This window comes from Emys orbicularis, chromosome 1, assembly GCF_028017835.1.
Source record: "Emys orbicularis isolate rEmyOrb1 chromosome 1, rEmyOrb1.hap1, whole genome shotgun sequence".
NCBI classification, from domain to species: Eukaryota; Metazoa; Chordata; order Testudines; family Emydidae; genus Emys; species Emys orbicularis.
The window spans coordinates 4,376,379-4,659,470 of record NC_088683.1 but is presented as its reverse complement, the minus strand read 5'-3'; the positions used below and the strand labels follow the sequence as shown (position 1 = coordinate 4,659,470).

Below are 283,092 nucleotides of genomic sequence, written 5' to 3'. Positions count from 1 at the left end.
TCAAGTGGCCCAGCTTGTGCCGTGGAGCCATGGACCCTTCACTGCCCGCTTAGAAAGCCACGTGCACTGCCCTGGGGGAGAACAAAGGAGCCTTGGGGCAGGAGGAGATGCTGCGTGTGCAGGCCCAGAGAGCAGGCACTGAGGTGAGCTGCAGGAGGGCCTTGGGCTGAGCCCAGAGAGTCTGGGGTGGGCTGGGGCTGGAGTAGATGGTAAAGGCAAGAGGGCGCTGCTCCCCAGAGTCAGAAGCAGGGGGGTGGGGGGAGAGGAGTCAAGCGCAGGCAAAGGCTCAGCAAGAAGAGGTGCCACTCATTACTGGGGCAGGCGGTTGGTTGCAGAGATGCTGAGGCAGTGGTGGCGGCAGCCCCCCTAGGAGGAGCAGGAGAGCTAGGCCAGGGGAGATGAGTTAGAGGTGGCCCCAACATGGTGTGTGGGGAGAGGCTGAGGCCCTGCACCCCCCTTGCTGTGAGGCTAGTTCTGCGGGGCTCTGCAGCATGCATGTAACAGATCCAGCACCGTGTACACTAACAACCCATTTATTGAGTTCTGAGAACGACCCCCAGCACAGCGGCGCTCCTGTTGAATAGGAGATTACACACGGTCTTCCGTACCCAGCCCTGGCTGCAGAGTGCTAGAAGCTCTGAGCTGAGCCGGGGGCTTTCAGCTGCTTGCTGGTGCCAGCGTGGGCTTGTGCAGGGGCAGAGTAAGGGGCAAATGGGAAAGGTGCTTTGGGGAGGGAGCAGTCTCTCTTCGCGAGGGGTGGGACAGCTTGGCTGGCCCCAAGACGGGAGGTAATGGCTGCAGCTTGGTCTTTGCCTATGTGGCATTCTGCAGTACCCGGGCCTCAGCGAGCGGGAGTGGGGAACAGAATGAGGAATGTGGCAACGAGCAGAACCATCTCATCTCGCCGCTTCCACCTGCATGTGCCTTCCCTGACCTGGGGATCCTGGCTCCCCTAGCAGCCCAGCCCAGCTGCAATGGTTCTAGGGGACCTCCTTGCAGGCTGATTGGTGGGGGAATGCAGAGCCAGGCCTGAGGGTGGCTGTTCCCTGGGGCCTGGAGGCTGGCTCCTGGTGTGCTTGGGGATTGAGCTCATCCAGCCGGGTGAGGGTAGGGGACTGGTGGAGATGCTGCCTTAGGAGCAGGCAGGTGCTTGCTCGGCTGGTCACCAGCACAGCTGGCCTGGGCAGTACTTGTCAATCAGGGACTGGTAATACGGCTTCAGCTGTGTCACGTCAGGCAGATCCTCGCACTTGGTGTAGAGATCAAACTTGCTGCAGGGAGCAGAAAGCAAAGGCTCACCTAGGCTGCTCCCCTTCTGCTGTCCCTGCCCCCCTCACCTCCCAGGAACCTGGCAGCAGGAGGGGGACCAGCTCAGCTGCTCCCCTATGGCAATGGGGCAAACATCCCATTCCCTGCTGACTCCAGCCTCTCTCTGTTCCATTGATCTCAAACACTGCGATTGTCAGTCTGGAGCAGCCCGGAGGTCCCCCCAGCTCTGGATCCTGCCTCTAACAGGGGAGGGAACCAGCTGTGCCAGAGGAAGGTGCAAGCACCCTGTAATAGATGGTGGGGGGAGGGGAGGATCCTACATTAGGTCCCCTCCTGCTCTCTAATAATTGGAGCACAGCTCAAGCCCAGAAGCTTAATACCCGAGCAAAAACATGTTAGCATCAATAACTGTGTGTTCCTATTGTCCACATAAAATGTCCAAGGCCTGCGTGAATCTTAAATTTTTGGCCTCAGTAACTTCATGTGGCAGAGAGTTCCACAGCTCCCTGGTACTCTGTGTTGGGGGGGGGGGGGAATTTCCTTTTATCAGTTTCAAATTTGCTGCCTTTGCTTGCATGGCCGCAATGCCCAATCTCAGTGCCTGGCTCAGCAGCCCCTGTCCCCTTCCCCCTGCCCCAGGGCTGGGGCACGCACTTGAACTCCTTGACCCAGGCCAGCATGCGCAGGTCCTCATTGCTGCACAGGTGCATGTAATCCCCGCCCGTGTGCCAGGGGTAGAACGAGTGGAAGCGGATCATGTAGAAAGCCTGCAAGAGGAGAAAGGGGTGAGAGGAGCAGCATCGGCCCGGACCCACCCATCCCACCAACTGATACAGCCCAGCCCAGGGGGCTCCTCTCCAATCCCTGGAGCCAAATCTCCCATTTGTGTCCCCAAGGTTTTTAGTGCCTCCTCCTCAGAGCCTGCAGGAGGGGGTATCAGTGCCATGCCAACGGGGCATCAAGGAGCAGGTGGAGGCAGAGGAATGGGACTGTGAAGACTTCCAGTTGCACAACCCAGCTGGACCGCAGGGGATAGCCCATGGGGCAAATGCCCAGCATGCTGTTCCTGGGGGCGGCAGGAGACAGTCCCCTGGCTCAGCTGGGGGACAGGCATGAATCAGTTCTCTCAGCCACATACCCCCGTTTCACCCCCCACCCCCAAAAAAACTCCAAAAATCCCCAGCCACTTACCTCCTCGGGGAGAGCAAAATTGTTGAATTTCATGACTTGGTACATGTACTCTGAGGAGAGAGCAGTGTTAGCCCTGCGAGCCCGGGCACCCAGACTACCTCCAACACCCTGTCCCAGCCTCTCTGCTCACAGGAGTGTGGCGGCTGTGCCAGCCAGAAATGAACCTGCAGTAAGGACTGCATGCAGCTAGCTACGTGCGCCCAGCGGAAAACCAGGCCCCGGGTGCCTCCTGCTGGGCACCCAAGGGCACTGCCCACATCTGACAATATTAGCCTGGTGCCAGGCGCTGCGCAGGTCAGTCAGGGGATGGAGCACCCATTGCAGGAGCTGACAATGCCACAGAGACAGCAAAGCAGGGTAGGCGTGCCGCCCGAGGGCTGGGGGAGGGCAGAACTCCTGCGTTCTGTTTCTGGCTCTGACAGTGATTTGCAATGGGACCTTGGGCAAGTCTGTGCCTCTGTTTCCCCAGCTGTGAACGGGGGATACACAAGTCATGCACTACCTACTGGAGCACCTCTGTTAGCTGGCAGTAGGCCACTATCCTCTGTGGTCCAGCCGCTATCCGGCAACAGGAGAGATGCTTTGCAAGGGTATTCCATCATAGTGCCCTCAGCCCCTGTGGACAGGGACGGGCCGCTGGGGGGAAGATCCTGGTTGCCGTGGGCAGGGGGCGAGCATCATGTGTCCGGAGAGCTGCCCCTGGACTGCATTTTGTTCCTCTGATACCCGGCTGCTCTTTGGCGGAGGCTGTTGGCGGGGGAGGGTGCACAGGCCAAGGGAACAGCAAGGTGAGAAGAGGGCCAGGGAGGCAGGGCCCCACGTGCAGGAGGTGGGGAGGGGGACAATGGGACAGGAGAGGGTGGTGGGTTTGGGAGCTGCAGGTGGGGGGGTGCAGCTGTGGCCCCTGGGACGAGGGGGATAGTGCGAAGGGAGCCCTATGGGACACTGACCGCAAGGGGCAGGGGAAGGCCCCCAAGGAGCAAGATGAGGGAGAGCCGGGAGGAGAGGGCAGCCGAGAGCTCCAGGAGCAGGGATCTGGTGCATTGACCCTCACCCTGAAGGGGCCCTAGAAGCAAATCCCCCTCCCCGGCTCCATTCTCCAAGAGGCTTCCGGAGCCAGGCCCAGCCCTCGGCTGCAGCCAGGAGCCCCGCGCCGGGCACGCCCTTACCGTCATGGCCCCAGGACATAAGCACGTTGGCCAGGCCGCAGTGAGGCTGGTAGATCCCATACTGCGTGCTGAGCAAGAGAGAGAGACAGTCAACGGAGCTCCCGGCGGGGCCCCAGCCCTCCCGCCTCGTCCCCTCTCCTTGGGGGAGCGCCCTGCAGGGCTACAGGGCACTGGCGCTGGCTCGGAGCCGGCAGGGCAGGTGTCTGCAGGCGGGTGCAGAACATGGCCACAATCGGCCAACTCAGCATGTTAATTGTTGGGGAAACTGAGCCTCGCGCCCCCCCATCTGGGGGGGAAGGAGGGCAGGACGCAGACCCGCCCGTGTGGGGCACTGCGGGGACTCGAGACTGCAGCTGTGCCATTGGAGGGGGATTACACCTCACCCGCCCCAATGCCCAGCTGCTCTCACCACCCCAGGCCCAGCTCTCTGCTGCTCCAGCCCGCAGACCATGGGAGGCTGCTGGGTGTAGGGGCGGCCCTGGGGCAGAGCCATCCCAGTGGGAGGCTGCCCTGTAGGGTGCGGTGTGCCTAGGGGTCACTTCCTAGTGGGATGGGCCCCCCAGGGCTCAGGTGCTCTGGCGGGGGGGGGGGGGGGAAGGGGTAGGACTCACTTGTACAGGGGGGTTTTTGTGTCGGGGTTGTCGTGGAAGGTGGAGTCGCTGAAGACGACAGACTCCTGGACCCTGCAGCCCACGGGGAATGTGTCGCCCACCACGGCCCACTGCAGAGAGAACAGGGGAGGAAAGGGCTCACCAGCCATGGCCGAGCTGAGGGCCACCTGACCCCGGGTCCTGGCTCCAACCATGGTCCCTTCAGTGGGTAGCTGAGGGGGGGGGAGGGTAATCTGCTCCACACCAGCCCCATCCTGGGCTCTCGTAGCCACAGATCAGCATTAACTGCAGTAGCTCCAGATCTCCATGGGACCCACGGACGCGGCCCTTCCCTCTGAATCTTGCTGGGTGCTTGGCCCGTCCCGCTGGTCGGGCTCTGAGCTGGGCACCAGCTGTCCTGGAACAGACAGCTGAGGAGCTGGCCAGGGGCTGGGGGGCGACCCCCGCTGGCTCCCCTTGCAAAGGGCTCTGTGTCTGACGTGCTCTCTGACAGGTGGCCTGCATGCAGCTAGCCTCTTACGGCATTGCCCCCCTCACTTCCCCTCCCCTGGCTGATCCCCAAGGGTCACACAGGGGTAACCAGTCGGGCTGGATGCATTCGACCCACTCCCCTGCCTGGAGCACACGCTGCCTCCGCGGCTGCTCACCTGAGGCTCCCCGGCCAGGGCCAGGACTTTGCCCATGTCATGCAGCAGCCCGACCAGCTGGAACCAGTCTGTGACAGAGAGAGCAGAGAGGGGTCAGGCTGGGGCTGGGGTGGGGGCAGCCCACTGGCGGGGCTGTTCGGCAGCAGAAAAGGCCACTCTGGTTTCTCGTCCCAGAGCAGGAAGGGGGTCGGTCCCTACCTACCCGGCTCTGCAGAGACCCCCGCTGGGATCCTGCACCCAAGCCCCCCAGTCCCGGCGCACACATGGACTGGCCCTACCTTTGTCCGGGTGGGCCCGGCGGATGCCCTCCGCGGTCTGGTACGCGTGGTAGGAGTTGGGAAAGTCCACGTCCGGGTCCGATTCATCCACCACGTTGTCCAGTAAATCCAAGGCTTCCATGATGCTCATTCGGCGCTGGGCGCAGGCCCCGTACTCTGCGCCCTGGGGACAGGGGAGCTGGTGAGGCCCAGCTCTGAGCACAGGGGTCACTGCCAGCTCCTGGGGCCAGAAATGGGGCGGGAGAATGTCTGCACCAGCCTCACTCCCTTGGCTTGGGTCCCCAGGGGCTGTTGGGGGATCAGCATTCCCTAAGGGGCTCTGGGCTGGGGAGGGGAGGGGGCTCCTGTGGGTTGGGGTCCCCAGGGGCTGTTGGGGGATCAGCATTCCCTAAGGGGCTCTGGGCTGGGGAGGGGAGGGGGCTCCCGTGGGCAGGGGTTCCCAGGGACAGTTGGGGGAGCAGCGTTCCCTAAGGGGCTGTGGGCTGGGGAGGGGAGGGGGCTCCCGTGGGCTGGGGTTCCCAGGGACTGTCGGGGGAGCAGCATTCCCTAAGGGGCGCTGGGCTAGAGAGGGGGAAGGAGGGGGCTCCCGTGGGCAGGGGTTCCCAGGGATAGTTGGGGGAGCAGCGTTCCCTAAGGGGCTGTGGGCTGGGGAGGGGAGGGGGCTCCCGTGTGCTGGGGTTCCCAGGGACTGTCGGGCGAGCAGCGTTCCCTAAGGGGCTCTGGGGAGGGCAGAGAGGGGGCTCCCGTGAGCTGGGGCTCCTGGGGAGCCGGGCTGTGGCTAATCCTTTCCTAGACACAACCGCTGGAGAGTCATAGTCCCCTCTCAGGAAGGGGCTGTCTGAGCGTCTCGGGGGGCTGGGTCAGCAGCGCTGGAGGGGCACAGGTGGGGCTCTGTGCGTCCCCAGGGGACGTACCTTCTTCCGGACAAAGTCCACGGTCTGGTGCGTGTGCATCAGCAGGTAGGTGTTATACACGCGATCTAGCAGCGGCCCGGCCTGGAACAACACACCCATGACTCAAACGAGAGCCCAGGCCTGCTACTCCAGCCCCAGCCTCTCCAACAGGAGGTAGATATGGAGTTCTGGCCATGGGGAGCAGGACAGGAGCGCTGCTGTAGGAGGACCTCCCGGCTATTCCAGTCCTGGTCACTCCCAGCAGGGGGCGCTGTGGGGCGGGAGCACTGGCTGTGGGAGGAGCTCCCGGCTATTCCAGTCCTGGTCACTCCCAGCAGGGGGCGCTGTGGGGCGGGAGCACTGGCTGTGGGAGGAGCTCCCGGCTATTCCAGTCCTGGTCACTCCCAGCAGGGGGCGCTGTGGGGCGGGAGCACTGGCTGTGGGAGGAGCTCCCGGCTATTCCAGTCCTGGTCACTCCCAGCAGGGGGCGCTGTGGGGCGGGAGCACTGGCTGTGGGAGGAGCTCCCGGCTATTCCAGTCCTGGTCACTCCCAGCAGGGGCCACTGTCCATGGGGGACTCCCGGCTACTCCAGTCCCAGTCTCTCTCAGCAGGGGGCGCTGTGGGGAGTGGGGCGGGAGCGCTGGCTGTAGGGGACTCTCGGCTATTCCAGCCCCGGCCTCTCCCTTGGCCCCTCCTAGCCCCAGCAGGGAGTGCAGTTGCTGCGGTCACTGGATTGCCAGCCTGTTGGTCGGAGCAGAGCGGCTCCAGCCTGAGCACCTAGCCCCGGGACCTGTCTCTGCCTAGACGTGGGGGACTGACACCCATGCTCACAGGTAGGTCCCAGACAGCCGGTGGCAGGTGACAGGGCGGCGGGAGCTCACCATGTAATTCCTGTAGTCTGTTTTCAGCTTGCCATGCTCAGCCCCTGCCTCCGGCCGGTAAACTTCGGAGGGGTCTGCGTCCTGGGGTGAGGGAAGCTTCGCATGAGGGACCAGCGAGGGTAGCGCCCTCCTGCTCCCCTCCCTGCCACCCCCTCCCACCCGGCCCCGGCCATGCCACCCCTACCAAGGGCTATTGCCTCAGTAGATCAAACTGTATGTCCAGGCGGTATGTCTGTCTGTATGCTGTGTCAGTATGTCCAACTGTCCGTTAGTCCGTCACTCTGTCTGTGCATGTGTCTGTCTGTCCGTGTTCCACAGTGGACTCCCAGTTCCACAGCACAAGTCAGTGAGACTGGAAGCTCTCAGACACCTGGTTCCCCAGCGCCCACCTGCCGGGCTGGCCGGCGCTGGGAACCCTGGAAGCCCGGACTCCCCAGCCGACTGCCAGGCAGGCTGCCGCAGAGCCAGGAAGTGTGTGCACAGCCAAGGGACCCGCCTGCTTCCTGCCAAAGTTTTGTTGCCATTGACACTTTCCCACGGAACAGTTCAACTTCAACAAATCGGCATTTTCTGATGGAAGCATGATCCAGTGACAAATTCCCAACCAGCTCCAATGCCCAGCTCTGTGTCACTAGTGATATCTGCACCTTTCCTGTTCTTATAGTTCTGACCGGTTTCCATGCCCGGACCCTCCCCCAGCTATTATAATCGACCAATCAGACTCCAGCTTTAGACTGCATGCCCCTCCTTCTTGTCCAATGAGACGGCCAGATGGCTCTGGAAGTCCTGCCTACTTTTCCCAGGACCCCTAGGTTTCAGGTTTGGTCACATGTGCATTTATGGCGCCGTTCAGCCATTTTGGGGAAAAAACAAGATTTTTTTTTTAATTTTTTTTTAATGTATCCTTACTGGAATCATTCAAAATAAACGAATAAATATAAATGTCATGCTTCTTCCTTATTTTTAGTGTAAAATATACTTTGTGTGCAATTAGCACAAATCTAAATCAAATTGATTAAATAATTGTACGCAACCACTACAGTAGTACAAGTCTAAATAAATTAAATACATGCAACAAAGCTTAATAACAGAGCAATAATATATATATATATATGAGAAAAATACATTTTTATATATACTCATGCATTATCCTCACTTTTGCTGTTAGTACAATTCTAAATTTAGTCAAGTTAAGTAATTGTACAAGTCTAAATAGAATAAATATGTGTAAAAAGTCTTAATAACAAAGGAATAAAAGAGAAGTGTTATGTTATATATATATATATATATATATATATATATATATATATATATATATATAACTTTTCCTCATTTTAAAGGTATGTCTTCTCTTATGCAGTTAGCTCAATTCTAAATAAATTAAATATATGCAAAAAAACTTAATAACAGAGGAATAAATGAGAAATGTTTATATATATTTCTATGATATGCATCATGCATTTTTCTGATTTTCAGAAACAAATATTTGTACGCAGTTAGAACATTTCTAAATAAATTAAACACATGCACAAAGGCTGCAAGAGATTCCTGATAGAAATTGTAAATATAACTTTAGGATTAATGACGTGTGTATGGGGTCTAGCTGTTCTACCGCCGCCTTTCAGAGATGGCCAAGAAAGTTTTTTAAAGGGATGGGGGAGCCGGGAGAAAGATGAGAAAAGCCATTTACGCAACAGAAAGTGAATATTTTGGACCTCATTGTGATGGACAAAGATGAATTAATCACTGGACTAGAAGTTGGTGATTGCTGCAGCCCGGTGATCATGACATAAAATGTTTGATTCCACAATCCTCATTTCTGGGGTCCACACTTTAAAAGGATGTTTAAAAATTGAAGAAGATGCAGAAAAGAGCCACAAAAACAACTCAAAGGGGGGTGAGGGGAAGAAAATGCCTTGAAACAAGAGACATAAAGAGCACCACCTGTTTAGCTCATCAACAAGATGTTGAAAGGTGACTCTTGGTTCCAGTGTATAGGGACCTTCGTAGAGAGAAAAGATTGGGCACTAAAGGGGTCTGTAATCTAGCTGAGAAAGGCAGACCAAGAACCAGCAGCTGGAAACTGAAGACAGACCAAATCAGATTAGAAATAAGGCACATTTTGTCATAGTGAGTGAGGGTGATTAACCATTGGCACAAACTACCAAGGAGGGCAGGGTGGTTTGTCCATCTCGGACGTCTTCAGATCAAGACTGGCTGTCTTTCTGGAAGGTTCACTTTAGCCAAAAACCCACAAGTTATGCTGTAGTGAAACACACGCTATTGGGCTCCATACAGGGGGAACTGGGTGAATGTGAATGGGCTGTGATATGCAGGAGGTCAGGTTAGATGATCTAATGGCAGGGCCTGCCTTACGGGTGGGCAATGTGGGCGATCACCCAGGATGCCATGGTCAAGAGGGAAGGAGCGTGCTGGACTAGGGTGCGAGGCCATGGAAGGGAGCTTGGGCCAATGGGAGGGAGGCAGCGGGGGTCAAGGGCGATGGAGGGGGTGGGGAGCCTGAGGAGACAGCGGGGGCCAGGGTGATGGGGGAATGGATGGGGAGCCTGGGGAGGCAGTGGGGACCAGGGGCAATGGGGGGGATTGTTGGGGGGCAACGGAGGCCTTGGGGGATGGGTGGGGAGCTCAGGGACGCAGCGGAGGCCGGAGCACCAAAATACAAGTTCACCCAGGGTGCCATTTCCCTACGGCCTGCCCTGTCTAACGGTCCCTTCTGCCCTTAAACTCTATGAACCTATGAATCTACCCCACCGAAAATTCCCGGCTCTAGGAGCATGCAACAAACCACACCCCACTGCCTGAGCCAATTAGCAAGTCGTCTTTAACCACACGGCCTTTTGCAGAATCATACATCATAAAATATTAGGATGCATCACATTTTTCTGAACCAGTCAGAAGGTTTTCTGATCCCCATAGCCTTTTATAGTACTGTACCAGGCTTTTCCCCCAAATTTCCCTATTCCATTTCCTCATCAAGGTAACGTATTTCATTATCCTGTTCTCCCAAATGGCAATCAGCCCCTACTGACTTCCACCGTAAAGAGGCCTTGTGATTTTAGTAAAATTTTGCCTACATGAATTGCACAGCATGAAAACCTCAACCCAACCCTGGGTAAGGAGCAGGGCCTCAGGGGTAAGGGGCAGGGCAGGACCACAGTTCGGGCGGCAGTGGGCCCCCCCATTTTTAGGGGGCTTCCGCCGCTCCTGGATGAGGTACCCCGCAGGTTGTGATAGGCATGTGCAGGACCCATGGATTTTGAAAGGTGTGTTATGGGGGATGTTGATTATCATGACAGTGGAGATTTGCCTGCACATTTTGCATCTGTTGTTCTGGCAGAGTCTGGTGCCACTTGGCATTGGTGGGTCCTAGTCTGAAGATGACTTGGCAAGGTTGGGGGTTGTTTGAAGGGCAGAAGGGGCATTCGGGAAAGATTTATTTCAGGATGGGGTCCCCATCAAGTATGGGCTGTGTTTGATGCTACCCTATGTGGGTTCCAGATTAATCGCAGTTTTAATCGCACTGTTAAACAGTAGAATACCAATTGAAATGTATTAAATATTTTTGGACATTTTTCTACATTTTCAAATATATTGATTGCAATTACAACACAGGATACAAAGCAACAGAGGGTCCTGAGGCACCTTTAAGACTAACAGAAGTATTGGAGCATAAGCTTTCGTGGGTGAATGCCCACTTCGTCGGATGCAAGTTAGTCTTAAAGGTGCCTCAGGACCCTCTGTTGCTTTTCACAGATTCAGACTAACACGGCTACCCCTCGGATACTTGACACAGGATACAGAGTGTACAGTGCTCACTGGATATTATCTTTATTACAAATATTTGCACTTTAAAAATGATAAACGAAATAAATAGTATTGTTCAATTCACCTCATACAAGTACTGTAGTGCAATCTCTTTATCGTGAAAGTGCAATTTAAAAATATAGATTTTTTTTGTTACATAACTGCACTCCAAAACAAAACAATGTAAGACTTTAGAGTCTACAAGTCCACTCAGTCCTACTTCTTGTTCAGCCAATCGCTCAGACAAACAAGTTTGTTTACATTTACGGGAGATGCTGCTGCCTGCTTTTTATTTACAATGTCACCTGAAAGTGAGAACAGACGTTCACATGGCAATTTTGTAGCCAGATATTCTAAACCTTCATATGCCCCTTCATGCTTCGGCCACCATTCCAGAGGACATGCTTCCATGCTAATGACGCTCATTAAAAAAATAATGTGTTTATTTTGTGACTGAACTCCTTGGGGGAGAATTGTATGTCCCCTGCTCTGTTTTACCCACATTCTGCCATATATTTCATGTTATAGCAGGCTCGGATGCTGACCCAGCACATGTTGTTCATTTTAAGAACACTTTCACTGCAGATTTGACAAAATGCAAAGAAGGTACCAGTGGGAGATTTCTAAAGTTAGCTACAGCTCTCGACCCAAGGTTTAAGAATCTGAAGTGCCTTCCAAAATCTGAGAGGGACGGGGTGTGGTGCATGCTTTCAGAAATCTTAAAAGAGCAACACTCCAATGCGGAAACTACAGAACCCGAACCACCAAAAAAGAAAATCAACCTTCTGCTGGTGGCATCTGACTCATATAATGAAAATGAACATGCATCAGTCCATACTGCTTTGGATTGTTATCAAGCAGAACCCGTCATCAGCATGGCAGCATGTCCCCTGGAATGGTGGTTGAAGCATGAAGGGACATAGGAATCTTTTGCGCATCCGGCACGTAAATATCTTGTGACGCCGGCTACAACAGTGCCGTGAGAACGCCTGTTCTCACTTTCAGGTGACATTGTAAACAAGAAGAGGGCAGCATTATCTCCTGCAAATGTAAACAAACTTGTTTGTCTGAGCGATTGGCTGAACAAGAAGTAGGACTGAGTGGACTCATAGGCGCTAAAGTTTTCCATTGTTTTATTTTTGAATGCAGTTATTTTTTGTACATAATTCTACAATTGTAAGTTGCACTTTCATGATAAAGAGATTGCACTACAGTACTTGTATGAGGTGAATTGAAAAATACTATTTATTTTGTTTTTTACAGGGCAAATATTTGTAAACAAAAATAAATATAAAGTGAGCACTGTACACTTTGTATTCTGTGTTGTAATTAAAATCAATATATTTGAAAATGTAGAAAACAGCCAAAATTATTATTTAATAATTATTATTTACATAAATGATATTCTATTATTGTTTAACGCCACGATTAATTTTTTAATCATGATTAATTTTTTTAATTGCTTGACAGCCCTAATTTTAAATCATGGCTTTCTAACTGCCTGAAGGACAGAGATAAAGGTTTCCCCGTCTGACACATTCCCTTGCCCCTTTCATTTTTCTGAGGTTTTCGTGGTTATCTGAAGAAACATGTGCCCCCAACCTCACATTCCCCATTTTTCTCGAGCTAATAGCTGGTATCTAAAATTGCATCCTCTCCATCTCCTTCTACTAAACATACTATTTTTAGTCAAAGGTCTAATGACATAAAAAATAACCCCAATTAATGTTTTTGAAAGTATCTCTTACATGCTACGTACAGAGAGAGAAAGAGAGAGAGTAACCCAGGCTTTAAAAAGTATAATTCAGAAATAGGGCCCGAGGATAAGACATCAGACCTGGCTTTTATGGGAAACTTTGACAACTGTCTGGAACCTTTATTTAGCGAAGCAATGTTATATGCATTGTTTGTCAGTCGTCATACTTTAGCACAGGTGAGCACTTGTAACATAAAAGCTCTCCCCTGCCTCTTGAGGTGTTATCTCCCCACCTTTCTTTTGCCAGTCTTTCTAATCATTTCCCCAAGGGATCAGCAGTGAGAAATAAATAAATTACATTAACAAGGGCATCAGACACACTGGGCATATATAACAGACCAAAACGCCATGCTTGGTCATTTCTAACTGGCAAGAAAAATGCTCAGTGATATATTGTAGCAGTATCTGCAAAGCAACAATTAAAAAAATTACATAGTTGTCCTCACATTGAAGGGGTCCCAAGAAATAATTCCCCCGTTCTTATATCAAACTTCACGTTGTACACAAACTATGATCCTAGGTACTTGATAGAGATAAATACACAAGACAGCATTTGATAGACCTGAGAAAACATTGAAAACAGAGGCGTCATGGTGACTAAAGCCCTAACGCAGAGGGGTTTGGGAGGGATTAAAGGCTTTGTTGAAGTGAAAGAGGATATGATGTAAGAGTGGATTTGAAGAAAACGGGAAAGCTCAGAGGTATTTTGCACCAAATATGAAACTCGAATATGAAATTGCAGAACTGCTAATTGTTAAATGTAACCTATTGCTTAAATTAGCCTTTGTCCCAGATGACTGGAGGATAGCTAATGTAACACCTGTTTTTAAAAAGGGCTCCAGAGGCGATCCTCACAATTACAGGCTGGTAAGCCAAACTTCAGAACAGGCAAATAGGTTGACACTATAGTAAAGAACAAAATTATCAGATGCAATATGTTGGGAAAGAGTAAACAGAGCTTTTGTAAAGGGAAATCATACCTCACCAATCTAGTAGAATTCTTTGAGGGGCCAACAGGCATGTGGACAAGGGGGATCCAGTGGATATAGTGTACTTGGATTTTCAGAAAGCCTTTGACAAGTTCCCACACCAAATGTTCTTAGGCAAAGTGAGCAGATGAAATTCAATATTGATAAGTGCAAAGTAATGCACATTGGAAAAAATAATCCCAACTATATATACAAAATGATGGGGTCTAAATTAGATGTTACTGCTCAAGAGAGAGATATTGGAGTCACCATGGATAGTTCTCGGAAAACATCCATTCAATGCGCAGCAGAGGTAAAAAAGGCTAACGGAATGTTAGGAACTATTAGGAAAGGGATAGATAATAAAACAGAAAATATCATTATGCCACTATATAAAGCCATAGTACGCCCACACCTTTAATAGTGCATGCAGTTCTGGTTGCCCCATCTCAAAAAAGATCTATTAGAACTGGAAAAGGTGCAGAGGGCACACCGGCACCAAGCCAGGCAAGCCAGGAGACCATGGTAGCTGACAATGAAAGTAATCACAAGGATGGGGCAGAGGAGGAGAAACAGAAGACGACTCCTGAGCCCCGCTGTTGTTTGAGGCTCTGAAACTCAATCAGGAGACCCCAAGTCACTCAAACAGTGGGGTGGAAGAGACGAGGCACACGTAAGTTATTTGGGGATGTTTTCTGGCCTGGGTTATGCAGATCAAACGAGATGATCACAACGGTCCCTTCTGGCCTTGGAATCTATTAATCTAGGAAGCTGCACGTAAGAATGTTTAAGGCCCTGGCGCAAAAGGCGCGGTAGCGGTGAGAGGAGCAGGCTATGGTTGCTGAACTTGCTAGAGCAGTTGGTTCCCCCACACCCGCCAAAAGGTCTGTGGAGCAAGACCAGCCTGAGGCAAATTTTTTGTAAAGGCCGAAGAGGCCTCCTGACACAAAGTGTAAAGGTTTTAAAGTGTGGTGTAAAAACTAAAATCAAACCTGACTTGTGTTTCGTATTTAAATCCCTCAGCAGCTGAGCACTGTTTCCTCAGAGGCTTCCACCACCGTCTCTGAAGGCACGAGTGGGTTCGGCCCGGCCTGCTTTCGCCAGACCCAAAACCAGATGCTCAACAAGGTGCTGGGAGAGCAGAGTGTGTTAATTCTGCAGCTGGGTTTTATCGGGCTGCCAAATTCCTGCCTCTAACTTAGATAAAATGTAGGTGTTTGTGGCTGTTTCAGGATTTTTCATTTCTTTTTTGTATTTTGCTAACTGGGCCAAATAAGTGAATAATGTGAAAATACTGACTATTAAACCGTTTCAGAGATGTTGAACATTTTGTTTGTATCCATTGCCTCCCAAATATTAAAATATGGGTTTCCCGAACACTCCATTGTTGTTTTTTCATTTATTAGATCCAAGTTTTATCAATACACATTCTATGCAGGCACCTTAAACTCTGAACAAGTTACAGGGATAGCTTAAGAAAACGGGCAGCAGTTGTGGAAAGAAAAGTAAAAAGGGTTATGAATTCTTTTACATAGAGTGGGGATAGTTTCATCTAGGCGTGCATTTTGTCTCCTGCCTGGGTGTATTGACCAATTTTACACAGTTAGAGTTCCTTTAAGTTGGGCAGTGTGTGTGTTGTATAAAATAAGGCTGGAAAACAAGTATGAGTGTGTACGCTTTGGGGGATGTGTAGTGGGATTGCCTGGTTTTTATTCTTGATTCCTCTGAAATAACTGTTATAGACCCCCATATGAACCCTATAGATAGAGGGGATGTCTGGAGATAGATAGATAGATAGGTAGATAGATAGGTAGATAGATAGATAGGTAGATAGATAGATAGGTAGATAGATAGATAGATAGATAGATAGATAGATGCAGGCAGCACACACCGGTTGCTAAGCCTGGCTTTGCATGGTCCTCTGCATATGTCCAGTTTCTATTTCCGTGCACTTGTGATGCATGCACTGGCTGTCCACATGTGCCCGGAGTGTATCGTTTTCTAAATATAAGGGGACTGTTGTCCCCTTACTAAAACTCAGTGGGGGTGTTTTGATTGGCTAGCTCCCACTACCAAAAGAAAGGGGAAGGGTTGATGGGAAATCAGGAGCCTGAGACTGACAGTCCCCAGGACCAATGGGGAGAGGCCCATGCTCCAGGTCAGCCTGATTGACAGGGTGAGCAGGCTAATCAGGGAGTCAGGAGGCCACGGGGGTCCCGTCCTCCCTGTGAGCTGGAATTGCCTGGGGTGGACAGAGTGGGGCTGAGCTAAGGAGAGAGCGGGGGCTGGAGCTGAGCTGGGGAGCGGAGCCGGGCCAGCCAGAGGGGCAGAAAAGCAGCCCAGGAAGTAGGTCAGTGCTGGGAGCAGAGCTGGAGCCAGGGGCCAGGGAAGCAGCCCAGGGAGCTGGAGGCAGAGCCGCAGCCGTGCTGAGGCAGAGTGGAGCTGGGGCTGGGGCTGGAGCCGTCCGGAGCCGGGTGCGGTGAGCAGCCGGGGAGAGCGATGGGGGGGGGGACCCTGGGCAGGGGGCCCAGCGCAGGGAGACGCCCCTGGCCAAGAGGCTCTGCAGGCCAGACTTGGGGGGGATCGTAACCCCGATTGGGCGGGGGCGACGCTGGGGAGAAGGGACCTGCCACCTAGAGGCTGAGGGCGTGTGGGAACCGCCAGAGCGAGTGTCCAACCCACAGCGTCCCTGCAGCACAGCCAGGGACTGGGCAGGGGCCTGGGACGTGTGAGGAACTGACTGACTTTCCCTGACATTGCAGAGATGCTGGCTGTGACGTCCCCGTGCCACAGAGCGGGGTGACGGGTTTTCCTTTCCTGTTTTTTCCTTGTTTTTTTAAATTGGTTGCTGTTTAATAAATTGTATTTGCTTTGAACTGTGTGTAATGATCAGTGGGTCAGGGGAGCGTCCAGTGCAGAGAGAGCCCCCCGGAGTGGGGACACCCTCGCCCCTGCCCTAAGTGATCACGACAAGGTTGGGGGTCGAGACCCCCAGGAATCCTGGGCCCAGCCTTGTCGGGGTTTACGAGGACTCTGCCACACAGGAGAGTGGAAGGGGAGTCCTCAAGGGCAGGGAGGCCTCTGGGTAAAGGAAGTGGGAGCGAGGACTCAGATCCTTTCGCTAGCCCATTTCACCGGGGTCGCGTATAAGCCAGGAAAGTTCCCCATGATAGCGGGACCATCCCCCGTTTACATAAAGTTCTCAGTTGTGTTACGTTGGAGGGTTGCAAAACCGGGAAAGTCTTTGTGCTATGAAAGAGTGTCTGTATATCAGACAGTAACTTTAGCATTATCCTTTCAGTGCTTGGTGTGGAGAGAGGAATTTGGGAGGGGGAAGGGCAATCCTGCAGGACCTGCATAGCCTTGTTACTGGGCTTCACACTTAGATACTTGTGTTACCTAGTGACACAATGACAAAACGGCCAGGAAGATTTCAAAGAAAATAACTTTTTCCTCATGGTGCTTTTCTCAGGAGTTTTGGGAGAGTTTAAACCAGGGCGCTCTGCAGTTCGGCTTTAATTTGTTAAATAGCAGCCACAAAGGCGAGTGTGGTGTGTGTGTGTGTTTGTGTGTCTGTGCAGGTGTTTAATTTATTTAGAATTGTACTAACTGCTTAAAAGAATATTTTCTCTAAAATTTAGGGAAATGCATGAGGATATATATATATATATATATATATATATATATAAACACTTCTTTGTTCCTCTGTTACTAACCCTTTTTGCAAGTGTTTAGTTTGTTTAGAATTGAACTAATTATATACATGCATATTTTTCTCTAAAATAAAGGAAAATGCATTAGTAGAGAGATAGATAGCGGGGTGTCTGGGGATAGATAGATAGCTAGCAGGGTGGCTGGAGATAGATAGATAGATAGAGGGGGTGGCTGGGGATAGATACATTTATTCCTTTGTTATTAAACCTCTTGCACATATGTATTAAGAATTTTGCTAGCGCGTTCATACAATTATTGAATCAGCTTTATTTAGAATTGTAGTAATGGCATAAAAAGCATATTTTTTCTAAAATGAGTGAAAGGCATGAAATCTATATTTAGTCATTTATTTTTAATGATTCCAGAAGGATGAATTAATTAACATTTTTTAAAAATCTCGTTTTTTTCCCAACAGGGTCCATGGCACCGTAAATGCACACATGGCTCGAAAGGAACCCTAGGGGTCCTGGAAAGGGAGGACATGATAGGAGGGACTTCCAGAACCATACAGCCAACTCATTGGACCAAAAAGAGGGACATGCAATCTAATGCTGGAGTCTAATTGGGACAATATCATGGGGGAAGGGGAGTTGGAAACCTGTCAAAAATGTATGCTCAGGAAAGGTGCAGAGATGTCACTACTTATGTCATAAGAACAGAAGAGCAGGATATGATAAAGGGCTGTAAAATCATCACTGGTGTGTGAATAAGGAAGTGTTATTTACCTGTACACAAGAACCAGGGGTCACCTGATGAAATTAATAGGCAGCAGGTTTAAAACAAAAGGAAGTACTTCTTACAGCACACAGTTAACCTGTGGAACTCATTGCCATGGGTCAGAACAATGGTCCATCTATCCCAGTATCCTATCTTCCAACAGTGATCAGTGCTAGATGCTTCAGCAGGAATGAACAGAAATGGGCAATTACTGAGTGATCCATCCCCTGTTGTCCAGTCCCAGGTTCTGGCAGTCAGAGGTTTAGAGACACCCATAGCATGGGGTTGTGTCCGTGAACATCTTGGCTAAAAGCCATTAATGGGCCTGTTCTCCAGGAACTGATCTAATTCTTTTTTGAACCCAGTTATACTTTTAGCCTTCACAACATCCCATGGCAATGAGTTCCACAGGTTAACTGTGTGCTGTAAGAAGAAGTACTTCCTTTTGTTTTAAACCTGCTGCCTATTAATTTCATCAGGTTCTTGTGTACAGGTAAATAACACTTCCTTATTCACACACCAGTCATGATTTTACAGCCCTTTATCATATCCCGCTTTAGTCATCTCTTTTCAAAGATGAACAGACCCAGTCTTTTTCATCTCTCCTCATATGGAAGCTTGTTGCCCTTCTCTGCACCTTTTCCAATTCCAATGTGTCGTTTTTGAGATGGGGCGATCACGTATCCCCCTATCCTCTAGCAAACTCTTGTAGGGCCCAAGCATAAGGGTGAGAGGTGGGCAAGTGTGCCTGGCACTGCTATGAGATCAAGGAGAAGTGGCTGGACCCTGAGCCCAGTGCGTCCCCTAGCACCTGGGCACAGCAGATCCGGCAGATCTGTACACGTGGGAGCCAGTGGGGGAAGGCAGGATCTACATGTACAGGATGGACTAGGAGCAGCTGCACACACCGGGAAACCTGCAGGGTCTGTGTGTGCAGGATACCTGATGGGGTGTGACGGGGTCTGTGCACGGACAGTCGGGCCTGTGCATAGGGGATCAGATGAGAAGCAGCAGGATCTCTGTGTGTGGGATCCAGCAGGGTCCAGTGGGGTCTGAACACAGAGGATCCAATGGTCTCTCTGCATATGGGGGATCGAGTGGAAGATGCAAGCTCTGCATGGGGGTGGGGGGATACAGTGGGGTGTGTACATAGAGGAGCCAGAGGGAGCCGTGGGACCAAACCCAGCAAAGGAAAATCTCAGGGGAACCACAGGAAAACCTTCCTGCCAGCAGGGCTGGTGGTGGGCTGGTGAGTCATGTCCCCGGTGGAATCAGTGGGAGCCTCATCTCTTGGGCCACTGAAAACTAGTCAGGGCCTAGCCCTGGCGAATGGACGCTGGGCACAATCCAGACCTGGAGGATGGGAGGTGGGGGGACGATGGCTGGGCAGGACGGGAGTGACCCCATGGCTTTTCCTCTGCTGCCTCTAGGATTCAGATCCCAGGCCAGTCTGCCTCTCCCTACTCACCATGCGTACGACCTTCATCCTGGCTCCTCACCCTGGCAGCCCCGGAGGAGGAGAGTGTGTGAGGAGGGGAGCTCTGCAGTCTCTGGGGCTGGGGCAGGCGTCTCTGGGTTTATAACCCCCCCCCGAGTTACGCAAGGAGGGCCTAGGACTGGTCAGAACCTGCCCGAAGAAGTGCTGACCCCAGGGCGCAATGAGTCACCAGTTAACTAGCCCTGGGCCAAACTCTCATTGCTTGGAAGTAGCTTCTGGGAAAGCAATTAATGTGTGAGCCTTCGACAGCTGGCGGGTGGGGGGGGGGGGGGGGCGGGGGAATGACAGCTGCAGGAGGGGCGGGGGTGGGAGAAGGATCCTGTTGCTGATCCAGAGAACTCTAGCTGTGTCCCTGAGAGGCACAAGCCAGTGGCCTGTCCCGTGCCCCAGGCAGGGGGTCGCACCGGGGCAGGGGAGAGGCCAACCCAGCCGAGCGGGCCCTGAGGAGCTAGAGGCCTTGTCACAGGCCCAGGCATTTCGGGGGAAGATCAGGAAGTTCAAGCTCCACCTGGCTAGCCCAGAGCACTTAATCTTTCACCCCAAGCCCTCCCCCGCCTCCTTTCTCATTCTCTCTGGACAGCACCACCCGCCTGCGGCACACAAGCCCGTAGCCTGGGGGTCATCTTGCACTTCGCCCTCTTTAGGTCCTCCCAGCCCCGGGGGCCTCTGAACCTTGCCATTGCTTTCTGCATAATAGCTCTGAGATCCATCCTTTCCCGGCCATCCACCCAGCCAACCCTCTCGCCGTCTCGCTCCCTGCAACGTCCTGCTCTCTGGCCTTGACAAATGCCATCCTGCCCCACTCCCAGCCAGGCTGAACGCCGCTGCAAAGACCGTTTGCCTTTTGGCCATGTCTCCCCCAGCTCCCTCTTCTCTCGCACAACTTCTCTGCATGGTTGAGCCCCTTCGTGGCCCAGCCTCATCCCCCTTATCATCTCTCAGGCCTTGTCTGCGCTATGCAGTTGTATCGCTTTAACTCTACCGGTGTAATTAAACCAGTAGGAGCCCCTTAGTGGAGAGTAACAGAGGGGTAGCCGTGTTAGTCTGAATCTCTAAAAAGCGGCAAAGAGTCCTGTGGCACCTTATAGACTAACAGACGTATTGGAGCATAAGCTTTCGTGGGTGAATACCCACTTCGTCAGATGTGAGTATTCACCCGCGAAAGCTTAAGCTCCAATATGTCTGTTAGTCTAAGGTGCCACAGGACTCTTTGACGCTCCTTAGTGGAGAAGCATTTATGCTGCTAGACGGGTACTTGATATCAATATAGCTATTCCTGCATGGGCAGGGTGATAAAGTACCCGTACAAGGCACCTTTATACTGGTATAACTGTCCACACTACTGGTGTCACTATAGTGATTAAAAAAAATCACACCCCCTAGGCAATATAGTTCCACCAGACTGACTTTCAAGTGCAGTTCAGGCCTCATTCACTATCTGACGCCTGCCTCCGATCGGCCCCTGGCATCAGCCTCCATCGCTCCCTTGTCAACTTTGCCAGCAAGCCCCTTTGTGCTTTCTCCCATGCTGCCCTTCATGGATGGGAGGAGATCCCTGGAAGCATCCACAAAGCCACCTTGTCAGCTGCCTTCAGAACCCTCGTTAAAGCTCTCCTCTGCCACGATGCCCACACGAAACATGACGATGGTGAGGCTGCTGGTGCGCTGAGACCCCATCTGTCATGTGGACGGGGCGCACGCTCCTGGTTGAGAACCTCTGTCTTATTAGAGCAGGGCTGGCAACCTATGGCACGCGTGCCGAAGGTGGCACACGAGCTGATTTTCAGTGGCACTCACACTGCCCGGGTCCTGGCCACCGGTCCGGGGGGCTCTGCATTTTAATTTAATTTTAAATGAAGCGTCTTAAACATTTTAAAAAACCTTATTTACTTGACATACAACAATAGTTTAGTTCTATATTATAGACGTATAGAAAGAGACCTTCTAAAAACATTAAAATGTATGACTGGCACCCGAAACCTTAAATTCGAGTGAATAAATGAAGACCCGTCACACCACTTCTGAAAGGTTGCCGACCCCTGTATTAGAGTGTTAGCTCTTTGGGGCACGGCCCATCGTTTTGTCCGGTGTACGTACAGTGCCTAGCGCAGTGGGGTCCCGGTCCTTGGCGCAACCTGCCGGGCGCTACGATCGCACTGTTAGGAGCTGGCTGGAACGTTGCTATGGGGAAACGAGTGTGTGAACACGCCCAGGAGCTTTTGGCTGCATATTGTTCTGGGTAGGGCTGCGTGTGGGAAGGCAGAACGGAGCCAACTGCGACAGACGGAGAGAGCGAGTGTAAAGGAGCAGCTGCAAGCACAGTGGCTGACGCTGGAAGAAACCTGGAATGAGACGAGCGCTCTTGGTGCTGTGAGCAAAAGACGCTGTTTCCTGCTTTCGGTTTCCTTCTGGACTCAGAGCCGCAGCACTTGGTACATTCTTTGGAAACCAACAGAACTGCATCAAAGAAAATACCCAATTCCATCCTCTGCCAGCTGGAACGTCCCCGGGGTCCCGGGACTTTTTGACTAGCCGCTCGGGTCAGAAAGGGGCAACAGTACAAACAATGAACAATAACAATGCCGTGCTGACTTTGGACTGTCACGAAGCCTTGGACAAGGCCCCTCTCAAGAGGCTGCTCAGGAGAACGAGTGGTCATGGGGTGGGAGGTCAGTCCCCAGGGCTTCCAATCCAGCACTAAGTTCAGCCCTGAATCTTTGGCCCTAGGCTAAGGTGCAGGGGTAAATTCCCTTTCCAAAGCCCAACATGAAACAAAACTTCTACCTAATCCATCTCCCCTCCCCTCCCTCTGCTTCTGCATCCAGCCAATCGCCCCTCTCTCTCCCCAAACCCACCCATCTAGGCTAGCTATCTGCCATCCATCTGACTAGGAACACGCCATGGATAGATGATGGTGTCTGGGTTTTTAATGGCCTAGCCTTGAGCATGGGCGGTGCCACCCCAAACAGCCCCGTGGGGCCCTGCTCACCCTCCACCCCAAGGCCCCCTCCTGCTGCTGGTTGGCTCCAGGCCAGGCAGGCTGCTCCTCTTCCGGGAAGGGAAGCCTGCTGGAACTAGGGCAGCTGGGACTTGGGATGGCTGGGGCCATGTCACCTAGTGCTCCAGGGCTGGGGGGCGGGGGGATGCGGCATTCTGGGGCTGGAGGCACTCGGGTGACCGGGGGCTGCGAGGGGGGGGCTGTGCTGCGAGGGGTAGAGGGCGGGGCCTCAGGTGGAAGGGGTGGGCCAGGCCAGGGGCTAGCCTCCCCGAGCCCATGGTTCACCCACCACCCCTGGCCCTGAGCATTGCTGGGAGTTTGATCCCTTTACCGGCCCAGCTGGTTATCTGTGAGCAGGGAACAGCCATTGTTTTGTTTTTGAAGCTGGAGCTGGCTGGAAACTATTTGTTCTGAGCTTTCATTCTCCAGGTTATTTTGTTCCTTGCCCAGGGACAAGGGAAGCCTGGCTGTGAGCAGGTACCAGCGCTCCTGGGGGTTGAGCCGAGGCCGTTGTTGTTGATATGCCTTTATGCAGCGTTGGAAACATTCCTTTCCAAGCACAAGCTACTGCCGGTGGGTTTCTGGGTCCCAGGCTTCCTGCCTTCCCAGAGGGGGGAGAGTTGGGATGCTTGGGATGTTTGATACTATAAACTTTCCCTTCCAAATGGCAGCCAGCCTAGCTGAGACAAAGGGCAGTGGGGCAGGGATGAAACTGATATGGAGCCAACACAGACTGCTTGTGAGGCTAGAAAACCCATCGGTTACAGCTACAACCCCAAGCTGATGGATAGGCCCAGGAGAGAAACGGAAGCCCTGTCTAGATCAGTGAGAGGGGTGCATACACGGAGGAGGTGGGGGATCACAGCTGCCCCGCTGGCGTTCCTGACCCAGTTTTTGTCTCCGATGGTTATTTCTAACCTTGGTTATATATTGTCCTTTATGCAAGAAAATGCTTTACGGGTCTGGGACTGAGAGTAGCATAATTTTGACCTGCACTCCCATCCCATTCTATTCTATTCTATTCTATTCTATGCAGAGGTGGCAGCGATGCCCATCTAGATAAGGTTGCCTGACAATTTCCCATTATAACACTCTTTTCAGTTGCTTGTAACTTCGCCAAACTGTAATGGGTTGGGCTGAAGTTTCCCACGCTAGGTGTCTGCATAAAAGGTTTTTTGTTAAAGTTTCATCTGAATCAGTTCAGCCATTTCTGAGACTGGGATTGGGGGAAAGACGTTGTTTTGCCCATGTTACTTTTTCTTTTTTTTACAACCGTTTAGTTGCGAAGCCTTAGCACCTCCCATGCTTTAGAGCAGGGACTTGAAGTTTGCCAGGTATATTGCTCTGGTGTCACCGAGGTGTAAATTTCAACGTGCACGTGCTCCTTAGAGACTTGTTAGCGTTCGGTAGCTAAATACTCTGAAGGTTCCATCTCCAGGGAGCTTGGTCCATCTCCACACAGCTCCTACATGTGGTTGGATGGCGTGGGGGCCGTCTCCCAGAGCAACTGACCATGCACCATCCCAGGGCTACAGGGGCTGAGCAAAACTTTCCCTTGCAATTGCCGCGGGACACTGGGCGGGGGGGGCAGGTACCAGAACTGAGAACAGGGCACCTGTCTCTCCTGTGCTCTCAGTGCCCCTACGGCTGGGCCCAGGCAGCGTAGAGGAGAAGGCGGGCAGGCAGAGGGGTGGAAGGTTGTTGCCACTAGTTACGCTGCTCTCCTATGCTAACTATCCCACCCTGCCGGTGATGGGGGTCAATATGGTTCCACATGACGGAATTTCTCCTGTTTCAAATGCTAATTTTTTTTTAAATATAGGAACATACGTACAAAAAAAACTGTTACACTGAAGATTAAGGTTGCAAAGTCTGGCACTCAAAAGTTAGGCAATGCCAGAATGAAGGTAGCCCAGGTCATCCTTAAATTGCCCTCTCATCTCACAGGGGTATTGTGAAGATAAATACGTGCGAGCCCCATAGATACACTATAATGTGGTGTTCAGGGTAGGGCTTGGCTGGTGTGGGTTAAATAAGGCCTGGGGCTCCAGGCTGAGTGTGGAGGATACAAAGCGATATCGAATAACTGACTGAGACGGGGTCCTGTGGCAAACACCCCATAAGATCACATAATTAAAGACTGGCTCGTAATGGATACGCACGAGGGGGCTGAAATAAGGTTGCACAGGCAACGTAATCCTGGCCTTTCCTCAGTTCCAGTGGGAGTCTGTTCCACAGTCTCAGCCTGGCCCCCACGAAAGCGCTGTCCCCTGCACAGGCGAACTTTACCCTGGACTTCCCCAACTGTTCTGTCAATGTTCTAGATCCTGAGCCGTAGCCCCATTGATTACTCCAGTCTAGATCCCCCCTCCTACCAGCTCTGCTGCGGGCGGCCCCTCAGTCCTGATCTCTGGCCTCCCTTGCTATTCCAGGCGCGTCCCTCCCAGATCCGCTTGTGCCCCACATTCCTAACCCACAGCCACTTCTGCTAGTCCAGCTCTGGGTTCTCCACACACACAGCTGTGCCGAGGCCTCTGTCTCCTGTCTGCAGCCGCCCCCCTCAACTCCCTGCTCCTCCAGTCCTGGGCTTCCCAGATGCTCAGCTCTGCTAATACTCCTCAATCCCCGCCCGCAGCCTCTGCTATTCCAGGCCTTGACATGTGTCAAGCTGGGTGGAGGGCTTGTGCCCACCTGGAATGCCTGGGTGAGCCCCTGCCATGTAGTTTACTTATGGCCTAGCAGGGTTTGAACCTAGATTCACCAGGCTAAAGGCCAGTACAGGGACTCCCGCTGTCAGCGCTTCCAGTTTGCATTGCCTTCGCACAGGAAGGCAGCAAGGTTTAGTGGGGTGAGCAGAGGTCTGGGAGCCCTGAATTCCAGCGTGGACCCCAACACATGGTGCCCTTGAGCAAGTGACGTCATCCACCCGTGCCTCAGTTTCCCCATTTGTAAAACTGAGCTAATGTTTCGTCGCTGCCTGTGGGTGAGGTGGGGATGAAGGTCAAGGTACATGCGGACGGTGCAGTGCAGACAGACAGCTCTATACAGGGGCTGAAGTAGCCAGCGACCAGACAGGAAACATGAATGTGCACAGGGGACGTGTGGGAAGGAAAGAACTTGTCAGCAGAGGGCACTGTGACCTCGGGGAAAGGGCCGCACAATGGCAACTGGAGGAGCGTTTAGCCATAGAACAGGCTCTAATTTATAGCCCTGCGGCCCCCGCAGTATTGCTTTTTGCTACCCAGCCTCCCTCTCTGAGTCACTCACGCGCTTCTCAATCAACGTCTCTTTTTTAAACAGTTCTGTGTTGGTGACAGTGGGGAGCGAAGCAGGGGAATCTCCCCCCTCCGTCTGTCTCTCCCCTTCTCTGTCTGTCTGTCCCTTCCCCACCTACCCTCTGCTGGCCCTTGATCCAAATCAGCTTGAATCCGTTTCTAAGCCCACTTTTTCCCTGGTGTCACCGCCCACCCCCTGTGCTGCCACCAGTCACTGGTTAAACGGCATTAGCCTCGGCTGGTCCCAAAGCAGGTTTCAAAGCCCTTGAGCCCTCTCTCTCGCCCTCCAGGAGCCAGCAGAAGTTACTGGGGTCCTGGAAGGAGAGAACATGGGCCTAGTATAGAGAGGGCGCCGCCACTCTCGCTCTGCCCACCTCCTTCTACCCTGGCCCTCTCTCTCCTTCTGGTCTTTTGTGTCGGTTCAGGTTGCCCTGTGCACCGCCCACCGCAGCCAGTGCTGGATGGCCCCGAGCTGGGTCTCTGCTTGGCTGATGGGCTCTGAAAGAACTTGGGCGGGTTCCACGCTGCATCCGGCAGGGGCCCGTGGCACCACTGAGCGCAGCAAAGCCGTGCTGAGTGGGAAGGGAGGGAGGCAGCCACAGGGGGAGGAAGCAGCCCTGTTGGGGGGCTAGGGTCAGTGTGGGGAGAAAGGGGAATAACCCATTTCCCCAGCCGGTCCCCTATGGTCTCCAACCCTGGGGCTGCCCACCCAGGCCCACCCACTAATGCTATTCCCAGCAAGGCAGTGGCAGGCTCCGAAAGGCCCCTTGTAAACAGCGTGTTTATTTCTGCAGCTCCCAGGTCAGGGCAGCCTGTGCAGCTCTGATCCTGACAGAGCTCTTATCTGCTAAACCACAATGCAGCACATGTTCTCCGTCCCAGCTGGGCCTGCCTGCGATCTCACTGCCGTGAACCAGGAGGAATCCATCTGGACTCAGCGTCGGAGAGAGGAGAACCAGGCCCATATTGTGCTGCTGGTGCGAGAGCACATTGGCACTCGGGGGCACCACCCAGCTGACAATTCACAAAGAGGCTGGCCTCAGAGGAGCTCACCAGGGAATCACTAAGGTTGACTGATGATGTACACATCATACAGTGAGGAAGAAACATCCCTTCCCCGGGGAGTCGCAGGTACCTGAATATTCCTCAGCATTCAAAAAGAGAGAAAAGACATTCTTGTCATATTATTGGGAGTCACCAGATGGCGCTGTAGCCGATAGGGTCACACATTCTTTTTAAATGATTGTATAGGCAGTTAGATCTTGGAGAAATGCTGTGGGGTTAGTTGTAGTGTAGTTCTTGGAAACTGAGTGGTAAGCACTCTTAACACAGACTCTCTAGTTGAAATAATTTCTTAGGTGTAGAGTTGTTGCCTACAGGATACCCTCATGAGCAAACACGTTACTATTTACAATGCAATTACATAGATGTGCATGTGGAAAACAGTGAGAAAGGCAAACATCAGCTGTGTTTGGATTATTCGTGGGGAACAATTTAGTAGATGATTGTAGCACTTTGCTCATGGATAATCTACAGAGAAGACTTTGATTCTAACAGATGGGCTCATTATACGCAATTGCCCAGTGAACGGTTAGTGCAAAAGTATTTCATCAAACTATTTGCTATTGCAAAATGAGTGGAACATCTCACACTATGTGATGGGTCAGCTAGATCACATGTTATTGTTTTTGCTCCTAGGTTGGATGTTTCCCAAACCCACAGAGCCCTTTCAAATGTAAAAAGGGAATCAAAGCAGGCAACAGACACCACAGGACCTGATGGGTTGTTTTAATTCAGGCAAATGTTTGCAAATACTTTTTTGCAGTATCTTCTTAGCTCTGTCTTAGTCTGTTTATTGCCTTCCTGTCATTTCTGTGAGGCGCTGAAAACACCACGGCAGAGAGCAGGCGATATAAATACTGACTGCAGATTAGATTAGCTAGAGGTCTCCGTGTATGTCTGCAGGCAGGGCTGAAATTGGCATGAGAAGAGGCGTGTGTTTTGTTTTACTGCTAATGAGTGGCCTTTTCGCAAAGAACCAACCACTCCAGTCTGGATTAAGGGTTTAGCTAATCCCCAGAGGCTAATTGAGATCTGACACGTGGATTCACAGAGCAGGCCTCGACTATAGGAAAAAAGCCCTGGTTGTGCACAAATGCTGGAACGTGGCACCACAGCGGAGATGCTCTGAGTTGGCAGAGGGGAAGACGCTCTCAGCGGCTTTCTGCATGCTCTAGCTCGGTCATGCTGCTCTGCCCTATGGCTCCGGCTGGGTTCTCTCTCTGAACTATCAAAGCAGACGCAGAGCTGGGGGCTGCTGGCTAGCGTCTTGGGGAAAGATCCCATTCTCCAGCTGTCTCAAGGGAGACCACTCCCAGTCATCAGCTACCTAAGTACAAAGCTACAGGACCAGAGAAGGCTGCGATCTTCTTCCTCAAGCAGGCCACTGTGGGCCTGTCATGACTCAAATGAGATTATTATTATGATTGGGGGGTGGAAGGTTGCTGTGAAGGGGGAGGTGGGGTGGAGGGATAGGAGTGGGAGCAGTGCAGGGGGGGGGTGGCCCCAGGCTGAAAACGGGGGTCCTGGTAGTTCCTGCCGGTTTCACGGCCCAATCCCAGGTGCTGCTGCTGCTACTCCAGCCCTGCCAGGTCCTGCTCTTGCATCTGCTCCCCCCCCCCCCCCCCACCACCACCACATGCGTGAGCTTACATAGGGATGGATCCCCCACAATATTTCCATGGTGGGGTGCTAGTCCCCCTCCCCCACCCGGTTCCTCCGCCCCTGGTATTTATGGGCATTGTGTTAGCACCTTGGAGGCCCTAACAGCCTATGAACATGACAGGAAAAGCCCTCGGTCAGGGTGCTAGCAGTCTGTGCTGGGTCACGCATGTCTATCCAGGAGGAGGGGAGATTTATTTCCTCTGCCTTTATAAAGTCAAACCCTTTGATGACAGGGCTCCGTTCTCCCCACGGGAAATGACAGTGTTTCGTTGTGGATGAGAGTTCCCCAGGCCAAGCTGGATTCTGCTCGCCTCTCCTGCTGACAGCGCGTGGGTAATCCTAGCAGGACTCCTGCCCGGACTCCTGCCCAGACTCTTGCATAAATACCCCTTTGTCTACAGGAAGCTGGGCACCACACACCACGACTGATAACCCTCCTCCGCAGTGCACAATTCAGACCTGCTCCCTGTCCAGCGCTGGCTGAGAAAGGAACAGAGCAGGTAGCAGGAATGTGAGTTGTGAAATGCGGCGTCGATTGCAAACAACCTGAACCACGTATCGCAGACGCAAACACCAGCCAGATAACCAGCCAGCCAAACGTGCAGGGCCCTGGTGTCAGGCCCGAACCCCCCCGGGGTGACCCCAGGAAGGAATCTGGCCCTGTGCTTCCTTAGTGTTGAACAATCCATTCATTCGCTCGGTATAAATGTTTAAAGTGGCGGTGTGAAATTCAGCGTGATCAAATTGACGCTCGCCGAAAGGTGGAATTCAGGTGGGAGGAGATACCAAAGACAGGGCTAAGGACATTTTCCTTCTCTGTTTCAATGTTCCATGGTTCCCACTGCAAGGAAATAATGCAGAGAATTCAAAGGGGGGACACAAAAATGATCCAGGGGCTTGAAAACAAGCCGTACCAGGTGAGGGTAGAGGAGCTCAACAGATTCAGCTGATCAAAGAGAAGCGTCGCGCGGTGACTTGATTGCTGTGTCTGACACATGGACGGGAGAACGGATACTGGGCGGCTTTTCAATCTTGCTGACAAAGACGGAACAAGATCCAATGGCTGGAAGCTGGAATCAGACCAACTCAGCCGTGCAGTAAGGTGCAGCCGTTTCTTGGCAGTGGGGGTGGTTAGACGTTGGAACCGTTCGCTGCGGCGGTGGTGGCCTTTCCGAGGAGATTAGAGACCTTCCGGAAAGATAAGCTTTAATCCAGCCTCTGGCAGAAATTCAGCTGCTGGTGCGTGTTGTGGGTAAGCCGGTATGGGCGTGGACGTCCCGTCCAGCCTGGGAATCTGTGACTCTGTGAATCCCCCTGTTCACCCCCTTCCTTCACAGGCCATGGGGAGACTGGGGTTGCCAGGACTGCCCTCCTGATAGGGTGGCCACTCATCCGGTTTTCACCCAGACAGTCCGGGTTCTGGCTTGTGCGTCCCAGTACCATTTGACAAGCCCTGATCTGGGGAGGAAGAGGCAGAGCGGGGGCGGGGCCTTGGGGGGAAGAGGTGGAGCAGAGGCGGGGCCTTGAGGGAAGAGGCAGAGCGGGGGCGGGGCCTTGGGGGGAAGAGGTGGAGCAGAGGCGGGGCCTTGAGGGAAGAGGTAGAGCAGGGGGCAGGGCCTTGGGGGGTCCGGCTACCAACCATTAGATGGGTGGCCACCCTATCCCTCAACGTGCTCATAACACTCGCGGCTGTGTATGATGACAATGTCTAAATCACATTCTTTAGGCTTCAGCTGGTTACCTCCAGGGGTCAGGAAGGAATTGCCCCCTCGATACGCAGTTGTAATTGTGGGGTGGGGCGTGGCAGGTTGCCTTCCTGTGAAGCATCAAAGGTTGGCCATGGTGAGAGATGGGGTACTGGCGGGGATGGACCAGTGTTGTGAGGTGGTGCAGAGCATCCTCTGTCTTACATACCTGGCTGGTGGGTCTTGCTTACATGTGGAGGGTCTAACTGAGCCCCAGATTTGGGGTCAGGAAGGAATTTCTCCCAAGTCAGCGTGGCAGGGACTTTGGGGGTTTTCACCTTCCTCTGCAGCCTGGGTCACCTGTCAGGATACCCGGGCAGGTCTCACCTAATCACTTCCTGCCACCACAGACGCCTCGGACATTGCTGGCATCTCAGACTCTCCTGGTCTCTGCCTGTAGGGACAGTTCATTAAAGTCAGCTTAAGTTTGGTTAAGAAAATAATATCTGTTTTATGGTTTGTGGCTAGTACGGGAAAGGCCCCAGTCAACACATAAAAGAAGGTCATGAGAATAAGTAATATTGCTTACAGTGTGGGAAAGCCGTTTGGACTGCTCAAGTGAAAAGCTGCAGTAATAAGACAAAGGGAAACTGTCTTAAAAGAAACAAGCGAAAACCTTCCCATGGGTCTGCTGGTAAGCGCGGTGGGGGGGGGAGGAGATAAGAAAGGAGGCCTTGGCAGAAGGGAAGGAGCAAGGCTGAACTGTTCAAACTGGGATTTGCTAAAGCTAGCAAGTTAGCTGAGGTGTATAAAGAGAGCTGTGAATGTGAAGGTGCTTTGTCAGACCTGACCTGATCACACCGGGCACAGCAGGCTGAGACGCTCATCCCCAAGTCCGGCCCATTTGTAAGTATACTGAACACATGGTTGTGAACACTTTGTTACTGTGCTGGGCGTAGTGACGGCTTGTTTTTACACTGTTAGACCTGCGTGGAGCAATTGTATAAATGCCATTTGGCCTTTGGGTTTAATCAAGGACTTTATGATTAAATGAGTGTTCTGGTAGTACCCTGCCTAAATGATGATAATTCCAGTGTTCTGGGGACCCACTAAGGGACCCCCCACTGGCATTCATTTCAGTTGCTCTCAAGCCCCAGACTGAAGGCATACAGACCTATCCGCCAGGGCCACGATCATTTCTCTCCTAACGAGCAAATCAATAGCAAAAGGGAGATGGAAGGTACTTTGGATACCTGCGTGGAAAGCTTCTTGGCAGAGGTCTGTTGAGTGCCACTGAACTTTTAAAGAATAAGACCCATGGGTGACCTTGAAGACAAATATTAACACTGCCTTCTTAACCCACCCAGGGTAAAGAAAGCCCAGCCTAAGGCAGCCGTGTTGCACTTGGTGGCTAAGGCTTTGCAAGCAAAGTGCGCCACCTTGACGGATAAGTGCTAACAGCACAAAACTAAGCTCAGGGCCGTGGAGAGAAATCAGCTGATGAGTGTGTCACTTTGGGAGATAAGTGATTTAAAGAACGAGCACACGGAGTTCAAAGTAGCTTTTGCACAAATTCACACCTCAGAGTTCAGGGGGAACTAAACAGTCCGGGGTTGTGGACATGTTAAAAAACTGGAAGAAGTCATCCTGAGGGTGCTAACGGGTTAAACGCTTGGTTTAATAATGAAACCCAGTTATAGCAGTACAGCTCGGGGACAGTCACACTCGGTGGAACCCTGGTAGTCAGAACATGCAAACAGGAGGTTAGGTGGTAAGATCACCACCACTCTGCCTTTTGCCCCAGGAACCTTTACAGCCGTTCCGAAGGAACATGGACTCTTTGCCCAAAGAAATGCTCTGTGAATAATCAATTGTAAATGGCTGCTGCAGGCAGAGGGACAAGAGCATTTGACTATGGGCGATTTAGTCAAAATCACTGAAAAGGACAGAGGGATTTCTGTGAGGTTGGACAGCTTCTCAGTGTACCCGTGGGGATGTAACCTGGGTACAGTCATGCAGGCAAATTATTAAGAGCAACGCGAGGGGCATTGATCAGCCCAAAGAACAGATTGTAAGAAAAAAAGGGGAAACCATCTAGTAAGTTACAAAAGAAATACTGCCTGTCGGAACACGACAAATCTCAGTGTAACAATCAGCTCACGGACGTCTCCGATAGCTGAGACAGACAAGGGAGGAAACACAGCAGTAAAACCAAACATTGCTAGGATACAGCAGTTACCAGCGCCCAGGCCAGAACAGTTCTCGCGCCGGCGTAAAAACGTATTTGAAGCTTAAATATCAAAATAAAATGTCAGGTTAGAAACATGAGCGACTTCAGTGTGTCCTCAGCTCCTAACTCGCAATTTACAAAGGGAAAACGTCAGGAGCATCAAACCATTTTTAGGAAAGAGGAAGGTTCAGAGGCTCCACTGGCCAGGCGAAGCCAAGCAAGTTAAAAATATTTCTTTGGTCTCTTATAATAAACTGTTTCCAGCCCAGCGAGGAGCCGCAGGGTTTAATTTTAGAAACCCCCAGCTATTTAAAAAGAAAAGGTTAAATGTCTGTGTGAAATAAATTGGCTTTAAAAAAAATCCACTAAAATCTATCCAAAGCTGCAGAACTGACAGACCCTTTTGCCAAGCACAGGTAGCCAGTGTTCGCAGGGTTCGTTATTTAGCATGTAAACCTTTGCTTTTATACAGTTCAACGTCTTTCTAACTAAGGCCCAGAGGACGTGAGTGTAGCTGTGGCAGAGTCGTCCAGGAAGAGGAGAGTGGGGAGAGACCCTGGATCCTCTTTCAATAATAAAGCAGCAGCTGAAAGCGCTGCAGGAGAAGAATGAAAAATGACAAAGCCAGCGCCCCTCAGGAGCAAGGGCAGGGGTGAGCTGCACAACAGAAGCAATGTTAGGAACACAGAGCCTTAAGGTGGCTCTGAGCAATCAGACAGTCACTTTGATACGGGTCCGTGGAAACTCTGCAAGCACAAAATAAAGTTGCATGTCATGTGAAAATTGATGTAGCTAATATAATGTGATAGCAAAGAAAAATGGGAGTTAAACGCTGGAAGGAATGTGCATTTCCCCCTGCACTGTGCAATGTATATGTAAAAGGGGTAAAAGAAAGGTGAACCAAACATGCTACTTAATTCAACTCTTCTTTTTCCGGTGGCTGTGTGCTTCGGAAGCAGAAACCAACCCAGCACCAAAAAAGATGCGTGCGTTTCAGAAATGGTCCTTAACCGGTGTAAATCTTTTCCAAACACTATGATGAATTGTGGCGTAAATTCAATGTTATTAGGGAGTGAAACGCTACATGGTGGTGTGGTGTAAATGAAGCAGAGTAATTGTATTAAAACTAAGTAATTGAATAATAGATTGAAATGCCCTAGATTGAAAACAAATCCAGCTAATGGTTTAAGGTTAAACCTGTTCAGAAAATGTTGTGCAATACGGAGATGATATTCTGGTGCACACTGCTGACAGGAAGCCCTTTAAAAGTATTGGAAACCCTGTTTGCAGGAGGTTTCCTTCCTGGGTCTACCCCTGCAACCCAGCCAGCAAGCTGCAGACAGACAAAAGGGTGAAGTGATTTTGGAGCTGCCCCTCCCTGGTTCAGCTGGGCGTGACGGGCTTTTGTCAGGATTTCATCCCTGCCTAGGCAATTGCTGCACGTCTCTACCAGCTCCTGCAATAAAAGGTCGAGTAGGAATGGCCCCACCCCCAGCAGCGTATACATTAAAAGGGGGTCGCCGTGTTAGTCCGTATCAACAAAAACAACAAGGAGTCCGGTGGCACCCTAAAGACTAACAGATTTATTTGGGCATAAGCTTTCGTGGGTAAAAAAACCTCACATTAAAAGAGGCTTTAACACAAGCGCCAGGTCTTGGCACCCCAGATTAGAGAAAACTTTTTGGATTGTTTGTAGCAACCAGGGACACAGCCATTTCAGCTGCGTGGATGCAGGACTGTCAGGACAGAGAAAACCCTATTGCGTATGCATCCAGGATACTGAACGGAGTTGAAACACTTATTTCCTGTTTGGTGGCCTCGACACATTTTAGATGGGGGTTGGGACGCATAAAACAGTACGCTGCTCATACTCCCTTCAAGTATCCTTTGTCTGGTAAATTCTGAAGGGCTGCACCCTGAGGGGCTGAGAGCATATGTTGATGGGTCGTCCTATCACCAAAAAGGGACCTCAGGCACAGGCTCTGTGCAGTACAGGGGGGCAGCACGCGGAATTGGCTGCTGTAACAGCGGCATTCCCACTCTGTACCTAAGGACAAGTGCCGGCAGGTGTGATACGTTCCGACTCTCAGTGAGTGTCTCCCCTGGTGGAGCATGAATTTATTTTGCCCGCAGCTCATGAGCCTTGATGCTATCGAGCCCTTTTGTCCTATGCCTGGGAACTCGCGAATCAATGGGGTGAGTCAGCGGAGTCTGCGGTTAAGGTAAAAGTTCACTCCAGACATGGGGAAGTCAGCAAGAAAACAGCACAGGGTGGATGAAGCTGCTGCGAGTGGAGCTCCAGTGTGGGTCCCTCCCCCTGCTCATCCGGTCCTTGCTGGTCCCACTCCAGCACTTTGATTTAATAACGTTCCAAGAAGCTGCTCCACAGGGATCTGCTCGTAACACAAAGTAATGCACAGGGCGCTAAACCCGTTCCATGGCAAATCGCTCCTTGGTGCTCAGTGAAGGGGATGACTTAGCTTACCTGCTCTGAGAGGTGCTGCCCTACCCCCTCGCATGAAGTGGTTTCCATCAGACAGTTTGGTTCAATGGCTCTCAGCACCCGCACTGTACAAATTACTCCAGCATCCCTGCCCGCTTTGAATTCCTCTGCGGCCTCTTCAAAGGGAAATGTTGCGATTGGTGCATGAGGTACCGTCAGGGGCCCACCAAAGTGCTGATGCCACTTAGCAGTGACTGATAAGGCAGCCGGGTGGCCCGACTGTAAAAAAGATGTAACAATTCGTGTTAGCCATTGCCTGGTTTGTGCTAAAAGCAATCCACCAGGGGAAACAGACTGTGGATTTACCCGGGCACAGCACCGCAGGAAAGATTGCAGATTAACTACACAGGGGAGTTGCCCCCGCACAAGAAGAGGCAACCCACATTTACGGGTAATCGCTGATGCCTTTACTAAATGGATAGAAGCCCTGCCTACTGGAAAAGCCTCGGCTCGTGTTACAGCCAAACTCTTAGTGGAGCATGTCTTTTCTGGAGGATGCCCCACACCATAGACAGTAACCGGGGAACAACCTTCACGGGGAAGGTGATGAAAGATGATTGCGTCATGCTGCGACTAGAGTAAAAATTTCACATACCTTAGAGTCATAGAATCATAGAATATCAGGGTTGGAAGGGAGCTCAGGAGGTATCTAGTCCAACCCCCTGCTCAAAGCAGGACCAATCCCCAACTAAATCATCCCAGCCTTATCTCCCCCAGGCTTCTGGCTTGGTGGAAAGGCCAAACAGAACCATCAGAATGATGCGAGAGAAGGTGGTATGTGAACCAGGCAAAGACTGGGATGGAAAATTGCCTGTGATTCTTATGGTTTTAAGGGGAACCCAAAAGAAACCAACCGGGATCTCTCCTTTAACTGCCATGACAAGCCGAGAAATGAGACTCCCAGAACATTTGTTCACTGGTCCCATGCCACGCCTAATGAAGGAAGGGTTGGTCACAGAACAATGGGTCAGACCGCTGGAAAAAATGGTACAAGTCATGTGCGTGTGTAGTGCAGAGTAGCAGGGATGGGATCATGCCAAAAACGAGGGCATGCTTTAACAACAAGCCCAAAATCCAGAGGACAGAGCGCTGGTACTATTAACCCCGGAAAAAAACCCATTTCCAGCCCCCAGGTGGTGAGGCCCCTGCTATATAATGCAAAGAAGGCAGCTATGCAGTTCTCTGGTACGAATAGAAGCAGGACCTAAAAGCAAGGATCGATGGCTACGTGCTACTCCAGTTAAACCTAGTTAATTGTTCCCACTAAGGCCATGTCTACACTTCGAGCTTACAGCGGCACCGATACAGCTGTGTTGCTGCAAGCGCATTTGTGTCGCCGCATCGTGCTCTCCCGTCGACATCATAAAACCAGCTCAAGGAGCGGCGCTAGCGACCTCAGCAGGAGAGCGTCTCCCGCCAACATAGCGCTGGGCACACGAGCGCTTAAGCCGGCAAAAATTATGTTGCTCCGGGGGTTGTTTTTTCACACCCCTGAGCGACAAAAATTTTGCTGACGTAAGTGCTAGTGTAGCCATGGCCTAGGGCAGCACCGGAAATCGTGGTTTGTTTTTCAGGCTGTTGGTAGCGTCCAGAGAGGCCGGTGTGATTGTGGGTGGTGAAGGCGCGTCAATAAAACGCAGAAATAACAATCCAAGTTTGGGGATCTGAGAAAGCCGCTGTCATTGAAGTGACAGCCAGAGCCCAGCTCAGTCAGGGTGTGAAATAAACAATGCCACTGGATATCGCACACCATTCTGCAAGTGGCCTGAAGACAAGCGAAAAAAAGGTGATTGCATAAGAATTTTCAGGTTTCAGAGTAGCAGCCGTGTTAGTCTGTATCCGCAAAAAGAACAGGAGTACTTGTGGCACCTTAGAGACTAACAAATTTATTAGAGCATAAGCTTTCGTGGGCTACAGCCCACTTCTTCGGATGCATAAGAACTGACAATTGTAGCATCAGTCCCCATTTAGGGAATGGTACCTTCAGTTTTCCATATGTGCATGCTAGGCATGAGAGGCATTACACGTGTTTTGTGTTTCCTGTAATATTTAATCAAACAAGGGTTTAGCAATGTGTACCCTTCGGAGCGTCAGGGAAGGTAGCCATAAGGGTGGCACAAATACCGTATATTGGAAAAAAACCCACAATGCCCCACAGTGGAGGCAGGACCCAGTAATGGACGGGTATTAAGGCCCCTTAAAGAGCTGTTCAATTATGTTCAATTTATACATGTACCTGTGCTGTTCAACTTGACTTCACTGCATTTGCCAAAGGGTTTATGTCCACCAGGGTTTGGCCAATTGTCACACACAATGATAAAGGACTCCTGGAGAGACTTTGTCGATAGAAATGCAGATATAAGCAGAGTCTGAAAGAATGGATGAATTCTCCCCTGACAGCTAGCTAGAAGGGGGAGAGACTTCAGGCCCAAACTGCATTTATATGAACACACCTTCTCTGCTTAGATATCCAGCAGGTAGAGCGGTGTTGCTCAAGTAATCAACTTGGGCTGGTGTTGGGTTACAAATCACTTTAGTACTGAGTGTAGGGATAGGGAAATGCTGTTATCAATGGGGTGGCATTATTGTTTGAATGAAAAGGAGCAGAACTGTGCTTAACCTGTCCCAAATGAGGGGCCCACCCTCAGCTGAAAGGACCTTGTTAAACCAGGGGCTTGAATTCCAGAGCCCGTGAAAGTAAAAGGGGTGGGGACAGGTGTTCTAGCCAGGAGGTGTGAACTCGCCCTAGGGGGTCCCCCCCCCACTGGTTTACCCCATTCCTCCCCACTGCTCAAAGAAAGAGCTAAATAGGCTTCATTATGAGCCTCTTTGTTATTTTAAATGCTCAGTCAGAACTGAAACCAGTTATGGTGGGACTGTGTTTCTGCCCAGCCTGCAAAGAGCTGAAAATCACTAAGAGACGGATGTGCAGAAGTCACAGCAGAGCGGCAGGTGGCAGCAGAAGGTGACTGACAGTTGGCTGGCGAACGAGTGGCTGGTGAAGCGGTGAGCAGAACAAACCGCTGGCGAGGCAGTGAGGAACCGCGGCTGGCGGAACGGCCAGCAGAGAGGAACCATGGCTGGTGGGCCAGCCAGGCGACGAGGAGCAGCAGCTGGCGGGGCGGCCAGCCAAAGCAAGTGCTCAGATGCAGAGCAAGCAAGGTGCCTTCTTCCCCGGGTGGGAGGTGAACTCACCCAGATGCACCTCTGAACCCTGGGTCCTCTCTGACCAAGGACAACCCCCGTGAGTGGGCTATGGAGAGGAAGCGGAGAGAGGCACAGAAAAGGAACTTTTGGTTATAGAACTCAAGAACATGAGGCAGAAGACTCTGCCCCAGGCACTCTGGGGTGGGCGTCCTGCTCACAGTGTTATGTTTATGAATCCTGTTTGTGGCATTTTCCCTAATTAATGCCAGGTGACTTCCCTCCATTCATTAAAAGTTTCTTTTCTACACTCAGACTCTGTGCTTGCGAGCGGGGAAGTATGGCCTCGCAGAGGCGCCGAGGGGTGGTGTGTAATTTTCCCAGGTTACTGGGTGGGGGCTCGAGCCAGTTCTGTGTTGTATCGATGGAAAGGAACCTCTAGATATTGAACCTGGCCCTGGTTGCTGCCGGCTCCACCTGGCAGAAGGGTTACACATAGGTAAAGGCACCTGAATCAATTCAAAGGTGAAGCCAATGGCACCGACCCACTAGTGATATAATAAGATGGTTTGGAGCCGGAGCATTAATCTGGAACCAGGAGGGCATTGAGACCCTGGGGGAGCACGATCAAACTTTCAAACACAAGCTGGCTGGGACATACTTAGCCCAAAGAATGAGCAAAGCAAAGAACTCCTGAACCAAGAACTTCTGCATGTATCTAATGTGCATGATGTTGTTAATTCGTGTAAAGAAGTACAGCCTAAAGTAAATGAAATAATCAGCCAAACCAGTGAGGATCATCAAAGCAGGGCAATCGCCAGGGCCATGACACGTGCTGTGGATAGGGGTATGCACTAGACAAAATCAAAGCCACTCTCCCTGATATAGAACACAGTAAATCACCCTCTTTTATCACCACAGAGAAATGGACAACTTGGTGTGGCAAAGATCATATTGTTTGGTATAAAATAACAACAACAACAAAACCTTGCATGGGTCCAGTGCAATGGGGTTAACTGTGGGAAGAATACAGGACTCCTTATCCCATTCATGCTAGCCACCCCAGCAATTGCAGAACACCAGATCATTCAAACCCTTGTTAGAATAGCACCTGTAGGAGACCAGGAAGACACTGCAACCCATAAGGCTTGAAAAGAATTAGTTTCTCCTCCATACTGTTGCCAGATAAGGTCTGGAAAGCCCCGCACTTACGATCAGAAGAACAGCCAGACTGGGTCAGACCAAAAGTCCATCTTGCCCAATATCCTGTCTTCCGACAGTGGCCAATGCCAGGTGCCCCAGAGGGAATGAACAGAACAGGGAATCATCAAGTGATCCATCCCCTGTCACCCAATCCCAGTGTCTGGCAAACAGAGGCTAGGGACACCATCCCTGCCCACCGTGGCTAATAGCCATTGATGGCCCTATCCTCCAGGAACTTATCTAGTTCTTTTTTGAACCCAGTTATATAGTCTTGGCCTTCACAACATCCTCTGGCAAAGAGTTCCACAGGTTGACTGTGCGTTGTGTGAAGAAATACTTCCTTTTGTTCGTTTTAAACCTGCTGCCTGTTAATTTCATTTGGTGACCCCTAGTTCTTGTGTTATGAGAAGGAGTAAATAACGTTTCCTTATTTACTTTCTCCACACCAGCCATGATTTTATAGACTTGTCCCGTTGGCCACACCTGGAAGACACCGACAGGTGCAGGTGAAATGTCTTGCAGACAGTTGCCGACATGTGGGTTCAATCTCCAAACTGTCCAGTGCGGCTGAGAGGCTGGGGAAGTGAGGAAAGGCAAACCGCCTATTCTGGGAATGGTAAATAGAGGGTGGTGGCTGGAAGTAGCCACTTTCGGTGCAGATCCAAAGATGGTTATTCTGATTGGCCGATGTCTTGTCTCACACCTGAATTCACTGCGCTGATAGGTGGAAAGATCTTACATCCCAGACACATTTTTCATAATGGAACTGAATTACAAACTGAATTCAGATTACAGGAGGACGCTTTAAAAGCGGTACCCAAGTCTGGGCATCCTATTCCTCAACCTGTGGAACTCCTTGCCAGAGGATCTTGTGAAGGCCAAGACTATAACAGGGTTCAAAAAAGAACTAGAGACATTCATGGAGGATAGGTCCACCAATGGCTATTAGCCAGGATGGGCCCGGATGGTGTCCCTAACCTCTGTTTGCCAGAAGCTGGAAATGGGCGAGAGGGGATAGATCACTTGATGATTCCCTGTTCTGTGCATTCCCTCCGGGGCACCTGGCACTGGGCACTGTTGGCAGACAGGATACTGGGCTGGATGGACCTTTGGTCTGATCCAGTCTGGCCGTTCTTATGTTCTTATTCCTCCCTTGAACTTGGCTCGTAAAAGCTTAATAGGCAGGAACAGGGAATTTAGTAGTTAACTAGCCCTTCCTGGTGGGAACAAGTTTACAAAGTGGGTCTACATCCACAGTGAAGATTTCAATCAAAGCTTCAGGAGTTAGCAATGTGATTGTGGTAAATGTTCTTCTGACTTTGCATTGTCGAGTTTATTGGTTGTACAAAATGTTGCAAAATCAAAACCAGAAGTATGTTTGAAATGCTTAATGTAATAAAGTCCATATGGTATGTAGGGTTTTAAGGAGGGAAATGTAGGGATAATTATTTAAGGTTAGCTTAAGTTTGGTTAAGAAAATAATATCTGTTTGTGGCTAGTACGGAAAAGGCCCCAATCAACACGTAGAAGAAGCTCATGAGAATAATAAGTAATATTGCTCATAGTGTGGGGAAATTATTGGGTCAAAAAGGAACTGCTCAAGTGAAAAGCTGCAGTAATAAGACAAAGGAAAAAAACTATCTTAAAAGAAACAAGCGTAAATCTTCCCACGGTTCTGGTGGTAAGCCAGGTGGATGGGGGGAGGAGATAAGAAAGGAGGCCTTGGCAGAAGGAAAGGAGCAAGGCTGAACTGCTTCAAACTGACATTTTGCTAAAGCTAGCAAGTTAGCTGAATTGTATAAAGAGAGCTGTGAATGTGAAGGTGCTTTGTCAGGCCTGACCTGATCACACCGGGGCATAGCAGGTCATCCCCAAGTCCGGCCTGTTTGTAAGTATACTGAACATATGCTTGTGAACATTTTGTTACTGTACTGGGTGTGGTGACTGCTGGGTTTTAGACTGTCGGACGTGTGTGGAGCAATTGTATAAATACCATTTGGCCTTTGGGTTTAATCAAAGACTTTCTGGTTAAATTAGTGTTGCGGTGAGACTCTGCCTAAATAATAACAATTCCAGCCCTGCCTGTAGCACACAACAGTTTAGTTTCCTGGGGACTGAAACGCTTTAGTTTAGCTGACGTCACAGGGCTCAGCGGAGTGGGATTTGGGTGGAATGTCGCGGCCTGTGCTAGACAGACAGTCAGAAGAGATGATCTGTTGGTCTTAGACTTTATGAAACACCCTGGATCCTCCGCCTCCTGACCAGGCCCAGCCTTGGAAGCGGCAGTCAGAGCTTCCCTGACACGTTGCCCCCCACCAGCGTGCCTCACCTGGATGCCCCCCTCCTTAAGGCAGTTCAGTCTCCAGAGCCCATTCACTTCTTGCTCATGGCAGCTTTGATCCGTGGGGACCCCACAGGCTGAGCGAGCCCAGGTTAAAAAAACTTGCAATCTTTAGCCTTCCTTAAATACCCCTACTTTTGTTTTATGCTAAGTGCTCACAAGTGTGGCGTGGTTTATGGGAACAGTGGGTTACGGTAAAACTGGCAAACTGAGGCACACTGCTCCTTTTAGGGCAGAGGATCTGGGATTTCTGTGAGGAGCCAGTGTCAGGGGCTGGAGATCGCAGGGGAACAATTCAAAGGGGCTCAGGGCCTGGGGTGCACCTACCTTTAGCCTGCATGGCGAGAACAGGGCTGGCATAACCCAGAGGAGAATGCATGCAGATGGGGTCAGGGAGCTGACGTCCAGGCAAGACGCTCTCATGTGGGTGGCAGGAGGGTAACAAGGAGACTCAAAATCCTGGGTGCCCCGAGAACCATCACAGGGTTCCCTGCTAGAAGGCTGTTCCCTAGATAAAGATGCCTGTTTAGGAAGTGAAAGGCACCCTAGAAATCCTGCTACTGGAGCTGGTTGGGCAATGGGAATTTTCTAGTAGGAATTAAAAAAAATAATCCTGCAAACTCTTTTGGTTAAATAAACAAATAAATGGGTTCTCCAAAACTGGGGTTTGGTTTAAAAAAAAAAAGTTTGGATTAGAAAATCAAAAAAACCTGAACATTTTTATCCAAAACTAAACATTTTTACTCAAATATTTATTTTTTTATTGTAAAAAATGGAAGAACTTTGACAAAAGTGAAAATTTTCTGCAAAAATGTTACCTTGGCCAAAACCCATTTTCCACCCGAGAAGCAAAGTGCCTTAGCTCCGGCTCCTGCTGGGGGTAAGTGTGGGCCCAGCGGTTCCCCAGCACCTGGGAGGGGCTTGAGCCAGTGCCGAGCATGGGAGCTCCCTTGGAACGCTGCCACCGGAGCTGTCACGCTGAGCTGGCTGGGGCGGCCGTGATTGGGGGAGATTGAATTAATTTCACTACAGTCGGCTGGCTGGGAGCTATTCAGCAGAACAAAAAGCAGACAGGAATTGGGAATATTTCCTTCTAGCCCTGCAGACCCTGGCTGCCAGCCAAACCCGAATGCTAGGGAGGTGTTGCTGGAGATACCGTAGACTTGGTCTTCAAAGGGTTGTTAATATCCAGGTGGAGAGCAGGCCATTTCCCATGTCCATGTCCTCTTTGCTTCAGGCGTTATCAGCCCTATCCCTGGCACCAAGGCTAGGAGTTCGGCCATGGGCAGCACGTGCACCCCCCATTTGGGGAGGCTAGCCCCCTGCCCCACCTCTTCCGCCCAAGGCCTCGCCCCCACCCCTTCTGCCTGAGACCCCACCCTCACCCCACCCCTTCCACCCAGCCATCCCACCAGCCCACGGTGCCCAGAGCAGCCCAGAGCTGGCCCAGGCCAAGTCCTGATCCCGGCAGCCCAGAGTGGAGCTCTGAGCCCCGCCTCCCCCAGCCTCCATTACCCGCTGCCCATGAGTCCAGCCAGCGAATGGGTTGTGGGGGCAGATCGGGACTTATTCTCTTACAGGTAGCAATGCCTCTAGTTAAGGTTGCCGGCTACTTCTGATGTTACGATCCGCTTTACAGCTGCTTATCACTTTGCCAAATTTAAACATCCGGAGGGCCTTGGCTTTCTACTTAGACAGCCGAAATAATACAGTCATACAGTCAGTAATAATACAACTGATTGATCTGAGGGCAAAGCTCTTGGGACAAAGCAGTATCAGCAGTTGCTACTCCGCAGTGAAACTCCACACCAGAGATCACAGATTGCCCACGCTGGGTGTCTGCCTCGGGCTGATATGTTCTGGGAAATTTCAGCTAAAACGGCTCAGCCATTTTGAGAACGAGGTCAGGGGAAAACACCGTGTTTTGCCCATGTTTTTTTTAAAAACCCACCTTCTCTCAACCATTTTGCTGAGAAGTTTTAGTGACTCCATGCTCTGGAGAGGGGGGCCTGAAATTTGCAGGGGTGTCACTTTGGCATCAGGAAGGTGCCTTTTGCCATTCCCATGAAAACTCACCCAACTGGGGCCAAGTTAGGAGCCTCTGAACAATGTCAGTTCGCACAAGCTCAGTAGAGACTTGCTAGAGTCTAGCAGTTCGATTCACTAGAGATGCCCTTTGCCCTGTGAGCGTGGCCCACCCCTGGCTCTCACACGGGTCCACACTCAGCATGTGCCGTCTCAGGGCTGCAGAGCCCGGCAATTGCACCTCCCGGCTGCCAGGGGCCAAGAACTGAGAGCTGGGAGCCTCACGTCTCATGTGCTGCTCTGCTAGGGGCTAGGCGGGGGGAACAGTCCGACTGAAATGCGGAGGGCTGAGGGCCCTGGCCGGGGGCGGATTCTGGAGGGCAGAATGGAACATGGGAATGGGGGGTGGGCGCTGGGATGAGAAGCCAGGGGAGACAGGGACTAGGAGGAGCTGTAGAGGTAGGGGTCTGGGACGCTGAGCTGGAAGGGGGGGGGTTGGGATAGGGAGTTGATGGGGGGTGGATAGGGACTGGGATGAGGAGCCAAGGGTGCATGCAGGTGGGACGACTTGGGGAGAGAGCTGGGGAAGAGGCAGGGGTCCTGTGGAAAACATAGGGCTCTGGCTCTGAATTCTTTGCTTCCGCGTACAACCTGCAAAAGGGAAGGCTGGCCTGGTGGTGAAAGCACCGCACTGGGTCTTGGAGGAGCCGGGGAGTCTCTCTGCTCTGCCTCAGCCTGCCCATGTGACCCAGGGCCGTCCCATAATAGCGCCATGCCTCAGTTTCCCAGCTGTGCATGACACTTCCTTTCTCTCACCCTGTGGCTTGTCTATTTAGACTGGGAAGTGTAGACTAAAACTTGATCCTCTAAACCAGTGGTTCCCAAACTTTAACAACCTGTGAACCCCTTTCAATAAAATGTCAAGTCTCGCGAACCCCCTCCTAAAAATGACTATTTCCAGGGATTTTCTCCTTTACCTGAATATAAATTATAAAAGCAGTGATCTTGGAAATATAAAATTTGTTTTATGACATGCTTATTACACACTATTTATTTTTAATTATTATTTATCATTACAGTATTTTTATTACGTTATGAAAACAGCAATACTCTTCCAAGATCTCACTTTCGTAGCTTGTATCACTTTGAATAAGTCTGTTATAAGTCAAGGCTCCTACGTTTCATCAAGGAGTATTAGATGTGAAACAGCATGAAGGTATTTAAGAAGCCAACTCAAAGAGTTCCTCCTACACAAGCATTCAGGTCTTGAGCAGTCCAGGCAAACAGCGCACGTTACAACAAAGCTTAAACTTGTTCTTCATAATAATTTTAAAAACAATACTAGCTGCCGATTTCATTTTAAAAACAGCAAAAAATATCCACCTCCCTTTCCATTTCTTATAAGGAGTCTTGGAGTTTAAATCTCCTCAGTGTGATGGATCTGCTTGCTTTGATCTGCTTAGCTCTTGGAAGTCCAGGGGCTCCGGGCTGCTGGCCCCATGCTGCCCGGGGTTCCTAGGGACAGCTCTGTCCGCCGTTAGGGAATTTTTTCTCGAGAACCCCCTGTAACATTTTGCGAACCCCCAGGGGTTCACGAACCCCAGTTTGGGAACCACTGCTCTACCCTAGGAAAAGTGCCTGGGTTTAGCTAGCTTGTGTTAGCTAAGCCCAGCCTGAACTGAGTGGCTCTTCCTAGCCTAGACAAAGCCTAAGTGTATGGTCAGCATCGAGCACAACCTGTCTATTAGAGGGCTCTAGCCTGCTGCCCATCACCGGGTTATCTGGGCACCATCTGTGATGTTGCACTCCATATGTTTTATGGAAATATGTTAATAAGTGTGAATATAATGTAACTGGAATATGCTTCATGCAAAAGGTCTCGTGTAAGGTATCATTACAATGCTTATGAACTACTCAGTGTGGTCATCCTATTTGTTTGCATGTATTATTTCTATGTCTGAAGTTAGGAGAATAAGATATAAACTTGTATTACTAATGTAAACATGTTAAGTGAAAGCCATTAAGGGTGCTTCAGAATCAATGAACTGTGAATGGGTTTGTTTACCTGCAAGCCTTCCTATGTGCGTATCTTCCAGCTACTAAGTAATGAAGAAGGAGGTCTTACAGTGACATGTAATCATGTCACCTGAACAGGAATCCATCTTTAACCTGGTGCTTTTCCATTTAGAAGGAGGAGTGGGAACCAAGAGAGAGACAAAGAATTCCCGCCTTGTGCCAAAGTTATAAAAGGGGGTGGAACAGAGCAAAGGAGGCTGCCAGTCATGAGAGATCCCCTAGTTACCTCCTGAGCTGGAACTAACAAGGTCTGTACCAGGGGAAAGGATTGGACCCAGATTAGGAAGGAGTCTAGTCCATGAAAGAAGCTTATTGGAACATCTCTAAGGGTGAGATTTATCTGTAATCAGTTTCTTCATGTATTAGGCTTAGACTTGCGTGTTTTGTTTTATTTTGCTTCGTAATTCACTTTGTTCTGTCTGTTATTACTTGAAACCACTTAAATCCTACTTACTTTTTATACTTAATAAAATCAGTTTTATTTATTAATTAACCCAGAGCAAGTGATTAATGCCTGGGGGGGCAAACAGCTGTGTATATCTCTCTATCAGTGTTATAGAGGGTGGACAATTTATGAGTTTACCCTGTATAAGCTTTATACAGAGTAAAATGGATTTATTTGGGGTTTGGATCCCATTGGGAGCTGGGTGTCTAGGTGCTGGAGACAGGAGTACTTGCTGTGCTGTTTTCAGTTAAGTCTGCAGCTTTGGGGGCGTGGGTCAGACCCTGGGTCTGTGTTGCAGCAGATTAGCATGTCTGGCTCAACAAGACAGGGTTCTGAAGTCCCAAACTGGGAGGGAAAATGGGCTCAGAGGTAGTCTCAGCACATCAGGTGACAGTCCCAAGGGGGTCTCTGTGACTGAACCCGTCACACCGTCCATGTAAAATCGACAGCCAGGGCTATGGCTTCCTGAGCTCGGCTGGCACCTCTGCATGCTGCTGCAGTGTAGGGACTAACAGAATGGGTGCTGGGGACAGAGGAGCCAGATAGTCAAGGGTGGCTGGCAGCCGCTTAGGGTACGTCTACATCTACACTGCGTGCTAAGCCTGGACCCAGACTTGTGGACTCTGTGGGTACGTCTACACTGCGATGAAAGACCCGCCGCCCGCTGTGTCGCAGTGTCGACACTTGGGCTTGGGCCAGAGCCTGTCTCTGCGCCCCTCCCCCTTCACGGGGTCTCAGAGCCCCGGCTCCAGCCTGAGCCCAAATGTCGACACTGCAGTTTTTAGCCCAGCAGCCTAAGCCCTGTGAGCCCGAGTCAGCTGACCCGGGCTCTGCCAATGGGTGCAGCGGGTTTTTTTCGGCGTGTAGCTATACCCTGCGTTTCCAGGCCCATGATTCAGCGTCTACACTGTCTTGTAAACCTGGGCTCACAGTGGCTGCACCAGGTCTCGCTAATGCAGCCCTGCTGTACTACACGGCCGTTCTGACTCGGGGCTGTGTCTTGAGCTGCGTCCACACTGCAAAATGACAGGGCTTGGACCCGAGTCACAGCAGGACTAGCAGCCAGAGGCACTGACTTCCCCAGTTCCCGGGACTGCTCGACCCCCGCTCCGCTCCAGGCCCCGCTCCCATTCCCTCAAGACCCCAGCCCTTCCCACCCCTGCCCTGTTCTGCCCCCTCCCCCCACCTCTTCCTGCCCCCGCTCCGCCCCCTCCCCCTCCAGCGCCCCCCGAACGCCGCTGAACAGCTGATTGCAGGAGGCACTGGGAGAAGCTGATTGGTGGAGTCACCAATGAGCGGGAGGGCTGGGGGAGGAGGGGGAGGAGCTGATTGGCAGAGTCGCCAATGAGTGGGAGGGCGGGGGGGAGGGGGAGGAGCTGATTGGTGGAGTCACTGACGAGCGGGAGGGCTGGGGGAGGGGGAGGAGCTGATTGGCAGAGTCACCAATGAGCGGGAGGGCTGGGGGGAGGGGGGAGAGCTGATTGGCAGAGCCGCCGATGAGCGGGAGGGCTGGGGGGGAGGGGAGGAGCTGATTGGCAGAGCCGCCGACAAGCGGGAGGGCTGGGGGGAGGGGAGGAGCTGATCAGCAGAGCCGCCGATGAGCGGGAGGGCTGGGGGGGAGGGGGAGGAGCTGATCCGTGGGGCTGCTGGTGGGTGCTGAGCACCCACTATTTTTTTTCCGAGGGTGCTCCAGACCCAGAGCACCCACAGAGTCAGTGCTTATGCTAGCAGGGGCCTAGGACCCGGGTCCTGAGCGCTTGCTGACCCAAGTCCGATTTGTGTGTGGACGGAAGCAGGGCTGGGTCTCAATCCAGAGCCAGACCCTGGGCTTAGTGTGCAGTGTAGACATACCCTGAGTGGACCCCGGAGCAGGAGAGAGAATAACACAATAAGACCCCTCAGTAGCTCCGTGGGGCTTTTCTTCTTCCAAGCTCTCAGCAAAGATGAATTAATCCGGGCAGGCGACTTGGAAACCGGAGCCTGCAGAACTAAAGGCAATGAGGAGCAATCACCCACCCTCCCCCGTCTCTGGGACTGGCAGTTTCCAAGTCTGTCAGCCTCGGCTGGAAGGGTTCAGGCCCCGCAAGCGGGAAATCTTTGATGTCTCCACGGCTTTGCTGCGGCGGGCGCGTGATTGACGGGCCCGTCTCTCCAGCCGGCGGTCTGGCCGGCGGGAACGCAGCGAAAGAATTGCCAGGGGTGCTTGGGGAACGGAGCTTGTCTCCTGCCAGATTAAGAGTGGAATCTGAAGGGGGGGCAGGGCGCCGTGTTCCCCACCCCCTGGAGGATTCCAGAGCAGGCGCCTGCCCATGTGATTCAACAGCAGGCTGGGCCCTAGGGCAGGGAACTGACCCTCACGTCTCCTTTTACCCCCCTCACTCTGGTCGGGCTGATGGGATCGGAGAAATCCGAGAGGGAAAAGACTCATTAGCCCCTTCCGGGGAGGGGGGTGTTTGGAATGGTTCCCCACGCTCTGTTCTTCAGGGTTTTGTCCCGTTCGGTTTGTCATGAGTAAGGGTATGATCCAAAGCCCAGGCTGTTGACTACCTCGGCTTCAGATCAGACGCTGTCATGCGGTTCTCACCGTAAATCAGCCCTACCATCCCCTGGTGCTTTAGGGTGGCTCTTCTCTGAATTCCCCCCAGTTTGTCAGTATACTTCTGGGGGGGCCAGAGCCGAGTGCAGGATCCCCGGGAGTGTGGGGGGCTCCTCCCCAGAACTGGACCGAGAGGGGCTGTCCTGTCCCTGATCCGGGGTGGGCAGCCTCTGCAATGCCAGCTCAGAGCTGGGCCAGGTCTTTTTGCTGCCCCAGGCTCTCCGCACATCCTGATTTGCACAGTACAGTGCCCCCACCTTGCGCCTTTAACAGCAGGAATTCCCGTGCTTGCTGGGCCCGGAGCACTTACCGTACAGCCCAGTGTATGTACGTTTGTGGTGTGAATTCCTGCTCAGTGTGGGGGGGGGTTGGATTATATCCCCCCAGGTGGGTCCTGGCTGAATCTCACTGAGCTATCCCCTCCCCCCACCCATGTTACGCATCCCCGAAGGGCCCCCTCCCAGAATACTCTGGAAGATGCGAGGTCTGAGGATGGCTCAGAGGGGCGGCTGGGTCATGTCAGTACACGGCCATGATCATCACCCCTCCCTTGTGGCCCTTACGCTAGTTTTCAGCCCAGGTGGCAGGACTCTGCTCCAGTTTGCATGAACCATAGGCTGGCAGTGAGGCGTCCTGTGCACCCAGCCAGTCCCCATGAAATCGGGCTGGGTTGTGGTTACCTCATTCATTCTCCCACTCCTTTGTGTCGCATCCGCCTGTTGCAGCTTGTCATTCAACTAGACCAGGGGCTCGCCACCTTTCCAGATGACTGTTCCCCTTTCAGGAGGCGGATTTGTCTTGCATCCCCCAAGTTACACCTCACTTATAAACTACTTGCTGACAAAATCAGACATAAAAATACAAAAGTGTCCCAGCACACTAGTATGGAAATATTGCTGACTTTTTACCGTAGAACTATAAAACTAATCAATTGGAATATAAATACTGTACTTACATTTCAGTGTATAGTATGTAGAGCAGTATAAACAAGTCATTGTCTGTGTGAAATTTTAGTTGGTACTGACTTCGCTAGTGCTTTTTCCGTAGCCTGCTGTAAAACTAGGCAAGTCTCTAGATGAGTTGATGTAACCCCTGGAAGAGCTCTGTGTAACCCTGGTTGAGAAGCACTGGCCTAGACGGTGTGCGTACTGCATGTGTTCACACCACCTAGCACAGCAGGGTCCTGATCGCTGGCTGCGGCGTCCCGGCACTGCCATCGGCCAAACAAATATCGCAGGAGAAACTGTCCCAAACACGTCATTAAAGTCCAGATTCAGGCCAGATTCCCATCTGGTATAAATCGTTGTGTGTCGGTTTATTCCAGCTGAAGGCCTATTACACTTACTGGAGTCTTTCCATGCACGGAGCTTGTCATTCGATTTCAAAGAAGCCCCCATCACGTTGGCCAAGCATCACTTGTTTTCTTTTTTCTTATCTAACCCCATCACCGTATTATCTGAGCACCTGCCACGTACAATCAATAGCAACAGCGAAATCCCTAACGGACTTCGGGAAGTCTCTGCGCTTCGCTCTGTTTGGAGTGGGCCTTGCCGGTTTGATGGGGTCTTTTTAAGATTTTATTCATTTCTATTATTTATGCATTGCTTGACTTCCCGTCAGAAGAGGGCGTCACCCTTGTGAGTGACAAAAGGCATACATTACTGCTCTTTATTTCTCATGGATCACAGAATCATAGAATCATAGTCTTTAAGGTCAGAAGGGACCATTATGATCGTCTAGTCTGACCTCCTGCACAACGCAGGCCACAGAATCTCACCCACCCACTCCTGTATCAAACCTGTGTCTGAGCCATTGAAGTCCTCAAATCATAGTTTAAACACTTCAAGGTGCAGAGAATCTTCCAGCAAGTGACCCGTGCCCCACACTGCAGAGGAAGGCGAAAAAACCCCAGAACCTCTGCCAATCTGCCCTGGAGGAAAATTCCTTCCCAACCCCAAATATGGCGATCAGCTAAACCCTGAGCATGTGGGCAAGCCTCACCATAGATTCATAGATTCATAGATTCTAGGACTAAAAGGGACCGCGAGAGGTCATCGAGTCCAGTCCCCTGCCCGCATGGCAGGACCAAATACTGTCTAGACCATCCCTGATAGACATTTATCTAACCTACTCTTAAATATCTCCAGAGATGGAGATTCCACAACCTCCCTAGGCAATTTATTCCAGTGTTTAACCACCCTGACAGTTAGGAACTTTTTCCTAATGTCCAACCTAGACCTCCCTTGCTGCAGTTTAAGCCCATTGCTTCTTGTTCTATCCTCAGAGGCTAAGGTGAACAAGTTTTCTCCCTCCTCCTTATGACACCCTTTTAGATACCTGAAAACTGCTATCATGTCCCCTCTCAGTCTTCTCTTTTCCAAACTAAACAAACCCAATTCTTTCAGCCTTCCTTCATAGGTCATGTTCTCTAGACCTTTAATCATTCTTGTTGCTCTTCTCTGGACCCTTTCCAATTTCTCCACATCTTTCTTGAAATGCGGTGCCCAGAACTGGACACAATACTCCAGCTGAGGCCTAACCAGAGCAGAGTAGAGCGGAAGGATGACTTCTCGTGTCTTGCTCACAACACACTTGTTAATACATCCCAGAATCATGTTTGCTTTTTTTGCAACAGCATCACACTGTTGACTCATATTTAGCTTGTGGTCCACTATAACCCCTAGATCCCTTTCTGCCGTACTCCTTCCTAGACAGTCTCTTCCCATTCTGTATGTGTGAAACTGATTTTTTCTTCCTAAGTGGAGCACTTTGCATTTGTCTTTGTTAAACTTCATCCTGTTTAACTCAGACCATTTCTCCAATTTGTCCAGATCATTTTGAATTATGACCCTGTCCTCCAAAGCAGTTGCAATCCCTCCCAGTTTGGTATCATCCGCAAACTTAATAAGCGTACTTTCTATGCCAATATCTAAGTCGTTAATGAAGATATTGAACAGAGCCGGTCCCAAAACAGACCCCTGCGGAACCCCACTCGTTATGCCTTTCCAGCAGGATTGGGAACCATTAATAACAACTCTCTGAGTACGGTTATCCAGCCAGTTATGCACCCACCTTATAGTAGCCCCATCTAAATTGTATTTGCCTAGTTTATCGATAAGAATATCATGCGAGACCGTATCAAATGCCTTACTAAAGTCTAGGTATACCACATCCACAGCTTCTCCCTTATCCACAAGACTCGTTATCCTATCGAAGAAAGCTATCAGATTGGTTTGACATGATTTGTTCTTTACAAATCCATGCTGGCTGTTCCCTATCACCTTACCACCTTCCAAGTGTTTGCAGATGATTTCCTTAATTACTTGCTCCATTATCTTCCCTGGCACAGAAGTTAAACTAACTGGTCTGTAGTTTCCTGGGTTGTTTTTATTTCCCTTTTTATAGATGGGCACTATATTTGCCCTTTTCCAGTCTTCTGGAATCTCTCCCGTCTCCCATGATTTTCCAAAGATAATAGCTAGAGGCTCAGATACCTCCTCTATTAGCTCCTTGAATATTCTAGGATGCATTTCATCAGGCCCTGGTGACTTGCAGGCATCTAACTTTTCTAAGTGATTTTTAACTTGTTCTTTTTTTATTTTATCTGCTAAACCTACCCCCTTCCCATTAGCATTCACTATGTTAGGCATTCCTTCAGACTTCTCGGTGAAGACCGAAACAAAGAAGTCATTAAGCATCTCTGCCATTTCCAAGTTTCCTGTTACTGTTTCTCCCTCTTCACTAAGCAGTGGGCCTACCCTGTCTTTGGTCTTCCTCTTGCTTCTAATGTATTGATAAAAAGTCTTCTTGTTCCCCTTTATTCCCATAGCTAGTTTGAGCTCATTTTGTGCCTTTGCCTTTCTAATCTTGCCCCTGCATTCCTGTGTTGTTTGCCTATATTCATCCTTTGTAATCTGTCCTAGTTTCCATTTTTTATATGACTCCTTTTTATTTTTTAGATCATGCAGGATCTCGTGGTTAAGCCAAGGTGGTCTTTTGCCACATTTTCTATCTTTCCTAACCAGCGGAATAGCTTGCTTTTGGGCCCTTAATAGTGTCCCTTTGAAAAACTGCCAACTCTCCTCAGTTGTTTTTCCCCTCAGTCTTGATTCCCATGGGACCTTACCTATCAGCTCTCTGAGCTTACCAAAATCCGCCTTCCTGAAATCCATTGTCTCTATTTTGCTGTTCTCCCTTCTACCCTTCCTTAGAATTGCAAACTCTATGATTTCATGATCACTTTTCACCCAAGCTGCCTTCTACTTTCAAATTCTCAACGAGTTCCTCCCTATTTGTTAAAATCAAGTCTAGAACAGCTTCCCCCCTAGTAGCTTTTTCAACCTTCTGAAATAAAAAGTTGTCTGCAATGCAGTCCAAGAATTTGTTGGATAGTCTGTGCCCCGCTGTGTTATTTTCCCAACATATATCCGGATAGTTGAAGTCCCCCATCACCACCAAATCTTGGGCTTTGGATGATTTTGTTAGTTGTTTAAAAAAAGCCTCATCCACCTCTTCCACCTGGTTAGGTGGCCTGTAGTAGACTCCTAGCATGACATCACCCTTGTTTTTTACCCCTTTTAGCCTAACCCAGAGACTCTCAACACTTCCATCTCCTATGTCCATCTCCACCTCAGTCCAAGTGTGTACATTTTTAATATATAAGGCAACACCTCCTCCCTTTTTCCCCTGTCTATCCTTCCTGAGCAAGCTGTATCCATCCACACCAACATTCCAATCATGTGTATTATCCCACCAAGTTTCAGTGATGCCAACAATGTCATAATTGTATTTATTTATTAGCACTTCCAGTTCTTCCTGCTTATTACCCATACTTCTCGCATTTGTATATAGGCATCTAAGATACTGGTTTGATCTTTCCTCCCAGTTTTGTCCTGACCCTCCTTTCTCTCTGCCAATATAGCCCACACTCCCTTTCGTTTCCGACCCATCTCCCAGGTCTCCATGTTCCCCACTTACCTGCGGGCTTTGCTCACCTGTCCCCGTCGAACCTAGTTTAAAGCCCTCCTCACTAGGTTAGCCAGTCTGTGTCCAAATAGGGTCTTTCCCCTCCTCGAAAGGTGAACGCCATCTCTGCCTAGCAGTCCTTCCTCAAATAGCATCCCGTGGTCTAGGAAGCCAAAGCCCTCCTGGCAACACCATCTTCGCAGCCAGGCATTCACCTCCATGATGCATCTGTCTCTGCCCGGGCCCCTACCTTTGACAGGAAGAATCGAAGAGAATACCACCTGCGCGCCAAACTCCTTCACCCGTACTCCCAGAGCCCTGTAGTCACTCTTGATCCGCTCAGTGTCACACCGCGCAGTATCATTTGTGCCCACATGGATAGATACCAGACAGATACCAAGGAAAGAATTCTCTGTAGTAACTCAGATCCCACCCCATCTAACATCCCATCACAGTTCATTGGGCATATTTACCGCTAGTAGTCAAAGACGAATTAATTGCCAAAATTAGGCTATCCAATTATACCATCCCCTCCATAGAATCATAGAATCATAGAATATCGGGGTTGGAAGGGACCTCAGGAGGTCATCTAATCCAACCCCCTGCTCAAAGCAGGACCAATTCCCAACTAAATCATCCCAGCCAGGGCTTTGTCAAGCCGGGCCTTAAAAACCTCCAAGGAAGGAGATTCCACCACCTCCCTAGGTAACGCATTCCAGTGCTTCACCACCCTCCTAGTGAAATAGTGTTTCCTAATATCCAACCTAGACCTCCCCCACTGCAACTTGAGACCATTGCTCCTTGTTCTGTCATCTGCCACCACTGAGAACAGCCGAGCTCCATCCTCTTTGGAACCCCCCTTCAGGTAGTTGAAAGCAGCTATCAAATCCCCCCTCATTCTTCTCTTCTGCACACTAAACAATCCCAGTTCCCTCAGCCTCTCCTCATAAGTCATGTGCTCCAGACCCCTAATCATTTTTGTTGCCCTCCGCTGGACTCTTTCCAATTTTTCCACATCCTTCTTGTAGTGGGGGGCCCAAAACTGGACACAGTACTCCAGATGAGGCCTCACCAATGTCAAATAAAGGGGAACGATCATGTTCCTCGATCTGCTGGCAATGCCCCTACTTATACAGCCCAAAATGCCGTTAGCCTTCTTGGCAACAAGAGCACACTGTTGACTCATATCCAGCTTCTCATCCACTGTGACCCCTAGGTCCTTTTCTGCAGAACTGCTACCTAGCCATTCGGTCCCTAGTCTGTAGCAGTGCATGGGATTCTTCCGTCCTAAGTGCAGGACTCTGCACTTGTCCTTGTTGAACCTCATCAGGTTTTTTTTGGCCCGATCCTCTAATTTATCTAGGTCCCTCTGTATCCGATCCCTACCCTCCAGTGTATCTACCACGCCTCCCAGTTTAGTGTCATCTGCAAACTTGCTGAGTGTGCAGTCCACACCATCCTCCAGATCATTAATAAAGTTATTAAACAAAACTGGCCCCAGGACCAACCCTTGGGGCACTCCACTTGAAACTGGCTGCCAACTAGACATGGAGCCATTGATCACTACCCGTTGAGCCCGACGATCTAGCCAGCTTTCTATCCACCTTACAGTCCATTCATCCAGCCCATACTTCTTTAACTTGGCGGCAAGAATACTGTGGGAGACCGTATCAAAAGCTTTGCTAAAGTCAAGGAATAACACATCCACTGCTTTCCCCTCATCCACAGAGCCAGTTATCTCATCATAGAAGGCAATTAGGTTAGTCAGGCACAACTTCCCCTTGGTGAATCCATGCTGACTGTTCCTGATCACTTTCCTCTCCTCTAAGTGTTTCAGAATTGATTCCTTGAGGACCTGCTCCATGATTTTTCCAGGGACTGAGGTGAGGCTGACTGGCCTGTAGTTCCCCGGATCCTCCTTCTTCCCTTTTTTAAAGATGGGCACTACATTAGCCTTTTTCCAGTCATCCGGGACCTCCCCCGATCGCCATGAGTTTTCAAAGATGATGGCCAATGGCTCCGCAATCACATCCGCCAACTCCTTTGGCACCCTCGGATGCAGCGCATCCGGCCCCATGGACTTGTGCTCATCCAGTTTTTCTAAATAGTCCCGAACCACTTCTTTCTCCACGGAGGGCTGGTCACCTCCTCCCCATACTGTGCTGCCCAGTCCAGCAGTCTGGGAGCTGACCTTGTTTGTGAAGACAGAGGCAAAAAAAGCATTGAGTACATTAGCTTTTTCCACATCCTCGGTGACTAGGTTGCCTCCCTCATTCAGTAAGGGGCCCACACTTTCCTTGACTTTCTTCTTGTTGCTAACATACCTGAAGAAACCCTTCTTGTTACTCTTAACATCTCTTGCTAGCTGCAACTCTAAGTGCGATTTGGCCTTCCTGATTTCACTCCTGCATGCCTGAGCAATATTTTTATACTCCTCCCTGGTCATTTGTCCAATCTTCCACTTCTTGTAAGCTTCTTTTTTGCGTTTAAGGTCAGCAAGGATTTCACTGTTAAGCCAAGCTGGTCGCCTGCCATATTTACTATTCTTTCTACACGTCGGGATCGTTTGTTCCTGCAACCGCAATAAGGATTCTTTAAAATACAGCCAGCTCTCCTGGACTCCTTTGCCCTTCATGTTATTCTCCCAGGGGATCCTGCCCATCAGTTCCCTGAGGGAGTCAAAGTCTGCTTTTCTGAAGTCCAGGGTCCGTATTCTGCTGCTCTCCTTTCTTCCTTGTGTCAGGATCCTGAACTCGACCATCTCATGGTTACTGCCTCCCAGGTTCCCATCCACTTTTGCTTCCCCTACTAATTCTTCCCTGTTTGTGAGCAGCAGGTCAAGAAGAGCTCTGCCCCTAGTTGGTTCCTCCAGCACTTGCACCAGGAAATTATTCCCTACACTTAGTCTTGAAGCCAGATATGTCTTTTGCTCCCACTATTCCCCTTGGAAGGCTGTTCCAGAACTTCACTCCTCTGATGGTTAGAAACCTTCGTCTAATTTCAAGTCTAAACTTCCTGATGTCCAGTTTATATCCATTTGTTCTTGTGTCCACATTGGTACTGAGCTGAAATAATTCCTTTCCCTCCCTGGTATTTATTCCTTTGATATATTTATAGAGAGCGATCATATCTCCCCTCAGCCTTCTTTTGGTTAGGCTAAACAAGCCAAGCTCTTTGAGTCTCCTTTCATACGACAGGTTTTCCATTCCTCGGATCATCCTAGTAGCCCTTCTCTGTACCTGTTCCAGTTTGAATTCATCCTTCTTAAACATGGGAGACCAGAACTGCACACAGTATTCCAGATGAGGTCTCACCAGTGCCTTGTATAACGGTACTAACACCTCCTTATCTCTACTGGAAATACCTCGCCTGATGCATCCCAAGACCGCATTAGCTTTTTTAATGGCCATATCACATTGGCGGCTCATAGTCATCCTGTGATCAACCAATACTCCGAGGTCCTTCTCCTCTGTTACTTCCAACTGATGCGTCCCCAGGTTATAACAATAGTTCTTGTTATTAATCTCTAAATGCATGATCTTGCACTTTTCACTTTCCTTTGTCCTCCAGCGGTTAAACTTTTCCTCTTACTATTGGTTGCACTTTTTTTACCAGGAAGTGGAGCTGGATTTATTGAGCAATAACCGCTAGGCTTTGCCCCAGGTCTCTTTATGAACATTAGCACGACGTCCAGGACTTTTCCTCAATAACAGTCAGTCTCACAGGGTCACTGGCCCTTTATGGGTCTCTGCTTCCCCTGTGACATTAATAACTCTCCTTCTCAGGTGGGGCAAATGGAGGGGGAGTCACCTGATTCAATCAGGCCCCTCAGATAAATAAGGGACAGGCCTGAGTGGATGGAGAGAAACTTCAGCAAAGGCCTGGGGAAGGCTCCCAGGGGCTGCAAAGTTCCCGCAGGGCCGCTGAGATGCCAGGCCAGGGCCAGCCGAGCAGCTGAGGGGGTTCCCTGCGGCCGTCTCTAACCCAGAGAGAAGCCAACCCAGGGAGAGTTTTGGTTCCTTCCCTGGGGGGAAGGAAAGACTCCAGGGAGGAAGACCTGGAAGCAGCTGCTGGATGAAGATTGGACTGGGACTGAGAGGGGCCTCAGGACCAGAAGAAGATGCCAGAGCTGAGTATGGGGGGATAGACTCTATCTGGGGTCTCTGAGAGGTGCTTTGAACTGATTTGGTTATTAAACCTGCCCCAGGAAGGGGGATATTAGACACGAGAAAGCCTTTGTGGATTATTTCTGGGAGCCCTGCAGGGAAACTGAGGCAGGGCTGCTGCAGAGCCCCTCCCCCACCCCCGGCCACGAGGGGGTGTTCAGGAATCAGCAACCCTTTTACAGTCAGAAAATGTCATGGCTCATAATTCCCTTTACACTCCAGGCTGCCGGGCTGCTGATCGACCTGTATTCAGTGTTTCCTCATCGGCTTCTTATCAAGACTTGGCTCCGAAAGGGGTGACACATTTCAGGGTTACCTGAGGTCCCTGGGGTGAATCACCACCTGTGCCCTGCCTGTGCCCAGTCCCATGTCTTCTGGACCCCCCCAGTGGGCTCCCATCCGCTGTACCCAGAGTAGTGGTATCACCTCCGTTGCACCAGGCCCTTAGATGTGTCGACAGTAAAACCAAACGGAAGTGTTTTGAACAGAGCTTGGGCGAGCGATTCAAAGCAAAGCAAAGCAAGGAGAGGGGTTTGGAAATCAGTTACAAATAAAAGGAAAGCGTAAGACCCAAGCTATAGCCTGCATGGATTATCAAGGTCCTGGAGCAACGAAAGGGGTTCTTCCCTCACTGGAATCCACCCTTGAGAGGCAGTGGTAAGTCGAGGAATAAATTCTCGCCCCAGGCATCAGTTGGCTGACGTACACTGCACAGGGCATGGTGTTTTTCACTGCGCTATCGTTGTAGGGGAGCGGGTCCCCTCTTCCAAGACTTTTCTTGGGGCTCTTTCGTCTTTGTCAGGACTCCAGCCTGCACCTGGGCCAGCCAGTAAACACGGGACGGGCCTGGTTCTCGGTGTCAGCTGTCAGACTCCCCCGCCTCAGGTGACGGGTCTCATGTCCGGCGGTTTTAGAACCCACCACCCTGCCCGTGACATCACGCGGCGACTGTTTCCTGTACAACCATCTCACACACTAACTATTCCCAGTGGGGAAATACTGAGAAGGCGGATGGGGCACAGGGGGAGACTAGGGCTGTGTCACAAAAGGTCTTCACAGTTTTACCCCTTTCTCCTTATTTGACCTGTCACACTCCGCTGAAAACAAGTCCAGCTCCTCAGCCATTTCAGAGGCCTCTTGATTTCCACCCTCCTCATTATTTATCGCTCTGTCTCCAGCATTTCGTCTGCCCCCTGAGCGGCCGGGCTTCTCCAATGGGGACTCCTCCCCAGGGAGCGTGGAGATGAGACCCAGCTCCACCTTAGATGACACATCCCAAAGCAAGAGGCTCGCTGGGTGAACCCAAGAAAGTGCTCGCTGGCTCTTCTCCCGAGGAGCAGCGCTGCAGGCACACGGGATCCTTCCTTTGGCTCGATAACTCACCCCAGCAGGACGGTAACTCGCTACCAGCACTTTCACATGCCAGCGTCTGTGAGCAGCCTCAGGTGTCTGTACGCCGCTGCCCTCTCCTGGATGGAATCCATGCTGCTCCTCTGTGTGTCATTGGCCCTACACTGCTAGCAGGTCATGGCGATTCCCCTTTAATTCAGCAGCAGGAGGCTGTGCTCTTGGAGCAGATGGATCCAAGCTCTAGCCCAGGGGTTGGCAACCTGCGGGACACGTGCCAAAGGTGGCACACGAGCCGATTTTTACTGGCACGTTGCTGCCAGCCGGGGTCCCGGCCGCCAGCCCCACTCAGCCCACTGCCAGTCTGGGGTTCTGTCCGCCGGTGTAGTGTATTAAATTTCTGCCCGTAGGAATGTGCTACTTGCGGAGCACCAGGACTGGCAGCCGTAAGTAGTACACCGTAAGTAGCACATTCCTACGGGGAGAAATTAAATACACTATACCTGGGTAGGGAAGGCTGTGCCTTCCCAAACAGCCCACCCCCTATCCGCCCCCTCTCACTTCCCACCCCCAGACTGCCCCCCTCAGAACCCCCCACCCATCCAACCCCCCCGCTCCTTGTCCCCAGACCGCCCCCTCCCGGGACCCTCTGCCCCCTGACTGCCCCACTCTGAATCCCCCACCCATCCAACCCCCCTGCTCCTTGTCTCCTGACCGCCCCCTCCCGGGAACCCCCACCCCTATCCACCCCCTGGCACCCCACCCTCCATCCAAGCCCCCCTGCTCCCTGTCCCCTGACTGCCCCGACCCCGACAGGCCTCCTGGGACTCCCATGCCTATCCAAACACCCCTGTTCTCCGTCCCCTTACCATGCCGCTCAGAGCATCAGGACTGGCAGCTGTAAGTAGTACACCGTAAGTAGCATATTCCTGTGGGGAGCAATTTAATACACTACACCTGCCCTGCTCAGTCCACTGCCGGTCTGGAGTTCTCAAAATATGTTCTCGCAGCCCTTATCAAAAATTACACTACAATTAGCTTAAAAAATTGAAAACTTAAAAACTTTGTATATTACAGTCATCGTTAAAAAATGTATAATGTTAATAAATACATTGGTTTGATGAAACAAAGTAGTTGTACTTATGTGCCTGTGCTTAATTTGCGTTTTCGATGATTTACCTTCTAAAAAAATCTCGCATGTCTCGCACCCCCAGAAAGGGCATCTCGCACCCCCAGGGGGTATGTGCACACCAGGTTAAGAACCACTGCACTAAACTGATAAGATTTGCATTTTAATTTAATTTTAAATGAAGCTTCTTCAACCTTTTAAAAACCTTGTTTACTTTACATACAACAATAGTTTAGTTATATATTTATAGACTTATAGAAAGAGACCTTCTAAAAACGTTACAATGTATTAAACTGGCACACGAAACCTTAAATCAGAGTGACTAAATGAAGATTCGGCACCAGGGCCGGCTCCAGGCACCAGCCTGGCAAGCAGGTGCTTGGGGCGGCCACTCCGGAGGGGGGCGGCACGTCCAGCTATTCGGCGGCAATTCGGCGGACGGTCCCTCACTCCCGCTCGGAGAGAAGGACCTCCCGCCAAATTGGCGCCGCATATCGCGATCGCGGCTTTTTTTTTTTTGGCTGCTTGGGGCGGCCAAAACCCTGGAGCCGGCCCTGTTCAGCACACCATTGCTGAAAGATTGCCGACCCCTGCTCTAGCCCTGCTGTTGCTGGGAGGTCTAAGTGGTCGCAGCCCAGTGACAGGGGAAGTTCTAGCTGGATTTGGATTTCTTACCTTAGCTACCAAAGGAGACGCTCCCTTCCCTCTCAGCAAGGGCCCCTTCTTCTCCCTTGCCTTATTCTGTGCCACCGTTTGTCTCCATTGTAGCCCCCTGGCCTTCTCGTGCCCTGGGGTGCCTTTGATACTCCCTCCCACTGCGCCTTACTCACTAGATTTCTTAAGTCCCTCCATGTTTGCTTTCCCGAGGCCTGGCCCCCTTGCACGGCTCCGTTCTGTGACTCCGCACCCCACACCACACGCTCCTTCCTAGGGCGTGTTCACGTAGCGCCTGGTCAAGGTCTCCTGGCTTCCCCACTATTTGCAGGGGCTGTTTGGATCTTTAGCTGCCCGCTGCTCCCGTGTGCGGCTCTGTTACTTTGGATGTCTGAGTGTTGGCGTCTCTTGGGCCCGGCCCCTTCGTCCCTCCAGTGTGGCTCTAAGCAAAAGGACTAAAGAACAACACGGACGTTGGACTGCTGCTAGACTCACCCCCACGTGCCCCCTATCAACCCCCGCGGCAGGCTCGAGATCATCCCTTGGCCTCCAGTGTGCACAGCCCAGGGCCTGAGTCTCTCCTGTGCAGCACCTGGCGTCATCGTGAACACCTGTGCAAAGTGAGGGTTGGAATGGCCACATCCTACCTTGCACCAGCGTAAATGACAAGGTCCCGGGCCCGGCAGAATCAGGCCCAGGGACCCCCAAGACACTTTGCACAAGTGACTGGCTCAGCCCCCCTACACTCCTTGGGATCAGGATCACTATCCTAGTACTACTGGAGGGAAACTGAGGCAGTGCATGGCGAAGTGGGCTACCCCAGCTCAGTGGCAGAGCCAGGAACAGAACCCAGCTACCCTCACACCCAGGTCTGGGCCTTAATCACAAAACCACCGGGCCCCCTACAAGGCTTCCAATCAGCTGCCTGTGCTCTGAGCTAGCCCGGCCTTGCCCTGCCCTGTTAGCTGAGTGCAGCTGTGGGAGGGGGTTTCTTGATCAGCATGGTGTATCGATTACTTGATCAAGCTCCATTAATAGAGTGATGTCGGGATGACAAACAGCTCGGAAGAGCCCCCCCCCCCCCCGCCAACTCCCTCCCTGCGAGCTGGGGCGTAACCTCTGCTCTGCCCATTGCCAGCCTCCGTGCTTCCACCAGCCCGGCCGGAAACCTTGGCGAAGGGGGAGCGAAGGTGGCAGGTGGCTGGTCTGTGTGAGCTGCGCCCGCCCCAGAAGGCAAATCAAGGCATGGCTGCACCCCCATGCCGGAGAGGGAAGCGACCCTCAGCGCCCACACCAGAGGCTGGTCTTTGCCCCGGGTGCTCCCTCCTGCGGGCTGCTGCCCCATGTGTGAGCTGCGGCTCTGGGCCAGGGCAGCCACCCCGTTGCACAAGTCGCTCTCGCTGCGCGGAGCAGCGAGCAGGGCCGGGGGGTAGCTAGCAGGAGCACGGGTTTCGACCGGAACACTGGGTCGAAAAGGGACCCTGGCGGCTCCAGTCAGCACCACCGACTGGGCCGTTAAAAGTCCGGTTGGTGGCACAATGGGGCTAAGGCAGGCTCCCTGCCTGCCTTGGCTCCACGCAGCTCCTGGAAGCAGCAACGTGCCCCTGCGGCCCCTACGTGCAGGAGCCAGGGATGCTTCACGCGCTGGCCCCGCCGCGAGCACCAGCTCCGCAGCTCCCATTGGCCAGGAACCACGGCCAATGGGAGCTGCAGGGCAGCACCTGAAGGTGTGGGCAGCATGTGGAGCCCCCTCCCGCACCCTGAACCCCTCATTTCTGGCCCCATCCCAGAGGCCACACACCCAGCTGGAGCCCTCACCCCCTCCCGCACCCCAACCCCTTGTCCAGCCCGGTGAAAGTAGTGAGGGTGGGAAAGAGCAAGCGAGGGAGGGAGGGGGGCTGGAGTGAGTGGGGGCGGGGCCTCAGAGAAGGGGCAGGGTGGGGTGGGGCTTCGGGGAAGGGGTGTTCGGTTTTGTGCAAGTAGAAAGTTGACAACCCTACAGGGAGGTCCCATCTCAATGAGCTGCAGCCGGGCTCTGGCAGGGGTGGGCATCCAGGTGCAGAGCAGCCGGGGGCAGGGGGGAGAATCGCTCACGGGCGGCGTGAGCCCCCTAGATTTGCCCCCTGTGGCCTGGGGCTCTGTGCTCACAGCCAGGAGAGTCCCCCTCCCCCCCCCCCCCGGGGCCTGTCCTGCAGCCTCGCTCCTGCTGAGGGGAGTCCAGCAGTATCCCTCCTCCCCTGGCGTGGGCCCTGGGCAGCTCCGGCTTGGTGCACACTGGTGGGCCCAGCCAGGGCCCCCGCGCCCACACACAGTCCCTCAGTTGGGGTCCGGGGCCTCTTTCCAGGGCTCCCTGCCCCCCGGGGTGGGTGGGATGTGTCCAGAGCAAGGACCAGGGGCGGAAGGTTGTTACGGGAACAGGGGATGGTGCAGTAATGGGTGGGAGGCGGGTTGAACCAGGGCCCCCTGCAGCCATGGGCTTGCCTGACCTGGCTTTGCTGGGAGGGCGATCCCAGCCCTATGTCCTGCGAGGGAGGGGGGACCCCAGGGGCCGGGTGAGAAGCAAAGTACGTTCCCCGCCTGGCCCACCGCAGAGGGGCCAGGGGCCAGGCAGATTCCCTGGGCTGGGGGAGCGGAGCCGTGTGGGCCGGGCGCTCCCCAGGGGCTGGGAGCAGAGAGGTCGCAGGGCCGGGTGAGGTGCAGACGGCCGGAGAGAGGGGGCCAGGCAGGGCTCTAACAACCGCGCTCTTGTTACGAACTCAGACCAGGTCAGTGGTGTTTCCCACCGTGTTTAATAATCAGAGCCTCACAGTTCTCTAAAGGAGCCGCTGGCCAGGTGAGCCGCCAGGCAGGGGCCAGCCGATAACAGACAGGGCCGTGCCCTCTGGGGGGCTCCGCACGCGGGGTCGTGACTCTGCGTCTGGCCGGCTCTTGGCAAACTCCGCAGGGGCCTGGCCTGGCCTTCAGAGCAGCTAGTGCCCCCTAAACGCAGCCTAGGGGGTGCATTAACAACTGCCAGGCACCTTAGCCCCACAGCAGGCCATGGGTCTGCTCCCCCAACGTAGCCCCCCAGGAAACGCCCGAGCCTGGTGCCTGGGGTTGAGGCCAGCCTGGCAGACACTTGGGCACACAAGATATGAGATCCGTCTCCCGGGGCATCCCTACCGCGTGTGCTTGGCCCAGGCCCTCGCCCATAAAGTGCTTCAAACTCAACCTACTTTCAGTGCTGGCTGCGGACTGACCTGCGAGGCCCCTGACACCCCTTCCACCACCCCCAACACCCAGAACCTCCACCCCGGGCAGCTGCCCCCAGGCCCAATGACAATTGGGTGGAGGGAGGACCTATGTCCTAACTGGGCTCCTGTCACCCACCCCCCTCCTGATCCAATGTGAGAGAGACCCCACCCCTTTGCGCGTTGTCCGAGGTGGGGGGGGTGCCTTTGCCCCCTGTTCTACACCCGGGCGTGCCGTCGTTAAGCCGACCTAATCCCCGGTGTAGACGTGGCTGGGGTGGTGGCAGAATTCTTCCGTCAACCTAGCTACTGCCTCTGCGGGGTGGATTAACTACAGAGCTGGAAAAACCTCGTCCTCCAGTGTAGGGTGTGTCTGCACTACGGACATTGCAGCTGCGGCAGCCTCTGGGGTGCAGACTCGTCCGTAGACTGCCTGGCGCAGGAAATGCAGTGCTGTTATCTAGACCCCTGCTCCGCGTTCCACCTCCTCAATAATAGGGCAGAGAAGAAATGGGAAAGGTCCAGAGACTGGCCAATGAAAGTAGGAAGAGGCGCATGGGGGTCGGTCTGTGGGGGGGAGAGGAGAGACGGGCTATGGGGTTTGAAAAGGAGGAGAGAGGTGAGCAGAGCCTGACGCAGAGAAGGCTGGTCAGGCTGCCTGCTTCAGCAGGTATTAGCAACAAATGTAACATGGTAGAGAAAATGCCCTTAGCGGAGTATGATTCACCTGTGGAACTCGCTGGTGCAGGAGATGGAGCAGATAGCACCAACAGTCGCCCCTGTGACTTGTCTACAGTGAAACCAGCTGGAGTGGAAATTCCACGGGCCCTCGGTCCACCTGGAGCTCACTCTGAGCAGATCCCAGCTGGGAGCAGGAGAAATTCTGCCCGTTGGTGCCCTAGGATTGCAGAACCAAGCAGGTTGCCTGCCTTCCTCTGCAGCAGCCATTATCAGCTGGATGGTCCGTCCAGCCGCTGGAGACGGGGTAGGGGCTGGACGGACCATCAGGGGATGCTGAGCCGAGAGACCACTTGAGAGCACCTCCACGGGGCTCTGACCAGCTTGCCAGGGATGGGGCAGCTCCCCTCAGCTCACCCAGGGCAAGGCTCCCTCCCAGTCCAGCGGGCAGACTGGCTGCCTGGGATGGAGCCCAGTGAGGCTCTCAGTCGGATTTGTCTCTGGTCCCCAGCAGCCCGGAGATGCCCCATGGCAGGGTGGGGTGGCAGCGCCCCCTCCCACGGCTGACCCAAGGGAAGGACCCTAAGCAAGGCAGGGCTGGGAGCGTGGAATGGTGCCTAGCATAGCCCGAGTCCAGGGGAGACAGGGCCAGGGTGGGCGATGGCGTGAAAGGCCGAGTGACAAAGCAAGAGGAAAAGCAAACGAAGCAGCAGCGACCAGGGGCCGCGTGCCCCGGGCCCAGGTCCCCGTGTTTGCAAAGCAATGGCCTGTGATTAGTGGTGAGTCCTGAGGTTCCCACGGCTAATGCCCAAGGAGAGACCTGGCTCCCAGGGAAGGCAGCGGAGCTCTGTCCTTGGGGGACACCCGCCTTTCTCAAGTCCCAGAAACACCCCCCACTGCAAGGCCGGCGGCCCATGGCCAGGGCTCAGCCTGGGGCTGAGGGAGACTGCGCCATGCTGCACAATGTGAGGCATGTGGGGGAAGGTGGTGCTCGGACCCTGCCCCAGCCAGCAGCACCCACCGTCCTGCTCCAAGCGGCCTGCCGTGCTCCCCGGGATCCCCACGCCCACTGGGGGATGGCGGGGTTCGGGGAGACGCCCTCCTGGTGCTGGGGCACAGGCTGTCATGTGCAGGCGCAGGGCATGGGGTGCTGCTGGCCGCGGGAGTGGGGAAGGGCCATTGTAAGCCCCGGACGGGGGGTACCGCAGGCCCTGATGCAGCGGCGCTGGGGACTGTGGACCCAGCCGGGCGGCCCCCAGTGCCTTGCCGCCCGTCGCCTGTTGTGCAGGGAAGCTGCTGACTCAGAGGCTGAGCATGGCCAGGGGCTCGGCCCAGCGCTGTCAGAAGTCCCCACTGCTGCTTCAGTCAGCAGGACGAGTCACGGCCCGGGTGCCCCTTGGACCCAGGGTCGCCGTCCTGCTCTCTGCTCGGGGGACCAGGCCATGGGCCTGCCAGGGACTCGGTGCCAGGGACACGTCCTCCCCACCCAACCCGAGCCCCCAGCCCCTTGGGGTCCGGCTGGGACTTGGGGACCCCTCTCCCTGGATCCCCCACCCACACCAGTGACTCCCTCTTGGGGGCTGATGCTTATTCTGTAGCCCTAGATACGCCAGGGGCCTGGGGGACCTATGGCAGCTCTGCCCCTGGGCACCCCTTGTGCCCTTGGTGGAACCCACCCACCACGGCGCTGCCCCAGGGCCACAAGCCCCACCCAAGCTCCTGACTCTTAGAAGGGGTTGGGGCATCCCAGAGTTCGCACCGCCGCAGGCCAGGGGCCTCTCTGGCTAGTGCTGCCCCCTGGGGGTGACTCTAGGCAAGGCCCTGGAGCCAGCTGTGCCCCAGTCTTTTCCAATGACCACTCGCTCTCCGTCTCTCTCTGGCCTGTGGAAGAACTGGCCCAGCCCCCAGCCCCGGCTCTGCTCTGACCTGGGCTCAGGTGCCTCCCTCGGGGCCTGTGAGCGGGACGCGGCGGGGAGCTAGTTACCCATTAGCGGGGAGTGGCTGCACTCTGGCAGCCAGCCCGGCCTCGTGATGGACCCCAGCAGGCCAGGGAAGCAGGCCACGCTGCAGGGGGCATCTGGCAAGGCACAGCTGGGGTCCTGCCGCCTGCATTCTCCTGCATGCCGACCTAAGGGATCCCAAAGCACTTCATGGACTGCAGGCTAAGTCCTGCCCTGGGTTATGCCACTGGGTCCACAGAGACCTCTCCACCCAGCACTGACATGCAGCCACCTCTGGGGTGAAGCACAGCAGCTGCCTGACAGCGTCCAGCAATGCTGCAGCAGAGTTTAGGAGCGGCCGTGAAGGGGGAAGCACAGATCCAATCAACAGAAGGGAATTTGGGGAGGTGGAAAGTAATTCCCAGAGTTGGCACATGCCCAGGACACCCTGAGCATTATGAAAAGGGCATGGGGAATCTTCCTTGACCATTGGGGTCAGGCCTTCAGCTTTACCTCTCCCAATTTGGGGAAAGTTTGGCTGCTGGAGTGAGTGGCTGGGCCCCTGGGAAATAGCCCACCCCAAATACCATGGGACCCCTGCCTGCCACATGGCCTCCCACATCCAGATTTGGGGGGGGGGGTATATGGGCAGAGACAGCCAACGTCTCCTTCCTCTCCTACATCCTCATTACCCTTCTCCTGATCCGCAGTGGGGCAGGGTCTTCTCCTCCCCCACTGGCCACACTGCTCCCCTCTTCCCTCAGGACTCTGCATCTCTACCCTCTTGACACCTGCCAGACCGGCTGTGTCCTGCCCCACAACCCCATGCCCTTCCTTTAGGGCACAGCCACTGGCATCGTCTGTGCATGTCTGGCGGGCTGGAAACCCACTGCCCCTCCCCATGTCTATGCACTGGGCTAGGCCACCCCCTGCAGCCATGGGGTCTGCAAGCTCTGCTCTGGGGGGCAGCTGTCCCCTTGGGCTGGGAGCCCAAGGTCCCAGCCGGCGCTGCATGGGACCAGAAGACACAGCAAATGGGGGTTTGGCTCTCGAAGCGCTTTAGTAAAGGCTCCTACACAATGTACGGGGGCGGGTGGCCACCCCCGGCAGCACATGGGGTGAGGTCTCGGCCCGAAGCAATCCAGTCCCACGTGCTCGTGCCCCACGGTTGCCCCCTCCTTCAGCCATAGCTGTGGGGGCTATTGGGGTTCATGGGTGACGAGTCCTGGCGGCCCGACTGGCCCATCAGCTGCCAGAGGCGGTGCCCAAGGTTCTGTACCTGGCAGGTGCCCAGGACGCAGCCCACGCGCATCAGGTGGGCGTGGTGGCGGCGCGGGGCCGCGTGGCGCTTGGCACGCCAGGGGCCAGTCAGTGAGCGTTGCGCTCTGCCTTTGGGGCCGCCCAGGGGCTGCGGCAGGGTGGCTGGGGTCCCCCCAGGTTGCTCCCAGTCCAGCTGAGCTCTCGCAGTGCCAACCCAGAGCAGCTCCACCGTCCTCCTCGTCAGGGGCCGATTCCCCAGCGGCGTGGCGGCTCTCCTGTCCGGGGGCTCCCTGCACCAGAAAAGCACAAAGGTCAGGATGACAGCCTGGCTCGGCCCACCTATATCCCCTCAGGTGTGCAAGAGGGTCGGAGCGAGGCTGGTGCATGGGCCCCCACTCCGGCCCCTCTCTCCCTGCAGCATCGGGCGACTTCAGTGCTCAGCGGCCGTGTAAAACAGGCCAGTCGGTCTGGCAGTATTGGCCTTAAGACGCTCTGAGCGGCCGTGCCTGGGAACCGCCCCTTCCCCATCTCCCAGGCCTGCTGCCAGTCTGTGAATGTCTGTGCAGTACCACTGCGCGAGCCGGATCCCTGCTGGTGGTGACAGCCTGAAAACACGGCCAGGCCGGAGAGGCCGAGGGAGCCCAGGAGCGGAGCCATGGCCTGGAGTTAATAGGCTGAGTGTCAGGGGCCAAGTCCCTGATCCGGAAGCCCCGTTGCTCGGTGCAGTTTGGATGAGACTGGACCGAACCTTGGAGACTAGACAGGAGGGGCCGTGGCTGGGACCTCCCTGGCCTCTCTCGTTCTCAGCTGGGCCCAGCGGCATGTCCCATGTCCCAAGGGCTCTGCCTGTCTCGCAGGGGCTCCGGGAGGCACGGCCAGCGGCGCACTGCCTGGCCATAGGGCAAATCCCCTGCCCAGCCCCACTGAGAGATGTTCTGCCTTTGCCCAGGCCGCAGATGCCGCCCACATACTCCCTCCCGCAGCAGAACCCGACTGAGGTCTGGCAGTGACACAACAAGCCCTTTGAGATAGATCCCGCAGTGGACAGCGGCTGCTGGAACCAGCCCCCAGCTTTCCAAGGAGCAGATGAGCCAGCCTGGCCTACAGCGCTCCCCAGCCTACGCGGGCACGTCCTTCGGGGGGGGGGATTCCAGGCAAAAGGGAGAGAAAACTGCTACATCGAGAAAATGCACGCTGTGAAATGATAGAGTGAACTGCCAGGGCACTGCTGCAAGGAAGCTCACAGCACCAGCAACAGGCACAGAAGCGTCAGGGCACTGCTGAGAAGCTTGCAGCGCCGGGACCAGGCACTGCTGCAGGGAAGCTCCCAGTGCCGGGACCAGACTAGGCCCGGCTGCCGGGCAGGCAGTGGAGAGGTGGAGAGAGGAGGAGGAGGGGAGGGGAGGGAAGGAATCCAGAGCAGGAGGGAGCGGAGCGAATGGGCTGGGGGGGCAGGGACGCCCTACAGCAGGAGGCACATGAGACCGCAGCAGTGTGGGAACCAGGCCGAGGAGCAGCTACCTGCTGCGGCACACGTACTCTCCGGAGTCACTCAGAGCCGGCAGGGAGGTGCACGTGCTGCATCAAAGGCCCTTATCCCACAGACATGCCAGTTCTGGCTCCTCCAAACAAGCCAAGCCAGAGCCTCGCCTCCACAGCGTCAGGATCCCACCAGGCGGTTGGGAGCCGCAGGGGAAAGGGCGCCCGCTCTCTGCCTCTGCAAACACCGGCCCGCAGCTGGCGACTCATGCCTGCTGCCTGCCTCTGCCAGGGCCGCCCTGCCACGTACCTGCCCGCCAGGCCCCCGCTCCCCTGGGAGCCACATGCTACGTGCCATACGCAGCATGGAGCCGGGCAGCGCTAGCTGGGCTCGTCCCAGCCTTTACCTCTGGAAAAACTCTCCCCGGCGTCCACCTCTCCCGGGCTCTGGGCCTCCCGAAAACCACAGGCCACAACATGGGGCCCTCCAGCTTCCCCTACGCCCACGGAGCTCCTGAATGCTCCCCCAGCTCCCGCAAAACCCTAATTCCCCCCCAACAGCCCTAAAACCCAACCCCTCACCCCAACTCCCCAGCCCTCGGCAGCCTGCCCCACAGGGGAGAGTGTGCCAAAGTGGGGGGCTCCCTCCTGTATGTCCCTGGGGGCCCCAGTGACCACAGCTGCAGCAGGAGATGGCTCTTAGGTAGGTGGGTCCTCAGCCCCGGATTGCTGTGTTGAGCCGAACCAGCCCTGAGCCTTATGGACATGGTCTGGGGATCTCCAGTGCCCACCGAGGTCAGGCCCTCGCCCCTGGCACTGGCTTAGCTTGGGGAAGCTACGAGTGCGGGTGTGAGCGGGCAGACCTGGGGATTCGGGGGAAGAGCCCACCCCACACCCCATGATCACAGGCCAGGGGGACTGGAGACGGGCTCAGGGAAGCTCACGTCAAACAGGGGAGACGGTGGCAGATCTGCGAGCAGAGCCTGGCTCAGCTGCCTCCCAGGCCAGGGCCTTAACCACAAGGCCAGGCTGTCTGGCTCTTGAACCTTAGTGACACCTGGGCTGGGCCCTGCCCTGCTGCCCCCCCTCATCCCCCCAGCACACGGCCCACAGCCAGTTTCAGGGTCACTTCCCCAGAGGAACCTCCCAGCGGGTGCTGACTCAGGGGGCGTGCCAATAGTTCTGCCTTTTCCACAAGGGTGTAGGGTTCCACATGCAGCCACACCTACATGCACACACCACGTACACCCTCTCGTGCACCCACGCCTGCGTGCACACACCCACGTGCACCCACGCCTGCATACACACACCCACGTGCACCCACGCCTACAAGCACACACCATGTGCACCCTCTCAGGCCCCCACCCACCCATGTCTGCATGCACAATCCCTCATGCCAACTTCCATGTGCCCACCCGCCCACCCACATACACCCACACCTACATTCACATCCCCACACTCCAACCTGCCCTGGCCTCATCTGTTCATCCCCACCACCACCACCTCCATGTGTGCCGACACACCCCATAGCACGTGCACACACCCGCCTGTGCACACCCACCCCCTCGCATATGTGCCTCCGCTGCTCCCTCTAACTCCTCTGTACGCACGTTGGCGCCTCGCCTGACTCTGTGCATCTGGGGAGGAGCATTTCGGAAGGGGGGACATGCTGACTCGCACAGCCCTCCGGGCGTGGTGCGGAGGTGGGCACGGCACACCCCCGGCTCCATCACAGCGTGTCAGGTCAGGGCCGTGCATACAGCGGAAGAGACCCCCCGCCCAGGAGCTGCAGTGTGAGCCCCCTGCCACTGCCGGAACCCGGAGGGCCCTTTGGCTGAGGGTAGGAGGGGTCAATCCTGAGGCAGAGGCTGTGATATGACGTGGGGGGGGGGAGCAGAGCCCTGGCTCTGGAATGCCAGTCACGGGACGCTCAGACACAGCCCAACCTGACAGTGTCCAGACGAGAGTGTCAGACAGGCCTTCCCTATTAGGCTTCCCCCAGCAACGGCCCCCGGCGGCAAGGAACAACCAGACAAATTCCTACAGCCCCGGAGACAGAAACCCTCGCCCTGGGCCAGATCCTCAGCATTGGGCTTTGGCTTCTCCCGGATGCTGCCTGGGGCTTAGACGGCGGCACCTGGCGCCCCGTTGCTGTACGGACAACGCGGGGCACTGGACCGTGTCCCCAGCCCACAGGCTCTGTCTGGCACAGCGCCGCCTGCTGTGCAGCACCGTGGCTGCTTATGCCACCGTCTGATTAATATAAAAAGGAGAAACGCCCTCCGCTGGATTTCCATACGATTCGTCCTGACTGTGGAGTTCCCCTTCTGCCCCTGGGCTGGCTTCTCTTCTGCCCTCCCGCCCCAGCCCCACTCCTTGCTCTCCTGGCACTTTGTGACTGTCTAGCCTGGCGGATTAGCTTGATTAGACTCAAGGGCAAGGGAGCCAGCGCTGCGTGTGGCTGTGAGTCTCTCGTTCCTATTGCTGTTCGGTGCACGCCGGCTGCGTCAGCGGCCGCAGCCAGGTGAGGGAAAGCAGGTTTATTGCTGCCTGTAATTGCTGATGGTCTAGCACGCTGAATGCATGCAGCACCCTAAGCCTCAGCGTGACGCTCACTGCAACCAGAGATGTTGTAACCAGGGCAGGGCCCGGACTGCTGGCCCAGCCCACCTATTCCTCTGAAAAAGGCCTGACTTGCTTTGCCATAGAGAAAGGACTTGTACTGCAAGTGCACCCAGAGCGGGCACTGCCCACAGGCAGGCTGAGAACGTGTGTTGCCTCGTGTGTGTGTAGGCTGCAGTGGTCCTGGCTCATGGCACATGCAGGAGCTGTAGCTGCCAGTCCGCCTGTAACCCTGAAAGTCCGCACCTGCCTTTTTGGCCCTGGGGTCACAGGGCGGTTTGGAACGTCCATCCCCCCTTGCGGCCCCGCATTGCTCCTACGCTGGGCTGGGGGGCAGCAGGTACAGGGCAGCACCTGGCAGCAGGGCTGCCCAGGGGGCTCGGGGTGAGGCGTCAGTGCCACACTTGCAGGAGAAGCTGGCGGGCAGAGGACGCTGTGCCCCGGCCTGGCACTCCCTCCCTGTGCAGGATTCACAGCATTGTCTGCTCCACTGGAGCAGAGCAGGGCAGCGTTTCACTGTCACGCTCCAAACATTCCCACTATGTTCAGAGCCGCCTCCTCCTTGAGAAACTTCCCTTGGCCACGACCCCTTGTCCTGTTCCTCCTGACTGCACCTGTCCTAGCACCCCCTGTGCTCACACCCCTGCTGGCCCCTTCCGTGGGTCACCTGCCCAACACCCCCCCCTCCCCTCAGGACACACAGGGCTGGCTCAGCCTTCGCCCCCAGCAGGAGCTCTGTCCCGCCCCATCAGAAACAGACTCTGAGCCAGCTGAAGATGAATCAAGCCAAGGAGCCCAGCCAAGCCCCTCTGCACTGCAGCCCCTCACCCTCTCCCAGCCGCTCCCCCTAGCCCCGCTAGCCATTATGACCCTAGTACAGGGGTGCAGCCGCAGAGGAACGGGGGGGGTTCACGGAGCGGAGGGAGCAAAAGTGCATTGCTGGGAGCACGTGTGCACGCACGTGTGAACACAGGGGATGGGGCTGCGGCAGTCTCTCGCCCTCGGGTGGGGTCGCCGGACCCCTGCATGCACTGGGGTCCGGCGAGCCGGGACACGGGGGGACAATCTGGAGGGAGGGTTTTTAGGTAGGGGGAAGCGGGGGGAGCTTGAGCAGGCACCAGAGGCAAGGGGGGAGGTATAAATATACTGGCCCACGGGGACGGATCACTCGATAATTGCCCTGGTCTTTCCCTCTGACACGCCTGGCGCCGGCCACTGTCCGAGACAGGTGCTGGGGCTAGATGGACCATTGGTCTGGCCCAGTCTGGCCCTTCTCATGCACACACACTCTACAATGCACTCCCAGCAACCACGCCACCTCGTGGCCAGTTCCATTAATGCATGCTGAATATTCCCCCTGGATCCGAGACAACCCCATCTCTCTGCGCCAAAGTGGGATAGCCCAAAGGAGAGCCCTGGTGGCCCCTCCCCCCACGTCCCTCCCATGAGAGACCAATTCAGACTATTCCTACAAAGCCTGAGTGGAGCAGAACAGAGCAGAGAGTCTGGGTGTGAAGCTAGGGGCCGGGGACCGCTCGCCTGCTGAGCTGAACGGGACAGGCCCATGCTGCCCAGATCCTGGTTTGAATCCCAGCCCACTTTTCTGCCAGAAGGCAGGTATTGCAAGTGAGCCCAGCACAGACAGGCCCCAGCCCCCCAACACACCAGGCTGGGCTGCTGTCCTCTGTGACCAGTACCCCCTGGATCTCCCAGGGGCTGGCACACACCAGCTGTTCGCCCAGCTCATCAGCACTAGCAGCTTGTGTTCAGAAAGTGCTTTGAGATCTACTGATGAATAGCAGTCTGAGAGCTGGCTGTTCCTACGGGAGTGCTCCCAGCTCCTTCATACACATTCATTTGTTATTTGACCTCTCAGCACCTGGGGGAGTTTACTAAGCACCTTTGTCCTATTTCAGGCCTGGGAAAACTGCAGGATGGAGGCATAACAACTTGCTTCAGCTCACACAGCCAGGGTGTGGCAGAGTCCGGAATAGAACCCAGGAGTCCCAGTCCCAGGAGCTAACCACTAGACCATTCTCCCTCCCTCCCCGGCCAGCCACAGAGAACCTGCCAGTCCCCATAAGCGCTGTTGCACCCAACCAGGTAATGAGAACTGCCCATCTTGTCTCTAATATCCCAGGACTCCCACAGCTACAGCCACACAGCCATGGTGTAATGGCAGCCTGCATCCAGGACACAGGCACATGCCCGTCCCCACCACCAAGCCCCCGTCCACACACTCCCCTCCCCCAACGCTGACTCCGCAGCGGAGCTCCATGACAAGGCCGCAGTGTCTCTGAAACTCCCCGGCCATGGAGCCAACCTGCTGCGAACACAAAGGCCCTCTGTTCCAGGGCAGGGGAACCCCTCCTCGCCCCATCCCAGGCACCAGCGCTCAGGGCAATCAGGACACGCTGGCTGCAGGTTGCGGGGCACGTCCTGGGCTTGCCTAGAACAACACTGAAACCCGGTCACGGTGGGTTTGCTAAGCTAGCCAGGGCCCTGATCCAAACGGGATGCCCCCCGGGCCATGCCCAGGCCTTACGAAGGGAGAGCTCCACGGAGCCAGCCCAAAGAAGAGAGAGAGAGAGACCCAGAATGCGCCTGATGACGTTGGTGGGCATCTTTGTAACATCTCCTTGGCTTCTCAGTAACACCGAGGGCCCCATGGAAAGGTCCCACTTGCTACGCAGCCCCCAGCTTCGGTGTGACAGCCGCCTGAGAGGGAGAGAGGGCAGCCGCGCCTTGTGGCCCCACCTATGCTGCTCCTTCTCTCCTCTCCTCTCCCACGCCTCCCCCAACACAGGCTTGGCTAATCTAGTGTCAGAGCCAAAAGAGAAGGATCTGAACCTCCCCTGATTAAATCCACGTCAGGCAGGGGACCAGGCAGGGGCCAGAACTTTCCCGGACAAGGAGGCACCAATTTTGGGGGCCCAGCTTGGGAGCCCTGGCCCAGATTGTCACATCCACAGCTCCAAGGGGAGACAGAGTCCCATGGCAGCCGCGGGAGCACAGGCCCTCTGGAGATCAGGCCCAACGGGCAACCTACATCAGTGGCCACTAGCCCTGCTCTGCCTCTCTCCTGATCTGCAGGGCCGCTGGATTTGGAGGCTGGTCCCGGCTCCCTTGCAGCAGGGGGCGGTGGGAGGAGTGGCCGAGGCCGGGGATGCAGGAGACGGGCTGCAGCGGTCGGTGCTCACCTGTGTTTAGGCAGCAGCAGGGTGCGCCCCACGGGCAGGGGCAGGGCGCCCGGCAGGTGCAGCAGACACAGCGTCAGGCTGATGCAACCCAGCGCAACCGGAGGCAGAGATTTCATGCCGGGCCGGACAGGGAGCTCCTGGGAGCGGGCGGGGAACCCCGGGTGCCCGGGGACTGCAGGTGAAGCGGCTCCGGAGGCTGGAAAAGGAGAGCGAGAAGCACTCAGCGCGCTGCACAGAGGGGCCCCAGGGCGGGGAGGGGACACCTCGGCATACGGAGCCGTTGGCACAAACATACGTGGGGAGCCAGTCCCATGGGGGTTCGCTGGACTCCCCGGGCAGCCGGCTCCCTAGAGCCAGACCCTGGAGAGCGCCCGGCTCCCGGAAACCTCCCTTCGCTCGACCGGGAGCGCGCCGTGCGCCCGCCCCTGGAGCGCTCCGAGCTCCCCTTTCCTGGAGCGCGCCGGGCTCCCCGCGCCCTCTGCCCTGGAGCGCGCCGGGCTCCCCGCGCCCTCCTGTCCCTGGAGCGCTCCGAGCTCCCCGCGCCCTCCTGTTCCTGGAGCGCTCCGGGTTCCCCGCGCCCTCCTGTCCCTGGAGCGCTCCGAGCTCCCCGCGCCCCCCTGTCCCTGGAGCGCGCCGGGCTCCCCTGTCCCTGGAGCGCGCCGGGCTTCCCGCGCCCCCTGCCCCTGGAGCGCTCCGAGCTCCCCTGTCCCTGGAGCGGGCCGGGCTCCCCGCGCCCTCCTGTCCCTGGAGCACTCCGAGCTCCCCGCGCCCTCCTGTCCCTGGAGCGCGTCGGGCTCCCCGCGCCCTCCTGTCCCTGGAGCGCTCCGGGCTCCCCGCGCCCTCCTGTCCCTGGAGCGCTCCGGGTTCCCCGCGCCCTCCTGTCCCTGGAGCGCTCCGGGTTCCCCGCGCCCTCCTGTCCCTGGAGCGCTCCGAGCTCCCCGCACCCCCCTGTCCCTGGAGCGCTCCGGGCTCCCCGCGCCCCCCTGTCCCTGGAGCGCTCCGAGCTCCCCGCGCCCCCCTGTCCCTGGAGCGCTCCGGGCCCCCCTGTCCCTCGAGCGCTCTGAGATCCCGTTTTCCTGGAGCCTCCGGGCTCCTCTGCCCCTGGAGCCTCTTTCCCTAACTCAGCAGAGACCGGGCTGCGGAGAAGTTTCTGATGCCCCCGGGATCCCAGTTCTGGAGCCCCGGTCGGTCCAGTCCCCGATTCTCCGCCAGCTGCCGGATACCCGAGGCCTTTCCCAATTCCAGTCCTTATTTCACTGCCCGGGGCGGGCGGTTCTGTACCTGAGTTCTGCGCCAGGTCGCGGCTCTGGAGTCCTGGTCCCGGATTCTGCAAGGTGCCTGGGTCTGGCGCCCGAGGAGAGGTCGGTTCTGTGCCCGGACAGCTGCGTCCCTAAGTCCGTGCGTGGTCTCGGTTCGGTTTTACCGGTGGATTCTGTCTGGTACCTGCTTGGTCCTGTCCCTGATTTCTTGTCCGGACGCGGCTCCGGGAGGGGCTGTGTTCCGCCCCTAGGTTTTGTCCTGGGTCTCCTTCTGGAGAGATTCGGATTTGCCCCAGTATTCGGTGCCTGGTTGGTCCTGTCCCGGGTGTGGTTCGGATCTGCCCCGGCTTTCTCGTCCTGGTCCCGGTAAGGTTCTGCGCCTGGATTCTGGCCCGAACCGCCGCGGGGGGTGGGAGCGGCTGAGAACCCCTGTCCCGCTGGGCTCAATCTGGCTCGGTCTGTCGGAGTCTGTGTCTCTCGGCCAGGCTCCCAGGTTAAATATTCCCTTGGCGTCCTGTTAGCCGGGAGGAGCTGGGCTGGGCTTCCCGGTCCAGCCCAGCCTCTGCGCCGGGGGAGGGACAGCAGCCCAGCAGGGCCCGGCCCCTGCCTGGAATTCCTGCGGCCCAACCCCTGCCCCGGCCCAGAACTCCTGCCCCGAACCCGCCACAGACCCGCACTGCAAAGCCCGACCCCACCCCACCCAGGAACCCCCTGCCCCAGACACAGCCCGGCTGCTCCACACAACGAGAGCAGCCCAGAGACCCCAGCCTTCCTCCTCCCACAGCTAGGACATTGGGGGTGTACAGGGATAGATAGATAGATAGATAGATAGATAGATAGATAGATAGATAGATAGATAGATAGATAGATAGATAGATAGAGGGGGTGTTTGGGGATAGATAGATAGATAGATAGATAGATAGATAGATAGATAGATAGATAGATAGAGGGGGTGGTTGGGGATAGATAGATAGATAGATAGATAGATAGATAGATAGATAGATAGATAGATAGATAGATAGATAGATAGAGGGGGTGTTTGGGGATAGATAGATAGATAGATAGATAGATAGATAGATAGATAGATAGATAGATAGATAGATAGATAGAGGGGGTGGTTGGGGATAGATAGATAGATAGATATGTGGAGAGAGAGAGAGAGAGAGAGATTCCTCTCTTCCACACTCCTCCTCTTCCTCCTCCATTCTCATACCCTTCTCTCATCTTACTGGCCTGCCTGCTTTGCAGTACCTCTACCGTCCAGGTGAGGGCAGCTCCACCCTGGGACTCTTGCCTCTGGCCTTCCTCCCTGGACTCCTGTTCTTCCTGCATTCCCCCAAATACCTGATCCTAGCTCATCCTCCTCACTGCCCGCACTCCTCTGTCCTTCACCCCAGAGGTACACAGACTCCTCTCTTGCCTGCCTCGGCCTGCGTGCCCTCATCAGAGTGTGCAAAAGGGGTGGCTCGCCCCCAGGGAGCCCATGATAACGGAGCTGGAAGGGCTGGCGAATGTTACACACGCAGCCCCAACTTTCAGCGCTCTATTTTGCCCATTTTTTAAAAGCTAAATCCAGGTGGCTGGGCTGGCGTGGGGCAGGGAGCTTGGTTTGTGGAGCCATTCACCTGTAGGTCACCTGTCCTTGTTCAGCCCTAGGTCTGTTATGGCGGAGAGCTGTTCCCCTCTGGGTGGCTGACCTACTGTGTCTTAAAATGAGTGGGTGAACTAATTTCCCCCCGGCTTGGTAGGCTCAGCAGAGATGCCACTGATTGAACGGGCCAGGACGACTGAGCTCCCGGCCCTTCCAGTCGGGGCTGACATGATTGTCAGAGGGCGGGGTGGTGGAGTTTGTGTAGCTGGCATCGCTGTACCAGCTGTGGGTATACACAGACCAGTGCATCCCAGAACCTTGTACCAGGGCTAATTTAGTTTAACGTTTTTAAACATCAGCGTCTGGCCTTTGAGAATAATTGAAAACCTAAATCCCATGAAGATCAGGTCAGGACAAAAGTTCACCCTCACCGAGTCGTCCTATTTTAGTTTCATTGGGAGGCTGCCAATAAAATTAGTTAACAGAGGCTCAATTCATGCAAATATTGTTCCTATTTACATATATTAAAAGACGCCTCCCCCCCCCCCCCCCCCGGGCCTGAGAACTCCAGCCACCAACTAGCACACACATCACAGTGTGATCCCATTCATTGCTCTACAGCGTCCTTCACACCCAGGGTCACAAAGCAATTCAGAGAGAGATAGGAAGAGACTGGGACCCATAAACTAAAGAGAAAAGGAAAGGACAGATGCTGGGAGCACCCCAGGTAGAATGAGAACAGACCCAAAGTGTCACCTAGAACCCAACCCTGCCCGAGAAGGAAGCACCAGACCTTGCAGGGGTAAGGCTGTGCTCCGTTTGCAAACTCTAGTGGTCAGGGAAACGTTCAGATTTTGGGGACCTTCTTGGGGTGACCGGACAGCAAATGCGAAAAATTGGGACAAGGGGTGGGGGGTAATAGGAGCCTATATAAGAAAAAGACCCCAAAATCAGGACTGTCCCTATCAAATTGGGACATCTGGTCAACCTGGACCTTCTCCAAGCCTAGCAGAGCACTGGGACCTTTGTGAAGATCGCTATCGCTAGGCGACAGGTAGAGTGACTCCGTGGTGTGGAGCAGGAAGGAAGAGCGTTCTCCTGAGAAGGGGATGCCCCAGAGTCAGCGCAGCTCTCAGCCCTGGAGATGCAAGAGCAGGCCAGGGCTGGAGGAGTGCGGGAGGTTGCTGGGTAGAGCAGGTATGATGAGTGCAAACAGAACTGCATTCAGCTACGGCTGGGAAGCTGGTGCACCGGAGATTGGGCGGGAGTGGGGAATGATTCGGAAGCGGTGCTGACTTTGTACTAGGACTCACCCGGATACAGTACCCACGGGGAGCAGATCTGAGACCCCCTCACCCCCAGCACAGCAACCAGAGCTGCAATGGTCAGTCTCTGAGTACAGCCACTCTCCCTCTGCCACCTTCGCTATGGTGCCTGCGTGTGGGCTGAGACCTGCTCCCCGTCTTGAGCCTCACCCACTGGGGGCTGCCTGTTTGTGCACCAGGGCCGGCTCTAACAAGGAGGTTATTGAGGGGAAAGAGCCCAGAGGGAAGGGGGCAGGCGGCTCAGACAGCAGGAGGAGAGCATGGAGGAAAGCCCCCAACCTAGGACAGATTGGAGGGTGGGGGAAGTGAAGTGCTGCCCAACGTCCCCCTGAGCTGGCAAGAGAGGCAGCTAGCAGCACGGGAGCCTGAGAAGGACAATGGCTCAGGGATGGAGATAGGCAGCCCCCAAAGAGGAAGGGTAGGGTTGGGGGACGGAGGGGTGGGGCTGGCCCAAGGAGGAAAATGAAGTTCTGAGTACCCCTAGGCCCAGGGTACCTGAGCCTCCTCCTCAGAGCTCCCCTAGGCCCGGGGTACCTGAGCCCCCTCCTCAGAGCTCCCCTAGGCCCGGGGTACCTGAGCCCCCTCCTCAGAGCTCCCCTAGGCCCGGGGTACCTGAGCCCCCTCCTCAGAGCTCCCCTAGGCCCGGGGTACCTGAGCCTCCTCCTCAGAGCTCCCCTAGGCCCGGGGTACCTGAGCCCCCTCCTCAGAGCTCCCCTAGGCCCGGGGTACCTGAGCCCCCTCCTCAGAGCTCTCCAGGGCCCGGGGTACCTGAGCCCCCTCCTCAGAGCTCCCCTAGGCCCGGGGTACCTGAGCCTCCTCCTCAGAGCTCCCCTAGGCCCGGGGTACCTGAGCCCCCTCCTCAGAGCTCCCCTAGGCCCGGGGTACCTGAGCCCCCTCCTCAGAGCTCCCCTAGGCCCGGGGTACCTGAGCCTCCTCCTCAGAGCTCCCCTAGGCCCGGGGTACCTGAGCCCCCTCCTCAGAGCTCCCCTAGGCCCGGGGTACCTGAGCCCCCTCCTCAGAGCTCCCCTAGGCCCGGGGTACCTGAGCCCCCTCCTCAGAGCTCCCCTAGGCCCGGGGTACCTGAGCCCCCTCCTCAGAGCTCCCCTAGGCCCGGGGTACCTGAGCCCCCTCCTCAGAGCTCCCCTAGGCCCGGGGTACCTGAGCCTCCTCCTCAGAGCTCCCCTAGGCCCGGGGTACCTGAGCCCCCTCCTCAGAGCTCTCCAGGGCCCGGGGTACCTGAGCCCCCTCCTCAGAGCTCTCCAGGGCCCGGGGTACCTTTGCCCCCCCCCCAGCTCTCTTAGGCCCCGAGTATCTGGGGCCCCCCACCCAGCCCAAGTGCCCTCCTCGCTGTGGTTTTCCATTCTCAGGCCCCCCTTGCACGGAGAGGCCAGAGGGCTCCACATGCTCGGAATCGCTCAGATTCTTCTGCATTATGAAGACACAAAGGCTTCAAACACTTCACATTTCCCCGCGTCGGGAGGATTTAGAGCAGCACCTGATCATGTGTCAGCGGCAATGCCCGGGACCGGCCAGGGAGGGCTACTGTGGCCCAGTGCCAGTGGGAAAAGAGGCTTTGAAGTGGCTGCACTGGGAGGAAGAGGCTGCTGGGTAAAGCATGAGGCATCTTTGCTGGAAAAGGAGGTGAGCGTGACTTAGGGTCACAGCACAGCACCAGATCCGCCGGTCACAGTGGGTTTGTTTTCATTCTTAACTGAAACGGAGCCGCAATCGCCCAGGGCCTCTGCCCTGCGCCCTGGTCTCTCACTCACTCTGAATCGTCTCCCTCGGGGGGAATGTTTGTGGTATGCCACATTCTTTCATTTGTTTGTTGCTGGATTAGCTCAGGGACATTGACACAGGCAGAACGGGACTCTGAAAAACACGCACGCACTTGAGAAAACTGGAGATCGAATACTCGAGCTCCGGGAACCCTGCCCCACCTTTATTATCCTGACGGCGAGCGGGCCACTGCCAGCCCCGGCCCTGCGTTCTCTGCTACCCCCAAAGTCCCCGGTGCATCCTCCCAGGCCTGGTGCTGCATTAGAAGCAGAGGCCAGTCTAGTTTCAATGGTTTCCCACACTGAGCGAAGGGCTGAATGTCCCAGCTGCAAAGTGCATTTGTGTTCCAAATCCCATCGTGCTGGGTCCTGCCCCAGAGAGCTTCCAGTCTAGAAAACAGGACATAGGAGGTGGGGGAGGCAACTAGGTTAGGGCGGGGCTGGGAGAGACAGGGTAACACAAATACTAGGATGAGCTCAATCCTTAGCCAGCCGGCAGTAGTGATCACAACCCCCTGGGGAAACAGGAGCCAGCTGTGCTCGTGCAAACAGAGGCTTTGCCCCACTAGGGATTGTGCCAGTGCAGCTACACTGATGGCCGCAATTGGGCCAAATCACCCATGCGGCCAAGGCCTCAGACAGAATAAGGGGGGTCGCTCAGACTCAGCTCTCGGTGTATGATATGATAATGTTCCTCTCTTTCTGTCCCAGGCACGCCAGCTTTCCTCTGCATCTCTGCACGCTCCCCCTAGCGGCCACACACCAAACACTGGGACAGATTAAAACCCCTTCATTCCCAATAGCACAGGGCCCAGGTGTTGGGCACACTGGCATTGTCAGCAGCCTCTCAGGGAGGGGAGGTTGGGCCAGAGGGAGATCAGCTGCTGCTACATCTCAGACTCTGTTTCCTGCTTCCAGCCCAGAACAAAGGTGTCTCACCGGAGCCAGTGCCCTATCAGAACCTTGTAAGATGTACCAGCCCCCAGGAGAGACAGCGTCAGTTCCCCCACATGTCCCGTGGATAAATCCAGATCACCAGGGAATTATCAGTGTTATTAGTAAACTCTGGGAGCACAGGAGCCTGGGCTGGATTATGGAGCTTTGGTTAATTAATGTTAGGCTAATTCAGGTTGTTCTGTTAGGGAGGGGGTGACCAGCCCTAGATGGGGAGAGGGCCCTCCGCTCCCCACCTGTAGAATTGGGCTGCCACAGGGGATCAGAGACGTAGGGCGGGCGGTGGGCAGACTGGCATGCTTATAACAATACTTTGCCCCTCTCATCCTAGGATCTCAAAGTGCTTTACAAATGCTCGTAAATTAGGCCTCTCAACGAAGCTGTCAGAAAGCTGAGTAATTTCCCCATTTTACAGATGGGGAAACTGAGGCACAGACAGGGGCAGGAACTTGCAACAGTCACACAGTGAGTCGATAGCAGAACTAGTAAGAGAACCCAGGGGTCCTATCTCCCACTCCCTTGCTCTAACCACTAGACCGCACGCCCCTTCCAGAGCTGGAAGAGAAGCCAGGAGTCCTGACTTCCAACCACCAGATAATACCGCTTCCCTAGCTACTCTACGTGACACCTTTCATAACTAAACAGAGCTGTTTCCTCAATAATCAGAGAGTGAGCAGAGTTAATTGGTCCTGTATTGTTTTATAACCTTGGGTTTAACTGCAATCGCGTCTTGTGCAGGAAGGTGAGTCCTGGAGGAGATAACAGGAGGTGGAGACGGTGGCTGCATTCCACTTCTGTCCCATCACTTCTGTCAGCCGCAGGTCCAGGGGACATGCAGCGAAACAGCTGGCGAGATACAGAGACCGTTCGAGACGTCTCCAGATCCGCAGTACAAGCTGCTGCTGATCAGCAGCATCGTTCTCTTTCCCTACCAGCATTGTGCTGCTTAAGGGGGAAAAGGCCTGGCTTGAAGCCATGGGAATCACTCGCTAAGATTCAATTAACTTAATTAGCTCATGGCTAACCTGCGGGGGTGGGCGGGGAGCAAAGAGCTGTTCAAATACATTGGGACTCCAGGACCAGATTTTCAACAATAGGTGCTTAAAGCCAGGCTCCTAAATCCTTCCTTAGACACCGAAATAAGTGGCCTGATTCCCAAGCGTGCTCAGCACTCAGCGGTTTGTGCCAGAGTCCATGGGCACTGCTGGCCGCTCAGCACTTCTGAAATCAGTTCACTTATTTGGGTGCCTAAGTATGGATTTAGGAGCCTGACATTAGGCCACAACTCCTGGAAATCCAGGCTCCTGCGTTTATAAAAAGCACGGTCATGATCCCCACGGAGGCCATGGGTCTGTTATAGAGCTCTCAGCGGACAAGCCTAGCTCATCAGCTCATGCTTTTAGCTCCGTTCAATCCTGGGTGTCAGCCCCTCGTCGCATATGCACAATGCATAGAGCACCCCAAAGGGACTATAACAAAAGGATTGAAATGGGCCAGGCTGGCTCCCGCTACATAGGTCCCAATAGCCAGCCCAGGACAGCCGTCTCCGCCCTGAAAATGCACAGTCCAGGGCTTTGCTATCTAATCTGATGAAAGAGGCTGGCCCGTTAGGTCTGCCATGAAGTCTAGCTCATGTATGGAACGAGAGAAACCCAGCCCGTTGTGCGCTAAGCTACACCGACATCATCTTAGGGTGACCAGACAGCAAATGTGAAAAATCGGGAGAGGGGGTGGGGGGTAATAGGAGCCTATATAAGAAAAAAAACCCAAATATCAGGACTGTCCCTATAAAATCGGGACATCTGGTCACCCTAAATCATCTGCTGTCCCTGAACTGAAGGAGCCTGACTGATTTACATGGAGGGAAAACCAGACACAAACCTTCAATCCTCATTCATGTCCAGTGTGGGTTCCCTGTTTTCTGTTTATGGATCCAAAACCCCTTCTCTCCAGAGCCAGAGGCCTGCCTCCCGCTAGTGCCCTTGCCAATTTCATTGCCAATAAGCGATAAGGCTGGGACAGAGGCGCTCAGATACCTTGGTGAGAAAGAAAGATTTTCCCTGTGCAACTGTCCTGCCACAGAAGAGGCCAACTCCCAGGGCAAATGGCACTTTAGCCTCATGGATCCCAGTCTCAGGTGGTGAGGTTTTTCCACAGAGCCACCTACCTGGGAAAGCTCGGAGCCTGTGAGACAAGTAATCCATTGTCTAATGACGTCTCAGAGAATGCAATAAAGGCAGATTCCTCCCTCTGACTTGATGGGGCCAGATGATGAAAAGAAAGCAATATTTAAGGAGATGCCCAAATTGGTCTATCTGAGTGGAATCCCGTACCCAGCACACAGCCCGAGTAGCTGGGCTATGCACTGAGATCTGCATGGGAAACCTCCTCCACTGGTCTGCACTGGTGATGTTCTACCCTCAGGGCTCTCCCCTCTGTCTCTGTGCACCCCCGTGGGAGGAGAAGGAGAAACTACTGGTGAGCCACACAGTTGTGGATCTCCTGGCCCCAGACCCACTTCTGCCCTGCCACATCTCCATCCTGCCCCAACAACGTATCTGGGCTGCATAGGCACAGTGAGTCATCATGGAAGTGTCCTCGGCACAGGCAGGAGATGCACAGCCCAAGTGGGCTCCCCAGATCTGGCTCCCCATGAGCAGCAGAACCACACCAGCTGTGCCGCTTCTGCCTGACTCACGCCTCTCTGTGAATCCCCAGGGTTTGCTCCCAAGGGTGATTTTCCTTTTGTGGATGTTGGGACAGTCCCTGGCTCTGGAGGTGATGCAGAAAGTTGGGTTATGCGGGAGTGTCCGGCCGCTCCTTGTTGTCTGTCATGGGTCATCTCCATTGCCACTCTACCTCGGTTGACTTGAAGGAAGAACGGAACCTGACTGCCTGCCTGTACCGCTCTCTGTTCCACCCAGTTAGGCAGAGGTGACCAAGGCCATCTCAGGGCTGGCCGGAGGCCTTGGTCGGTGCTCTGGGATTCATTCTTTCCTTCTAAATTAGCTCGTGCTGTTTTCTTGTTGACTCAGGCTTTGTGCCTATTGTGTGGTAACTACAGGTGTGTTTGGACTCGTTGGCTTTGACTAATTCATGACGTAATTAAGCAAATTAACATTTTACAAGTGATCCTCTGTGGCCCTGGGCCAGTTTTTTTTTTTTTTTTTTCCATTTAAGCAGGACAAGGAGGTCTGCTGGGAAGAGACAGCGTCCACCTGACCAAGAAGGCGGATGGGATAGCTCAGTGGTTTGAGCATTGGCCTGCTAAACCCAGGGTTTTGAGTTCAATCCTTGAGGGGGCCACTTAGGGATCTGGGGCAAAATCAGTACTTGGTCCTGCTAGTGAAGGCAGGGGGCTGGACTCGATGACCTTTCAAGGTCCCTTCCAGTTCTAGGAGATAGGATATCTAAAAAAAATAAGGTGCAGTGCCTCTTCTTGCATTGATTTGCCAGTCTAGTGCAGAGGTCTTTGAACCTTGTTTAAAGCGGGCCAGTCCATAAGCTAAATTATGACACTTGGCATCACAGAGCCTTGGTGGGATAAGTCTCATGACTGGAGTACTGGTATAGAGGGGTCTGGCTTGTTCAGGAAGGACAGGGAAGGTAAAAAGGGAGCAGGTGTTGCATTATACACCAAGAATATATCCACCTGTGAGGTCTGGAAGATGGTGAGAGGCAGACCAGTTGAAAGTGACTGGGTAAAGATAAAAGGGGTAAAAAAAAAGCGGTGATGTAAAGTAGGTGTCTACTCTAGACCACCACATCAGGAAGCGGAGGTAGATGAGGCATTTCTAGAACAAATAACAGAAATATCCAAAACACAAGATGTAGTTGTAATGGGGGGACTTCGACTGTCTCTTGGAAAAGTAATACAGCAAAACACAAAATGCCCAAGAAATCTTGGGCTGTACTGGGGACACACAGGAGGTAACTGTCCTGTTCTGCTCAGCACTGGTGAGGCCTCCGCTGGATACTCTGTCCAGTTCTGGGTGAAACACTTTAGGAAGGATGTGGACAAATTGGAGAGAGTCCAGAGGAGAGCAACAAAAATGATCAAAGATTTAGAAAACCTGACCTGTGAGGAAAGGTTAAAAAACTGGGCATGTTTAGTTTTCAAATATGTTCTAAAGAGGACTGTGCTCAATTGTTCTCTACATAGCCGATGAAGGCAGGACAAGAAGCAATGGGTTTAATCTGCAGCAGGGAGATTTAGGTTAAATATTAGGGAAAACTTTCTAACTCTAAGGATAGTTAAGCCCTGGAATGAGCATCCAAGGCTGGCTGTGCATGCCCCATCACTGGGGGACAAACACCTGTCAGGAAGGGTCATGCAGCCCCCAGGGGCTTTTCTTGCGGCCACAGCCTCCTGGGCTGTGATGGGGGGAGGGCAAAGTAGAACCCCCTCCCCCTCTGTGTTGCTCCTGGATGCTGGGGCCAGCAGCAGGGGTTGGGCCCTGCCCCCTCTGGAGACGCCTGGTGCACAGCGCTGGAGGAGCAGGCAGCCAGTGAGTTCCCCACTTTCCCGGGGTGGTGGGGCTCAGGCTTTGGGCTTCAGCCCTGGGGTGACGGGGCAGCAGGCTCTGGTCGTGGGGCTTCGGGCTCCAGCCCTGGGCTCTGGCTGCACAGTGGCCGGACTCAGGCTCCGGCTACATGGCTTCAGGCTCCATCCCTGGATCCTGTCCTCCGGCCGCAGGGCTTCAGTCTCCAGCCCCCCACCCCCATCTCTGCTGGCCCCCACTGCCTCCCCCAACCCTCCGTCCAGGGCTTAATTTGTCCCCGGGTTTGCCAGGGCCGAGTAAATCTGCTGTGAAAAGTGATACTTGTATGTTTGTTAATATCACTTTTCACAACAGACTTACTAGCTAGCAATACATCAATTACACTGATTTGGCCGTGTCTATGTGCATATTTATTTGGTTTTCCTAAAGCTAATCAAGGAATTTAGGGGAAAGTGTGAGAGCGGCCACCAGTAAGCGTTGGTGGCCGCACTCTGAGGCCACCAAAAAATGTGTCCCGAGAACCCCTGGTCTAGGTTTGCTTAGTCCTGCCTCAGCGCAGGGGGCTGGACCTGACGATTTCTTGAGGGCCCTTCCAGCCCAACATTTCTATGATTCTATGACAAGGATCCGTTTATCTAACTACGTATCGAAATGGTCCCCAGCGACACAGGAGCTGAGCATCTGGAGCTGGCTTAGCCAAAATGGATGCGATCATCTTTGCTAAGATTTTGTGCTGTTTATTTGGTACAGTTTACCAAGAGACATGGTGGATTCTCCATCCCTTGAAGTCTTTCAAACAAGACTGGATCTCTCTTTCTAAAGAAGCCCATACTCTGGCTCAACCACAAATATGGGCTGAGGGTAGGAATTTGTGGGCAAGACTCTGGCCTGTGTTATACAAGAGGTCAAACTAGATCATCATAATGGTCCCTTCTGGCCTTAAAATCTAGATGTCTCTTTCATTGCATTCAATGTTATGAAAACATTTCTCGTGTAAAGGAACCCCCCCTTTGGGGTAGAAGAGGTTACCCAGAGTGAGACCAAGAAAAGAAACAATCAGTGAGTGTGAGCCAAGAGACACCGGCCTGGGTGAATGGGAGGGGGCTGCAAGACAGAACATCTGTCTGTCTGTCTGTCTGTCTATTACAGTGTTTGTCAATCTTTTTGATACCAGGAACCGGCTTGCTGCCTTCCTAAACTGTGTAAGGGAGCTATCCGGGAGTGGCACCGGTCCATAGACTGGTCATTGAGAAATACTGATCTATCAGAGTCACAAATTCCAAGGTCAGAATCCTGTATTATACAGACCAGAGAACTTCCTCAAAACAATACCTGTTTGAACTAGAGCAGATCTTTTAGAAAAAGATCCAGTTTTGATTTTAAAACATCCAGTGATGGAGAATCCCATAGGTAGCACAGCCTCAGGGTCCAGGCAAGGATCAGGGCCCCATTGTGCCAGACACCAAATAAACAAGTAACAAAAAGAGTCTCTACCCCAGATAACTTACAGCTTACTTGGAACTTCCATGTAGCCATTGTCCAGAGCTTTTCTTGAGTGCGTCATAAGGACAACTGCTTTGCTAACCAGCGTGGACTAAAGCAAATCATCCTGCCACTGGAGGAATCCAGCAATAGCTCTCAGGATGGTCCACCGGCTCCACCCAGCCGCTGACACTTGTGGGTAAAGAGAGGGCTGGGCATGATGCCGGGTAGCACGCCAGCTGCTTCCTGAGCAGTCCTAGTGGCTACAAGGAGCATCCTGAGAAACAGACCTCCCTGACTGATGCCGTGACAGCACATAATGGGCTCCCTGTTTTCATGATGGGGAGACGCGACTTCCCTGTGATGCGTACGAGACAGGAAAGTTCCAGGGGAGACAGCACCTATCATAGGGCCCGACTTGGAACCCGGCCAGCAGCTGGGACACACCCACGGAGGCTGATTCGTTCACACCAGTATTACAACACTGGAACTCCACTGACTTCAGCTGAGTTGCTCCTGATCTACACCAGGGTCAGTGAGAGGAGCGTGCGGCTCCGGTTGTTTACTGAACCCCACTCTCACCTCAGAACATGCCAGCTGGAGTGGAGAAATATGCGGCTGTGTTGTAAAGGGGTTGGGGAGTTGCTGGGAGGCCCCGTGGGGAAGCACTTGTCCCATTCTGGGGAAATGTCCAAATTCTGCAAAAGCTTTAGAAATTCTCCAGGAAAATCAATCTGTGGAAAATGTTAAAGAGCGTCCCTCCGAGCAGTGGGGGAACCAGTGATAAACTCTTCCACAACGGAATGTCTTTACTGAGTCACTTTAAACAAAATGGTCTTTCTGATTTCACCCTTCCCGCTCTGCTTATATTTTCCAGGATTCCTCATAGCCCTGAGAATGCTCATCCACCCTCCTCACTCCTAAGATCTCCCCTACTTCTCCCTCCGGAAACCTTCCAGTCCCCTGCCTAGAATGATCTGTCCTTCCTTCTCTCCCAGGCCCCCAGCCCCTTTGCCAGAAAAACTCGGACACAGCCCAACTACGATGATCTGAACCTCAGTTATCCCAAACACACTTCTCTCTGACATCCCCTGGTGTCCAAAAGTTACACTGAAAATGCTCTGGATCCAGTGTGCCTCCTTACACTGAGGTAACTGAGATCATTCTGTATTCCCCAGGGCAGTCCATCGCTTGCATCTTGATGGTGGACATCCCTCATCCCTGTGAAACAGCCGTCCCCAGGGAGCCAGCCACGCTGCAGAAATAAAGCCCAGGAGCCGTATGTTTCTGCTGAAATGATCAGCAGTGACAGAGTCGACAGCACTGCCATTATGGCTCAGTTATGCACATAGGAATGGAGGAATTACTATATTGCTCATGGTCCATCTAGGCCAGTATCCTCTCTCGGACAGTGGCCAGCATCAGCTACTTCAGGTGCCGGAAACCTTGGAGAAGGCACTTCTAGAATAAGCTGCCCTTGGGGAAGTTTTTTTTCCCTAATTCCATTAGTTGGAAGTTGTGTTAAGGTCTGAAACAGGAGGGTTTATATCCCTTCCAAAGCACTTTCTTATTTTTAATCCTCACTATTTGAACTCCAGATATCCTTGTTAGCCATACAAATGTCTAAGCCTTTTTAGAATCCTACTAAACTCTCATCCTCAATGATATAATGTGACAATGAGTTCCACAGGCTAATTGATGTGGAGAAAGTATTTCCTTTAATCTTATTTAAATTTGCCACCTTCTAATTTAATTGAATGACCCCAGGTTTTGTATTATGAGACTTCTCTATCCCTGCAATATTTTATGTCCTTTTCTCGATTCCCCCCTTTTCTATCTCCTCTCTAAGGTAACCAGTCCCAATCTTTTCAATCTCTCTTCCCAGGAGAGTATTTCCAGGCCTGCAATCATTCTCATTGCCTGTCTCTGACCCCCCCTCCAGTTCTGCAATGTCCTTTTTGAGATGAGGATGACCAGGACGGATCCCACTATTCCAGGCATGGCTGTCCCATTCATGGATATAATGGCATTAGACAATTGGCGTGGCATGGGGCCCCACTCCACAGATCAGTAGCAATGCTGTGAAGGCCAGCCAGGCCCCCGGAGCCCGGTCTGCCAGGGGATGAGAAAACAGGAGAAGCCACACCACCCCCCTCCCCGTCACAGAGTTCTGCTTAGCCAGAGAACTAGCAGGAACTCTCACCCCCCCATCCTGCTGCCACTCACCTCCAACTGGAGACAGGGATGGGCGGGCAGCTGGAGAGGGCTCGTGAGAGTCCGAGCTCCGGGCTGTGGGACAAATTTAAGGACCAGCCAGAGTGTGCGGCCTCCATGAGCCAGCACCACACCCAGACTCAGCTGCTGCCCAAAAGGAAGGAGACCCCTTGTCACAGGGTGGACTGGGCCCTTTAAGAGGAAACGGCTCCAGCCCACCTTTGGGTCATGAACAGCCTTGATGGGCCCTGATGGAGGGTGGGTGTTCCCCATAAAGAGCCTGAGGGGAACAGGCAACATGTGTCAGAGGAGGAAGGAGCGGAGGCTCTGTCCGGCCGGAGAGCCGGGCAGGGGCTCGGAACATAGGCGGCGAGTTATATGGGCCCGTGGTGCCCGTGCTCCACCAATATTCAGAACGGTGGGCCCAGCTCCACCAACGTTTGGGCTGATATTTTCAGAGCTGTCCCCCCCAGGCCCCATGCTTTGCGGGGCCCCGTGCTTCAGGGGGACGCGGGGTCCAGGGCGGCCTGGGGGATTAGCAGGGGGCCTGACGCCAGCAGCAACAAGCAACCCAGTCCCAGCCCACCCCGCTCTGACCCACCCTGCCGGCTCCCACCCCTGCTCCGCCCCTGCCCCACCCCCATTCCACCCCTTCCCCCAAGCCCCCGCCCCTGCCCCGCCACTTTCCGGCTTCCATCCCCTCCCCTGAGCGATGCCGGGAGCCAGCGGGGCAGGGCAGGCTAGGGCCAGGTTGCCCCCTGCTGCCGGCACCAGGCTCCCCGCTAACCCCCCAGGCCGCCCTGGACCCTGCGTCCCCCTGATGCGTGGGGCCCCCCAAAGCGCGGGCCCAGGGTGGTTGCCCTGGTCTTTCCTATGAACGGGACGGATCTGCTTAGACCTGTTCTGGGCACCACCACCAATTATATAAACGTGGCACCCATGGCTCGGAAGCCAGAGCCAGCCAGCAGCTCCAGGAAGCCCTGGGAGTGTCAGCTTCGGGAGCAGCCTGAGACAGAGGAGAAGTTCCAGGCACGACGGATGCCAGCGCTGAGTCTAAGCTTTCGTGCCGTGGTGATGGACGTTATTCTGGGACCTTGGGGGGTGCATCTGAACCATTTCTTTTATGGAACAAGCCCCAGGCAGGGGTGAAGTTAGCCCTGGGGAGGGCTGCATGGAGTTCTTAAGGGCCCCGAGAAGGGGAAACAGAGGCAATGCACCGCAGAGCCACCCCTAGCCAGGAGAGGGCGCTCAGAAGGCAGCTGATCCCCTTATCGGTGACTGAGGGAGGGAGGCTGGAGGGCACCTGGGCTGTGCGTCTGCTGATCCAGGTGCCGGTGGCTGATTGTTTGTTTGTTCCTGGTAAAGGTGTTGGGATGATTGCTGGGTGAATTCCTACCTCCCCAACGGCTGCAGGAGGATTCACCACCACAAGGCAAGGAGTGGCTGAACACCAGCCAGGGGAACCCGCAATGCACATGGAAACGGTTCTCACTCACTTGTCACTGGCTTTCACCAGCTAAGGGACCTGACGCAGCTTTCCAGGCGCTTGCCGAAAAGGGCTTCAGAACGGGGAGTTTTCGAGTGTGGACGCACGTCATCAACAGGTTTCTCAGCTGGTGCCCTGTTGAGATCCCTGGGGCAATTCCCACCTCTCTGAGCCTTTGTTGCACGCCCTCTGTCTGCAGACTCCGGCGTATCCAGCCAGCTTTCTTTGCAGCCCAAACCTTTGCTTCGTTCCTTGAAATGGCAGCTCCCATTCTGGAGAAAATCATGGAAATACCAGGACGCTGCAGAGGAACCTCACAGCCACCCTGCTGCATGGAATTCCCATTGGCCAGGCACAAAGTAACGTGGAGCCTGCCATCCATGCAGCCGGGAATGGGACTGTAACCTGGAGAAGTGGGCGAAAGCAGCAACCTTCCTAGCCATGGAGTTATCTGAGCAAGACGAGGAACCTGCGGAATGGGGCACTCTCCCCTCTTGTGCTTGGCCCCCAAGGGACTGAATGGCAGTGTCAGAAGGGCCCCATGTTACATGGGATCTTGCGAGAGACTGCAGGTGCTACGTCTCTCACAGGCCTGGATGCAGCACTGAGGAGATCACGCCAGTGCGTGGCTATGTGTACAGTACAGCCACTGCGGCAGCCCAGCAACGGTGCCGCAGCTTTGCCACTGGGCACCCTCGTGTAGACACTTCCTACCTCGCCACAAGGGGCTTTCCCATTAATGCGGTTCATCTGCCTCTCCGAGAGGTGGTAGAATTCTTCCGTCGACCTCCACCGGAAGTTAGGTCGACCTCGCTACACTGCACAGGGCGCGGACATTTTCACAGCCCTGAGCAACGTAAGTAGGTTGATCTAATTTTTAATGGTAGACCAGGCCTGTGTGTTTAACTTCCTTTTCGGCATCAGAGTCCTGCCTTGCAGAAACGGTATTTTAAGAGAGGCTCTGGGTGACGGAGCATCAGGCCATGTCGTGCCATTCCAAGAACCCTAGCACTTCCAAGCATCTTTCTCTCTCTATCTGCTTAAGGTATTTGTAGGATGCAGATCTCTGTAGGATCTAGGCACTGTTATGGTACAGCCTGGATCTTTTAATGGGTGCCTGGTCCACACCACAGCAATGTAGCCTCCCTCGACTTCTTGTATGCCAGGGCTGGAATTTAAACTCTGCAAGACCAATTCTCCTCTCAGTTACTCCAGATTTCTTCTACTGAAATCAGTGAAGTGACTGGATTTGCATGATTGTAACTGAGAGCAAATCTGCTTCTGTTTGCCCAAGCCTAGATAGTCCGTGGTGACAGACACCTAGATACCAGGATGACAGGTGCTTAGATAACCACGGTGACAGGCGTTTAGCTCCATGGTGATGGGCACCTTCAAACAAAACTAAGGCAGACAGACAGGTAGATAAAGGAGGACTAACAGGTCTACCCATAATGGATACATTATAGTATCGTGCCTTCAGGAGGGAGCAGCCAAAGGAGGTTACAGATATAGGGGGTATTTACATTGTTCCTAAGAAGTGAGTTACACGGTGAACACGTTCCAGAGAGATTTACAGTCAGTCCCTTTCAGGTCTCATCTCATCTCTCCCCTCTTAACAGAAGGGGCCTGGGGGCCTCTGCAGTCCGTGGGAGCAGGAGAGAACAAGGTTTTCGCTATTCAAACCTTTTGGGCTCATGCCCTCTCCGCCTAGGAGGAAATATCTGGCTGCTCCTCCCATAGGTGGGGCTTAGCGTTACCTCGCTCATTTAGCATAGTGAGCTCCTCCCATAGGTGGGGCTTAGCGTTACCGCGCTCATTTAGCATAGTGAGCTCCTCCCATAGGTGGGGCTTAGCGTTACCGCGCTCATTTAGCATAGTGAGCTCCTCCCATAGGTGGGGCTTAGCGTTACCTCGCTCATTTAGCATAGTGAGCTCCTCCCATGGTGGGCAGGTGCATCCTCTTAACGAGTTCCCTCTTCGTCCGTGGACTGCCCAATCCTGATGGTGCCAGCCTTGTAATAACTACCAACTCTCTCTTTCTGTCTGCTTGAATGTGCAGTCATCTACCTGTTGTGCCTATGGACATCCAGGACTGAACCTGAATCCCAACCCCCCTGGGTGCCCATTTCAAAGGCAGATCTGTGGGAGGGACCACGCAGAACCCAACGTCTGTTGAAACTCCATCAGTGTGATGGCAGCACTGGATCCTCCCCAGGGAACTGTTTAATTGCGGCTAAGACTTTATCCAGGATCTGGGATGAGACACTCAGGGCTTGTCTACACTAGAAAGTTTTAACCAGAAAAGTTTCTGCTGGCAAAGTGCCAGCGTCCAAGCCCCTTTGGTGGAGTGTGTTCACAGCTGGCTCTCTGCCGGGGGTGCTGCACTGTGGGTCAGCATCCCACTGTCCTCTATGCCGTCTTCAGACATACTTACCTGGCGGGAAATTTTCCCTGTGTAGATGCCTACACTCCTTCTCAGGGCATTATGGGAATTTGGGGTCAACAACTCCCTCTGTTCCATCCTGTGATAGAGCATTCAGGCCCCACGCTGGCAAGGAGAAGGGTTGACATGGGCCAACTGGTACCTGCTCCGCTACACCTGCAGCAAATGTCAGGTGTGGAGCGGGGAGTTCAAAGGAGAAGGCCTAGGTCAGTTTGGGGCAGACCAGGAAGGAAAGCAGAACTTGGTGAGGGAAGCCTGCTCTTAGCCAAGAGCCTGAGACCGCTTGCTGCCTGGACAAGACTCCTGGAAGACAGGCCCTGAGCAGACATGCGGGGTCCTGCCACAGACTCATCAGGCAAACCCTGTTTTGAGTTCATAGCATTCCTTTATGTTGGGACTCGAATACTCCGGAGGGGGTTGGACCCCACCTTAGCCAGAGGGCGAAAGCACCACTGCTCAGATCCAGTGAGAGGTGTCAAACCTTCATCAGGACAGGGTGAGTAGTGCTTTGTTTGGTCAGTGGGGGACACCCCAGTGGCCGGTCCCGCCCTACACTGAAACAGGTGAGCAAATTGGAAAGAGGGTTTTGCTGAGATGAAACCTCGAACATGCTCTCCAGCAGCTAACCAGCCAAAAGCCGGCCCCGATGAATATGCCTGTTACACTCACCTGCATTAACCTGTGCTTATGCCGGCTTCCACAGTTGCCAAGATCTCCAAGGATTTGGACTCAGTTGGCACAAGCCTTTGGATGCACAGGATGGGGCGCAGCTGAACAAACCAGCGCCACAAAGGAAACCAGCTGCATTGCTGGGTCATTCCACTGACCGACCTGTTATGTCAGTATAACAAAGTCCCAGCAGAACCGTGAGGAACACCCAGGGCCGGCTCCAGGGTTTGGGCCGCCCCAAGCAGCCAAACACACACACAAAAAGCCGCGATCACGATCTGCGGCAGCAATTCGGCGGGAGGTCCTTCGCTCCGAGCGGGAGTGAGGGACCGTCCGCCGAATGGCCGCCGAACAGCTGGACGTGCCGCCCCTCTCCGAAGTGGCCGCCCCAAGCACCTGCTTGGTAAGCTGGTGCCTGGAGCCGGCCCTGGGAACACCCCAGATATTCACTGGCAGGACTGAAGGATCCCAGAGGATTTCTCTCCCGGACCGTCTTTTTGTCCTGTGTTTGTATAGGACCTAGCACAATGGGGTGGTGCTCCACGACTGGGCTCCCGGGTGCTACGGGAATACAAATCATTCATAATAACATGGTGCGAATGTGGTCTAGGCAGAGCTGCCTGTGATTTCCACTTCACCCCTCAACTGCCATCTGCCGAGCTTGGTGTCAGAACGGTCTGCGCCTGATGGAAGCTGTAAGCTCCTGGGAGCAGACAGGGACCTCATCTCCACTAGGGTGACACTCAGTCCGGGGCAGAGGGCCAGCACAAGGCCTGTGCCGCCCCCTAAATCTCAGTTAAGTGGGTTAAGTAGGTCTTAGCTGGCGCCTCGGCCTTGTCTTGATGCTTCACAGAGGGACAAATCTCCCCCTGTGTTTGTACAGAGCCAAGTACATAGTGCTCAGGTGGTGATAATGATAATGAATTTCACTGGGTGGCACAGGTCTCTGGGGTATGTGACGAAGTGGGACTGTTCTTAATGTTTCCTCTGAATATTGTGTAGGTGCCTCAGTTTCCCCTATGCATTTCTTAAGTCTCCAGTGTGCACAAATGGCCAAAAATCTGTCTCCTAGCAACAAATGGCTGGGGCTCTTCCCCCCTGCAAGGGAATAGCTAAAGGTGAACAAAGAGATCAGGTGACCTCCTGACCCAGGAAAGAGACAAAGGCCAGAAAGCAGGGGCTGGAGGGGGTTTCAGTTTGGAGTTGGCTGGGGATGGGGAGTGAGGGCAGACAGGGGTGTCTGGCTCGCTGGGCCCTAGAATGGACCCGGCGGAGGGGTCCTGTTCTCTGTACCTACAAGCTCTGTTTTAGACCGTGTTCCTGTCATCTAATAAACCTCTGTTTTACTGGCTGGCTGAGAGTCACGTCTGACCGCGAAGCGGGGGTGCAAGACCCTCTGGCTTCCCCAGGACCCTGCCTGTGCGCACTCGCTGTGGGAAGTGCACGGAGAGGCATATGCTGAATGCTCCAAGGAGAGACCCAGGAGGTGAAGCCATGTGAGCTTCTTGCCCTGAAGACAGTCTGCTCCGAGGGAGAGGAGGCTCCCCAGAGTCCTGACTGGCTTTGTGGGGAGCAGTTCCAGAGCATCACCTGGGGACTTCGTGACAGGGTATCAGCGTGCAGACGAAAGCAACCGCAGGCATGCTACCGAGGAGACTCGACACATGCAGTGCAGGGCGGGATCCCTCCTGGGCTGGTTTTCCAGACAGTGTCCGTCCTGCTTCTGCGCTTGTCAGCAGCGTATTAATTCGAACAGCTGTAATTCCTAGTCACAGTGTGATTTGCACATTACTGCTCACTCCTTTAGTAAAGGCAGCATTGTTCCAGTGATTAATGAAGCAGCGTGTGTGTGCACGTGCACACACACACACAGAGATTCCTGCTTACGTGGCTATGAGCTTTTTCCATCCTGTCCACTGTGGAGATGATTCCGCAACCTCATGTATATCACTGTCAGGACACTTTTTTATTCCAGCTATTCAACCAGATATTTTCCCCTTTTTCATTTTCCTGTCATTGCTCCTGATCATGCCCCTGTGGATCATACTGTACAATTCCTCTCTTGCACCGTGTTTCAATCCTTGAAATATTGGCAGAGTGTTATTACATCTTCTCCCACTTAGGCATAGGTTAGTCAGGCTGGGCAGATGTATTATCTGTGTGTTAGGTTCTGTACAGAACAGTGGGGAATGAATGGTCCCGTCCCAATAACATTTCGCTCTTTTCATCTTTCCTCCAGACCCCTGATCATTTTTGTTGCTCTTCTCTGAGTCCCCTCCAGTTTGTCAATATCTTTCTGGATGTGAGGACAATCCCGCAGGAGCAGTCATGCCAGACCATAGCAAGCCGGGAGTGTCCCCTCCCTGGTCCATGATGTGATTCCCCTGCAGATCCAGCCCCAAGTTGCATTGGCCTATTTTCACTGCAATAGTACATTGCCAACTCACGTCTAGTTTGCTGCCCAGTCTTCCCACTGGGTATCTTTCAGCCAGTGCTGATTCCCACAGAGTTATTTGCCTTTCAGAGTGTTTTTCCCCAGGTGGATTAACTGGATTGCTCCAAACTGAATATTTGTTGCTCATGTTCCTACTCTTTGTCTGTCCCTGTGCCTGCCTGTGTGTCAAGGGAGGTGCCGAGACGTTCTGCTGATTCACCCTGATAGCCAGACCAGGTGGGTCTTTAGCTCCAGCTCAGGGGTAGGAAGGGGCAGCTGGACCCAAAGGAAGAAGCCCTAGATACAGAGCCAGCTCAGGAAGGAGCTCAGTCTAAAGCAATACAGGGTACAGGGTAAGTACAGTCCCTATTTAGGGCTTTGGTATTTAAGTGAAGACCTACAGCCAACCCCAGAAAGAAGGAGAACTTTGGCCAGCTCCCTATTCTGTTTGTTTTAGACGGGGAGTAGCAGAGGGACCCCCCCATTCACAATTCCTTTATCTTATTTCCCTGTCCTGACCAGTGTTTGCATCTCCTCTACCTGCACCATTGCAAATCCTAGTGTAGATGTGGGGCATTGGTGAAAATTACTCCCAGTGGTGCAAGTCATGGTTTTCACCAGTGCCGCACATTTCCTCTAGGGATTCACAGCAGTGCAGCTACACCCAGGCAGACAAGGCCTTTGCACCATCCGCAAATCTCATGCATGTTCCCCCTATTCCCTCTCCCAGGTCCATAAAAGGGAGGGATAGCTCAGTGGTTTGAGCATTGGCCTCCTAAACCCAGGGTTATGAGTTCAATCCTTGAGGGGGCCACTTAGGGATTTGGGGCAAAATCAGTATTTGGTCCTGCTAGTGAAGGCAGCGGGCTGGACACGATGACCTTTCAAGGTCCCTTCCAGTTCTAGGAGATAGGATATCTCCATTAATTTATTTTATTTAATTGTAATAGCACCTCGTCATGGACCAGGACCCTACTGTGCTAGGTCCCTATCCCGAAGAGCTTTAATCTGTGCTGCCCCCTGCCAGTATCCGTGGGGACCTCCCTCCCTGAGTCAGTACGTGCCCTTTCTCATGACGCTTCGCTTACAGCCTTTGGTCAGTTGTAGGCCAGGCCATGTCACATCCACGCTTCCCTGAATGACGTTTTCATGGAAGATTTCATGAGAAGCTTTACCAAACGCTGCCCGCTCTGCTGAACTCCCCCCGTGCTGCTCCTGGCTCATGTTTCCATTTTCCTCGGGATGTTTACAGACATTTTCTCCTCTTACTCGTTCCATTATGTATGAGGGATTGTGGCAACCGCAAGGGTGCAGCTTGAGTCATCCAGCCCCCGAGTCACTGTCATGCTGTCCCAGGGTTGTGTGTTACAGATTGTACAACGGTGCAACGCTGCAGCAAGGAAAACCTGTTTTTATTAAAACCCCCTTGGAAAGGATCTTCCGTTCTCAGTCTGGATTCTTGGATGCAGATTGTTTACTAGAAAAACATAGGGGGGGAAATACAGGGACAGGAGAGAAGCATGCAGGCCACACAATTCCCGTATAGATGGGGATCTAGGTGTGTACAGCATCACAGTGCTAGACCCACCACTGATGTGTATAAAGGAAAGTCCCACTGTGGTTGGGCAGCTCTGCAGAGGGGACACCCTGCAAACCACGGGGTGGCCACAAATGGACAAAACTCAGCAGGAAAGACTTGATTTATCCAGATTAGTGGCTAAAATGCCTCCACGAGTTTGGATTGGCACAATGAACCACAGAAGGCCCAGTGGAAACTCTCCGGACAAGATTGTCCAGAGGAGCCCACTGGCTAACAAATGCCTGAACTTGCAGAAGAACAAATCTACAGGCCAACTCCAAAGAGACATTGTGTGGTGGAGTCCTCCATACTCACTGTTTTTGGAGACTGCAACAGCCGTACTATTGACTCCCTGAGACATTGGTCAGAGACCCCATCTCTCTGTTAACTAGGGTTTTCTCCCAGAAAATAAGCCACATCTTGAATACTGCATGCAGATCTGGTCGCCCCTGTCAGGGTTCCCTCCCCACTCTGAACTCTGGGGTACAGATGTGGGGACCCACATGAAAGACCCCCTAAGCTTATTTCTACCAGCTTAGGTTAAAACTTCCCCAAGGCACAAATTCCTTTCCTTGTCCTTGGACAGTATTGCTGCCACCACCAAGTGATTTATACAAAGATTCAGAAAAAGGACCACTTGGAGTTCCTATTTCCCAAAAATATCCCCCCAAGTCCCTTCACCCCCTTTCCTGGGGAGGCCTGAGAATAGTATACCAACCAATTGCCTTTAATAAAAGTACAGACCAGACCCTTTCTTTAGGACACTAAAATCAATCAGGTTCTTAAAAGAAGAACGTTATTAAAAAGAAAAAGTAAAAGAAGCACCTCTGTAAAATCAGGATGGAAGGTAATTTTACAGGGTAATAAAAATATTTAAAACACAGAGGATTCCCCTCTAGGCTCAACTTTAAAGTTACAAAAACAGAAATAAACCTCCCTCTTAGCATAGGGAAAATTCAAAGCTAAAACAAAAGATAATCTAACGCATTTCCTTGCTATTACTTACAATTTCTGTAATTTTAGATGTATCGTTTCAGTAGGAGTTGGGTTACTGGCTTGGTCTCTCTCTTTGTCCCGAGAGGGAACAAAACAAAGAGCACAAACAAAACCTTTCCCCCTCCCATCCCCGATTTGAAAGTATCTTCTTTCCCCATTGGTCCTTCTGGTCAGGTGCCAACTAGGTTAATTGAACTGATTAACCCCTTACAGGTAAAGGAGGGATTTTATGCTACCCTTAGCTGTATGTTTATGACAGCCCCATCTCAAAAAAGATATAATGGAATTGGAAAAGGTTCAGAAAAGGGCAAAAAAGATGATTAGGGGTATGGAACAACTTCCGTATGAGGAGAGATTAATAAGACTGGGACTTTTCAGCTTGGGAAAGAGATGACTAAGTGGGGATATGATAAAGGTCTATAAAATCATGACTGGTGTGGAGAAAGTAAATAAGGAAGTGTTATTTACTCCTTCTCATAACACAGGAACCAGGAACCAATGAAATTAATAGGCAGCAGGTTTAAAACAAACAAAAGGACGTACAGTAACTCCTCACTTAATGTCGTCACGGTTAACGTTGTTTCGTTGTTATGTTGCTGATCAATTAGAGAACATGCTCGTTTAAAGTTGCACAGTGCTCCCTTATAATGTCATTTGGCAGCCGCCTGCTTTGTCCACTGCTTGCAGGAAGAGCAGCCCGTTGCAGCTAGCTGGTGGGGGCTTGGAACCAGGGTGGACCAGCAGCCCTCCCATCAGCTCCACACTCCCCTAAGTTCCCCGTGCAGCAGCCGCCCAGCAGGCTATCAATTGCCAGCAATTCAGCTGTTCCTCCTCCCACTGCCATGTGCTGCTCCTGCCCTCTGCCTTGGAGCTGCTCCCAGGAGCCTCCTGCTTGCTGTGCAGGGGGGGAAGAAGGGGGCTAATGTCAGGGTGTCTCCCTCCCCCCTGCTCCTGCACCCCACTTACCCCATCTCCATAGAGCAGGGGGGACACACGACAGGGCTCAGGACGGAGGGAGCTTGCTGGCAGCAGCTGCTGTCTCAACTTCCTACTTAAAAAGGCAGTGTATTTAGAGTGGTGTCCAGATACTTAAAGGGGCAATGCGCGTCTCTCTCTCTCTCTCTCTCTCCCACACACAGGGCCTGTGTCTCTGTCTCTCTCTGCCATGCTGTCTCCCCTCCCTCCATTCATGCTGCCTTGTAGAGCGTGAGGCAACATTAACAATGTGTTAACCCTTGAGGGCTCAGCCGAGTGCTAGTTCATCATTTAGTAGTAAGGCATTCCCTGGGAAATATCCCACCCTCTTCCACCCTCTGACTCCACCACCTCAACCAAGCTTCACAATCATCATTGCTGTGTACAGTATTCAATTGTTTAAAACTTATACTGTACATATATATATATATATATATATATATATATATATATATATATATATATATATATATATATATATATATATATATATATAGTCCTTTGTCTGGTGAAAAAATTTTCCCTGGAACCTAACCCCCCCATTTACATTAATTCTTATGGGGAAATTGGATTCACTTAACATCGTTTCGCTTAACGTCGCATTTTTCAGGACCATAACTACAACGTTAAGCAAGGAGTTACTGTATTTCTTCACACAAAACACAGTCAACCTGTGGAACTCCTTGTCAGAGGATGTTGTGAAGGACGAGACACTACCAGGGTTAAAAAAAGAACTAGTTTGCTAGAGAACTAGATAAGTTCATGGAGGATAGGTCCATCAATGGCTATTAGCCAGGATGGGCAGGAATGGTGTCCCTAGCCTCTGTTTGCCGGAAGCTGGAAATGGGTGACAGGGAATGGATCACTCAATGATTCCCTGTTCTGTTCATTCCCTCTGAAGCACCTGGAATTGGCTACTGTCGGAAGCCAAGATACTGGGCTAGATGGACCTTTGGTCTGACCCAGTCTGGCCGTTCTTATGTTCTTATGTAATCACAGGTTCCTGCCACACTGTGAGTCACTCACTGGATCTTAGCTTCAGTATGGACATTGATACTGACAATGCAAGAATAACACCTGTGTCGTGCTCAGATCATTGCCTTCTGCGAGTAGATACCTGTGCCCTTCCTTTCTCATGACAAGAAGGCTAGACAGAAAGATCTGGGCCAGAAGATGTATGGCCCCAGCAATCCTTAGAGAAACTGATACCCAGCCACATGGTCAGTGTGTAGAAGACTTTAGGTATGTCTCCACTGCTGTGTGTCCCTGTGTCCAGGCTCATAGTCATGCAGGCATGTGCTAGCCCAGCCTACTGCCTAGCATCCACACAACCCATACCTGCGTCTCCACATCCACACTGGCGCTGCAGTTACATAGGTGTGGCATTAGGCTTTCTGGGGGCAAATCCCAGGGTTCTTAGTGCCTCACTAACTGGAGCAGCTCCAAGAAATGTTTCACTGTGTTTGTAGCAGAACTTGTCTGTCCTTCCCAGGCCCCTGTGGAAAAATAGTCTTAGCCCCCCAGTGCACTGAGCTGAGGCACTTCCAGCTCTGCACAGGCTATGCTCTTTCCACTCCAGCTGGGACCAAGCCACAGATCCAGCACCACTGGATGAGCCGTTCCTGCTTGTGGCTGCACCGTGTTTGCAGCGGAATAGCTATGCTGCTAGGGGGATGACATTTCAACAGCTGTCTGTGAGCCAGGGAAGGCGGCGGAACTTGGAAGGAGAGTCCATTCCTGGCAGACCGGAGACATCCGTCTCTTGCTGCGATCACTGCAGATGGCTCATCTGCAGACCGGCATTTCTGATGCAGGACAGTCAGTGTGGTGGGATCACGTCGTCGTGCAGAGCTGGGATGACAAGCCGTGGCTCCAAAACATCTCCGTGAGGAAGCAGACCTTCGTGAAGCCATGTGAGGCACTTGTCCTGACTCTTCAGCACCGGGACCCCCCTAAAAGACAGGCCACACCAGTGCAGAAGCGGGTTGTGATTGCTATGTGGAAGCTGGCTAATCCTGACTGCTACACGTTTGTGGCTAATCAGTTTGGTGTTGGCAAATCAACTGTTGGTACTGTGGTGGTGGAGATTAATGAGACAATTAACACTGTGACTTACCCACGGGTGGGGGGCATAACTAGTGTGCCAGGAATCATAGCTGGCTTTCAGAGAATGGGCTCCCAAACTGTCCTGGGGCTGTCAATGGCCCATATTTGCCCTCCACAAGAAGCAAGTGAGTACGCCAACTGCAGAGGGTACTTACTCTCTTCGCAGGCCATGGTCGAGCACAAAGGCAGGCTCCTGGACACCAGTGTGGGATTTAATGGCAAGGGGAATGATGCTATGGTGCTGAGGAGATCTGACGCCTTCTGGTTGGACAAGCAGGAACCTTATAACATGGTTACCCACATGGTATCTGAGCCCACTGTTATTTTAGGAAATGCCGCTTACCCACTGCATGTCACACCCATACAGCCAGCACTGGACACATGGGCATCCAGCCGGTTCTGTGGGCAGTGCCATCTTGCTTTGAGCCTGCTGAATGTGCACTCCACCACCATCCTGCCACTGCTAAATGCGCGATTAAACCTTCTTCTGCCAGGCATGCTGTCTTTCCCCGGGCTGACGGGATTGTACGGAGGTGGGGTGCACTGGGGATGTCTGCCCTGTCCAGTTCAGGGACTCGTTCGTAACCTAGTTTTCCAAGGCTGCGTTGGCTGCAGGATGTGGTAGCATGAAGGGAAATCAGCAGCTGCTGGCGCTGGCCAGGTGCTCATCAGAGTTGCTCAAACAGCCCCGGGTCCTGATCCCTGTTCCTCTGGTCATGCTCAAGGAATATGGTGACCATTCTCTCCTCCCGCTTGCTGTGCCAGTCTTCCTTCCCTTTCTGGTACCCCAGGTGCCCGTCTGCCCTGTGTCATACGACAGGTCATCTCCGTCCCTCTTCCTTTTGCCACCATAAGGGCAACAGGCTATAGCAAAACATGCACACCCACACTCAAGTAACACATTCACCCTTTCAGAGACACTCACACGAAACCACTGCTCTCAAAATAGAGCCGAGACGAGAGAAGCTCTAACAAATCCCACCTGCCCATGCACAGGGGGAAAGAAAGGGCACAACTGCCCTTCAGTTATTTACATGTTGAGTGGGGCTCAGATGCCCTGGCCTGAGAACCCAGACAGAACAGGTTAGAGGAGAAGAGGCACCTTCCCTTGAACTGGAGATTGGCCAGGAAATCCAGACATTTGAAAGGACAGGATTCCCTTGGCACAGCTGAGGAATCCTTCAGGAGCAGGGTGTGTGTGTGGGGGGGGGGGGGCTGGGCAACAAAAATGAATGTCGCTCAGAACCATCCCAAACCCAACCTGAAGTCCTCCCATCGGGGCCCTGATTGAACCACCTGACTGGCAGCGGAGGAAGTGATGAGTCACCAGGCATTTTCATGACATGACAGTTCTCTAGTGCTGAGCTGCATGCACACACATGTGCAATGCGTTCCCAGCTGTTTCCTGCTGACTTCCTCAGGAGTCTGGCTGGTTGGCGGTGTTCCTCAGCCATTTCTTACCGCAGATACACATCGGAAAGGGTGCTTTGGGCCTGGGCAGTAGATATGCTCCCGGTCTACTCTAATGAGACTGGTTGACCCTTAAGGTGACTTGTGCAGCCCAAAGCTTTCTTGTTGCTATGTACAAAAATGGGTCATAAAATACTTCAGTGGGAGGAAGTGTGTGCAGCTCATTGGGAAAGCACACACCTGCAGGCCTGCAGCCACACCTCCCGGTACTGGTTCCTGTCTGATCTCGCAGGCTAAGCAGGGCTAGGTCAGGTTAGCACCTGGATGGGAGGGGGATGAGTGCACGTAGAGGCACTACCGATTCAGTAGGTGGCACCCAGCGTTACTCCAGGGGCAATCGTGTTTCTGGAAGTGCCACTGTGCCAATCCCCAGCCCTTTGTGGTCACTCCATATTCCGTGGCACTTTCACAAGGGCAGAGAGGTTTACCCAGTGCCCTGGCCAAATTCAACTTGGTTAATTATGTCCTGCTCCCCTGTTACTTACAGTCAACACTAAACTGGTGTGCAACGTTGCACACCTGTCCCATTCCACCCCAGAAGTGGTAGCATTTCAGTGTTGGGTGAAGTGAACCCTTTATAGCCCTGTTTCAGGGGGCATGAGGTTCGCTTGATTCCTGTGTGTGGAGCACTTTGAGATCCTTCGGCTCAGAGGCGTGAGGGGCTGCCAAAGGGGTCCCAGGGTTGTGAATACGCTGTTATCCTGGCAGCTTGGAGTCTTTGCTGAATCAGATGCTTCCAAACTGGAGCACCCTGCACTTCAGCCGTATAGCTCTCACTTCCCTCCTTCAGCCCCAGGACTGCCACGTCCCAGACACCTTTCCAGCCTGAGTCAGAACTCGCCTCTGCAAAGAGAGTTTGAAAGCTGCAGCTAGAGACGCGTTGGCTATGGGAGCTTGCTCAGTTCTAAGGGAAGTGGAAGAGGGAGTGAATCTGGATTTGCCTCACCTGCATCCACCAACCCAGAGCGGCCGGGATTAATCATAGAGTTTAAGGCTAGAAGGGACCGTCAGATCATTTAGCCTGACCTCCTGTGTACTACAGGCCACTAAACTCCACCATTCCCTGAGTTCAGTACTGTGCATTCATTCCTCCAGAAGTTCTGAACATCCTAAAGGAGTCTCAACCCACGACCTGTTCCCCTTCCCGGCAGGTGACAGAGAGCCGTGAGCAACTGGAGCTGCTCCAGACCCACACAGCCCAGACTTCTTCCTACTCCTTTCTCTCAGCCCTGAGAGTGATGGCCAACTCTCTCTCCCCGCAGCCCCCTTTCTCCTGTCCTCTCCCTGGCTTTCTACAAACCCAGCCTCTCTCCACCCAGCTGGGCTTCAGGTTCTGGTAGGGCCATTTGTCAAGCCAACACCTCACCCAGGTGCAGCCCATCCTGGCAGGTAGTCATTTTAACCCCTTCAGGGGTGAACATAAGAATGGCCATACTGGTCAGACCAAAGGTCCATCCAGCCCAGTATCCTGTCTACCGACAGTGGCCAATGCCAGATGCCTCAGAGGGAGTGAACCTAACAGGTAATGATCAAGTGATCTCTCTCCTGCCATCCATCTCCACCCTCTGACATACAGAGGCTAGGGACACCATTCCTTACCCATCCTAGCTAATAGCCATTGATGGACTTAACCTCCATGAATTTATCCAGTTCTCTTTTAAACGCTGTTATAGTCCTAGCCTTCACAAACTCCTCAGGCAAGGAGTTCCACAAGTTTACTGTGCGCTGTGTGAAGAAGAACTTCCTTGTATTTGTTTTAAACCTGCTGCCATTAATTTCATTTGGTGACCCCTAGTTCTTATATTATGGGAACAAGTAAATAACTTTTCCTTATTCACTTTCTCCACATCACTCATGATTTTATAGACCTCTATCATATCCCCCCTTTTTCCAAGCTGAAAAGAGGTGAACACCCCAGCACACCATGAAGCCCAGCCTGAGGGTGAGGCTCCCCTCCGAGGTACAACAGGCAGAGTCCCAGAGTGGCTGCTTGTCCCATTGGCCTTATTTAAGCCAGCAGCGGGGACAGGAAGCTGTCTGAACAACTGGGCTCCACTGGTGCTTTCTGCTCCCCCAGCTCGATTTCCTGACAGCCCGACCCACCGTAACTCCTGGCGTCTGACTCATGGCTCTGATCTACAGTTTGTCTCTTGCCTCTGACCTCCCAGTAACCTGACCCACCCGACTCTTGACTCCTGTCTCATGACTGCGGACTCTGGCTCTGTCTTTCTAGGTCTAGCCACCAAGAGCCAGCCATGACAGCTTGTTAGAACTACAGTAACCCTGCAGGGCCAAGCCTGGTGCGAGAAGGATGGACCCAGCAGCACTGCTGTGCCCACCAGCAGCAACGGACTCTCCTGAACAGGCCTTCCGCCCCAGGTGGATAACCAAGCCCTGCAGGCCCAAGTTGTGCAGCTGACCTCAGATAACCAGCAGCTGCAGGAGCAAGTGAGGGAGCTCAGTGCTGAGAAGTGATCAACAGCTCGATGTCTAGTTGGCAGCCGGTATCAAGCGGATGGCCTCAGGGGTCGGTCCTGGGGCCGGTTTTGTTCAACATCTTTATTAATGATCTGGATGAATTGCACCCTCAGCAAATTCACAGATGACACTAAGCTGGGGGGAGAGGTAGATACGCTGGAGGGTAGGGATAGGGTCCAGAGTGACCTAGACAAATTGGAGGATTGGGCCAAAAGAAATCTGGTGAGGTTCAACAAGGACAAGTGCAGAGTCCTGCACTTAGGAAGGAAGAATCCCACGCACCGCTACAGGCTGGGGACCAACTAGCTAAGCAGCAGTTCTGCAGAAAAGGACCTGGGGATTATAGTGGATGAGAAGCTGGATATGAGTCAGCAGTGTGCTTTTGTTGCCAAGAAGGCCAACGGCATATTGGGCTGAATTAGTAGGAGCATTGTCAGCAGATCGAAGGAAGTGATTATTCCCCTCTATTTGGCAGTGGGGAGGCCACACCTGGAGTATTGTGTCCAGTTTTGGTCCCCCCACTACAGAAGGGATGTGGACAAATTGGAGAGAGTCCAGCGGAGTGCAACGAAAATTATTAGGGGGCTGGGGCACATGACTTACAAGGAGAGGCTGAGGGAACTGGGCTTGTTTAGTCTGCAGAAGAGAAGAATGAGGGGGGATTTGATAGCAGCCTTCAACTACCTGAAAGGGGGTTCCAAAGAGGATGGATCTAGATTGTTCTCAGTGGTAGCAGATGACAGAAGAAGGAGTAATGGTTTTAAGTTGCAGTGGGGGAGGTCTAGGTTGGATATTAGGAAACACTATTTCACTAGGAGGGTGGTAAAGCACTGGAATGGGTTACTTAGGGAGTTGGTGGAATCTCCATCCTTAGAGGTTTTTAAGGCCCAGCTTGACAAAGCCCTAGCTGGGATGATTTAGTTGGTGTTGGTCCTGCTTTGAGGGGACTAGACCTGCTGAGGTCTCTTCCAACCCTAACATTCTATGATTACCCTGCTGCGAACACAGCCTGCAGCGCCCCGCCAGGCCCTGAACAGGGGCCTGCGATACCCTTGCCCGAATGGTTCAGTAAGAATCAACGGCAGTTCTAGGGTTTAATCAACGAATGCTGCCTTCTATTTGTGATGTTTCCCCAAACTTATGCCTCTGACCAGGCCAAAGTTGCCTTGGGAATCAGCCTGTTGACAGGAGGCGCGTGAGACTGGGCCTCCCCCTGCTGGAAGGCCATAGCCCTGTGCCTTTCTCCAACTGATGTCAACTATCTTCGATGACCCACTCCAAGCTCGAACAGCCAAGGCTGCCCCCAAAGGGATTCTGGCAGGGGCAAGGCACAGTGGCCTTCTACGCAGCACACTTCCACCGCCTCATGGCAGATACAGTGGGGAACAAAGCGGCACAACTGTACCAGTTCTGATGGGGCTCACACGGGAAGAAATCAAAGACGAACTGGCCCAAGTAGAGACTCCTACAGACCTAGACACCTTTGTGGACCTTGCCATAGATAATTGGCTGCGAGAACATAAGGAAGTTCCCTGTAGCCCCCCTACTTGCGTACCATGACCTCAGCTTCTGTATCGCCTGCTGAATCTATGCAGGCCAATCTGGTTTATCAGTGACTTACACCCGAAGAAAAGGAACAGCTCTGTCAGTGCCACCTGAACCTGGCCTTGCCATCTTGGCCTACCCAGTATGAACGCTAAAGAGCTTGAGGAAACACGCTGGCCCAGACATGGTCGGGGGAGCCAGCCTGGGCCTTGAGGAAAGAGAACGTCCTCGTACCCTGGTCCTCACTGAGATGCACCTTGAGCCCAATCCAGAGGTTTCCCAGTTGCAGGTGCCTATCCAGCTGCACATCCTGGGGAACCCCGGACGGATTCCCCTCCAACAAGGCTTCATCAATTTGGGAGCAGCAGACAATTCTATGGATGTAGCTACAGCTCAGGCCCTACAGATTCCCCTGCTACACAAGGCCATGCCTGATACAATTGAAATTATTGACGGCTCTCCATTGTCTTCACATCCAGGTGTGGAGGAGACTGTCCCCCTGGAGGCTGTTATTCAGGAACACAGAAGAAATAATACAATTCAGTGTGATCCACTCCCCACATTTCCCCCTGATCCTTGGCATCTCCTGTCTGACCCTTCATGACCCCTCATTTGCTGGTGAGAGAAAAAGGTCACCTTGCTGTCAGAATTCTGCCAACAGCATGGCCAGGGCCCAGCGAACATTGCATCCAGACCCAAGACCCAGTAGTCATCCACCTACTGGGGGAACTACGGAACTTCCACCAACTACTGCAGCTATACTGACGTCTTTGAGAAGAAGAATGCACAAAGGCTCCCCCCACCCCCACATCAGAACCATGACTGCCCCATAGAACTTCAGCCAGGGGCAGAGATACTGTTTGGGTTGACATATGCAATGTTGTAGCCTGAAGTGGCAGCGTTACAAGGATAAAGAACCTAGCCCGGAGGTTCATCTGCAAGTCGACTTCACCAGCCGACAGCCCGGTCATTTTTGTAAAAAAGAAGGATGGCAGTCTGCCCCCCGTGTCAATTACAGATCCTTAAATCAGATAACAATCTGGAACTGTTACCCGCTACCCTGATCCCCAGTTGTTGGATCACATGGGGGCTGTCTGTATATTCATGAAACTAGAGCTCCAGGGAGTTTACAATCTCATCTGTATCCGAGAGGGGGATGAATGGAAGGCAGCCTTTTGGACGTGCTATGGCCATTTGGATTGTTTAGTTATGCCATTCAGACTGACTAATGCCCCAGCGATGTTCCAGCACTTCATTAATGATCTGCTATGAGACTTACCAGACCAGTTTGTGGTGGTGTACTTAGATGATATATTAAACCTTCTCAGACAATCTGGACCACTACATCACTCTCATCCACATAGTCCTGGAAAGATGATGACAACACAATATCTATGCTAAACTAGAGAAGTGCACATTCCATCAGCCCTCAAGTGAGTTCCTGGGTTTCATCCTGTCCTTGGAAGGAATCAAGATGGAGCCACACAAGTCTAAGCTGTCCACGACAGGCCAGAGAGGCTGTGCAGACCAGCAGCCAATCAGCAAAGGCCTGTGGAGAGCCAATCAGGGCAAAGAAAGAGGCAGCCAATCAGGGCCGGGCTGGGCCCTATATAAAGGCTGCCTAGCAAAGGCGAGGGCAGTCTCTCCCTGACTAGCAAGGGAGGAGGACTGGCTCCTGAGGCAAGGAGGTAGCACCTTGGACAGAGCAGTGCTGGGCAGGCTCGGAGGAGCAGAGGAGAGTTCCAGACCATTACCTGCCAGGCTGCGGCCCCTGACTAGAAGGGTCGAGAAGGTGCACGGGGGCAAAGGGGAAGTGGCCCAGGGAAGATAGGCGGACAAGAGGGGAGAGAAGGAGGGCAGAGAGAGGCTGCCGCTAGAGGTCCCTGGGTCGGGACCCAGAGTAGCGGGTGGGCCTGGGTCTCCCCCTTCCCCCCTTGCACTGCACCTGACCATGGAGGAGTGTGGCCGAGGCTGGCTGCAACTTGTCTCTGAGGTGAGAGGCTAGACTTTGGTGTTGTGGTTGGCCACTGAGGCAGGTGCAAGCCAAAGGACTGTCATTACACACACACCCCGGAAGGGGGGTGAGAGTGGAGTAGTGGGCACTGCTGGAGGGCAGTGTCCTGAAGCGGACACTGCCGAGCAGGGAGCAACGCGATTCCCAAATCAGCAGAGCAGACAACAGGTGAGACACCACACACAGAGGGCATTCCACAGCTGACAAGAGCTAATTCCCAGAGCAACCAGCAGGAGGAGCCAGCGGTGGTGAGTCCTGTCTCCGTTACAGTAACCTACATTTGTTAAGCTTTGCAAATTTCTACCGGATGTTCATTTCCAATTTTTTAAAACAATCCAAGTCCCTCACTGCCCTCCTCCAGAAAAACACCAAGTTTCATTGGTTGCCCCAGGCCCAGCACACATCTGAGCAGTTGAAGCTTGCCTTCACCACCACTTCAGTATTGGCCCACCCCGACACGACGCAAACTTTTGTGGTGAAAGCCAATGCCTCTAGTATAGTGATTGGGGCAGTTCTCTCCCAAAGACATGGACCCAAGCAAATACTGCATTCCATCACCTACTACTCAAGGAAGCTTACACCTGCTGAGCAAAACTATGATATCTTGGACAAGGAGCTTCTGACAATTAAGACCACCTTTGAAGAGTGGCAACACTATTTGGAAGGGGCTCGTCATCCGGTCCAAGTGTTTACTGATCATAAGAACCTGGAGTACCTGCACAGGGCAAAGATCCTGAACCAATGACAACTCTGGTGGGCCCTGTTCTCCCAGTTCAAATTTACATTCACCTACTGCCCTGGAACCAGAAATGGCAAGGCTGATGCCTTGTCCTGAAGATATGGCTCTTACCCACAAGGCCCCAGCCCGGAACTGGCCCACATTCTCAAGTTCCATAATTTCCTTAATGCAATTTGCCTCCAGGACCTGCTCATGGTCATCCACTCTGCCTTTGTAATTCCACCAGATGAGTTGGCCATTATAAACTGAGAACCGCATGACCCCAGGAGAGGATCACGTTCATGAGGGACCACATCTATGTCCTCTCGCCCCACCGCCAGACCTGTGAGAGTGGCAGTTCTTCAACTTGCCATGACTCTACCTGGCAGGACACTTAGGGGGATATAAAACACAACAACTAACGTCCCATTTCTTGTGATGGCTCCGTTGCACACCATGATAAAGAACTTCATAGCTTCCTGCCAGGTGTTTGCCCCCAACAAGATCCCTCACCAGAAACCCTGTGGTCTCCTCCAACCTCTGGACACCCCATCTCGGCCATGGGAGGCCATTTCCTTGGACTTTCTGGTGGAACTACCAGAATTCAGTGGTTTCATCACCATCCTGACATTGGTAGCTTGCTTTTCTAAGATGGCTCACTTCATTCCCTGCACAGGTTTACTCTCCGTGGAGGAAAACGCCCGGCTCTGGATAAACAATATAGCCCATCTTCATGGCCTCATGGATCATGTCACCTCTTACCAGGGGCCACAGTTTACTGCCTGCTTCTGGCACAAGGCCCTAGTTTTATTAGGAACCCATGCATGCCTGTCCTTAGCATACTATCCTCAGTCGAATGGCCAAATGGAAAGAATCAACCAGATCCTGGAACAATACTTACGATGCTACATCAACCATTACCCGGATGACTGGTCTTCATTGTTACCCTATGCAGAGTTCTCATACAATAATGCTGATGTTGCATCCACAGACCATAGCCTCTTCTTTATCAACTATGGATATGACCCCCAATTTCACCAACAACTACCCCCCATCCTCCCCCAATCCATCTGTCTCAGACCTAATACAATACATCCTGCACATCCAAGAGGAGGTGAAGGGACACCTTGAAAAGGCAGAGGAGGACTACAAAGGGCATGCGGACAAGAATAGACAACTGGGCCCCACCTACTCCATAGGACAAAAGGTATGGCTTTCAACAGAACACCTCTGAACAGACAGACCCTCCTAGAAACTAGATTATCGATTCCTTGGTCTGTGCCAGATTTGGCAACAAATCAACCGGGTCGCCTTCAAGCTCCAGCTCCCTCGACCCCTGAGGGTCCACCCCATATTCCACATCTCACTTCTAAAACCGTACACCGAGAGCACACTTCGCCATAGAGCCCAATCACCGCCACACAGACAGGCTCAGGAGACATACATTGCTCACGAAGTGCTTGACTCTAAGATCAAGCAGGGCAAATTACGGTACCTGATTGATTAGGAAGGTTATGGCCCAGAGGAATGCACTTGGAAACCAGCTGAAAGTGTTCATGCTGCTGCCCTGGTTTGGGCCTTCCATAGGAGCCCCCCTGAAAAACCTTGACCCCGTCACCTGGAGGGTGCCCCTAGGGGAGAGGATGTTGTCATGACCCATAAGTCTCAAACCTGGGTCCTCAGGAGCAGCCACACGCCAACCGTCCACCTACCAGCCTGCTGACAACGGCTTACCTGGGACCCACAAAGCCCAGCCCCAGTGTGTGGCTCCACCCTGAGGTCTGATTGGTGGCATCCCAGAGCAGCTGATTGGTCCGCTGGCCCTACTTGAGCCAGGAGGAGGAACAAGAAGCTGTCTGAGCAACTGGGCTCTGGACTGTGTGCCTTGTGTTCCCTGCTCCTGCTGTCCTGGCCTGACGTCCTGGCATCCCAACCAACCCTGCGTGACTCCTGGCATCTGAGCTGTGTTTTCCCACCTCCAGTTTGTCTCCAGCCTCTGACCCCCTGGTATCCTGACACTGCTTCCCGACGTGTGGTTCTGATCTCCAGTTTGTCTCTTGCCTCGGACCTGGCCTGACTGGTTCCTGACTCGTGATTCTAATCTGTAGTTTGTCTCCTGCTGTTGTATCCCAAACCAGCCGACTCTTGACTCCTGTCTCGTGACTGTGGGCTCTGGCTCTGACTTCTAGGTCTGTCCGCCCACGACCTGGCTGGCATATGTTCAACACCTACATGCCGCCAGCAATATGCAGATGACACACAGCTCTACCTGTCCTTCACTACATATGACCACACCCAGGGCTTGGATGAAATCTGCTCTTGGATGAAGAACAGCTGGCTGATGCTGAACCTGAGCAACTGATGATGGTAGGCGGAGGAACGTATTTTGAAGAGTTTGCGGCTACAGTGCGGTCTCCTTTGGTTGAAGGCACAAAGCCACAATTAGTCAATTCAGTCCATGCTTTCAGAAGCTCCTGGGCTTTTCACTGTTGCTGAGCTCTCAGATAGCAGCACCTGTAAGTAATGCTTTCTATCATCTCTGGTTGGCTTAGGAGATGCCATCGCATCCTGGTGGACGATGACCTGCCTTCAGTTAGTCATCACTTTTGGCTGGGCTGCAGCAATGCAATATACCTGTACATGAAACCTTCAGCTCTTAGGAAACTCCAACCAGTACAGAATGCTGCAGCGAGTCTTCTCAGCAACGCAGGCTGCCATGAACACATTCAAACTTACACTGACTTCCCAGAGAATATTGAATCAAGTGCAAGGTCTTGGTCCTTATCTTCAAGGTGCTCAATGGCCTGGATCCAGGATAGCTAAAAGCTTGGCTGAAGCTCTGGGATGAAGAGCATGGATGAAGACCAGCTTTGCTCATCTGGCCCAATGGAACTCTCTACAATAAGAGTAATACTTGTCTGTGCAGGTGACAGGCCTTTCTTGGGGGCCAGTCCAAGACTGGAATGAACTTTCCCAGGAACTAAGGACCATCACACACTTCACCACCTTTGCTCTAAAGTAAGGTGCATTTCTCTGACCTTTCATAAGCATATAAGAACGGCCATGCTGGGTCAGACCAATGGTCCATCTAGCCCAGTATCCCGTCTTCTGACACTAGCCAATGCCACGTGCTTCAGAGGCAATGAACAGAACAGGCAAACAGTGAGTGATCCATCCCCTGTCGTCCACTCCCAGCTTCTGGCATTCGGAGGCTAGGGATGCCCAGAGCACAGAGTTGAGTCCCTGACCATCCTGGCTAATAGCTATTGATGGACCTGTCCTCCATGAGACATCCATCCTCTTCTAACATACACATACGTTGTTCTCTCTCTCACTCTGTGTATTGTTATTGGGCTTTTTTTAATCCCAAACAAAGCACTCTGCTGCACACACGTCTCCCCTGAGGGAGAGCATGAGAGAACAAACACATGACAGTTGTTGTTAGTCATGTTGCTTAGTGCATGACTGGAAGGGGCTCAGATGATAGTGAGCCGCAGGGTCAGAACCAATGTAGGACAGAATAGAAATCCTCTTTGCCATTTAAGGAATATAATTGGTGGGCCTCCTCCACTGCAGGGCTTCAAGAGCAGTGGGCTAAGCAGGGGAGCATCCCTCCGCAGGTAAAACAAAAGGGCTGTTGCCTCTGAGAGGACCCAGCCTCTTCTTCCTGTAGGCAGGAAGCCCTCTGTCCCCTGAGTGTTCAGGTTGAGGTGTACCCAGGGGTGGTCTGCAGCCCAGAGAGCTTTCAGAGCGAGATTGGCCACCTCACAGCTGTGTGGAGGAGCTTGAGTGACAGCATGCAACTCCCCCAGCACTGCGTGCAGAGCAAGCGATGCTGTGAGACTGGAGAGAGGCCAGGCCACTTAGCACGCTCCCCACGTCCCATATGGGAGAGGATGATTTATCCACACTGACTCATAGCTCTGTTCCCAAGGACACAGTCATAGTGCTGATGCATCGACATACTGGCCCCAAGCGTCAGGGAGAGTCATTCTGGCACTGGTGCCCTGTGAGGCAGGGCAGGAGCAAGGCAGAGGGGTCCTGTCCTGAGCATCATTGCCCTCTGCTGGACAGAATGGGTTAAACCTACCTATCGACTATCTAAGGCCTGGTCTAACCTAAAAAGTTGTACACCTCTAAAGATACTTGTACAACTCTAAAGCGGCACAACACTCCCCCAGTGTGGATGCAGTAATGTTGGTGAAGTATAAAAGTGTTTTATACTGGTATTGCTATTCCCGTAGGGGAAGGGGAATAAACAGTATAGCGTAAGGCACCGTGATATCTACACTAGGGGTTGTACTGGAATAACTATATCTGTAAAAAAAAAAAAAAAAACCCTCATCCCCATAGCTGACATTGTTCTTCCAATAGAAGACCTCTGTGTAGAGCAGATCGAAGGGATTTATCTCACTTGCTCAAGCGCACCTCAATCCTGTCTGTATAGTGCGGGGGTGCGTGAGAGTCCAGGGTCTCCATGACCCATTCTGTCCTTGGCCTCTCTGATGGGACTACTAACCAGGTGGACAATTGGTGGCACTTTTGACTGTGTTTTGTCAGGACATGGGTCCATTAGGAATTGCACTGGGAACCCCCAGTTTAGAAAAGGACTGGACATTTATATGGATAAGGAGAAGAGCTGGAATTATAATATCCCTCAAGGGTTTTGGAAGGGCTATAAACCCTCCTGCTTCAGGGCATAAACCAGCCTCTCACTCGAGGGCACAGGAAGGTTATTCCATAACTACCTACTGCAGCAGTTGGAGTCAGCAAGCCCCCATGTATGGTTCAACACTTCTCTGTATACAGCTGTGGCCAAAGGCAGTCCTTCTGGCCCATGCGACCTTGTCTTCCCACGTGTTTGTTCCACAGCGGAGCCCTGTGTGATGTTATCTGATTAAAATATGACCATGTAGATCATTGTTGCTACCACTGTTCTATAATTGCAACAAATCTTGTACAAAGTGTGGCATGTAAGATGTCTACGGAAAAGTTATGATTTGCTTAATATGATTACGCCATTTGTATGCATGTATCAGTTTTGTATCTGAAGTTATGAATATTAACTATGTACCTGTATTTTGAATGTGTTTGCTCCTGTGGTAACACCCACAAGGTATTTAGCCAGCACTCTGCTATGACTAAGCAAAGCATGCATGGACATGTGACTTGCCCATGTGATTCCAAACCCCATCTTGTTACCTGTAATTTTCCACACATTAGAACAATGGATTTCCCTTCACTTGACAGAAGCTATAAAAGGTCCTGGAAACATCTCCATTTTGCCTCTTTCCTGCTCAAACCTCTGGACCATGGACTTACACTAATGGGAGCATTCTAACCAAGGGACTGAGGACCATCCAATGATTTGGAAGCAACCGGAGACTTAACAATCCAGCAATTTATTCAATCACTGCTTCAAGCCTGAACCAAGAACCTTGCAATTGTTGTATGTATTTGATTCCTTTAACCAATTTTAACTCTCACCATTTTTTCCCCTTTCTTTTTATAAATGTTTAGATATTAGATACTAAAAGATTGGTAACAGCGTGATTATTGGGTAAGATCTGAGTTGTATATTACCTGGGTATGTGGCTGGTCCTCTGGGATCAGAAGATTGATTAAATTGGTTTTAAATAACCACTCATCATTAAGTCTAGTGTCTGGATGTTGAATTCAGGACTTGAATACCTAAGGAGGCTGCTTTTCTGACTTCTTGTTAGCCAGTGTGGTGAGACAGAAGTTTACTTTGGTTACTGGTTTGGTATATCTCATGGAAGAATAATCACCAGTTTTGGGGTATCTGCCCTTTTCCCCAGCAGTTTGTCCTGAACTTGGTATTCTCCGTTGTGACCCACCGAGGCATGGTGACGCCCTGATCCTGATTGGGGCCTCTGGCCACGACCATGAACAGATATTCATCACGGCATGTGTATAGCCAGCCCCAAATACATCCGCTCTGTCATCGCAAAGAGGAGGAGGGGCTCCTGGTGCCTGTCACCTACCTCATAGGAGTTTCAGAGTAGCAGCCGTGTTAGTCTGTATCCGCAAAAATAACAGGAGTACTTGTGGCACCTTAGAGACTAACAAATTTATTAGAGCATAAGCTTTCGTGGGCTACAACCCACTTCTTCGGATGCATATAGAGTGAACCATATATTGAGGAGATATATATACACACACATACAGAGAGCATGAACAGGTGGGAGTTGTCTTACCAACTCTGAGAGGCCAATTAAGTAAGAGAACAAAAACTTTTGAAGTGATAATCAAGATGGTTCAGTACAGACAGTTTGATAAGAAGCAAGTGTGAAAATACTTACAAGGGGAGATAGATTCAATGTTTGTAATGGCTCAGCCATTCCCAATCCCTATTTAGCCCTGAGTTGATTGTGTCTAGTTTGCATATCAATTCCAGCTCAGCAGTCTCTCGTTGGAGTCTGTTTTTGAAGTTTTTCTGTTTTAAGATAGCCACCCGCAGGTCTGTCAAAGAATGGCCAGACAGGTTAAAGTGTTCTCCCACTGGTTTTTGAGTATTATGATTCCTGATGTCAGATTTGTGTCCATTAATTCTTTTGCGTAGAGACTGTCCGGTTTGGCCAATGTACATGGCAGAGGGGCATTGCTGGCACATGATGGCATATATCACATTGGTAGATGTGCAGGTGAACGAGCCACTGATGGTATAGCTGATGTGATTAGGCCCTATGATGGTATCACTTGAATAGATATGTGGACAGAGTTGGCATCGGGCTTTGTTACAAGGATAGGTTCCTGGGTCAGTGTTTTTGTTCAGTGATGTGTGGTTGCTGGTGAGTATTTGCTTTAGGTTGGGGGGTTGTCTGTAAGCGAGGACAGGTCTGTCTCCCAAGATCTGTGAGAGTAAAGGATCATCTTTCAGGATAGGTTGTAGATCTCTGATGATGCGCTGGAGAGGTTTTAGTTGGGGGCTGAAGGTGACAGCTAGTGGTGTTCTGTTATTTTCTTTGTTGGCCCTGTCTTGTAGGAGGTGACTTCTGGGTACTCGTCTGGCTCTGTCAATCTGTTTTTTCACTTCAGCAGGTGGGTATTGTAGTTTTAAGAATGCTTGATAGAGATCTTGTAGGTGCTTGTCTCTATCTGAGGGATTGGAGCAAATGCGGTTATATCTTAGAGCTTGGCTGTAGACAATGGATCGTGTGGTGTGTCCTGGATGGAAGCTGGAGGCATGTAGGTAAAGCAAATACTCACCAGCAACCACACATCACTGAACAAAAACACTGACCCAGGAACCTATCCTTGTAACAAAGCCCGATGCCAACTCTGGGCCCCCTGGACAGCCCATCTGGAGGGGCAGCAGAGGAACCTATGGACCCTACTGCCCTGGAATGACAATGGAACGTGATTCTGGGCCACTAAGTGCATGGCTGCTGGCCCCCTGACCGTGCTGGACTCAGTACAGCAGGAGAAAGAGGGAAAAGGGGTGTGTCTCTCTCTCTACCTAGAGGGCCACCCCAAAGAGGGGATGTCTGTGGAGAACCAGCAACTGGGACAGAAATGACTTCCCTGGCTCAGAAACCCTGCTGCCTCCTGGGGAGGCGGCTTGGACTTGTCGACCTGCCTTTTGGGCAGCAATGAATCAAGAGCAGAAGCTGTCAGACTAGATGGGTGGGGACGAGCTTGGCAGGTCACATGCTCCCACACTCACCACCTTGAACCTGACAATATAACAGCAACCTGGCAGTGACTAGGGAGCTGGAAGGGGGGTGGGGAAACCTCTGACCTCAGGCACTGGATGCACAGTGCTTCTTTGCTTCCCCATGCTGCTAGCTAGCAGTTGGGGGGCCCAGGCCAGAGAAATGGGTGTGGGTAAAGCTGAAGACTCTTTGCCACCTAGGGTGACCAGGTGTCCGGTTTTGGACTGGAACAACTGGTCAAAAAGGGATCCTGGTGGCTCCAGTCAGCACCGCTGACCGGGCTGTTGACTGTCTGGTTGGCAGCGCCACCACGCCGCGCAGCTCCCGGGTCGGGAAGCAGCCGGCATGTCCGGCTCCTAGCCTTAGGGGTGGCCAGTGGGGTCCACATACTGCCCCGCCCCTCACCCGCCGGCGCAGCTCCCATTGGCTGGGTCAGAGCAGGGGAGGAACTAGTATGAGTGTGACTCATGAGTGCTCAGCAGGCGGCTGTTGAGGGGTCGCGTGGTGCGTCTCTCCCGCGGCTGCCCAGCCTCTTCTCCTCGCGCTCCTCGTGTGGCTGGGCTCAAGCTGCGTCCTGTGCCCTGCGGCGAACCACGGTCTGTCTGTCGCCCCATCACCGGCACCAGGAGTTCGAGGTGTGTGTATCCCCATCTCCGAGAGCTGGGAATGGGGCTGCACCCCCACCCCCCTCACTGCATCCCTCCCTGTCCCAACCCCCTTAACCCCCAACCCCCCTTAACCCCCATCCCCCTCACTGCGTCCCTCCCCATCCCAACCCCCTCACACCCCCATCACTCCAACCCTCCCTGTCCCAACCCCCCTGCACCCCCATCTCCCATCACTGCATCCCTCCCCGTCCCAACCCCCCGGCACCCCCATCATTGCATCCCTCCCTGTCCCAACCCCACTGCACCCTCATCCCGTCACTGCGTCTCTCCACATCCCAACCCCCCTTAACCCCCATCCCCCTCACTGCGTCCCTCCCCATCCCAACCCCCCCACACCCCCATCACTCCAACCCTCCCTGTCCCAACCCCCCTGCACCCCCATCTCCCATCACTGCATCCCTCCCCGTCCCAACCCCCCTGCACCCCCATCTCCCATCACTGCATCCCTCCCCGTCCCAACCCTCTCGCGCCCCCATCTCCCATCACTGCATCCCTCCCCGTCCCAACCCCCCCGCGCCCCCATCTCCCGTCACTGCATCCCTCCCCATCCCGACCCCCCTGCACCCCCATCCCCCTCACTGCATCCCTCCCCGTCCCAACCCCCCTGCGCCCCATCTCCCGTCACTGCATCCCTCCCAGTCCCAACCCCACTGCACCCTCATCCCCGTCACTGCATCCCTCCCTGTCCCAACCCCCCCCGCACCCCCATCCCTCATCACTGCATCCCTCCCCGTCCAAACCACCCCACGCCCCCTCTCCTGTCACTGCATCCCTCCCCACCCCAACCTCCCCTTGCCCCCATCCCCCATCACTCCATCCCTCCCCGTCCAACCCCCCCCACCCTCATCCCCCAATCCCTCCCCGTCCCAACCCCCCATCCCCCGTCACTCCATTCCTCCCCGTCCAATGCCCCATGGGCCCCCATCTCCTGTCACTGCATTGCTCCCTGTCCCAACCCCCCTGCACCCTCATCCCCCTCACTGCATCCCTCCCTGTCCCAACCCCACTGCACCCCCATCCCCATCACTGCATCCCTCCCTGTCCAAACCACCCCACGCCCTCATCCGCCATCACTGCATCCTGCCCCGCCCCAACCCCCCCGCACCCCTATCCCCCATCACTGCATCCCTCCCCGTCCAAACCACCCTGCGCCCTCATCCCCCGCACTGATTCCCTCCCCGTCTAAACCACTCTGCAGCCCATCCCCCATCACTGCATCCCTCCCCGTCCCAACCCCCCTGTACCCTCATCCCCCCATCATTGCATCCCTCCGTCCCATCCTGTCCTGCCCCCCACACCTACCCATCCCAGTCCTGTACCCCTTTCAGCGCTCTTCAACCCATCCTCTCCACCTCCCAGAGCCGCCACCCCCATGTCCCTCACCCCTGCACCCCATTCACCTCCATACACCGCTGCACTCCCATTATGTCCCTATACACCCCTGTGCCCCCGACATCCTCATGCACCTTTAGCCTTCTGCCTCCCCCTGTATCCCCATCCACCCCACATCCCCTCCTCTCTCCTTCGCTGTCCCCTCTCACCCCCACCCTGCTCTCCTCCTTTGACCCTTTCCCTCCCCATCCTCTCTCCTCCACTCCACTATCTTTTCCCCTCCAGTCCACCCTCCTCCCTTCCCGGCTGGGTGACTTAGGCAGCCCCTGGAAAAGTGTCTGAAAAAGTGTCTCTGTGCAGGCAAGTGTGTGCATGCAGGCATTGTATGTGTGTAAGAGACTGTGTGTCTTTGTGTAGGGAGGTGTGTGTATTGCCGCAGGTGTGTATACCTGTGTGAATAAAATGTGCAGCCTCTTTGACTTATTCCTTTTGCTGGCTTGCACACAAAAAAATGGATGACATAAAATATGTGAGTATTCCTTTCATAACAAAATTTTTAAAAGAGAAGGGAACTCTAAAAGCAATGTGTTATTTCTTAAAAAGTGAATGTTGTTGACTAGTAATTGCAGAAGAGCTGACGGATAAGACATTTCTCCCCACCTTTGTCTAGCTCCATTATAAACTCTGTGTGGCAGACTCTCTCTTTTTATGTGTATGTCCAGCACCTTCCACCCTGCGGCCCTGATCTTAGCTGGGGTCTCTCGGCACTAAACAATTGTAATATTAAATAATGTGGAAGTCTATGTGTTAGTGCATGCTAGGTGTGTACACATGAATACACGTGCGTATCTGCATGTAGGGGTGGGAGTCAGTTTCTACGGATTTATTTATATAGGTTTCTGGACAGGTGTGCATTTCTGTGGTTGTGCTCTCTGGATTCGTATTTGGGCTTCGGGAGTGGGCCTTTAATGGACCCAGTGCAGCTGGGGGAAGCCCCGGGCCCTTTAAATCACCACTGGAGCTCCAGCAGCCAGGCTTGGGTGGGGATTTAAAGGTCCCGGAGCTCCAGCCCCTGCGAGGAGCCCTGGGCCCTTTAAAGCGCCGCCTGAGCCCCGCCGCCGGAGCTCCAGAGGCGATTTAAAGGGCCCGGGGTTCCCCGCAGTGGTCCCATCGGGCCCTTTAAATCCCCGCCTCTTCCGGTTGAGGCCATGCCCCACTCAGGACTCCGGCGTACTGGTAAGTCCTTTAAGTTACTTTCACCCCTGCCTGAACTTAGCATAATACATCTGTCAAAAAAATAAATATGCGTGTTTGAGCCTTGCAGTCACAGGCGCCAACTCCGTGGGTGCTCCAGGGCTGGAGCACCCATGGGGAAAAATTAGTGGGTGCTCTGCACCCACCAGCAGCCAAGCTCCCCTCCCCCCCTGCCCCACCTCCTCCTCCCCCTGAGCGTGCCGTGTCCCCGCTCTTCTGCCTACCTCCCAGCTTTTCCCGCCCGGCTGCTGCCAAACAGTTGTTTGGCGGCATTAGCACGTTCCGGGAGGGAGGGGGAGGAGCGGGAACGTGGTGCACTCAGGGGATGAGGCGGGGATTTGGGGAAGGAGTTGGAATATTGGCAGGGAGGGGGCAGTGTTGGGGCCGGGTCTTTGGGGAAGGGGTTGGAATGGGGGCAGGGAAGGGGTGGGAAGAGGCGGGGCGGGGGTGGGGCCACATGGAAGGGGTGGAGTGGGGGCAGAGGTGGGGTCGAGCACCCAAGCGAAAGAGGGAAAATCGGTGCCTATGCTTGCAATGAAAGTGAGCACGTGAGAGAGCGTGGGGGAGAGCAAGCGACAGAGGGAGGGGGGATGGAGCGAGCAGGGGACAGGGCCTCTGGAAGGGGCAGGGCAGTGGGCGGGGCAAGGGTGTTCCGTTTTCTGGAATTAGAAAGTTGGCAACCCTATCGCCACCTAGGCCTCTAGTACCCACAGGAGACTGAGGGCAAAAGTTTATCTTGTTTGATGAGAGGCAGGGGTTTAAGTTTCATGGGGCTAAGGACAGGAGTAGGAACCTGGAGGGTTTCTGTGTGTGATTTTGGGCAAGTCCCTTCTCTTCTCTATGCAGTGAGGAGAACGACACTTTGCTAGCCCCCAGGAGCACGGGCAGGCACCATTTTCAGGACAGAAATGCCTGGTGTTTTTCTCGGCATCTCTGGGATCCAAGGCTGAAAGGTCAGTCGAAGTGCAGAGTAAAATACCAGCGCATTTCAGAACTGCAAGATGTGCCCAGTGAAGGGAGCTAAAGGCTTTGGGATGTCTCAGCTGAATCCTAGCCACAGCCAGCATCGCTGGGGCTGTTGTTCCTTCACATCAACCTCCACTTGATATGAGGCCTCCGCTCCTTTGCTGGGTGCTCCTGACCCTCACCTGTCTTTCACCTCCTCACCCACCCTGCAGAGGGCAGGTCTAGTCCCCTCCATGAGAGCAGAAAAGGCGAGGAAAGGCCTAGAACTAAATTTGAAGCAGCACAGACCGTACTTGTTTCCTGGCAGTTTCTACTGGGTAGACGATTCCCTTCCTGGCTTGCACCCTATACTGCGTTGCTGTGTCCCATTAAAACAGCTGCCACGCTCCACCACAGAGCCAGCTGCATTTCAGTGGTGAAGCGATTCATGTATATAACCTGGAAAGAGTTCTGAGATATTACACCCACATGGGCAATGCAATATTATTGTTGTTCTCCATAGTTTGTTCCTGACTTGAGAGCAGAACTTTCTCTAGTAGAGATGCTTAATCTGGGGCAGAGAGACTCCAGTGCAAGAGAACCCTGAACCTGCTGCTCCACTGAGACTGTGGGCTCTGGGACAGAGCATTAGCTCTCATCCCTTGGGCTCTCTTGAAGATATTCATCCCTCTTGCCCTCCCCGATCCCTGGAGATCTCTGGGGCTGGAAGAATCAGTCCATGGGGATGTGGGTTTGCACATGGTCTCTCAGGAAGCTGAAGAATTTCTACTGCAGTCCTAGCTGGGGAGTGGGGAAAATGGGGATGGGGTAAAAACTCTTCCCCGGAGCACAGCCTGGATAGGGGAGAGAGGGGGGATGTATGGAGTAATACCCCCCTCCCCGTGGCACTGCTTGTCTAGCTCTGGGGGATCTATGGTGACAACATGCCCCTCCTCTGCTTGGCTGTAGGAGTGGGGCTCTACCCGGGCAGGGATATGGAGTAATACCCCCACCCTGTGACAGAGCCTGGCTGGGGGAAGGTCTATGGGGTAATACCCCCACCCTGTGGCACAGCCTGGCCAGGGGGATCTATGGGGTAACACCCCCTCCCCATGACACAGCCCAGCTGGAGAGATCTATGGGGTAACACCCCCTCCCCATGACACAGCCCAGCTGGAGAGATCTATGGGGTAACACCCCCTCCCCATGACACAGCCTGGCCGGGTGTGTTTGTGGGGGGTAACCCCCCCACCCTGTGGCACAGCCTGGCTGGGGGAGGGTATATGGGGTAACACCCCCAGCCATGGCACAGCCTGGCCGGGTGTGTTTGTGGGAGGGTAACCCCCCCTCCCTGTGGCACAGCCTCGCCGGTGGGGGTGTCTATGAGGTAAGACCCCGGCTGGGGGGTCTATGAGGTAAGACCCCGCCCCCGCCCCGCGGCACGGCCTGGCCGGGGGGGTCTATGAGGTAAGACCCCGGCTGGGGGGTCTATGAGGTAAGACCCCGACTCCGCGGCACAGCCCGGCCAGGGGGTCTCTGTGTTGTGGGGTAAGACCCCGCGGCGCGGCACAGCCCGGCCCGGCCGGGTTCTCTGTGGGTGGGGCAATAGTCCCCCTTCCTCCAGCCTGCGGCCCGCATGGCTCCCGCCCCACCCCCCGCCGCGTGGCGGCCAATGGCCATGTTGTCCACCCGAAACCCCGCCCCGGGGCCTTCCCCGCGCATGCGCCCGGCGCCCTGTCCGGGCTGGGTCTGGCTGAGGGAAGATGGCGGCGGCTGGGGCTCGGCGCCGCCGGGTTGAGTCTGACGTGGGGGCGGCCGCTCTGGCCGGGGTATGAGCCGCCGGGCCCCGCCCCAGCGCCCGCGTCTCGCTGCTCCCGGCTCGGCCAGGCCTCGCCATGGCCCGGCTGGCGGATTACTTCGTGCTGGTGGGCTACGAGCTGGACAAGCGCGGTGAGTGCCGGGCCGGGGGGCGGGAGGGAGAAGTGGCGGGGGGGGGGGAGTGCCGGGCCGGGGGGCGGGAGGGAGAAGTGCCGGGCCGGGGGGAGCGCGCAGGGGGGGGGGGGTGAGTGCCGGGCCGGGGGGAGCGCGCGGGGGGGGGGGAGTGAGTGCCGGGCCGGGGGGAGGAGCGCGGGGGGGGGGGAAAGAAGTGCCGGGCCGGGGGGAGGAGCGCGGGGGTGGGGGGTGGGCGGTGAGTGCCGGGCCGGGGGGAGCGCGCGGGGGGGGGGGAAGTGCCGGGCCGGGGGGCGGTGAGTGCCGGGCCGTGGGGAGCGCGCGGGGGGGGGGGGGGAAGTGCCGGGCCGGGGGGAGGAGCGCGGGGGGGGGGGAGAAGTGCCGGGCCGGGGGGAGCGCGCGGGGGTAGGGGGGGGAAGTGAGTGCCGGGCCGGGGGGAGTGTGCGGGGGGGGGAAGTGAGTGCCGGGCCGGGGGGAGGAGCGCGGGGGGGGGGGGGAGAAGTGCCGGGCCGGGGGGCGGTGAGTGCCGGGCCGGGGGGAGCGCGCGGGGGGGGGGGAAGTGCCGGGCCGGGGGGAGGAGCCCGGGGGGGGGGGAGAAGTGCCGGGCCGGGGGGAGCGCGCGGGGGTAGGAGGGGGAAGTGAGTGCCGGGCCGGGGGGAGGAGCGCGGGGGGGGGGGAGAGAAGTGCCGGGGGGGGGGGGGAGCGAGGCTGCTGGGGGGTGCGGTGACAGCGGCGGGAGCTGGCGGTTGGGTTCAGTCCGTTGGCGTAGCCGGGTTTGGGAGGCAGCCCCGACTGAGGTGGGGCTTGGCGAGCCGGCCTGGGTGAGTGCGGGGGGCCGACCGTGGTGGAGGGGGGGGGTTTAGGGGTGGTGGTGTTGGTCGAGCTGGTCAGGGGGAGGGGGTTCTGCGGGGCGGGTTGTTGGGGCAGGTGAGTGCTGGAGGGGAGCTGGGGTGGCTGAGTGCTGGGGTGGGGGTGGGTGAGGGCTAGGGGGGCTGGGGTGGGGTGGCTGAGTGCTGGAGGAGGGGCGGGTGAGGGCTGGAGTGTGGGGCTGGGGTGGGGGTGGCTGAGTGCTGGAGGGGGGGTTGGGGTGGGGGTGGCTGAGTGCTCGAGAGGGGGCGGGTGACGGCTAAGGGGGCTGGTGAGGGCTGGAGTGTGGGGCTGGGGTGGGAGTGGCTGAGTGCTCGAGTGGGGGCGGGTGAGGGCTGGGGGGCTGGTGAGGGCTGGAGTGTGGAGCCGGGGTGGGGGTGGCTGAGTGCTGGGGAGCAAGGCTCCTTACAGTTGGGCAGTGAATGCAGATGGGCCCTGGCCATCAGGGGCCAGGTGGGGAAGAGGATTGGCCTGTGGTTGAGCAGGGCCTGGTGGGAAGGAGTGGGCACTAGTGTTGGCATTGTAGGGAAGGAGAGAGGAGGCAATGGAGAGCGTGTGGTAGCTATTGCAGGATTAGACAGTGGCAAAGGGAATCAAGTAAGTTTGGGACAAATTCAGAGGAATGCACCGGGGGTGTGTGTGTGTGTTGAAGCGGAGGGTTGGGGACAAGGTCTGGAGAGGTCCAGATGGATGGAGAGAGAAATCAAAATAGTGCATTGCATGACGGTTCTTCTACTGGAATGGTGGAAGGGAGGGCATTGCTCTTGCTAACTTCTTCCCCCAATTGTCCCTGTGAGTGGACTGGATCAGCTAGGAAAAGGAACATGTTAGGTTTGCTGGAAAGGTAATGGGGACCATGTTCTGTGTGTCAGTTTACACAATTGCATGACTTTATTCTGGTTGACTCAATGATTTCTCTTTGTGCAGATGCACATAAGGGTCTTTCCACTGGCATTATGTCTCTGGGGCTTGGTCAAGACCAGCTACTCCTGTAGGGAAAGCCTTTCATCTGATTGTCTGGGGACATTCTGGAGAATTCTGCCTGGAGATAAGGCGCCCCAGGCCCTGTTTGTGGTAGAAGGTTGGCAAGAGATCATGAACTTCGAGGAGGGCTGCTGTACAGTGAATCCTGACAGTGCTTGGGATTGGTTTCCATTCTGAAATGCCAATATCTTGCTGGATGCTGACAGAATATTTATATCTGGGGCATCCCAGCAGGAGGTGGATTGAGTTAAATTGGGTATGATGAGAGTCTGGAGGCTCTTACCGTAAATTGACTTCCAATGTCTGCTAGTCCAGTACTAGTCTGCGCTCACTTTTTCTCATTGTTTGCTCTTCTGTCTTTTCCTTTGTCTGTCTAGTTACTGCAGAGGTCTTCGTTTTTTGGTTGAAGGAAGTGGGCAATAGGCAGGACCAGATGACTCCATTCTCGAGGAAGTGAAGTGTATCTATAAATCTGGAAATATATTTAGTTTAATCTTTGAAACTCATTATAGTATGTCCACGTCTGGCCAGCTCTGGTGTTTAGAGCAGAAAATTGTCATATCAGCTTGTGCTACTGACAGCTTTGTTTGCGTTTGAGCTGGTCAGTGAATTTACTTCTCAGACTGGCTCATTGAAGCCACCTTCTTCTATGAGGAGGAGAACTGGGAGCAGTTTTTCAACAGATATGCTTAGAGTTTGACAATGCTCCTGCCTCTGGAGGGGCCATAGGAGGGGCTTTCTAAGAATTGGCTTGTATGTCACTATTATAAATTGGCTGACAGATAACATGTTCAGAAAACAGACTCCTGTCAAAGGGGTTATAGCAATTCCGGTAGTAGTACACAGATGTGCACCTGGGCAGACTCTGTGACTTGAGGCCCTGAATCGTCTGGTCTCTAAATACTGTATGGGTGGACCTGGTTCTTAGTCTTGCTCTGGATGCTTAATTGTATTTTGTTGTCCTGTATTTTTACCTGCTCTGGAGGCCTGATGATGGCTATGTCTCCGTTACTCATTGTGGTATCAGTGGCTTATGCTTCACGGTTAGTGCCAGTTTTGTGGCTTACATGTTTGGAAATTGAGTTTTATAACTCATTCTGAAATTGTGATCTGGGCTTCTGTTCTTTTTTTAAGTAGATGTAGGTTGTTTGGGGACAGGGCGGGGTTCTCTTTCATCAGAGAAATGAGGGTTGGGTGTGGGTGGAGATGTGGAAGGAGAATAAATAGCAGGTAATCAGCAGCTAGCTTTATAAGTGCTCATGAGGTTGACACTGAGGACCTGTCAGTGCTGACTAGTTTGGATGCAATCCTGCAATTCCTGCTGTAGCCTCTCTTTGAAAACAGATGGGATTCTCAGTGTTAACTATTCAATGTGGGAGTCTGTATTTGCCTTGCCTGTGCTGAATGCCTAGGCCCTCAGCTGAGAGTTGATATGCATTCTCTTCTCCCTTAGGCTGCACCAGTTTGTGTTAACCTTGCCTAATTCCCTTCATGGCAGAATTCCTCTCCTCACCCCTACAGTCAGTAAGAAAACAGTGTCACAAGTTGCTATTTCCTAAATAGCAGCAACCAGAGAGGGAAGGGAGAATCTGAAATCCCTGACCACTGCAGGCCGTTTAACACATTCACATGTCACATGTTCCACCATAGGGAGAAAGTGGCTTCTGTTCAATTACAGGGACAGTTTAAGCAGTCATCGAAGACCTGCATTGTATCCATTTCTAGCTCAGTCTGAAATTTAACAGGCCTCCAAGCTTGTATTGGCTCTTCCAAGCAGTGTCAGGGATAATAGGATTTAATTATGCAGAGTCTTTTGTGGCATCACTGAAGAAAAGATAATGCGATCACAGGTAGATGCCTTCATGTGGGACTAAAGAGATGGAGCTGACAAGCTCAAAGGGATTGAGATTCTATTTTTGTGCAAGCTTCTCTAATAGAAAATGAGAAGAAAAATCCAGAACCTAGGATATATATGGGAAATGTTGTGTGGGATTCTCAGAAGGGAATCCAGGTGTGCTTGTAAGGGGCTTGTAGACACAATGTTGTTAAGAAATCTCATGGTTGGGAAAACACTGCAAAAATTTCTGGAACTGAAGCAGGTGTGAAGGGGTTAGGTTAGGGACTTTACTGAGTTCTCCCATCCCTCCTCTCACTACCACTGTTCAGAAAAGAACATGTAGTGACACTGCGTCCTATGTGAAGTGTGGGGGCAAGATGATGAGCTCTATCATCTAGACAATGAGGTGGGATTAACTTGAGATGGATCCATCAAACTGAGTGAGGAACAGTTTTTACAAAGTCCAAACTACCCATGGCTGAATCTCAGCAGGTGAAAAAGTGAGCAGCACTGGCGCATTGTTTTTATTTAATTCTTGCCAAATTAGTTTGATTTTTGTTTAAGTGACTTCCTGGTAGGTGAGCCACTATATGTATGTAATATATCCCAAGGGGTCTGTGCTTCTCCCATGGGGTTGCTTTGCAATGGATCCATTCTGGGCCCGTGTATGTTGCCATCCCTAGTTATGCCTTATGGAGCTGTCTTCACATGCTGCTTCCACCTACTCTCCTGAATTTAACTGTTCCAGGTGGAATGAGCTTTATTTACCATAGAAAGGAGATGAATAAGCAGGGACAGGATAAAAGTATATCAGATAAATGGTGCAGAGAAGGTAGGTCAACAGTTTCTGTTCTCCCTGTATTCTAAAAAACAAGGGGACGTTCAAAGAAATCGTGACAGGTGGCAAATTTCAGAACTGATAAAAGGAAATACTTTTTGACACAATGCAAAAAAGCACTAGATAAGTTCATGGAGGATAGGTTCGTCAATGGCTATTAGCCAGGATGGGCAGGGATGTTGTCCCTAGGCTCTGTTTTCCAGATGCTGGGAATGGGTGACAGGATGGATCACTTGTTGATTATCTGTTCTGTTCATTCCCTCTGGGACACCTGGCATTGGCCACTGTCGGCAGACAGGATACTGGGCTAGATGAACCTTTGGTCTGACCCAGTACGGCTGTTCTTATGCTTAATGCTCAGTTAAACTGTGGAGCTCATTGTCACAGAAAGTTGAGAGCTAACAACATTTTGGAAGTTATATTAATCCTCATGATTCAGGAATTAGTAATCCAATCTCTAAGTAATAAATAGCATCATGAGACATGGACTGGGGTTAGATTATTCCACATCTGCCTAATATGGGGTACTCACACCTTCTTCTGAACCATCTGGGGGCTGGTCAGTGTTGGAGACAGGATACTGCAGTAGATGGACCTTAGCTCTAATCAACTATGGCAATTCCTATGTATTTCTTCTCTTCCCCTCTCCCCCAAAAAGTCTGTAGACCGGGATTCCAAGATAAGGAATAAGAGCCTTAAGGTTACATCTGACCTCTGTCATATAGTTTATTTTCTTGTAGCACCCAGCACTGTAGTGTGTGTGCATGCTCGGTCTCCTATTCTGTCATGTTTGTCCTGTTGCTGCTGCAAAACCACCACATTTGACTCTGAACAGTGGTACAGTGATGTAGGCGGTGGTGCAGCAGCAGCATCTCATGTAAAAAACCTGTTGGGATCAAGTCCGTTTAACATCTTCCATATTGTTGACTCCCATTGCACTGATTATACTTGAACGTTGGTTATTGATCTTGGGTTTTTAGAATCTGTTGTTCCAGAAGTAAACTGTGTGCAGGGGTCACCTGAAATGCAGCCGCTTCTGGTGAGGAAGGTGGCAGCTGTTTACTAGCATGAAGTGACACTACGCAATAGTCTAGGGGGAAAAAGTAAAGGAGAATCTCAGTTCCAGTTGCAACTGCAGGGGGTAAATTTAGGGAGGCAAAATATAATTACCTGATTTGGAATTTGGTCTGGAGAGCAGCCCTGACAGTTCTGAAAAGTACCATGAAATCTTCAGTGATCACGTGTAATTGTCATTTTTGTATCTTATCTAAAATACACACATCTTGCAGCACAGCGTCCCGTAGTGCCAGGCTCTGGTTCAGTACTGATATAGAAGGAAGAGCTCCACCAACTTTATTCCCAAACCAACTTCAGGCAGCATATGTGTGTTCCTTGCATGGTCTCCCATCCAAGTACAAGCCAGTTCAGCCTTGCTTAACTTAACATCGAACAGGATCACAGTACAAGCAAGCCTCTTCAGCGGTTAATAAAAGGTGAAGGAAATGGAGGAAGTGATTCTGCTGTCATCGACACACTGCTGGATGTTGGATTTCATGGGACTTGTTCACTGGGCTTCCAGATGTTTCCCCCCAAATCCTTTGTAACTGCTGTAGAGCTATACAGTGGCACTTGAGGTGCTGTAGCTGGTTCTGATATATACACAATATGAAGCTGATACTGAATGGAGATATTTCCGTGATAGCTGGTAAGGTGATCAAATACCGTGGGGTTGCGGGCCATATAAGTGCATAGACAAAACTGCAGTTTAATCATATTTTCCTTGTCTTGTTGTTTGGAAAGCTGAGTATGGGAAGGGAGGGAAGATGGTGTGTAAATGTCATGCAGATTTGTGGTGACCTTTGATATGGCTTGTGTTCTGGGAAGCTGAACAGTAGACAGTGCTATGGTGTGAAGTATATAGTTTTGGGTAGTGCAGTGGGAAGGAAAGAACTTGCAATCATGTGGCTTGGAGGTGCAGGGATCTTAAAATTTGCTTTAATGGCACAGCACTAATGGTGAAATATGGGGATTGATGTTTAAATTAAATGCCTGAGGCTTTGGCAATTCATCCCCTCCCCACATTGCTCCTGCCACTGCCCAGTAAATTAATCAGCTAATGAAGACTGCTCAACTCAAGATGGGGCATTAGGTGCTAGGACTTGTAGTCTTCCCAGGTTGCACTGTGTACCAAGACCTTGTAATTTTTGAGGGATGCACATCTGTTAAAGATAAGAGTGGCTGCAATTTGATACCAGTTGGGTATAGTTTGCCTCCAGCTTCTGGTAAGCTCTCAGTGCAGCAATTGAGTGAAGTTTGGGCATCTCTACCTTGAACTATTCACATCCTCTTCTCTCCAAGCTGTACTAGCATTAGACTTCAGCAGCGTTTCTAGTCTCAGACTGAATTATGCTAGTGAGACCCAAGGAGGGTTCATACCATATGCTATGAGAAGCAGCCACAGAGGCAGGAATTTGGTTTTCTGTTGCTGGGGGATCACTCTGAAGGAGAGAGATGAGTCAATCAGTAGAGGGAAGCAAGAATCCGGTCAGTTGCATCTCCTTCTCAGAAAACTATGAACAAGAGTGAACTGGCCAGTTCTTTGTAAATTTCAGGCTTGCCCTAACCTCCTTCCTGCCTGGTACTGGCCAGAAAGCTTCCCCTCTCCTCAGCCAACAAGTGGTTACATATGCTTTTTACAAGCTGTGTGCAGGATACTCTGGAGGCCAGGGGGGCTGAAGTGACACTTCTTGTTTTGGACAACATAATCCACCTCTGTAAGAAGCCTTTGGGACCAACTCCCAAAGTATAGAAGGTGTTTGATTTCCAGGCAACTGGTTAGTGATTTTTTTTTTTGGCGAGTTTGGCATTGATTTCCACTCCCCATGTCATGACTCCAGTTTTCACTTGTCCAGCCCTGAAGGACCTCGGATGGTGGCTGAATTTGGAGAATATTTATTTCATCATCTGAAAGTGACTAACTGCCTTACTGATTGGATTAGTCCTGACACGGCCATAACCTGTGTGACTGGCTGCTATCATGGAGGATGCAGCCACTGCCCTTCTTACAAACCAAGTGTGTGTGTTGTGCAGCTTGGAGAGAGGCTGCATTGGCTGCCATGGACACATGCAGACTCTTGGACTTGGGGAGAGCTACTGAGATAGTCTATTGTTTAGGAGGAGGGAAAAGGGTCTCTTGTTTTGGATGGATTCCAAATATACTTGTCTTTAACTGGGCCATATGAAATGAAAGCCTTGGGTCTTATTTTGCTGCTCTTGACCTTTCCAATCCACAGAATATCCCCAAGGAAAATGTGTGGGTGTAGCTCTCCAGGGACCCGTGGGTACCAGGTGGGTTTCTCAGATGCTGCTGGTATCCCATTTTCATTGTAATTTGGTGAGATGTTCCAACTGCTGGAAATGTAGTGAACTGATGGGTTAATATCCAAGGGTGGAAGGGACTGTGATGGGGGACCGTGAAAGGGAAACTTGCCTAGTTCATGAGAAATAGATTTGAAAGGATGGAAGCTGGAATAGTTCAGCAAACTCTCCAGCAAGTCTGTTTCTCTCCAGCTCTGCACCAGCAGCTTCATGGGAGCAGAAATGAAAGTTCAAGAGAAACCAGTTCAGACTACTTCAGAGAGACAGGAAATGGGGTTTGGCAGCTACAGCGCTAGGCTCATTAGAGAGGTTGGATCCTGCTCTTGTGGAGTCCAGCACATTCAGAATGTTTGTTTAGGTTTATAGTTGGTGGACAACATGAGCTTTCTAAGGGAGTCTGATCTTGTACTTAACACATACCCTTATGATGCAGAACCGTTCTGATCTCTGTAGGAACACTCTGCTGTGACAGCGGCTTCATCTTTTGGGCATGAGGTAAAATGAGCACTGACTCTTGCATGGAAACATGTTTTCTTACTGACGAATTGTACCATGAAGTGGTCAGAAGCCAATATGGGATGCTCTGAAATCAGACAATGTGGTGATGCCCTAGGCTAGCAAGCAAAGATTCAGTTGCTTTACCTCCTGGTCAGTGAAATTTCTACTTCTGCATTTTGCACTATTAATGTTAATGTGCCCAGACACTGGATTCCTGCCCCTTTGTCAGGCTGGGGATTGTGGTCAGTGAAGCAGAATGCTGAAGCATTACAGCAAACCCAAAATCCCCCTGCAAACTGTGGCTGCATGACGCGCTCTTCTAATCTGTCTGTCCAATCACTTGCACCTTGTGATTACAGGGCCTTGCCACAGCCTGTTTGTGTCCTGAGCCAATGCTGGTGTATCTCTGTAGTGGTGTGTTGTGCAAATCTTCAGCTGTTTTATCAGAGGGTTGTATGTTTCAGAGCCTCCAGATAAAAGTACTCATGAGAACAAGAATACTCCAGCAGAAGGAAACTGGTTTCATCATATGTGAGTGTTTGTGTCACACTGTGCCATTGTTCATGCCATTCTCAGTGAAAGGATGTTTTCAAATCTCTTGAGCTGTTTGCACTTAGGGTATGTCTTCTCTAGCAATGTTAAAGCGCACGGCAGCGCTTTAACGTGGCTGTGTAGTTGCGGCACCAGAGCTGGAAGAGAGCTTTCCCAGCACTGTAAAAAACCCACCCCCACGAGGGGAGTACTCCCAGCTCTGGGAGCGCGGCTCTCAGCGCTGGTGCACTGTCTACACTGCCACTTTACAGTGCTGAAACTTGCAGGGCTCAGAGGAGTGTTTTTTTCACACCCGCACGAGAAAGTTTCAGCGCTGTAAAGTGGCAATGTAGACAAGGCCTTAGAGTGGTTCTACTAATGTTGACAAATGGCCACATTTGCAAAGCCCTGGACTCTTTGCTTTCCTTGAAGTCTTGTAGCGGAAAGGTTAACTGCAAAGCTGCTCTGTGTGTCTGACAGTCTGTCTGAGAGCCACATCTTTAAAGGACTAGAGCAGCTTGATTCCAAATACTTATTTAACATTAACTGAAGGCACAGTGTGCTTGACTGTACAAAACGTTGAGAAAGACATGGCCTCCTGCCCCAAGGAGCTCACAATCTAAGATACATTTCTGAATAAACCATTGAGAAATTGGCTCCTCCTTCTAGCCCTGTCCCCAGTTTACAATTTCCCCATGAAACTGTGTCCCCTCACTAACCCTTAAACCCAGCATTTTCTGACAGCTTCCTGCCCAGGGTTTAATTGTTAGTGAGGTCTTCAGCTGAACTTGGGGCTTGGCAGTTGAATGAAGGATGATCAGTTTTTTCAAAGGATTGGTTCTAAACTTTTAATGTGCTGTAAGCATATATTCTCTTACTAATTTGTCTTCACCACACTATTATACATATTTTCACAAGCTTTGTGGATTGCCCTTTAAATTGTCTGGGTTCATATCCGTTTTTGTTCAGGTGTGAAATGCTTGGTCTTTCCCTAGTTCCTGTTCACAAAAACCACTACATAGAACAACTAGCAGTCTTTGTGCAGGGAAGATTTAGGATTAGAATAGTACTGCAGTTTGGGATTGTGGAGTAGTAGCAGAGCTATGTGCATGAGGAGTCTAGAACACAAAGGCTAGGGAGTACTGCAGATCAGGGTTGGGGTGCAATTGTCAGTCTTGGTAGGGGGAGCTCAGGACTGGAACTGCAGAGGGCATGTAGGCTGGGATTGAGGGTATCAGTGTAGCTGTGTGTCTGGGGAGCCCAGGACTGGAATATCCCGGGGGGTGCTGCACATCGGGACTGAGAGCTGTGTCAGAGAAGCTTGCACGCCATATACCTACTTTAGTCAGTGCTCTCTGTTCCTCATTTTCATGAGCATTGAAACTGTTTCAGATTCTGTCAAATCCTTTCACTGCTGACTGCAGTTAGCAGTCACTGTAAATCCTTTCACATTCTGTACCAGGTGACTGGAGGATAGCTAATGTGACACCAATTTTTAAAAAAGGCTCCAAAGGTGATCCTGTTAATTACAGGCCGGTAAGCCTAACTTAAGTATCAGGCAAATTGGTTGGATCCCTTGATGTTAACTTCTCTGTTCATTTCCTTTGGGGCACCTGCCATTGGCCACTGTCAGAGGACAGGATACTGGGCTTGATGGACCTTTGGTCTGACCCAGTATGGCCGTTCTTATGTTCTTAAATTATAGTAAAGAACAGAATTATCAGACATACAGATGAACATGATTTATTGGGGAAGAGTCAAGATGGTTTTTGTAAAGGGAAATCATGCCTCACCAATTTATTAGAGTTCTTTTAGGGGGTGAACAAATGTGGACAAGGGTGATCCAGGGGATATAGTGTACTTAGACTTTCAGAAAGCCTTTGACAAGGTCCTTCACCAAAGACTCTTAAGCAAAGTAAACAGTCATGGAGTAAGAGGGAAGGTCCTCTCATGGATCAGTAACTGGTTAAAAGATAGGAAACAAAGGGTAGAAATAAAAGGTCAGTTTTCAGAATGGAGAAAGGTAAATAGTGGTGTCCCTCAGGGGTCTCTACTGGGACTAGTGCTGTTCAACATATTCATAAATGATATGGAAAAAGGGGTAAACACTGAGGTGGCAAAATTTGCAGACGATACAAAATTACCTGAGATAGTTAATTACTAAAAACTGGTGTGGGGATGAAGTGTTTGAGTGAGCATATCTTTAACTTCTGCCTCCCTCCTTCACTTCTGAGGCTCTGTGGGAGCTATGGGCAGATGCCAAGACAGATGCTTTTGCTGGGAGAGAAGCTGCCCCACAACAAGGCTCAATCCTGTCTATTCAGTGAAGCCACGGGAGGGGCTGATGAGGCAACAATATTGAAGTGCCAGCAATACATTGACACCCAGTTCTACATCTCCTTTATGTGAGATGTAAACAGCACCATCTTTGAGCTCAATGCCTGGCCAAAACCAAAGTCTGGATAAAGAAGAGTTGGCTAAAGCTGATCCAAGGCAAGTCTGAGTTGAATCTGAAAGGGAGAGGGAATCCCTTAGGATTTGCCTCTTCCATAATATCCCCCTCTATTGAGACCATCTACATGTGAAGTTGCTTTGCAGTCTTGGGGTCCTGATGGACACTCTGCCACTGAATGTCCTAATAGTCATAGCTTTGAAAAACATCCATTTCCATCTGTGAGTGGCCACAAGATTGTGCTCCATCCTGTTGAACGCAGGCCTGGCCAAGGTGACCCATGTGTTTGAGCAACAGGATTGGTTATTGCAGCTCATATTTAGGGATGAAACCACACATCCCAAAAAAGCTCAAACTGATACAAATGGCAGTTTCCTATTCACTTAGCAACGCAGGTTGCTATGAACACATCACCCCAGTACTCCACTCTGCACTTGCTCTCCACTGAATACAGAGTCCAATTCAAGGCCTCTCACTCGATAGACCCATGGAAGGCTCTGAATATCTGAAAAATCATCTCTTCCTCTGTTGTCATGACTTTGAAGGACTGTTATGTTCCACTGGAAATAAGAAACTTGATTAGTGGGGAGAGACTCATGAGCATGGGAGAGTAAACTGTCTCAGATGCTGTGTCTAGGCTATGGAACTCATTGCCACAACAGATAAAAGACCACAAGTCTCTCAGTGCTCGAAACTCAGCAGTGAGACTGTTGTCCTGCAGCTGGTTCCACATACACTTATGCAAATTTAAACCATGTTTACTTTGACAAGTGGGGAAGGAGATCTAGCTGGTACATTTAATACTTGAGTGGTGTTTTAATACTGTGCTAATAGGTGCCTGTCACGGGGTATGCACACCCTGTCCCCTTTGGGGATGGGGTAAGAGTTGCTATAGTCCTGCGGCTAAGTCTGCGTGACCACTCTGAGTCTCAGGGTAGTGTGGCCTAATGGCCAAAGTCAGTCTGACTGCCCTTCTACCAGGAAGGGAGGCCTTAGGGCCAGAGTCGATGCCGCTGCCTCCCCTATCGGGGCCGGGTGGCCTTATTAGGGATGTAAAATATGAAACGGTTAACCGGTAAGCATAAGTCTTACCGGTTAACGCACCCTAACTGTTAATCCCCAGCCCTGGGCCGGCTGGCCAGAGCGACCCCGGGCCGGCTGGCCAGAGCGACCCCGGGCCGGCCAGCCGGAGCAGCCCCAGCCTCACTCCCTTTTATCGATTAACTGATTAAACGATATAATTTTAATTGTTTAAAAGATTAACTTTTTAAATGATATTTACAGCCCTAGGCCTAACAGCCAGAGTCAATATAGCCACTCTCTTTATCAGGGCAGATTGGCCTAACACTCAGTCAATAGAGTTGCCCTTTCTGTCAGGGCAGGGTGGCTTAGCGGCCCAAGTCAATAGGATTGGTGAGGTGAGCCACCACTTCAGGGTTGGCGGCGGCTGGGATAGGGGGGCCTGGGCCCTCCCTTTCCACCAGGTCCAAACCCAGGGCCCTGACGCAGTGGCGGGTTCCCGCTGAAACACGCCGAGATTGTCTCCAATTCTATAACCAATTCCCCGCAAAGTTTCCCTGGGTCACTTCCTACCCATTTTTTCACAATGTGCCGTCTTGGCATTCCCACGGTCACTCCTTCTGGGATGCCCAGACTCAGGGGTTTGTGGGTCACCACCATTTGGCTGTCCTCCGTGTCCTGAAGTGCTGGCAGTCCTTCCGCAGGAGCCTTCAGTGTATCTCCTTCCTCTCTGGCGGTCGGCCCTGAATGAGCTGAGCTGCTCCCTTTTATGTCTGGTGTCCAGCCAGAGCATGCCCAGCAGAGCCTAGGGGGCCTGGCCTCCTTGGCCTAGAGAGAGGAGTTAACCCCTGCAGTCCCAGTACGGGGCATGCGCGTCCCGTCACAGTGCCATACAAGTACCTGGAGAGAGAATGTGACCTCAGTAAAGGAAGGGCACAGGTTGTAGTCTGCATCTGCCACTGACAGGGCAGCATTTCACATGTCTATTGCCATGCTTCTTGAAGTACCTAGGAGCCCCGGTCATGGTTCACAACCCCACTGTGCTAGGTGCTGTATATACATGGAACAAACAGTCCTTGCTCTTTGAAAATCCATAATCCTGTTATGGTGAGATGGGCATCTGAATGAGTCTTTCCGCTGTTATAACAGTTATACATTGGAAATCCCAAAGCTCCACTATCTTGATTGTTTAGTACAGTACTGGAAAATCCTCTTTACCCCCTTACCCTGGGTAAGCAACTTTCTTTTGGTAGGGCAAATAAAATACCTTTTTTTATCATTGTGGTGAAGATGAGTAGTTTTTGAGCCTGGGCTAACGCATTTACAGAGTAATGGCATGGCTGGCTTAACGGACTACTCCTCTCTCTCATGAAAGGGGAGAAGGATTTCCTATGGAGTTCACTTCCAAAAATTCCTCTCAGCACAACAGTATGATTGGGAACAAATGACTAGTATTTATATAGTTGTGTTCCATGTATGTTCATTTCAGAGCATTGCAGGAACATTGAGGAACTATCAACTTAAAATGTTCGCTGTAAACAAAATTAATGGGAAGCAGGTTTAAAACAAATACAAGGAAGTTCTTCTTCACACAGCGCACAGTCAACTTGTGGAACTCCTTGCCTGAGGAGGTTGTGAAGGCTAGGACTAGAACAGCGTTTAAAAGAGAACTGAATAAATTCATGGAGGTTAAGTCGGTTAATGGATATTAGCCAGGATGGGTAAGGAAGGGTGTCCCTAGCCTCTGTTAGTCAGAGGGTGGAGTTGGATGGCAGGAGAGAGATCACTTGATCATTGTCTGTTGGGTTCACTCCCTCTGGGGCACCTGGCATTGGCCACTGTTGGTAGACAGGATATTGGGCTAGATGGACCTTTGGTCTGACCCAGTATGGCCGTTCTTATGTAACTATATTGCTAATATCTTCATTTATTGCCAGTGAGAATTCTGCAAATCTAATTTGTGTCTCTGATGCTTTTTGTTTACTTTTTGTATTTTTCTGTTTGGACAATGAAAATCAGTGAAGTTCGCCACTTTGTTTCCAGTAAGTTTAGTTTTCAGGTTCTTATTGCAGCAATGTTTGAAATTGAAATTCTGTTGGGGGAGATTTATTTGTATAAAAATTCCAATGAAAACAGTTTGGAGACTGTGGAAGGTCTTAGGTTTTGTAAAAGTTTTTCACCACATTTAAACTTTGGGCCAAATTTAAATTGCCTCACAAACTTCCCAATCTCAGTTCAATAAGCCGCCTCATTTAGATCCCTGTTTAAACTCCTTTTGTGACATGTTAGTTAACCATACAAAACACTTTAATAGAGCCACCAAAATGTGCTTGAACCTTACCAGAGTAACAATGTGAAAGTATTTTTCTAACCTTTGAGCTGCTTCATCCCATCTTCCCTCATTGTAACTCTTTGTGTTTTGTAGAAAATTAGGTTATAAGCTCTTTGACACAGGATTATATCCATGTACTTTCTCTCTAGCGGCTGTCTCTTTTGGACACTGTAAATAACCTTGTTACAACAAATTACAGTAATTTATAACTTGGGAGTCTTTAGCGTCCAGACTTGTGCTCAGACTCCTATTCCATGCTGCTTATGACTAGATGGGGCTGCAGAGCAGTCAGAACTAGGGGGTTGTATTCTTGCACTGATTAAAATCAGATTTTTATTTACAGTATGGCCCCAAAGCAGCCACGTGTCAGTTTGTGGGGAGCAGCCTGCATGTTTGGCAGCTGCTTGGCTGCCTTGTTACTGAGATTTGGACAATGCTGCGTGGCTTTTTTCTGAATGAATTTTTCTACTGAAATCTATACAGCATTGAATGTTCAAGAAAACAGACTGCTTGGGTGTCCCTTCTGCTTGCTGGAAAGCTGGATTTTTACGTTGAAGGTAGCTGCAGGAAGTGGAGCAGAGTCCCAGTCAGGCTGCTTCACCTCTGTTCTATGCATCCTCTTCCTCTTTTGCTCTGAGGCCTTAGATCTCTGAAACTTGCTTGTTACCCAGATGTGAGTGCTGTGCAGTCTGGCTGAGTCATGCCTTCTCTGGAACAGAGTGAAATGCACTGCTGCTTTTATAGTGGTGCTGTTCATTCTGCCTCAGGCTCTGACCGTTTCTAATTTGAGGGATTTATAACTAAAACATACCAACCTGCCTCAGACAGTAGCTTGCAGCCCATACCTCAGTCCAGGAGGGGAGTGGCTTCTTTTTCAGAATCTCACTTTGCTGATCATGGTGCTGGTGCTGAATGGATTTTGTGCTCTAAGAACTTGCAAAGATGTCTTGTGGCCATTGCTCTTTAAAGTGATTAAACCCCTTCAACCCTTTGTCTGTTTTAGGTACTTCTAGGACACCTGTTCCCATAATATATGTGACATTTGTAATCCCCAAATATTCGAAGAGGTTATTTTGTTTATATTATCAGCTGTCCTGCACTAAACTCTTTGAGAGTCCTTACGTGTATCCCCACTACTTGGTGTCTGAAACGATCTATAATAAATTACATATATAGTGCTTTACTACCAGGCAATCCCAAGTGCCTTGCACCCTGACTTTAAAAACTTGGGGATAGGGGATTGCTTCACTGACCACTGAGATGGGGCAAGGCAGGTGTTTACCAGTGCGGCTTCCTGGTGCCTAGATATCTCAGTGATTAGTGCAATATAAATATGCAACACTACGCAGTAGTTCAAGACAGGTGATGAAGAATTCTATAACAGTTGAAACTGCAGGGGAATTTATGGAAGCAGGACATAGATACCCAAGTTAGAATGTTGCCAGGACACCGGCTACTCTGTATACAATCCTATACAAAGGGACTTGTATAGAGTCAAAGAGCAGTGGCAGACAAGACATTTTTATTTCTCATTGGAAAATGCAGTGGATCCTCTACATCCCAATTATGTTCTGAGATCTGCTTATAAGAGGTTGCTTTTTTTAAGATTAAAAATGAAGAAAAGCAGATGACTGCAGGTGTCAATAATATAAGATGGTTACCATAAGCAAGAACATCCTAAATTTAGGGCAACATCCATTCCTCTGCTAATCTCCTTTTGGCTGGGGATCTGTAGTACCAGGCTAGACATTTTTTTCTTAACTTCCTACTGATCCAGCTCCATGAGTGGCTGGCTTTTTCATATAGACCTGCTCTGAGCCAGGTCAGATGACTGGCTAAAACACTGTGCATCCAGTGCCCTGTGTACTAGTGCTTCTGGTGTTACTACTTTGGGTAGAGCGGTAGCAGCAGTGGAAAATTAGGGGACACAGCCTTGATGAGCAGTGAGAACATGGAAGCCCCTGAGTAATCAAACATGAGTTGGGTCTTGTCTATACTAAAAAATGCAGTAGTTAACTAAATCATTTAAAAATTGATCTAGTTAAACCAATGCAACCCCGTAATGTAGATTCACTTAAACCAGTTTAACCCGTGCTTAGATTGATTTAGCTTGTCAATAACTTACTGAGGCAAGCAAAACTGATTTAAGCAAGTGTTAAACCAGTTGAAGTGCATATGCATTAGGCATTTGCACCAGCTTAACTAGATCAGTTTTTAAGACGAGTACGTTTTTGTAGTAAAGAGAAGACCTTAGTTCCCGTGCACACTGGTAGGAGTGAGCTAACTGCGTCGCTGTATGTAGAATGGTTCCGATCCCAGTTTACACAAAGTCCCAGTTTCTGAAGAAACTGTTTGTGTTCTTAATCAGTTTAATAGTGCAGTTATCTTGCTCTTGATCCATCTGTCCTCTCATCAGCTGTAGCATTCCAGAAAGTGAACTAGATGGAAAGGCTGTTCCTAATGCATAGTAGTTGCAGGGCTTGCAGCAAAATTACCCTAGAAGACCTGGAAAAATAAAACTGCCTAAAGAGTAGGTTTTCCCTTTCCTCCCTCCTCTGTATAAATGCACTCATGCCTTGTCCCACTGCTTCCTCAAGCCCAGCATATCTATTGGGAGTAGCTACCCAGTGCTGCTTGATCCTGCATCGCTGCTGGTGTAAGTGATTGCTTCGGACAGGCTGAAGTAGTAAAAGGGCGGGAGGGTGGGCTTGTGCAGCTGCATGCCGGTGCTCTGGTGGTGGGGAGCAGAGAGTGAGTGCATTGTCTTTCCCTCTTCTCCGGACACAACAGCTTTGTTCATTAGAGTGAAGCAGAGAAGACAATTACTCACTTCAGATCTGGGGCTGTTCTGGACTGGTGGTGGTGGAGGCAGCAAGGGGATGCTGTCATAGGCTTTATTTAGAAATGTGCCCTAGTGGTTTTCCTGGGTTCTTGGATGATCATTTGTGTGAAACACTTAAGATAATTATTAGATGGAGAGGAAATGGCATATGTTCTGGTGGGGACTTTTGGGCTTATCCAGCCTGAGAGAACTCAAAGGCTGGTATAGAAAAGATTCAAGTAAGGGTGATGAAAATGATTAGAGGCCTAGGGAGACTTCCATATGAGGTAAGTCGGAAAAGATTAGAATGGCTATTCCTGGGGGAATTCGGTGCCTACAAAATTTAAAAATTCAGGGCACAATATTTAAAAATTCTGCATATTTTATTTGTCAAAATAACACCGTATAATCATGCCAGTTTCAATTACTTTGGTAATTTATTTCAAAATACCTGTCAGCAAGTGTGTCTGTAACAATACAGACAACAAAAAAAGATTCAGGAAATGTTTTTTGACAAACAGATTCCTTACTAGATATATTAAAGCAGAACTTTGAGTAATAATTCATTTAAACTACACTACAGAAAATACAGAAAAATATTTCCCGCACCCCTCAGACGTAGCTAGAACGTCTACAGTGACATTAGGATAGCTCCTTTAAAATAGGGGATATAAATCTTCAGCTTCAGTCATAAGTCAACCACTAACAGAAGTTAGGAAAAAAATTTCTTTGAGCAGGTAGTTTCATAATTGCTTCTGGTCACTGTTAGAGAAGATATTGGATGGACAACTGGTCTTAACCAGTGTGGCAGTTCCTGTTTTTATAGACCTTTTTAGATGTGGTCGGTTGGATGATGAAAATTTGGCTTCCTTCCTGAGGGAATTGCACTGGACATGAGAATAGAGGGCTCAAATCAAGATCATAGACTTGTTTGGGCTACAGTGATTGTGATCCAGTGAGGTGCTTGTGACCTGCAGAAAGGAAAGTGGTTCTGAATGTAAAGGAAAGAGGAGTGAGTATGGCAATTAATAAGTCTAACTTATATCCCTAGTAAAGTAATGGAACAATGAGTGCTAGCGAGAAGTGCTGAGGGTAATAGAACCACGAACAGCCTGCAGTTTTAAGGGTTATGAAGAACAGATCTTGACAGAGAAACTTGGTGCCTTTTAGTAATATTACAAAATTGGATGAAGGAAGAGGAGAATCTGTATTTTAGAAAAGGATTTTGCTGTCACAATCATGTGGAAAAAGAGTTCTGACTGGATTGGATATGACATTGATGTGGATTGAAAACTGACTGAAGGACTGTAAATAGTGAGTAATGATAAACCATATGTGCTGGGAGGAGTTGTCTAGTAAGGTGCAGCAGGGGTCTGTTCTAGAACAGATTTTAATTATAGGCTTCATTAATTAGTTGGAAGAGGAGGCAAACAGGACATTCCAAAATTTGCATTTGATACTAAATTAAGAGGGAGGTGTTGCAAATACCAACAAGTACAGAAATAATCCCAAGAGACCTAGAGAGAATTGAAACATAGGCTGAACATAACAAAATAAGGTTCCAGGGAGGAAAATGCACCTAGTCCACACTGGGGGAAAACAATCCAAAACCCAGGAAGCAGCAAAGCCTGAGAGAGACCTCAGGTGAATAGGCAGCAGTTTAGATTCAAGTTTTCTTGTATTATAAGCAAGAGAGGCCGTTGTAGTCTTGGGTGGTGTTCACAGGACTCATGAGCAGGGAAGTAAGACCCTCTCTTTGCTGCTGTGATGTGACCATATCTGGAATATTCATTCAGCTTCCAGCCTCTCATTTCCAGAAAATTATTTATCTATCAGATGGAGTTTAGAGTGGCAACAAAATGATCAGACATCTGGAGATCTTGATTTATGAGGGAAGATTAACAGAACTAAATATGACTGACGAGACCTGGACGTGACTAGACTTTTTTGTGCTTTGCCTCATCTGTTTGTGTTGTGTGCAGACCGAATGAAGGGACAGGTGGTCTCTTCACATCCAATCTACAGATGGATAACTTCCTGTATCAAGACAGCATATGAAGTAGCTCTGACTAAACCCCTTCAAAGGGTGTAAGCTCATTCTACAAGAGCGCAGGCCATGTTTCTAAGTGACATTCCAATATTGGACATTTGCAGGGCTGCCACTTGGTCATGTTGAACATACGTTTATGAACCTGCATCCTTTGGGAAGGCAGTCCTGCAATCTTCGTTTAAATAGTCTCAAAGTCCCACCTTTTGTGAGTACCACTTGTGAATCACCTACTTTGAATACATAGCTGCATCTACTCGAAGAAGGAAAAACCAGTACTTACCTGTAGTGTAACTGTTCTTCGAGATGTGGTGCAGATGTGTATTCCACAATGCACCCAGCATCCCTTCTGCAATCGAGTCTATGTTCTTGACACTCAGTGTGAAGGAACTGAGGTGGGGTCAGGGTAGCACTGCCTCATATAGCCAGGGGAGGGGCTTACAGCCACGAGCTGCAAGTGTCACCCCTGTAGGTACTGTTAGGAAAATTCTCCAGCTCCAATGTGCTGGGTGCGCGCACACACTGTGGAATACACGTCTGCATCACAGCCCAAAGAACAACAGTTACAACACAGGTAGGGTAACTCGATCCAAAATCGATCTATTATCGACCACCTGACCAGGACAGTAATAGTGATGATGAAATGCTAAGGGAAATTAGAGAGGCTATCAAAATTAAGAACCCAATAATAGTGGGGGATTTCAATTATCCCCATATTGACTGGGAACATTTCACTTCAGGACGAAATGCAGAGATAAAATTTCTCGATACTTTAAATGACTGCTTCATGGAGCAGCTGGTACGGGAACCCACAAGGGGAGAGGCGACTCTAGATTTAATCCTGAGTGGAGCGCAGGAGCTGGTCCAAGAGGTAACTATAGCGGGACCGCTTGGAAATAGTGACCATAATACAATAGCATTCAACATCCCTGTGGTGGGAAGAACACCTCAACTGCCCAACACTGTGGCCTTTAATTTCAAAAGGGGGAACTATACAAAAATGAGGGGGTTAGTTAGACAAAGGTTAAAAGGTTCAGTGACTAAAGTGAAATCCCTGCAAGTTGCGTGGGCCCTTTTTAAAGACACTATAATAGAGGCTCAACTTCAATGTATACCCCAAATTAAGAAAAACAGTAAAAGAACTAAAAAAGAGCCACCGTGGCTTAACAACCATGTAAAAGAAGCAGTGAGAGATAAAAAGACTTCCTTTAAAAAGTGGAAGTCAAATCCTAGTGAGGCAAATAGAAAGGAGCACAAACACTGCCCACTTAAGTGCAAGAGTGTAATAAGAAAAGCCAAAGAGGAGTTTGAAGAACGGCTAGCCAAAAACTCCAAAGGTAATAACAAAATGTTTTTTAAGTACATCAGAAGCAGGAAGCCTGCTAAACAACCAGTGGGGCCCCTTGACGATGAAAATACAAAAGGAGCGCTTAAAGATGATAAAGTCATTGCGGAGAAACTAAATGGATTCTTTGCTTCAGTCTTCACGGCTGAGGATGTTAGGGAGATTCCCAAACCTGAGCTGGCTTTTGTAGGTGACAAATCTGAGGAACTGTCACAGATTGAAGTATCACTAGAGGAGGTTTTGGAATTAATTGATAAACTCAACATTAACAAGTCACCGGGACCAGATGGCATTCACCCAAGAGTTCTGAAAGAACTCAAATGTGAAGTTGCGGAACTATTAACTAAGGTTTGTAACCTGTCCTTTAAATCGGCTTCGGTACCCAATGACTGGAAGTTAGCTAATGTAACGCCAATATTTAAAAAGGGCTCTAGGGGTGATCCCGGCAATTACAGACCGGTAAGTCTAACGTCGGTACCGGGCAAATTAGTTGAAACAATAGTAAAGAACAAAATTGTCAGACACATAGAAAAACATAAACTCTTGAGCAATAGTCAACATGGTTTCTGTAAAGGGAAATCGTGTCTTACTAATCTATTAGAGTTCTTTGAAGGGGTCAACAAACATGTGGACAAGGGGGATCCGGTGGACATAGTGTACTTAGATTTCCAGAAAGCCTTTGACAAGGTCCCTCACCAAAGGCTCTTATGTAAATTAAGCTGTCATGGGATAAAAGGGAAGGTCCTTTCATGGATTGAGAACTGGTTAAAGGACAGGGAACAAAGGGTAGGAATTAATGGTAAATTCTCAGATTGGAGAGGGGTAACTAGTGGTGTTCCCCAAGGGTCAGTCCTAGGACCTATCCTATTCAATTTATTCATAAATGATCTAGAGAAAGGGGTAAACAATGAGGTGGCAAAGTTTGCAGATGATACTAAACTACTCAAGATAGTTAAGACCAAAGCAGATTGTGAAGAACTTCAAAAAGATCTCACAAAACTAAGTGATTGGGCAACAAAATGGCAAATGAAATGTAATGTGGATAAATGTAAAGTAATGCACATTGGAAAAAATAACCCCAACTATACATACAACATGATGGGGGCTAATTTAGCTACAACGAGTCAGGAAAAAGATCTTGGCGTCATCGTGGATAGTTCTCTAAAGATGTCCGCGCAGTGTGCAGAGGCGGTCAAAAAAGCAAACAGGATGTTAGGAATCATTAAAAAGGGGATAGAGAATAAGACTGAGAATATATTATTGCCCTTATATAAATCCATGGTTCGCCCACATCTCGAATACTGTGTACAGATGTGGTCTCCTCACCTCAAAAAAGATATTCTAGCACTAGAAAAGGTTCAGAAAAGAGCAACTAAAATGATTAAGGGTTTAGAGAGGGTCCCATATGAGGAAAGATTAAAGAGGCTAGGACTCTTCAGTTTGGAAAAGAGAAGACTAAGGGGGGACATGATAGAGGTATATAAAATCATGAGTGATGTTGAGAAAGTGGATAAGGAAAAGTTATTTACTTATTCCCATAATACAAGAACTAGGGGTCACCAAAAGAAATTAATAGGCAGCAGGTTTAAAACAAATAAAAGGAAGTTCTTCTTCACGCAGCGCACAGTCAACTTGTGGAACTCCTTACCTGAGGAGGTTGTGAAGGCTAGGACTATAACAATGTTTAAAAGGGGACTGGATAAATTCATGGTGGCTAAGTCCATAAATGGCTATTAGCCAGGATGGGTAAGAATGGTGTCCCTAGCCTCTGTTCGTCAGAGGATGGAGATGGATGGCAGGGGAGAGATCACTTGATCATTGCCTGTTAGGTTCACTCCCTCTGGGGCACCTGGCATTGGCCACTGTCGGTAGACAGATACTGGACTAGATGGACCTTTGGTCTGACCCAGTACGGCCTTTCTTATGTTCTTACGTTCACTTTTTATTGGAGTGCATCCTGAACCTAAATAAAACTGTCCCACATTGGGCCTCTTGTATCCAGCTGCTAACTGCCAGTCCGCATTCTACAGGCTTCTCGCCAGGCCTGACACATAAGAAAAAGATGGTCCCTGCCACAAAGCATGTGTTGCTGAAGTGCTCACAGCAGTGATCCTGGGATCTGTTCTTGGAATTTTCCCATAGTGCTGTGCAGTTTTCTTCACCTCCCTCCCCACCCTGTATGTCTCAGGCCCTTGTTCCAGGTCAGGTCCCAGTTGGGGATTCTGTATCCTGCAGGGGGTCAGTCTTCTGCCATGAATGCAGCAGGCTGCTGCTGATCGTTCATGAAATGAATCAGTGCCAAAAGATTTTCTTGAAAGATGTTCAGACATGTCAAATAATTTGGACAGACCTTGCATGTCAGTATGTGCAGCTTGCTTTCATATGCATAGACATATACATGAGATCTGTATTTTAGGGTGGGTTACTTCTATAATGGTGCAGGGTGATCTGGGGCAATGCCTCATCTGTGCTCAAATCCTGTGCCATTAAAGTCAATGGGAGCTTTGCCATTGACTTAATAAGATCAAGTCCTAAGAGCCACCCCTTCCCCAAGGATTTGGTGGGAGTCATTTATGTCTAAGAAAAATAGCATTGACATGTTGAGGATATTGCCTTGTATATCCATGTATCTTTACATGGAATTGCCATGTATGGCTCACAAAGAGAATATTATAACCTCGTCATATAAACCACCTGAAATAGGGTCTTCAGTTCTGGTCCTCCTATCTCAAAAAAAGACAGAAATAGAAGGGGACTACGGACAGGCAACAAAGTGGCTTTGAGAAATGGAGAGATTTTAATAAGTGTTCCTTTTTTTAGTTCAGCCATTTCACACCCAAGTTCCTTCAGTTCTTGGATGAATACCATACAGTCTTAGTTACTTTCTATGCTTTAGTCTTCTGGTGTGTTCCAGTACCTCCTCTTCTGACACCTCAATCTCTGACATATTTATTGCCTGAGAAGAGCAACCTTCTGTGGTGAAGACCCATGCAGATAAATCATTTAGTTTCTTTTCTATGCCCATAGTCTCCTTAATTGAGCCCTTTACTTCACCACCAATTCTCTTGTGCATTTTCTGCTTCTGATGCACTTAAATAATTTTTATTTTTATGTCTGGCTATTTGCTCTTCAAATTTCTTAACTGTCCTGTTTTCCATCGTACCTGCAATATTTTGCTTCTTTCTATTGGTTTCATTTGGCTGAATGTCCATATTCTGAAGAATACTTTCTTTGGCTCAAAAAACCTCTTTAACCTTGCCATTTAACTATATTGATTTTTTTTCTTGACATCCTGATCCCCTTTTTGTTTGGGGGTGTCTGACTTCTGTGATTCTGTTACAAGTATTGAATAACCTCCATGCTGACTGTAAGGATATTAATTATCTCATTTTTGATTTGAGGTTCTTTTTGATGAGTTTCCTCATTTTGTGTAATTCCCCTTTGTAAAATTTGTATCACATGCTTGTTCTTGGTACCTCCACTATGATTTCAGTTATATATATTTCAGTGCTGTCTTATGGAGTGACCCACTTAGTATTTGAACTGACTTGTGTTACTTAGAATTTAAGACAAGGATAGGATATTTTATGCTTTAGAATTAGTTATTCCAAGAAGCAGTTCTGTAGGGTGTCAAGAAATTGCTTCTTTAAACTCTATCCCATTGTGATATTTGACCAGCCCAAATGCAGGTGGTTGAAGTCACCCATCGTTATTGTTTTATTAGACTCTGTTACCTTGTGGATTTCTTAGTATTGTTTTCCTGATCTAGAGACTGTTGCTAGAACCTTACTGGTATATTTGTATTCTTGTGACTTGAGATTTGTCATCATACAGATTCTACTGTATGATCACCTTCTCTCAGAAATGTCAGTCTCATTAGATTCTATGGACTATTTGTTATAATGCTACTCCCCCATTTCTTTGGCCTAACCTGTCCTTCCTGTATACTGTATGTATTATACGTTGAGCAGCATTCTAAGGTCTGTTACCTTATTTGTATTCTGATAGTACTCACAAAGTGGCCGGGTTGTCCAAACATGGAAGAACATGCAGTCTCTGTCCTGACAAGCTCCTAGTTTAAGATGACAGGCCACTGATGGAGAGTGGAGGAGAGGGGTAAATGCAACCAAAGAGAAATAAGTATGAACGCTCACTAAGAGCTGCTGTCCCCGAAAGGTACTACAGTAGAACCTCAGTTACAAAGGACCAGAGTTAGGAACTGACCAGTCAGCCACACACACCTCATTTGGAACCGGAGTATACAATCAGGAAGCAGCAGAGACCAAAAAAAAAAAGGCAAATACATGTTAAACATAAATTACTAAAAAAAAATAAAGGGGAAAGCAGCATTTTTCTTCTGAATAGTAAAGTTTCAAAGCTGTATGAAGTCAATGTTCAGTTGTAAACTTTGAAAGAACAACCCTAGCGTTTTGTTCAGAGTAATGAACATATCAGAGGCCTAGCATTGCAACCACTATCTTCCAGGCCACAGTTCCTGGACAAGAATCACTTTCTCTAATTAGTACATGTCACTGTTCTGTGAAGTGAATTATGCTTTCTTCTCTGCTACGATGCACAGATCTGGGTACTTTGGCCTGCTTCAGCCGGGGTCATAACCAGATTTGTCAGTCACTGCAGTAGGGGAAAGCTCTGCCTTCTGAAGTTCCCACCAGTTTTCTCTGCCTTCCAGCAGCCAGTGGCTCCCCCGGCCCTCCTTGCTGCTGAGCTTTGCCGAGGGAAATTCCAGACTTTATCCCATATGTTAAAACTCCATCTGACTCCCAGCCACGGTCCCAGGGCTGCGTTTGTCTTTTGGGGAGATCAGCCCTTCAGCGCCACTTCCCTTCCTGAGGTTTTTGCAGCAGCCAGCACCCAAGGGAGCAAGCTAGACCAAGAAAAGCCCAAGGCAAAAGGACGGGGTTTGTCTCCTGATTCCCGCCCCCCCCTCCCCGCCATCAAGTGTCTTTGTTGGGGAGCTCAGCCAGCTATGTAGGCAGGATGCAGGTTCCCCCTCAGAGCCCAGTCCAATGGGGCCACCTTGCCACCCCCCCCCCCCCTCCATTCACTAGGCAGGAATGGAGCCAGGGAGGATTGGAGGGGCCCATTCTGGGCAAGATGCAGTCTAGGCCAGGCAGGGTTGCATCTCTTCCCTTCCTCCCTGCAGGAAAGGAGGTGGGCAGGGCTGGTTGGAAAAGAACTGGCTCCAGGACAAGCAGCTTCCCTCTCCCATCTCCATGAAGGGAGTGAAGCCAGCAAGGCAGGGTGCCAGATGGAAGCTCATGCTGGGATCCCTATAGCCCACATCAGCAGCCACGCCACTGACTGCAGAGCTCAGCTGTCTCCTCGGGCTCCACTTCCCTCCAGGTGGCGGATGGAGGGCACAGCACAGACACTGCCAATGCCAGAGAATATAGTAAGGGATCTTCAGGCCCAGCTCCCTCCCATTGCTGCCATCTCGAACTGCCCCTTCCTTCCCCTGCTCCCCACATGGGAGAATACTTACCCATATCCCAGGCTGAGACAGTCCCACTTGGCCCATGTGGATCCCAGGCACAGAGATGGAGAGCCCATCCTTGAGCCAGTATGAGGCCCTGCTTTCCTTGGCAAACCCAGAAGTGACCCATGTTGGGGAGGAGAGAGAAATAAGCCCAGCTTCTCTGAGGACAGGAAGATCACTAGCCACTTGAAAATCCCTATAGGTACCTAACTGCATTTTTCGGTATCTGAATGTCTTTGGAAATCTGGCCCATGGTAACCAGAAACAATTTGTCAGTTCACTTAACTACAGTTAAAACTTCCTTTGTTTAATCGAGCAGTTTCATATGCAAAACATGGTTTTGGTATAAAAAAAAAAATTTTTTTTTGTATCCAACATATGAAGATAGCTCTATTTAATAAAAATAAAATAAAATGCTGTTTTGTAAATTTTTATTGAATTTCAATTTCCATACAAATGTCTCTTGACATGAATCCACAGTGTAAAAAAAAACACATACAAAAAACCCAACAAGCCGAACAACCCTATCATCTAGTAAATAAATGCATGGTTCACCATTTTCTAAAAAAATAAAAATTAAGAAGCTGATTAAGTGTGTGGTAAATGATGTAATACACTGTATCCTCCTTGTTAGCAAAAAGAAATATCAAATTTAGTGTAAAGGCTATTCGGTTGCTAATCAACATGTTTTAATGTTTATACCAGCCAATAAGAAAAGAGAGAGAGGGGAAATCTTTTTTTCAGAAGATAACGAAAGTACAAATGCAAAACAGCATTAAAATCACTGATGTAAGTCAGAGTTTTCAGCATGCTCATTTAAACCATAGGTTTGCAGGCCTTCACCTTCTAGAGCTGATTGTCTTGCCTGCAGCCTTCCCAGCCTTTTCAGTTCAGAGAGTGGGAGCTGGACCACAGAACACTGAATGAACAATCAGCTGTGGATTCTCAGTTGAGAGAAGGCAGTTGTTGACATGGTGAATTGAAAGGCCTGGGGGTGAGGGAGCAGGGCACTCTGAGAGGCTGAGGGCAGGAAATGGACTCTAGGTTTCTTTCCAAAAAGTGGTTATTGCCTGTTGTTCCACTCCAATAATGTGTGAGGGGTGGGGACGCACAGCATGCTAATTACTGCTGCAAAACTCTGTTCCGCCCTGTTATTTCTCTGGTGCTGGGCCTGCCAAGTCAGTTGGGCTGCATGGGCCCCATTCCTTTATGAAGCTCAGTGCAGATCAGCATTCACTTTGCATGAGAATTAGTGAGATGGGAAATGCCCTTGTTAGCATGGGAATGAAAATGCAGCTGGGACTGCTGCCTTTGCTTTTACATAAAGAGTGTTGGATCAATGAGTCTACCCTGTGTACAGTGTATTGGAGAAGCCCTATTCTAACAGAATTGTCAATCCTTATTGTGACACCTACGTACAGGGAGTATCCAGTGTCATCACTCACATTCCATAATACTTGGTAACTACTCCTGTCAAGCCCTTTAGGAGGAAAATATTTCACAGAAGGGGGAGCCTGGGACGGAGGTTAAATGCGTTACTATAGGGTGGACTGCAACTCCATTGACAGGCCCAGGAATAAAATTGGGACGCTTAATCCACTTGACTATGTTGTCTTTCATGGTCACTTGCATTAGCAATAGCTGAGGGTCAGTTGGTGTGTCCCTAGCTCTTTTGTCACTTTTGAATTCGTGGTTAGTTGAGAAACACCTGCTGAGAAGTTTGGAGGCTGCCTTGTCTGGCCAGCCCTGTGCAGACTGTAGAATAGGGAGGGGGGAGGGAAAGTTCTGAAGGGCAACACTTATTTGTTGGGTTTCACAATTCTTTTGTTTCATATGGAGAGGCAGCTAAGGGGTTAAGTGTTTTCTATCAGTGAAACATAGTTCAGGGTTGGGCTGTTCCACTTGCCAGCTGAGACTAATGTGCTGTGTGGATGTGTATTTACAGCACAGGATGCGTGGGAGGGTACATTAACATATGCTTTGTGCCACCACCTATGCTGGAAGTACCAGCAGAGCAGCAGTCCTTAGCTTCAGGAATGTGGCCTTTGGGAAGAGTTGTAATGGGATGCTGTCATGTGAGCTAGACCCCAAAAGTTGATCTATAGAATTGTAAGAGTATGGTAGGGCCTTACTAGAAATTCCTGCTGAAAAACTTAAAAATAGATCCTACACAAAATGGACCCAGTTTTAGCAGCTGCGCGCTAGCAAAGTCGGTTCTCAGTGCTGGGCTGGCATTACTAGTGTAGGGAAACTAGGATGGAGTTTGAGTTTGTGTGGAAACAAGCTGTCTTGGGAAAAGGGGAGATTACAATTGCATGGGAGGGGAATGTTCTCCCAACTTCTGCAAGGGGATTCCCCACTGAGGAGTGTGCTGGAAATCCAGAGGTCTTTGCAAAGAGACTTGGGCTGTGGCTACACTAGCACTTTTGTCGGTATAACTTACGTTGCTCAGGGATGTGAAAAAACACCACCCTGAGTGACATAAGTTACACCAACATAAGCGCCATGTGGACAGCGCTAGGTTGGTGGGAGACGCTGTCCCACTGACATAGCTACCGCTGCTCTTTGGGGGTTGTTTAATTATGTTGACTGGGAGAGCTCTCTCCCATCAGCATAGAGCGGCTACACAGGAGATCTTACAGCGGCGCAGCTGCATTGGTACAGCTGTGCTGCTGTAAGGTCTCTAGTGTAGACATGGCCTTGCTCTCCAGAACCTTTGCCCAGTCTGCGGAGTAAAGAGCTCTTGACTGGCTATCATGTAAATCCTGACCAGTTTAGATGAATCATGTTCTCTCTCATTGTGTAATGGGAACCTGTGACAGGTGCTTGCTGAGGATTAAACAGTGATTGTCCTTAAAGGCTGGTTTAGGCGGCGACTCAGTCCATAGTGTTGTGAAGGGAATGCATGTTCCCTGGAGCACCTGGGACTCCTTTGTGTAAGTTGGGTTGTCAGTAAGTTGTGCATGCCATTAAACACAGTTGCTCTTGACTGTCCTATAGGGTTCTATGGGAGGGAGCAGGAACTAAATTGAAGGTGATTCCTCCTAGTAATTTTGCTGTCCCCTGATTCCCAGGCAATGGTTTCTGATAGTTCTGTGCATAAAGTGCAGAAAGAACCTTTCTCTCCTTTAGCTCAGCACATCCTTGTAGGTGTCCCCCCGACTTCAGATCTGTTCCTGAACAAGAGCTGATAGGGTTCCAGCCAAGCCACTTGGGTTTGCATACCTGTGCGCCTTTCTACTGGTTGCAGTACAACATGCTGTGAAACAGTTGCTCCTATTGCAGAAATAATGCTTCCTGGATTCTCTTGCTTTGTCCACAGGATAGAGTCTACTTCTCTTCCCCAGGATGGGTGGTCAGAGAATGGCTGATTCAGCCTGTGTTATGAAGTCCTGCATTTCAGAAAAGCCAGGCAATCCTTGCTTCCTCTTACTTAGACATGTATTAATCTTCCCATGTAAAGTTTTGTTCCACCATGCTGTGCGCCAGCCTTTGCTGAGTCCCAATGTAATCTTATTGCCGTAACCCACCCACCATCTATTTCTTACCAGTTTGTTACTGCTTTTGTTGTATCAAGTCTGAAATTAGAGTGTGGGTGTGTTTCAGGTGAGGGATCATTTAGTTCTGTCTCTATTGTGAAGCACCTAGCATGCTTCACGGTGCTGTGAAATAAATGGGGATCACTTAATGGAGGCATTTAGGAGATTAGAGGGGCAATGTGCAGACATCTCTGCCTAGGACTTCATATGAAATGGTAGGCAGCATATTGACTTTGCATAGCCTAGTCTTTGCGGTCTGCATTCCTCCCTTGATGCAGCACATATGATATGATGTGTGTTCCCTCAAGTTGAGCTTATGGCTTCCTATTGCTAAAAGAAATCTCACTTCCATTCTTATTGTTACCGTGTCACCTTCTGAAAAGCACTGTTGAGGGTAGGAGACAGAGCAGGAAGTTGAGGTTTTCAGAGACGTGCACAGTATAGCAGTTGTCTTTCCCTTATATAGACACAGCATCTTTACCTACCCGATTGGGGTGAGATGAGTGTGGTTTGCAAGGGATTTGTGTTCAGTCAGTGGAGAGGGATGAGAGCAGCTTGGGACTGTGGTGAATTGCCCTTAATTCTCTTGGCCTGATCCAGTAATTCTGCCAGCATTTAGTTTACTTTTAGTCTGAAGCAATAAATGACTGCTATTGAAACAGAAGATTGATTTTAGTCAGCTGTGATGTCAGTGACTATAGCTGAATCCACCTCAGAGCAGACCCAGAGATTTAAGCATACTTTGCATTTCTCTAGTCCCTTTATCTGAAGATCTCAAAGTGCTTTACAAACATTAAGCCTCCCAAATGCCCAGGGCGGTAGGTCAGTACCATATCCTCGTTTTATAGGTAGGTAGTCTGAGGCATAGAAGAGAAAGCACTTGCCAAAGCCCTGTGGATGTGAATGCCAAGGCTGAGGAGGACTTCCATGTTGTATTTGGGAGTATAACTAGGGGTAATGGGATGGAATTCAGCACAGGAGAACTTGGGCTGAATACTAGGGCGAGCTTTCTGACAATGAGATACAAGTCCCCTTGCTTGAGCTACTTAAAACCAGAGGGGGAAAGGTAGAAAATTACCATAGAGAAAAATCCTATATTGCCTGAAATGATTGGCCAGCAGGGCCCTAAGAACTTTTCCATCTAACTTCCTTGTCTTTCTGCTTTCCCAGTTTCCCCAGGCACACTAATGGTGCTGGCTATATAAGGAATTTGTAGCCCTGGTTTTGTTGTTTGGTGTTCATCGCTGGCTGTGACCATCCCTGCATGGTATTTTTCCAGACCTTGGCTCCTGTTCACATGGGGCATTTGGGGGTTGAGGCCCAACTGCTGCATCTATTGATTTTAGGAATGGGTTGTGTATGTGCTGGAGAATCCCTGTCCAGGCTCAGGCTGTTGGCCTAGCAGTGAGACCAAGTGCTACTGCATTGGGGGTTCTCAGACCCTTCACTTGGTCCTTTTGCTCCTTACCTGGTTGAGGATGGCCATATTGAGCCCCCTGGAAGAGAGGAACTGCTCTATAGCAACCGCTGATGACCATCTTGAAGGAACATTTACAAGCACAAGAAGGAGCTGCATCCAGGCCCCCTTGGACAGGATTATTGTGCCAGCATTTTGGGGAGGACAGTGCTGGGGCAGAAAGGACCAAGGGAGGAGGATGAAAAGCTGTTCCATCTGAATCAGCTCCGTATTGGAAAGTAGCCTGTGACCTTCCCTTGCTTCCCGTACTTCCTGTGTAAGCTGCTGGAGAGGATCCTAGTTGTGCCGAGGTGAGGGAGCGGCATAGCTTCCCATGAGTTTTCCAGACAGCAGTTTCAGTTTGTGGTGGGGAGGGTGAGTAACCTGTGTGGTGAGGCCATGTGACAAGGTTATTTACTTCCCTTGCTAACAGGAGTGTGCATCTTTCCCCCTTCTGCCCATTGACGGGTTGTTAGGGAGATTACTTCTTTGATAATCTACTTCTGCTTCCCATTTCTCAGCTAACAGGAGTTTCCCTGACTGGCCCTGCAGATGCTTGTGAGGCAGCAGGGTCTACGAACTGAACAGCTGTGCCACGCACCGACGCCTCCTGCTTGCCCTTCCTGCAGCTTGGGTTTGCTTCTGTTGCTGCACAGAGCAGAGGCAGAGAAGTGCCAGCCAACATTGTACCCTCCTGAAATAGAAGTGGTGCCAGGGACGGGTCACTGACATTCCTGTGACTTGTGCTGCTGCATGTGCCAAGTAGGGCTCTTCCCTCTGTGCTCACTGCCACTTCCTGCTCTCCCTGGGCTCTTGGCCCTCTGCACATTGCCATTCTTGTCAAATCATTGATCTGAAATCTGCCTAGAGGTCAGCTTCCCTAACTTCAGTGGCTGGAGCAAATCCCTTGTGTTAAAAAAACACACAGCTTTGGGGACCCCATTAATGAGTCTCCCTCTTTTGCCTTGGATGAAATGGCCTCTGTTGGCAGCAATTAAATAATTGCTATTAACAGGGATTGGAAGGCATGAGAGGAAGTGGGTCCTGTGCCTGCTTTGCCTGCTGGAGCACAAGGCAGTGTGATTCTGGAGCAGCTGTGTTGCCTTTTGCTTCCCACATTCCAGCCCTCTGAATTTCAGCATGGAAGCAGGAATTTGTTCCTATGGAATGGAAATAGACAGCTGTGGACTTGCTAACCTAGCTGGCTTCAGCTCTCTGCTAAGACTGCTGTATATGGGAAGTGGGCTTGTGAGAACTTAAACACACACAAACGCCTTTTGGGTTTTGTATTGATGTTCAGTGCTGAGAATGTTGCCCTGCTTCCCACCAGTGTCTGGCTTGTGCCCTGTGCCCTGATTTCCTCAGAGTTGCTTGTAAGTGTTTCCATCTATCAGCCTTACAGGGCTCTTCCTGAACCCTCTTTTTGAAGGACCAGTTATAACATTACAGTTTTCATAGCATTTGTTTCTATTAGTCACATTCTATGAGCTGGAAAATAACTCTTGTCCTCATTCCTTTCTTCCTGTTACTAAAGCCAGTCTGGTTGCATTTAGCTCAGTTTCCTCTCTGCACCCACATCATTGGTGTTGGCAGGAGGGTGCCTTGCTTCGGGAATGATTGCATCAAAGTGGTGGAAGACTGATGTGTTTGGACTGGTGCACAGAGGAATTAGTGCCATCAGGGTTGCAGGCATGGAAGCTTTGTTTTCTTACTGTAGAGGCTTGAAGTGGAAGGAGCAGTGAGAATAGGCTTTGTTTTGAGGGACGTAGGTATCTTCTGGGGAGGTGATACCAGTCCTTGGAATAGGCTAGTTTTCACTGCATTGTTAGCTTGAGCTGTAACTCGAGTTTGCCCCTAACCTGAATCCAAACGCAAATCTCTAGTTTGAGTTAAGTGGTGCTTTAAGCTAAGTTAGTTGGCCTGTGTGGGGTGGGAGCTGGCGTGCTGCTGATGCTTGAGTTACTATTGCAGAGGGGAATGCAGCAGCTTGAATTACAGCTCATTCAGTTGTTAATCCAGTTACTCAGTAGCTCCAGTGTTCTTTCACAGTGTGGTAACTGTCACTCGAGCTAGGCTAGATTGCCATCACTGGCAATTTTTAAATCAAGATAGGACGCTTTTGTAAGAGATGTGCTCTAGACATTATTTTCGGGAAGCTCTCAGGAGGAGGTCAGACTGGATTACTACTATGGTCCCTGCTGCCCTTGGAACCTATGAACTCAAGTGTATTAAGTCGTACTAACTGTGGCAGTGAAGACAAGCTCATAGGTTGCATTGCAGGGAAAGGAAGGCATGCTGCCTGAGCCATCCTACTCAGCAGGTCTCTCTGGGTCTGTCTACACAGCAAAGAAAAACCCGTGGCTGGCCCTTGGGGCTGTTTCATTGCTGGGTAGATTTCCAGGCTCGGGCTGGAGCCTTGGCTCTCGGACTCTGTGGGGTGGGAGGGTCCCAGAGCTCAGGCTCCAGTATGAGCCCGGAAGCCTGCACAGCAATGAAACAGCTCTGCAGCCCAAGCCCCATGAGCCCAGTCTGCTGTGTAGACAGACCCTGTGGTTACCAGAGGAGGAGGAAACTGTACCTAAGTGACTGATTTCAGGCACCAATTGTTTGAAGAGATACCAGGCTACCTTGAGTCTGCATTTCCTTGATTAGCTCTTCTGCCACTTCTGTCAAACCTTGACACTTAAACTTCTTTTCCCCCCACTTTGACAATGTGATCAATAAAACAGCTTCTTTATGCTGGGAGTCTGATTGCTCCCCCAGTGCCTGTGCTTGACGGGGATGGGCATAGAGTGAGCTCTTTATTCCCTGCTGCTCTGCCTCTGATGTGTGACTGACCATATCTGCTCTCTTGTTCCTCTGATTCATTGCTGAATAACTGTCAAACTGCGTGCCAGATTCCTAGCACTGAGCCCTTTAGTCATGCATACATCTGGGGAAATCTCAGAGAGGTCTGTGATACTATGTGTGTACATTCATCTGACAAAGTGGGTATTCACCCACGAAGCTTATGCTCCTATACGTCTGTTAGTCGATAAGGTGCCACAGGACTCTGTCGCTTTTTACAGATCCAGACTAACACGGCTACCCCTCTGATACTGTGATACTATGGAATCATCTCCCAACTGAAGGGGTGGAAGCCCCAATACTTACCAGAGCAGTTGAGAATAGACTACAGGGAATAATGTGCTCTGTGGGGGATGGTCTAAGTGGGGCCCAGTTAGACCTGGTCCATCAGACTTTTAGATTTCTATGACTGAGCAATTCCAACACCATCCTGGAAAGTGTGCGTTCTGGGGTGTGGGGTGACACCTGCAACTTCATGTTACTGTGAGAACTGCTTCCTGGGATTACCTGGCCTTCTCTCGCTCCCCCCCCCCCCCCTCTGCTTTTCTGGGCCTGGGGAGGTGCTGGCAGCCTCTGCAGACATGTGCATTCCTTGTTGGTATGGCTGTTGGGTGGCTTCTTTTCCTGGAGGGCATGCTCCAGGCTTGTTTTCTCCCCATTTCCAGTGGCTGGGCCAAGGGAGATGTTTCCTCTGTCGTCTTCTGTTTGTTGTTCTGTTTTCAAAAATCATTTGCAAGTTACTTATTTCCTTTGGCTCTGCTGCTTCATTTTAGCCCATTAGAGCTTTGGGGTTAGTGGAATTTTCCAAGTGCTGGGGCGGCTTAAAGGAGTATGGTGGCTTCCGCTGAAGGAAATTCCAGCTTGTAACTATGGGGGAGAAGCAAGAAAGTCACTAAGATCAGAACTCCCAACCTACACCACCTTCCATCAACAAAATTGAGCTCCTGACCTAGGCACTGGGCCTAGTCTCTGGCACCAGGAAGGCAGCAGGGGTGAGGGAGGAGCGGGGACCTTGTGTGAGCGGGGGAGTGGGAAATGGGAAGATTGATAACTTGTCTTGGATCACTCCCCAGAAATACTTGTTGGAGAATGTGAATTCCCCTTTCTGGGTATTGGAGGGGGGGAGGGCAAACTAATAGGGTTGTGCAGGCTGATGTTCCATGCCGTGGATATGTCCTGCAGAGGCTGGATGGATCTGCTCACCCCGTCACATTAGACTGCAGCTAGCCCACATGTGCTGCAGTTATTGTTACAGCAGCAGCAAAATGCTCTAGGCACTGAAAAAACCTAAATGAAGATGCAGCCCTGGCCCCAAGTTGCTTACAGTCTAAGCTGGCAGACTCAGGGAGGAGAAAAGGTTACAACACAAGCAAAGTGAGTTCCATGCCATCTTTATAAAGTGTCCCCTGCTGGGCCAGTCCTTAGCCATTGTTATGCAATTAGCTGGTTTTAGGGGACTGTCACGGAGTCACCGGGGCGATGCTCTGGAACTACTCCGTATGAAGCCAGCCAGGACTCTGGTGTACTATGCCTCCTTTCTCTGAGCTGCTGTCACCACGGCAAGAAGCTTACACAGCTTTGACCTTCCAGGGTCTGACCTCAGAGCATTCAGCATCCCTTTCCACACCATGTGCTTCCTGCGAGTCCACCCGGGCAGGGCTCCTGCTGAAGCCACAGCAGTGACTCTCAGCCAGCATAAAACGGAAGGTTTATTCGTCTACAGGAACACAGTGTAGAACAGAACTTGTTAGCACTGAAATCAGTGACTTTCACCCATCTTGGGGAATCCTGGGCCAGACACCCTGGACTCCCCCCCCCTTCAGTCCCCGCCAGCAGACTGCCCAGCTTCCAGTGACCTGACCTCTCACACACCCCATGCTCTTCCTCCTGGTCTTTGTCTGCTTCCCAGGCAAAGTGTCACCTGGTTGCATCCCCCTCCTGGGTCTCAGGTTATGTAGGGCAACAGCCATCACCCACGTGCAGGCAACTGGAGCAGCCTCACCCGAGGGTCTCAGCCAGAGTCACACACCCTTATACCACCACCTAGGCATTGGTGCAATACACAGGGAAACTGAGGCACACAGTATTCATGCAAAACAGTAAGACTCACATAGGCTCACATACAACATAACAAGGGAAAATCCTCACTTCGTCACGGGCAATGCAGAATGATGTGAAATGGAATGAGCTAGACAGCATTGTGGCTAGTGAAGCCCTCTGATCCCTGAACCTGGGATTGAGACTGCTCCATACATCAGTGGGGAAAAAGGGGGTCCGAGTCTAAGTGGGCTGGCTGTGATGACCCACGGGGGTGGAACCCTGCTGGCAAGAATCAAATGCAGTGTATTTTTGGTTGTTTGGGTCAGGTTTGCCCACTAGTATTATAGTTGTGCTTGTGAGCTTTGACCTGTGAATTGAACCTCTGCCCCTTGGTAGGTAAAGTCAAACAGGAGGAAGTTTTGGTTGTTTTGGAGATAGTCATTGTCTCCTAGGGAGGGGCAGTCTCTCCAGCTTCTCTGAAACTAGGGGTTTTAGGGTTCTGCTCCAGAAACAATCTCTTGATGCTGACAGGGAAGCCAATTATCTTGTTACTAACTTTCCTTTTTAGATAGTAGAGAAGGATGTGAGGAGTTCATGATATCATCTAGAGTTGTCAGATTTCCTTTACCCCTTTCGGCCTGGGTATGGAACCTAGACTGTGCTTTTGCCAAATTGGGGTGATAAAGTATAGAGGGGAAGGAGATTTGGAGGATTATGTGGTCCATGTAGTTGCCTGTTTTAGTCTCTGTACATGTACTTAAGTTTTTGTTTACAAAATGTTCCCATTTAACAAATGCAGGCAACAGCTTGGCCCTAGAAAGTATTGAATAACAGAGCTGGGATGGGTTCAGTTTTGGAAATGTAGATTACCAACCCCAGGGTGAAGCATGTAAGAATTGCAGACAAAGCATTTCCGGTAGAGGGGTCTGGCTATGGAACTGTCTTCCAGAAGAAATGATGCAAATCCAGAGCTTGACTTTAGGAAATGTTGCAAAACTTATCCTCTTTGAGAGAGCCTTTCCACCACAAGTGATGCTCACAATACGAACCTTCCTTCAGGTTCCAAACCTTTACCAGCCCCCTAAAATGAAAAACTTACCCCAAGCAGAATTTTGACCCTCAAAAGGGAGATGTGCCGGAGACTCCATGAAGTCAGCTAGAAAATCATTGCTTTGATGCTATAGGGAAGGCGCTCATACTACAGTGATGGACAGCAGGTAAAAACCTTAAGATGTGCTGGGGGGCTATGGAAGGAGGGGACCTTGCGTGGGGAGGAGCAGTCCATTTCGTGGGATGATTCCATTTCCAGTCATCTCCTTGGTGCCACTTTCCTTCCCTTTGTTTTGGGCAGTAAGATCCAGTTGTGCTTTTGATTTTGGTCTTCATTTTTGTCTCCTCAGTTGGTCGCTTCAGGTTTCTTGGAATATTCTGTCTAATTGGAGAACAGTTTGCCCTTTCAGACTTGGCCACTTTGTGAGTGTGATCATATTTCCAGTGTGAAAAAGTAGCCTTTGTAGGTGTTTGGACATCCTTCTTCACTCATGAGGGGCCAAACCCATCCTTAGAGTAACCTCATTGACTTCACTGGAGTCATACCAGAGATGATGTCCATCTGTTTGCATTTGGAAGGGAAGATGCAGATGAAGGCTAGGACTATAACAGCATTTAAAAGAGAACTGGATAAATTCATGGAGGTTAAGTCCATTAATGGCTATTAGCCACGATGGGTAAGGAATGGTGTCCCTAGACTCTGTTTGTCAGAGGGTGGAGATGGATGGCAGGAGAGAGATCACTTGATCGTTACCTGTTAGATTCACTCCCTCTAGGGCACCTGGCATTGGCCACTGTCGGCAGACAGGATACTGGGCTAGATGGACCTTTGGTCTGACCCAGTACGGCTGTTGTTATGTTCTTATGATGATGTCTGTCACAAGTTTTTTCATTAAGTTGATGGATTTCCACTTCATACAGCTAAATTCAGTGCCAGGTTAACACGGCTACTGCTCTGAAACCTGTCACCATGTAAGGCACTGAATTTAGCCATATGAAGTGGAAATCCATCAACCTCATGAAAAAACTCATGCAGATACAGACAGACATCATTTTCCTTTCCAAATGCAAACAGATGGACATCATACCAAAAGGACTGACGGTAAAATAACATGGCTACCACTCTGAAACCTGATACCAGAGATGAATATTCTCCCAGTTCTCTTGGATAAATCTGAATTGTGAAATCTGATTTAGGGGAGCAGTATTTGTGAGGAAGAGCTGTACAACTCCTTGTCACGGGTCCAGGTCTTGTGAACCCATCTCGGATTCTAAATTTATTGCTCAGTTGCTGTTGCTGGTGTTACCTGCACTGAACCGTTTTCTTGCTGCTCGTGACCTTATGTCTGCAGTGGTGTCCCAAATGATACGTTCTCCACTCCTCTAACAGGAGAATGAGCTCAGTTACATGATAGTTTGGAGGGGAAAAAAAGGTGAGATTTCAACAGTCTGAAAGGGTAAGCAACACTCACCTGTGCAGCAGGACTAGTGCAGTCTAGCCACATCCTCGCGTGCTGCAGTGGGCAATTACACCTCTACCCCGATATAACGCGACCCGATATAACACGAATTCGGATATAATGCGGTAAAGCAGCGCTCGGGGGGGGGGAGGGGAGAAGGGGAGGGAGGCTGCGCACTCGGGTGGATCAAAGCAAGTTCTGTATAACGCGGTTTCACCTATAACGCGGTAAGATTTTTTGGCTTCTGAGGACAGCGTTATATCGGGGTAGAGGTGTACCAGCAGCTCTGCTTGTGTTCCAGCTCTCTGGGCCAGTGATGACTTGATTGTATATTGAGTGGACTGAACCACCAAGTTTCTGCCAGTTAAACTGTTTCCTCAGTTCATTCCTCCAGCTGTGATAAATTTTAGGAAAGTGTTATCTGTGTTTGAGATTTTTCCCCTCACACTGATTAACCTGCTTCCTTCAATCTGTGTGTAATGTCTTGAATACTAGTAAATGTAGCCTAATGTGTCTCGAAGGTTTATTTGGTGGGATGGGGCTCAGACTAACTCCTGAGATGACAGTGCAATAGAATTTAGCATTAAAGTAATACTTTGCATCTACATATTGCTGTATATACATGAACTCTCACAGCCACCCTGGGAGTGCAGGTAAATGGTTCTCTGCTTCACAGGTAGCGAAACCAAGACATGCCTTAAGTGTCTTGCCCAAGGAGACTCAACATTGCAACTCATAATGCACAAGTCAGCATTAAAGTTGTGTCGAGAACCCATAATTTCCTGACTTAGTCCTGCCTCTCACTGCAAGAGTGGGTACAACAGGTATTGGAACGTGACTGTTACACTGTCAGAACATTGCAGCTTTATCCCAGTGCTCTAGCAATGTTGATTGTGGTCTGAGATGGTGTTTCATTGCAGGTATTTTTACACCTAAGATAAGTAATTATGGAAAAGTTAGAAATACAAAATTTGGACTGGCAGGCCACTTGGATCAAAAGAGAGCATTGCATATTGGGACCTTTAGGCTCAGAGACCATACATCTTCCCCTGAAGATATAAAGGTGGCTGCCATCTGCTTCATTTTATGCAAAATGTGGGGAGGGGTGGCCTTTGACTCCTTTGGAGTTGATAACATGACCCTCAGGCATAGCTGGGGAGTCCTGAGCCTGCACTAATTAGTGTCTGATAGTTACTGGGTTATAGATGGCAAGTGGAGGGAACCAATACAGTACAGCTTCCTGGAAGCCTTTCAGGACCTCCACCTGTCAGCTGCTATAACGGTAATAGCAGGTAAGTAGTGACTGAAAGTCACAGTTGGCTGATGTGAGGTATCAGAAACTAATTAGCATTGTAGCACTAGTAGAAGGGACATTGAGATATAATTTAGCCTCTGTGTATGAAATTAGTGTTATTTATAAAAACCTATTAATGGAAATGTCTTCCATAAACATTTTAAATAACTTTGGTTTGGATTTAGATGTTCCCTGGACTACATGCAACCCAGATATTGCAACGTTGTGCTAGTGAAGTGAAGCCAGACAAATGGGAAATGTAAAGGCCACGCATGTTGGGATACCACACCAGTGAACCTACAGAAAGCCTGAACAAAGGAGTCCTTTGGGCAGCCCCCGAGACCATAGCATGATGTGTAACAAATGGATTCCCACAGCTAGAGAAATTTTAGTACATTAGCGCTCAACCTTACAAAAGTATTTTGGACTGTAAATACAAAGGAATCACTTTGTCCACAACTAAATTTCAGCCATCTCCATCTTTAGAGTAGAATAAGACAGCTGTATAACACAGTATAACACTACACAAGCTTAGGACAAGACTTAAAGAATGTGTCAAATTGAAACTGCAGGGGGAATTTAGAAACGCAGAAGAATTTACTTGGTAAAATTTGATTAGGATGTTAAATCTGGCTCGGATGCTTAATCTAACAACCCTATTGTTGGGGAGAAAATACCATGAGATTTTAACAATCACAGTTAATTAGGCACTTTGATTTCATCTTCCAGATGAGATGTATAACAAAGCTCACAGTACTGTGATGATTTTGTCTCCAGTGTAGAGTTTGATTACCTTTCTTTTCAAATGTAACTTCAACCTGCCAGACTTTGGGGACACTAAATAGAATTTAAAAAAATCCTTAACTAGAGACTACTTTATTAATAGTAATGATGTCAATGTACTTGGTGCTGGACAAGACGCAGGATGAAGTCATTTCCTGTCCTGAAGAGTTCACATGCTAAGAAAAAAATCTTTCTGAAGACAGCGTGCACTGGAAAGCCCAGAGTGGAAGGAGAACTCTTGGTTTGGTTCACTTTTTGTGGGCCTTGTGGAAACAGTCTTTAAAAGTAACTTGAATTGGGGGTGGAGTGAAGAGGGGCAGGAGGTCATTCCATGGTAGGGGGTGGCATGGATAAACACTAAGGCTGGAGTATGGGGAGATAGCAAACAAGACATCAAGGTTGGCATCCATGGGACAGAATGATGAGATCACAGATGTAGGCTGGGAGGAGGTTCATTGGCCTTGAAGATGAGGATGTTTAAAAAATAAATGCACAGATTGCTCACAAAGCCACCTGTGCACAAGTGGAGCTTTCAAGCTCAGCAGTGTCTCCTGTCCAGCTGTAACCTGTTCGGTTTCTTAAGTCCATATTCAGAGCTAACAGCGGTAATACTTTATTGTAGATGGCACCTTATGTTCAAGATGCAAATTGCAATTCTCGTTCAGAATGCAGATTTTTCACTGTAAGAAGGCTCCATGTTTCATTTCTGAGTAATCTTTGCTGCAATGTGAAATAAAATTAAACAAGTCCCAAAACAGTGTGTGCTGTCTGCTTGCATCCAGAGTGGTGCACTTGTTCGACTACTGGAGTGCCATGTGCACACATTGCCTACAGCACATTGTGTGGCAAACTAGTATTTACATTAAGTCCCCCCAGCAAAGATGGAAATGAAAGGCTTTGAGATGATGTGTCTGAGATCTGCTGTGAGTAGGAGGAAGGTTTCAGGCCTAACCTCACTAGCAGTATTAATTTACATGGCAACTTCTGTTTCCTCTTAAGTCTGAGTAGCAGTCAAGTATTAATTGCAGGCTGGAACCAGTGCATTTTTTCCCTTTGCTTGTAAGCAGAGTTCAGACCCGTTCTTTTCTTATTTTGGATGCCTATCCTCTGGATTCCTCCTCTCTGACTTTATTGGGTTTCATGCAGGGGCCTGGAAGATCCAATGAGTTCTCAATCCCTCAATATTTGTAGATGTTTAGAGCAATATTTTCCTTTTTCTGTCCTTAAACAGACTAGAAACTAGTTCCCATCTGTATCCTTCTTGAAAATGCAGCTTCTGGCCCTTGTATTTGGGTTGCATTAATTCATGTTCACCCCTTACAGTACCCTGCATAGTTTGAGCCAGGCTTTTCCTGCAGCTGGCTGTGGAGCAGAGCCCCTGCTGTGCTGCTGTTTCCTGAGCTTCCCCAGCACTCTTTTTGTCTGTGGTGGAACTAGTCCACTGTTCGCATCCCTTCCTCAGCTCCACACAAGCGCTCTGTCACATGGCCAGCTCTGCTGCTGAAAACTTGAAGTATGAAACTGAATGAAAACCAAGCCCCCCTCCAGCCTGTGTGTACGGGATATGGTTGTGTGTGCCAGGAGCTCCTGGCATTCAGTCAGTGCTGGGATTTCTCTTGGAAAAGACCAGGTTATCCTACTGAAGTTAACTTTGCTATTCAGTAAGAGAACCAAGACATGTACCCGACCCAACCCCTACTGTAGCTTTGAATGGTCTATAAAGGCAGAATGCAATTTCCTACATTCATTTTACCTTGTTCTCTGACCAATGGATTTTGGTGCACTGCTCTCTTCATAATGATTTGTTCTTGTGATTGTTCTCTAGACTTCTAAGTTGTGATTTCAGCTGCTCAGAAGGTAGTGTTTACTGTTAAAATCCCTCTTTGCCCCTGCTAAGTTGTATTCTGAACCTCCTTGCTCTCGGAATCCATTTCATGCCATCTTACTGTTTCATTTGGACCCTTTCCGAAGATGAAGAAATTTTTGCTTGTTAGTGGGGAGAGCTTTTTGTTCAAGCCATGTGAAGTAAAAGGGTCTGTCTTGGCTTCCAGGATAACCTCACCTCTGGGGACTGCACTCTTACAGAACAGAGCCTGGCTTTTCAAAGAGAGTCTTGGCAGACACAGGCAGCAAACAGACACACAAAATCTTCCTTGTCCTCTGCCCTGGGACTCGGGTGTGATAATTCATGTTTTCCTTTGGCAAAAGATACCGTATTGACAGACATGGAGGTACAACATCGGCAGTGCAAATTGTCCCTGTTAACTGGGCCCCAGCAGTGTGTCTCAACCCTCATCTGAAGGGACCCACCCGTTCCAAGGCTGAGAACGAAGTTGTCTCATTGGTCATTGTCTTCTGCTCCACAGGTGAGCCTGCCAAGAAAGGAGGCTATTAATGATGACAGTTTCGTGATTGGTTTTCGGTTTGTGAGGAAAAGAGACCCACCAACTAATTCCACAGAAGTCATTGAACAGCCATCAGCTGGTAAAGACTGTTGGTCCCAGGTGGTATATAGTTAAGATTCTGTATTCAGTCCCTACTCCTATGGCAGTCAGGCACCAAACATAAGGTGTTTCATACCAGCTGCGAGTAGAAATTTGGGTACAGTTTTGAGGTAGAGAACTGAGTAGAGTTTGTAGGGCAGTGTGCAACTGTGGTGTTTAGGTCAGGTTGGTGGTGATGGGAACAATACACAAGTGCTGAGATTCCAGCAGGGTGCATTGTGTGTGTCTAGCTTTCTGTGTGATTCTCTGTGTCCTCCCTCTGGGTTTCAGAGACTGGAGTGACACCCACAGCTCCTAGAGGCCCTCTAGGTCAGTGTTTTTCAACCACTGTTCCGCGGCACACTAGTGTGCCGCGAGATGTTGCCTGGTGTGCCGTGGGAAAAAAATATTAAACCATGCTTGAATGTCGGAACTGGTTACTAAAATTTCTGTTTACTTACTATTTCATAATAAAGTAATTATAAAATACTTTCTTTGTGTTTATTTGATTCCTATTCAAGAGAATTACTTTATATATAGTCAATATAGGCACAGAGTTAAATTTTTTAACATTTTCTAATGGTGGTGTGCCTCGTGATTTTTTTCATGAAACAAGTGTGCCTTTGCCCAAAAAAAGGTTGAAAAACACTGCTCTAGGTAACCTGTATGCTCTATTTTTGCTTGTGGTGTGGACATTGCCTGCACCAATAGGTTTGGTAGATTTTAGGAGGAGCCTGGATCAGCCCTACTTCCAGATTGGTGGCATCCATACCTGGGCAGGTGCTGTGGCAGCCAGAGACAGTATAATCCTGCTAATCTCCCTGGGGCGAGTCCTGTGCCAGCTGGTGCACTAAGATGTTTGTGTTTCAGTAACTTGCTGCTGGAGTGGCAGTCTGTGCACTTACAAGGGCTCTGTCCTCTAATTACAAAGGGATTAACAGTGGAGAGCTGCCTGCTGCTCTGCCCTGGCCCTACAGTATTGCACTTTGAGGGCACAGCAGAAAGGTCTGTAGCAGCGGTTCAAGACACAAGTTCATTCTCCCCACTACTGGAGGGTAGGGAGGGCTTGAGCAGCATGCTGAAATAGAGGCATGGCTATAACTTTCCAGATAGGCTGCATTGGGGGGGTGGTTCTGAGTGGGCAAGGCAAACCCAGGCCTCTTGAGTGTGACCACCTGGCGAATGTTAACCTACTTAAATTGACTTGGTCAACACACAGACTAGTGTATAAGAGGGAGATGCCTAGAGTAAGAGCTGGTCTAAGTAATTCTTTCCTTTTTCTGGCCCCCACCATCTAAGCTCTGTACAAACACTAATTCTCACTCCTCTTGGGCAGTGGTCAGTATCATCTTAGGAAACTAAGAAATTAAGTGGCTTGGCCCATGCTGTTCATCGAATAAGTGGCAGAGCTGGGAATAAAGGTCTGATGTGTGACATTTCTGTGCTCTGCTAACCTACAGAGCAGCAGTGACTGTGGCTTGTTCATAAATAGAGGAGCCTCCGGGATAGGAGTTTAGGAAGGTAAGTTTCTAAATGCCTCATAGAGACTTTCACAGGAAAGTCCCCATTAGTAGGGACACGAGGCAAGTCTACACAACAAAATTAAGTCGGCCTAAGTTACAGTGACATACAGCCACCACAGTAATTGAATCGCTTTTACATGTCCACACTATGCTTCTTGTGTTGGCAGTGCGCATTCTCACCCGGAGTGCTTACACCAATTTAACTGCCAGTGTGGGGCATTGTGGGACCTTTGGTGATGTAAGTTGATGTTAGTAACGCAGTGTCTACACTGACACTGTGTTGACCTAACTACATTGACTTAAGAGTCGCATCGACTTGAGCAGACACCTCATGGGGGTGGAGTTAAGTCGGTATAGTGGGCGAATTACATCGGTGGAAGCTACATTTTAATGTAGATGCTTACAGAGCGCATAACTCTGTAGCATGACCAGACTACAGTAGGATTTGTTCACATTACTTTTTTTTAAGGCCTGAAGGGACTGTTGTGATCCAGTCTGATCTGTGTAACATGGGCCATAGAATGTCACCCAGTGACTTCTGCATTGAGCCTGACTTGTGTTGAGCTGGAACATATCAATTTAAAGACTTCAAGGATGGAGAATCAGTCAGATCCCTTGGGATGTTGTTCCAATGGTTTATTTACCCTCACTAATAAAACGTTGTGCCTTATTCCTTTTTTGACACTGCTGAGCAACTGCTGAATTAGAGTAGTGCTCTAGTAAACTGGTATTGTTAGGGTCTTAGACAATCTCTGAGACCCTAAAAGTTCTAGACTAACTTCCGCTTTGGGATCATTTGCCATATTTGTGGATTTGTTAGGTCCTTAACATTCTTACCAGGGTGGATTTGATTTAAATCAAATTGATTTAAATCACTAGTCAGGAAGACTCGATTTAATCATGGATTTCTACATAAAAGTGCATTCTTGTTGGTTGTTATAACCTTAATACATATCATTCACAACTCAGAGATAGATGTAGGTTTCATTTTTAGAAGGTGCACATTATACATTTTAAAAGTGATTTATTTTGAAAACTTTTCAGATTAGTTTTACAGCTATATCAGAAAATGAATGATTGGTTATTTCATTTACCAAAGGTAATTGAAGCAGATATTTATGAAGTCATTGGGAGGTGAACTATCTCCAATTCAACAGGTTAATCATTAATATTTGGAGGATTTTCTTGTATGCTGTATTAGGAGGAGAACATTACCAGACAGACATTTAAATTGTTTTATTTAACTAAAACAACAACATTATGTATTCTCGATTTTTTTCTTCAACAGCAAACATATAATTTAACAAAACAAGCATATGAATTTTTGAATTTAGTTAAACATTCTAGTTTTTTTAAATCATGTTTATTTTTGTTAAAATTGTTTTTAACTAAAATAGTTAAATGAAATAAATATATATATATATATATATATAAATTAAATTGACTGTCAGCCAAGTCAACATGAGAAATTTAAAATATTGGCTTCTGCAGCTAACTCAGTCATCTTCACCTTAATTTTCCTGTTTGTTCATAATCTGGAAAAGAAAAACCAACTTTCCTGCTTTTTCAGGTCCCAAACAATTTCTCAATTTGGAATGAATTAGTCCAAAGGAAGAAAATATTCTTTCTACACTGGCAGAAGAAGCTACTGCTGTTAAAAATGAGATTATCACTTCAACAGTCTCTGAATCCAAGTCTTTAAGTGACTTCCACCAGTTCACTGGTGTGACTTTCTTTAAAACATCATCAGCAAACATATTTCTTGAATGGTTCTTATTCCCAAACTGGGTCTCTTTTACGGCCTGTGGCCATTATAGGTTTTCCCTTCTAGCGAGAGAATGGTATGGTAGATCTCAAATCAATGAAGGCTACACTCAAAGACCTCAAGACTTCTGGAATATGCTGCTCAAACAGTTTCACTTTTGATTCTACTGCCTGTCCCTCCCTTCTCACATTTATCTCCAGACTTTTGTCCAGATCTAGTCCACCCCCAACAATCTTCTAGTTGTTGAACTTTTTGAAACATTGCACTTTTAGAGAGAGGTAAGGGATTGACTCTGTGTACACAAATTTGCAGAGGGACAATAGGGTTGAGGTCTGTTATTTCTCACCTCTATATATTATATTATTTATTTATTTAAAAATATTTTTTGCTGTTAACAAGCATGTTATCTCTGGAGACACAATCCACAGTTTGAGAACTGCAAAACTAAGCATCTCTGATGGTATCTTCTAGACTGAGCCCCACTGGGTAGATAGAAAGATTAACCTTAATAATCTATACAGAAGACCCTGGAACCCCATAAGATTGGGTCCCTAATCCATGAACTATTGGAACTCATTTACAAAACTTTTCTTAAACGTTACATGAATATATTCTCATACTATAGAATTAGAATTTATAACCTTATTCCATGATGAGATATCTTTGAGCTATAATGTATCTTAATTTAAACTATCTTTAGATAGTTTTTTTCCTCAAAAAAAATCCAATTTAAATAAAAAAATCCGATTTTAAAATTTTTTTTATCCACCCTGATTCTTACTCTATGGCACTGTGACGCTGGCAGACCAGGTGCCAGCTCATGCCAGGGCCCCTAGGTCTCACTGAACACTGATAAATGCAGAGCTGAAACCAGTCTGGTTCTCGTATTGTTGTAATAGATGTTAAGTTGATAAGAATTGTGTTTAAAGTGTTTAGACTTGATGAAATGGCTTGTAGGATACTGCATGTATTGATCTTACCTATAGCATCTGTAGTCCATGGTATAAAGTTATATTGAGTGTTAGCAGTGTAACTCACCAAACAGGAAAGAAGCGTTAATCAGTGTAAAGTGCTGGTCCTGCCTACAAGAAGGCCCGTTGAAGTCAAATGAGTCATTGTGAAACATCAAAGGACAAAGACTTTGTTGATTGCTCCCCCCCAATCCCATGAGCAGGGAACCTGCCCGTGAACTCATCCTATCGGCTTGAATTCTGGGCAAAGGGACTAAAAATGCCTGACAAGAAGGAAATGTATCACTATGCTGCTTGAATTATTTCTACTCTCCTCAGTAGGATTTGACTTCCAATTTTTAAAAGATGTCTTTTGTCTGTAACTACCTCTTTTTTCCAAGGTGGCATTTTTTGGTCCTCTTATTGTTTTTTTTTTTATTTTGGGTATACATATAGTTTGAGCCTCTGTTATGGTGTTTTTAAAAAGTTGCAGTGCGGCTTGCAGGCATTTCACTCTTGTGACTGTTCCTTTTAATTTCTGTTTAGCTTCCTCATTTTTGAGTAATTCCCCTTTTGAAGTTAAATGCTTCTGTGATGGGTTTCCTTAGTGTTTTCCCCTCTAGAAGGATGCTAAATTTAATTATGATCACTATTACCAAGTGATTCAGCTATATTCACTTGTTGGACCAGAACCTGTGCACCACTTAGGACTAAATCAGAAATTGCTTCTCCCCTTGCAGGACTAGCTGCTCCAAGAAGCAGCCATTAAGATGCCTATACCTTTTATTTCTGCATCCCACCCTGAGGTGACATGTTCCCAGTCAATATGGGAATTGTTTAAATCACCTGTTTTTATTGGGTTTACTGTTTTTGTAGCATCTCTAATCTCCATGAGCATTTCATAGCCGTCATCACCATCTGGTCAGGTAGATGGTATATTCCTACTGCTGTACTCTTATTCTTCAAGTATGGATTTTCTATCTATAGAGATTCTATGGTACTGTTTGATTCATTTAAGATTTTTACTATATTGGATTATGCTTTCTTTCACATAGAGAGCTACACTCCCACCAGCACATCCTGCTCTCATTCCTGTATATTTTTACCCTGGTATTACTGATTGTCGTTGTTCCACCAAGTTTCTGTGGTTCCTGTTATATCAATATCCTCATGTAATACCAGGCACCTAAGTTCACCCTTCTTGGTATTTAGACTTTTAGCATCTGTATACAAACACTTTTATAAAATTTATCAATATTTAGATGTCTGCCTTGATGTGATGTAATTGAATGGGACTCTTTTTTTTCATTTGACTGTTTCTCTTTGGTTCCTGTCTGTGCTTTTATCAGTTTCTATCCTCTTGTCTTTACTGGGCTATAGATTATCTCCCTTAATAAATCCTCCCCTAATGGATGTGTCTGTCACCAAATGAAATTAATAGGCAGCAGGTTTAAAACCAATAAAAGGAAGTTCTTCTTCACGCAGCGCACAGTCAACTTGTGGAACTCCTTAACTGAGGAGGTTGTGAAGGCTAGGACTATAACAATGTTTAAAAGGGGACTGGATAAATTCATGGTGGCTAAGTCCATAAATGGCTATTAGCCAGGATGGGTAAGAATGGTGTCCCTAGCCTCTGTTCGTCAGAGGATGGAGATGGATGGCAGGAGAGAGATCACTTGATCATTGCCTGTTAGGTTCACTCCCTCTGGGGCACCTGGCATTGGCCACTGTCGGTAGACAGATACTGGGCTAGATGGACCTTTGGTCTGACCCAGTACGGCCTTTCTTATGTTCTTATGTCCAAGCTGTGTGCTCCCCTGCACCTGTCGGCTTTCCCCAAGCTCTTAGTTTAAAAAAACTTCTGTGACCTTCTTAATTTTACATGCCAGCAATCTGGTTCCATTTTGGTTTAGGTGGAGCCCATCCATCCTGTATAGGCTCCTCATTTCCCAAAAGGTTCCCCAGTTCCTAATAAGCCTAAATCCTTCCTCTGAACACCATAGTCTCATCCATGCATTGAGTCCCTGCAGTTCTGCCTGTCTAACTGGCCCTGTGCTTGGAACTGGAAGCTTTTAGAGAATGCTACCATGGAGCTCCTGGACTTTAATCTCTTACCTAGCAGCCTAATTTTGGCCTCAACCTTTCCCTGCACCATTAGTACGTACGTGTACTATGACCACCAGCTCCTCCCTAGCACTGCACACAAGCCTATATAGATATCTCAAGAGGTTCGCAGCCTTTGCACTGGGAAGGCATTTCACCATGCGGTTCTCCCAGTCATAAACCCAACTGTCTATATTTCTAATAAATGAATCTCTCATTACTATGACCTATTTCTTCTTAATAACAGTGGTCTCCTCCCCTGGAGAGGTATCCTCGTTGTAAGAGGATACCATGACATCATCTGGAAGGAGGGTCCTAATTGTAGGATCATTTTTCTCTGCTCCAGCTTGATGTTCTACTGCCCTGAGACTTTCATCCTCCAACATCAGAGAGGCTGTCAGACTGGGAGTGGGATTGCTCTATTGTGTTCTGGAAGGTCTCATCAGGGTACCTTTTTGTCTCCCTTAGCTCCTCCAGTTCAGCCACTCTGGCCGAAAGAGGCTGTACTTGACCACACACACACATGCTACCTGCCCATAAGGCAGGTAATCATAGAACTGGAAGGGACTTTGAGAGGTCATCTAGGCCAGTCCCCTGCACTCATGGCAGCACTAAGTATTATCTAGACCAGTGGTCCCCAACCTTTTTCGTCTGGTGGGCGCCAGACGACGAGCCACCGCGGACTGTGGCCGGCGGACGAGCATCCGCCGAAATGCCGCTGACAATACAGCAATGTCAATAGGCGTCGCCGTCGACAAGCAGCGTCATCCAGAGGCGTCGCTGCCGAAATGCTGCCAAAAATCGGCGGCATTTCGGCGGCAACGCCTCTGGATGCTGCTGCTTGTCGGTGGCATTTCGGCAGATGCTCATCCGCCGGCCAATATGCGGGCGCACATAGATACCCCAGTGGGCGCCATGGCACCCGCAGGCACCACGTTGGGGACCATTGATCTAGACCATCCCTGACAGGTGTTTGTCTAACCTGCTCTTAAAAATCTCCAATGATGGAGTTTCCACAACCTCCCTAGGCAATTTATTCCAGTGCTTAACCACCCTGACAGTGAGGAAGTTTTTCCTTATGTCCAACCTAAACCATCCCTGCTGCAATTTAAGCCCATTGCTTCTTGTCCTATCCTCAGAGGCTAAGAAGAACAATTTTTCTCCCTCCTCCTTGTAACACCTTTCTATTTGCCAGAGGCACCAGCTAGTTCTCAACTCTGAGTTTGTGAGAAAGAGATGGATGGCAAGAGGGGGAGGAGTTTCCATCACCTGGCCAAGTCCAGTGTTCATGAGAGGGGACAAAGTAGTGAGGGGAGAGGGTCAGCCTGAAAAGTGACCTTGATTTACTGTCCAGAGCCTGGTCTCTGGGAAGAGTACAGTCTCTGCTCATTTCCCCCCTGTTGCCTGCCAGACCCAAGTGGCTGGCAATCAGTTGAGAATGGGAGTGCTACCTGGATCTCACCATTAGCCTCTCTGCACCCTGATAGACACTACTGGGCAGTGATCTTCCCTCTGGTTCAGAGCTGGCGGCCATCTATCATTCCCGAGCCTCCTCACCAGCTTTGGGGCTGAGCATGCAGTCTGCAGAGTTCCCTGTCTCCACAGGCCTTGGATCCTGCAGTTGGAACATGAATCACTGCTAGTAGCATGGTGTCTCTGCGTTTCAATTGTCCTGTTTACATGGAATCTTGAAACCCTGGTATGAAATTTCTGCTAAGGGCCTGGTTTAAACTGGGAGGTGCAAACATGCTTTCAAACCTCAGAGCAGCCAGGGCCAAAACAGCCCCTGGGGGAACTTCACAACCACATGCCTCCTAATCATTTGCAAGGACTTCTTGACTGGGTAAATAAGATGCTGCCTACTCGTGGGCATGTATGAAAGATTCTTCCTGACATGGGCCTGTGCATCTGACCTCCAGAGCTGAATCCTGGGGGCCTGGAGTTCTATCTTCTACAATCCTACCATGTGCTCAAGACTCCTTTCCAGATGGCAGGTGGTTTTCCTTGCCATTGGGCCATCTCATGGGCTAGAAAAACCCATGGACAAGGCCCCATACACACTGCAGTTTGCAGGATTGCCAACCCCAAATGTTCAAAAATCATGAGATTGGCTTTAAAATTGTGAGATTAGGTAAAAATAATAGATTTTTATTTGTGTTCTGCCTGTTGAGTCTTTAGGGTGCACTGTGGTCACGTTTTGAAGTTTTCTCCACCGCCACGAGGGCTAGAAACTTAGAAACTACTTTTTCTTTAAGAATGAAGGGTGAAATCATCACTTGACTCCAGGAGCTGGGACTTTAAGGAAAACAATAATTATCATGAGACTGATGACAAAATCATGAGAGTTGGCAACACTGATTTCACTCATTTGTGCTGTGTATAGAGATCTTCCAATAGGGCTGCCACTCTCTGCAGCATAAGTATGTGAGAGGGAGATAAGGTCAGTGTACTAATGTTGATGCCTTCCAACAGAATTAGTATAAACACATTTGAGACTTCCTCCCAGGGCACTGCTTAAAACAAACAGCCCCCTTTAGTATCGGCACTGTCCCCCTCTGCAGCTCATCACCCCTTGTAGGGTAGAGTTTTTCTGGAGTCAGGGCAAGTCTTAATATTCCAGATTAAACTTTCCTGACATACTCAGCGTTTACCTTTTCTGGGCATCTCAGACTCTCCAGTCTGACAAGCTGGTCTGATTCCTTTGTCTCCCTCTGCAGCGGCCACGGAATAAAAGCTCCATCTGTGATCCTTGGAGATGCTGATCCTGGCCAATCCTGTAACATAAGTGGTATCCCAGGAGGGTGGAGACAAGTTGAGCTAGTGCTTAGATCACCCCTCTGCTCTGGCTCAGGAGGGGAGGGACTCTCGAGTTCTCCTCCTGCTTTGCTTGTGAACCAGTTAGGAGCTGGCTTCTCTTGCCCTTTCCTTTCTGTCCTTGTTTATTTGTACAGCGTGCTGCCTGGTTTGAGGAGAACTCATTTGGAAATGGTGGAGGGAGGCTGATGTTAACCACTCCATCGTGAGACTTTACCCAGGTCCCACTATTTGCTGTGAGACCTTGGCTCCCCTAAAGTTCCTCACTTCCACTTAGTATCCAGCAATTCTAGGGACAAGTAAATGGCAATTCTGAAGTGCTTTGCTTCCAGCAGCAAGACCTGCACAGGTCCCATTTGGGGAGCAGTGTTATCTAGTGGGTAGAGTACTGGATGAAGATTTGGAGGGCTGCTTACTGTGATCATAGGCATTTCACTTTCTGCTGAGCCTCAGTTTCCTAATCTGTAAAATGGGGATAAAAGAAGCATGGAGGGTTAAGCCTCATTTGTAACATGCACTGGGCTCCTTGGCTGAAAGGAGGAGCTTAAAAAAAGAGGCAGAATACTTCCTTTCCTCATGTGGCCTTATTGCTTCCAGTTCCATGTCTGATATGTTCCTTCCCTCTGTATTGCAGCCTGCAGCCTGTGCTGTCAACTTCCATCCCAGCTAAGACTGCAGCTGGGCTCCCTGCACTTCATCCTTAGATCAGAGGGCTTCAAAACAGTACCTTGACCTTTCCCAGCTTGGTTTCTTGTTCCTTTGTCTGTTTTGTGGCCTTTTGGCCTTTCTTGTCCCTTTCAATCTGTTTCAGTGCTCTGTCCATGGGAACATGCTGAGATTTGCCCACCTGCTGACATGGAGCTAGTTGAACTTGGGCTGGGATTTTCCATGCATTCTGACTTTATTTATTCTCTAAATACAAAGCCCTGGTGACTGGCCATCAGGGTTATGAAAACCCAGGTTTTTCTGGGGGAGGGCACAATTCAGAGGTTTTTTGTGAGTTTTATAATTTTGTGAACTTTTGTCTCTCTGAAGTATTTACACAAAGATAACCCTTTAAATATGTTGTTAGAATCTGGCTCTTATTTCAAGTTGTGAATAAAACCTTTATTCTAATGTTAAGAAGGAAAGTGATGAGAACATCCAGGTTTTTCATATACCTTTTAAAAAACAATAAGGAAACTATTGAACTGTCTAGAAGCTTGGAGGGGAAAGGGAATAGGTAGTCATTGGTGACTGTAGAAAGGGCAGTTACTAGTGGGTGGCATCACCTGTCATTGATACTGAAGAGTGGGAAGTGAGTTGAGGTGCAATTTTCAAGGGGACTCAGTTTCTGGGATCTAGAAACTCCTGGAAGATGGGCAGGGCATCTAGTGTAATTCTAGATAAAACTGGCAAGTTTCTTACTTTTCAGGCTTCAGGGTGTTGAATTCAGTAGGTGGTGCTGATTACAGTAAATGTGAAAGCTGCCAATCAACACAGCAAACAGGTGATTATTTAGTGATTGTGTGAATTTTTGACTCAATATGTTGAAAGTTAAGGAAGTATTAGGAAGGCAGTGACAGAATGAATAAAATAGTGAAAATGTTCTTCTAAAGCGAATTGTAAACATTGTCAAGAATTAAGTAGCAAGGTAGAAGGGGTCTGTGCTTATCTCCAAGTGCAGAAAATTGGATTCTTCACAGTCAAATGTGGCATTGAATGAAATTTTGCCTTTTTGAAGTGAAAAAGCAGAACACAAATGAAGCGTTTCATTGGCGTGAAAGCGGAGCTGTAACATAAATTCCCCCATTCAGTGCCTCCCAGCAGCCCCACAACACCAGGCTCATCATCTACATTTGCAAAATGTCAGAGATCAACTGGAGATTATGCAACAATAGCTGAAAGGCAGGAGACTTGAACTTGATAATTGCTGGTGTTTTGTTCTGGTCAATATGTGCCTTTTTGAATTGCATAGTGCTTCATTTCATAAAACCTTGGTGGTTTTTCCTAAGTGGGATTTTTGGTGTAGGGAAAATTGAAATATCCTTAATTGGCTGGAGTGGTGAGTTCCATTTTCTTTACTCCCAGATTCTGTAGTCTGTGCAGATCTGTAACTTCTCAGCCATGTGGAATGTATTGATTTCTGTGGGTGCTTGTCATTCTGTGATCCCCAGCTCGAAGAGCTTGTCTATATTAACCACCCCTAAAATGAATAGGTGAGGGATGAAATCCAGGGCAAGCCTTTCTGCTAAACAGGAGTCAGTGCCTAGTGAAATGGAATAAGCGGAACTGGAACAAGGTCCTCTTTTTACTGAAAGTGTCCACATAGGGAGCTATTCAGGAACATCTCTGTGTAGATGAGTCCTTAGCTTTTGGGGGAGAGAGGGTTTATATGGAGGTGCAAAAGGGGCAGGGAAGAGGAGTAGTGCACAGTTGCTGTCCTCACCTTCCCTTCTTTTTGCCAATCAACCAAGAGAAGTTAGGTGGTGGTATTTCACATGCTCCCTCACCTAGACTGCTGGGAAGATGGAGGAGGAGGAATTGACTGTTCCCTTTAAGCAACCGCTAGAAGTGAGGTTGGCGGCTGCACATAGATGAGACCTTAAAAGCTGAGATTGATATGAAAAACAAACAAACAGGTCTCTATCAGGGTCTGGGGCAGTAATCTGGTGACTGCCTTCCAGGTATCCACAAGTGAAGGGTGGAGAATGAGTCTACTTTAGGGCTTGTCTACATGGCAGGTTAGCGTGTGGCAAGTCAGGGTGTGTATCTGCAGCACAATAACTTGCCAAGCAGGAGTGTCCTGTGTGGACACTGCTAAAGTGCAGTGAATGTTCCATCATGTGCTGTGACATACTATAAAATTGTCACTGATGTAGCACTATCCACATGGGATGTTACTGCACGGCAAGCTAGGGCACACTGTTGATTCATACCCTGGCTTGCTGCGCACTAATGTCGTGTGTAGACAAGCCCTTAATCTCGCCAGGATGCTGCTACTGAACTCTGATTTCCTAAACTCTTGCATTCTGAGTCAGTCTTGGAACCATTTGCAATTATCTCTGAGAACTCCTGGAGGATGGGTGAGGTCTTAAAAGACTGGAGAAGTGCAAACATAGTGCCAGCCTTTAAAAAGGGGAAGAGACCCCAGTGAATTATAGGCCTGGTAGCTTAACTTTGATACCTGGAAAGATACTAGAACAAATGACTAAACAATCAATTTGTAAGCACCTGGAGAATGAGAGGATTATAAGGAATAGCCAGCATGGATTTGTCAAGAATAAATCATACCAAACCAACCTTCTTTGACAGGATTATTGATTTGATTTTAGTAAGGCTTTAGATACAGTTCCATGTGACATTCTCGTAAGCAAACTAGGGAAATGTGGTCTAGATGAAATGACTAGAAGGTGAGTGCACAACTGGTTGAAAGACTGTACTCAGAGTAGTTATCAATGGTTCAGTATTCCCTCAGGGGTCTGTCCTGGCTTCACTGCTGTTTAATATTTTCATTAATGACTTGGATAATGGAGTGAGTATCCTTCAAATTTTGCAGATGACACCAAGCTGGGAGGGCTTGTCAACATTTTGGAGGGCAGGATTAGATTCAAAATGGCCTTGAGAAATTGGAGAATTGGTCTGAATTCAACAAGATGAAATTCAGTAAAGACAAATTGCCAAGTACTATACTTCGGGGGTGGGGAATCAAATGTGCAAGAACAAAATGTGGAATAACTGGCTAGGTGGTAGCACTGCTGAGGTGGATCTGGGGATTGTAGTGGATCACAAATTGAATCTGAGTTAACAATGTGATGCAGCTTCAAAAAAGGCTAATATTCTGGGATGTACTGACAGGAGTGTCATACATCAGACGTGGGTGATAATTGTTCCACTCTGCTCAGCACTGGTAAGGCCTCAGCTGGGGTACTGTCCCCAGTGCTGGGAGCCACACTTCAGGAAAGATATGGAGAGAGTCCAGAAGAAAGCCACAAAAATGATGAAGGTTTAGAAGACCTGACCTATCCAGAAAGGTTAAAAAACTGGGCATGTTTAGTCTTGAGAAAAGAATACTGAGGGTGGTACCTGATAACAGCCCTTAACATAGGGGGGAGGGATAGCTCAGTGGTATGAGCATTGGCCTGCTAAACCCAGGGTTGTGAGTTCAATCCTTGAGGGGGCCACTTAGGGAATCTGGGGCAAAAATCAGTACTTGGTCCTGCTAGTGAAGGCAGGGGGCTGGACTCGATGACCTTTCAGGGTCCCTTCCAGCTCTATGAGATAGGTATATCTCCATATATTATATTATAGCTGAAAACTGTTTTAAAGAGGATGGGGATCAACTGTTCTCCATATCCACTGATGGTAGGACTAGAAGTAATGGGCTTAATCTGCAGCAAAGAAGATTTAGGTTCGATATTAGGAAAAACTTTCTAACTCTCAGGGTAGTTAAGTTCTGGAACAGACTCCCAAAGTTGAACAAACACCTGTCAGGGGCGGGTTTAAGTTTACATGGTCCTGCCACAGCACGGAGGGCTGGACTTGACTTCTCGAGCTTACCTTTACCCCTGTCTGTGTCACGCCCCCACCCCCAGATCCAGAGGGGTGGGGAGCATGACTCTCAAAAAGTTTGGGGTCTACTGCCCTATTCTGATGCAGAATATCACAGGAGCTGTAATGAACAGAGCGGTCAGGAACTTAGGCCATGTCTACACATACAGCTGTGCTGGTGAAGACGTTCTATGCTGATAGGAAAGAGCTCTCCTGTCAGCATAAAAAGCCACCCCTGGGAGCGGCATAAGCTCTGTCGGCAGGAGACGCTCTCCTGCTGACATAGCACTGTGCACACTAGCGCTTGTGTTGGTGTAACTTGTGTCGCTCATGGGGGTAGAGTATTCACACTCCTGAGCGACATACATTTTGCCGACATAGGCGGTAGTGTAGACAGCTTTAGTTTTACATCTCATCTGACAGATTCCCTCATCTCTTCTGAGGGCAGCACAGTCATCCTTCCCCCCCCCCCCCCCCCCCCCGCTCAGTTTTTGCCTTTGGGAATGCTGCTATGTTTTCACAGCATGATTTAGCAGAGCTTGTGGACTGAGCTCATTTTCCATCCTTCGTTCTCATTAGCTTTAGCTCTCCTGCTGCCTTGTTCTGAGAGTCTGTCTTCCTAGGGATCTTTCCATGTAGAGAGGAGGTTGGCATGTGCCATACTCCGCCTTGACTCTGTTAGCACAGAGTTGCTGAGAAGCAAAGGCAGCATTACGTGGCAGATTTCGCTCTGCTGGGAGTGCGGAGCTAATTCAAACAGCATTACAGCTGCATGCATGGTTTGTAGAACAGAGCTGCCAGCTTGAATGTCTTCTAATTCTGTCGTCTTGTAGTGTCATGCACACAAACAATATCCTGCAGTGCAGGGTCGCCAAGTCCCTGCACTGTAGTGTGTCAAATGAGACCTGGTCCTAAAATATTGCCGATTCTTTAAAATTGCTTTCCTTGGGTTCTCTGTGTGTGTATGTGTGTGTGTGGGGGGGGGGGGGGGGGAAGAGAGAGCGCTCCACCTTCTCTCCATTCTCTGTGTGCATGCTTGGCTCTGGCTCAGACTTTTCTCCAGTAAGAATGGCACCAAGATGTCTTTAATTGTTAGCATCTGCAAGCTCCATCAGTGGGACAGGAGTGCCTCCTCAGACTGGGCAGGAATTGAGTCGCAGCAGCACAGGATTGATTTAGCGTCTGACAGCATGGCTTGGGTTATTTGGCTGGGAAACCTTCCTCTGCAGATGGAGCTACTTGGTTTTGTCAGCCCTCCAGAGCTCCCTCTGCTGGAAGGATGGTGGCAGATGCCAAACAGAGCTGGGCAGAGTATAGCCAGGCCCTGAATGGAGGTTAATTGACAGATGTATCAGGTTTCATCCTGATTTGTGCTGGCAGGAAGTACCAGTTTAACAAAAGCCAAACTAATGGAGAGCTGTAAATATTTGCTCTGTTGTTGCTGCTCTTGTGGGATTAGCGGATTCTCTTTCCTCTGTCGTTAGCAGTTCCAGCTCTCCCAGCTGCTGGTGTGCTGGGATGCAGAAATGACTCATTTTCTCCCCAGCACACCCCAAACATGCTCCTGCCTCACTGGCCATCAAAGCGCTGATGAGAAATCTTCCCTGATGGGTTTGTTCTGTTCCAGAGCTGTTCCTTGGGAGGTGGAGGGGTAGCCTGGCTAGTAACTTCTGTCTTGCCTCAAGATTTAAGTAAGAAGAGGAGAAACACTCACTTGTAGTATGGTAGGCAGCTGACTGCCTTGCTGCAAGTGGAAGGCATGGTGGGGTTGCCACCCATCAGGGCTTTGGGGGAAATGCAGTCATATGTTCAGCTACCATTTGGGATCTCCTACTCCTGTGATACCAGGGTATGGCTTTGACTGTGGAGCACCTGTGAGCGTCCAGAGCCGGGCGGTTTGCTCTAACACACCTGGCATTGTCGCAGAGCCGCCAGAGATAGGCCCTTGGGGTTTTGGTTAAGATTTCAGTGTATGAATGAGCCCTTAGGAATGTTCTATCCTTGCCTAATCTTGATGGTCAGAGCCTTGTACTGACCCCGTGTGTTACCTGTCATTGCTGTTTCCCCTCTAGGCCCTCAGCCCCTTACCTTCAGTGGTGTGCTGCTGCTGATTTCTCTCCCAAGGGGTGTGTGTGTGTGTGTGAGAGAGAGAGTATAACACTTGCACAGCACACTATGAATGTCACTTTCACTTCCTCCTTGCTGCCAGTGTTTCTCATGCTAAGGATGTGTGCTTTCAGTGCTGGCCTGAACAGGATGTGCTCACCCTGTCTGGAACAGTTCTTTAGAGGTGTTTCATGTTGTGTTTTGCAAGTGAGGGTGACTGTTCTGCTGCATTGGGGCGTGGGTGTGGGTGTGAAGAGCCAGAAAAATATCGTTGGGGTCTGTATGCTGGCCTGGGAAGGTTTTCCTCGTTCCAGGGAGTGCTGATGTGGAGAGTGCAACGTGCCTTTTTGAAGGTGTTTAAGAAGATGCTGCTGTGATGTGGGTCTGTGTAAGAGGCTGGGGGCAGCATGGGAGAGTCACTAGGAAGCAAGTGATATATGTGGGGCTGGTTAGGCCTTGTGCAGGCAAAATTTAATAGTAGAGCTGGCTGTAAACCAGACTTTATTACACAGGAAATTGATGTTTCAGTGTTTGGTTTTGTCCCACATTTGGTTGAAAAGTTAAATATAGAAATTGTTCACTGACCAGTGCTTCAGGGGAGTTGAAGTGCAGGTGCTTCACACCCTCATTTTTCCTTAGGGGCTGGGCTCTATGGCCAGACTACATGTCCCATGATGCACCACAGGGCTCAGTCAGAGGAGGGATGTAGTGTGGCCAACTCCCATGAGATGCCACAGCAGATGCAGTCAAATGTTGAACCAACCTGCAATGAAATACTTCATTTAGATTTTCTTGATGAAAAATTTGTGAAAAATTGCATTTTTTTTCAGGGAAATATTTGATGTTGCAGAAACTGTATTTTCCATCTAATGTATTTTTGACAGAAAATCTACTTATTAGTCTAATATGACTTCTGTCAGCAAGGCTTTAAAGTACTAAAGGTTATTACTAGAGAGATGTGGGAAGAGATGGCAGAATATCTCAGCAGGTATTTTGCTGGACTTGTCTGTCCCAGGCAAACCCCATGCTTTTACCTGCATAGGCTGCTCGTTTACAGACAGCCTCCGTGGGTCCTCCGTGGCTGTTGCTCATGCTGTCTGCCCTGTGTGTCGCATGGCAAGAAGGGAATGGCTAGTGCAGCAGGTGCTGTTTTTAGTCCTTGGGTAAATGTCAGTGGGGGTGGCTCTGTAATTATCGGCGGAGAATGGCACTGGGAACTGGCTAATAGCTCCCCTGGTAGGCGGCTGGCATTTGACACTGGGTAAAAATAGAGCAATTTCCTTCCCCAAATGCTTTTAATAGCTCCCCCAGCCCCTGGTGCCTGTGGAGCCTAGCGTGGGCAGCACTGTTTGGGTTGCATAGAGTATTTACTCTGGTGTGTGGCCAGCTGGGATTCCTGTGGTGCCGTTTGAAAGGGCTCTTCGGTGTGCTGTGGTTGGGCCTTGTCCCTGCCTCCAGGACTGGCAGCAGGGAAGGAAGTTAGAATAAGTAATGCTGGGAAAACCTTGGAGTCCATTGCTGAGCCTTGAGCTCTCAAAGCGTGTCGTAATCACTGGCTGTCCCGCTCCTGGTGGGCTGGCACATGACAAATTGCGCTAGTGTACGATGCCCCAGGAAGGGGCTTCTCGGCAACATCCTTTCTTGGTCCCGTATGCAGCAGTAGCAATTCCTTTTAAGGGCTCCTAGGCCTCATGACAGAGGGTTCTGCTGCCTTGAGTTTCCATCTACACAGCTGGGAAAGAGTAGGTCTGGACTTGGGCAGGGTGGGAAGAGGGAACAACAATAATTCCACCAATTGGTTGCATGAAATGCTTCCAGATTGCTAGTGAGTTCCTATTTCCAGTGATGGGCGTAATCAAAAATCATTCATCTAGACATTCGGTGACAGACCAACCTCCTCCCTTGGCTTGTGAACTTAGTGGGTGAATGGAAACAGAGGACATCACAATGTCGTTTGGGAGAGCAGGCCTGGGGTTTAATCTGTGAGAGCTGTTTGTTTGGGTGGGAGGCTAGTTAGTGTAGAATCTTTCCATGATGCACAGGCTCACAGCAATGTAATTTATCATCTTGGGGTAGAGTTAGGAGACAGATGTTACACCTACGCTTTGCTGCAGGAGCCCTGTGGCTGCCTCGGGGTCCCGAGGCCGTGGCTAATGCTGCTCTCAAGTTGGGCTAGTGCAGTGGCGCTCAGCCTTTCCAGACTACTATACCCCTTTCAGGAGTCTGATTTGCCTTGTGTACCCCCAAGTTTCACTTCACTTAAAAACTACTTGCTTACAAAATCAGACAAAAATATGAAAGTGTCACAAAACACTATTACTGAAAAATTGCTTACTTTCTCATTTTTACCATAATTATAAACAAATCAATTGGAATTTAAATACTGTACTTACCTTTCAGTGTATAGTATGTAGAGCAGTATAAACAAGTCATTGTCTGTATGAAATTTTAGTTGGTACTGACTTTGCTAGTGCTTTTTATGTAGCCTGTTGTAAAACTAGGCAAATATCTAGATGAGTTGTTGTACCCTCTGGAAGACCTCTGCGTATCCCCGGGGGTCCATGTACCCCTGGTTGAGAACAACTGAGCTAGGGGAACTGGCCGTTTTGGAAGCCTGTCCCTCCGTTTGGCTTAGCAGCTGGTGTTTGAAGTCTCCAGAAGCACTGAGGAGCAGAATCACCTCTGCAGGGCAGTTTATTTTTCTTGTGCAGCTTGGGAACTATTGTTCCCTTTGCTTTAAGAAGAGTGTTTGATTTGGGAGGGGAGGGGTTTGCTTTTCATTCTGTTCTCACCCTGCGAGGAATGAGGCTGCTCAGCAAACCAGGACCCATTGCCCCTTCATCACATCAGATCAAAGTGGAAAGTAGCCCTGAGACCTCTCTTCTCCAATCTCATCAGGCCATGTGAGCCAGAGGGAGGGTATTTCACATGAGCTGAGTCTATGCTGGCCTTAGGGTTTGGCTTCCAATGAGTCCTTGGGGCTGATTGCCCAGGCATTCTACCATGTGAGTCAAGGTTCCCTTTTTCTGAATATGGAGATGTGGCCTATGAAGACTATCAGGTGTGGCCTGGCTACAGAGCTCAAGGTGAAGAATTGCATGCGAGAACCTGTAGTTGCTGGGGGCTGCACCTGTTTTCCAAATTCACGGACCCAAAACTTCGTTAATGCAGAGTTAAGGTTGCCTGGTGACCTCTTGTGCCCCTGCAGAATGTCCAGTTCTGCAAAACCTAAACTTCTGAAAACTCTATTTTCTGGTTAAGGTAAACGCCAATACAACCTTAACTCTGTCCTCTTTAAGCAATGCCCCTGCATGCCCATAATGCATATATTCACACTCTCAGAATAGGGCACATGACCACTGTAGAAAAGTCTCGTGCCTTTTTTTTTTTTTTTTTGCTAAGGCAAAACTTGTTGAAAGAGCGTGGTTTGCCCCTTTTAAGGCAAACTAGAGGCCTGGGGCGACCCAAGCCTAGTTACAAGTAGGCACAACTCAGCACAGGGATCAGGTGGTTTTCCCTATAAAGAGGGGCAGGGAGGGGGATGCTGAGGAAGAAACAACCAAAGGAAGCTGTAGCAGAGACTGCGGAAGAGCTTTATTGAACAGGAGGCTCTTGCAGGAGACCCTTGACTAGGGGGAAGGATTTGGCCCTGGAAGCCAGAGGGTGGAGGGCCAGAGAGACCAGGCTGTATGGGAATAGAAAAAGGTAGAGCTGAGAGAGCAGCCTGCCAAGGTGGGAAAATCTGGAGAAACCAGACTTGGGGAGTAGAGAAGCCCCAAGACTGAGTTTTGTTTTGTGTCTTACATCAATAAATTAAACCCTGGGGGAAGGGGCATTATTGGACAATAAAGCCTGTGTGGAGATTATATAAGAAGTTCCTTGCAGGGGGGAACTGAGGTACTCCACCTGGAGAGGGCCTTCGGCCCACATGGGGATGCTCAGGAGGTGATTTGCCCTATGATACCTGTTCAGGTGAGTTGCACTGAACACTTGCCATATGCTCAAATACTGAAAACCCCACACTACGCATTTTACAGCCCCTTCCCTCTAACACAGTACTTGCGCTTACCCATCACAATACCCACACACCACTCTCCCATCCCACTTCACTGCTGACCGGCCAGATGGGCATCACTACTGACACACACTGCCTCGCTCAGTGCTGAAATGAGGCAAGCTGAACCCCTCGGCATGCACACATTCCTGTTTCCTTTCATCAGACGCAGCGGGTGAGGGGCATGCTTTTGCTTTTGACAGAACAGATGGATTCTCCGGTGGTTCTAGCCTCCACTAAAGCAAAGTCAATTGGCAGTGTTTGCTCAGAGTTGATTTCCCCTATTGGCCTGTATGTCCCAAGCACCTTTCTGCTTTCCCATGGAGACACTTGGTGGATACACCAGAGGCTGAATGCACCCTCACTCCAGTGGAGGATGCTCCTTATCTCATCCTTCATACTAGGGATGGGAAAATCTCTAACTTGTCACTCGCCTAGTTCACCCCTGCAATGTGCAGGGCCGTCAGTTCTCTGCTTTTGGGGGGAAAGTACACTGGTGGAACAGTGGGGAAGAGCCCAGGATTCAGTCCAATTCAAACTTTCCCCCCTTGTCTTCAAAGAAAGGAGGTCAGAGTTAGTTCGCTTGGTGCCAGTTCTCATGTACCTGTATGGGTTTGGGTGATGCCTCCAGTAGTAGGTTCCAGTAACTGGCCTGGCTCCCCTCTCCAGGTGCATGAATAAACATGGAGCCTGAATTCCCCTCTTGCCCCAAGAGGGAACTGCCTTGGTACTTGGTTAACTTCTTAAAAGCCAGACATCCTAGTGGCTATTGAGGCAGCTTCCATAGGAGGACTACTCCCAAAATGGGCAGTGTGTCTGCGGGGCCATTCTGTGCTGGCTAGTATACTAGCTTTGAGTCACTGCTTTTGAGGAAGGTTTAGTTAATTATTCTGCTAAACCCGAGGTATTTGGTAAGGACTTCCTGCTACATAATGGCCGTTTCCAGAAACAGAGATATGGGCGAACAAGTGGCAGGCAGCTGTAAAAAGCTTATCTCTCCCTCTGCCAGTAACTCCCCAGGTCTTGAGCAGCACTTTCTGGGACAAACTCTCTCGGAAACAGACGGATATTTTAAATTACTTCCTCTTGGACCTTAATGTTTCTAAAGATAAATACAACTTTCCTCTTGGCAAGTGCTCAAGTATGGAGCTGCTCCTCTGCGTAGGGCTTCATATCAACATGTGTCATATTCCTGACTCCACGGCTCTACTATTTTTTCACTGGCTCATAGTAAAGCTGTGTTAGGTTGTTGTGTCCTTTCCCCAACCCCCTGCAAGTGCAGGATTATTCCACTGGACTCCGGCATTCTTAGGCCTTGGCTACACTGGCGCTGTACAGCGCTGCAACTTGCTGCGCTCAGGGGTGTGAAAATGCCCCCCCCCGAGCGCAGCGAGTACAGTGCTGTAAAGCGCCAGTGTAATCAGAGCCTGCAGCGCTGCACGCTCGCTCGCAGCGCTGCAAGCTATTCCCCTCGGAGAGATGGAGTACATACAGCGCTGCGAGAGAGCTCTCGTAGCGCTGGCGGTGTGACCACTCGCGATTCACAGCGCTGCCGCGGCAGTGCTGGGAAGTCCCGAGTGTAGCCAAGGCCTTAGAGAGACACTGGGTGAGGGAGTGTTGGTGTTACTGATTTGTACGATCCCTGGCTGGGCGAGGCGGTGGTGGGAATTCACTCTACAACCCATTGAGTCCTTTGCTTCTCTGGACTGAAGGGACGATAGTTCTTGTGATGAAGGCACTGGTCCATTTGGAACAGCCCCCCCCCCCCTTTTTTTTTTTTTTTTTTTTTTTTTTTTTTTTTTTTTTTTTGGTGTTGGTTAATGAGCCTTTCCAAACGGAGAAGGGAGGAAGGAAGCAGCTTAGCATTCAGACTGGAAATAAGGGAAACATTTTTAATGGTGAGAGTAATTAACCACTGGAATAGTTTACCAAGGGTTGTGGTGAATTCTCATTCTCACTGACAATTTTAAAATCAAGATTGGATGTTTTTGTAAAAGATCCACTTTAGGGATTTTTTGGGGGCAGTTCTCTGGCCTGTTATACAGGAGGTCAGACTAGTGGTTCCTTCTGGCCTTGGGAATCTGAGTCTGTGAATTTCTTTGAGCTTTAAAAGACTCCGTGGCCAGCCCTGAATTTGGTAGCACTCATCGCGGCTCTGGCCCAGACAGGCAGGGTTTTCTGGCTATGGTTCTTTGTCTTCCAGGAGCAGGCCCTAACCTTGCAAGGACTAGATGACTAAAGCCTGAGGCAGCAGCCAATGGCTATTGGGGTGCCCATAACTTTGGAACAATTTAAATTTGGGGACTCCCTGGCTTTGCTGTATTGTCTAATCCATCTGACGTAGTGGCTGGGACTCAGACTCTATCCAATGTTCCTGTTTCACATGACATCTCAGAAGCAGCTTAGTTTCTTTCAGCAGCCGCCTCTGAGCTGTTTCCCCAGCTGGGTGGGTGGCAATGCACAGAGCAGCAGGGATCGTAACTTGCCAGGCTTCAGGAGGCCCGGTGCTCTGATATCCATGTGACTAGAATGTCCTACTGACACCTCCAGACCTTAATTTGAGAGTGCAAGGGTGGGTTTGCGTAAGGTAATGACCGCTTTGAGGTGAGAGCCAGAGTCCAAAGAGGGGATGATGTGAAAATAGAGACAGACTTATAAAAGGGTCTCTTAAGGAGAAAACACCTTCTAGTTCTGCGGAGACATTTAATTTTAGCTTATCTATAAAAATCTCATTACTAGGCAGCTCTTTAGTCTTGGGACAGAGGCTCATATAAAGCTTTGTTGTGACTTGTAAATGGAATTGCCCTTGTGCCATAGACTGAGGATTAGCACCGCATCAGATGCTGGAGATGGGAAAGTGCGACTTGGTCCCTCTTATGCCCAGGACAGGATTGTTCCCTTCAGCATCGTTGGGGTTTGTCCAGTCTAGGTGTAAGTGACCCAAATGATAGAATCTCTCTTCCTTCCCTCTCCTCCCCCCTGGAAAAATTCCACAGTCCACTTGAACTCTCTGCTGAGAAGTTTTCTTGATACTCGGGTTAGAATAAAATGAACAGTGTATTTGTCCTAGCTATATCTCCTTGCCCCATCTTGAACAATTCTTCTCCCTCGGTGATAGTACCCTTCAAACACTTGCAGTTATTGTCTACCCCAGTTATCGTCATTTAGCCAAGCTCTACAAATTTAACCCTTCTAATCTTTCCTCATAAATCAAACCCTCCAGCCCCCTAGTTATTTGTCTTGCTGTCAGAACTTCTTCCAGTTTCTGAGGTGCCCAGAATGGAATGTAGTATTACAGGTATTACCAATGCTTTCCTTTTCTCCACACTGACCTTAGCATTCAGTACCTGCCGGGATGGCGGTGTTGGCAGGATCTCCCAGTGTCACTGCACATCATCATGCATTTATCTTTTGCAGGCTTTATATCTAATATAAAGGCTGCATGTTCTGCATCTGTAGAGTTGAATCTGAAACATACATGAGTGAGCAGAGAGGCTGGCCCCCATTGGCACACATCCAGCCAGTTTTGTTGTAGGGCTGAGTGAGGGGTCATGTTCTGTTCTGCCATGGGACTTTCTGGGAGTTCCTCCTTTGAAGTTGATTTAGACTGAGATGTGAAGCCTAGAAAAGACTGACTCTGGTGGGACAAGGTGGATGAGGTAAAAAAATTTTATTGGACCACCTTCAATTCTGATAGGTTATTTAATATTTATATTACTGTGGAACTGAAGGGCCCCAGAATGCATGGGGCAAAACAGGCACAACTTTTATAGATGGGTTCCAAAAATAAACAAAGCGTCAGCTATTTCCCTCTTCCCTCAATCCAGCCATTCTAAGTTGCTGAATTTTCCCAGATATCAAGTCAGAGATGGGAAGCGAAGAGCCCACAGGGTCCTAGAGCCATGGATGAAGCCTGAGCCCAGAAGTCTACACTGCAGTTAAACAGCCTGGCAACCGGAACCCCACAAATCCAAGTCAGCTGGCACAGGCCAGTCACGAGTTTTTTTTAACTCGTGTAGACGTACCCCTAGAGTCTCCAGCCATGACAGGGAGGAGCAGGCAACTTCCAGCCCTCAGCAGCTCTGTAACAGTCCTTTTGTTCTGTCATAGAAAAGCCATTCATGCTTGCTTCATAAATATGTAATGAGGAGCCAGTGCTCTCATTTTTTCCTCTGAGTCATTCGTCCTCTTGTGCTGCTGTGGCACTGAAACATCCTTGCTGCCATCCCCTCCCGTGTCTGCCGTGAAGTTGGGGAAGGACTGTGGTGTACCCTCCCTGCCAGGTTACCATAAGCAATATAGCTGGAGCCCTGAAGAGCAGCGCAGATCCTCATGCAATACTTTTCGGGGAGGTAGGGTGCAGTGTGGAGCAAAAGCTAGGATGTAGAGGGTCCGGATGCTGCCCTGAAGCCAAGTTCATCTTCTAAAGACCACTGGGAAAGGTGCTCCGGTTTGTTCATGCTATTCCATATCTCATCCATGGCCTTGGAAGGGTCTATGGTGACTAAGGGATTTAGAGTCAATGAGATTTAAGTGGCAGCAGTTGTACTGATGGCTATAGAGTGGCACCATGTGGGGGCCTGTGCTTTTCAATTCGCTTCCTGTTTCTGGACATGGCCCTTCAGTCTCCATGAAACAGAACCTTGATCTCCTGTAGACTCTGCTGAGTTTAACCCTCTTAACAGGCAAACCACCAAATGATTATTGGCGCCTCCTTGATTCCAGGAACTGACCCTTTCTCAGATCCAAGCCAGCAACGTTAGCCAGCTGAGCACAGTGGCCTTGGATTTGGAGACTTTCCTCTGGAGGATGGAGGAGGTTGAGATTGAGGTGCCCTTCTGTAATGCTGATCACCATACATACTTCAGAGCTGATTGGCCCAAGGGAGTTTTCTCCCAGAACAAGTGGACACCCAATCAGTATAAGATAAGTAACACACTTGTAGAGGTTTATGGGATAGGAGATTCCACAGGTCCCACTGGGGAGCGCTGCATTGTTGGCAACAATGGCATGGGGTGCCCCCCCCCCCCCCCCAGTCAGCATGGGTATAAAGAGTGGTGAGGCCTAGCTTTCAGCGTGGTTGGAAACAGCAGAGAGAGATGAAGGAAGTAACCCAGAGCCTTGATGGTAAAAGTCTGGGGACTTTTGCCTGCTATACCCAGCACAGTTAGTTGTTGATACAGATAATCAATTTGGAAACTCTGCCTGCCCCAAGTAAAGGTCTTTTTCAGCCATAGTGGAATTCCCTTTGATTGTGCTGCCAGTCCAGCATGGTGGCCAGGGATGGGTGGCTTACAAAGTAAATCCATGGAATCAGGGAAGAGTCAAGAAGGCCTCTCCATTCTTGATACAGGAGGGAAGATACAGGAGGCTATATTTCCTCACAGCCCTAAAGGGGGGTTTCGGGGTGTAGGCGGGCATCACACTTCCCGCAATAAGTTCCTCCCTGAATCTCCCCTTCCAACCTTTTATAACTCAGCCTCAGACTACACCAAAAACTTCCCATCCAGTGTGTCCTCCTGAAGCTGCTTGATGGGGTCAGAACCTTAGCTTCACTTGGAGGAACCCTGAAACTGTTCTTTGAAATTATACAGTCCCATTTTTTACTGTAGTTGCACCTTCTCCTTTGCCCTGAGAGAAGTCAGCCTCATACCAGGGTTATTGGGTGCTCCCCATTGTTACTAGCTTGTGGCATTCAAAATGGTTTGGGAGCCATTTTGTAGCTGATAAGGTCTATCTAGCACATGAGGGACTCCAAAAGAGCAGTATGCTGGCCAGAGGTGGCCAGTGGCATACTGCCAGGCCCCCTACAACGGCTATTGGTTCCAACTTACAATTCTCTGACTTGAAGCAAGTGACCTGCCTGCTCTGATCAAGATGGGACACTGCTTGTGGGGAGGGAGGCATTGCACTCCATTTTCAGTTCAGCCCTCAGTTGGCTAGTGTGACTGTCCGTGTGATGTACTAATGGTGCTTGTCAAAGTTCTGAATAGGATGTAGCTGCTTTTTCCACACCGTTGGCCAGCATTTCATGTCAGAAGGCAAGCATGACCTGGGGACTTCCTGTCTTTACTCTTTATTTGGTCATGGGAGTCCCACAGCCTGGCTTTGGTTACAGCCTTGATTGGCTGCAGCATGAACACATTTCCTGGATGTGCTATAGAGTGCAGCATAGGACTTGCCAGTACCTGATGGATATCAGGCTGCGCTTAACGTTGCTCCTTACCCAGTCTTATGGCATTTTGCCACCGGAGTGTAATACATTGGGATTTTTTCTTCCAGCAGTTCTGGTTAGCCAGGTGCTGGACTCTGCTCAGGACAGAGATCAGGTTTTATATAGGAAATCGGAATCTCCCTACAATCCCTTTTTTAAAGTTAGTACTTTAGTTAGTACTCTTAGTTAGTACTTTGGTAGTGATCAATGGCTCCATGTCTAGTTGGCAGCCGGTATCAAGCGGAGTGCCCCAAGGGTCGGTCCTGGGGGCGGTTTTGTTCAATATCTTCATTAATGATCTGGAGGATGACGTGGATTGCACCCTCAGCAAGTTTGCAGATGACACTAAACTGAGAGGAGTGGTAGATACGCTGGAGTGTAGGGATAGGATATAGAGGGACCTAGACAAATTAGAGGATTGGGCCAAAAGAAACCTGATGAGGTTCAACAAGGACAAGTGCAGAGTCCTGCACTTAGGAAGGAAGAATCCCATGCACTGCTACAGACTAGGGACCGAGTGGCTAGGCAGCAGTTCTGCGGAAAAGGACCTAGGGGTTACGGTGGACGAGAAGCTGGATATGAGTCAACAGTGTTCCCTTAGTGCTAAGAAGGTTAACAGCATTTTGGGCTGTATAAGTGGGAGCATAGCCAGCAGATCGAGGGACATGATCATTCCCCTCTATTCGATACTGGTGAGGCCTCATCTGGAGTACTGTGTCCAGTTTTGGGCCCTGCATTACAAGAAGGTTGTGGAAAAATTGGAAAGAGTCCAGCGGAGGGCAACAAAAATGATTAGGGGTCTGGAGCACATGACTTATGAGGAGAGGCTGAGGGAACTGGGCATATTTAGTCTGCAGAAGAGTAGAATGAGGGGGGATTTGATAGCTGCTTTCAACTACCTGAAGGGGGGTTCCAAAGAGGATGGATCTAGACCAGGGATTGGCAACCTTTGGCACGCGGCTCGCCAGGGTAAGCACCCTGGCGGGCCGGGCCGGTTTGTTTACCTGCCGCGTCCGCAGGTTCAGCCAATTGTGGCTCCTGCTGGCCACAGTTCGCCGCTCCAGGCCAATGGGAGCGGCGGGAAGCGGCGGCCAGCACATCCCTCGGCCCATGCGGGGAGCTGCGATCATCCGAACCTGCGGACGCAGCAGGTAAATAAACCGGCCCGGCCCGCCAGGGTGCTTACCCTGGCAAGCCGCGAGCCAAAGGTTGCCAATCCCTGATCTATACTGTTCTCAGTGGTACCAGATGACAGAACAAGGAGTAATGGTCTCAAGTTGCAGTGGGGGAGTTTAGGTTGGATATTAGGAAAAACTTTTTCACTAGGAGGGTGGTGAAGCACTGGAATGGGTTACCTAGGGAGGTGGTGGAATCTCCTTCCTTAGAGGTTTTTAAGGTCAGGCTTGACAAAGCCCTGGCTGGGATGTTTCTGCTTTGAGCAGGGAGTTGGACTAGATGACCTCTTGTGCTAAGAGGCGCTGCTTTACTCTGGGGCAGAAATGAGCATGGCATCAGTTATCATAGACATTGGTTATCATAGAATATGAGGGTTGGAAGGGGCCTCAGGAGGTCATCTAGTCCAACCCCCTGCTCAAAGCAGGACCAATCCCCAGACAGAATTTTGCCCGAGATCCCTCAAGGATTGAACTTTCAACCCTGGGTTTAGCAGGCTAGTGCTCAAACCACTGAGCTATCCCTCCTCCCTATGAAGCAGCAGGTGGTTTTTGCAATGCAGCTGCCCACCCACATTTTATGGTAGCTCCCCTGTAGAAGAGGGATGTCCAGACTTTGCCTAATCCAGGGGCTGCACTGGCTAGTTTGTCAGTAGCCCAAGGGCTATGCCTGACTTGCATATAATAGAGCAGATTGCATCCTCTTATTTCTGAAGGCTACTCCTCTCAGACTACAGTTCCCAGTATGCAGTGCTCCAACTCAACCACAGCTAAACAGGCCTCATTGCAAGCTGATGTCTGTGGCCTTTGTGTGCTAGTGTAATGCTGGTAGCCTCGCTGTAGAATTCCGAGGGGTGCATTTTACTCTCCTGCAGTGTAAGGTGTTTAATGAAGCTTTGGGATTTTACAACTTTTGAAATGGCTGCAGTTTTACGATCTTGGGCAGTTTCTGGAATCCTCTCCACTGAGACTTCCCTCCGGCTTTGTTTTGATCTACAGAATTCATTCTTAACCTGTAGTTTAAATAAGTTGTCAGTTTTACTCTAGTGCAGGGGTAGGCAACCTATGGCACGCGTGCCAAAGGCGGCACGTGAGCTGATTTTCAGTGGCACTCACGCTGCCTGGGTCCTGGCCACGGGTCCGGGGGGCTCTGCATTTTAATTTAATTTTAAATGAAGCTTCTTAAACATTTTAAAAACCTTATTTACTTTGCATACAACAATAGTTTAGTTATATATTATAGACGTATAGAAAGAGACCTTCTAAAAACATTAAAATGTATTACTGGCACACGAAACCTTAAATTAGAGTGAATAAATGAAGACTCGGCACACCACTGCTGGAAGGTTGCCAACCCCTGCTCTAGTGGTACTTGTATGTGAAGTGTCCCACACCACTACCTCTGCCAGGTGGAGCTAGTCCATCCTCCGGTCTCATAAGGGGCTTCTTATAAACATTGTAGTGCTCTGCCCTGGTTTCACTTTCACCTGTGCTACGTAATACCAAGCAATGGGTATGATCAGTGACATCCGTGGAATCGTGTCTGAGACTGTGGAAACACTAATTGCTGGGACAGAGTTGGCACATTGTGCAGACTGTCATTTGAAAGCTCCTGGTGACATTACTAAAAGACTAAGGTGCTTGGTGAGTAGAGAGTAAAGCTTTGTCTACGCTGCCAATTGAACGACAAAACTTTTGTCGTTCACGGGTGCCCCCCCCCCCCCCCCCGCGACAAAAGTTTTGTCGTGGCAAGTGGCAGTGTAAACGACTCATTGTCGGCAGGAGCACTGTTCTGAGGCTGGCTGGAGGGACTGCTGCAGAGTGAAACAAGACCCTGTTTTCCCTGTGGGCCAGAATGTATTGCTGCCACTCTAGTCAGTCACAGCCCTTACCAGCCTGTGAAGCAAACCCAACTCTTTTCTGAGCATGCACGCCTGGTCTAGAGTTGGTGCAGCAGGGGTAGATCAACCTATGATGGGAGGAAGGAGGTAGGGGCTGAGTAGGATAGCAGGTGTGGAAACAGGGAGAGTTGAGATTAAGTGGAAGTTCAGATGTGTCCATGGCTGAGAGAGACTTTGAAGAGGAGTCACTTTATTGTGGGTTCCTTACATGGGGTAATGCATGTCTGTCTGCATAGGCGAGAAGTGTACTGAACAGATTGATGTCTGGAGATCGGTGGTATGGGCGGGGATACAGAGGACAGAGTTTTGGTTTAGCTCCCCTCCAAATGTTCAGCGGTAGAGTCTGCTCTTTTCTGTTTGCTGGGTAGTTTCTATGTGGCCTTATAAACTATGGAAAGTTTGTTCCACTGGGCTCTCCAGTTGGCTGCAGACCCTGCCCTGTTTGTAACCCACATTATGCTGCATGTCTGTGCTGTTAGAGCCACCCATTCCCAGGAAAGGATCCTTTAACCGCATGGCCAGCCTAGCCAAGAGTTTACACTTTGCTTGGGTTGTTGAGTCGGCTGAGTGCTTCAATTTTTAAACACATCTAAACATTTCAGTAATGTGATAAAGTAGCATAAAACTCCAAATACGGCATATTGTTAATGCAGATAATACTAAGCTGTCCAGAGAGCAGTGACCAAGAGTTACCTTAAATCCTAGGGTTACCATACGTCCGGATTTTCCCGGACATGTCCGGCTTTTTGGGCTCCAAATCCCCGTCCGGGGGGAAATCCCAAAAAGCCGGACATGTCCGGGAAAATCGGGACATGCGGGGCCGGCGGTGCGGGGCCGGCGGTGCGGGGCCGGGGACCAGGCCGGCGGTGCGGGGCCGGGGCCGGGGGGTGCTGAGCCGGGGGCCGGGCCGGGGACCGGCAGTGCTGGGCGGGCCGGGGGTGCTCGGCCGGGGGCCCAGGGGCCGGGGACCGGCAGTGCTGGGCGGGCTGGGGTTGCTCGGCCAGGGGCTGGCCCGGGGCCGGCACCCCAGAGCCCGAGCCAACCCAGGCTGGAGACGCCGGGGGGGCCAGACTGGGCCGCGCCTTCTCCCCCCACACCCTCCTTACCTGTTTCAGGCTTCCCGCGAATCAAATGTTCACGGGGAAGGGGCGGAGTTGGGGCGGGGCTGGGGGCGGGGCCCGGTGGAGTGTCCTCCTTTTGGAGGCTCAAAATATGGTAACCCTATTAAATCCTCCTGGCCTCTGTGCAATCTAGCACTGGGCGCACACAGGAAGGAAAAAGCGAAAGCAGCTTCCGCAACACAAACACAGACGCATGTGTTCCTAGATGTGCAGATTAGAAACAGCAGAGGCAGCAGCAGCTGTCCTGGACCAGCTCATCAGAGCAGGAAAGAGCACCCCAATGTGAACACATTGACAGGGAAAGAGCCTTTTAATTGCATAATGCGAAGCAGAGAGGCAGGGCTAGGCTACTGAAAAGTAACTAAGCGGGGCCAGGAGAGTGTCTTGCAACAGGGCATTCTAGACACTATGGGTACACAATGGGACTGATTTAATAAAGACAAAAGTAGCTAAAGGGTAGGACAGATGCAGTCCATGGATTTGTACAATGTGGCTATCCTTATCTTTGCCTTATCTGTGCGGTGTCTGTGTGTCACAAGCCCCAGTGTGTAAAACTTCGTCATGATCCAGTGTGGCCTGGCTGCATTCTGGAACCAGTCATTTCTGTGGCCTGCACGTCCGTATTAAGATGGAATTTGCAGTAGGCTCCATTACATGCAAATGAGATGCAGGCTAGAGACTTGTTCAAGTCAGAAACATTGGAACGAACCATGGAAGAAAAAAAAATGCAGCATCTCGTTAACAGATGCAAATATATATTCCATATGTAGCAGGCGTGAACCATTATGCAGCGGCTCCAGGGAGCTGTGCCAGAGTGTGAGGTGAGCGCCAATATTTTGTAGCAGAATCTAAGCTTTCATTGCAAATAAATAAATAAATAAAAAATCACATTTCTTAGTCTTTATGGTTTGAGTCCCCCAAATGTAACTCAATCCCATATTGTCTTCCTGTAATTATATCTTTAACCCCCCCCTTGAAACAACCCAAAGTTGTGAGCTACCCCATTAATTTCAGCCCTTAGATACTAAGATGTAGGCACCATATAGATGCTAACATAATGACAACTTCAATGTTGCTCTGAGCTTTCATTGCCAATAGTTGTAGTTGAAATGTCTTGCTAATGTAATCCATTGATTTTTGGATGCAGTGCTTGACATTGTGGTGAGGTGTGCAGGAAATAGAGGGTCACCTCCTTTTTGTCAAGGGTTACTATCCTTTCAAAACAACTTGGTGTGAGGGTTTTTGAGATTACAAGTTTGGTTGATAAAGGTAATAGTGGTGCTGTAATATACTTGATTTCTGTAGGCATTTGACTTGGCACCGCATGACATTTCGATTTAAAAAAACAAACTAGAATGTTACAAAATCAATGTGGCATACTTCTCTACTCCTACATGAGACTGCCCTATTTATACATCCCGGGACTGTATTAGTCCTATTGGCCACAGTGTCACGCTGGGAGCTCACGATCATCTGATTATCGACCATGACCCCCAAGTGTTTTTCAGAGTCACTGCTTCCCAGGATAGAGTCCCCCGTCCTGTCAGTATGGCCTAGGTTCTTTGTTCCTAGATATGATTTTACATTTGGCAGTATTAAGAACTAGATAAGTTCGTGGAGGATAGGTTCATCAATGGCTATTAGCCAAGATGGACAGGGATGGTGTCCCTAGCCTCTGTTTGCCAGAAGCTGGGCGTGGGCAACAGGGGATGGATCACTTGATGATTCCCTGTTCTGTTCATTCCCTCTGGGGCACCTGGCATCGGCCACTGTCGGAAGACAGGATACTGGGCTAGATGAACCATTGTTCTGATCCAGTATGGCCGTTCTTATGTTCTTATAACAGTCACTTGAGTTCAGTTTACCAAGTGATCCAGGTTGCTCTGTATCAGTGACTTGTCCTCTTCATTATTTACCACTCCCCCAATTTTTGCTTTATCTAAAAGCTTTATCAGTGATGATTTTGGTTTCTTCTCAGTTATTAATAAAAATGTTAAATGGTGTAGGACCAGAGCCGAGCCCTGCAGGACCCCACTAGAAACCCATCCATTCAGTGATGATTCCAGGTGGACAATTACACTTTGAGACCTGTTTAATGTTATATTACCTCTGTATTTGGCACTGGTGGAACTGCTACCGGAATAGTGTGTCTAGTTCTGATGTCCACAATTCAAGAAGGATGTTGATAAATTGGAACGGGTTCAGAGAAGAGCCGTAAGAATGAATACAAGATTAGAAAAACCTGCCTTATGGTGATGGAATCAAGGACCTCAATCTTTTAGCTTAACAAAGAGAAGGTTACTGGATGACTTCATCAGTCTATAAGTACCTACATAGGGAAGAGAAATTTGATAATAGAGGGCTCTTCAATCTAGTGAACCAAGTTGTAAAGATTCAATGGCTGAGTGTTGAAGCTAGACAGACTGGAAATAAGGCATACATTTTTAACAGCGAGGATAAATAACCAGGGGAACGACTTATCAAGGTTTGTGATGGATTCTGCATCACTGGCAATGTTTAAATCAAGAATGGATGTTTTTCGATAAGATCTGCTCTAGTTCAAAAGGGAATGAATTTGGGGAAGTCCTGTGGCACGTGGGAGGTCAGGCTAGATGATCAGAGTGGTCCCTTCTGGCCCATGGATCTCAATCTATGAAAAGGGGAGTAATGAATGGAAATGCGCTGATTGGATCATCCATGTTTGGATTTACTTGGAACAGCGTAAAATGTTCAATTTGCCATAGAAACTCAGCACTTGGGTGCTACAAAATCCAGGAGGCTTTGAGCAAGATTTACCCCCAACTTGACACAAGTGCCTTACGTGAATCTGCCTTTGTTTCTTTTTGGCCAGGCTCTGAGAGGGCAGGTATTAAATTTCTAATCAAAGCTGTTGGGTCAGGTAGGTCTTGAAGTGAGTGTTGCTGTCTGAGAGGAGGCACATGAGACGATAGTGGGTGGAGAGAGGTAGTGTCTGAGGGCAGGGAAAGGGAGCACACACTAGCATCACACTGGACACTCTTTATGTACATAACTTGGCGCTGACCTTTCCTTTTTGGTCCTTGGACTATAATTGGCATGTGTTCTGTTGTCTGTGTTTTTAAATACAGCTGTGGGTGGCTGTTGGTAAGTAGAGTGGTTGAAACTGTTCTAGCTCCCCAAAATAGTCCTGCAGTGTCCATGCATTTTGGAGTGAGGCTTTTCCTGTTACACGGCCCAGAGGTATGCCAGGGTCAGCCGGCCCCTGTGGCTGGAAAGCAGTCTGCAAGTGAGGTTAGAGAGGTTGAAGGGGTGGGGCGCGTGGTGTCCTCTGCAGCTGGAGTTGTATTCTGTAAATGGTGAGGACCACTGGCAGTGGACCCTGTTTTGACAGAACATAGTACACCTGGACCTGGTAGAGGAGACTGTGCAAAGCCATGAAGGGAGTTCAGGATGAAGGATTAGGGCAGACGCTTTGGTATCCGAAGGCTTGGCAAGGGATTTAACCCCTCTCTAAACAAAGAGCCAGAAGGTATTTTACCAGCTAAAATTCACTAGGTGCTTCCCCAGGAAAGGTTCATGATGCAGCAAGCATCTATTTACAGGTCTCCTAGTGTTTCTATGGACTGCTGCTCACTGGTTTTTGTCTCAGGATTAGGGGTGGTATCATCTATTCTGTGGAAGCACAGGGCTCTGTACATATTTCTCAGCTGGTTAATACCTTTCTGAGTCCTCTTTCAAAAGCTGAAGTGTTGAAGTTTATACAGACTGAGCACTAGAATGGTGTTGTGCAAACCTTGATCCCCACCATACTCCTATGAGAGAGGTCAGTGTTATCCCCAGACTTGTCCATGACTACACTGAATAGATGGTAGAAGTGAAATCCATCTTGGGAGTCCTGACTCCCCACTGCATGCCTCGTCCACTAGAATACATGTGTGATTTTCTGCTAATGATTTGGCATCTAAAAGGGGAGACTAGAAAGTTCTACAGACCTAAATAGCATTGTATTAGTCACTCATTTAGGATTATAAATTTCCTTGCAGAGTTTGCAACTAGAACATTGCAGCCTTATGCTGGTGTTTAGGAACCAAAATGTTAAACTGACCTATGTATTTCTGTGGTCCAAGCTGAGTGAAATGCAAAATACAAACTGCAGATGGTGAAAAAGGGAATTACTGTTCAAATCTTTCAGCTTCTATATTATTTTAGTAACACAGGGTAAGAAATTTGAGATTTAACCTAACCAGTGACGTTACACAGCTTCTCACATTTTGGTTCATCTTTAAGAAGTGCTGAATCCGTGAGTAGTTTGATAGCTCAGGACATGTGGTTCTCTGTAGCCTAATCTCTTTGAGCTCTAGGAAGGTGCTAAATTGGATCAGTTTGAATTCACTCTCCATTGTTGCTTTGCTGTGTTTGGGGTAAGGGTCCTGCTGTATGTACCTGGGGCATATGTAGGGTGGCTGTTGGCTTAGGAATCAAAGTTCTGACTTCTAATGTAGCTCTACTACTTGCTGTCTAACCTGGGAAAAAATAACTTTCCCTCTGTCTGGTTCCCCACATGTACCATGGAGAGAATTCTTTCCTCCCAGGGTGGGTGTAGGGTTAGTTCATGTTTGTGCTGTACCTACACAGGGTAACCGCAAGGCGCTGCTTGTGTGCAATTCTGGAGTTTGCCATTGTTGCTCCTGCCTGCCTCTGGCAGGAGGTCGAAATGGCAGCTGGCCACAGCAGCAGGGCTGCCTGCATTCTTCTAATACTTTCCTTCTGCTTATTTTTGTAGGGAGCAGGGATGGCCAGGGACAGATACTCCAGCGCTTCCCGGAGAAGGACTGGGAGGATAACCCCTTCCCACAGGGCATTGAACTGGTGAGTATTTTGGCTGTTGGGACTGGGACCTCCCAGTATTGTGTGCATGCGCGCATGTGCAAAGCAGGTTGTAGCCCTGTGTTAGTAGAGTGGGCTGTGGTACTGTGCATGCAGGCTTCAGGGATTTGTCCTCTTTGCATGTCAGCAGGACTTTGGCCAGGAGTTTTCGGGCCAAATCCTTGTGTGGAGAAGAGTCACTGCTCCTCTCAGCAGGGACCTAGGTCTCCACAAGCCTTGCGTTGCTCTTCTATGACACCTGCTGGTCTACAGCTCCTTGCCGTTTCCTGGATGGAGAAGAGGTGTAGATAGTGCATATTTTAGAAGGGGTGTGTGATGGGTCCCCCCCAGGGTGCCACCAGGAACTGAGGTACAGCTGAGCCCTCTGTCTCACTAATGAGTTCACGCTTGCACTGTTGTCACTGTGCCTCCGTGGGTCAGATCTGAGAATACCAAATTCAGGACAAGCTGCTGGGGAAAAAGGAAGACACACCTCTTCCATGAGATACACCAAACCAACAACAAAAGTAAACTTCTGTCTCACCACACTGGCTAACAAGAAGTCAGAAATGCAGCCTCCTTAGGTATTCCAGTCCTGAATTCAACACCCAGACACTAGACTTAATGATGAGTGGTTATTTAAAACCAATTTAATCAAACAAAAGGGTTCTTCTTATCGCAAAGGGACAGCCAGATACCCAGGTCAATATACAACTCAGATCTTACCCAATAATCACGCTGTTACCAATCTTTTAGTATCTAATACCTAAACATTTATAAAAAGAAAGGGGAAAAAAAAGGTGAGAGTTAAAATTGGTTAAAGGAATCAAATACATACAACAATTGCAAGGTTCTTGGATCAGGCTTGAAGCAGTGATTGAATAAACTGCTGGATTGTTAAGTCTCTGGTTGCTTCCAAATCATTGGAAGGTCCTCAGTCCCTTGGTTAGAATGCTCCCATTAGTGTAAGTCCATAGTCCAGAGGTTTGAGCAGGAAAGAGGCAAAATGGAGATGTTTCCAGGGCCTGTTACAGCTTCCGCCAAGTGAAGGGAAATCCATTGTTCTAATTTGTGGAAAATTACAGGTAACAAGATGGGGTTTGGAATTACATGGGCAAGTCACATGTCTATGCATCCTTTGCTTAGTCATAGCAGAGGCCCTTACCCATACTCTAGTTACATGAAAGTCCATCAGGTGTGGATGGGCATCTTCCATGGTCCATTGTGAGTTAAGTGTTCCTTGATGGGTCATTTAACTTGAATAGTCCCTTCAGGATGTGCTGGCTAAATATCTTGTGGGTGTTACCACAGGAGCAAAAACATTCAGAATACAGGTATATAGTTAATATTCATAACTTCTGAAACAAAAATGATACATGCGTACAAATGGCGTAATCATATGAAGCAAATCATAACTTTTCCGTAGACATCTTACATGCCACACTTTGTACAAGATTTGTTGCAATTATATAACAGTGGTAGCAACAATGATCTACATGGTCATATTTTAATCAGATAACATCACAACTGTGATGTTGTGACAAGCTGAAAAGCCCTCCAAGCTTGCACTCACACCAACATCCACAACAGGGACTACACCAAGCTGTATTCATGAATGCTCTGGCCAGCTACTCATGAACCCACAATAGAGAGGCTACAGCCAAAATAACCACCAGCTCCCCAGCCTAAGACCGCAGAGCTGTACCGTCCTGCCCTAGTCAAAACCCGACCAGTACGAATTTATTACCCAGTTCGCCACTTCTACAAAGGAAAGTGGATGTGCAGTGTGACAGACCCAGACCAGTGGGGTACAGGAGTCTGGTAGAGGGCAAATATACTGGTCACTGGATGAGTAGTTTTCTGTTCCCTGAGTGACCAGAGCAGGGGCTGCACTAGAGTAATCAGGAACCTGCTAGAACCAGTTAAGGCAGGCAGGCTAATTAGGACACCTGGAGCCAATTAAGAAGAAGCTGCTAGAATCAATTAAGGCAGGCTAATCAGGGCACCTGGGTTTTAAAAAGGAGCTCACTTCAGTTTGTGGTGTGAGTGTGAGAAGCTGGGAGCAAGAGGCGCAAGGAGCTGAGAGTGTGTGCTGCTGGAGGACTGAAGAGCACAAGCGTTATCAGACACCAGGCGGAAGGTCCTGTGGTGAGACTAAGGAAGGTGTTTGGAGGAGGCCATGGGGAAGTAGCCCAGGGAGTTGTAGCTGTCATGCAGCTGTTACAGGAGGCACTATAGACAGCTGCAGTCCACAGGGCCCTGGGCTGGAACCCAGAGTAGAGGGCGGGCCTGGGTTCCCCCCAAACCTCCCAATTGACCTGGACTGTGGGTTCTTCCAGAGGGGAAGGTCTCTGGGCTCTTCCCCAACCCACATGGTGAATCTCTGAGGCAAGAAAATCCACCAATAAGCGCAGGACCCACCAAGATAGAGGAGGAACTTTGTCACAGCAGCAACACTTGTTCATGAGCTGAGATTTATCCCCTTTGAACGTCAACAAACAGTGTTGTAGTAAAATTTGAAATAGAGTTATTAACTATGGAAAGATAGCTTTTAAGTGATAGCAAACAGATCAAAGTAGATTACCATAAGAAATAAAACAAAATGCAAACTAAGCCTACAATATTAGATAGGATCTGAATCAGTAATGTCTCAACCTGACTGATGATACAAGCAGTCCACCAAGTTTCCATACACAGGCTGGAAATCCCTTTAACCTGGAACCAGCACTCTCTCCCTCCTCTCTCTCCCTCTCCCCCTGTTCAGTCCTTTTCCTCCGGTACTTTCAGGTGTGTTTTGTAGGGAGAGCGAGGTCCCCTCATGATGTCATAAGACCAGCTATACTGGGTCAGACCAAAGGTCCATCAAGCCCAGTATCCTGTCTTCCAACAGTGGCCAATGCCAGGTGCCCCAGAGGGAATGAACAGACAGGTTACACTGCTCTACAGCCAAAATGCTTCTGAAATAAATGTAGTCAAACTTTACTAATTCTGGGTCACTGAAAACGAAAATGATGCTTAAAATTGTTGATTGGCTCTAGTTTTCAAGATATGCTATTGGGTCAGTATATACGACCCTTGACTTGGGAATGGCGGAGGATAAGTGAGTTATAAAGGGAAGGGATCTCAATTTAAACCAGAAATGACTAAAATACATCTTTGACTGGATCTATGAATAAATCTATGACTGGGTTTGGACAGTACTTGCTTTTTAGGCAAAACAATGAATGATGCAATCTGAAGCTGGTATTGCATCATACATGATATGAATTGCATCATGTTATTCCTAGAAGTCATGGATGATGCAATCATAACGAAGCTTACATTGCTCTGCTGAACAAATTGCCCTATATCAGCTCTAGAAATCATACAGTGTCGTGCTCTCTTATTTGTCAGTGTTTGATTTTGCAAAGGGGCACATTTCTGTTTAGCCAAAGTGAGCAGAGATGCCTCGTACTTGTGTGAACAGTGCAAATAACTTCTGCTATGTTTGTGGTGAAGTGACTTTTGCATCACAAAAGCGCAGTATAACCACTATGGTTAAGAGAGCCTATCACCTTTATTTTGGCTGCAAAATTGGAGATCAGGACAAGAGGTGGGCCCCACACATATGCTGCAACACTTGTGCAACAAATCTTCGCCAGTGGTTGAACAGGAAAAGAAAATCTATGCCTTTTGCAGTGCCAATGATTTGGAGAGAGCCAACAGATCATACCAGCAATGGTTACTTCTGCATGGTGCCTCCAGTTGGGAAAGGTGTGTCAAAGAAGAAAAAGTGGACTGTGCATTATCCAAACATTCCATCAGCTATACGCCCAGTACCCCACGGAGAAGGACTGCCGGTTCCTGAGGCACCAGAATCATTCTCACTTGAGTCAGAAGAGGAAGAGGATGAAACTTCTGGTCCTGAACCATCAATGTCACAGGACCCACATTTTCTCCCATCCTCCTCCTCTGAACCACACCTCATAACACAAGGTGAACTGAATGACCTTGTCAGGGATTTGGAACTACCCAAGAGTAAGGCAGAGCTGTTGGGCTCCAGACTACAGCAGTAGAATCTCTTGGCAGATGATGTTAGGGTTTCCATGTTCCGTGACCGTCAAAAGGATCTTGTCCCATTCTTCTTCATGGAAGGTTATCTTGTAGCCTGCAACAACATGGATGGTGTGATGGCAGCCCTCAACATCGTTCACGATCCAGATGAGTGGAGACTGTTCATTGATTCATCGAAGACGAGTCTTAAAGCTGTTTTACTGCATAATGGCAATGTTTTGCCATCAATTCCAGTTGGTCATGCAGTCCATATGAAGGAAACCTATGACACATGAAACAACTTTTGAGGTGCATAAACTATGACCAACATCAGTGGCAGCTTTGTGGCGATTTGAAGGTTGTTGCTCTCTTGCTTGGTCTGCAGACTGGATACACAAAGTACTGCTGTTTTCTCTGCGAATGGGATAGTCGTGCAAGAGATTCCCACTACATCAAGAAAGATTGGCCACTCCGACAGTCATTGGAGCCTGGGAGGAAAAGTGTTCAGCATCCACCACTTGTTGAATCAAGGAAGATTTTGTTACTACCCTTACATAACAAGCTGGGTCTGATGAAGAACTTTGTCAAGGCCATTGACAAAACACAAGCAGCTTTCAAGTACCTCCGTGGAAAATTTCCAAGGTTAAGTGAAGCTAAGATAAAGGAAGGTGTCTTTGTTGGTCCTCAGGTTCGTGAACTTCTTCGAGATGATGCATTTGACCATGCACTGCGTGGCAAGGAAAAGACGGCATGGAAAGCCTTCCAGTTAGTGGCAATAAATTTTCTTGGAAACAACAAGGCAGACAACTACAGGTTGTTGGTGGAAAACCTCCTCAAGGCATACAAAAGCCTTGGTTGCAACATGTCACTAAAGATACATTTTTTGCACTCTCATCTAGATTTTTTTCCACCGAACTGCGGAGCAGTGAGCGACGAGCATGGTGAGCGATTTCACCAGGACATTGCAACAATGGAGAAACGCTATCAGGGCAAATGGAGCCCATCAATGCTTGCAGACTATTGCTGGACAGTGACAAGAGATGCTCCATTTAATGAATACAAGAGACAAGCCAAGAAGCGCCGAGTAGACACTGAATAGGTCTAAACTATGTACATAATAGTTTTTTGCCTTTTGTTTCATAAGAAATTTTATTTATATAACCCTTTTGCTGATTTTTAAAGTGTTACATAAACAGGACAGGTGAAAGATTATCATGTAAAGCAACCATAAACACATGAAAAGACCTAGGTTTACAATTTATGATTAAAACTCTATCTACACAATATACATAGACATAAAATGTAAAAACTTAAATATCTTAGAAACAGTAGCCAATCATTTGTTTTAATTGTCATATTTGAATTCAGCACATCAAAATACATAATAAATAGCACATTTTATCTCTGAAGCAGACGACTTCTCAAAAATTGTAGACCAGTGTTATCAAGTTGATCCATGCCGTCACCCAATTCCAGCTTCTGGCAAACAGAGGCTAGGGACACCATTCCTGCCCATCCTGGCTAATAGCCATTGATGGCTATCTTCCAAGAATCTATCTAGCTCCCTTTTGAACCCTGTTATAGTACTGGCCTTCACAACACCATCTGGCAAGGAGTTCCCAGAGGTTGACAGTGCGTTGCATGAAAAAATACTTTGTTTGTTTTAAACCTGCTACCTATTAATTTCATTTGGTGGCCCTTTGTTCTTGTATTATGAGAAGGAGTAAATAACACTTCCTTATTTACTTTCTCTGTACCACTCATGATTTTATAGACCTCTAGCATATCCCCCCTTAGTCACCTCTTTTCCAAGATGAAAAGTCCCAATCTTATTAATCTCTCCTCATACGGAAGCTGTTCTATACCCCTAATCATTTTTGTTGCCCTTTTCTGAACCTTTTCCAAGTCCAATACATCTTTTTTGAGATGGGGCGACCACATCTGCACGCAGTATTCAAGGTGTGGGCGTACCATGGATTTATATAGAGACAATATGATATTTTCTGTCTTATTATCTATCCCTTTCTTGATCATTCCCATCATTCTGTTTGCTTTTTTGACTGCCGCTGCACATTGAGTGGATGATTTCAGGGAACTATCCAGAATGACTCCAAGATCTCTTTCTTGAGTGATAACAGCTAATTTAGACCCCATCATTGTATATGTATAGTTAGGATTATGTTTTCCAATGTGCATTACTTTGCATTTATCAACATTAAATTTCATCTGCCATTTTGTTGCCCAGTCACCCAGTTTTGAAAGATCCTTTTGTAGCTCTTCGCAGTCTGCCTGAGACTTAACTATTTTGAGTAGTTTTGTATCATCTGCAAATTTTGCCACCTCACTGTTTATCCCTTTTTCCAGATCGTTTATGAATATGTTAAATAGGACTGGGCCCAGTACAGACCCCTGGGGGACACCACTATTTACCTCTCTCCATTCTGAAAACTGACCATTTATTCCTACCCTTTGTTTCCTATCTTTTAACCAGTTACCAATCCATGAGAGAACCTTCCCTCTTAACCCATGACTGCTTATTTTGCTTAAGAGCCTTTGGTGAGGGGCCTTGTCAAAGGCTTTCTGAAAATCTAAATGCACTATATCCACTGGATCTCCTTTGTCCGCATGCTTGTTGACCCCCCCCTTAAAGAATTCTAGTCGATTGGTGAGGCATGATTTCCCTTTACAAAAACCATCTTGACTATTTCCCAACAAATTATGTTCATCTGTGTCTGATAATTTTGTTCTTTATGATAGTTTTAACCAATTTGCCCGGTTCTGAAGTGAGGCTTACTGGCCTGTAGTTGCCAGGGTCCCCTCTGGAGCCCTTTTAAAAAATTGGCATCACATTAGCTATCCTCCAGTAATTTGGTACAGAAGCTGATTTAAATGATAGGTTACAGTCAGATGACAGTTGTTAGTCCTGCAATTTCACATTTGAGTTCCTTCAGAACTCTTGGGTGAATACCATCAGGTCCTGGAGACTTATTACTGTTTAGTTTATCAATTTGTTCCAAAACCTCCTCTGACACCTCAATTTGGGACAGTTCCTCAGATCTGTCACCCAAAAAGAATGGCTCAGGTTTGGGAATCTCCCTCACATCCTCAACAGTGAAGACCGATGCAAAGAATTCATTTAGTTTCTCCGCAATGGCCTTATCGTCTTTGAGTGCTCCTTTAGCATCTCGATCATCCAGTGGCCCCGCTGGTTGTTTAGCAGGCTTTCTGCTTCTGATGTATTTAAAAAGTTTTTTGCTATTACTTTTGGAGTCTTTGGCTAGCTTTTCTTCAAATTCTTTTTTGGTCTTTCTAATTACATTTTTACACTTTGTTTGCCAGAGTTTATGCTTTTTTCTATTTTCCTCATTAGGATTTATCTTCCACTTTTGAAAGGATGCCTTTTTGCCTCTCACTGCTTTTTACTTTGTTGTTTAACCACGGTGGCTCTTTTTTGGTTCTCTTACTATGTTTTTTAAATTGGGGTATACATTTAAGTTGAGCCTCTATTATGGTGTCTTTAAAAAGTTTCCACGCATCTTGCAGGGATTTTACTTTTGGTGCTAAACCTTTTAATTTCTGTTTCACTAACCTCCTCATTTTTGTGTAGTTCTCCTTTCTGAAATTAAATGCTACAGTGTTGGGCTGCTGTGGTGTTTTCTCCACCACAGGGATGTTAAATTTAATTATATTATGGTCACTATTACCAAGCGGTCCAGCTATATTCCCCTCTTGGACCTGATCCTGTGCTCCACTTAGGACTAATTGCCTCTCCTCTGGTGGGTTCCAGAACTAGCTGCTCCAAGAAGCAGTCATTTAAGGTGTCAAGAAACTTTATCTCAGCATCCCTTCCTGAGGTGATAGGTACCCAATCAATATGGGGATAGTTGAAATCCCCCATTATTATTATTGAGTTTTTTTATTTTAATAGCCTCTCTAATCTCTCTGAGCATTTCAGAGTCACTAACACCATCCTGGTCAGGTAGTCTGTAATATAGCCCTACTGCTATATTCTTATTTTCCAAGCATGGAATTACTATCCATAGAGATTCTGTAGTACAATTTAGTTCGTTTAAGATTTTTACTTCATTTGATTCTACACTTTCTTTCACATATAGTGCCATTCACCCACCAGCATGACCTGTTCTGTCCTTCCGATATATTTTGTACCCTGGTATTACTGTGTCCCATTGATTATCCTCATTCCACCAGGTTTCCATGATGCCTATTGTATCAATATCCTCATTTAATACTAGGCACTCTAGTTCACCCATCTTATTATTTAGATATCTAGCTTTGGTATATAAGCATTTTAAAAACTTGTCATTTTTTGGCTGTCCCCTATTGCATGATGTAATTGAATGGGACTTTTTTTCATTTGACTGTTTCTCATCAGATCCTCCCTGTATTTTATCATTTTCCATCCTCTCCTCCTTATTAGGACATAGGGAATCTCCAGTTATAGATCCTCCCCTAAGGGATGTCCGAACCACATGCTCCTCTGCACCTGTTGGCTTTCCCCCAGTCCTTAGTTTAAAAACTGTTCTACGACCTTTTTAATTTTAAGCGCCAGCAATCTGGTTCTGTTTTGGTTTAGGTGGAGCCCATCCTTCCTGTATAGGCTCCCCCTCTCCCAAAAGCTTCCCCAGTTCCTAATAAATCTAAACCCCTCCTCCCTACACCACCGTCTCATCCACGCATTGAGACCCTGCATTTCTGCCTGTCTACCTGGCCCTGTGCGTGGAACTGGAAGCATTTCAGAGAATGCTACCATGGAGGTCCTGGACTTCAATCTCTTACCCAACAGCCTAAATTTGGCTTCCAGGACCTCTCTCCTATCCTTCCCCATGTCGTTGGTACCTACATGTACCACGACCACCGACTCCTCCCCAGCACTACACATACGTCTATCTAGATGTCTCGAGAGATCTGCAACCTTCTCACCAGACAGGCAAGTCACCATGCAGTTCTCCCGATCATCGCAAACCCAGCTATCTATGTTTCTAATGATCGAATCGCCCATTACTAATACCTGTCTCTTCCTAATAACTGGAGTTCCCTCCCCCGGAGAAGTATTCTCAGTGCGAGAGGATATCACGACATCATCTGGGAGGAGGGTCCCAACTATGGGATCGTTTCCCTCTGCTCCAGTTGGATGTTCTCCTTCCCTTCGCCATCCTCCTCAACAGCACAGAGGCTGTCAGACTGGGGGTGGGACTGTTCTACTGTGTCCCGGAAAGTCTCATCTATGTACCTCTCTGTCTCTCTTAGCTTCTCCAGCTCAGCCACCCTGGTCTCCAAAGCCCGTACCGGGTCTCTGAGGGCCAGGAGCTCCTTGCACCGAATGCAGACATATGCTACCAGCCCATAGGGCAGGTAATCATACATGCTGCATTGGGTGCAATAAACTGGGTAGCCCCCACTCTATTGCTGGACTTCTGGCCGCATTATCATTTTAGGGATAGCTCAGTGGTTTGAGCATTGGCCTGCTAAACCCAGGGTTTGAGTTCAATCCTTGAGGGGGCCACTTAGGGATCTGGGGCAAAATCAGTACTTGGTCCTGCTAGTGAAGGCAGGGGGCTGGACTCGATGACCTTTCAAGGTCCCTTCCAGTTCTAGGAGATAGGATATCTCCATTTATTTATTTATTTATTTATTTATTTACTCCCGAAGCTTGTTCCCGTGTTGGTGCTTTGTTTTTATCAAGCAGTGTTTTGACCTTTAAGTGCAAAGAATGTTAGGTGTATCTAGCCCCTGCTCACACTCCCCCTGTAAACTCCCTCGCCAAACTCCCCTGTTAGCCGCTCCTGTTCGCTAGCTCCTCTGGTCGTTTAGGAGCGGGCTTTTTAAAGCCCTGCTCTGCCTGAGTAGCTCCGCCCCCGGGTTATGTTCTCTTTTTATATCTTCTTCCAACTTGCTGGAAAGCTCCTTTGCTGTGACCTGGGTCAAACAGTTCCTATTATGTACTGCTATCTCTGAGAGGTTTCTATTGCACACAGTTCCTGGGGTAACCCTTGTGCTTGTGTGCATTTCCTCAATAAGTCACAAACATTGGCCTTTCTATTGTTGTGCCTGAAAGGCGGTTTGTGGGTATTCTCAACCTCACAACATGTTTCAGTAGCACATACAGTAACCCCTCACTAAAAGTCGTCCCGGTTAACGTTGTTTTGTTGTTACGTTGCTGATCAATTAGAGAACATGCTCGTTTAAATTTGCAAAATGCTCCCTTATAACATTGTTTGGCAGCTGCCTGCTTTGTCCACTGCTTGCAGAATGAGCAGCCCGTTGGAGCCGGCTGGTGGGGGCTTGGAACCAGGGTGGATCAGCAGCGCCCCGCTCCCCTAAGTTCCCTGTGCGGCAGCTGCCCAGCAGGCTATCAATTGCTGGCAGTTCAGCTGTCCCTCCCCCCCCACTGCCATGTGCTGCTCCTGCCCTCTGACTTGGAGCTTCTCCCGGGAGCCTCCTGCTTGCTGGGGGGGGGGGGGGAGGGGAAGGGGGAGGAGAGCTAATATCGGGGTGTCCCTCTCCCCCCTGCTTAGCCCATCTCCATATAGAGCTGGGGGGACATGACAGGGCTTAGGATGGAGGGAGTGTGCTAGCAGCAGCTGCTGTCTCAACTTCCTGGTCCACTTAAAAAGGCAATCTACTTAGAGTAGTTCAGCGTACTTAAAGGGGCAATGCGCATCTCTCTCACACACACAGGGCATGTGTCTGTGTCTCTGTCTCTGTCTGCCATGCTGTCTCCCCTCCCTCCATTCCTGCTGCCTTGTAGAGTGTGAGGCTACATTAACAATAATGTGTTAACCCTTGAGGGCTCAGCTGAGTTCTAGTTCATTATTTAGCAGTAAGGCATTCCCTGGGAAATATCTCACCCTCTTCCACTCTCTGACTTTACCACCTCAACCAAGCTTCACAATCATCATTGCTGTGTACAGTATTCAATTGTTTGTTTAAAACTTCTACTGAATATACATACATACATACATATATATATATAATATAGTCTTTTGTCTGGTGAAAAAAATTTCCCTGGAACCTAACCCCCTCATTTACATTAATTTTTATGGGGAAATTGGATTCACTTAACATAGTTTCGCTTAAAGTCACATTTTTCAGGAATATAACTACAACATTAAGTGAGGAGTTACTGTATGTAGCCGAACTTCACATACGATGATAGCACATACAATCCAATGAGATATTAATGTCTAGCACAGGGGTCGGCAGCCTACGGCCAAACACGGCACGCGAGCCGATTTTGAGTGGCATGCAGCTCCCTGCCGCAGTCCCGGCCCCCAGCCCCACTCAGCCCCCCCGCCCACCGCTCTCCCCTGCGGGGGTAGGAGGCAGAAGCTTGGTTCTGCGGCAGCCAAGTTTCCCCCCCTCCCCCACTTCTTCCCCCAGCGTGTGCTTTCCTGCCCCTCCCCCTCTCCTTCCCTGAGCCAATCAGCTGATGGCCCTAGCGAGGGGGAGGGGGAAGAGCGGCAGCATGCACACAGCTCCGTAGGGGACGCAGAGAGAGGTAGGGACAGAGCCTGGGGGAAGGGGGTGGAACAGGGCATATCCCTTTCAGACCCCTGCCATGAGCCGCTCAGGGCAGGGGGCTGGGAGCACCCCCACGAGCCGAGCACCCCAGCCTTCTGCCCTGCACCCCTCTGCCCTGAACCCCCCCACCCCAACACACACCCATCCCTCTGCCCTGCACCTCCACAGCCCCATCCCTCTGCCCTGAACCCCCCACACACTCAGCCTTCTGCCCTGCACCCCCCATACCCCCAGCCTTCTACCCTGAACCTCCCACATCCCAACACACACCCAGCCCTCTGCCCTGCACCCCCCACACCCCCCAGCCCTCTGCCCGGAACCCCCCCACCCCAACACACACCCAGCCTTCTGCCCTGCACCCCCACAGCCCCATCCCTCTGCCTTGCACCCCCCCACACACTCAGCCTTCTGCCCTGCACCCCCCCCACCCCAACACACACCCAGCCTTCTGCCCTGCACCCCCACACACCCCCAGCCCTCTGCCCTGAACCCCCCCACCCCAACATACACCCAGCCTTCTGCCCTGCACCCCCCCAGCCCTCTGCCCTGATCTCTGAATCCCCCCCCACCCCAGCCTTCTGCCCTGAACCCCCTCCCCCAGCCCTCTGCCCTGACCCCTGAAACACCCCCCCCCCCCAGGTCTGGGGTCCCGGCCACAGGCCCTGATCAGCCCGCTGCCGGCCTAGGTGAACAGAACCCCAGGCTGGCAGCGAGCTGAGCAGGCTGGTGGCGTAAGATCAGCATTTTAATTTAATTTTAAATGACGCTTCTTAAACATTTTGAAAACCTTGTTTACTTTACATACAACAATAGTTTAGTTATATAATATAGACTTATAGAAAGAGACCTTCTAAAAACGTTAAAATGTATTACCGGCACGTGAAACCTTAAATTAGAGTGAATAAATGAAGACACTGCACACCACTTCTGAAAGGTTGCCGACCCCTGGTCTAGCAAATCAGGACTTTTAGAATGATGCCTCAGAAGGCATACTTTGTACAAAACATATCCTAATTATATGACAGTGGTGAATAAGGGGTTGCCGGGGTGTCAGAGGGTGTGAGAGAGAAGGGTGCTGGCTTTAACGTTCTCCCCCACTTCCCCAGCCTCGTGTTTCATGGCTGAGCAGATCCCCTCTCCTGGCAGGGCCCCAGTGAGTAGTATTAGGCTTCTCTGTTGTTTTTAGAGAGGGGGAATAATAGAGTCCTTATCTGCTTTCCAAGAACCTGTTAATTGCCTGTCTGCAGCATCAGGCGTCATTCATTCCTTGAGTCCTGAAGGGCATAAAAGGGTTCTTTTATGCCCAGTGCTCCCTGAATCCCAGCAGAACTCAGAGGAGGGGCCCTTGTATCAGAGCCCATCCATTTCCTGAATCTTGGCAAGGGCTGTTTTTTGGAGATGATGCAGGGTCTGGAGGCCTTGTCTAGCGCTGATGGATTTAGACGGGACAATAATGGGGTCTCCTGGCTGAAGTAAAATCTCCATTGTCAGTCTCCTATAAAGCTTCTCCTTCTCTGAGTCCAGTCTTGTAGGTGACCTTCATCCTGCCCTTTAGATTTCTCTCCCTAGTTCATCTCTGCTGCTGGAAGGACAACCTTGGTGTACTAGCGGGATCCAGATTGGCTAGCCTCAGTTACACTCAGGTGCTGTTACGAGCCCACAGAGCCCTTAGCTTATTGTTTCACTGGGTGCGCAGATGTGTGGCATCGCAGCCTGGCTCTGATAAGGGATGGAGCAGGCAGTTTCTGTAGGTGTGAGCTTTCTAGGCTGTCATTGTCCCCCTGTAGCAGCCATTTCTGTCCAGCTGTCTTCACTGCATACTAATGCAGGCATTTGAAGAGCTTGGCCTTTGCTAGTGTCCCCATATATAAAAGGTAAACAGGATGACCCGGGTTGTGAGCCATCGATCCCAGGCAGACTCATGGCAATGCTGATACAGGATGCAGTCAGTAAATAATTACAGGGTAGGTACATAATTAATGTCAGACAACATAGCTTTATGGAAAATAGGATTTGTCAGACAAACCTGATACTGTTTTTGATGAGATGATGAATTTGGTTGATAGATTCATAGAGTTTAAGGCCAGAATGGAGCATTAGATCATTGAGTCTGACCACCTGTGTCACAGGCCATTACATTTTACCCAGTTACCCCTGTACTGAGCCCAATAACTTGTTTGACTAAAGCATATCTTCCAGAAAGGCAGCCATTGTGGATTGGAAGACACGAAGAGATGGACAATCCATCACTGCTCTGGGTATCTTATTCCAGTGGTTAATCACCTCCACTGTTAAAAAAATGGGGCCTTATTTCCAATTTGAATTTGTCTGGCTTTAGCTACCAGACATTGGTTCTTGTTCTGCCTGTCTCCTCTAGATCAAAGAGCCCTCTGGTACCCGGTATTGTCTCCCTGTGAAGGTACTTCTACACTGTAATCAAGTCACCTCTGAAAGCTGGCTCTTGGTGTTGTAGTCAGGCTCTTTGCAGCCCAGCTCTCGGCCCCACCTCCCCATGGACATAGAAACCAGAATTCTTTTCCCCTAGGTGTAGCAGAAGTGACTTTTGAGGGGAGAGGCTGCTGCGGAGAGGTGCAGTCTGTGCAGAGCTCGGGTCTTGCAACCCCTGGAGACCCAAGGATTAGGGCTATGTAGAGGACTCTTATCTACAGGGAACTCCATTCCTCTTATCTTGCTCTCCCCGGAGCTGAGATTACTCATTCTCTGCTAGCTCATCTCTTGCCCTCTCCCTCCCTTGGCAGCCAGCAGCAGTGAGTTGGGTTATAAGGAGAGAAGGTAACGACTTTTCATGCAGAGCAATGCTAGCACACCTAACAAACCAAACTAGGGTGACCAGATGTCCCGATTTTATAGGGATAGTCCCGATATTTGGGGCTTTTTCTTATATAGGCTCTTATGAACTCCCACCCCCTTCCCGATTTTTCACACTTGCTGTCTGGTTACCCTAAACCAAACTGATCTCCCGACTCCTGTATAAGATTACTGCTCAACCATCTTTGGGTTGGAACATGACCTGCATTTGACAGCTCACAGCAACTCTACACAGCGCATCAGGACAGGATATGGAGAATGCCATATCTGCTTAAACTGCAGTGTAATTCCACCCTGACTTGAATATAGCTAGGACACTCCGCCTAATGCCTGGCTCTTCAGGATTCCTGGAGGATCTGTTGTAACCCTGAGAGGTGAAGGCTTCTGCTTTGGTGTGTCACCATAGATACAGCACCTGTAACATTAATGGGCTCTTTGGTGCTCATACAGGGGCAGCAATTGACGTCTTGATTCACAGGGTCGCTAGTAGGTGGGGCCCCCTACTGAATCGCCATTTGCAGCACGGAGGGCCAGCGTTCTTTGGAGATGTCCCATGCATGGACTGACCTTGCCTGACCCTGCTTAGCTGGTGAGCACCAGCAGAGGGCAGAGTGTCTTGATGTTACATCTTCCATGAACAAGGGGTTTTATAAACACATGGCTACTTTGTGTTGCCTTGTGTATGGGTTAGTAAGCTGGGTAGCCTCACTTATGTTGGGCTGCCAGTGACACTGATCGTAGTCTCCCAACTCCAGGCCTGAAGGGTGGGAGTGTATCTGCTGCTCGTTTGAGGCAGAGACTTGTGTGCAGACCAGATGCTATATCCAGGAATCTAGCTTCTCTCCTCCTAGTGGTTTCAGGAGGAGCTCCCAGCTGAAAACTGGCCTGGCGTGCCCTTGGTGTGTCTCAGTTGGCCTGTCATGCCCTTGGTGTGTGTCATGCATTGGGGACTGAATTCTGAAGGCATTCTGCTGCTGTGAGGTCAATCTAAGCCTTGATTGCACCTGCTGACCTCCAGCTCCTGGAGAGAGAACTGGGTTTACATAACCTGGCTGCCTTGCCTTGGCTTGAGAGTGACTTCAACACCATGGAAATAGCCTGGGGTGTATTTATATAGAGGACTCCTTTTGATGCCGTTGTTCCACTAATCCCTTTTAATGATGTTTGCACACTGCAGGCCATTGCAGGCTATAGTGCTTGTCTTTGAAGTAGGTCAAAGATCCCTTGGCACAGAGGGCAGGTGTTGGGGAGACAGCTTGTGCTGACCTAGGGAGAACAGAGCTGAGCCTGTGTCCGGTAACGGAGACGCTGTGACCTCGCTGAATTTCTCACTGGAAGGGGCAGTCTCAGAAGAATCGGTCAGTCATGAGCTCAGTCCCGCAGGCCACTGAGACAGCACACTGAGCTCCAGGGCTTGAGAGGGAAGGGAGCAGCTTGTATCGAGCTCAGTGTGGAGCTGTCTGGGAGCTGATTCTGATTCCTGAGTCCTGATTAGCCGCTGTCTGCTAGAGGGATGTCTCCTTATCTCAGGGCCTTTGACAGGCTGGAAGATGCTGATAAAGAGAGAAAACGTGATCTAGCTGCCTGTGTCCTTGTTTCCGTGGTTCCCAGGAGATGTTTGTGTAGCGCATTGGTCCCCCAGTGGAAGGCGCAGCGTTACGCGGTGGGGACATGCCCTCAAATGAGGAGTGTTGCTCCCGCTGAGGGTAGGTCTATGGGATATGGGCCCAGGAAATCAAATGGACTGTGAGTCCTGGCCAGCACTGGGATCTCTGGCTCAGGCAGTGCTCCTGCATTGCACAGAAGGTAACTTGTCCTCACCCTGCAGCCCAGGACTGCTCAGACACAGGTTGGGATTAATGCACTGCATGGAGTAGGTGGGTCCTTGGAGCTCAGCCGCCTCTTACCTGGGTGCAGGAGTGCTCTGCCCTTCCACGTTCCTGAGGCTTGGCAGCTCCCATTGCAGGATGCAAGTTCTCCCTCCTGCTGCACAGAGTCTTGGTGGTGGTCCATGGGACACCTGGGGCAGAGTATAAAGCATGCTGCAGTCTCCTTTGTTGGATTTGCTCTTTTTTGCTGCCACCGAGCAGGATCCAAGAGCCACGTGGGACAATTCCTGGGCTAGGCGGTTCAGCGAGGCAAGTCCCACCACAAACCTCTATGGAGGGTTCGGAGCCAAGCTCCATAAGGAGAGGAAACTGATGACTACTTTGATAACTCCATTGGGGCATATCTCACTGCTGCCAATTGGTAGGGCAGCTAGGTCAGAGGCAGCATGACCTGGGGCAGTGGCAGGAAGGGTGTGATGGAGGAAATGACACACTCTGGAATGCAGGAGTGAGGGGCCTGGAGAAGCAAAGGATTCCAGCCTCAGCCCCAGCAAAGAACTCAGCAGGGTTTCTGTCCCTCGTGCCCTCATCACTGTAATATCTGGATACCTGGAAATCTGTTTGATGCCCATTGCAGTCGTCACCTATGTTCCACTGTGATGGGTGCCTTAAAAATACCTGGGGGGAAGAGGTGGATAAACAGGGCTGGTAGCTTTGGAGAGGGTATAGACTAGGGAGTGCTTCAGGGCTGACCAAATTTCTCTAGCCCTGGTGATCCAGTAGCCTCCTGATTGAACCTCCCTGTTGATCAGGTTAGCAGGCTTTGGTCTGGAACAGGAATCCACATCGTTTTACCGGGAGCTTGCCATCATCTCTCAGCATCAGCCTATTACTTTCCCCGGTCTCTGGCAGAAGGGGTGATGGTGGCTGGAAGGAGTGGGCAGTGCTAAGCTGCTCTGTTCCACATTCAGAGGAACGTAGTTTTTAAAAAGTCCCCACAAGCTGTCGTAACTGGACAGCGCACAGCAACACTACACCGTTGTTTAGGGGAGGAAGTGAGAAAAGCCCTATAGCAATGAAAACCGCATGGGGAATTCTCAGCCAGAAGGCTGGAATTCCCCCCCTTGGAGTTGGGCTGGGACCCCAGGGGTAACTCTTGTGGCAAGTCCCCTGGGATCTCTGAGCTCACAACCTCATCTGAAATGCAGCATTTCAAGCAGCACCAGGCTGGGATGCTGATTCAGAGGGAGGAGTGCCCTCTATTGGATCCACTATTTATCTATCAGTGTGTTGTGCAGCCTGTACGGTATAGTGCCAAATAGGTAACAGGCCCCACCCCCAGGAACTTGCAGTGCAGCAACGTCAGCTGCCTGGGCCTCGTCCGCATGCAGCTGCCCAGGACACTGATTAAATGGATCCAACTGACTCTCCTAGAGGAGGGGAGAGAGTCTGCTTTAGTTTAGACTCCACAGCCAGGTTCAGCTCAGGGCAAACCAGTGTGCCTGTGAAAGGCAGCCCCGCCTCCTAGATGTCAGCCTCTCAGCACAGCTCTCTTCTGCCAGTCTGGCCAAGCGAGATCGTGCAGCTCTTCTGAGACAGTAGGGGAGGCCCCTTGGCCTGAATGGGAACAGGTGCTTTTGCTCAGCCTGTTATCCTGGGCGTCCTCTTCTGTTGCCTGCCTTCTAACAGTTGCCCTGAGGGCTTCTCTAGGGTGGGTTTCTTCATGTTTTTCGGAAGATGGTTATGCTGCTCGGTGCTCTGTGTGTATATAGAAAGGGGCTCTGTCATGAATGCTGGCCACTGCTCCCCGCTGGCAACTCTAACTGAGCCACGCTTGTCTGTCTGAATCCCACCAAGTACTTGGCATGTTAGATAGGTAAGAAGCCAAGCTGCCTGCCCTGAGGAGCTTTGTCCCTTCATGTACAGCCCCTCCAGGAGCTCTCGACATGCTGCATAAGTGATGGGGGGGGGGAGAGGGACTGGGGGAAGAGCAAATGGGTCAGCCTGCATCCACCTGCCCCCGAGCAGGCTGTACAAGTCGCCTCCAGCTGACCAGTGTGTTCTCACCTTCGCCTCTTGCAGTTTTGTCAGCCGAGCGGTTGGCAGCTCTTCACCGAGCGGAATCCCCCCTCCTTCTTCGTTGCTGTGCTGACGGACATCAGCTCCGAGCGGCATTACTGCGCCTGCTTCACTTTCTGGGAGGCTGTCGAGAGTGCCCAGGTAATGCTCCCTGCGGGGGGAGGGGGGGAGGCATGCTGCCTGTGAAAGTGTTGGGGGCGGGGGCTGTTGCTGGTAAGCAGCTGTGAGCGAAAGCTCCTTATGAGAATTGTGGTTGCCCATTGCCCAGGTTGGTTGTACCCAGCACTCCTTTGTCAGAGGAGGGCCGCAATCTCCTGTAGTACTTGCCTCACATGGTGGTGTAGCTGTCTGAGGTGGTGGTGGGGCGGGGGGTGTCTATCCCCTCTCAAGTCCCTGCAGTGTGTCTGATCTGTCTCTCTCCCCAGTCTCAGAGCCACTCAAGGAATGGTGAGGAGGAGGAAGAGGAGTTGTCATCCCTCGTCCAGCCTGCGCAGCTCTTTGCCCCTAAGAGTTTGGTGCTAGTGTCACGACTGGACCATACTGAGGTTTTCCGGGTAAGGGTCAGGTGCAGTGCTGCATTTGGGGAGGAGAGGGTGGTGTCTGGATTCTCTGGGGACTTTCCCTTGCATTAATTCCTTGGCCCTCGGAACCACTGTCAGCCAACTCTTCTGCTTCTGAGAATTGGGGCATATAAGAGAGAGCACCAGTAGCAGCAGCGCCCTGCGGGATTTGCTGCTATGGTGCCTGCTCTGACCTTCTGCTCATGTCCAGCAGTTACTCAGGGCCATGTGTGTGGCTTATTCTGATCCTTCCCCAAGCTGTCAGGCTGTGGAGCTGCAAGGTGAGGACCTGCCTCTCAGTAAAATGCTAAGCACAAAATGTTCCTGGTGGAGTCTTTATTTCCCATCTTTATATTCTTCATGCTTGCTCTGTTATGAGGCTGTAAAAGGCTTGGAAAGGTGCAAGTTACAGCCTGGCTTGTTTGCAAAACTCAGCTTGGGTGGGTATGATCTAAGTGTCAGCAGCACCTCGCTTGCCAAGGCAGGCATGTGATCCTTGTGGCTGGATGGACTGTCTGACCCCTCTTGCCATTCTCTTCTTCAGCTCTTGGTCCAAATGCAAAGAGCATGTTGAAGTCAACAGAGCCTTGCCCTTGTACTGTGAGAGGGGGACCGTGGGCGTGCTGGCTGTGAAGCGGTGCTCACATGCAGTCTGTCAGTATGCCCACTCGAGACACATTGGTAAATGGCCGAGAGACTAGTGACTGTTCTCATCTTCAGTGGGAAGGTGCATCTATGGAGACTGCCAGCCCTGGTACCTGGTGTAGCCAGGTGTTTAGACTGAAATAGAGCATTGCATACTGGGACATGCGGTCTCCTCAAACCAGAGACCTGCCACACTTCGGTCATCCTGGCATGATGCCTTAGCATGGTGGCTGCAGTTTGAGCTGTGTGCTTGGATTGGCTGCTGTCATTCCCCAGGTCAGTGGGTCTGTCCCTCCCGATAGCAGTAAGACCTACTGTGGTTTTTGTGGGGGTTATAACATTTCTGGGGTTGGTCCAATTAGCCCTTCCTCTGACCTGCTGTCTTGGTGCTGTACCTGTCCAGAAATGCATTCCCTATTTTGGGGTACTGGTTGGGCCCTCCCTTGGCGATGGCGATGTCCAGGGTTCCTGAGTGGCACAGCAGCTTGGAGTTTTCTGAACAGTAAGAATGGTGTGCTGTGCTGCATGTCCCAAAGGGGGAAGCACCTTGGGGGCTTAGCTGGCAGAGCTGTCTGAACAGCTGCCAGGATGAGAAACTGGCAGACCTGAGCAAGAAGCCACAGAGACAGAGTCTGCAATCTCTTTCGTGCTCCAGAGCAGATGTTCTCTAAGGGCTGGTCCACACTAACCCCCCTCATTTCGAACTAAGATACGCAACTTCAGCTACGTTATTCACGTAGCTGAAGTCGAACTATCTTAGTTCAAACTTACCGCGGGTCCACACGTGGCAGGCAGGCTCCGCGTACTCCTCTCGCGGAGCAGGAGTACCGGCGTCAACGGCGAGCACTTCCGGGATCGATCCCAGAAGATCGATTGCTTACCGCCGGACCCAGAGGTAAGTATAGACGTACCCTAAGTGTCAAGTTCTCCAGGGCTCTTTGTTTTTCCTGATTCCTCTAGGTGGGAGGCTGAGATCACCATTAGGCAGTCAGGGAACCCCAGGCTACAATGGCCCTGTCACTCTGCAGGTATTGGTCCCAGGGGTGAGAGCTTGCCATGCTGGGAGAGTTCTTTGTGGGGCTGTGGGGCAGGGCATTGTAACCTTCCTGTGAACAAGACATCTGGGTAATCAGGTAACCTGGTGAGCCCAGCATAAAAGCTAGGCAGAGATCGATGCAGGAGATGGTACCTCGAGTGTATCTCCCCATGCAGGGAACTTGTCAACAGCATCTGTTCCAGTCCTTTGTCCCCTTATGCTGGGCTGCATCCTTTCAGGGATGTTGTGTGACAGACATTCTCCTTAGAGTGTGAAAGGACACAGAAGAAACTATTTGAGGATGTAGGCACTGCTCACGTGACCAGCTGGGACTCTGAAGTTAATGCTTTATCCAGCTGGTGGAGACTCTGGGATGGTGCTTCTTAGGACTTGCATAGTGTTTCCTGGGATCATTCAGATTTTGGCAAGGTGAATCTCTATTGAAGGGCCCTGAAAATTGCAAGGGACATGAAATGTCATTCTCTTGCAGTGCACAAGACCTGCTGGTAGAAGTGTGGAACAGACTTGACCTTACTGTAGCCGTGATAGGCCGGGGGGTCAGGAGGCAGCTTGGGCTGGAGATTGGAATTTGAGGGTCGCCCCCTGACCCAGCAGGGATGGGAAGGGCTGTGGAAAGGAAGCTCCCAGCCCCAAGTGGCGGGGGAAGGGTCCTGTGGTGCCCATCTTCGGGTGGTAAATAACCAAATGGAATTGAAGAGCAACTAAGGTCAAACAGTGCCATTGCCTGTGCGGCATGTGGAGCGAATTCTGGGGGCCTCACTGGAGGCTGCACTGCGGCAGCTTGCAGCACTTCTCAGCCTCAGCACACCTGACTGCCCTGCAGTCTGGCCAGGGCTTCCCTCCATACACCTGGGTTGTTTTTGTTGGGAACATGAGCAGTGTTTGCACGGTTCATTTGGCTATGTGATGATATTGCTCAGTCACTTGAGCTCTCTGGCTTATTAATTCCTGGGAGCAGATAAGCAGCAAGAGCGCCTGACTCTTCCCCTGTTGGGGCTTGGGCTTACATCAGTTTCCCCCTTTGGTTAGGGTCTGATGACCAAGGAAATGCACCTAGGATGGTGTAAGTGTCCCGTGGAGCCTATTGCTTTCACAGCACAAGCCAGTTCTCCCTCACGCTGCCCTTGCTCGCTCTCCACTTTGGTTAGATAGTAGTTGCGAGGTCTTATCACAGCATGTAGTCTAGATCTGTCCATCCCAGTGAGTTAGCCTAATGCTGGGCTGGGACATTCGCTCCTGTCCTGAGTGGGTCAGGCTGCTCATGCACTAACTAAACCAAGAGTCTTAGCGGAAGATAGATGTGCGTTGGGTCCCAGATGCATCTCCTGAAAGTTAGAACCGTCCACAGCTCTGACCACTAGACAGTGCTGTCTTTTGATGAGACTTTTGATGCAAACCTGCAGCGTTGTCGGGCTAGGTGCAGGGGCTCTGGCACTAGGGCTGTCCTCCGCCGGGATGACTCTTGGATTTTCTTCTCCCCCAGTGCTGACTGAAGCAAAGCTGCAGATTGAAGTGCACTGTTGGTGGTGCTGGAGGTCAGCGTGGTGCCACTGGGAAACAAGTAGCATCAAGCTGGGGCCTGTCCTGCTGTCTGTGCCTGAGATTGCACCCCTTGGACAGGGACTGTCTCACTGATTTGTAAAGAACTGTGTGCAATAAATACACAATCCCTTGTTGGCGACAAGGATTGCGAATGTCACTCTGAAGCGTTTGCAGCAGACAGGCTCCAAGCCCTGGCCGGGCCTGGACACGCTGTCCGCATGAGCAAGTGCTGGGCGTGCAATGGTTAGCTCCGTGTGAGCCCCAGCCAGTACCTGTGTTTCAAATGAGCGGCCTCCCACGCTGTGCTCAAGTGGCTTGTCTGCTTCTTGCTGTGGACACACCTCTCTGCTCTGTTTGCTCCTCCAGAACAGCCTGGGTTTGATTTACACCATCTACGTGGACGGGCTGAGTGCATCGCTGGAGAACGTCATTGGAAACCTCTTGACATGCACCATCCCCATTACAGGGGGAGCTCAGGTTGGTACCTGCTCATTTCTGTTCCCTCTTGAATGTGCCTTTCCCTCCCAGTGTGTGAAATGGCAGCAGCTCATCCAGGCCTGGATATATGGATGGGGGATGTTTCCATCCCTGCTCTGCTTCAGGGTGCGATGGGAATCGCGGGCAGTATCACTGGACTCTGGTTTCCTGGGATCAGCTGTGAAGCGGGTTGGGGACAATGCACTCAGAAGAGGCAGGAGAAGGCTACAGCTGCACTGCAGCCAGTCAAGTGGCTAGTGCAGACAGCGGCTTCCCATGTACTAGGGATGGAACTGCAGCAAACCATCTGGAGCCGCCTCTGGCTCCTCCCAGTGTCTTAGGGCAGCTTGGCTAATGGATTAGGTAGGGTGTCTAATACTGGCTTAGCAAAGGGTGGAAATTGGCCATGGTTGGAGAGTCCCATCTCAACTCCCTCTTTGTGGTACCCTCTTGTAGAGTGTCACCTGAAAGCACAGCATGGCTTGGGCATCAGTTAACCTGACCTCCCACCCGGACGAATCTGTCCGTGAGAACAGTTGCCATGCCCACTGGGCATGCATGCAGCCGGCAGAGACTCTGTTTCTCCATTCGCCCCGTCTGTCACACAGAGCTGCTTCAGAGCCTAGCAGCCACAGTCCATTGGTAAGAGCTGAGACCACCCAGCTGCGCTGGGTAGGCTGAATGGGGCTAACGTTTGCTGTGGGGAAGGCCTGGAACCCCCTCTTCAAACAGTCTCACGTGGGAATCTGGTCTCCTGCTTGTTCTCCGGCAGTCTGAGGAGGGGCCTGGCTTATGCTCAGAAATAGGGCTGTAAAAATGGCCCCTCCTTGTCATGTTCGCTGATCATCCCAGTCACTGACCAGAGCAAATGTCCTTGCAGCGCCCCTCCTGCTCCAGAGCCAGCTGGGCTGCACTCTGCCGGGAGCCAGCAGCAGAAGGGGCGCCCAAGGGGTGATGACAGAGCTTCTCAGCGGGGGTGGATATGGCCCAGTTGGATCTGGAATCCTGGCAGGGAGGGTTAGGAGGCGGCAGTTTTAGCCCTGGGCTCTCATGAGGTGGGGTGTCTGCATGGTTAAGGTTCTTGACTACGATCCTGAAGGTCGTGGGTTTGAGTCTCGCTCAGTGTCTCACAGAAAGGCCACCTCCAGTTCACCCAGGTTAGGGCAATCAAAGGCGGTCGGACGTGATGCTGGCCACATCACTCCCTTGTCTACTGCTGGCTAGGAAACGGATGCGCCTTAACTGCCTCAGCTCGATAAGCCATTGGCTCAGGGGAACTTAGACTCTCACGCTGCGCTGACACCTGGCAGCTCAGCCTGGACACAGCGCTTCACTCCTGCAGGGGTTGAGTTGCACGCTGCGAGCTGCTTTCCTGAGCTGCGGTGTGCTCAGCATGAAATCGCCAAGCCTCCTCCCCAGGATCCCTCCCTCTGGGTTGGCTGCAGCCTCTTGCCCTGCACCCACAGTGCAAAGTAGTGAGCCCCCAGAGGCCATGGGGATCCTTGAGTTGCAGTGTGCCCTAGTCCCTACAGGGTCTCTGATCTGCTCAGAGGCAGTCAAGCCGAGGGACCTTGGTGCCTAGAAGCACCAGATCTGGCCCCCACCTGGGGCGCTGTGGCACTGTCTGAAGAAGGGGGTGCAGCCTGTGAGACCTTTCTCCGTAGGCATCCCCAGGATGCCTGTAATGCAGAAGTGCCACCTTCATAGTCTCCAAGCCACTGGGCTTGGGGCTTCCTCCCCGGTTAGCCTAGAAGCACACACAAGGCATGGAGGGGCCTTCTTGGGGTGAGGCTGGAGGTTGTATATCAGCCATGCTGAGGCCCCACAAAAGAAGAAAGGGGATGTTCTGTTTGTAAGCCACGCAAGGAGGAGGCTGCGTGCCACATGCCCAGGGCTCCTCCTCACAGTCTAGGGGTGAGAGGGGCAGCTAACCTCGGCCAAGTCCCTCGTGGGCGAGCTATGCAAGCAGGTGGATAAGGATTGTCGCGCATCAGAGGCTCAGTGAGTGACATGTCTCGGTGGAGCCTAGAGTGCTCCTGGGAATGGGCTGCGGCCTTGGCAGTTGGTGCATCTCAGTGCTCACAGACCCTGGGGTGCTGGTGTTAGGGCAGTTTGAAGGTGGCACCACCCCTTCTTGCACTTTGCTTCCCCCCCTGCTGTATCTGGAAGGGCTCTTTCTAAATGTTGTGATGTGGCTTTTGTTGTGTCTGTCTGCACATTCCCTCCTTTGGGGGTTCAGGGCCCCGTTCACTGTTGGCTTTGGTATGATGTGTGCACGTCCCTCCTTGTTGTCTGGCTGTGCTGCAGTGTTGTGCGTTTCTAACTGACTGTGCTATCTCTGTCTGTCCCTATCTCAGCCTGACGTGGAGGACGAAAGAGCGGTATGCACACCTTTTCTTTCATCGGGTCTGTCTCCTCTGTAACACTCCTCCCTTGGATGTTCAAAAGCTGCACATGTCCGGCCCCTGCAGCTGCTGGGTCAGCATCCCCCACAGAGAGTGGGAGGAGAGACTGTGCGTCTCCCCAGCCCAGGCAGTGCACCCCTGGTTGTGCACATGGCTCTGTGTGTGTGTTAGGGATGCAGGTGACCATGCACATGGGCCACAGAAGAAGGGGTTACATGTCCTGGGACCCAGTTGGGTGACATCAGAGTTAGTATGCTCCGTTCTCACCGCCTGTCGAATGCACAAGATCCCAAGTGTTTTCTGGGAGAAGCCCTGTTGAGTTCTCTGAGGGCCAGGGCTGTTCCCTCCCCGGTGTGCGCCAGTGAAGGTTTTAAGGGGCATCTGAGGTGGGGCAGTGGCCAGGAGGGAGCGTGCCCAGTAAATGTGGTGACGCTAGTGTGCGTGAGCATTGCTGTAGAAAGCTGAGCAGGGAGATGGAGAGGAGTCTCAGAGATCCTTAGGGGAGTGTGATCAATAGACCTGAAGTCCTGAGATCGTACAGGCTCTGAACCAAGGCCAGGAGCCCACGGGTGGGTGGGAGTCCAGGCTCTGGGGCAGGGGAAGAGCTCAATACAGGTTTAAAATAAATGGTTGCAAAAGGGGGAGGCTATGCTGATCCATCCAGCCTTCGTCCCTCAGACCAGTCCGGGACAGCTGGTGCTCCCCTCTTCCTTGCGTAAGACACTGTACCTGCAATGAGAGCTTGTGTGTTTCTGGTGACAGGGCCGGGCGCTGCTGTACTGGCTACCCCAGTTGCTGCAACACTGCATGTGCTTCTGGGCATGCCCAGGATATCCCAGTGGAATGAACTCCATCCAGTAGGCTGAGTGCTAAGTACAGCCGTAGCTGTCTTGGGGGTGGTTCCCCTCTGCAGCTGGCCAGTGGCTCTCCCTCACTGGGGCAGCACTGAGTCAGGCAGTACCTACATATCGGCCCCACCGCAGGGTGCCCTTCCCCTTGCAGGGAGGAGTCACGCTCACACTGCAGCTGGGAAAGACGCAGTAGCCTATGGTGGGCGGCCCTGTGCCACCCCACAGGGTATAAAGCTGGACGACGTCCCTTTGGCCCCTGCGTCCTGTCCTGTCCATCACTGGGTGAGCCCAGCAGCTTCTGGAGTTTGGCCTTCCACTCTGAGGTGGTAGGTGGGAGCTGGCTCCCTGTGATGCCTGCGCTCGTCTGTTACTCGGCCTGAATCCCAGTGACTGGTGTGTGTCTGTTTCTTGCAGAGGACGATCTCTCTAGGGGCAGGCGACAGGCAGGTGATCCAGACGCCCATCAATGACTCTCTCCCCGTCAGCAGCTGCAGCGTAGCAGTGCTCTTCCGGCAGCTCGGTGAGACTCCACCCCGGCCTCACCTGCTCATAGGGACAGGTGCTGAATACCGTCAGCCAGTGCCCTTTGCAGTGAATTCCTCGTGCTGCCCACAATGCCATGCTCCTGACCTCAGCTTATCAGCTCAGTGCTCCACCCCCCCCCCCCCCCCCCCACATCCGACCGAATCTCTCCAACTCACACTGCCTTCCTTCTCTCAGGAAGTGAAGGGGAGCCTGGCAGTTGGGCTCTGGTTGTGGCCCCAAACTGTGGGTCCATTCAGATGCCATGTTAATGGGCGCTGACTGAGCACCTAGGCGGGGCAGCAGGAGAAGGCAGAGCTGGGTCTGAGCAGCTGCAGGCCATTCTGTGCAGGGATTTGTGCTCCAGCTGCTCTCACTGCATCAGCTGCCAAAGATGCCAGACAAGGGGGTGTGCAGAGCTCCAGGGGAGTCCCCAAGGGACTTTCAGAGCAGTCTGGCTGGCCCTAAGCTCAGAAACAGTCCGTGAGTTAGCAGGTCCTAGCACTGATCCAGAGGTGACAGGAGGTTTCTAGTAGACGACTGACACACTTGCTGTCCAGTGAATGGAAGAGGAAGTCCCATCCCCATGCAGCAGGAGGAAGGGGCAACAAGGGGTGGGGATGTGGGGGAGACTCTTGGCAGCCTGTTTGGTGGGGTGAGAGAGCAGGAGCTCGTGGGGCTCTAGCAGGACTCTGGTGCTGTACTTTGGGAAGAATCCACCTGCAAGTGCTGTATGCTCTGCCCCTTCTCTCCCCAGGGATCACCAACGTGCTGTGTCTCTTCTGTGCTGCACTCACCGAACACAAGATCCTGTTTCTCTCCAGCAGTTACCAGAGACTCACAGACGCCTGCCGGGCCCTGCTTGCGCTCATGTTCCCCCTCAAGTACAGGTGAGGGAGTGCCGAGTCCACCTGACACGTGGCTGGAGTAAAGCTACGTGCTGAAAAGGGGCTCGACATCCCGTGCAAAGCCCGTCTCCGGCTTTGCAGATTGCCGTGCCTCCCTCTGGCTCCGTGCACTAATGGTGTCCAAGTCCCATGACTAGTGTGGCTGATTACTGTAGGCCAAGCACTATCGGGGATGGCCAGGTGAAATCAAATCAGAGACGTGTTCTCTGGCTGCACTGAAAGCTCCTGTCCATGGCTTTAGAGGCGTCTATTATAATTAAATTCCTCAACAGCAAAATAACACGAATAACCCCAGCTCCGCACCCCCTGAGCAAAATTTGGGCTCTAGGCTATCAGAGAGGGAGCGAGTTTCAGCGCTGAAGTCCCCTGCCAGCTGCTTCCTCCGAGCCCAAGGAGCTGTGAGCATGAACTGATTGCAGCTGCCGCACGGCCTCATGGTGAGAGAGGGGGATGTCTCAGGTAGCCAGGTGCTGCAGATGCCGAGTGTGATCAGCTCTCACTGAGCTCAGTAAAGGCTTCGCACTTACAGGATTGGGCCCTCTGGGGTTCCCCTGTGATACACTCCATGCCTAAGTCACTCTGCAGGCAGTGCAGACCTCCAGAGCCCTGCTGTAAGGCTTCTCCAGCTCACCCCACCAGTGACCTGATTGAATGGGGTAGAGGAAATCAGCAGGACTCCAGGAGCCCCCAGAGCTGACCACCGCCAGTGACCCTCCCCAGAAAGGGTGATTGCATACAGGGCACTCGTTAGTGAGACGGCTGAGCGCCCTGCTCACCCCACCCTGAAGGGGAGATGTTGACTGGCTCAAACAGTGACCTGACGTCCCTTCCCAGCCCAGGACAGGGTTCCATGTCCTACGTTGCTCACTGTTTGCACCCCTCCAGGGTAGGGCAGTGAAGATAGATGTGTCATTGTCGCTGCTAGCTGCCTGCTCTAGTTCCAGGCTGCCAATGCCACTGGAGAAGGGTTCTTTATATTTAAAATATAAATATATTCCTTTGGCATGTACACCCCCCTCCCCTCGAGCTGGAAGCACTGGACACGGGCACAGGCTGACTGTAACTTTAGAGCCAGATAACATGACTGCGGGTCCCTTTACAAACCTAGAAGCCACTCTAGCTGTGAGGCGCACAGTTCAGAGTGCCTGCCATGGCAGAAGGGCCCTGACACCACTACTCACTATCCACTGGCTATTAGCGTGGGTCCCATCTTGGGTCAGGGTTGTTCCTTGGGCTATCTTCCCCAGGACTTTCACCAGGCCGGTTTGAAATGACTTGTGTGATGTGGGCGCCATCATTTCCCTGGGGGACTATTGCACAGTCCGGGTGGCTCTGGAGCCTGGCTTGGCCAGGGTGCAGCGGGGTCTTGTAGCCAGACGCTGGGCCCAGCGTAGCTCCTGATTGGCTGTAGTGACGATCTGCTTTGGTTACAGTTTCACGTACGTGCCCATCTTACCTGCACAGCTCCTTGAGGTGCTCAGCACTCCCACACCCTTCATCATTGGAGTCAGCTCCATCTTCCACTCAGAGACGCAGGAACTGGTGAGGCGCTGCGTAACCCTGTCTGTGCAGTAACTCTTCCCCTCCCCCCACATTGCTCCAGTCCTCCTCGGTCCAAGCTCTTGAGGGAGGGGCAAGAGGTCATGTGCCAGTGGGAATGGGAGTGCGGGGATAAACAGACAGGGGGGCTGGGCTTGCCTGGGACTTGGGTCCTATCTACATGACGGTGACTGAAGATGCAATAAGTTCCATAATTGAGAAGGCTGTGTGGGCACTTACTGCGCTTTGAGCACCTGGTTTGGGTTTAGGGCTAGTCTACACTGGCAGCGCTTTAACGTGGCTTGTGTGGTCACGGCGCAGCACGGGGAGAGAGCTCTCCCAGTGCTCTAAACAAACCACCTCCACGAGGGGCGTAGCTCCCAGCGCTGGGGCACTGTCTACACGGGCGCTTTACAGCGCTGAAACGTGCTGCGCTCGGGGGTGTTTTTTCACACCCCTGAGCAAGAAAGTTGCAGCGCTGTAAATTGTCAGTATAGACAAGCCCTTAGTTAAGTCAGTTCTAAGCTAAACTGAAATAAGCCTGATTTAAACCGAAACAAGAGTGCCTGCCCGGCCTTTTGAACTGCTTCAACTAAGTTGGTTTAAAATTACCTGTTAAACCGGCCAGCCTCATGTAGACAAGCCTGTGGGTGCTGCGGGATTGGCACTGGTGTTTCATTTGGTGAGGTCAGTACTGTCTCAGTGCCCTGTCTCAGTGAGATGTAAAGCCAAGGTCCTGATCCCTGGTAAGATCCCCTGGCACTTCCCCTAAGAGTGCAGCTGTGAACCCTGGTGTCCTGGTAGCACCCTGGTTTGTGCAGTTCCTGATTCCCCCCTGCTGTTAGGTTCAGATGGAAATGGTGGTGTTGCCTCCTGTCCTACCCTGGTGTGCAGCGTTCCTGTGGCTGTTCCACAGCTGCTGCACTTCACCCCAGCGGGTGACGTGCTCCCCAGGCGTATTTCGTATGTCAGCAAGTGCTCAAGTACCGTGGCAATGGGCACTGTGTAAGAAGCTATAGGGATTCTAAAGTGCTCTAGGCTCTACCAGATTATGCAGGAGGAGGGCTGTTAAGTACAAATTCCTTCCCCACTCTTCTCCCCCCCGCCCCCCCCCCCCAAAAAAAAAGAAAGAAAAAAAGAGAGCTGTATGCAGCTCCTTTGCTGGGTCACTCAGCTGGGTGGGGAGCACTCCAGAAAGCCTGTCCTGTCTGTATGCTCATGCCTGCCTCGCTGCTTTCAGTTGGATGTCGTCATAGCAGATCTGGATGGTGGGACGGTGACCATCCCAGAGTGCATTCACATCTCCCTGCTGCCTGAGCCACTGCTCCATCAGACACGAGAAGCCCTCTCCATGGTAAGTGTGGGACCCCAGGACTGATCCCCTTCCCGTCTCAAGAGGTTCCTGATATGGGTGTGAATATAGCACTCGAGGCATGTGGCCAGGACCCTGTGGGCAGGTGTTGGGAGTGAGATCAGGCACAGCAGCAGAGCCTGAATAGGGAGTCTTCCCACGTCTCGGGAGGTTGTGATCATATCACTTGAGGTTTGTCATGCTTCCTTCCTCCCCGCAGGGCACACTGGGGTGCTGGGGGTCGGCACCTGCAGTTGCTTCAGGTTTCTGGGAGTCTTGTGAATGGTCCTCACTCTCCAAACAGGAAACCACTCCAGCCCTGGAGCTCCTTGCATGGGTGCTAGCTGGTCCCAGAGGGGCTGTGACCCTGGGCATGTGTGTCCAGAACAACATGACCTTAGCAGCTGTCGCTGATGCTGATTGCAGAATGTGGCTCAGGAAAGCTGGTGGTTTCCGGGCAGTCCCCTGCATTGGTGCCTGTCTGGGGTCTGTCTATTCAGTCAGGATAAAAGAATCTCTGTCTGCACTGAGGAGCCAGGCCTCTGATCAGCAGCTGCTGCTCTGAAGTTACAGTGCGCCTGGTTACGAGGGAGCACAGCACCTCAGCAACGTCGGTCAGACGTGGAGACTATTCTCATTATGGGCAGCCTACTGACGGAACAGGGCTTGAAGCCAAAGCAGAGAGGCGATAGTGGGCAGGGTCATGGAAACTTCCTGGAGCTCCCATCCCCTCTCCCAAGCCAAGTGACATGTCTGAGGAGGCTTCTCCAGGGCCACAACCCTAGGCAGTGCCCTGTGAAGCTGCAGGGAGCTATCCGCCAGATCTGAAGGGCAGAAGAGACCCTCACGTTCATCTAGTTGGGCTTGTGCGATGCAGGCTATAGAACTCCATCCTGCAATTCCTGCCCCAGTCCAAAGGCACTGTGGCCTGCAGGCCTCTTCAGGTCTGGTCCCCAAGGCTGGCAGGACCGTGTCTCTCTCTGGGCCTGGTGCTCTCTGGAGAGTGCCCCTTCCCAGGGCTCACTGCAGGGCAGGGCCCAGTGCCGGCTGCTCCGTGGTCCATTGAGGAAGTCCTGGCCTCTTCCAGCTGTGGTGGTTGAACTCCCAGGGGGCTAGGGCTTCCTCTCTGAGCATGCTCTCTGCTTGTCTCTGCAGATCTTGGACCCTGAGCTGGAGGTAGCAGACTTAGCATTCCCCCCATCAACCGTCTCTGCCCCCTCCCTCAAAATGCAGGTGAGTGGGGGAGCTGGGAGGGGCCTGGGAAGAAGCGTTTGTACTCGAGTGTGTCCCTTCTGAGTGCCCATTCCTAGGGCGTGGGATTGTAGAGGAGCTGCTTTCCCTGCTGGGGTTGGGAGGGGCTGCTCTTTATTTCCAGGGCCAGGAGCAAGGTGGGGCTGAAGCTTCCATCTAGGTGCTGGTTAAGGAGCCGACAGTGGTGTTGCAAATAGCTGGGCTGGAGATGGTGTTTACAGGGCTAGAGAGGAGGGTTCTGTGTTGGCCTCCCTATGGATATGCCTCCACTATGCATATGGAGCTCCCTAGCTCTCGGCAGGAGCTGGAAATCACCCTCATCTGGTGCACTGGGGACAGCTTCTTCAGCAGACACCGTAGCGTTACAGCCGCACTGAACTGTGAAGGGCCTGTTTCACTGTGAGCAATGTAAGGACCTCCCTCTGCCTCTGCTCAGTGCACAGGGAGGGGGCATGGGTTTCCTTCCCCCTCCCCATTCCATCCCACCCCCTGCTTTCTGCCAGTCGTCCCTTCGTATTTCCTGCCTGGCAGGTGCTGGGTCTGGCGGCTGGGTCGGAGCCCGTCTCTTCCTGAGGAGGCATCTCTGCTGCCAAGCTTCTGGCTCCATCCTCTCCGGCTGCTTCCTCTGCTGTCCTCTCAGTGCCTGACTGTTCTGTCCTTCTCTTGCTGCAGGACAAGGAGATCCGAGCTGTCTTCCTCCGCTTGTTTGCACAGTTGCTGCAGGGCTACCGCTGGTGCCTGCACATCATCCGCATCCACCCAGAGCCAGTCATCCGCTTCCACAAGGTAAGGCCGCTGGTACATGGGGGGGGTGGGTGGAGGGGATTTCAGATGCACCCTTGGAGCCAGAGCACAGAAGGTCACTGGGTAAGTGGGCTTGAGCCTGAATCAGTACTTGGATGGGCAGAGCACCCAAAAACCCAGGTACTGCAGGGGGCAGTGTGAGTAACGTGGTATGGGAAACTCTTACTTCTGAGAGCTTGTCTGTAGGGGATGGGGGTGGATTTCACATTGCCTTTTGGTTTTGGGTTAAAATGCCTTGTGCCCACAAGACACAATTATTTTTCCCAGTTATCTGGTCTTTTGCGAAGTGGATAATTCAGCGTGGAAGTGGATTAAGTTAATTTTGAGATGAGTTAGTCTGGAAAAAGGTTTTGTGTGGATGCTGCTCTATTTCGGATTCTCTTTCCTGCCACTGGCAATCCTCCCACTGCATCCCACATTGCATTGCTTCACATCTGGATCGACCTGTCTCCTTACTTGTGTTCTCTCTACTTGTCTGGGATCATGTTGACTGGATGTCACCTCCCCCATTTAAATGCTGGTGCACAGCCATGTGCACCCCAATTACACACTGCTGGAGTTGCATACCCTTCTCCTGAGTGGACCCGTGCAGAGATCATGGGTTGCCCTGAGGGCAGGGAAGAGGAGACGGTCCAGTCTTGCCTTAGCAGCAGCTACCAGAGAGCCAATATTGTGAGCCTACGTCGAAGCAAATCCTGGAGAGGGATCATTCCTGGGAAAAGATCCCATGTTAGAACAAAGGAAAGGAGGGCCAGTAGAGTTACAGAAACCCTAGGATAGCCTCAAGACCTTCAGGAATGCTCCCAGCACTTGCCCTCTACTGTGAGCTGCACCACGTTTTTGCCCAGGAGGCCACCACTGAATTCTGGTATGTTGTGGACGGCACCCAGGAGTGCAGACCCTGATCAGGACTCCAGTGAGGAGGAAATTTCCCAGCAAACCCAGGATCTCTTTCCCACACAAGAGTCTGAGGAAGTGATGTCTCCCAACACCCAAGTGGACTCCCACCAAGATAGTTCTGGGAAAGGATCGCTGCCAGTGAGTGGTACGTGCTATTATAGAAGATTAGGGTTGGAAGAGACCTCAGGAGGTCATCTAGTCCCACCCCCTGCTCAAAGCAGGACCAATCCCCAACTAAATCATCCCAGCCAGGGCTTTGTCAAGCCGGGCCTTAAAAACCTCTAAGGAAGGAGATTCCACCACCTCCCTAGGTAACCCATTCCAGTGCTTAGTGAAAGTGTTTCCTAATATCCAACCTAAACCTCCCCCACTGCAACTTGAGACCATTACTCCTTGTTCTGTCATCTGCCACCACTGAGAACCCCCCCCTTCAGGTAGTTGAAAGCTGCTATCAAATCCCCCCTCACTCTTCTGCAGACTAAATAAACCCAGTTCCCTCAGCCTCTCCTCATAAGTCATGTGCCCCAGCCCCCTAATCATTTTCGTTGCCCTCTGCTGGACTCTCTCCAATTTGTCCACATCCCTTCTGTAGTGGGGGGACCAAAACTGGATGCAATACTCCAGATGTGGCCTCACCAGTGCCGAATAAGAGGAGAATAATCACTTCCCTCAATATGCTGGCAATGCTCCTATTAATGCAGCCCAATATGCCATTTGCCTTATTGGCAACAAGGGCACGCTGCTGACTCATATCCAGTTTCTCGTCCACTGTAATCCCCAGATCCTTTTCTGCAGAACTGCCGCTTAGCCAGTCGGTCCCTAGTCTGTAGCTTTGCATGGGATTCTTCCGTCCTAAGTGCAGGACTCTGCACTTGTCCTTGTTGAACCCCATCAGATTTCTTTTAGCCCAATCCTCCAATTTGTCTAGGTTAGTCTGGACCCTATCCCTACCCTCCAGCATATCTACCTCTCCCCCCAGTTTAGTGTCATCTGCAAACTTGCTGAGAGTGCAATCCACGCCATCCTCCAGATCATTAATAAAGCTATTAAACAAAACCGGCCCCAGGACCGACCCTTGGGGCACTCCGCTTGAAACCGGCTGCCAACTAGACATGGAGCCATTGATCACTACCCGTTGAGCCCGATGATCTAGCCAGCTTTCTATCCACCTTACAGTCCATTCATCCAGCCCATACTTCTTTAACTTGCTGGCAAGAATAATCCCCAAAAGCTTTGCTAAAGTCAAGATATATCACAACATATTTTATATCTATTACAACATAATTCTATAAGGGAGTTGAACCAACTTCATCCCTCCTTTCCCACCACGGTGCTCAAAATGGCATCTGCACCAGAGAATTTAAGCTCTACCGCTGCAATTTTTCTGAACTATTCATATCCACAGTCCTCCGCCTCACTGAAAACGGCCTAACCATCTCCAAGCTCACCCCCGACTGGGGAGATCCTACAGGAATGAGAGAGAGATCTGCTTGAGCCTCATTTTAAAGTCCAACCTGGACCCGGACCCAACCCAAGAAAGTCATTTCCAAAACCGACCCAGTTCAAACCTGACACTTCCTCCCTCAACCCTGTGCCAGAGCTGCTGCTGCCTCGTCCTTGGGGCTCGGCCTGGTAGGGGATCCCTGTGCCTATGATCTATCAGTGTGGCAGCAGGTGTTTGCCCCGCTCCTGCCGACTGCCACTGCCTTACTGTGCTGTGCGCGCTGCCGAGTGAGAGGATCAGAGCCGACCAGACCTGACCAAGAGGCTTGGGTTGTTTTTAGACCTGTCCAGACTCTCGCAGGTGGGTCCAGGTCAGGTTGCAGGGCTCCAGGAGCGGTGTCCAAAATTGAGGAAAGCATCATATATCATTGCTCGGGAGACTGGAATTAGTACAACTACTACTTGTTCCACAGCTCCGGCACTCGCTGCCTCCCCTCATCCCCAACCGGACATTATCCATTTCAGAACCTGGCAGATCTCTGGGTCAAGAAAAGGAAGACGAGAGAGGAAACGTCTGGGGACTTTGTCTGCCTCCCAGAAGAGGGTTAAGAACACAAGATGGAGGAAGGCCTCCTTGTGGAGAGAGGACAGAGACTTGGCAAGGGACGACACTGAGAAAGAGAGGTACGTGCAGAGGCAGCTGCTGGAGTTGATGCACAAGCAGACAGTCGTGCTGCAGAACATTCTGGTACTATGGTCCCACCTGTTCCCTGTAGGCTGTGGAGAGCCCGGTGTTCTGAGCAGCAGTACCCTTCTCCAAGCTCCAGCTCCAGGCAATTCCCTCCATATTCCAACACACGGAGAACAGTGGATCCTGGGACCCAACTTCACTCCTGCTACTACATGTGATAGTTTCTCCCCTCGCCATTCTACACCCCCAGGCCAGAACAGGCAGAAGCCCCGCACCTGTGCATGTTTGGGACCAGGTGATCTACTTTGGCACAGTTATGGTCCATAAAGCGTGCATTGTTTATGTTGTGATTTACATTCCACTGGTTTCACATGTGCACAGTAACGTGTTTTATTTGCTCTGTTTGATGTTCGATAAAGGTTATTTCTGACTAAGGTTCTGTGGTTTAGAATTGCACGCAGGCCATCAACACAATAAAATGCCCTTTCATAAATCATTGCACACAGCATGGAAAAGCATAGTAAACTTCCATTTCATACAATCCTGCCAGTGACTAACGCACTTTGTACCCGGTGCATTCCAACGTCTGAGCTCCTAGCCTTGAAGGAGGCACACTGGGCAACCTGCCCCCTTGGCCTGATGATGTGCTGGTTTGCAGAAGCAGCCTCTCAGGCTGTAACTTTCTGGAGGTCTCTGCCCCTTCTCCTCCCACCCATCAGTGAGGTGCTTTCTCTTACCCTCTCAGGCAAAATACAGCAAGCAGCTCTCACAGAAGGTAGATATTGCTCATCAGTCTCCAGCCTCATCACCAGGCTCCTGCACTTCTCTTAGCCTTCCAAACACAGGCTGCGTTGTCCCTCTGCAGCGGAGTCTCCCAGGATGACGTTGGGAATCACAGCACCATTAATGCCCATAGCGGTCCTGGGAGCAAAGGTACCCTTTGTCATTGAAGAAAACAGGGCTTAGTTTCTAAGGATCTTGGCACCACAGACCTTTCCAGACTCTCTCTCTCTCTCTTCCCCCACCCCACCCCCGGTGTATTAATACTGGTGAACCTCCCACAGCGAACAGCCATGGAGAAATACCCCTTTCTATTGATGAACTCTGAGGTCTGATGTGGGGGGCAAAGAATAGGCACATGGGTCCCGCTGGTGGCCCCAATACAATTTGGGAACCCCAACAATGCAAATCCACTGGTAACTTCCTGTGTGTTTGACCCTGGGCATCAGTGCCCTCTCTAGCAATGCATCCATCCCTGACAACCGCCCCAACAGTTGATCTGCCAGCACCCAACTGGTCAGCTACAGACATGAAGTTGGAGACGGTGAGCAAATGGCCACATGCTTCTCCAGGTCAGCGTGCTGTGGCTCCAGGGTGAGCTCTGCACAGATCTCTAGGAAAGTGGCCTTTGTCATCCTCAAATCCTGCTGCCACTCCACATCACTGCCCTTTCCCAGCTGTCGGGGCTTGTTTCCTGAGCCCAGAAATAGCATCCTGAGAGAAGCTGGTCCAGGAAATGGCCATCCACAAGCAGCTGTTTGATTTCATCCTCCACCACTCCTCTCCTGAGATTGGCTGACTCCTAAAGTCATCCAGCTGCTGGACCGCAAATGCAAGTGGGACAACCTATGTGTATTAACGGCAGTCAGGATGGCTGCAGGCAGCAGTGTTCCCTCCATGCCAGCTGACAACAGTTTGAAAACGGCGCTGGCTCACAAGGGTCAGATGAATCGTGAGATGCCAAGAGAGGAACCATGGGAATTTGCTCCTTTGCTTCCAAGTTCCAGAATTCCAGTGGCTTCACAATGCCCTGCGATAAAAATCCCAGACTGCCCAGAGCCCAGCAGCTGCGCAATGCACCATGGAATACCCTCCCAGAACGTTGTATGCTTATTTAAAAAGCAAAACAAAAAACGCAGTGCCATGTGAATGCACTGATTCCTGAGGAATTCGGATACAGCCGGCTGTGTGGACACACTTACTTCAGATTAGTTATTCCACAAAAACCTCCCTGGCTGGACAAGCCCTGAGTCAGTGTGCTCCTCCGTGCAACGTGAAGGGAGGGATCGGGGGGGAGTGGTGCTGTGCTGTTAGAGAGGCTGTCTACTGCATGAGATGTGAAACTGACCACTCCAGCCTTGGTGTCCCGGGTGTATTCCATTCTGTCCCCTGCACTCCCCCTGGAGTTCATCGGATACAGCATTGCTCCAGTCTCAAACCACGCTGCTGTCCTGGGTTCCATCCCAGAGGCGGCCGTATTTGAACTAGTGCCTGTAGGTGGATGGCTGTAAAGGCCTTGGAGAGCTGTTGGGTTGAGGAGTGCAGCATTGTGAGTAGGGGCCTTGGGACCAGGAACTCCTGAGCTCTGGCTCTGACATGCACTGCTGTGACCCCAGGTTCTAATCCGTATCTCTCTCTCTCTCTCTGGGCTTCCCTGTCTGTAAATGAATCTAATTCTGACCCACTCCTCAGGGCTGTGAAGAGGGGGAAGTGTTCAGGGGGGCATTTATACAGCACCATCTGGTACTTTATGGGCAAATAAAGCCCTGCCCAAGGGTCTGGGTCTGAAATAGACACTGCATTACAAGCGGGCTGGGGGAAAGGAAGGCTCATGGCTGTGCACACATTCTGCTAGTTCCCCCAGCATGGGGCTGCTGTCTGGAAGGTTGGGGGCTGCCACCCTTGGCTCCTGCTCTTTTCCACCTCGTGACCTGAGAGCCCGTGACCCATTATTATGGTGATAGCGTGGTGCCACGTCTGGCTGGCTCTGAGACTCAGGCCAATCCGCGGCTAATGGCTGTCTGCTGTTCCTTCTGGTAGGCAGCCTTCCTCGGTCAGAGGGGGCTGGTGGAGGATGACTTCCTCACCAAGGTCCTGGAGGGCATGGCGTTCGCTGGCTTTGTGACCGAGAGGGGCGCCCCATACCGAGCAATTGACCTGTTTGATGAGGTAAGAGGTGATTTGCGGGCAACTCCTCCCTTCCCTGGTTGGTAGCCCTGCACGTCTCCGTCTCTGGCACTGACAGCCTTCAGTAAATAACCAAAGGCCGCAGAGCATGTCTGAGCTCTTGCTTTCCCCTCCGAGGGACTGAGGCGTGAGCCAAAGACGTCCGGGGAGCAGCCTCGGCCTGCTGGCTGCAGCGCTCTGCATGGGCCAGGAGCAGCTGAGGAACAGCCTGAGCTGGGGCAGCCCTGGCACGAAGGAGCACAGCCAACACGGCACCCGTGCTCCACGCAGGAGGCTGCCCCTCATGCCTCTTCTCCACCCTCAGCTGGTCGCCCATGAAGTGAAGCGGATGCGTGCCGAGGAGGGGAGCAAGCAGAAAATACTGCGGCACATCAAGGAGCTGGCGGAGCAGCTCTATAAAAACGTAAGTGCCGAGGGCCGGGCTGTGGGGTGGGCAGGGCACAGTGGGGTGTCTGGGGGTGGGAATAAGGTGGAGGTGGGAGCCTGGCATGGGGGCAAAGCCTCCCTCTGATTAGGGTCAGGGGCCCCCACAGAAGGAGGTGCCATTCTCCCTTCACCTCTGGTGCTGCATGCCCAGTGCGGGAGCCTCTTCTCCTTGGGGTACGTTCCAGCCCTATGCCTCAACCCTCGTCTGCCGGCCACAGCTGGAGGTGGCAGAGGGGTAGATCGGTGACCGTTCTTGGAGCTGGCCCAGGTGGAATGTGGCCTTGTGGTTTGAATTGTCAACCCGTTGCCTGCCTGGTTCTCTCTGGTTTGGAGGGACTCTGCATGCATGGGTGGGCGTGGGGGTGTTCAGAGTAATTCCTCCCCCGTGTGTCCCAACTGGTCTGGAGGATCTGGCCATCCACCCCTCCAGCCTTCAGACCGAGGGCGCTCTGCTGAGACTGCCTCTGGAGCATGACAGCACTGCCCTCTATGGCCCAGGGTCACCGTTAGACTTGCGAGGGCACTGCCCTGCTGCAGAGGGCTGAGTTCCCTACCTGCCCAGCATGTCCAGCCTCTCCCGGCCCCACGTGTGCTTGCGTGGTCACTGTCTCTGTGGCTCCGGAGAGCACAGTGCAGCTGGGCCTGAGCCGGGTACTCTGCGCCTGGTGCTGGAGGGCTCCTGGTTTGTAACGTGTGGGAAGGGCTTGGCCTTGGCGCCGGGTGCAGTTCCCCAGGGACACAGCATGGCAGGTCTGTCCTGGAGAGTAACCGACGCCCCTTGCTGGACTAGGAGAACCCATACCCCGCAGTGACGATGCACAAGGTGCAGAAGCCCACAGAAGGCTGCTACCTGCGCTTACACCAGAGGCCTTTTCCCCGCTTGGACGAGGGGACAGTCCAGTGGATCATCGACCAGGCCACTGCCAAGCTGCAGACAGCCCCGCCGGCTGTGAAGGCGGAGAAGAAGTGTATGGTGCCATCGGGACCCCCCATTGGTATGTCTCCCAGGAGGAGCACAGCCTCACGGTAAAGGGCCACGCAAAGGTGGAGCTTTGCCTCAGCACTGCCAGGCTCACAGCCCAGTATGGGCACCACTGGCCTCACCGCTGGCAGCTTGGTTGGATTTCAAAGCCTGCTGTGGGCCTGGTGTGGAGAAGGCTGCCGGGGTCTGTCAGCGAGGAAGGGCTGGAGAGATGGTGCTTACGTGTGGCTGGGATTCCCCGCAGCCATGAGCTGAGGCGGGGAAGGTGGAGGTTGGGGTGTGGCCCCATTGTCAGCCCAGAGGCTTAGCCAAGAACTAGGGGTTGGTTAACCATGTGCTGGAGCTGCTCATGCCCACAGGGAGCCTTTCAGGTGAGATGGGGGGCTAGGCCCGAATTTGGGAGAGTCTGCACCCTTTGTGTGCCCAGCTGGAGATGCACCCACAGCTCCCAATGCAGCCCCCTCAGACAGTCCAGCCCAAAGTGCCTCGAATTGGGCACCCAAAGTCAGTGGACTCTTCTGAAAGGGTGAGCCGAGATCTGCAGGGCCAGCATTGCTTGGGGAGGCGAGCAGCTCGCTCTGCGTCTCTACTGGTGGTTGCTCAGCTCTGCCACCACAGAAAACCATTCGCTTCCGAAACAACGTGCTTAGTGTGGGAGCGGGGAGCCAGGACTGCTGGGGCCTGTTCCTGGCTAGGCCCCTGACTCGTCATGCCCTGTGGCAAGCCACTGTATCTCTTTGTGCCTCAGTTTGCCTAGCTGTGAAATTGGGCTGCTGCCCAGCACTCCAGGGGTTATTGAATTGCTGGCTGTGAAGTCCTGGGCACCCCAGGGACGGAAGGCACCGGAGGGCCAGTGTTCCCATTTCCTGTATCCCCCTTGCCCTTTACCGCTAGGCCGAGTCCATGGAATCAGGAATCATGTCCCCTGGGGATCTGTGCCGCTGAGGCCACTCATCTCCACCATAGCCAATTGGGCCGTGCTGTCCGCTGGAGAGGAAGCAGGGGAGACCCACGCGGGCGTCACAAACACACAGCCCCTGCCCTCCCAGAGCAGGACAAAGAGATGGGCTGGCTGTGCGGCTTGCCTCCCTCAGAGGGGAACAGGCCTGCCTCCCTCACCCGCTCCTGCAGTGTAGTGACTGGTGGCTTTTCTCCCCAGCTGCCATCATGGAGCGCAATGGCAGTGCCCTGGCCAACAGCGCCCGCCGCCTGGAGGTGGTCAGGAACTGCATCTCCTACGTCTTCGAGAACAAGATGCTAGAAGCCAAAAAGGTGAGGGCCCAGGGAGCTGGTGGTAAAGGGGCGGGTGTGCGGAGAGATAGGACACCCAGCCCCTGGCTGCTCTACGTCTCTGCCATCCCATCACACAGACGCTTAGAGGAGAGAGCTTCCTACCTGTGTCCAGTCCTCCATCTGCCTAGGCTGCCCCCCACCACCTCACACGCTCTTCATCAGCACGCCTCTTGCCCATGGTGCCACGGAGCCTGGCTAACTGCCACATTTCACCAGTGTGGGCTGGCAAATCTGGGATGCTGTGGCCACTGTCTGTGTCTGCCCCCACCTGGGACTGTCCTGTGGAGATGGGCAAGACAGGGGCTGGGCTCCCTGGGAGCCTTGCCCAGCAGCGGGCAGTGAGTGTTCTGTGCGGCTGCATTTGACTTTCCAGGGTGTGGGTTTGCAGTGTGGGTCATTGCGGCACCGGGGGCTCAGTGTGTCACCTCTGGCTGTGCTGACTACCCCAGGGTGGGTGCGTGCGTTGTCTGCGAGTTTCCAAAGCATCAGGCCTTGCAGCGGGCACGCTGTATCCTACGTCCATCGCCAATTGCTACCAACTGCCCTCCAGCCTGTAATTCTCAGCAGGGCCTGGACTGGAAGCTTGGTCCCATCGCTCTACCCTCTGCTCTTCCTCCTGCAGCTGCTTCCAGCTGTGCTAAGGGCCATGAAGGGCCGAGCAGCCAGACACTGCCTGACTCAGGAGTTGAACCTGCATGTGCAGCAGAACAGGGCTGTACTGGACCACCAACAATTTGACTTCATTGTCCGCGTGATGAACTGCTGTTTACAGGTACTGTGCCAAGGGGCTGGCTGGAGCCGCAGCGGGACGAGGGTTCACCAGGGCTGCTGCGGTCACACCCTTGGATTCCTTCGGGGGGCTGATGCCATGTGAACGGGGTCCTCTCTGGGATGCTGGAGAAGCCGGCACAGCTCTGTCCTGGAGGGTACTTGAGGCAGAGTGTGGGTGGAAGTCTACAGCTCTGGGGGCCCTGCGGTGAATGCCAGTTAACCCCTCTCCAGAGCTGCGGGGATGAGGTTTGGGGGCAGTGTTGGGGGTCTGTAGTTCTGGGGGCCTTATAGTGAATGCCCCTTTCTCCAGGGCTCTGTGCTAATCTCTTCTCTCTCTCCCTGCCCCAGGACTGCACTGCCATGGATGAGCATGGGATTGCAGCAGCACTTTTGCCACTAGTCACTGCTTTCTGCCGAGTAAGTATCCGGTGCAGGCTGGTGCATGCTGCGGCTCCTGGCAGAAGGGCCTCGTGTCTGCCTGGCTGTAACTACGGAATGACTGCAGAGAGCGCCACTGAGCTGTTCCAATGCAGGGGCTGGTCTCTGGGGGGGTCACCCCACAGGGGCCGGAGCGCAGGCAGGCGTGGTGGCTCCACTCTGCCTCCTGCCTCGGTCCTGTTGGGCCCAAAACCCTTTTGACTCCAACAGGTCTGAGAGGCCTTGAAAGGCTGTGGTGTGAGGAGAGATGTCAGCTCTGCAGCCACTGGCCTAGTTCCTCCCGCCCAGGGGTAGCCACTTTGGGTACAGCTACAATGCAGTCAAAAACCCGCGCCAGCCGGGCTCACGGGGCTTGGGCTGAGGGGCTGTTTTATTGCTGTGTAGACTTCCGGCTCGGGCTGGAGTACGGGCTCTAGGACCCTGCGAGGTGGGAGGGGCCCAGAGCTCAGAAGTCTCCCCCACAAGCCCGAGTCAGCTGGCATGGGCCAGCGGCGGGTTTTTCATTGCAGTGTAGCCAGACCCTCTGTGGCAGCAGGGGCTCCCTGTCAGGGAGACATAGCAGCCGGGGCTGGGCCTCTCTCAGGCGCTGCTCATCTCTGGGCTTGAGACCAGGGCTGTGGCACCCAGCTGCAGGGTCACAGCTGGGTCACAGAGGCCAGGGAGCGTTGACCTTGAGTCCCTCAGTTTCGCAGGAGCAGAGCTCAGTGTTTGCTCCCCGACAGCAGAGGCGGTTTGCTGTGGCATTAATTGGGCATGCGGAAGGAGCAGTCAGTGCAGTGTTACTTTGTGCAGGGAGGGGGCTCAGTGTATGTGGTGCCACTGGCTGGCCAAGGGCACTGCCTTTCCCAGCTAGAGCACAGCATGGGTGAGCTGGGAGGGGCTGGCATACAGGAGACATCTGCACTGAGACCCTCTCTTCTCTCTGCCCCCCAGAAACTGAGCCCGGGCATCACGCAGTTTGCCTACAGCTGTGTGCAGGAACATGTCGTGTGGACCAACATCCAGTTCTGGGAGGCCATGTTCTACTGTGACGTGCAGAACCACATCCGAGCCCTTTACCTGGAGAGCAATGAGGAGAACCACGTGGATGAGGTGATGGGGCGGCAGGAATACCAGTCCCAGGCCGTCCTGGCCCAGCCTTCCTCGTAGCTAGTGAGGAGGCAAGAACTGGCCTGAAGGCAGGGGGTCTGGGATATGACTTGGCTTGGGGCTCCTGGGGAGAGATGGGGGTAGGAGGCCCTGATGAGAGCAGGTGCTTTGTTGCAGACGCTGTGGGGTGGGAGCTGGCACACGGGTTTCCTGCTCGGGCAAAGGGCTGATCCGTCCCCCTGCTCCATTAGGAGGGCAAGGAGGGGCCTCAGGAAGAGAAATCTGCCCTGGAGATTGCGTCGGAGCAGCGGAGGCTGTGGCCTACCATGAGCCGGGAGAAGCAGCAGGAGCTGATCCAGAAGGAGGAGAGCACGGTCTTCAGCCAGGCCATCCACTACGCCAACCGCATGAGCTACCTGCTGCTGCCCCTCGACACCAGCAAGAACCGGCTGCTGCGCAGCTCGGGGCTAGGCGACGTGGAGAGCGTCAGCAACAGCTTCGTCACCAACAGGTAGCTGGCTGGTGGGCTGTGCTGGGACTGGGGAGGTGTGGGAGCTACCACTGAAGGATCTGGGCGGGAGGGGGGACTGAAGCTGGCATGTGCTGCCAGGACCTGGAGGAGGCAGGCTGTCCAGGTTGGGGGTGGAACTAGTGTGTTCTGTGTGTGGCCCTGGGTGCCCGGGAGAGCAAGGCTGTCGGGGGTGTGGGGGAGAGCCGGCGTGTGCTGCGTGGTCGGGCTCGCTCCCAGCCAAGTCTCCCTGTGTTAGCATTGCCGGCAGCGTGGCCGAAAGCTACGACACGGAAAGTGGGTTTGAGGATGCCGAGAGCTCCGACGTGGCCAACTACGTGGTACGCTTCATCAACCGCTTCGTGGACAAGGTGTGCACGGAGAGCGGCGTCACCAACGAGCACCTGAAGGGGCTGCACATCATGATCCCTGGTAAACAGCTTGTCCAGCATGGGGAGGGACTCTGGGGGAGGGGGCTGGGTTTGTAGCCAGCGCTTTGCTGCCGTGAGTCCCCTCCAGAGCAGGGGAGGGGTGTGCTCAGGCACTGCCCACTGAGGGCTGTGCTCCCCCAAGTGGAAGTGGGGAGGCTGCAATAGGCCCGTGTTCTCAGTCTCCTGCTGTCTGGGGCCTGCAGCCGGGACGGGACGCTCCTGCCCCGTAGGGTTAACTCTGTGTCTCCCTTCCTCCTCAGACATCGTGCAGATGCACATCGAGACACTGGATGCTGTGCACAGGGAGAGCAAGAGGCTCCCTCCTATTCAGAAGGTCTGTACTACCTAGCTGCACAGGGGCATCCCCTCCCTTCCGGGTTGCACCCCCTACGCCCTGCACCATGGCTGAGGGAGCCTGTGGGGTGCAAAGGGGTCCCTCTGCCTGCATGGGCCTCCCCTCTGAGGCGGCGGGGCTGAGTCGGGAATAACCCTATCTGCCCTGGCAGGGCGGGGGCCCAGTGGGTCTCCAGCAAGAGCTGAAGCAGCTCCATTGTGGGGCCCAGCTGCGAACCTCTCCCCACTCCCCAGCCGTCGTGGCTCTGTGCGGGGGGGCTGGCCTGTCTCCCATGGCTTTCAACCCTCCTCCTGTTTGTCCCTGCAGCCCAAGCTGTTGCGCCCCAGCCTGCTGGTGGGTGAGGAGTGTGTCATGGAAGGGCTCCGCGTGTACCTCATGCCTGACGGACGTGAAGAAGCTGCCGGAGGGAATATTGGGGGCCCCCCACTGCTCCCCGCCGAAGGAGCCATCTTCCTCACCACTTACCGCATCGTTTTCAAGGGCACCCCCACGGACCCGCTGGGTGAGGACCCTCCCTCTGCGCCATACTCTGCATCCCCTGTGGCCTGGTGGGCCGGTCTCCGCACTGCTCCTCGGGGGCCTCGGGCAGATCAGCCATGGGAGGTGGAGGATTTGCCGGAACAGGGGGAATCCATCCTGGGTGGGGTTTCTGGGGCCCTGCCCTGCTGCTGACTGGACTTGGGAGTGAGGATTCTGCTGTAGGGGGCTTTTCGCCTTCGCTTAACCGGAGCCCGGCGCCATTTAGAGCCAGCAGGAGTCCGGGCTGGTGAGTGGTTTTTCCCTCACCGGGGATCTGAGAACGGGCTGTGGCCGGGGGGGGGGGCCTCACTCAGAGTACTGTAATGGAATTACCTTTTACAGGGGAGGGGCTGTTTGCCCATTGGTCTGGGGAGAGGCATTTGCTGAGCAGGTCCCCCTTTGGTCCCAGTTTTATTCGCCGGTCCCCTTATGTAGCTCCCGCTGCCTTGGGCTACAGGCTGATTCTGCCCTGGAGCAGCAAGCGCAGTCCCGGAGCTACTGGGGAGCAGCTGAGGGCAGCGTGTCCCAGCCCATCGGTGGTCTGAGCCAGTTCGAGACCCTATCCTGCATGTGACTAACGTGTCCCCTGTTCTCTCCATGGCCCCAGTGGGGGAGCAGGTGGTGGTCCGGTCCTTCCCCATTGCCTCATTGACCAAAGAGAAGAAGATCAACGTCCAGGCCCAGGCCGATCAGTTCATCCAGAAAGAGAAGAAGATCAACGTCACGGCCCAGGTGGATCAGTTCATCCAGGAGGTGCTGCAGCTGCGCTCATGCACATTCCAGGTGAGACGAGCCCCCCAGCACTCCTGCCGGAAACACTCTCCAGACAGACAACTGGGCTGCATTCCCGGCTGCTGCTGGACTTCTGGGGCGAGGAGCACAGACCTCGCCAAACTGCTGTGTTGGGCCTCAGCTGGGAGATGGATCCTGCAGGCAGTTTCCCCAGAGTAGAGGGGACACTGACCTCCTGGGCTTGTGTGGCTTTTGGGCTGCTGCATGCCTGACTGGCCAAAGGCAGCCATCAGGCCAGGTGCCTGCAGGTCCCAGAGAGTACTGTCCCCTGGCTGAGCATTGCCTGCTGGGGTCTGTTGGCTCCATTGCAGAGAAGGGGATAGAATTTGCTGTCCTGTCCTGGACCAATGGTAGTGCTAGGGTGTGATGTCTCACAAGCCCCATGTGCCCCTCAGACCTACAGAATGCTGCGCCCTGAGGGGCGTAGGACCTGAGCTAGACCCAAGCCTGTTCCAGGCAGTGCTGCAGCCATGGAACAAGGAGTGGGGTGTCTGCAACGTATACCCCCAGCTGATTCCTTTCCTATTGCTTATTGCACCCGTGCAGGGCTGACAGGCACCATCCCTTCCTCCAAGGGCTCGGGGGGCGGGATTCTCACAGACCAGTCGGGTTTTCAGAAACGTTAACTGCAAGAGGCATTTGTTAAAAGCTGGTAACAAGTCTTCATAGGAGAATTCGGGGGTGGTGCATCCAAACATGGCTGTTACCACAGGGTACGTGAGAGAGAAGACGGTAACACACGGAAATCACGGAAGTGTAAATCCTTATTTCCTTTTCACGTAGGATTAACCTACTTCAGGTGGCTCTTCCTGAAGGATGTAACCGAAGTGACCAAATAACATGCACAGCCTTTTCGTAGAACTCTTGGATTTCAGTGTCTTGTTTATACGAGTTCCTAGAAATATTTTAATGTAACGCAGCCATGAAAGAGCTTGTGCACATGGCTTTTAGAACTTTGCATTGGCACCTTGAAACAAAAGTATACAAGCTGATTTAACTATCAGAGACACAACACACACTGATTTTTAAAACAAATGAAAATATTTTCATGACTAAACATTCTAATGCAAACAAGTTAAGCACATGTTAATGCTGTGCTATTTCAAGGAACTTTGGCATACCCTGGCAGCTTGCATCAATTTAGGATTAGGTCACTTACGACACACGTACTTAAGCACGTAAGGCCAGTATTATCAAATAAGTGTCAGGTTCATTGATGCAGCCTTGTTCCAGTTCACTGCCTTTGCATGCTCCTATGCAAAGGAGATGTGCTGTTCTGCACTGCATCGCTGGCTGCTGCACCCTGTTGTGCAGCCACAGAATATTGCCTGCTGCTACTAGTGGCCATGACATGAGCTGTGGCACCAGACCTGTCCTCCTGTGACTGACCCAGTGTGTTTGGAGGAAGACATGACAGATTTGGGCAGCGGGCCTTTCTCCAAACTCCTGCCTGGTAGTGAGCTCTCTGTATATGGAAATAAAAAGCATCATTTCGTAGGAATAGAGCTTCTGATGACCACACGCGGGGCAGGGATGTGGGTGGACCAGGGTGGTCCTGTTGGTGTTGGGGGGCAGGTCAGCCCATTTGCCTTCTCCCAGACTTCCATTCCTGCTGTGTTACATGAGAGCTGTTGACACGAGAGCCATTCTGGCTTCACGTAGCCCTGGGATACTGGGTTGGAAGTTGGGGTGCAGGGAGGAGGCTGGGTTGAGGGAGAAGAGCCAGCTGCAGAATGCCCAAGCGTGGGGGGGACGCTGGGGGGACGCTAGCCTGACCACCTCATGTTTCCAGTGTTCATGCAGCTCTCCTCTCCTGTGTGTATCTGGAGTGAGGACGAAGTGCAACGGCTGAGTAGCCCTGTCATGCCAGCCCTTCTCCAGAGGGCGAGCTAGGTATTGAGGTGACATCTGCTCCCTGGCTGCCCCATGGAAAAACAGCTCTTTCCCTGGCAGTGCAGATCAGCCCATGATGCAATTCTGAGCCCCTTCTCAGAGCAGCGCAGGGAACCGGTCTGTGCTGCGGTTCCCTCTCCCGTCCAGCCTGAGGGGCTGCTGGAACCCCAGGCAGTGGCTGACTGCAAACACATGGCCGGTTTCTATGCTTAACGGGGAGGAGGCATGTTCCTGTGGACAGAGCACTGGGCTGGGGCCTGGGATCTCCTGAGCTCCAACTCTGACTTATTTGACCTATAGATTGGGGTCACTGCACATCCCCTAGCTCCCAGGGGTGTTGTGCGCTCGCAGTGCTGCAGGAAATGGACCTGCCTTCATTCTAGGGCCGAAACGTCCACCTGGCTACACTGCTGCTTGGGTGTGGAGCTGGGCAGCTGGGGACATGAGCAGATCTCTCAGCCTGCCCTGGGAGCGGGGATGGCAGCACAGGGACACCGAGTAACCATCCGGTAGGGTCTGTGAAGCCACTGGGGGCGTTGGACAAAAGTAGCCATCGGTGCTGGACTGAGTGAGCCGCAAAGGGGTGAGCTGCCCTGGTGGGCTGGTCCCAGGCACATTGCTGTTGGCTCTGCCCCAGGCTGTGTGCTAAATGTGCTTCCCTTGGGGTCCTGGCCCTGACGTGGGCCGGGTGAAGGCCCTCCCCGCAGCGGCAGTCTGAGCCCACTCTGCTGTCCCCACAGTTGCTGCGGATCGCCTTTGACGAGGAGGTGGCTTCAGAGAGCGCCGAGGTCTTCAGGAAGCACCTGCACAAGCTGCGCTATCCCCAGCATGTACGCGGCACCTTCGCCTTCACCGTGGGCCAGTCACCCAAGCAAGCCATGCAGCCCAAGGCCAAGGAGAAAAACCCCTCACTCAGGTATCGGCGGTTCTCTGCCCCCTTGCCGGGGAGTGGGGCCCTAGGCCACCCCATGCTGCGGTGGGACTGGGCTGCCAGGGAGCGTGGGACACAGGACATCCTTTGGGTCCCTGTTTGAAACCCCAAGGAATCGCCTCTGCCCCATCCCAAATCCAGCCGGCAGAGAGCCGCTGAGCAGACTCCCTTCAGAGCCCGACCTCGCTCCTCCCTTACCAGCCAGAAGGCTTACTGTTGAGCAAAGCAACGGCATTCTTGGTAGCTGAGCTTGCCTCTCCAGGACTGGGGTCTTGGCTCACTGGCTCCAAAGCTTTCCCAGCCCAGGGACAAGAGGCCAGGAACAGGTTGCAGTCACGTACCTCGGCTCCTGGCCTGGGCTCTCAGAGGCAGCGGGTCCAGCCCCGAGCAGAAGGGAAGGGGGCGGCGTAGGGACCCCTTCTCAAATCTGTGAAGCAGTAGCATTGGCTGTCGGGAATCCCCTTGCTGGTCTAATCCCAGCCCTGCAGGAGGGTGGCAGCACTGGGGATGATGATGAGATGGCCCTGTGCATGATGGGGCCCCGTGTCGTGCCACCCGCATTCTGTAACTAGCAAGTGCTGTAGCTGCTGGTGGTCTGGTTGCTGCTGCGTTGGGCTTGGTGCTGTGTGACGTCTAAGCGTCTCTCCTGTGTGTTTGTGACCCAGCTCCCAGCAGGTGACTGATATGTTCCAGGGCCTGGCAGTGGGTGTCATATCCCTCGGGCACCTTGGCCATTCATCCACGTAAGACACCTTCACACTGGACAGGGGCTTGCAAGGTGGCACTGGCTCAGGCTGTAGCCTTCACTGCTCCCAGTGGTTCTTCCTTTCACCCACTCTGCATGCTAAGGGCTTTGGGACTTCCCTTGTGGCTTGATAGGCTCCCTCTCCCAGGGCTTCGGACTGGGCTGCAGGTTTAATCCCACCTTTGCCATCATGGTACAGGCTGGACTGCAAACTTGATGCCTCTCTCCACCATTATGGTACAGGCTGGATTAGGGCCCAACCCCACTGCAGCCGTACGGGCTAGATGGAGGATTTAGCTCCCCATATGGTCCCAAGGGGACTGTGCCTGCCTCTGTTTGCAGCTGCTCTGGAGGGTGAATCCTGGAAGTGTTTGTCCATCCGCACCATGCCCTGGGCTGGGTGCCGGTTGTGTTCCTTTGTCTCCGAGCCCCGGCGCAGCCTGAGTTGGTGGCCACAGCAGTAGGGTTAGGCAGGTGTAGCACTGGCATTTCTTTGGACCCTCTCCGTGTCTGCAGCTCAGAGCCCCCAGAGCCTGTCCTGTGCCCTCCTCCCAAAGCCCTGCTAGCCTGCGGGAAGCGTTGGCTTCCTGCGTCCCAGGCCCTGAGGGTGCTGGGCTGCTTCTGGGGAACTGGCAGCCACTGGCACCTGTGCTGTCTCTGAGAGCTCAGTCTATAGCTAGCATCCCCCTGTCTGCTGTGAAGAGAGCAGCACTGGTCCTGCCCAGCGCCATGCTGAGGGGAAGGATGGGCCAGGGGCTGGGGGGCTAGCCTAGGACGCGGGAGACCCAGGTTCAATTCCCTGCTTCACCCCAGACATCCTGTGTGAGCTTGGGCAAGTCTGGCCATCTGCCTCGGCTCCTCATCTGGCCTGTGGGGACCAGAGTGGTGCCCGGCCTCATGGGGGGCGCAGAGAGTTAGTCGGTGCTCAGATACGAGGGTGACGGGGCCAGACCAGCACCTGAGAGAGCCAGTCCTCTGCCCCCATTGACGCTTCTGTCAGAGCTGATCCAGGATCTCCATGAGGCCCTGAGGCTGGGGGCAGCTGGTGTCATTCAACTCTGACTGATTCCCTGCCCAGTCGGATTCTAAGGGGTCCAGGCACCTCTGGGTTGCCCCCTTCATCTTGCTGCTGTCTGGGGAGTGGAAGTTCCTGGCAGGAGCTGGCTGGTCTCTTAGCCCCCATCTCTGACGTGGCCCATGGTAACTGCCTGGCTGTCCTATCCTCCCGGGTGGGAGCCTCGTCTTGGTGGTCCCCAGTCTGCTGGAGCTGGGGAGGGTTGTTTCCCCGGCCCCTCAGTGGCAGGGTTAGTGCAAGTATGTCTGTGGGTGGCACCAAGGGATGCTCCTGCCTCTGCTTTGCTCATGGTCTGACTGAGTGTTGGGGTCTCTCCCTCTCCTACTGGGCTGGGCGAGGTCTGTGGAGCCCCCCTCTAGGGGCAGGGTCCCTGTGGCCACACCGTGACGTGTCGGGCCTGGGGCTGGTACCAGGCTGGCCTCACGTCCCCTGCTCTTGTTCCAGGACGCTTTCCAAGAACCTGATGAAGAATGCCAAGAAAACCATTGGCCGACCGTACGTGACCCGCAAGAAGTACACGCCGCCTACCTGGGAGCAGCGCAGCAGTCAGCACTTCCAGGAGGATGACGAGGATGAGATCTCAGGTTGGGAGCTTCCCTGGCAAACAGGCTGCCCCCTGTGTGGGAAGCCTTTGCGGGGGGGAGGCGTCGTGGGTGAGCAGTGGGGTCTCAGCCTGTGAGCGCCCAGGAGCTGGGGTCTGCCCTGCAGTGTGCGGTGGCTTGGCCTGGTCACCTGCTGTCACTTGCAGGATCGCAGCCTGGCTCTGTCCCCCTCTGGTGCCAAACCACAGAGCTGCTGCAGGCTGGGAGCTCAGCCCCGGCTGGGCGGTTAGCTCAGCCAGTAGAGGCTCATGCTTTTCAATCCAGAGACTCCTGGGTTCAGTCCCCACAGCATCTGTCCCATTCCTGGGTGGCCCGTGACACTGGCACCGCAGGACGGGGCAGCTGCGCCCTCATCTTCTGTCGCTGCTGCAGCAAGGCCAGGCCTGGGGTGCATCAGACTGTGCCCTGGCCCCAGAGCTCCAGTCTCCCTCTCCCCCTGCTGGGGCTGTGGCCTCCCGAGCAACCTGACCCCACCTCTTCCCTCTGCCTGTGCAGTGTCTGAAGAGATAGACAGGAGCACCCTGACCCCCTCCACCATCATCAAACCTTCAGACAAGATGACGATGAGCCACCTAGTCGAGCGAGCCTGCTGCCGCGACTACCAACGCATGGGGCTGGGCACGCTGAGTAATAGCCTCACCCGTTCCAAGAATGAGCCCTTTCGCATCTCCACGGTGAACCGCATGTACGCCGTCTGCCGGAGGTGGGTACCCCGTGTGGGGGGGCCGTCTGCCGGAGGTGGGTACCCCGTGTGGGGGGGCCGTCTGCCGGAGGTGGGTACCCCGTGTGGGGGGGGCCGTCTGCCGGAGGTGGGTATCTAACATGTACGCCATCTGCCGGAGGCGGGTACCCCGTGTGGGGGGCATCTGCCGGAGGCGGGTACCCCGTGTGGGGGGCATCTGCCGGAGGCGGGTACCCCGTGTGGGGGGCATCTGCCGGAGGTGGGTATCTAACATGTACGCCGTCTGCCGGAGGCGGGTACCCCGTGTGGGGGGGGCCGTCTGCCGGAGGTGGGTATCTAACATGTACGCCGTCTGCCGGAGGCGGGTACCCCGTGTGGGGGGGGCCGTCTGCCGGAGGTGGGTATCTAACATGTACGCCGTCTGCTGGAGGTGGGTACCCCGTGTGTGGGGGGGCCGTCTGCCGGAGGTGGGTACCCCGTGTGGGGGGGCCGTCTGCTGGAGGTGGGTACCCCGTGTGGGGGGGCCATCTGTCGGAGGTGGGTATCTAACATGTACGCCGTCTGCCGGAGATGGGTTCCCCGTGTGGGGGGCATCTGCCGGAGGTGGGTACCCCATGTGGGGGGGGCCGTCTGCCGGAGGTGGGTATCTAACATGTACGCTGTCTGCCAGAGGCGGGTACCCCGTGTGGGGGGCCGTCTGCCAGAGGCGGGTACCCCGTGTGGGGGGCCATCTGCCGGAGGCGGGTTCCTGGCGCATGGGCCACAGGCAGTTCTGGGGGGCAGCCCGCCTGTGGCATCCCCTTCCTCCCTGCTGCGCCATTCCCCTAGTGTGGCATGACGGTGGCATATGGCCTGTGCTCTCTCCTGCAGTTACCCGGGGCTGCTGATCGTCCCGCAGAGCATCCAGGACAACACCATCCAGAGGATCTCGCGCTGCTACCGCCAGAACCGCTTCCCTGTCATCTGCTGGAGGAACTCCCGCACCAAGGCCGTGCTGCTGAGATCGGGGGGGCTGCACGGCAAGGGTGTTGTGGGCCTCTTCAAGTCGCAGAACGCCCCTACTGCAGGTACCTGCCTCTCTGTGACGAGGGGGCGCTGCATGTGTCTCTGGGGAATGCTGCGTCTCCCATAGCAACATGCCGGCAGCGCCCTGGCCAATAGCTTCTCCCCCAGCGCGGTGGTTGTGTGTGCGCCTAGTGAGTGTTGCTGATGCCCCGGCTCTCTTTGCAGGCCAGTCGCAAACGGACTCCACCAGCCTGGAGCAGGAGAAGTACCTACAGGCAGTGATCAACTCCATGCCGCACTACGCTGACGCCAGCGGGCGCAATACGCTCAGCGGCTTCACCTCTGCGCACATGAGCAGCGCGGGTAAGGGGGCATGGGTCAGACCGCAGCCATGGGGCCACAGCGCACTGGGGAGAGGAGGGAGCAGGCCAGGCGTGCCCACTTCCTGGGCTGGTGCTTTCAACAGGCCTCTGGCTTTGGGATCCTTCCAGCTCAGCCAGGGAGCCTGGGCAGGGCTGTGCTGTTGCAGTGGGAGGTCGGGTTCTGCCCTCTCCAAAGTGCCCCCTTAGTGCACCTCTGTGGGCTCAGCTCCTGCACCCTCTTTTCCCCATGCGGCTGTGGAGCCCAGGCACTATCAGTGTGGGGCAGGTCTCAGAAGGCCCTAAGCCCTGGGGCTCCCTTACAAGTGCTGGCTGACTTGAGTCCCTGCGCCAGGCCCGCCCTGGGTCTGGGGGCCGGGTGGGGATGGTAGGTATGGATTCTGTGAGCAGTGAGATGTCCAAGCACCTCCTGGCCGCACTGTGCCTGACTGGCAGGGCCGAGAGCACCCAGCGGCTGGGGCTTTGAGCAGCGCATTCAGGTGAGTCTCATGCCCCCTGTTCCTTGTCCTGCCTCTGTCTCCCTCCTCCCGCTGCTGGGAGAGCAGGGCTGACCCAGCGCCCAGCATCCTGCGCCAAGCTCCATCCCCATTCATCGTCTGTCTGCACCATCCCACGCCCGGCGTGGCCCAGCCTATGGCATGGGACCAGTGAGCTGAGGGAGCCATTGGCCAGGCTCCACCCTGGCTCCCAGTCTGCCTTGGAATGAGAGAGGCGGCTGCAGGCCTCTCCGTAGGGCCAGCTGTAGCTGGGAGCCCCTCCAGCCCCGCTCCCGGCCCGCACCTGGTGGAGGGGGTTGGGCGGAAGTTAGCCTGGAGCAGCGTGGGGAGAGGCTCCAGCGACAGTGGTGGGTGTATCTGCTTTGGGAGAGGGGTTGGGACAGAGCTGGGTCAGGGAGAGCGTGTGCGGTGGAGTGTCTGGCAGTAGGTGACCAGAACCTGCGACTTTGCAGCGTGGGACCCTGCTGTGAGGCCTTGCCCTGTGCTCTGGCCTCTGGCTCATCCTTGCTGTGGATTCCAGGCCCGGGCACTGCCTCCTCTGCTTGCTTTCTCTCCCCCTCCCCCCATAGGGTGTGTTGTGGGGGGCAGGGGAAATGCTGGGGGGACAAACAGCAAAGCCAAAAGCTGGTGTTTTGTTGGTGCTACAGATTCTTCCGACAAGAGGCAGCCCAAGCTGGGATCGCTCATGAAGCAGGTGATGGGAGGGAAGGACGATGGGCCAGGCACTATTAGCCGAGGAGGTGAGGAACGCCGGGCGCAGCTCCCTGCCCCGCAGGGCCCTCGCCCGAGAGGCCGCCGCGCCAAGGCAGCTGGCCGTAGAGTAGATGCTTCACCTTTGCTTCCCCAGGGTTCGCAGAGCGTATGGGGCAGCCCCACGAGGAGATGGGCCTGTCCTCGCTGTTGGGGGTGGGAGCCCAGTGTCTGGCACTCGGATCACCTGGGAGCACAGCCAGCCGGGGTCACCTCACTCATATACCATTCATTGTGCCGCTCGCTCCATCTCGCCCCGGGGCACCGCTCCTCCCACTCCCCCACCCCTCCCAGCGAGTGCGGCTCGGGGTGAAGCGCATGGTCTGCCACCCTTGCTGAGACTCCTTTCGTCCTGTACTTTCTCAGCGCTAGGTCCCAGAGCTAGGGTGGTCACTCTGTCCACCCCCAAGGGCGTATCGGCGAAGGGCCGTGAAAGTCCCCGAGGTACTGTACCGTCATCTGCCTAACCCGCCGGGCGCTAACCCTGGTCATGTGACTGATTGCCCCATGTAACACCACGCCCCCTTCACATAACTAACCCACGCGTCCCAGTAACACCCTCCCACCCAATCACAAGAGTGAGCTAATAAGCTGCTGTGTGCTAATGGCTCCCTGCAGCCTGATAACATGTCACTGAATGGCTTGCCTTGCGCAGTTCCCGGCACCGCAGGTAAGTGCAGCCCCCAGCTGATTCTGGAACGGGCTCTCAGGTTTGCTTTAGGCACCTCACACATCTGCCAGTGCTTGGGTACTGGGGAGGGGGGGGTTATCTGGCCAAGGGAGGGGGGGGTGCAGTGCACAGGGACAAGGAGCATCCGCCAAGGGCCCCACAGTGCACGGGCAGATTGGTGCCGCTCGCTGAGCCAGTGCGGGCTGGGCAGGGCGTCTGTCCAGAGGGGGTCATCTCAGCAGTGCCTGCAGGCAGGACAAAGGCTCCAGAGCCTCTGACCCCGGCGGGCCCCAGCTGCCCAGTCCACATGCTGGCGAGTGGGGGGAGTGAGAAGCAAACCTGATCCCCCAAGTGCACCGGGAATCTGGGCTGGGGGCCGGAGCAGCTCAGTGAGGAGAGCTGGACGTCCGGGAGAAGGCAGAAGGTGACAGGGCAGGTCGGAGGCCATGTGGCCTGGGGCCGTGGCAATGACCCTACCCTCCCTTGCAGGCAAGTGGGGCAGCATCCGGGCCAGCGGGCGCATGAGCAACTATGTCTTGAACATGGAAATCGGGTCCCGCCTGGCTGGGAAGGACCTGCTGAGCGCTCAGCACAATGGGGCCCCCTCTGAGGCCAGCTTCCTGCGCCAGCACCGGGCCTCTCTCTACATCATTGGGGACAAGTCGCAGCTGAAGGTAACAGCCCGGCGTCCAGGCAGCATGTGGGGCAGGCCCGGGGGGACAGGGAGCTGTCTGAGCCGTCAGCAGCAGGAGCAGTGTGTGGAGCGGCTTGGGGAGAATGGGGGGGACTGTCAGGGAGGAGTGGTAGCTTCATGGGAGGCGTCTCCCCTGCAGCCAGGACCGGTGTGGGGAAAGGGGGCCCACTCCAGGGACCGACCCCCTCTGGGCTCACAGCCTGGCAGCCAGGCTCCCCCTGCACAGTGCCCCAGAGCGACCAGTGCAGCTACAGCTGTTCCTAGGCAAAGCCCAGGAGTGGCGTGGGGAACCCGCTGCAAAGGAGGGGCTCCGGGAAGGGCGGGTAGGCAGGAACGGGCCTGGTGCTGCCCAGCCCGTACTCACCTGGGCTGCCGCTCTCGCCCTCTGCCCAGGGAGTGAAGCCAGACCCACTGCAGCACTGGGAGGTGGTGCCCATCGAGGTGTTTGACGTGCGGCAGGTGAAGGCCAGCTTCAAGAAGCTGATGAAGGCCTGCGTGCCTGGCAGCCCCTCCACAGACCCCAGCCTCGCCTACCTGCGGACCCTGGAGGAGTCCGAATGGCTGTCCCAGGTCAGTGTGCTGGGTCTTGGGCTGGGCAGGGTCAGACGGGCTGTCGCCGGGGCCGTGGTGCAGACCCGGGGCCAGACCTGCCTCCACCCCTGGGATCCTACAGTGTGAGGGGAGCTGGTGCTTGAGGGCGGTTGCTGGTGTGTGGCACAGGACCCCCAAGGCAAGGGGTGGGGGTTCGTTGCTGGGTCACTGGGACAGGACTCAAGCATCATGCCAGCTTCGAGTCCGTCGTAGGGTTTAGGGTCAGAAGGGACCAAATCATCTCATCTGACCTGCAGGACACCAGCACCTGCACGGTAAACCCGCCAGCCGAAATTCGACCAAGGTATTTCAGAAGACTAGCCTATGGTGTGCCACGGGCAGAGACTAGGAGGGACCAAGGCCCACCACTGCCTGAGGCCCCCACAATGGCGGGGAATTATCTGAGATACCCCCCCCCCCGATGATCCTGGCAAGTGACCCACTCCCTAGGCTGCAGGGGAGGGAAACCCCCAAGGTCTCTGCCAGTCTGACATGGGGGAACATTCCTTCCCAAGCCTACGGACGGCGATCGGTTAGATCCTGAGCAGGTGAGCACCAGAGAGAGCGTGCTCGGCGCCACCTCAGGGCTGTCAGTGGGAACTGTCATGGAATGTGGCATTTCCAGTGCGGCCTGGCAGGGATCAGTCCTAAGCCGATGCTATTCAACATCTCCCCAGTGATCTGGTGAAATTGGTGGGTGACACCGAGCGGTAGAGTGCTATGTCACAATGAGGAGAGGGCCATCTTACAGGGCGATCTGGATCGCTTGGTAAGCTGGGCCCGTTCAAAATGTGTTTAAATACAGCTAAGGGCAGAGTCACACAGCTAGGAACAAGGAATGCAGGCCTGGCTCCTGGGAAGAAGAGACTCTGGGAAGGAGCTGGGGTCCTAGTGGACAAGGAATGCAACGTGAACTCCCAGTGCGACGCTGGGAGCAGAGACTCAGAGCAGGGAGGTGATTTTACGTCTGTACGTGGCCCTGATGAGACCGCTCCTGGGATACTAGGTCTAGTTCTGGGGTCCACAGTTTAAAAAGGTTGCTGGGAAATTGCAGAGGGTGCAGAGAAGAGCCACAAAAATGATTGCAGGGCTGGAAAAAACACCTGACAGTGAGAGACGTACGGAGCTCAGTCTGTTCCGCTTGTCAGAAAAGAACAAGAGGTGAAATGATGATGCTGATTAGACCCTTCGGGGAGAAGATGCCAGGTTCTAACTGGGTCTTTGATCTAGTGGGAAAGGCAGAACAAGAAGCTATGGGAGCCAGACAGCCTCCAGGTAGAAATAAGGCACCATTTTGAACAGTGAGTGAGGGCTACTGCGGGAAGTGCTGGGTTCTCCATCCGTTGGTGTCCTCAGGTCCAGACTGGATGTCTCTGGAAGGAGCTTTCCCCAAACACAGGCTCTTGGTGTCAATACACAGGGGTAGCTGGGTGAGATTTAACCCCCTGGGCTATACGGGAGCTCCGAGTAGATGATCCAGTGGTCCCTTCTAGTCAGTGGATGCACCCCCGTGCTGGCGAGTATGGGGTTCCTGCCGACTCCAGGCTGGCTAGGAACACACCCTCCAGTCCAGGAAGGGACCTGGTGGTGGGAGCTCTCCCAAGAGCAAAGCTGCTGGGATTGGCTGACTCCAGAGGCCTCTGTCCCAGATCTGGTCAAGCTCCCACTGCTAGATGCTCTCTGGGCCGCTGTGCTGACTGCCATGTGCCCCGTGCGTGCTGGGACTGGACAGAGGCTAGGCACTGTCCCCGCTCTGGGCCTCTAGCTAGACACACGGCCTCAGATCTTGTGTCTGACTCTCCTCTTGGCAGTAGGGACCGCGCGGCCCAATCGCCTGGGCCCTGAAACAAGTGCTGTCTGCCCGAGGCCAGCCCAGATTCTTGGTGAGTCTGGTATCGGCAGGGACCCGTGTGTCTGAGTGGAGCCATTCCCTCTCCCCCCATGCTCTGGATGTCCGGCGCCAGTCAGCGCCTGCTCATCTACCTGGGTTCTAGTCTGTGCCCTTGATGGCCCTCATGTTGCTCCTCGGTAGGTTGAGCAGGGGAGTATTGCCGAGGGCTGCTCTCTTTGAGTGGAGGGGTGTGGCGTGAGTTTCATTCACACACAGCTCTGTTCCCATCGCAGCCCCGTTCCTGCCCTGCAGTCTCCTCGGGTCCAGGGGATTGGCAGGTCTGAGCCTGGCAGACACTTCACTGTTGTGTGCAACGTTAGGGTCTGGACTGTCCCCATATGTACTTCAGAAGCTCTGGCCTTCTAAGCTAACCAGCCTTCTGGGAAAGGCTGTTCCCCTGTTGTCCCCTGCTCGGGGCCAGCCCCGAATTCCCCCCCCCCCCCCCCATAGATGTCTTGTTAACCTCTTGGGCTGTGTCCGCAGATCCACAAGATCCTGCAGATCTCGGTGCTCGTGGTGGAGCTGCTGGATACAGGTTCCTCTGTGCTGGTCAGTTTGGAAGATGGCTGGGATATCACCACGCAGGTAGGAGTCAGAGCCCTGCAGCAACTGGCTGGCACGGCTGGCCTCTCCCAGCTGCTGGCTTGAGGTCCCAGCCCCTTGTGGGCCGTGACTCTGGCCTCCTCCCTCCTGCAGGTGGTGTCCCTGGTGCAGCTTCTGTCAGACCCCTACTACCGGACGATGGAGGGCTTCCGGCTCCTCGTCGAGAAGGAGTGGCTGTCCTTCGGGCACCGCTTCAGCCACCGCGGAGCCCAGACCCTCGCTGGTCAGAGCAGCGGCTTCGCTCCTGTCTTCCTGCAGTTCCTGGACTGTGTCCATCAGGTGAGCTCGGAGCAGCTGTCAGACTTCAGTGCAGGGTTAACCTGCATCCTGGGCCTCGTCTCGGCCAGTGGAATCCAGGTGTAGAGCCAGCCCACCCCTTGCATGGAGCTGCAGATCCAGTGGTCTGCTGGGTGGAGGCTGGTGTCCATTTGGCTATGTGCTCGTCTCTCTGCAGATCCACCTCCAGTTCCCCATGGAGTTTGAGTTCACCCAGTACTATCTGAAGTTCCTCAGCTACCACTACGTCTCCAACCGGTTCCGCACCTTCCTGCTGGACTCGGACTACGAGCGGATCGAGCTGGGTAAGGGCTCTGGGCCCCCGGCCCCGTCACCGATGGGCAGCGCTGTCAGCTGAGCGGCCTGTCTTTCTCTCCCCCCACAGGCCTCCTGTATGAAGAGAAGGGCGAGCGGAAGAGCCAGCAGGTCTACAAGTCCATCTGGGATTACATCGACCGGCTGAACAAGAAAACCCCTGTCTTCTTCAACTACATGTACGCCCCCGAGGATGGTGAGGTGAGCCTGCTCGGCTGGCCGGAGACGCCGGGCCGGACGCAGCCTTTGCCTCCACAGCCCAGTGCACGATCCAGGGAGACCTCCCTCCACCCCACTGCTTGCAGGGAGCCAGGGCCAGCTCCAGCTTTTTTGCTGCCCCAAGCGACGAAGCGGGGGGGGAGGGGGGGGGAAATAAGGTAAAGCCGCGATTGGCGGCACTTTGGTGGCAGCTCCACCGTGCCACTTTCATTTTTTGGCGGCAATTCAGTGGCGGGTCCTTCGCTCCCAGAGGGACTGAGGGACTTGCCGCCAAAGATCCGGACGTCCCGCCCCTTTCCATTGGCCGCCCCAAGCACCAGCTTCTTTCGCTGGTGCCTGGAGCCAGCCCTGGAGGGAGCGAGGCAGCCCAGCTCTGGGAGTGACACAGGACAGAGGCCCAAACCTCGCCTTTCCGAGGGAGGCCCCAATCAGCCTGAAATGGAGGAGATAGCAGTGCCCTTCCTCTTGAGCACAGAGACCGGGGATCCCAGCATCCAGTGCCTCCTGAGTGAACAGCAAACCCTCCTGGGGCCATGTGGGGAGGGGACTAGGGAAGCAGCAAAGTCAGCGGGTTTAACCAGCTGGGGTTGCAGGATTGCCCTGCTGCGGGGCTGGGGACAGCTGTATGACCACCCCTGAGTGCTAGGAGTGGAGTCAAGCCCTCTAAAATCAGGAGATGTCAGAATCTATGAACCAAAATGGAATTTTTGTTCACTCCTGCTGGTGGAAGCCTGGCCTGGCCAGCCTGCTGCCTTGGTTTCCCTCCAGAGTTTGGACAGAATCGACCCCTTCCAGTGGAATGATTGGACTCAGTCTAACCAGTGTTTTCTGAGGGAAGGGCTCCACTTCTCACGTCTCATCCTCTGCCAAAGGCCTGATTCTTACACCAGTGCGATGGCCAGAAAGCACTTGTGCTTGCTCACTGGCCCTGCCCTGCGCGCACAGCTGCAAAGTGCCTCATTGTTCTCACTGTAGGGCCTGGTTTTCACTTGGTGGGACACGCGGGAAGTCAGTCACCTGCTCACTGGGTGCCCCTTACCCAAGGACACCGTAAGAGGCTGCTCTGGGCACTGCGTACCACTGGGCAAAGTACAGAGGGGCCCGTTCTGCCTCTGGCCCACGCACCGCAATGCGATCTTTGGCGGGGGTGGATGCTGCAGCACGGGGAGCAGATGGCGAACATGCTGGCCTGGAGCCAGAGTCTGTCCCAGCTCACCAGGGTTCGGCAGAAGCACCTGGGGGATGACTTGCCCTTGGGGACCCCCCTCCTGCTGCTGGATCCCCAGCCCGGCAGCACAGTTCACCGCCTTCCTGGCCATTGTGGCACTGGGGCCAGGCATTGCGGGGGGGCTGCAAGGCCCTGCTTGAGCACTTCCCGGCCTATTCTTTAGGTGCTGAGGCCCTACAGTAACATCTCCAACCTGAAGGTGTGGGACTACTACACCCAGGAGGTCCTGTCCGAGGGCCCCTCCTACGACTGGGAGCTGGTGCAGGGGCAGCCAGAGCACGTGGAGGAGGTGGATCGGCAGGACTCCAGTGCCCCGCAGACCAAGCGCAAAATCATCTGGCCGTGCTACGACAACCGCAGCCGAGTGGAGCCCGACGCCATCTCCAAGCTGCTGGAGGTGTGTGGGGCACGGGGGAGGGGCCTCCCCAAACGAGAACATAACGCCCAGACTGGGTCAGACCAATGGTCCATCTAGCCGTGCCCTGTCTTCAGAGGGAATGAACAGAACAGGGCAATTTATCGAGTGATCCACCCCATCGTCCAGTCCCAGCTTCTGGCAGTCAGAAGTTTAGACACACCCAAAGCATGGGGTTGCGTCCCTGACCAGCTTGGCTAATCGCCATTGATGGACCTGTCCTCCAGGAACTGATCTCAATCTTTTTTTGAACCCAGTTATACTTCTGGCCTTCACAACATCCCCGTGCAACAAGTTCCACAGGCTGACTGTGGGTTGTGTGAAGAAATACTTCCTTCTGTTTGTTTTAAACCTGCTGCCAATTAATGTCATGGGTGACCCCTGGTTCGTGTGTTACATAAAGGGGTAAATAACACTTCCTGGTTCACTTTCTCCACATCCTTCATAATTTTATAGACCTCTATCGTATCCCCCCCCCTTCGTCATCCTTTTTCTAAGTTGAACAGTTCCCGTCCTGTTACTCTCTCCTCACGTGGGAGCTGTTCCAGCCCCCTCACCATTTTTGTTGGTGTGTCTGCACCTTTTCCAATTCTAATAAATCTTTTCTGAGCTGGGGTGACCAGATCTGCACGACCTATTCACGGGGTGGGTGTGCCAGGCAGAAATCCACACCCCTGGGCTGCATCAGCCACTGCTCCCCCAGCAGGCCCCTTGCTGAGCCCCCCGGCGCTCCCGTCTGCACTGAGGCTGGCACTCAGACGCTGCCCACGCTGATCACGCCTGGCAGGGATCGTCTGTGCGCAGGGTCTGTGATTGCAGCTCCTGAATTCCTGGGACCGGGCCCATCTCAGGGTGGGGGAGGGGTGTCTTTCCCCCTCTTCGGAATAACCTCTGACTCCTCCCGCAGGAGCTGCACAACCTGGAGGCGGAGCTGGGCCAGGTGCCGGAGCGCTGGAAGGACACGTGGGACAAGGTCAAAGCCTCCCAACGCACAGAGGCCCGGCAGGAGGCCAGCAGGGTAGGTCTGTGAGCCAGGGGCTGGGCTGGGAGGAGCCGTGCGCCGGGAGCCTGGCTCTGCCCCCAGCTGCTGGTGTGGCCGGGGAGGGGCTGACAGTGCCCTGTGCCCAGGCTCAATGGGTCTCGTGTGACGATGAGAAGGAACCAGTGGGCGGGGCCCGTGCCCTCACTTCCCTGCTCTGTGCTCTGCAGATGGCGTCCAGTTCCCTGCTGATGTCCTCCAGCCTGTTGCCCCACCGGCGCTCGCTGGGGGTCTACCTGCAGGAGAGCAGCGTGGGCTCCACCCTCAACCTCAGCCTGGACAGCGACACCAGCAGCACCTCCACCCCATCCAGCGGGAAGCAGGGGGGCCGCAAGAGCACCAGCAACCTCTACAGCCAGTTCCAGATGTCGGAGAGCGAGAACAGGTGACGGGAGCTCTGGCTGCCCGGGGGGAGACGGCCAGGCCAGGCTGCGAGGGCCCTGTGGTCAGCAATGGGCCCTATTGCTTGGGACGGGGTGTGGGTCCCATGGGGCCAGCCCTCTGCAGCTCAGCTGGTTCAGTCTCTGGCTGCTGGGAGCTGAGCTCTTTGGTCCATCCCCACTGGGCTCTCGCCCCCCGGTGCGCGGCAGCGAGGCACTAACCCGCTCTCTGGCTGCCCGCAGGTCGTACGAGGGGACGCTCTACAAGAAAGGAGCCTTCATGAAGCCCTGGAAGCCCCGCTGGTTCGTGCTGGATAAAACCAAACATCAGGTACTGGAGGGGCTGGGAAGTGGGCCGGGGCGGCGAGGGGCTGGACAAGGGGACTAGCTCAGCCGGCCCGGTGTTGACGTGAGCTCGGGACTCAGGGGCACCAGGGTGCGGCGGGCACTGGCTGACGTGCGGTACCTTTCCTTGCAGCTGCGGTACTATGACAACCGGATGGACACAGAGTGCAAAGGGGTCATTGACCTGGCAGAAGTGGAATCCATCACCCCCGGCACCCCCACCATGGGGGCCCCCAAGACAGTGGAGGAGAAGGCCTTCTTCGACGTGAGTCCCCAGCCCCAGAGAAGCTGGCTCTCAGTGCCAGGGGGTGATACTGGCTGGGGCTGGACCAAAGCAGCTGCGCACCAGCTCTGCATTGGGCAGCAAGGCCGGGGCTCTTGGGCTCTTGAGTTGCGCTGTGGTCTCTGCAGAGGACCCCAGTGGTACAGACTCTGCCAGGCACTCGCCACCTTCGGCTGGAGCCAAGTTGTGTTTCCAGGAAGGCGCCGGCCCCCAGCCAGTCCTGCCTGCCCATCTCCCCAGGTGGGGACCCGGGGCCCATCGCGAGCTGTGCCCGGCGCCCCCGGCGGACGCCCGGCCTCAGCTCTCGCCTTTTCTCCCTGCAGCTGAAGACGACAAAACGAGTTTACAATTTCTGTGCCCAGGACGTGCAGCTGGCCCAGCAGTGGATCGACCGCATCCAGAGCTGCTTGTCGGACGCGTGAGCCTGGCTCAGCAGCAGCCCCCGTTCCAGGCACGGAGTCCCCCGGGCCCCGGCGCATGAAGCAGAGGCAATGCCCAGGGTTAGCACCTGAGCTGGCCCAGGCCTGACTGATTGAGGAGGAGGAGGCCGGAGGCCTTACTCTCCCCCACTGCCAGGGGCACATCGTACTGGAAAGCCCCAGGCCCCCTGCGTGCTCAGGACAGAAGCAGGGGTCAGGGCAGGATCAGTCTGTTACACTATGGTAGGAACTGTCCAGTGCAGGAACTGTCGGGCTAGGGGCAGTGGGGATCCATTCTTACAACCCCACTAAGCCTGTCTGAGCCACATAATTACTGGCTTCCACCCCTGGCAGGACACAGGCCTGGGGTCCCTGGCTGGGAAGCGCAGCTCCCACCTCCGGCAGGACACGGGCCTGGGGTACCTGGCTGGGCAGCGCGGCTCCCACCCCTGGCAGGACACGGGCCTGGGGTCCCTGGCTGGGCAGCGCGGCTCCCACCCCTGGCAGGACACGGGCCTGGGGTCCCTGGCTGGGCAGTGCGGCTCCCACCCCTGGCAGGACACGGGGTACCTGGCTGGGCATGGCGTTTGTCTGAGCAGTGCTCTGGTTCTCTTGCGAATGCTGCCGTGGGGTTTTACTGGCCCTTTGCTGGGAGAGGCTCCAGGAGGTGCTGTGCATTGAACCCCCACCCCGGCCGCCATTGGGGAGCAGCAGGAGCTTTCCCCCGTTACCCCTCTGCACCCCCAGGAGCTGCCTGTGAACTTGCACATCCTGTCTGTAAATTCACGTGGACCTGCCGCCAGCCCCTTGGGGCACTCGGCCCAGGCCCTCTCGGCTCTGGCCCAGCCCTTCGGAGCGGCACACGGCTGGGGGCCTGAGCTCAGGGTTAGCCTGCCCAGCAAGGCCAGAGGAGAGCTCCATGGACAGTAGGCCAAGAGGACTGGGACCATCCTGCCTACCCCATGTCCAGCAACTGGGCCATATCCCCCCTTCCCCCAGGACAGGCGCTGGCACAGTGTCTGCACAAGAGTCGTGCCCCCCGATGAGCCGCTCTGGGGGGGGGAAGAGGGGCCTCCTCCCTGTCCTGCTCTGGTGGGATGGGGTGGTCTCTCATTAGCAGTATTGTAGCTTTAGAGTCTGCTCCTCTTTTGGTCTGCCCCTGGCGGGGGAGGGGGGAGACTGAGGACTGGGACCTGCTTATAGTCTTGGTCCCACTGTCTTTCTCACACACCCCCCCCCACCCCCCAGGAAACCTGTGCTCACTCAGGCTGTGGGGAGCAGGTTCCCCTGACGCAGCGTAGCTCCCCCTCTGCGGGTTGGATTGCTATGGGGCTTGTGTCTGGCACAGCCCTGCAGCCCCCATCCCTCTCCCTGCAGTGAGTGGGGGGAAGGGCTGCTGTGGGGCTGGGCTCTTGCTCTCAGAGAGGTTCCCTGGGGCGAGCTGTAGAACAGGATAATAAGGCCAGTTACAGGGACTGTCCTGGGCACTGTACAGGAGCAGTGTGGCATGAGCCCCTCACCTATCAGCCTTGCTTTGGGCTCACCAGCCACGCCGCCCCAGGGGGTGAAGTGGCCAGAGCTTGGAGATCACAACACAGAGCTGCTGCCTTTTGTGTGTCAGCTCTCCCCTGCTTCTGCAGCGCCAGCCCCTACAGCTTGTGCTTGGATCACTGCAGCCCCAGCCCCTAGGCATGCAGCGGCAAGTCTCCATGCAGCCGCTGTACGCCAGCCGCAGAGCAAGGCCTCCATTTTAAGCCGGGACGTTGCCCTGCCTTGATGGGGAAGGCAGGGAGCTCCTCGCTGCCATTGTGCTGTGGGGGCCGACCTCAGCTCCTTGAGATCCCCATTGTGCTGGGATGTTCAGAGCTCAGCTCCTGACCCCCCCCCCCCCAAAACTGTGTACCAGGGACAAGCTTGTACTTTAGCCCCCGCTCTCTACCACTTCCACTGAGCCCTCCCCAGCCCGCTTACTGCTGTAACTTATTGTCAGTGCAAAGGTGGAATCATGAGACTGAGGCGATGGCATCTCTGGTACAGAAACAAATCCCCTTTATCCTCCCCGGTTTGCACCTTGGCAAGCTTAGCCCCCAGCGGCTCACATGCTAGAGCCGTGTGCTCGTCCCAAAACCCAGCGGGCATCTGCGTGTGGTCCCTTGGGGCCAAGGAGCTGCCTGGTCACACGAGACCATTCCTGGCCTCGGTAGCAAACCCCCCCCACGGTTAGAGTTCACCACCTTCCTGCCATTGCCCCTTGGGCCTGGGACCTGCCCTTTCCCGCCCCTCTCCCGCTGACCGTTCTACCTGTCTTGTTTTTAAAGGAGTACAATGTTTTATTTCAGTGCAGAGCTCTTTGTACAGTCTTAACCCCCAGGGTCCCCTCTTCCTTTTCCTGTATGATCATGGCGGTGGCAGGGCGCTGGTGCAACAGGGAGGTTTTTGTAACTTCCCGGAGCAGTTGTAGATTATTGAAGTTTCTGTACATTGTGTCAAACATACAGAGTCCTTGTATTGTATTGTGCCTAGAGGGAAAATGTTGTTATATAAAGAGAAAACTAACGGAATTTAATAAAAAATTAATATGCATATTCTCTTGGGCTGTATGGCACACAGGGCTTCCCAGAGCTGGGTTCGGTTCCAGAAGCAATTCCCTCACACAGCACTCCCCGTTGTTCACACATGTGAGTCACAGGCTGGTTGGGGAGAGACCGGTTCAAGGTGCACCTGCAGTGGTTAGGGCTAGAGGGGGGCAGAGTGCTCACTGCTTGTCTTGCTGGGCAGGTTTGTATTCATCATTTAATAGCGTCCCTCGGTCTCGGCAGTAACCAGAGCATCACCCTGCTCCTCGCCTGCGTCTCCCTCATGACATTGCATTTATATGTGCCCCACGCCGGAGTCACAAGCCCCAGAACTGTGGGTAGGAACAGGCCTGTTAAGGGTGTTCATGTATCCACCATGAATCCAATACAGAACAACGGGTGTAAAAGGTACATCCCAGTATCACCCTCAATTCCTCACTTTGCCTCAGCTGCCAGCAATCGTCTCCCACCCAGGATCTGTGTTCATCGTGCTGATCCAAGAGAGATTTCTTGGTCTTGCCAAGTTCTCTAGCCAATGGATGCACCCGTAGAGGGGCTCCATAGTGTGTACTTCCCCCTCAATGGGCGGAGGTGTCAGCACCCAAAAGCTGCAATCTTTGCAGCTGGCCATGGTGTCGAAATATCACCTGGATCGCTCAGTCCCCGGAGGCCGAGGCTTGTTCTCCATCCCTAAAAGGAAGAAGCTGAAGGAAGCAGTTAGAGATATTTGACCCCATTAGAGATGTTCTAACTCCAAGAGGTCAGATGCTGGACCATAGCATCACCTGTTACCATGGCAGCTTAGTCCTCCAGATTCATCTGAGGATGCCCAAGAACTTATCACCCAGTTAGATTCATGTTCATAATATTTCAATCCAGAATGACTCAGGACTGCTCAGTTTCTTCCATCCAGGTCTCTGAACCCTGTGTGCTTGGAGTACTCTATTGAGGTTTTCCTCCAGCTCCAGGGTGGAGCCATTCTTCTTTGGATTAGCTCTGTAGCCTTCTGCTACAAAAGTCTCTTGGCTCAGCTGCATTTCCTTCTGCTAATGGATTTCTTGAGGGAAAGAAGTGTTTCTCTCTTGGGCTTTCTATCCATATGGCTTGTGGACTATACACTCAATATGGTATCACGATCCTCCCTTTAAGATGATGGGAGGGTGGTCTGAGTCCAAGAGGGAGAATGGTGGATTTTTGAGTTTCAGGGCAATTAATTGGATTTTATTCCTGGTGTTTTCTCATCCTGAAGAAACTGCTTCAGTCTATACACAAGCTGAACATAATATAACATTGCTCTTAGGAAACCTAATTGCTCTGGGTTGGAGCTCTCAATCTCAGATGCCTACTTTTGCCTAAATCTTTAAGGTTACAGGAATATTCAGGATGGAAAGTGACCATTTCTAGTACAAGATGCTCCCATGCGTGCTGTCTAGATTACCAAGGAGATGTTCACCAACTGGGTGAACATCTTTCTTAGATAACTAGCTACTAAAGACTAATTAATTTTGAAATCCAAAAGAAGTAATGTTCTACTTCAGTGGGCTGGAGGTGTGAACTCTGTAACAGATTTCCTTCCATTCAGCAGAGCGTGTGCTCTCCAGAATTGGAGTCCCACAGCCATGGTTTATTTAAACTGTCTGGAAGCATTTAATTCCCCAAGTATTGGATTCAGTAATTCATTAAGCAGGAATAGAACACCGGGTGGCAGGCAAACCGGGTGGCAGGCAAACCTGGTGCCTGTGTCACTTTCCCATGATGAGGAAACTGAAAAAGGAAAGGCCAACCGCAGATCTACTTGATTTGGCCCAAGTCCAGCTATGTGAGGTTTTGCTTCAGGGCAGTAAAGGAACCAGATGCAAAATGGGATGCTTGCTTCCGTAGGTGGGGAAAGGCCCCTTCCTGCACCTCCACCTCCCCGCAAAGTTGAGAAGTACATTAAGATGAAATCAGAGCAATGCCAGAGAGCATGGTGGATGTGAGGGGATGCTGCTGGTCCCTCTAATTCTGGATTAAATCTCTTTGGCAAAAGGCTTGGTTGCTGAGTGCCCAGCAGAAAGATGCCAAACTCGTTCACGAGAGAGCTGAATTTTATTTTTAAGTCTGGTCTAGGGGCCCAGGTATTAATTTAGGACTTTACTTCCCCGTAGAACACCCACTGCTGTCAATGGGGGAGTATGTGCAAAGAACAAGCATGGCCTGTATGTGATTCATAGATTCCAAGGCCAGGAGGAACTATTGTGGTCATCTCGTCTGACCCCCTGTGTAACACACAGGCCAGAGACCTGCCCAACAATGATTCCTAGAACAAATCTTTTAGAAAAACATCTAACCTTGATTTTTAGAATTGCCAGGGCTGGAGAATCCACCAGGACCCTTGGTACATTGTTCCAATGGTTAATTAACCTCACTGTTACAAATTAACACTTTAGATCCAGCTTCCAGCCATTGGATGGGGTTAGATCTTTCTCTGCTAGACGGAAGAGCCCATTCTCATGTCGGTACTTACAGATTAATCAAATCAACCTTCTCTTTGTTAAGCTAAATCGACTGAGCTCTTTGAGTCTCATAACTTGATTTGCGCAGTCCCTGGGCTCACTTGTAAGACCACTGGTTCTGCCCCTTCTCTCTGCTAAATGATTAAAAATCATTAGCACAAAAATACCTTGGAACAAAGTGTGAAGGCTAGAAACTTTAATGCAAGTTTCAAGCCAGGCTTGGGGTACGTCTACACTTACTTCCTGGTTCGGCAGCAGGCAATCGATCTTCTGGGATCGATTTATCGCGTCTTGTCTAGACGCGATAGATCGATCCCGGAAGTGCTCGCCGTCGACGCCGGTACTCCAGCTCGGCGAGAGGAGTACGCGGCATCGACGGGGGAGCCTGCCTGCCGCGTCTGGACCCGCGGTAAGTTCGGACTAAGGTACTTCGAATTCAGCTACGTTATTAACGTAGCTGAATTTGCGTACCTTAGTTCGAAGTGGGGGGTTAGTGTGGACCAGGCCTTGGATGGATCACCTGCTTGGCATTTTGGAGGAGATCAAAGTTTCATAATCGACCCTCCCCCACTAAAGTTGTACTTTGCAGGGGCAATGTTTCATACTCTTATGTTGCTGGGTTGTAAAGTAACTGATCAGGAAAGAAGCCTAGATGTTGTCCTGCTCACTTAACACGCCACTTAATCTGCAGTGAGGGGCCAACCACTGATAAGGATGCACAAGGGATAGGAGAGAGAACAACTGCTTCCTACCTCTCGTAATTGTTGTTCTTCAAGATGTGTGGCTCATGCCCATTCCAAGTAGGTGTGTGCATTCCGTGCGCACAGCTGCCAGAAGGTTTTTCCCCTAGCGGTACAAACGTTGTCAGTCCAGGCACCCCCTGGAGTCCTGCCTTCATGGCGCCATATAGAGGGCCCTGCCAACCCGCCGCCACTTCAGTTCCTTCTTGCTGGTTTTGTTCTGACAGAGGGGATGCGGGTGGGTCTTGGAAGGGATGTGAGCAGCACATCTCGAAGAACAAGTTATGAGAGGTAGGCAACCGTTTTTTCTTCTTTGAGTGCTTGCTCATGTCGATTCCAGTTAGGTGACTCCCAAGCCTAAGGCTTGGAGACGGGGTCGGAGTTCATGGACTCGCTGATTGAAGCGCCACTGTGCCAAATGCTGCACCGTCCGTGGCCGCCTGAGTGATGGCATAATGAGAGGTGAACATGTGGATTGATGACCAGGTCGCAGCCCCGCACGGCTCCTGGATCAGAACCTGAGCCAGGAACGCCGCCTGTGCCCTCATGGAGTGCGCTGTCAGCCCAGGGGCAGGCATCTTAGCCAAATCATAGCATGCCTGGATACAGGACCTGATCTATGATAAACTCCTTTGGGAAGACACCGGGAGGCCCCTCATCCTGTCTGCTACTACTTGGAACCCTTGAAGAACACTGAGGTCTCTTATGTAAGTCAAAGGGCTTGTTCTCACCTGGAACAGCATCAGTTCTCCTCCCCCATCAGTCACCCTTAACTAAGCAAGGAGGAACGGGGCTGGTTTAGAGAGAGGAACAAAAGGGAGCTGGTGCTCCTGTTTTTTCTCTCTCACACACACACACACACACATTAAATGTCTTTTGGTCTTTGTGTGGAACTCACGGAGATTAAGCATTTGGCAGGATTGAGAGAGAACAGACCGCGCTTTGGAAAAAGTGAGAGGGCACAGAATGCTTTGGGGCAGGAGCCAACCACGAACTCAAACCAGGAGAGCTAGGAAAAGTACCCCATGCATATTCACCAGGTGTTCAGAACAGCAGGGGTGAGACCACAGCACTACCTGCTCCTGGTGGAATAGAAGGTGAGTTGAGCTCAACCTGGCCTCCCCCTTCTGCCTATGTGACTGTCCGCCTCTTAGAAAGCTGCGGGGCAGGAAAAAAATATTCACCTTGGTGGTTAAAATATGACCACCTCACCCCCACCCCTGTGGCAGAGAGATGCACGGAGACTTTTGCAAAATGTTTGACTGGCCTAATGCGCCTGTCGTGCGTTGCCTTAGGGAGACCTCAACCCCCCTGAGTTTGGCATGACTCAAAAAGGGACTGGACAGTTCTGTGGCTCACAGACCAGTTCAGCCTTATACAAATTTTAGGAGAAACATGACACCAATCTCCATTAGAGCAGATCAGGCCTAGGGTGGGAGGCAGGGGGACAGATCACACCCCAGCTGCAGTTCTTTCACTGTCCTCTGAGGCAGCTGCTGCTGATGGCGCTGGCGCTTGGCAGTTCCAGCAGCACTGAGCAGCACCCCTGCTGTAATAGTTTCCAGGTATGAACTCCAAGCTATTACGCCAAACACCCCACAGGCAGCGCTGTACCAGGTTGCTGGGCTATTGCATTCTGTGGCCATGGAATAGTGAGGAGTAACCCGCTCCTTGGACAGGGAACTCAAATCACCACAAGGGCTGCATCACTGAAACCTTCCATGAGGCCCTGCCTCTTCCCAGCCCCCCATTCCAACCCCTTCCCCAAATCCCCTGCTCCTCCCCCCTCCCTCCTGGAAAATCCTAAGCGTCGCCAAACACCTGTTTGGTGGCAGGAAAGCGCTGGGAGGTAGGTGCAGGAGGAGGGGGAGCTTGGCAGGCCCCTGTGGGCTTGAGCCCCCTGTCCTAGGAGAAGTTTGTCATCCAACCACTGGGGCTGAGTAGTTATAAAAATGTGATTGTAAGCTCTCATCCAAGAGTGTCTTAATTCTTTAAAAAAATTCTACTAAGCGCCTGCTGCCACCAACTCTCCAGAGGCTGGTTATGCATGTGTTAAAAACAAGTCCCATCACATTTATCTGCTCTAGGCCATTCATTCCACACAAACTAAAAAACCCCAACCTGGAACCTGTCTAAGGGGTCCACAACTGAAAAAAGGTTGAAAGCCCTTGTGTGTGCGACCAAACCACTGCAATTTCCTACAGGACCCAGCAGGTGGTGCTGCCCTGGAAGCCTACAGGCTGATCTATGTACACTTGCTGCCTTCGAGGGATTTCTAAACTGTCTAAGCAGATGAGTCAGACCCTGACTGATGCCTGGAGGCAAACCCTGATTCCTATTCTGATAAGAACGAGGGGTCTCTCTGAGGTGTCCGGTACAGGGGAAAGGAAACAAGCGTTTAACACTGCACCAAGCCACGTTGCTCATTGTTTGTCTGTCTTACGTATTGAGACTGGGAACACGGCTGATTTGTTCACAGCCAGCGAGGTCAGTTGATCACAGAGCTCCCCAACCCATCACAGGAGACCCCTAGGATAAAAACACAATACAAAGAAACAAAGGATAGTGCCACTGCCTGAACGCTCTCTGTTCTGCATCATTTCCTTGGTCAGATTCAGAGTTTCCAAAGTCATCAGTTTACACTAACAAAAAACCGGATGCCAGGACTGGGGAGGTTACCGGTAAGTCTGGGTGCAAAATGTGCAAGGGGAGAAGGTTGAGAGGGCAGAGATAGGGCCTGGGGCTTGAGAAATCCACCGCTCTCAATGAGAATTTTGAGTTTTTATTGATAGTTGGAATTTACAGCCTAAAACTGACAATGGATAGAGAGATGCAGACTTGTTTTTTTCTTTTCTTTTTTTTACAAAAAACAAAAACCAAACAAAATAACCAACCCCCACCAGCATCAGTTTTACAATATAAAAGTTTTGACAGTAGAGAGACTAAAGTACATCCGGAATTACTCTGAAAAATAACAGGGAGAAAAAGGCAGTAATTTTAAAACTTTGTACCTCAGATATACACATAAATACACAAACATTGCTTACAAAGACCCAGTTTCAACATTTAAGGGCAGTAGGCATCATGAGAAACAAAAAGGCTCCCCTATGACATTGCACTAAATTAATCCACCCACTTCAGACCCTTCCCTTTGCCACCCCCTCCCCCAAATAGAGGAAAGGCCACTTGAAATTTAAAATGTGCTCAGTATCCCCCGTAATTGAGCCGTCCCTCTGAGTCACTTAACCCAGCCATGTTCTCGTTACCCAGCCTGTACCCAATTACCTCAGCTCACTATTCTCCCAACACCTCTTCTCTGCCGGCAGGTGTTTTATTGCTATCTGGAGTGCGTCTCAGAGAGAACCGCAGCATTTTATGGTGGGTTTATTTTTATGCAGACTCATCCTCCTAGTCCCGATTTCTAGTCCATCTGCATGAGGTGGTGAAATCTCACAAACAAGCTCTGGCACCAGTGCATGAGGGAGGGGGGTTTCAGAAGTGCTCAGCACCCAGAGGCAGATTTCAGCTCCTCTTCAGCCCCCTGCGTGAGTGACATGGTTTTCAGAAGAGCTGTGCCTGCTGGATGCTGAGCTGGTTTGAAAATCTGGCCCTAAATCAATACATCAAAGCCCTGTCCACACTGTTTCCATGGCAGTAGCTAGTGGAGTTCTCCCAGTGTGGACTGGGTATTTAAAGGGACTTTTTTCACGTACCCTTATGGAGACAAACAGCTCAACGCCCACACGTTACGAACACAGAACTCGAGCGTTGTCAGCTGCCAACTGTGCTAACAAGGACTGGAAAGGAGGCTGTCTCAGTTTCCCTTTTAAAATCAGCGACTGCCCACCAAAGACCCGTCTACACTAGCACAAGGCGTTGTTTCATGGTGAAACAGTGCGGCTCAGCACAGCCAGTACCTGCTGTGCAGAAGCAGAACCAATGCAGTCAACCCTACCAAGCTGGGTCGTCTAGAACAGCCCAGCACATCCACACACAGCACAGCTGTACCAGGCTGCAGGAGCAGTTAGTGCCTCCGTCCCAGCACAGTTCTCTCGGTGACTGATGTTTCTGTGAAATTAGCAAATTACTACAGAACCTCAATGGCATTTTAGCAAGGATTCCACCTTTCCAGTTATATCTGAAATCAAACAGCTTCCTTCAGGAAAACAATGGTTTTTACAAGCATTTCAAGTAGTTTATCTTGCAATGACACTGGATCAGACAGATCTCTGATAGACAGTGTGCTATCAGCCTGCAAAGCCAAGCACTTCCAATAGCCTAATGTCGAAACTGTTCCCTAGTTGCAACAATGGGGGAAAAGAGAACACAATGAGGTTACGAAGAAGCGCCCACAGAAGTAACTCAGAAGTTCCGTGGCATGAGGCGGACACTGTTCAAAACTTAAGCAGCTAGGAGAGATCAGCTATTCAAATTGCTTTAATTATGCCAGCTGTGAGCTAACTGATTTGTCATAAAGAACTAAGTGCCTCTTCACTAGTAATATCATGGCCTGAAGGAGGAAGCTCCTCCGTGTGCTTGAGCAGATACACCCTAGTATAGGGAAAATTTCATTAGAATCATGGGTATTTTCTGCCTCAACATATGGATGTCATCCACTGCCAACATTTATAAAAAGGAACATGATTCTGCCTCGGTCAAGAGGCTCTGTCAAGTTGATTTCGCTCCAACATTTGGGATGTGTTAGAACAGTTTTACAAAACTTCAGCTCAAGAGAAATGTTTCTGCAGCTTTTTATATTTCAGTGGAAACAGCTCGTTTGGATTTCAATACCGGCAACCCCCAAATTGCAGCCTTCAGTTAGTAGATGAATACCGAGCCACAAAACTGACCAGAAACAAAAATGAAACTGAAAAGCTTATTTTCATCAACCAAGCCGAGAAATGCCAAAAGGAAACACACAGTATCGATGAGAAAAGTGAGCTGGATTTAAAAAAAAAAATTATTTCAGTTACAATGATCTAAGATGTTAATACTGCTAAGTACGTTTATTTTTTCAACCTGATAATATGCCTTTAATACACCTTTACCTTCCTAGAGAAGGTGGTCAAAAGAGGTGTAATGTGGTAGGAAAATAGGGACGTTGCTTCTTGGATTGACTAATCCCACCCCAACTCTATTGGAGTGTGTTTAGACACCTGGTATTCTGCTGGGTCAAAAAAACATCCCTGCCCCTTCACAGCTGTGTGTTAGTACCTCTGCGTTTCTTTCTGTACCTATGATTGTGTGTGTTTTAGAAAAAAAAAAACCAAGTAGGAACTGTCATGAAAATCTGGCAGTTCTTTTAAGTTTAGGTTGTAGAACCAAGTTTAAAAAATATAAATAATCCCTATATACATTAATAACTGATACTCAAGAGCTCCATCTGAAACGAACATCTCTAGCACGCCACAGAAAACCACAAACAACTCATCTAGGTCAGCATTTCCCTAAAATGTTTAATTCTTTCCTCTGTGTAAGCTATTGCATAGAGCCCCCATCTCATACCTTAGCCAGAGCTGCCACCACCGAGCCTATTAACATACCTGACAGAATTATACAGCCTGATCTCACCAGCTAGCCGGTTAAACTGCACTTTTCTTTCCTTTTTTGGGCCTGTCTGCAAGAGGAGATAGGAGAATGGATCATTTGGAGGAGTTGTGAAGATGTATTCAAATATCTAAGACACTGAAGAAATTAAACTACTTTCTTTCCTCTAGATCTGTATTTTCATTACCAAAATTGCTGGGCACAGAAATGAGTTTCCTTCTTAAAACCCCAACAATTTCATTTTATGAAAACGTCCATTTTCTTTGATGTTCTACTCTTATGTTAAAAAAATACTAAAAATGGGGAAATGGTTAAATATTATTTACAAATTTGTCAGTAGAGATTCTTCACGCTCGCTCTCTCTCTCTCTCACACACACACACACACACACACACACACACTGCAGCGCTCTGCCACCATCACTCCAGTGCCACGGAGGATGTAATTTTCAGTCTGGTTTCCCCATACAATAAATTCTTTGGAATTAAACTACAAAAATCACATTTAGATCTCAGCCTATTCCAGTGAAAATGTACTTCCACCACTGGCTCTGCAGGCCCAGTTTAAGAGCTGATCATATATTTATTATTTGAAACATCATATGCAATTAAGAGAGAGTTGGAATAGACGCACACACTCTACAGGCCTTCAGTTCTAGTGTAAATACACAATCGGGGCCTACTGCTCTCTACAGTTCCACAAACAGAACCTAGCCCCTGGCGTCAGCCTTGCAAGGATGCAGCAGGTTCACTGGCCTTCTGCATTCAGTGTGGGACTGTGCATGGAGGTACCCTACAGTCGTCTTAGCCAGCACCTTCCTTCTCACGTAACCAAGAGGCAGGCTGCACATATTAGAGAGGGGCTGCAGATGTGTTCATTCAAGGTTGGTGGCCACAGGAAGTGGGGTGGGAAGGTGTGTGACACAGAGAGAGGGGCTGGAGTGACTATTTTGCTGCAAATGATGTCTAATTCTGAATCTATGGTAATGGTTTGTTAATTATCAAAGGCCAGATCCCAGCACTTAGAACTACTGCAGGGACAGGACTGGGTCACATATTTCAGTGCCCTCAGTAATGTTTATTTTGTGTTATATTCAATGTGCACTTGGCTGTATGGGGCATATGTTGACAAGGTAATTTTTTCAGCAGCGCTGGAACTGGGCAGAGACATCTTTTAAAATGTGTTTGTATTGTGCACAGGTCAATGCAGCCTCCAGGAACTACTGTGATACAGATCATTACTGAAGTGATTTTATAGACAATGCGAATATCATGTGCTAAAATAACTTTAAAATAATGATTCCAGCTAGAATTGTTTAGTTAATATATTACATGTTTACATCTTTTATATTTGTACTAGAATAAGCAGGAACAGTCAATAATCTAAAACAATCCTACTTCATGGTGACCCCCATCTTGAAATCTGATTTGTGCGTCTGTCAGGAGCCTTCCTGCTATAAATGGCATTTCTCGTGGGAATACAGATCCATAGACGACAGATCAAATTGCAGGGTCGGGCCTTGTGACTTACGTCAGACTTTGCTTTGAGTGTAAAGTCCATAGTACTTTAAACAGGATCTTTGTACTTTTCCATTAATTTTCAATAATGTTGGTGTTCTGCTGCGGTTAAAGACAGACGAAAATGTTAGGAAATAAAATAGGTGCACAGGAGGCCTTTCCAATGGACCTGATTCTGACGTTCCCGAAGCAAGATGCAGAGGAGGAATATTTGAGAAGTGGAAAAATATTTAATTCCATACTGGCAATTGAATGTTATTTTAATTTAAATGTTAAATTAATCATATTAAAGATTTAAATAATATTATAGCTAAAGGCAAGGCTATGATGAATCATTTTCTTAGGCAAGAGTTTTAAATCACCTTTCATCAGTTTTAAGTGTTGAAACGAGCACTATTTAATTTTCAGTTTAGAGTATACGGGTAAAGGATTCTGCCGATTAATGACAGTTAAGCAGGATTTACAGTAATTACAGTATGCAGGTGAAATGTACCTTTCATTATACGTATTTTTAAAGCTCTTGTGGCTATGGCATCTAAGCACATGACGTGATTTTTTGACCCTTCAGAAGGACCTGGTTCTCCCGACCTTATCCCTTGTACTCGCAAGAAGCAGGAGCTATCCATCACCCTTTTACGTACGGAGAGTCACTCATCAATGTCCTGATATGCAGAAACAGTGTTCTGGGTTCTGTGTGTGTTACTACTTCTCATTTTCATTGTAAAAGTGTTTAGGATCACTCACAAAGAATTGTGAGCAGCAATGAGGGACTCAGACCTTTCGAAATGTCTCCCTGTATTGATGAGGTCCACTGAAAGAAGGAAAGCATTCCTTTCCTTCGATGTCCTGGAGCATTATCCTGCAATGCATGAACACTGCCTCTGCTCCTTGAAGATGCTACACAATGGGTAGGGCGGCTATCCAGACCACTCAGGTTTTTCCAAAAAATCAACAGGCGATTTCAAAAAACATCTGAGTAGAAAAACACTTTCTGAATTAGGGGAACAGTTTTGCAGGTAGATTTTTGTTAATGTTTAGATACAAGAAACACTTAATATTTACTCACATGTAGCAGGTGGCTTCATCCCCTCTCCTCCCTTTCCCCCCCCCCCTCCTGTCTCAGACTAGATCTCTCTTTGGGGAGAGAGGAATTATTTAGCATGGTGTAAAAGGAAATAAGTAGGAGTGATGGGATGAAATAAATGGAAAATTAATGTATTAGAAAACGGAAATCTGTTACGTGTGGAACAGTCTCTTAAAGGAAGTGGTGGAAACCCCACTGCCTGGAACATTTTAAAATTGATTGGCCAAAGCAATACTGGGGAAATATACTGTAGAGAACAGCCTTGCTGGATGGACAAGACCACCTACAGGGACTTTCCATGTCTAATGTCTAATCTAGAAAAGTGCCATTTCAAGACCTTTTGTAAAGTTAGCTCTCTTAGGAGTTAAAGTAGTAGCTAATATTTTTTTTCCAAATCATTTCCAGAAACTGCCCAATATCTTAACTGTTAAAATGTGCAGTGATGTTTACTAAAACACTGAGTACTACACTGTGCAAATAAAATAGGTACACCGTGCAAATGCTAGGCTCACTCTGGCGGTTTTCATACAATATGCAGATGTGTGTCGTTAATGTTACATAAATATATAGCACAAGGTAATTATTAGTTCTCTTGGTGTTAATGGTTTAGGGACGAATAATAACATTTGTGTGCTAAATTAAACAGATCAATGCATTTTTAGGGCAAATTCAATGCTATTACTATTCTGATTTGAATTGACGTGGCACAGATAACGAAGGAGGCCTCAGAGGATATGCTGTGACAACTGACATTCAAAGCCATACTGGTCTTTTTGCCTATTAAAGCTTTGAGTACAATAATCGGGGGCTCTTGTGAGGTGACTGGTGAAGTGTGCAGGAAGAGAGGTGACATACACTGCACTGGAGGTGGGCTAATATACCAATGTATCAGAAACAAAACTTGGAAAAGTACATCAGTTGCCTCAGTTCAGAAAAGAAGGGGTGATGTCCTGCACGAGGACATTCTGCTTTGGTGGTCATGCTGCCCTGGCAAGTCAGAGCTGCTCTACACGACGGAGGTTACAGAGGCATACAGCGCTGCAGCTGCACACTCCAGCAATGGAGGGGGTTCTTCCTTTGCGACAGTGACTCCACCTGCCTGAGCGAGGGTAGTTACGTTGACAGAAGCATTCTTCCCTCAACCTAACCACCTCTACGCTGGGGCTGTAGGTCGGCATACCGACAGCACTCAGGAGTGTGGACTTTTCACATACCCCTGACGCCTGTAGCGATGTCAATCTAAGTTTTAAATATATGCCAGGCCCCAGTCACAGTTCGGTATTTAAACCTTACCACAAAAATGAGATGGGCACTGAAAGGGTTAAAAACTTAGGGCGGGATCACTATCACCATGTGATAGGGTGTGGTTTATAAAACCACCATTGAATACTGAGGCTGAAGACCCAGGGCTTGTAGCATCAAAGAAACACGGTCGATAACGCCGAGTACATAACAGTACTCACACACAGAAGTGGTCAGTACATATTCTATAAAAGAAAACATCAGAGGCCCATGGGGACCTAGTTGTATTTTGTCTAATATATATCTTAAGCTAAAGCCCTCTCTATTTTCCTGGTACTTCCTATGGCCCTGATCTGCAAACATTTAAACATGTGTATAATTTTATTAATGTGAGTAGACTCATTGAACTAAATTAAGTGTTTGCAGGTTGAGGACCTATGTTCAAAACTCAACCAAAATATT

At 51.4% G+C, this 283,092-nt stretch overlaps 3 protein-coding genes across 3 annotated transcripts; 1 reads left to right on the top strand and 2 right to left on the bottom strand.

The window, feature by feature from the left end:
• Nucleotides 1-1,162: 1,162 nt before the first annotated feature.
• MIOX (myo-inositol oxygenase) lies at nt 1,163-19,406 on the bottom strand. The gene is made up of 10 exons (XM_065422668.1): nt 19,389-19,406; nt 6,941-7,021; nt 6,080-6,160; nt 5,166-5,385; nt 4,888-4,955; nt 4,241-4,350; nt 3,630-3,697; nt 2,461-2,510; nt 1,924-2,036; nt 1,163-1,271 (listed from the first exon to the last, which is right to left on the bottom strand). Exons 1-10 carry the CDS (start codon nt 19,404-19,406, stop codon nt 1,163-1,165), a joined length of 918 nt encoding a protein of 305 aa, XP_065278740.1.
• A 48,546-nt stretch (nt 19,407-67,952) lies between these two features.
• Nucleotides 67,953-75,449, bottom strand: ADM2 (adrenomedullin 2). Its single transcript, XM_065397530.1, has 2 exons — nt 75,334-75,449; nt 67,953-68,322 (listed from the first exon to the last, which is right to left on the bottom strand). The coding sequence occupies exons 1-2, from the start codon at nt 75,447-75,449 to the stop codon at nt 67,953-67,955; spliced, it is 486 nt and encodes a 161-aa protein (XP_065253602.1).
• A 49,668-nt stretch (nt 75,450-125,117) lies between these two features.
• On the top strand, nt 125,118-267,432 carry SBF1 (SET binding factor 1). The gene is made up of 42 exons (XM_065423346.1): nt 125,118-125,176; nt 203,591-203,676; nt 221,988-222,125; nt 222,410-222,538; nt 226,155-226,265; nt 229,936-230,041; nt 230,801-230,933; nt 232,385-232,493; nt 233,731-233,844; nt 234,997-235,074; nt 235,765-235,878; nt 241,751-241,879; nt 242,202-242,300; nt 243,114-243,318; nt 244,465-244,577; nt 245,221-245,370; nt 245,718-245,786; nt 246,741-246,932; nt 247,169-247,407; nt 247,664-247,836; nt 248,096-248,169; nt 248,497-248,692; nt 249,317-249,393; nt 249,442-249,492; nt 252,135-252,310; nt 254,590-254,729; nt 255,243-255,450; nt 256,300-256,496; nt 256,660-256,797; nt 258,428-258,505; nt 259,221-259,405; nt 259,819-259,995; nt 262,391-262,492; nt 262,604-262,789; nt 262,965-263,091; nt 263,172-263,302; nt 264,712-264,945; nt 265,871-265,981; nt 266,173-266,387; nt 266,626-266,713; nt 266,861-266,992; nt 267,334-267,432. The coding sequence occupies exons 1-42, from the start codon at nt 125,122-125,124 to the stop codon at nt 267,430-267,432; spliced, it is 5,664 nt and encodes a 1,887-aa protein (XP_065279418.1). The 5' UTR covers nt 125,118-125,121.
• Nucleotides 267,433-283,092: the final 15,660 nt, after the last annotated feature.

Bases quoted from the DNA above. Each gene is read 5' to 3' on its own strand.
- ADM2 (XM_065397530.1), bottom strand. From the start codon at position 75,449: ATGAAATCTCTGCCTCCGGTTGCGCTGGGTTGCATCAGCCTGACGCTG. The intron at 68,323-75,333 runs GTGAGCACCGAC...TTTCTGGTGCAG, and splicing joins CTGCTGCTGCCTAAACACAG to GGAGCCCCCGGACAGGAGAG.
- SBF1 (XM_065423346.1), top strand. From the start codon at position 125,122: ATGGCCCGGCTGGCGGATTACTTCGTGCTGGTGGGCTACGAGCTGGAC. The intron at 247,837-248,095 runs GTAAACAGCTTG...CTTCCTCCTCAG, and splicing joins GCTGCACATCATGATCCCTG to ACATCGTGCAGATGCACATC. The intron at 265,982-266,172 runs GTAGGTCTGTGA...TGTGCTCTGCAG, and splicing joins CCCGGCAGGAGGCCAGCAGG to ATGGCGTCCAGTTCCCTGCT.
- MIOX (XM_065422668.1), bottom strand. The intron at 6,161-6,940 runs GTGAGCTCCCGC...GTGTTGTTCCAG, and splicing joins CAGACTACAGGAATTACATG to GCCGGGCCGCTGCTAGATCG. The intron at 2,037-2,460 runs GTAAGTGGCTGG...CTCCTCTTGCAG, and splicing joins ATTTTGCTCTCCCCGAGGAG to GCTTTCTACATGATCCGCTT.